The 243461-nt window shown below is 46.8% G+C and overlaps 6 protein-coding genes and 3 long non-coding RNA genes across 27 annotated transcripts; 5 read left to right on the forward strand and 4 right to left on the reverse strand.

Annotated features, from left to right (window-relative positions):
* Positions 1-12033: 12033 nt before the first annotated feature.
* On the forward strand, positions 12034-48771 carry BEAN1 (brain expressed associated with NEDD4 1). 2 transcript variants are annotated; one of them, XM_045442989.1, is made up of 5 exons: positions 12034-12192; positions 21919-22025; positions 38902-39165; positions 45505-45652; positions 46611-48771. In XM_045442989.1, the coding sequence occupies exons 2-5, from the start codon at positions 22001-22003 to the stop codon at positions 46936-46938; spliced, it is 765 nt and encodes a 254-aa protein (XP_045298945.1). In that variant the 5' UTR covers positions 12034-12192; positions 21919-22000; the 3' UTR covers positions 46939-48771. The 2 variants fall into 2 exon arrangements, with proteins under 2 accessions (XP_045298945.1, XP_045298946.1); XM_045442990.1 differs by having other exon boundaries at positions 12036-12192; positions 38905-39165.
* LOC123579271 lies at positions 19861-28682 on the reverse strand. Its single transcript, XR_006702711.1, has 3 exons — positions 28658-28682; positions 23569-23678; positions 19861-20649 (listed from the first exon to the last, which is right to left on the reverse strand). It is a non-coding gene; the product is annotated as an uncharacterized LOC123579271 (long non-coding RNA).
* On the reverse strand, positions 28780-36437 carry LOC123579270. The gene is made up of 3 exons (XR_006702710.1): positions 36176-36437; positions 30711-30905; positions 28780-28906 (listed from the first exon to the last, which is right to left on the reverse strand). It is a non-coding gene; the product is annotated as an uncharacterized LOC123579270 (long non-coding RNA).
* Positions 48772-55071: 6300 nt separating the features above from the next.
* On the forward strand, positions 55072-57185 carry LOC123579262 (spermatogenesis-associated protein 2-like protein). The gene is made up of 2 exons (XM_045442978.1): positions 55072-55467; positions 56081-57185. The coding sequence occupies exons 1-2, from the start codon at positions 55126-55128 to the stop codon at positions 57179-57181; spliced, it is 1443 nt and encodes a 480-aa protein (XP_045298934.1). The 5' UTR covers positions 55072-55125; the 3' UTR covers positions 57182-57185.
* A 5911-nt stretch (positions 57186-63096) lies between these two features.
* Positions 63097-97197, reverse strand: TK2 (thymidine kinase 2). Of its 10 annotated transcripts, XM_045442981.1 has the most exons (11): positions 94985-95176; positions 94217-94254; positions 90776-90850; positions 87775-87828; positions 85310-85399; positions 82631-82704; positions 72474-72562; positions 71792-71871; positions 69257-69337; positions 68773-68839; positions 63097-68086 (listed from the first exon to the last, which is right to left on the reverse strand). In XM_045442981.1, exons 1-10 carry the CDS (start codon positions 95160-95162, stop codon positions 68774-68776), a joined length of 825 nt encoding a protein of 274 aa, XP_045298937.1. In that variant the 5' UTR covers positions 95163-95176; the 3' UTR covers positions 63097-68086; position 68773. The 10 variants fall into 10 exon arrangements, with proteins under 10 accessions (XP_045298937.1, XP_045298941.1, XP_045298938.1 ...); XM_045442985.1 differs by lacking the exons at positions 68773-68839; positions 94985-95176 and adding an exon at positions 97010-97195; XM_045442982.1 differs by lacking the exons at positions 68773-68839; positions 94985-95176 and adding an exon at positions 95183-95387.
* A 55-nt stretch (positions 97198-97252) lies between these two features.
* Positions 97253-139289, forward strand: LOC123579266 (chemokine-like factor). Of its 7 annotated transcripts, XM_045442992.1 has the most exons (6): positions 97287-97498; positions 102574-102732; positions 112957-113052; positions 122199-122297; positions 138054-138155; positions 138914-139289. In XM_045442992.1, exons 1-6 carry the CDS (start codon positions 97427-97429, stop codon positions 139133-139135), a joined length of 750 nt encoding a protein of 249 aa, XP_045298948.1. In that variant the 5' UTR covers positions 97287-97426; the 3' UTR covers positions 139136-139289. The 7 variants fall into 7 exon arrangements, with proteins under 7 accessions (XP_045298951.1, XP_045298952.1, XP_045298950.1 ...); XM_045442995.1 differs by lacking the exons at positions 138054-138155; positions 138914-139289 and adding an exon at positions 123232-123871 and having other exon boundaries at positions 97253-97498; XM_045442996.1 differs by lacking the exons at positions 122199-122297; positions 138054-138155; positions 138914-139289 and adding an exon at positions 121801-121904 and having other exon boundaries at positions 97253-97498.
* LOC123579272 lies at positions 116721-120463 on the forward strand. The gene is made up of 2 exons (XR_006702712.1): positions 116721-116830; positions 120339-120463. It is a non-coding gene; the product is annotated as an uncharacterized LOC123579272 (long non-coding RNA).
* A 12092-nt stretch (positions 139290-151381) lies between the features above and the next one.
* Positions 151382-159333, forward strand: CMTM3 (CKLF like MARVEL transmembrane domain containing 3). Of its 2 annotated transcripts, XM_045443001.1 has the most exons (5): positions 151382-151673; positions 154688-154843; positions 155853-155948; positions 156381-156501; positions 158012-159333. In XM_045443001.1, exons 1-5 carry the CDS (start codon positions 151515-151517, stop codon positions 158038-158040), a joined length of 561 nt encoding a protein of 186 aa, XP_045298957.1. In that variant the 5' UTR covers positions 151382-151514; the 3' UTR covers positions 158041-159333. The 2 variants fall into 2 exon arrangements, with proteins under 2 accessions (XP_045298957.1, XP_045298958.1); XM_045443002.1 differs by lacking the exon at positions 156381-156501 and having other exon boundaries at positions 151406-151673.
* Positions 159334-159987: 654 nt separating this feature from the next.
* CMTM4 (CKLF like MARVEL transmembrane domain containing 4) lies at positions 159988-229698 on the reverse strand. Of its 2 annotated transcripts, XM_045442998.1 has the most exons (4): positions 229188-229682; positions 178944-179120; positions 169038-169136; positions 159988-167658 (listed from the first exon to the last, which is right to left on the reverse strand). In XM_045442998.1, exons 1-4 carry the CDS (start codon positions 229371-229373, stop codon positions 167494-167496), a joined length of 627 nt encoding a protein of 208 aa, XP_045298954.1. In that variant the 5' UTR covers positions 229374-229682; the 3' UTR covers positions 159988-167493. The 2 variants fall into 2 exon arrangements, with proteins under 2 accessions (XP_045298954.1, XP_045298955.1); XM_045442999.1 differs by lacking the exon at positions 169038-169136 and having other exon boundaries at positions 229188-229698.
* Positions 229699-243461: the final 13763 nt, after the last annotated feature.

The following is a 243461-nucleotide window of genomic DNA, read 5'->3' on the forward strand; positions in this document are numbered from 1 at the left end:
ATACATGAATTCTATTTTGCAACATTTTCATAAGTCTAAAAGCATCTTAAAATAAAAACTGTGCTTTGTTTTGCTTTCCAAAGGACTTGTACACAGGCATCAATCTCCTGATAAGTCATTCTCACCAAAACTAGTTTTGCTGAATTGCCTGTGAATATAGCTTATTTACTTAGCAGTCATGGATATTGTTCTCTTAAGACACCTACAGTTCTCCTGTGAAGCTTTCAAGTATCAAATGGGAGGAGGAGAAAAGCTAGAAATGACACACTGAGACTAGGCAGGGAGACAGAAAGAGCTACAATGATGCTGTTTGGAGCCATTTAGCGCCAGGGCAGATCTGCCTGTGCACCTGAAGGACCTCTGGAGGCAGCTCCTTATCCCAGTTCAGTGGCTGGTGTCTTCATGATTTGACTCCATTTGTGCAGCAAGTGTGTATGGAGCCCTGAGACAGACCCAGAGCTGTGGACACAGTAGTCAACAAAGCTGGGTCCTGCCCTCCAAAGGCTCGCAAACAGGACCTCTTAGGGAACCCCAGACCCCTAACACAAAGCAATTAATTCAAACTCAGAGAAGACACTGAAGAAGAGGGTGTTTGGATGTTAGAGGCAGCTGGAGCCCAGGAGTTGAGGTGGAAAGTGGTTGGAACAGAACCTAGCAAGGTGGGCAGAAACCAGATCAGAAAGAATCTTCACCATCATTTCCAGTGTGGATTTGACCCCGAATGACAGGAAGCTATTGAAGGTCTGAAGCAAGGCCATGGATTGATTTCAGGAAGCTCCATGGTGGCAGTGGGGAGGGGCATCCTTCCTTCAAGACTGAATTGAGAAGTTACATCAAGGCCACTGTGTCCCTTCTTTAGGAGGCGGAATGCCTGTGTGAGGGTGAAAATGAACGAGGCAAGAGTCCAGAGATGCTGAGAAACAGCTCCTTCCCCCACAGGGCTGAATTCATAAGGCTCTGCTGTCCACCAGGCTGCCCTGACTTTCCCCATGTGTAAAGGCTCAGCTGCTCCAGGCTGGGGTGTGAACGGTTCATGCTCTGTGCTGCATTCGGATGGCATGGTTACTGTACCGCTAGGGGACAAGTTCTCCCGGCAGCATTTCAAGTCCATTCTAGTCAGCTCGAAATGAATAGCAGCCAGAATGCCTCCCAAGGGAGGGAGAAAGAGGGGCCCTACCTCTCTCTGCCCATCCAGGCTTCCAGCTGTCTCAGCAATCCTAAGTCCCCAAGCTACTGTGCCCGCTTAAGAGGGGGCAGATGCAGGGGGGCAGCAAAGACCCCAGAGCGGTCGAATTGGGTTCTAGGATTCCCTGAGTCTTGTGGATGTGTGTGGGTGATATGGAGGTGTTCCTGAGTCCCCAAGAGTCACCAGAAACTCTGGGAGAGAGGACTAGGACAGAAAAGAGACGCAGGGTTAAGAATCCCCTTCACACTTGCTAGCTGCCCCAGCAGAGGGGGCCATAAGCTGAAGATGCTAGAAACCCAGGTCCCAGGCAGGGCCTGCGTAAGACCCTTCCGCTAGACCAAGTTTCCGAAAAGCAAGTGATTTGCCACAGGAAGCACAGCAGGTAAAGGGCAGAACAGGAACGGAACTCAGGTTTTCTGGCTCTAAACCCAGTCCAGAGTGAACTTCTCTGTGCTTTCCGGAACTTAGAGAAAGCAAAGACCTCACGCAATCCCCTGTGTTCCAGCCCTATCTCCCACTGGCAAATGCCTCACAAATGCATTGGGCACCTACTAAGTGCCAGGCCAGCCCCTCCTGAACCACGCCTCCTCCCTGTAACTATCCTCTAAAAAGGATGGTAGAAATGCCTGACACGTACACAGGTTTTCTATAAATGTTTTCTGCACCACTGGTTTATTCATACACCATCTTCTCCCAAAGAGAATCAAAGCCACTTAAAACACACACACACATACTACGTATAATGTTTTCTCTAACAAGTGAGTAACTAGGAGTAAAGGAAACATACACACATCTCAATTTTTTTTAAATATGTAAATGAATCAGGACAAGAGAAACACACGCATTACAATATATTTTTTTTTAAATAAGTGAGTGAATTGGGGCAAAGGAAAAATAAGGATAAGAAATAAAAGAAAAAACTGAGGATGTCACTGAAAGACAATTCCTGCACTTGCCAGAGGTGGACCCCAAAAACTGACTGTTAAGTAACAGCCACCGTAGAGTGAGACACCCTCTGTTGTAAGATTTACAATATTCAAGAGATTATTTTTAAAATATACAAAATGAAAAAAAATTCGTTTAGAAGTGAAACTACTTCTGTGACTAGGCATGGAAAGAAAGTTCACTCATGGACTGAATAAATATTAGCTCCTTCCCTTTGCCCCTCTGCCTGGAATCCCAATTTCTTTTCCACCTTCCAGCTGGGAACCAGCCTAGACCGCCTCAGATGGGCAGATGCACAAAAATGGGGCACTCTTTTGCTTTTTTAAAGACTTTTTCTCAAAGCATAATATACGTACATTGAAACACACATCAGTGTACTGTTCCATGAATTTTCACAAACAAAATATACCTGTGTACCCAGCACCCAGATCAAGAAACAGCATTACCAGCACACCTAAAGCCCCCTCCCAGCCAATACCTCGCCAAGGGCAAACTGCCCAGACTCCAACACGGTAGATGTGCTTTTCTTATTTTGGAACATTATATAAATAGAATCATTCAGTGTCTGGCTTCTCTCGCTCAGCCCTGTTTGTGAGTTGCCCATACATTTCTTGTGGCTATAGTATGTTTATTCTCATTGCTATAGTCCGTATGTGGCTATCCACAATTTATTCTCCTATAGATGGACAGGTTCATCCATTCTTGGTCAGAAAAATAAAGACAATCACAGGTTGTCCATGGGTATTTTTAACTAAGTTAACTCTGTTAATAATTTAAGTACTTGAGTTCAGAAGATGCCAATGTTATTTTTCTAAACTTTTAAATTAGACTCAAATGCACCATCTGAAAACTGTCAGTCTGGCAGCTGACATTATTTTGATCACTGAATTCTATTTTTGTAACCAAAGATGTCTCAGTCCGATGGCCAGGGAACCAAAAAACATATAGGAAAGCCATATAATTTTTTTTTGCTCTTTTGCAATTAGACATTTAGCATTTGTAGGCAACATTTATTGAGACTTCACTATGTGTCAGGAACTGTACTAAACATTTTTCTTGTATTATTCCTTTCAATTCTGACAATGCTGTGAGATAGTTTCACTTTCATTACTCTCATTTTTCAAGCTTTGTCCTTAGCACCTAGTGGAGGATCTAGGGCACACCAGGTACTCAATAAGTGCTTATTCCACAAGGCAATGAATGAATAATCACAGCTACCATTTATACAGCTTATACTTTATACCAGAAATCGTGCCAAAAGCTTAAATTCATTATCCTATTAAATCTTCCCCCAAAACCGAGATAACATAGGCAACACCTTTGGAAGTCTTGTCCAACTCACAAAACCCCATTTTCTTTGCAAACTAACCCCTGCTTATGCATACGCCCACAAGCTGGGGTGTTTGTGCTAGATGACCCCACCCCTTTGGTCACAGGTGATTGGACCAGAGGTAGACACCTAATGCAGCTCAGCCAATCAGATTCTCTCTCAGGAATTCGGACTTGTGATTGAAAGAAGGTCAGTTAGTTTTGCTTGTGGCCAGAATTTAGGTGCTAGGAACTCACCCCCAAGCCACAGTATGGACTTTTTATGGAATAACGGAGAAAGAGGAGAGGGGTACAGAGATGAGAGGTGGGTTCCCACCTGTTTCTCTACTCTCCACTCCAGGACCTCAAAAAGCCCAGACTTGGATCCTAGTAAATGTTCCTCTTTTTTGCTTAAAATAGTTCAAGTTCACTTCCATTAATTGCTACTAAAATATAAATTCTAAACTAAAATAGATAAATATTATTTCTCCTTCCACATATGAATAAACTGAAGCTCAGAGGAAGTAACGTGACTTGCCCAGAGTCACAATCCAGTGAGCGGAGAGCAAAGATTTGAACCCAGGTCTGCCCAAGTCTGCAACCTGAGCTATTTCCCTTTCCACACACTGGTGTTCCTTGGTCCAGATCATTGGGACCCTCCAGATCAATCTTTAATACCTGTTGCAAGGGTGGGGTCATGCTGCAAGTTTTTTGAAGGCTGGGGCTACATCTGACTCACTGTAGCATCTCCACCTGGACTGAATACTGTCAGGTGTCATCGGCCAGTCACCAGGATGGAGATTTCACGGGGCCAAAGGAAACATCGTGGTGTGACTGATGGGAAGTTAATGGATTTTGTGAATACAAATTATAGAGGCAGAAAAGTGGGGCATGGAACTGAGATACTTCCTAATGACCTTGACAGATAAGCCAGTGAGCAACTGATGAAAGTCCACGGAAGCCATAAGCTGGAGAGGGACTACCACAAAACTAAAGACCATGGTGTGGGGATATGGTATGCCACCCTGAAAAACAGAGAATACCTAAATCTTCCTCATGCCACAACCCTCAGCCTGGCTCCTTTGGCAAAATAGGTGAAGTGAAAATTGGGTTTGGGTCCAGACCAAATGTGGGGGCCTGGCCAACCCCAGGGGCTGAACCAAAAGCACATCACTGGCCCAAGTCCTCATTCTGCAGAGACTGGACCATCTGATCCCCTCTGCACACACATATTCCACCTCATCTTCCACAAGGTAGCCAGAAAGATCTCCTAAAACACCAACCTGATCAGGTCATCCCCTCCATAAAACCCTTATGTGGCCCCCAAGGCCCTCAGTCTGTCATTCAAGGCCTTTACGACCTGCTGTGGTACAGTGAGAAATATATTAGGTCTTTGGCTGGGTTCCTGGCATAAAGCTCCTAAAATCCTTGTAATCTCAGGGTGTTAAGAGCGATAGGAGCATCTTTTGTTACACTGGGTTTTGTACAGAGCTCCCAAGATTCTTGGAATTTCCTAAGTGGTAGGAGTGTCTTTTGTTAGTATTCATTACAAGCCCTTTTGATCACACCTAAGTATATGCTAATGAGGTGATTTGAAATGAGGCCTCTACAGAGCCTCAGAATGAGTATGGTCACCAGAAAGACCAAATGATTACAGGATTGGAACTTTGAGCTCCACCCAAGGACCTATGGGAATAGGAGTGGGGTGGGGGTGGGGAGGTGGGAAGGAAGAAGACCTAGAAATTAAGCTATGTAAAAACTCTTGAACAATGAGATTGGATGAGCTTCCTGGTAGGTGAACATGTCAACATATCAACATGTCCTGGCTGGGAAGGTGATGTTCCCAGAGAGGTCATGGAAATCACACACTAATCCCCCAAATACCTTGCCCTCTGCATCTCTCCTGTCAGGCTGTTCTTAAGTTGTATTCTTTATAATAAACTGATAAACATAAGTAAAATGTCTCCCTGAGTTCTGCGAGCTATTCTAGCAAATTATTGAACCCAAAGAGGGAATCAAAGGAAACCTGTAATTAGAGCCAGAAGTATAGCCTTGTGATTGGGATCTAAAGTGGTGAGCAGTGTTGTGCTACTGAGCCATTAAGTTATAGAGTATCTATGCTAATACCAGGTAGTTAGTGTCAGAATTGAATTGAATTGTTGGACTAGCCCAGTTGGTATCTAGGAAGTTGGAGAATTAGTTGTTGGTGTTGGAAAACACTATGGACCTGCCATTTCAGTCCTCTCATAACATGCCACTCACTCACCCTCAACTTTGCTCCCAATATTCCAAGTTGCTCCATCCCTGACAGTTTAATGGAACTTTAAACTCAACTCAAGGAGCACAACCTCAAAACAGCCTATTATAACCTCCTCACATTGGGTGAAGTATCCTTCCTTTGTGCACATCTGGCACAGAAAATATACTGCTCTGTGACCATTGGTTCACACATCTGCCTCTCCTAACAGATTGCAGGCTCCTTAAGAACAGGGACTTGGTTTTCTACATCATTTTCTTCCTCTTCTTTTCTTTTCTTTTCTTTTCTTTTCTTTTCTTTTCTTTTCTTTTCTTTTCTTTTCTTTCACCAGTACACAGCAGACTGCTGGACCTAGAGTAGGAATCAATAAGTACGTATGGTTAAAGGGATAGGAGGGAGAATAAGTGGATGTGTGGGAGAATAGGCAGGGGGATAAATGAGAGGAAGGTTAGATGGATGATGGATGGATGGGTGGATGGGAAGGTAGAAGAAGGGATATGTAGATAAGGAGAGCATAGAGGGGTGGATGAGTGGATAAATGGGTAGATAATCGAAGATGGGAGAAAGGACACATGGATTCATGGGAAGATAGATGGATACATGAGTAAATAGACGGTACATCAGTCAATCCCACGCCTGAGTATCTAAGCCTGGGTTTCGGTCCTCAGGTTATCTTTGTGGCCTAGACTGCTCTCAGAGTTCTGCTACCTACCAATGATTCCTAAAATTCAACATGTATAAGATCAAATCCATATTCATCTTCCCCAAACTTCCAGCACTCTGCTCCTCAATGAATGGCAACACCATCCATCCAGCTTCACCAACTAGAAATCCAGGGATGATCCTTAACTCTATCCACTCCTTCAACCCCCATACTCAAGACATCACCAAGTCCTGTTGACCTTACCTCTGACAACTCTTGCCAACTGGTCCATTTCCTTCCATCTCCAGGGCCACCATCGCTTCTCTCCTGCGCCAAGGTGATCATCACCTCACCAGCCTTCCTGCTTCCATTGTGTCTTGCCCTCAACCATCTCCACACTGCCAATAAAGCTGCCTTTTCAAAACTCAGGTCTGATTATGCCACCACCACTCCTCCAATATTGTTTAAAACATTCTAATGCCTTCCATTGCTCTTAGGACCAAAAGCAATCCTGACTCCTGCCCATTTCTTCTGTCTCATCCCACACCCTTACAGGGTCATGCCTCCTATAACACTCTCTCACAGGCTTCTTGTGGCATGTCCCATCATTGCAACTTTACCTCTATCTCAGTGACTCAGTGGTTAATCTCTGTCACACCCTCTAGGCAGTGAGCCCTACAGAGGAGGGACCATGTTAATTTTGGCTTTACTTGTTTTGGGGGTCAGGCAGGCTTGGGTGCAAATCTGAGTTCTGTCCCTAATTAGCCATGTGACATTGAAAAAGTTACTTGACCTCCATAAGCCTCTTTGCTGTACATGAAAAATCAGAAAATATTGTCCCCCTCTACAAGACACTGGAGGATGAAATTAAATAATGCATGTAGTGTGGCTAACAGAAGCTCTGGTCTCTATGAGGACATGTTATGACTGTATTGGGAGCAGCAGCAGAAAGGTCTCTTTGCAGATCCTGCTTGCTCCTCAGCCAGTTTGCCCTTATCAAGCTCTACCGTGAATACAAACTTTCAAGCAAGCCTAGAATTAAGTCCCCCAGAGGAGGGGTTGGCTGCCTTTTATCCTTCATCACCTGGAGACCTCCCTCAGGGCTCTGGAAGGGCAGCTTTCATCCTACAGGGGAGACAGAGAGGGACAGCCTGTCCCAGCCCCTCCAGTCAGGAGAAAGGGTGGTCAAGGCTTATGAAATCCCCAGAAGAGTTTAGGAACCCAGAAACCAACCTTCTTAATAGTCCATTTCATTAAGCCCCTTCCTCCCACAGGAGCCTATGGTGGCTCTGTTGCCTACAGCATCAGGTGCAGCTTCCTTTACCTAGGCTCTCCCTGCCATCCCCCCCCCCCCCGCCCCTGCTGGGACCTGGCGCCCAGAGCCCACCCTTCATTCAGACAGGCCTCTTTACCAGCCCACAAAGTCCTTCCTTACCCTGGGCTCTGCCCTTCCTCTCTAAATCCTTTCCCCTCTTCCAGAAAGCCCTCTAGGATTGATTGAGCCCACACTAATTTCTTTCTCTTCTGAGGACCCAAGGCCCTGATGCCTCCGATTAAAGACAAAGCTCTGGTGTAAGACCCATCTGGAAGCAATTCCAAGCTTGCTATCCATAAAGGATACATTTTTTTGAAGGATAAAATCATGACTGTTATACCAACATAAATGAACACTCATCAAAGACTTTAACTCATTCGTTAATGAGGGAACCAATAAGATGTTATACACAATTCAAAGGCCAATCCAAAGCACGGCCACATGTATAGCTTTTAGCCCACCCCTAAGATACCAATTGACCTTACCTGACGACATTCATGTGCCCCTCAATAGACAAGAATATTGTGCATTACAATCCGTTTTCTTCAACTTAAGAAATAGGAAAATAGCTCAGAGACAGTGAAAGGCACAAACTCCTATAGAAACAGATAACCACGTGGGAGGTAACACCTAATGTTCAATTTAAAAGACACCTGATCATCTTTTTTGCCTATTTTTGCATCACCTTACTGGGTGCAGCTTAAAGAACCATGCAACTCTAGGAAGTTGAATTCAGAGGACCTCAGTCTCCTCATCTGTAAAGTGAGGTGACAGTGCAGACTCCTCTGAGCTCCCAGCAGGGAGCAGCTCCAGAAGTACATGCTTCAGGTTTGGCACGTAGCTCTGACCCCTGAGCTTCCTCCCTCTACCTCAGCACCTGCGGCTCATGGACCCTAAAAGGGCCCTGCTCCTGGACCCCACCCCCATGGAGCAGGAACCCAAGCCTCTTCCTTCATCTCTCCTAACACGAGCAAGACACAGTCAAGGGGGCCTTTAACAAGAGTCAAAGGAAAAGAGGAAAAGTCTTTGAAAAGCTGGTGGGATAGGTTTCCCTCCCTTACCTCCTTTCTATTAAAAAAAAATTTTTTTTTACATTTATTTATTTTTGATAGACAGAGAGAGACAGAGCACAAGTGGGGGAGGGGCAGAGAGAGAAGAAGACACAGTAACCGAAGCAGGCTCCAGGCTCCGAGCTGTCAGCACAGAGCCCGACGCGGGGCTCGAACTCAAAAACCGCGAGATCATGACCTGAGCCGGAGCCAGACGCCCAACCCACTGAGCCACTCAAGCACCCCCTCCTCTCCATTTTATTTATTTATTTTTTTTTTTAATTTTTTTTTCAACGTTTATTTATTTTTTGGGGAACAGAGAGAGACAGAGCATGAACGGGGGAGAGGCAGAGAGAGAGGGAGACACAGAATCGGAAACAGGCTCCAGGCTCTGAGCCATCAGCCCAGAGCCTGACGCGGGGCTCGAACTCACGGACCGCGAGATCGTGACCTGGCTGAAGTCGGACGCTCAACCGACTGCGCCACCCAGGCGCCCCCCTCCTCTCCATTTTAGAGCATGGTGTGCTCTCCACCCCACATAGCCAAGGCAATCCAGGGAGCAGGGCCCTTTGTAATGTAATTCAAGGCTGGGAAGATGCTTTTGGCATAATTCTGTATAAAGGATACACCAGCAAGAGAACTTTCCCGAAAGGGGTAATGGATTTTTAGACAGATACCCACACACGAGCCAGACCATTCTGACAGATTTTCCCCCTCCCCTGCACAACCCTAGTATCAAAAGATTTCCCCAATAATAGAATCAATAAGTTAACCATAGTCTATGAGTGACAGGGGTAATACAGAGCACACTCTAGGGCAAATCCCCTTAGCCTGGCTCTTGAGGACTCTCTGGGTACTTCACTGTCACTGTGTGACTTCTGAAAGCTTCCTCCCTCCAGCCTCCCTACCCCTCCCCCTTGGCCAAGCAGACTCTAAACACCACTGTATTTCTTTGGTGTCCAGGAGATGCCCCTCTTGCAAGTCTGACCCCATCTAGGACAAAGCCTCAAAAATCTATGGATATATCCATTGAAATAAAGAATAATCATGGACATGCACAAACTTACCCATGAGGATGTTCGTCGGAGTATTGTCTTGGCATGCAAAAAACTAGAAACAAACTAAGCACCCAGCAATAGAGGATTGGCTAAATAAGGTATAATACAACCATCTGATGCTAAGGAGCCATTAAATGTGTGATCATGGGATAAGAGAGGAGAGATAGTGAGCAAGCTCACTCCATTTAAAGACACTTCTAGAGTTCTACAATGACAAGGAAAGAAAAAGAAACCTCAGTATTAACAGTGACCACTTCTTATGTTCTTCCTTTGCCTTTTGATGTTTCACAAATGTCCCACACTAACATGTATTTGCGGATGCAAAGCTAGACTCAACACCACTAAGCCCAGGGGAAACCAGTTCTGGATTCCAATGTGAAGAATAAGCCAGATTTGTCGGACCACGTGTTCAAATGGAGGGTGGAGGGGAATGAACTCTTAAAGGTTAGAGCCTTCCACAAGTTCTAATTCAAAGTGCCACCCCACAAGACACATACACATAGTCTTGCCATTGGACAGCTCACAGGTAAAACCACTAACAACCAGAATATCCATCCTGCAAAGATCATCTGCAAGGTGTCTGCTCAGGAAGGTCAAGGTCACCTTTATCAGGTTGTGCAGTGGGCACAGTCCTGGCCTGGAAGTCCTAGAACCACCAATCCTAGCTCTCAGCCCTGGCCTGTCCCCTCCTTTCTCTAGTCCTTTATTTATTCATCCATCCCCCATCCATGGGGGCACATATGCCCCCATAACAGCCCCAGAGAAGCTGGAATCCCCCAGCCTGGGTCCTACCCTCTCCTTGTCGGGGGTGGAGGGGTAGAGTAGGCAGAGCCCAGAATAAACAATTACCAAAGAAGACTGGGAACTGTCCTCATAAGGGAAGGCACTAGATCATATAGGTCCCTCTGCCCCTCCACCCAGGGATGCGCAAGACATGATGGGTAGCAGAACTGGGAGTGAGGTTTGTTTTCTCCCCCAGAGCCTGCTCTGTCCCCACCCTTCTGCAGTACCAGTGGGGCTTGGCTTCTCTTCAGATCTATCCCATGGCTTCTTCACTTCTCCAAGTTTGATCATAAACATGTATAGCTCTTTTGTCCTCATGTTGTCCTTTTGAGAACCACTTTCAAGCCACCATCAACAAAATGGGAGTTTGAGAGTTATCAACAAAGTATTTCATTAATTCATTCATCAAATTTAGAGTGCAGGCTCTGTGCAAGGACCCCAGGGGTTTCCCTCCTGGGGCTCCCAGTCAAGCAGGGGAGATGTAAATAACTAGAAAGCACCACAAGGTAGCAGGGGTGCAGTAAACAGGAGCTCTACTGTAATGAAATCAGGAGGATGACCCGGACTTGTCCAAGGCCCCAGAATACGGTGTGGACAGAGCAGGTCCATCTGCCAGGACCAAGCTCTGTGCCTGGGTTTGCAGGGAGGAGGGTACAGAGGGCACGGAGTGGGGCGAGGGGCGAAGGAAATGGGCAAGCTGATGGCTCAGGAGAGGAAGGCTTCAGCCGGCCCTACCTGACATCCCAACATGCCTCAGAACTCATCTGCCGTCAACAGGGAGCAGAGGCCCTTCCAGTCTAGGCTGCCCCTCCCACTGGCTGTGACAGGGTCCCCCACCACCACCACCAAGTGCCCAGTTTCTCCTCTGACCAAACTGTTTGGCCGTCCTTCCCTGCACATGCCATTGTCTACCCTTCTCTGCACATGTCTGTGTGTCTGTCCTTCTCTGCTCCCACCTGTCTGTATGTCATTCTCTACACACGCCTGTCCGTCTGACAGGCTGGTCTCCCTGCCGCGCCCGTCCCGCCTGCAGCTGCGTGGGTGTCGGGGTGGCTGCGCACAGAGGGGCGCGGCTCGGCCCTTCCCCCTCCCGCGTCCCCCCATCACAGGGATGACCCGGGCCGCGGCCCAGAGCTGCTGAAGCCCCGAAGCCGCCACACAGCGCTGCTGAGGCCAGGGAGGCGCGCCGCCTAGGGGGCCGGGAGCGGACGGCTGTGGCTTGGGCGGCGGCGCAGGGCCGACGGGCAAGCGGGCGGGGCTGCGGCAGGGCAGGGCTGGGACTGGGGCTGAGAAGCCGCCGCCGCCGCCTCCGCTGGGGATCGCGGGCAGCAGGTCCGCTCGGCCCGGCCCCGCCCCACCCGCCCCGCCCCTGCGCGACGAGCAAGCAGAGGCGGAGCGGCGCGCCCCCCGCGACGCCCGAGCTCGAGCCCGAGCCCGAGCCCGAGCCCGAGCTCGAGCCCGAGCCAGAGCGCAGAGGCATCCGAGCGGGAACCAGAACAGGAGCGGGAGCGGGAGCGGGAGCCGGAGCCGGAGCCGGAGTCAGAGCCGGAGCCCGAGCCCGAGCCGGAGCCAGAGCGGGAAACCGAGCTGGAGCCGAAGCTGGAGCCGGCACTGCGGCGCGCGGAGCGGAGCGAAGCGGCTAAGCCGAGTAAGGGGCGTTGGGCCGGGGGCGGTGTTGGGGAGGGGCGGGTAGGGGGTCCCGGCCCCCTTCCCCGAGCTCTGTGGCGGCCCCGGCGCACGCACACAGCTGGGGCGCCCCGCGCGGAGCCTTGGCGCGCCAGGAGGGCGGACCGGCGGTCCGAAGACGAACCGCAGCGCGCTCCGAATGGGATCCCCAGACTCCCGCCCCCGGCCCGCGCGTCTCCGGCCGGGCCAAGGCTACCCCTTGAGCACGCCCGATAGCCACAGGGAAGGGAGGGTCTCTCGGAGCATCCACCTCCTGTGGGGGGGGGGGGGGGGGCACAAGAGAGCGTCCCCCGTCCCGCACCCTCGGTTTCAGGACCCCTGAGCAACCCACCCCAGAAGGGGAAACTAGGACGCACTTTTGGACGTGGTGGAAGAGGGAAGGGGCTCCCGGCTTTGCGGAGTTTGAAGCCAGAACCAACCCCCACCCCTGAGCCAGGAAGTTTGACCCTCCGACGGGCGGGTCACCCTGGCCAAGCCCCCGCTTCGACGCCTATCTCAGCACCAAAGGTGGGAGAGGGGGCGGCCCCGCCGCACCTTCTCTAGCTTTGGGGCAGACTTTCGCTTGCGCGGTAAATGGGACTCGAGGCTGAGTCCGAGGCGGCTGCTCTGGCTGGCTGCGCAGCTCGAAGGGCCACAGTCGCCTCTCCCCAAGAGCCCTCGGAAGCTGGGTAGTGCCCACCCCACCCCCTGGCTGGCTCGCGCAGCCTTTCCTCCCCCCCTCCCCACTCCCCCCTCCCATCGGCTCTGCGGTCTGGAGGCTGGCGCAGAAGACCTAGGGCTGCCCTCTTGATCCCACGCGGGTGTCAGTGGGGGTGGCCAAGCGGGGGTGGCAGGGAAGGCGACGGCGTAAGTGACAGGTGTGAGAGGCAGGGGCTCCAGGAGACTGATCCTTGGTCTAGACCCACACAGTCCCATGGGCATCTGTCTTGAGGATGCCCCTCTAGACCCTCTCCTCAAACACCCTGACTTCACTTCCTGTGCCTCAGTTTCCTCCGCTGACTAGTAGGCAAGATTCTGTTGTGAGCAGAATGTTTAAGGGCTTTGGTACTACAGTATGGTCTTGACTGACTTCCTATTCCTAGCTGTGTGACCTGAGACAAGACACTTAACCTCTCTTGAGCCTTAGTTTCCCCATCTGAAACACGGGGAATGCGCGTTGAAAAGATTAAATGAGATGCTGCTGGCGGGGGGGTGGGGGTGGGGGCGGCGGCTACCATGGTGCTTGGCACACAGCCAGGACTCAAATCAGGTTGGCTACAGGTGTCATTTGATGAAGTGTCCAGCACCAGTAGATGCTGAAAACAGTGAATTCGCCTGAGATGGCGGGGACTAGACCCCCCGCCAACCCCCCTTTGCGGAGGGCTTTGAATCCCTTCAAGGCCTTGTTGACATCTAATTGTGATGCAAAACTTGGGGCCTGCCCTTTCTCAGACATTCCCTCCTCCCCAAAGCTTTCTACTGCCTGGCCAGGCTTTCTCCTCCCTACCACACCATATCCATCCAGGATGGAAAAGACTGTATCTGACTGGCTTTTCTTTTGCCCTTGGCTGATGTCTGCTGCCCCGGTGGAGGGCTTCTCACGCATCTCTCACAGTGGGTGCAAGGGAATTCTGCACACCTCTCTCCACTCTGCGGTTTGGGAGGGGGTGGGGCGGGGGGGGGGGCAGGGAGGATTGCTTTCCCTGAGGAGCCATCAGGCTGTCAGGTGGCATGGATGTTCCAGTAGTGATGGTTCAGACAGGCAGCAGAAAGCAGCAGGGGGAGCAGCCGCCAGGGCAAGGAGACAGCAGGTCTGAGGGGTCCCAACCCTGTTTCCATGCTGACCATCCAGCCCATTGAGCCAGGAGGCACCAGAAATGATGAACCTTGGGGAGGAAATAGAGCCAGTGGCTGACCAAGAGGTTAGAACTTCAGAGCTGGAAGGTCCCCAGGAAGAGCTCTGCCTGTCTGTGCAGCTGGGGTCTCGGGTTCAGAGTAGAGCAGGCAAGGCCCAGGATCTAGGGGAGGATGCTGGGATCTTTCAGGTGGCATGGAGGGTGTAGGTGCCAGGAGCACTGTTGAGAAGAAAACAAAGGTCCAGCTTGTGGACATCCATGCTTGCCCTGGCCACCTGTGGCCCATCTGCCCAGAACAGAGCAGGGGAGGGGTGAGTCCATCCACACATTGCCTGATGGGGACTTGGTAATATAGGGAGAATGGGCTCCTTCTATACAGAAACCCCCTTGCTCTTCTTCCTATGTACCCCGCCCCCATTTGCCCACTTGGGTGTCACATCCCTGCATCTTCCATAATTCTCACTCCTCTTCTTCCCAAAAGAGTTAATCAGGAACTGATTAGGAGGTGAGTATCTCCTGGTCCACCTCAGTTTTTGGATCACAGCCCACAGGGAACGTGATGGAGATATGGACATTATCTTAAGTCTTTGGGAATAAACAGACACATTCTGGCCTATTACCTGAAGCCTTTGCCCTGGAAGTGCTCAGAGCACAAGGTAAGGGGTGGGAATGTCTAAATCTGCTCTCAGCCTCCTAAATGTAGAAACTGAGGCCAGGAGGGCTTCTGGAGCCCCTGGGCAAGTGAGCACAAAATGGAGCTATGGCGGAGAACATGGCTACTTGGAGCCAACTGCCTAGGCTTAGAGCATAGGATTCTGGGCAGAAGATTTACCTTTCAGAGCCTCAATTTCCTCTTGAAAGTGGGAACAAATATTATGTACCTCCCATTACATTTGTGGGGACTGAAGAAGTAATATACAGGAAACACATGGCAGTGTCAGATGGACCATTCCCAGTGGCCTTGCTGCATCTGCATTATGAACATATCCTGAACACATACTGTTTTCCATGCATAAGCACTTCTCTTTGGATTCCGACAACAGTCCTCTGATTTAGGTACTGAAATTGTCCCCATTTTATAGATGAGAACACTGAGGCTGGGAAAGGTTAAGGGCTATCTAACATTGCTAAGTATACAATACTTAAAACATCCCTATGACTCATCATAATTTTATGAGTTTATAAAATTGATAATTAGCACATTGTATATTAGATGATGTGTAATTAGTTATTGGAATGCTTCCTCCAGGGATATCATCAATCATTTTATACCTCATGTTAACTGTCCACGGGCCAGAGAATTTTTAGAGACACCTTCATGTTTTGTATTCAAACAGTAATCAAACTGATTTAAAAAAGCAACCCCCCCCCAATTTATTCCCTATCACTCTTCTCTCCATTTTTTTCCCATAGCACTATTACCTCTAACACCTCTATATCATATTCATTTGTTTATTGTCTACTCTCATCAATATAAATTCCCCAAAGGCAGGGACTTTTAACCATTTTGTTCATGATGATATCTCCTATACTCAGAGCCTAGAATAGTACCCAGCACTTAGTATGCTTTGCAAATTATAAAGTGTTTTACAAACATAAGGTCTATTGTTATTATTTTTGCCAAGTGTATAGCTTGCCTGAAAATAAAACATTAAGGTTTGTGGCAGAAACCATTCCCTCAAAAATTTGGCAAATAGGACTTGCTCAAGAGCCAGGGAAATTTTGATGAGGGTTAAAAAAAATGGAAATTATTTACCTAACATTTTAATAAAGCTCCTTACCAGTAAGTTCAAAGACAAGTTATTTTTTTTTTAATCTTTACAATAACAAATGGCATGGTCAAAGGCAATTAAGTTAGCTTTAAAAATTTTCAATTAACTATCACTGACTTATCACTTAATTATTCTTTGTTAGCATGAAAGGTTTTTTCAAATCTTCATTTTAATGATTTTTCAGATTATAAAATACATATTCATTGTAGAAAATTTGGAAAATCATAAAAAATGTAAAACACAAAAATCCTCAACCCCACCACTGCCCAGAGAGCCCAATGACGGTGAATATTTGCATCTATTTCCTCCCCAAATTTTTCTATATATGAATATTTTCTTTAGGTTTTTTTTCTTTTACAAAATAAGGATCATGTTGTATGCAGAGTTCTGTAACCTGCCTTTTTATATATAACCTGGGTCTTTTTTCCTTCTTAACATTCCACTAAAAGTCTTTACCTATGTTATTAAAATGTCTTTAAAACTATTATTTCATGGCTATATATTATTCCATTATAATTTTCTCAGCCTATCCTCTTATTGGACAGTGAGGTTATCCCTCGTGTTTCACTGCCATAAATAATGCTTTGTGGTGCCCTCTGTGTGGTTTTTCCTGAGCCTTAAATCATGCTTCTCTACCCACTTGGCCAGACCTATTTGCCAGTTTGTAGATGGACTGGTTTATGCAGGTAGACAGTACATCAACCCTTAGAGGTTGTACCTTGGTAGCAGTGAGGAAGGAGGTAGCAGTTGATTCGACAGAAGGCTACTTGCCAAGTAATGTTCTTCTCCATTGGGAAAGACACCAGCTGGGTACCAGCCTCATATAAAGACCTTCCTGCAGAGGAGGAAGGTTTTCTGCCACCTGGGGACCCCCCTCCCCCCGCAGCCCCAGAAATTAGCCCCCTGCTTGGTGAGGTAGATGCAACCCTTTTAAGATCAGGGTGTCTCACCACAGTCCAGAATCTCTGACTTTCTTCTGGCTCTGGGCAATCACCTGCACACCCACAGGTTCATGGAATCTCTGTTATGGCATCATTCATTCATTCAGTAAACAGTCCCTGAGCATGTACTATGGTAAGGACAGAAAGAACCAGTACTTATCTGGCCTGTCTAGATCTGGAGTCTCCACCTCACCCACCTTTGGAAGGGCCTCCATTTCTCCACCACCCCCCCTCCCCCCACACCTACAGATACCCAAGCAGACACAGGGAACCATCTTTAAGGCTCCCTCTTCCTCACCCTCTACATCTGATCCATCTGTCCTGCTTCTTAAATATCCCCTACACAAACCGCCCTATTTCTCAAACCCACCCAGCATGCTCCTGCCCAGGGGCCTTCTGTCTGGTCCCTCTACCTGGGATACCCTTCTCCCACATATCCATCCAGCTGTTCACCCAGCTATCTCCCTCGCTCCAGTCTTCGCTTACAGATCACCCTCTCACCAAGGCCTTCTGCAGCCACTGTATCTAAATGTTCAGTCTCCACGTACACACTGCCTCTGTTCCTCCCCTTACTGCTATCTAACAAACACCACCATTATATGTGTGTCTCCTCCACTAGCAGGAAGCTTGGTGAGGACAGGCAGTCAGTGTTTGCTTCACTTCTCTATTCTCAGCACCCAAAACGTGGTTCACAAGGGGCTCTGAATAAATACTGTCAAACCAAAGAATGTAGCCTCTCACTTTGCTCCATTTACCATCGCCTTCATTTAAGCCCATCATCTCCTACCACAGCTTCCCTGCTCCCCTGTCACCTGCCTCCAACCCCTGGTCCCCCCTCCTCACTGAGCCCAGGGAGACCTTCTTAAAAAGTGACCGTGCAATTCCCCTGCTTAAAATCTTCCAAAGGGGAGTCTTGGGGCCGGGAGCTCATGATCTCACCCAACCCCCTTCGTTTCTCTGAATCTCAGTGTTGACATCTGCAAAATGGGGGGTTTGTTTTGAGATCCCCTGGGCTGACGACACGTGACTGCGGTAGAGCCAGTGCCGCATCAGCGTCACGGAGTCACGTGGCCTCTTCCACAGGCCAGCCCACTCCTGCGGCCCCTTGCTGTCCGCGGTCTACCGCGGTGCCGCAGAACCCTCCCGGGTCCGACTGCCGCGCATGCGCCGTGCCGCCCCTGCACACTGCGCCAGCCGGCTCCACCAGCCCAGCTCTGCCCGCCAGGGGCGCGGCGCCGCCCCCCCTCAACCACATACGCATTTGCCCAGGTCTGAGTGTCGCAGTGGGCCCCAGACGAGGTATTCTGGGAGCGGGGACGTGAGGCGGAATGGGAGTGACGTGGACTTGCCGCACACCATTAAGCCACTTCAGAGCCTGGAGTGCCGCCGCCGCCCGCCCTCCGATTTCTAGCCAGACAATACAGTCGCAGATGAGTCACAGGCAGGAACGCGCCTCGCCTCGGATGCTGGGCTCCGAGACAGGCGGGCAGGGGGGAGACGTGACCTGAGAGTGGGTCCAAGCCCAACCCCCACTCCTGCAGTCCCTGCTCCGGAACACCTCGCCCAGCAAAGCACAATCTCAGACCATTCGTGACGAACCTGGCCATCCACTACCCCCATCACTGTGTCCTCACAGCAGCTCTGGTCACATGTGGGGAGAGCGGGGTGGGTACTTGCACACATAGATACCTGACATCCAGTTCCTTTGTCTTGATAACCCAACCAAAGCTCCACCCAAGCAGAGGGTCTGATGCCATCATGAAATGGTTTTCCTGTAGGTCCTCATGTTGAAATCCACAAGTGGGGGAGGGGAGGAGGAAAGAGTAAGGTTGAGATTGCTGTTTTAGGACCCTAAAAGCCCCTCCTTTTGTTTTCCAAGGGTTTTGTGGACACACCCTAGGTGCTTGGTAAATATTTGAATAAACTGATGCAATCCAGGAATGCTGGGAGAATGCAGCAAGATGTGAAGTGCAGACTGAGTTACATGATGAGGGGAATGGTACCCTAGCTAACGTCAGCATCATTGTCACCCACGATGTCGGGGAGCATCTCAGTTCCTTACATGGGCGTCCTTTTCCTCAGGAAGTTGAGCATCATTAAAAGGCAGCTTCAACACTGCAGTCCTATGCTGACATCAGGCCAAGGTGGATTTGTTCTAGAATCCACATACTTTTAAATGTGCCCAGCCCTGAGTGAGTTCCCAGAGGCAACACTGGCCCTCCATACCCACAAGAAGCTAACAATCTGGAACAAGTTAGAACCAAAGTCATCCTGGAAGGATGTCCATGTGCTGTGGAGGCATAGCCAGAATGGCTATTCTGTCTCCAGCAGTCAAAGAGGACTTCACTGAAGAGGTTTCTTCAGCTGTGTGATGACAGCCACATGGGAGTTTGCCAGGTGGAGAGGAAAGGAAAGGCATGCCAAGGAAATGGCATGAGAGACCCAGTGTGTCCAAGAAGCTGGCCAGCCAGAGCCCTGGGTGGGGTGACACCCAGGGTGTCAGATCTCTATAGGGTGTCCCTGCTGTAACTGAGGAACACTGGGGGACAAGATCCCTCCCGCATAGCCCTTCCACCATCTTTTCTCTGTGACAATGGGTGGATCAAGTCACTGAGCCTCAGTTTTCTCATCTGCAAAATGAAAATGATATTACCCACATCAGGGAACATTGCAATAATGTTGATGATGTCATCTGGCGCAAGCAGGTGTTTGGTGAGTGTGGGTCACACCTGAAAAGCTGGAGTGCCCAGAATGCTTCCATATACACAAATGTCTATCTGACCCAGCCCCTTGCCATCCTCTTGAGCCATTTGGAAACTTACACATAGTCTGCCAAACATCCAAACTGACCACAAAATATACAATGCGAGGGTTCTTGGCCCCTGCCCTAGGCAGCCCATCTCCCACCTCCCCCACACCCCATGCTGTCTCAACCTTCACCTCAGAACCACAGGGCCCACAAGGAGGAAAGAGGGGGTACAGGGGGCCTCTAGGAGAAGCAAGACCTTGGAGACAACCCCTTGGAGTTTAGAGGGTGGGCAGCACCCTCTACAGCGTCAGGAGCCACCACGGTGACCCTATAGGAAGTGTACATGCAGCATATTTTTATTAAGCACTCACATTACACCAGTTCACTAGAGAGGCAGGCAGAGCACCAGGGCGGTGGAGGTAGTGGTAGAAGCCAGTTCATTTTCCTAGGGACACTGAGGATTTATGGAAGGGTTTTCGGCAAAAGAATGACATGATCCATTGTGCCTTTAAGAAAGACCTCTCTGGAAGCAGCATGAAAGATGGCCTGTCAGCCTGCTTAAGTCTCCCTCCAGACACACACGTGGCCACAGTGCACACGGGCATACCCACAAACGTGAACACAGATACGTGTACACACATGTATTTTAGAAAGTATAGATCCCAGGCCCTGAGACTCTTCAGAATTTTCTGGTGTGAAATCACAGTTCCCCAAGCAGCCTGCCATGCCAGAGAGACTTCTCTACCGGGCCTAGGGAGATCACATCCTACCCTCCATTCCCCCATCAAAACTCTTGTTGGTTTCTGTAGGGATGGGGAATATGCATCAGGCCACCTGGGGTTCACACCCAGAAGACTGAGCCGCAAGGAGCCATCTGGAGAGAGGGACCCCAGGGTCAGTGGCGGCAATGGCTCCCTCCCCCTGACCCCCTCGGACAACAGAATGAACATGACATACGTACCCCTGCCCCCATCCTCAAAGCCAGTGAAGTGCCCTACCCTGATTTCCCCGAGGACACTGCAGCTCAGACAGGTGAAGTACTGTGCCTAAAGGCACACTCCGGGAAGTGGCAGGACTTGGACTTCTGAGTTCAGGCTCTCCAAAGATAGGTCTTGGATTCATCTATTAAATAGAAAAAGTGTTATTAATCAGTGCAATTTGGCCAATGGTCTCCATCAAAACATGGAACCCATTTGGAGGAAAAACTGTATATAATGAAAAGGGTTCCTGAGGGAAACAAGGGTGGGAATCTTGGGACCTGAGTCCTAGACAAAAGCTCTGTCCACAGTGTCACCCCCAGGATCAGGGAGGTCAACTGCCTCCTGGGACCCAGAGGGGCCAGGCTGTTTCCTGTTGGTTCCTGTTGGCTCTCCCCCACAGGAACCCACCAAACTCCACACCCAGAGTTCCCGCTCAGCAACCCCCAAAGGTGCAGTTTGGTTTCTGCAAGTCTAGTGACCACACTCCCTACAAAATAACTGTATCTCCCTGCTGTTCACACAGCCCCATGTCACTTGGAGCTCGGGAGAGACAGAACCAGCACGGGAGGCTGGGGCATTTTTTGAAAATGTTTCCTCTCTTGCAAATAGGTGTTAGAGTGACCCTTGCTGCTCATTCAGGTGTCACACCAAGTTTAAGGTTGAAGGGGAGGGGAGGCAGGGAGATTGGGGAAGAGACATTTTCATTCTCTTGGCCTTTATTAGGTGCCTTCCAAGTGATATGCTTGCTGACAATGGATGGAGGCTTTGGGGTAAAAAAGACCTGGGTTCTAGTCCCAGACTGTAATTAGAAGTTGTGTGACCTTGGACAAGCTACATAACCTCTGAGCTTCAACTTCCTTATTTATAAAATGGGAATGAAAAGAGCATCATCCCCTTAAAAGTGTTGGGATAATAGTAATAATAATAAGGTTTCAGTTAGGCAAACTCTGAATACCCTTCCAAAGCCAGCTCTAGGACCTTGAACTGGCACCTTACCCTTTCTACGTCTGTTCCCCTTCTGTGATATGAGGACATTGGGCTGGTCTTTAAGGGTCCTTCCAGGTATAAAATGCTCAGAATGCCATGATCTATTGCAATTGTCCCAAGCAGGTTCATGAGACAGGAGAACACCAGGGTATCTCTCATTCCTGTTTAAGGGTCCACCCAGAGGAGATATTCCCCCCTCCACCCACCACTGACACCCCAGCATGCATTTGCCCCACCCCTGCCCCAGAACCCCCACACTCCGCCACCCAGAGCTCCCTGAGACCCCTGCCCAGACTGGGCACATGCTGTCACAGTCACCACCCTTTCCCCAGAGGTTAACAGCCCAGGGACCTGAATGCCAAGCTCGCAGGGTCAGTGGGTACCATGTGGGCGCCCCATTACCTGTCTGTTTGTGTTTCTGCAGGTGAGCGGAGGATCCTTTTCTACAAGAAGTTGGAACTGTACAAGTGGGCAGGCTGGCTCCGCTATTTTGCTCCAAGGATTACATGTCCTTCAAACGCCCCTGCCCCTGTAAGTCTTCTCTTCACATCCTTCATGGCTCGGGGCCAGGCAAGGGCCGGGCTTAGAGTCAAGTTTACAGAGAATGTTTCTAGGATGTTTAGCCAAAGAGCCCCAAGGGTCTGATCAGGGGCTGATGTGATATGATGGGTGGGGGGAGGGCAACACAGAAGACCCCTGACTTCTGCAAGAGACATCCCACTTTTACCAATCCCTCTATATCAGCACTTGACAAAGTGTGGGTCAGGATTCCTCTGAGGGATATTAACGGGATTGTTTTTTGTTTTCGTTTTTTTTTTAATTTTGTGGCCAAATGAATATGGGAAATGCTGAGTGAGACAAGTTAAGTAGCTTTTGTTACCACAGGACTTTTCAGAGCCTTTAATGTGGTGATGTGTGTTGTGAGGCTGCCATAGGAAAGCGAAAGCCCAGTGGCCTTCCCAAATTTGACCACAAGGAGGGTCTCACAGGATGGGCGCTCCAGAACACACTCCTTGGAGTTCACTGTCCTAAGGAAACCTTTCCTGAAGCCCCTCATTTACTAATTAATTCATTTAATCTGCTGGAGCCTTGAGATGATTTTGTCCATAACATTCATGTCTTGGCTCCCTGATGTCCATGAGTCCAGGCGATGGGCTCAGTCAGGTGTACCCCTGGGGCTCGAGGCTGCAGCTCCCTTAGTCTCCACCAGCCCCACCTTCACTGACTCATGCTCCCACCCTTACTGTGGTGTCCCCTTTACCTGTCCCCATGGCAGCCACCTGCTTTCTCTTGTGATATCCCCTGTGCCCCCCCAAAACCGTCATCACTTGGTGCCACTTGGGAGGACTTGCATAACACCCCCCCCCCAATCCCTTCTCCTTGATGAGTCAGGACTGTGAGTCTGTGTGAAATCAAGGGCCTCGCCCTAGCCCTCCTCTATCTATTTGTCATCTCCCCCTCTACCGTGCTCACTCTAGCTAATCCCTCACCCCCACTCACCAATGTCTGTTCTTATGTGCACCACTGGTTACATGTCACTGCTTGGGGTTGGGGTCCTCTCTTCTAAATGGTAGAAACCTCAGTTGTTAAACCTTTGAACCTCAAGGGACTGCTGCTGGGGGCGGGCAGAGGAAGCTGGTGTATCCCGTTGGGGTGGGGCCATCACCAGGTATGCCCTGGGAAAGAAGGGGCTGGTGGGATTCATTGTCCCAGGAGCGGTGTTGGGGGTGGGGGGGGGCGCGGTACTAGTACAAGCTCAGTAAGTTACTGTTACTGTTGTCACTGCTGCTGCGGCATAATCAGGAAATCGGAGCCCAAGTTCAGGCCAGGTAAGAAGGCTACCCATTCAGGGACACGTTGGAGCCCAGGGACACCTGCCCCACAGAGGGCTAGAATGGCCACATCCTCACCCCCTTGAGCAGCTGGGAATGGAGAAGGCTGGTAAAGAGTAAAACTGGGTTGCTGAGTGTAGAGCGCATTCCAGAACTTTCTGGGGTCAAGCCAGACCCTGCAAAGCCCTGCCTGTCTGCATAAACAGAGGCCATCCGCACAGGACAGCCCTCTGCATACTCACCTCCTGAGGTTAACAGGGTGTGGTCATCGATATTCGGGGCTGTTCAGAAGCAGTTCCTACACATCCCTACAGGCCCAGTGCCTGGCATGCAGTAAGCACTCAATAAATGTCTGTTGAATGAATAAATGTATAGTTAAACACTCTGGATGAGGAGCTGAAAGCAGTGGATGGGGGAGGAGCTGAAGCTCCTGACTGTGCCATCGGATTCTCCCCATGGCTTTGGCTGGCCAGTCCTCCTTTGTAAGATGAAGGGGTGGTCTGAGGCCAGTGGGCTCTGGGAGCTCGGGGCTGCTGTGAGGCTCCACAGAAAGCAAGGGGCACATGGGCGGGCAGAACCCTCGCCCCTCCACCCCACCCCACCGCTTCAGCCAGTGCAGCTCTACTCACATCTATATATAGGTTGGGATCTGTTCAGATTTTACGGAGAAGGGGTCCCTGGCAATGGCAGGCCCAGCACTGTGGGGCTGTCCAGACCTACCCCTTCCTCCATCGTCCCTCTCCTTCTCTGCCAGATTTTTCTTACGTCTTCCAGTCTGACTCCTTCCCTTTCCTCTGGAAAGTGTTCACTGCCCCTCCTTTCAGCAACCCCAGCCCACTTCAGTCTGGCTTCTGCACCCCCACCACACATCCCATTGACTTCTGTGTCACTAAACCCATTCTGTAGCTTCCGGTTCTCCCTGTTGGTCACTTCAGCTTTCTTGAAGACTTCTCCCTTTCATTCCCTGACCCTGAGCCCTCTGGGTTCTCTTCCGGCCCCTCTAGCCATCTGGTCCTCCTCTCACTGTCCACTGGTGATGTCCTTTGGCAGTGGGGGAGGGTGGATTCTTGCCGTGCCTGCCCCGGGATGCTGGGGCCCAAGCCTCACCCCTGGCCTTCCCCCTGCACACACTCTAGACCTTCTCATCCCCTCTCTGCTATCAGCTGAAGCTTCTAGGCCAGCAGCTTCCAAGGCTCTTTCCCAGCCCGGTTTCTGCCCACCTTCAGATTCCTTCTTCTGCCTTTTGCTGCCTGTCTCCCCTGGGCAGCCCATACCTCTTTTTTAAGTTTTTTTAAAATTTATTTATTATTTATTTATTTTTTTAATTTATTTTTGACAGAGACAGAGTGCGAGCATGAGCTGGGGAAGGGCAGAGAGAGAGGGAGACACAGAATCAGAAGCAGGCTCCAGGCTCTGAGCTGTCAGCACAGAGCCTGACTTGGGGCTCGAACTCACAGACTGTGAGATCATGACCTGGGCCGAAGTCAGACGCTCAATCGACTGAGCCACCCAGGCGCCCCAGGGCAGCCCCTACCTCTACACCTCGGATTCAGCCTGTCCCAGACACAGTTCTTCACTCCAACTGGCTTGGCTTGGTTACTGTGTTGGTTTAGGGCACCACCATGTACTCAGTCCCTCAGGCCAGAAATCTGTGAGGGACCTTCAGTTCCCCTCCAACACACCCATCAGCACCAACTGCCTGAGGAGACCGGGAGGGGGGTGGGGTGGGGGTCCAAATTGGGTCATCAGGTAGCCATTGAGATTCTGCCTCCGTCTGGGCCACACTTCAGATTCAACCTGGAAATTGCTGCCTCAGTAAATGTTTATCGCACAACCAGACACGTAAACGAATCAAGATGAAGCAGATGCCTTGTGGGCAGCCCCCTCAGCTCAGACAAGAGACCCTCACACAAGTTCTGGAAGGGATGCAGAACCACAGCACTCCAGACATCCCAAAAACACTTTACACAGGAACATTCTAAGGGATGGAACCGGAAGTACCAGGAGGGCCCTGACATGAACACACACACTCTTTTGTAACACCTCCTTTCCTGTACTGTGAATTTAGACATCTAATGGAATTTATTTAACTTTCTTAGCTCATAAAATTATCTTTCCCAGTACATGTGAAGATACCAAAGCCCATTAAAACCTGGAAAAGTTAGAGGAGGAGCCATAGCTTGTTCCCATTTGGGTTTCCCTACACCTAATCCCCTGCCAATGGGGAAAAGTCCCCAGAAGGAAAAACAAACCCTAAAGGTTCCTAAGCAAGACCCCACTCCTAGCAGGGAGTTCCAGAGACTGAGGAGAGTGAGCGGGGAAAGGTAACCAGTGTAGGGGGAGAGCCAGGCAACAGACATGGGTCTGCCCAGTTTCCACAGCTTCAGACACTGGGCAAAGCAGGACCGTCCATTGGCCTCTTGGGAGATGAGCAGGAGTTAACCAGACCAGGCTGGGTCAACTCCTCCCAGGCACTGCCCACACCACACACTTCCCACTCCCTCCACCCCATCTCACCCACCTTGTGGGCACTGCAGCTCATCCCTGACTTCCAGAGACAGCCCCCTCCCCCAAGTTCTGCAGGTAAGAAGACTTAAGGCAGAGGGTGGAGGCAAGAACAGGAAGGGGAAGCTCAGTAGGCTTCGACCACTGCGAGAGAGAAGTCAGGTCTTCTGTCTGTGACTGCCAGGCCAGTGAGCCATTTTCTAGCCTTATGCCACTCTGTGAGGTGGAGGAGGACCAGCCTGGCTCCTCAGGAAAACTGGAGACATGGGAGTCTTCTCCATCTGCCTCCAGCTGGGCAGCGTGGCCCAGGATTCACCCGGGACCCGGGTTCCAAGAACAGATGCTTCACAACCTCTTCTTAGCCCCTGGCAGAGTCCTGTGGAGCTCCCTGTGACATGGGGGTGGCCTGCTTCCCACTGGCCTTGGGAGATAGATCTGGGGAAGGAGGGGCTTTGGGGACCCCGGAGAGACTGAGCCTGTACCAAAGCAGGAAGGAGGGGGTTAGGGTTGCATCCACTGATCCACAGAGAAGTCAGCTGGGACTTGTCTCTGCTAAGCTCTTGGGCTGCCGACAGGCTGGCAGGAACTGCAGTCTGGCAGAGCCTCTGGGTGGGTTTGGGTCTCTCGCAGAATCAGTGTTACGTGGTAGGCAGTGCTTGGGTTCGTGTACAACCTAGTGCTGACACTTACCAGCTATTACATCTGGAGCAAGCTATTTAACAACTACAAGTCCCAATTTGCTCCTCTATAACATGGAAATAGTCATACCAGCCTTTTGGTTTGATGTTCAGATTTAACCTGCTCCACGAGGAGAATCTAGCTTGATGCCAGACACTGAGAAGATGCTCAAGAAGCTTGAAAGTCCTGTCCTTTTGACCACCTCCTCCCTACACAGCTTAGTGTTACCCACGCCTTTAGTGATAGAGCAGGGAAAACAGAGACACATGGGAATTTTGGAGGTAAATTTGGGATTCGGACCAGATACTACTATTTTCTGCTCTGCTCATTATAATAAGAGTTACCTCTGCAGAGACTTAGCTATCAATAGAAGGAAGGACTTGAGGACAAGGAACACAAATGACAGGACACGTTCACAATTTGCCACTACTGTTCCTAGAGCAAACATTGCCTATCAATTGCAGCACTCCTTCCTACTGAGCCTGGATGCAACATGAGACTCCCTTAAACACACACAAGCAGCACGCAATGATCATTGGCCTGTGGGATGAAACCCCTATTCGTTCCTTGCTGTGGCCTGACTTTTGAGTGGGCAAGAGAATAGCAGAAGTGACTTCAGGTAGACATTTCTCTCTGAGTCTCAGTTTTTTCATCTGTAAGATGGAAGTTAATTAAACTACAGAGGGTTGCTGTAAGGATCAAATGAGATATTGTAGATAAAGGGCTCACAAGGCCTATGATCATTTCTTCACATGGCTTCCTTGAAGCAGTCCTGCAAGGGAAGGATGAGTGTGCTCATTCCACACATGAAAAAGCTGAGCCTCGAGGACAGGGGGAGACTACGCTAGGTGACACAGCTAGGGGCCAGGGATGGGGCCAGGGCCAACGATGGGGCCAGGGATACAGCCCAGGTGGGTCTTTCCAGGGCTCAATTTTAGCTAAACCACAGATGGACAAAAGGACAAGGGCGGAGTCCAGTCCAGTCCTTCATCCCCACCCCTTGGATGGAGAGTCCACTCTGCAGCAGGACCATGAATGCCCTGGCTACCTGTCCTCAGAGTTCTCTGGTCTGGCAGGGTCTGACTACAGCAAGTGCTCAGCCTCTGATAGCTAATCTTAATTTGAAATGCGAATTTTATATTATAATCCCTGGCAGGAAGGCATCAACTTCAGCTTGAACACCTAATGTGTTCGGTACTACAGGTATTCCCCAGTGTTTGGAAGTTTGAGTTATGCCACTTCACTTTTACAAAAGAGCCAAGTTAGTACCTGTTTTCACTAACCGAAAGAAATCGGAAGACAATTTCGCTTTTGTGAGAAAAGGCGAGAAGTGAAAACTGTTCAGCATTTCTTTCAAAAGCAAGCCATGGTAGAAGCAGCGCACACCCCAAACAGCAAGAGTGGGCCCACCAAGCTCCTTCCCCAGAACCACACCCAGCATCTCCTCATCCAGCCGCCATAGCTTTGAACTCTGTCTGGGAGCACCTGTGCCCTATCTTGATTTGGTGCATCCGTTAGCAAGATGTGTCCTAAGTTATCAGAAAGCCTAAAAGAGGTTATTTTGGGGGCCTGGGGACACTAAAACCTTTTTTCCAAGTAAATTAATGATAATTTCTTCTTCACTTTACGCCATTTTGGCTATGAAAGGTTTCATGGGAACCCTTTACTTTCAGAGAGCGGGGAAAACCTGTGATGACACAGGACCCCCAGCCTTTGCAGGGCACTCACAGCTGGCAACGTTCTTACATTTCACTGTCCCCCACCCCCCTTGGCAGCGAGCTCCCTAGGTGATGTCATCCAGCCTCATGGCATTGAGCAGCACCCATACACTGACAGCCCCCAAATTTACATCTCTGGCTCCAGACTCTCCCTGAGCTCAAGACTCCTATATCCGACGGTCTGGCCCACTCAGATGTATCTCCACTCAGATGTCTGTTCAGTGTCTCTCCAGAGCATCTCAGATGTAACATGTCAAAACCTTAAATCTTGACTCCCAGTCCCCCACCAAACCTGCCCGTCATCCTCCCCATCTCCGTAAATGGCAGCTCAGTCCTTTCTTGTGCTCAGGCTCCAAACTTGGTCAATTCTTAGTGCTCTCTTTCTCATCCACTACCACTCCGTTTAATCTGCAGATCCTAATGGTTTTACCTTCAAATCGGACTCCATCTTTCCTCCTGGACCCAGGCACCATTGCCATCACTTGGACCACTGTCCAGACTCTTCTGCCACAACCAGGGAGTATTGGAAAAGGAAAAATCTAAAAACTGAGCCCTAGGTTGGTGGAGGGAAAAATGGCTTCTGTATCTAGAAATCTTGTCAAGGGAAGCATGATCTTCAGAGTCGTCACCTGTGGCATCACAGGGCCAAGTGCACTGGGGAGAGAGGAGATGGATTTTCCTGCAAATAGAAATGTGTAAGGACACTGCCATTTCTCTGCCAAGAGCTACCCTAGATTAGCTACCTGAAACTCAGCTCTGCCTGCACCTGGAACTGTGCCCAGGGTGACTGGGAAAAACTGGTTGTCCTCTGTGATGTCACTGCAGAAGCGTGCAGGCCCGCTTGCTTTCCAGAGAGAAGAAAGAGGCCCCAAGAGAGACAAGTCACATGCCCAGGGACCCGCCAGGGGAGGAGATAGGATTCAAAAGCAGGGCTTCTGGATCTAAGCCCAGGGCACTGGCCACACTGATCCCTCTGGGAGCTTGAGTACATTTCACCTCCCAGAGTCCTCTCTCTTCGCTTCTCTCTACATGTAAACACCACGTCCCCCATCAGCCCCCTGACGGTTGGCTTCTCGGGGCTGCTCCCTCTGCCCCTGTGCCACAACTGGACTCCATGTCTGTAGGTAATCTCTAGGCCTTGCCAGAGACAGTCATTCCAGAGCTATTCTCTGCCCATCCCCGGACCCTTCATCCCCTGGATGATACTTGTCTCCCCTAGGAATGGGGTAAATGTGAGGATTGGGGAAGGGGTGTTGCAAGAAAAACAGCGAGAATAAAATTTTATCAATGTAAAAGCCAAGGTCGGCCCCTTTTAAGACGGATGGCAGCCTTATTAAGAGTTTTTGTCTATTTTTGAAATTTCAGGTTTTTGATTCAATGAAATTTAAAGGATTGCTCATGAAATAGTTTAAATGTTTTCAAAAATCTCATTTCTTCGAGATAAAAAGCGACCTCCAACATTTTAAAGTATTGACAGTGATCCCAACAGTTTAAGTACTGTCCTTACCATACATGTGGCTATTGTGCATGCAGCGTGTCACTGACACTTCCTAAACAATGGGAGTCATGGCACCATGGCACTCTCCTGTGTTCCCCTCACAATGGGGCAGGGTGATCAATTATACCTGCACGAAACCAGTGCACTGGCGTATCTACCAAGCGTAAAATCCAATTATCTAAAACAACATGACTCTCAAATTCTCAGACACTATGTAATTTATAACTGGATTTGTATATTCAGAAACCTGTGGAGGGTTCTTTGAATTCTTTTCAAATATAAATTATATTGAGTATTAACTAAAAACACTGAACTAAATAGCTTCACCACAAGAGGGGCTGAAGTTTGGCGTATGATTCAATGAATGTTTACCCATCATTTCAGTCTCAATTTTGGCTCAGTCCTAGCACACCCACCCATTTCTCTCACAGTAGAATTTATTTTTAAGTGCACAAGAGTGAGAGGCCAGCTATACACCATTGTCTTGTTACGAGGGCCACAGGGACGGCCAGCTGACAAAAGGCGCGTGAGAAGGGAAAGGTGCACACGGTATTTTCCCCTTGTTCAGCAGCAGCTTTGACTTAGAACAGAACGCAAAAACATATTATAAAAACAGAATGAGGGTCTGTTTCTAGGTTTGATTGAGTCACCAAGGACTGCACTTCTGCTGCAGAAGCCATTGCAGGAGGGAGGTACCAAAGGGACGCTAATACTAAAACATAGGTGATCAGAGGCACCGAAGGCACTGGTTACGTGAGGCATCTTCAAAAGACAGCCCTGGGTAAATATCGCACGTTTCCGGTCAGCTGCTAAGACTTGCATTTTTCCAACCGAAAAGCAATCTTGCAGGACTTTTTACTTATCACTTGTTTGGAGAAAGGCTGTCTTAGGTCCCTTCATTGAACATGAAGCCTAGATTCCCAAGTTAGTTTTCCTGTATCACCCCAAGACGTACTACACTCTGTTAACACTGTTTGACACTGACCTGTTGTAATTGACGGTGTCGCTATTCTCTTGGGTATCCCGCAAAGAACAAACCCATTAGAGGGAAACAGCTCATTGTGAAACAGTGGATTGTTCCACAAAGATGTGAAGAAGGACTCTTGCATCTTGGCATCTATTAACCACTTCCAGGCATCCATACAGACAGGAACCTCCGTGGGAAGCATTCTCCAGTGTCCTGCGCAGGTTGGAAATGATGAATGTATTTAGAAAGTCTTTCACAACTTTCTTCCTGCTCCAGCCATGGCCTTGATCCTGTTCCCATCTCAGTCCTGGGCAGCTCCTTGGCCCCCTGCCCACCTCCCATGAAGCTCAAACTCCTACCAAAGATCTTTAATATAGCCCAACTTATCCATTTTTTTTTTTATGGTTAGTACCTGTGTATCTATTTAAGAAACCCAAGGTCACGAAGATATACTGCAGTGTTTTCCTCTTGAAGCTTTACTGTTTTGCCTTTCATATTTAAATCTATGTCTAGGGGGTATTCTTAAGATTTTAAGGTTTAAAATCTTGAGTCTTGAAGTAATAGAGGTTCCAAGGGGTGAACTGCTCATCGGGTACTGCCTGCAAGAAGCAGGGCCAGGATTTGAACCCAGGACTATGTGTCTTACTTAGCTAGAGCCTAGGACAAGATGTGCTGGCAGGGGAGCTCTAGGCTTCCCCCCAAGGAAGGTGGCTGAGGAATCATCCCTTCTCCCAAAGGACCATAGGCCACTCACATCAGGATACAGAATACTGGTGAATAAAGGGCCTGATACTGGGGCTGGTTTGGCTCCTAAGACGGCTCAGGGCTGCAAAGCAGTCTTGGGGGGCAAACATCCCATAACGTTCTTAGGAATTCATGTTCCATGAACCACCTGCTGAGAAACTCTTCCAAAGCTCTGTGGTTCAATGTGATGTTGACATGCAATTAAGATCACTGGATTTATCATGGCCAAGAGGTCTCTGGCTTTGCCTAGTCTATTAGTTTTTCTCATCCTACTTACTGAAGTGACATATTAATAGATTTCCTGGTCTTAAACCATTCTTGCATTCCTAGAATAAGCCCTCTCTACATATGGGATACTATTTTTTTTTTTTTCATTTAAAGGTGTTTTGTTTTTTGTTTTTTTTTTTTTTTTGAGAGAGAGAGAGAGAGAGAGAGAGAGAGAGAGAGAATCCCAAGCAGGCTCAGCACTGTGAGTGCAGAGCCTGACGTGGGGCTCGATCTCACAAACCACGAGATTATGACCTGAGCCAAAATCAAGAGTCAGATGCTTAACTGATTGAGCCACCCAGGCGCCCCTGGGATATTATTTTCCACATGCTGCTGCCCTCGTGCTGGTTTCCCAGGTGCCCTTGTAAATTCTGGGAGGTGAGGGAACCTCTGTGGAGCAGGGGACAAAGTCCCATCAGACCTGTAACGTTTTCCAGGATCAGAACCCACAAAAGCAAAAGGCCAAAGCAAAACTTGAGGAAGATGATACTGTGGCCCAAGTACACAGCCCTAGCCTGGCCCAGCTATGGTGGGAAAGCCGAGGATAATTTGCAGCATTCATAAATTTAACATTTTATCTATCAATTATTCATTGAACTTCCTGGAAAGTCCATGTTGTAGTAAATGGTCATTTTTCCAAGCTATGATTTTGAGTCTTGTAATGCAAGCTGATGAGTGGGCCAAGCCAGCCCCCCAGCATCTGCTTCTCAACACAGTTCCACGATTTCCTACTCATCGAGCATGACAGTGACTCACCTGGTGTTATATAACCCTGTGTTCTTTGTGGAAAATAGCCTAAGAGCCAACTCTAGGTGTGGACAAAAGAGGAAGGAAAATGAGGAGATCAGGGCCAGTGATGATTCTAGCAAGAAAATGAGAGTTTGGTGTGGGTTCAAGTGGAAAGCCTAATTCTGTCATGGCTTTGGTTCTGTAACATAGGCCAGTTCACCATTTCCTCTGCAGAAATAGGGAAAAGTGGTTTGTGATGCTGTTACAGTGAGTTTGCCAGCCATTAAATAATCCATCAAACCAGAGATAAAACCTTAGTGAATGATGACAAGACAGTAAACTTGCAGAATTTAGATATGTAGAAGTACATGTGAGTTAATTTTGGTGAGTTTACTTAAGTGGCATCTTAATAATATCTTACATGGTCTCTTAATAGTGGAATAAATCACTTTCATCTTATATTTATGGAACCATGAAAGGCCTGTGGGTAGTCACTTATATTTTCCAGTTGTTTTTTAATGTAGTGGTTGAAAATCTTCTAGGCAGTGGAGCACTCTCCTATTACCCCTGATATGGAAATCAGATGGAAGCAGGGCTCTTCCGTGTGGAGGGAGAGCAGTGAGCTCCATCCTGTACCAGCCTTTCCCCCTCAGCACTGGGGCACCTGTGTGGGACCTCTTGCCTTCCACAGTTTGAGAGGTTCATTTTCATCTGACTCATATCATGTCTCCACTGTCTAGAACATGTCCAGGCATGGACTACACACTTAGTATTGGTGAGTGGATGGATGGATGAATGGATGGAAGAATGATCAAGTGAATGGTGAGAAGATGCCTAGGTAGGTAAATACATAGGAGGATGGATGATTGGTTGGCTGAGTGAATTTATAGAGGATTGATGGTAGATGACTTTATATTCCAATCTTTCTATCTACTATAATCTGCCCCACTTGTAATGCCACAAATGGCCAAATAAAAGGCTTCAGAACCCTGACATGACATTAGCTGACTTCTTATAGAGATGTATCCTCATTATAAGAAGAATCCTGTACACCAAGTAGCCTTTTCCTCACCCCCATAATCCCAACATTCAGCTGCCATCAAGATGACATCCTACAGCCTCGCCCCAGGAGCACCTCCTCCTTTCCTGAGCTCTGTTGGCACCTCACCCCTCTGTGCACCTTTCTCCCTCCTCTGATGTTGTCCTGCTGGTTTGTCCCCCAAGACCCAGCACCCCTGCATGGATGTCCCTGACCGGTCTCCGGCACTCTGACATCTCTCCATCACAGTTGCCTGGCGACCAGAGGATAGGGATCAGGAAGTGGGCTGAGAGGCCACCCTAAAAAGCAGAGAAGGAGACCCAGAAATGCCTAAGCAAGTGGGCCTCCCTTGCCGTGTCTCCTGCCCCAGCCCCTCTCCACATCCCTGCTGGGAGGCTGGGACCAGCCAAAGGCGAGCAGAGAGAAGATAGTGCCTGAATCCTCTTCTCCATATTCTGTGCAGTGACCGCACGGCCTCACCCTGGTGGTGTTAGCAGTATAGGAAGGAGTATACTGCCAAGGCCAGACTTGCCAGGGAAGTGGACCTGTGACAAATGTCTTCAGACTTTTCTGTGACAGGAGTCATCAGTCAGATTTGAGTCTGTGGCCCCCCTTTCTCTTCTAGCCAGCCTCTCAGAGGGGGCGGGCAGGACTCTAGGTCCAAAGATGTTAGCTTAGCACCTCCAGTGTCTCAGTGCCCTTTCTTTGTCACTGCTCCTCAGGTGGCTTCAGTCTGCAAAGACCGCCTCCCTGTACAGTCCCCAGACAGAGGGACTGTAGAGCTGCCTGTACACTACACTCAGCAAGGACTTGATAATGATCATCAGCCTCATTTTCCCTACCCTGCATGTTCCCCAGACTGAAGCCAGCCCTGACCCCATTCCCCTGACACAGGACTGGATCTTCCTGCCCCTCCTCATACCCTGTGTGCTCACCTGGCTGCCACCACCCTCCCCACCCCTCTCAGACCCATTCACCCGCCCTGGAGGGAGGACCGTTTGAGAATAAGTGTCTCTTTGGACAGCTGGCAAGCAAGTCCAGAGAGGGCAGAGGCATGCCAAAGGTCACACAGCAAGCGAGTGATAGAACCAGGAACAGAATCCAGTTCTTCCACCTCTACCCCTACCACGTCCTGCTCTCTTCCCCTGCTCTGTGCCACTGTTTGATGAATTATTAGACACGCCTGGGTTCAAATCCCAGATCTTCCATAAAACTAGGGCAGATCTTCAGCTCACCAAGACCCAGTGTCCTCCTCTATAAATGAGGGGGGCAAAGGCATCTGCACAGAGGAGAAGCAAGCCCTAGACTCAGCTCCACATCCAGGCCTGGGTCATGTAGAACCTTCTGACTCAGTTGTGGTTCCCAGTCCCAGCCCTGGACCAGAAGTCTGGAGGCAGAGGCTTCTGCCTGGCACAGCAGTGGCCATTGGACCCAGGCACCACCCCGGCCCCAGAGAGGGCTTTGGGACCCCATCTGCAGAGAGGGGGAAGCATCAGGCCTGTCTCTGAGGCCTGCTCTGGGCACATCAACTCAGAGAGGCAAAGGAACTCTCTGCAGTGGCCTTATGCCCATCAAGTGAGATCAACTGAGCCCTGCTCCATGCTCAGCTCTGCACAGTGTGGGGCCACGGGCCTCAGCCTCCTCCACCCCAGCTCTGTGCTCACGTGGACCCTGACTGCAGCCTCCTCACTGGTCTCCCACTTCCCGCCCTGCCCCCCTTCTGCAGCCAGAGGGCTCTCCTAGAACACTCTGAACACGCTCCTTCATCCATGTCTCTTCTTTGCCCTTGGGATAAAGGATAACTCTTGATTCGACATTCAAGATCCCTCATGGTCTGGCCAATGTCAGCCCCTCTAACATCAGCCTCTACCTCTCTCAGGATTCTTCAAATGCACCGAGCCATCCTTGGGGGCCCCACAGTTCTTCTATGGTGGAATTTGCCAGACTGACTTACCATTGATCTGGAGCCCACCCCAGACCCAGACTCCTCAGTTAAGCCCTGATTTACTCCCCTATATGATAGCACCTCCTCCATTCCAACAATCTTCCAGTGCTTGTAAACAGCTGTAGATCCCGTGTCTGGGCTGGACAATTGGGTGAGTGATGGGAAGAAGGAAGGGCCAGTGGGTGAGTGAGAATGACTGAGAGCAGCTCACGTGGTCCACCCCCACACACTCAAGCACACAGAGCAAGCCAACTCTGACTTCCCTCCATGCCATTCAAATGGCTCCTGGGCTCCCTTTCTGTGCTGGCCTTGCCCAAAGCACTGGAGAAACCTGGTGACAAGACAGATAGGACTCACGTCCTGCCCTCCAGGGGCCCTCAGCCTACCAGGAACCAGACCGAGTATGAGTGGAGGCTTGGGAATTGCATAGAACAGGCTGGATCTAAGTTCTGGCTCCACTTTGACTGGATCTGTGCCTCAGCTTCCCCATCTATAAACTGGGGGGAAAGACAACACCTACCTCTCAGGTTGCTGTGATGGTAAATGAGATAATGGTGCTTATAAAGGAGCCTGACCAGTCCTGATAGATCCTCAGTGAGAGCTACCATATCATTCACATTGTTCCTTGGTGGGGAAATTGCCCCAGGGCCCCTCATCACAGTCCCAAGCACACCTCTGGAACAGATGCAGAGATAGAAGACATACAGAATAGGGGGCCCCTCCCCCAGCCCTCGATTGTTCGCTCCTCTTCCTGAATACCTGCTTGCTGTGATCTGTCTCTTCCCAACACGCACTGGCTCCCTTCTCTGGAATCCCGGTGTCTTATCAGCAATGTTCAGCTGTTGATATGCCTTCACGCTGGATAAGCCATAGGTCATAGCCTGCTTTGACTATAATAAAGTGATCCAGAAGCAGCAAAGCATCATTTTAGGGATAGGAACATTTTCATTTATCAAGATCAAAAAAAAAAAAAAAAAAAAAAAAAAAAGAAGAAGAAGAAGAAGAAGAAAAGAAAAGAAACGAGCTCTCAGAGCCTAGTACCTGATAATCACAGAATAGCACCTTGGCTAAGAGCATGGGGCTTAGGCTGCCCACTGCCCCAGGTCCCTCTGTGGGCTATGTGACTTTGGGCAAGTTACTTAACTTGCCTGGGGCTCAGTTTCCGCACCTATTAAATTGGGGATCCCATCACAGTCCATCATGAGAATTGAGGTAATCTAGTGTGTGAGACCTACCGAGCATGGTGGGGGACACACAGTAAATGTTCCAGAGACAGTACCTACTCCTGCTGGTATGTCGAGCGGGGTGGGGGGAGGCAGCCTCTCAGGGAAGAGATGGTATTTTGAGGTACAATTTCCTTTTGATCATGGGCACTTGTAGAAGGAGCTTGGGAAGAAAGTTCAAGATAGAGGCAAAGCTTGCTTTATCCTCTGTCCTTGTGCAGCTGGTGTGTGGTGGGCAGAGAGGCAGAGGGGTGGGGCACAGGGGCTGTCAGAGAGGTCATATATATCTTGTTGATAAAATGGACCCTGTGTTTAGAAATTGGGAGACTTTCCCTCATAATTTAAAGCAGCACCTACCTCTGCTGGTCGCGGTGACTGGAAGATTAATTTCTCAACTGGCCATGCAGGCAGGCACCTGTGCCAACTGGCTCCATCTGCAGGCACGGGTGATGCCATCTCTGTGCCCAACTGGTAATGAGACAGGCACTGCCGGGGGGGGGGGGTTGAGGCTCTCATCTGATGCCAAGGCCGTGGAGGGAGGAGCATCCTCAAGGTGACCCTGAGGGGCCAGCACCTTGCTGCATGCTGAGGAGGACAGGCACGTGTGCACACATCCAACACTAGGGGTTCACGCTGGGCACCTGCAGCCTTGATGGGCCAGCTGTCTGGTGCCATGTCTGCCTTGAGTCATGGGTGACCAGTGTGTCCCAAGTCATGCACACACTGAACAGGACACACTGAACAGGACAGTGTGTGGACCCCATACACTTCTACCTTCTCCAAGGAGAGCTGATACTGTGGACACTCCTAAGTCCTGCTCTTGGCTTCGGATGTGAGAGGCCACATAGTGAGGAGGAAGAGGGTGACATTGGTTGGACAGCTGGCTGGCCTGTACTTTAATGGAGAGAATATGGTAGCAGGTGGCCACTGGCTTAGCTCTAGTCCAAGCCAAAGCCCTAGCCCCCAGCTCAGGAGTGGTAGCATGGGGCACTGGGGTCACACTAGATGAGTGGGGCCAAAAGCTCCATTTCATGCCCAGGTATAATCACTGTGTGGAGTGCTGTGTTGAAAAAGATGCTGAGGCTGCCTCCTGGACCAAACAGGAAACAGAACCATTGTCAGTAGCTTCTGCCACTGGCCCAGCTTGAGGGAAGAGTGGTGGGCTTGTTCCATGTCCACAGCCAAAGACTGATTCTTCCTAAACTGAGGTCACACTGGATGACTGAAGCAGATCTCTTTTGCCTGAGACACGGACAAGGCGGGGAGCCTCATTTTGCCACCTTTCATCTCTGGGTCTTGAAGAAAAATGGAAAACTTTAGCTTAGGGTAGCTAGCTGACAGCCAAGGGAATAAAAATAAGAAGCTGGAACTTCATCAAAACCTTAAGCCGTCACAACCAGTCAAGAGCAGACACAAAACCAAATTCTGTACCTTGTTGAAAGTGGGGTACTGAAGTCTCCAACTGTTACTGTTGCATCGTGGGTTTCTCCCTTCAGCCTTTGTTCCATGTATCTTAGGACTGTGTTCTTAGGTGCATATATGTTTATAATTGCTATAGCTTTCTGATGGGTTGACCCTTTGTCATAAAATGTCCCTCTCATCTCTAATGGCATTTTTTGTTTTAAAGTCTATTTTTTTCTAATATTAGTATAGCCACTCTGGGAGGCCTCCTCTGATCTGATCTGATCTGACCCCCTGACACGTCTGGGTCAGTTACCACTTGATCTCCCTAGAGTGCCCCGGGTAAGGTTTCACCCCGGAGCAGGAGGCCAGCGTTAGAGGCCAACAGAGTTGGTCCTCATACTTTGACCTTCTGTGCATTCCCCACCCCTTGCCAAGACCTTGGTAAGGTTACGCTGACCTTCCAACCTCATGTCTTGGTGGAATGGAGTCCCTGTCTAGTACTGAGTCTTGGGTTCCAGCCTCAGCTCTGCCACTCATTTGCTGTGTGGCTTGGGCAAGTTCATTACCCTCTCTGAGCTTCTCTTTTGCTATCTGTGAGTTAGCTGCGCTCTCAGGACAGAGGCTGGAGAGGAGAGGAGGGGAGGTCAGCCGCCATTGGCAGAGGCTCCCGCAGGCCGCAGGACACAGCGCTGCTCCCTTCCTCCCTGGCACGAGAACAGCTAGGACACAGTCCATGGGGTGGACCCCAGACGGTCCTCCATTTATTTAGGGACAAATAACTCACAGGGCAGCATGTATGGAGGAGAAATTGTGGCAGGTTCTGTGCCTTAGTCCAGTGTCCTCTCTCTTTGTTCCCAGTAGCTCGCTACAACCGTACCAGCTATTTCTACCCCACGTTCTCAGAAAGTTCGGAGCACAGCCACCTGCTCGTGTCTCCTGTGCTGGTGGCAAGTGCAGTCATAGGTGTGGTCATCATCCTCTCCTGCATTACCATCATCGTTGGCAGCATCCGCAGGGACCGGCAGGCCCGGCTCCAGCGTCACCGCCACCGCCACCGCCGCCACCATCACCACCACCATCACCACCGCCGCCGCCGCCATCGAGAGTATGAGCAAGGCTACGGTGAGCTGCCGTCCACCCCGGGCCCAGCCTCCCATCCAGCTGTGACAACCCATGGGGGGGAGGGGGCAGCCCTGTCATGGTGGGGGCGGGCAGGGTGGTTGGCAGGGCATCCAAGAGGTGGTCAGGAAGAGACCAGAGACACTCACCAGAATGCTCTTGGGTGCCTGAGAAGTCCAGTAGTCTGCCAAGGGTGAGGCTGAAGGTCAAAGAGAGGATGTGGTGCTACTCCCCAGCCTTGGCCACTGTTGGTCCAGGCTTTACTGACAGCTGGTCCAGCTGGTGCCTAGATGGAGAGACAGATGGAGAGAGGGATGAGGGGAGCAGAATAACAAGAAAGATCGGTAGGGGGTAAGGACATGGATAGGTGGGGGCACTGGGCGGGATGAGTGAGTGGATGGACCAGAAGCTGGATGGAAAGATGGATGCGTGGGTGGGATGGGGGATGGATGGCTAAATGGGAGGGTGAAAGGTGGATGAATGAAGAGATGGATGGATGGTTGGATGGGGGGTGGACAGAGGTGTGGACTGGGTGGGATGTGCGAGTGCATGGATACAGGCGATAGGTGTGGATGGATAGAAGATGGGTAGATAGGAAGGTAGAGGGATGGGTAGTGGGGGGGTTGGATGGGTACATGAATAAGTGGATGGATGAATGATGGCATGAATTACGAGTAAATGAATCTATCCCCAGAGAACTGGCAAAATGCAAACAGAACTGGTCTGAGAGTTTCCCCGTTAGAGGAATTACCCTTACACAGATTTGGTTGCAATTCTTTGGCCGACCCGTTCCAGAAGTGTCCATTTGGCCAGAAGGCCTGAACTTTTTACAGACTACAGCCACCTGACTCTGCGTTACACTTGGAAGGGGCCAGTTATCTAAAAGCCGCAGGAAGGAACTCAATCCATTCAATTCTCAGACCATTGTCAATGGCAGGAAAAAGCCTGCCCTGAGGCCTGATGGGACCTCTGCCGGACTTTGGGGGTGGTATATCCCCAGAGGCCACCATCACACTATACAGTAGGCAATCTGGAGGCTCCAGAGCCGTGGCAGGGCCCAAGAGCCTTCCTTCCTACAGGGCAGACAGACCTTGAGAGAAAGAAAGAAAGGAAAAATTTAAAAACAGGTTAGATGGGATCTCATCAGCCTGGACCTTGGGAGGCCTGAAATCCACAGCCCCCTCCCAACACGCCCTGATTAGCCGGAAGCTTTGGGCCACTTCCTGTTCCTTTCCACACAGTTAACTGATTGAGGAAGGTGACACCTTTTAGCGATTAAGGACACTCACAGTTGGTGTGCTAAAGTAAGTAGGAACAGGGAGGTGGGCGCTCACTGCAGGTCTAGCCCTTCTCACGCAGAATCTCATTTAATCCTCGCAGCAGTCCTGGAGGCAGCTGCTGTTTATTGCCTTCCCAACTCACAGATAAGGAAGTTGAGGTTGGGGTATTCAGGCTATTGTAACAAAAATACCATAAACTGGAAGGCTTGTAAACAAGAGAAATTTATTCCTTAGCTCTGGAGGCTGGGGACTCCCAAGATCAAAGCACCTGCAGATTTGGTATCTTGTGAGGGTCTGCCTCTGGCTCATAGGGGAGCCTTCTCCCTGTGTCCTCACATGGTAGAAGGGACAAGCTAGCTCTCTGTGGTCTCAGGACACTGATCCCAACTATAAGGGGTCCACCCTCATGACGTAATCATCTCCCAAAGGCCCCACCCCCAATTAGTAGCACCTTGGAGGTTCAGATTTCAATATACGAATGGGTGAGGGGGTGGAAAGAAACATTCAGACCAAAGCAGGGTGGCTAAGTAACCTACCTAGGGTCACACAGCCAGGTGGACCCCAGATTTGAGCCCAGGTGGCCTGATCTGGATTCCTGCAGGATAATCACTGCATAGCACTGCCTCGGAGGGGCTGGTGGTCACGCCCCTGAGGGAGGTTGCTGGTATGGGGGCAATGCCAGCAGGCGCCCTGCATGAGCTCAAGGCACTGTCTGGCAGACACACTCAAGACCTAGGGGCCCTTCAGACCTGGATGTTGCTCCTGTGGCAATGCCGTCAGGAGAAGTCAAAGAGCAGGAAGCTGGGCCTCTGGACAAGACACAGAGAGACATCACCGTGGCAGGGATGGCACAATGGAAGAAAGATGTGGCAGGTCAGTGGTTCACCCTCACTGCCCAACAATGGAGACTAAACAGAAAAGTCAGCATTAATAAAGCAGATGTCGAAAGCTCAGCCAGCCCAGTGTCCTCTAGAGTCCCCAGAAGCCAAGGACTCCCCAAGAAGCCAAGCCAGGAGCATTACCCAGACCAGCCTGACCCTCAGGGAGGGCAGGACTCCTGCCCAGAGAATGCCCACCCCCGGCAAGGAGCCCACGTCCCACTCTCAGCCTCCCACTATGCTGCTGGTCAGGCCCAGGATGGCCACCCTGCCGGCCTCCCATGGCCCCACTCTTGCCATCCCTTCCTCCAGCTTGTCCTCAAGCACTTCTTTTGTGCTCCTTCCCAACTCCACTCCTTTGCACATGCCCTTCCTAGGCCGAGAATGCCATTCCCTGTACTTCCCCCACTGACAAAAGCCTGCTTGTCCTTCCAGATACAATTCAAATGTCATTTCCCTTTGGGAGCTGCTCTGGCCCCCTCATCCCTTCCAGGCAGGGTTGAATCACCCTTCCCTGCACTTCCTTGACTTACCCACACTTCTCCCAATGTTCCTGTCATGGGATGACAGGGAAAGCAGGGCTGTGTTACATCAGGGAGAGCAGGGCCTGTGAGTAGCTCTCACCCAGCTGGGCCCATAGCCCCACACAGGATCTGACCCAGAGAACATGCTCCACAGGCAAGGGTAAGAACGACCTCATTTCCTCCTCACGGCAAGAGCTGTGTTAGCCCATTTTAAAGACTGGGCAACCAAAGCAGCTTGTTGAACAGCCTGAAAGCACCAGGCCTGGGCCTGGTACTTAGAGCATAGGAGAGGGGCCCACGATAGATCCCAAGCTGAAGTTTGAGAGGTCAACCTTGGCCTCAAGGAGGCAAATGGCCCTGGGGGTCACAGGGCCAGTGCCACACAAGCAAGGCCCTGGCCCTGATCTCTGGAGTAGGTGGGTTGACGGCAGGTCAGAGCCAGGCCAAGTCTGGGGACAGGCCTCTGCTGCTGTGTGCTGACAGACAGCAGCCCTGCGTCCCTGTCATGATGGGTACCCATTTGTGGGGCTCCCGCCTCCCTGCCCCACTTCTCTTCTTAGCTCTTGCCTTGGCACCTCCCTGGGGCCCCAGTGGGGAGCCCAGAGGCACTGATGCCCCCCACAGCTTCCTCTGGCCTTCTGGAGGGAACACAGAGGCAGCCAGGAGCCTTGGAAAGATGCCAAGGAGGAGAAGGAAGCCTGCTGTGGTGCACAGCTGTGGGGAGAACAAAATAGCAGAGCACCACAAGCACCCACCTGTTGGCACTGGGGGACCCTCTGTCCTACAGACACCCCCTCCCCCTGGTGCTAGTGATCGAGGCTCTCCTGGTCTCACTCCTGCCACGCTGCCTGCTTCTTCTCAGACTTTTTTGTAGATTCCCATTCTCTGAGGAGAGGAATATCAAGGTCCCTCAGAGCCCAACCCTTGGCCCTGGGCCCTCTAGAGAGGGCCCTCCCCGCTCCATCTCAGCCACCTGCCAGCTTCTAGCACCACCCATCAGCCTCGGCCAGGCCCCCCAGGTATTTCTCCTTGAGGGCTTATGGGCCCCTCAGACCCCAGATTCCAAAATGGCCTTCACCTTCCACATCCCACTGTACAACCTCGGGGAAGTTGTTCAACCACTCACTGTGCACCACAGGTGAGTCATCTATATGATGGGTGGGTACACAGGGACCCTGAACTGTGGACACTTCCATCCTCCGCTCAACACCCCTCAGTGGCTCCCCACTGCCCTCAGGACCAAGCTGGCCCTCCTCTGCCTATCCACAGGACCCTCCTGCAGTCTGGCCAGGCACAGAAAGAGGAGCCAATAAATGACTGAGAATGAATGAATGAATGAATGAATGAATGAATGAATGAAACCCTATTTCCATAAGATGGAAAGATCTTGCGTTTTAGGAGACAGATCTGCTCTCCTCTTACTTGCTGGGGTTTGGAGAAAGTGGCCCCACCTCTCAGTTTCTACGTCTGAGAGCAGGAGATGGCCACTGTGCCCCCACAGTTGTGAGGGTGAGTGTGGTCATGAGGATAGCACACAGGAGGTGCCCATGGATGTAAATTCCTGCTCCCCACTCCCAGGCTTGTCAAGGGATGTGCACTGGGGTTTGGGCTAAATCATGAACCAAGGTGTTTCTTACTTTTGGTAAAGAAAGGGATAAGGGGTGTCACTTTCCATGAGGGGGTTAGGGGGGCTTCTGGAGGCCTGGACCATCTGGATCTGTGCTGACATGGAAGATGGGGAAGGAGAAATTACTAAGAAAGTAATTTGGGGAGTTCAAATGAGGGGTCAGGGGAGTCTTTCCAACTGTTCCTCAGGAGCTCTGTTGGGAGTGAGCTGGGTCATTTCGGGATTTGGGGTCTGAGCTAGGTGAGCGCCTCAGAGCAGTCCCAGTCTCCCTAATTTGCTGAGCCCCCAGGATGCCCAAGAAAAGCAGCCACGGAGAGAGGCGAACGAACGGCAGTGTGGCTTGGCCTCATCAGCTCTTAGGCCTACCTACCAGGGCCACTCCCACTTGGTTCCAGGGCCCGGCCTCTGCCTTCCAGGGTTTGGACAGCCACAACCCCCTGCATGGTGGTTCTTTCCCGAGTTTCTTCCTCAAGTTCTTCCAGAAATTCTCACCCTTCAGCTGCTGCCCTAAAGGGAAACAAATCTCATTTCAGCTCCTTTTTATAGCATGCATTATTGGGTACCTTTTCCCTAGTACAAAAGTAATATGTGTTCACCATGGAAAATTTTAAAATACATAAAATCTAAAGAAGAAAATAAGGGTCACAATCCTGTCGTCAAGACAGAGCCACTTTTAATGTGTTTGGAATATTCTCTTCTGAGAGCTTTCTCGATGTCAGTAGATAACCTTGGGATTACATCTGCAGATAGAGTTTCACGTCCAGATTTTTCTACTCACCATGGTATCATGAGTGGGAAAAAGAAATTAGGGAAGAAAGAGCAGTCTTTATGGTTATACAGACTGCGCGGGAATTCCAGCTCCATGACCCTGAGCCTCAGCTTTTTAATCTGCCTGTAGAATGGGGACGGACAGTGCTGCTGATCTAAAAGAAAGGTCATGAGCCCCACCCCGGACAGATAAACCCCGCCCCTGGTGTTGAGTCCTGCTCTCTGAGGGGAGGAGCCATCTGAGAGCCCACTGTGGGCAGGGGACTTCATGCCTCAGCCGTCTTTGCAGCTCCCACTGTCCCATAGCCCCTGCTAGAACTGTCAGAAACGGGGCGATGGAGAGCTGAGAGTGAGGAGACAGGATATCCAGCTGCCCTCTGGCCCTACCAATAATTTGCTGTGTGGCCTCTGGCAAGTCACTGAGCCTCTCTGAACCACACTGGTAGAATGAGAAGATTGTGCTCTATCAGCACTTCCTAAGCAGTGTTACTAGATCTAAGAAAAGAAGATTCTGTCGTCAGATGTTGCATAAGCACAGTCAAATGTGTTTCTCAGCTGCAGGACTTCTCAGAGCCTTTGATGTGCTGATATGTGATGTGTACACACACACGCACGCACGCACAGAAGAGAATGCAGTATATGGAGTCATTAGAAATCACAGAAGCACCTTTTCTCTTGGATAATTGCAGTGAATGATGTGTGCAAGGAGTAGGGAGGCCTGACCCCAGAGACCTCTGTAGCCCTCACTCCCTAACTCTCCAGTTTCATGCCCAGCCTTTCTCCATAGTTCAAAGCTTCCGTTTCACACCACACTCTTCCTTCTCATCTCCTTCCTTGGCTCAAGCTGGTCTGTTCCCTCTGCCTTGCCTGTCCCCCTTCTCTTGGCTAATTCCTAGATAAGACTCAGCTGTAGGAGCCCCTCCTCCAGGAAGCCCTCCCCGACCTCCAGGCTGGGTCGGCCCATCTCTGCCACAGGACTGGTACTGCATCTATCAAATCTCATGACACACTGCTCAGTACAGAGCTGTCCCCAGGCCAGGCTGCTTACCACCCTGGGAGCCCCACTTTCTCTCTGAGACCCCAAGCCCAGTGCAGCATCAGTGCTCACATTCTGGGGCCATCTCAGAGAGGATGGTAGGCAGCTGTGCTTGGTGAGGGACCAGGCGGTGAGCTGGAGAAAACAGAGTCTCAGTGGCCTCAGGTAGACACGTAAGGACCTCCCTGGCCCCGGCCTAAAGCCCAGGCTGACTGTCTGTCCTCTGCAGTGTCTGATGGGACCTACAGCCGCTCGAGCCACAGGATTCGCTACAGCTGCAGCCCTGTGGAAGACTGGTCCCCGCCCTTAGATCTCAGCTCTGATGGGGACGTGGATGTCACAGTGCTTCGAGACCTGTACCCAGATTCTCCCCCAGGGTAAGCAGGCCACTTGAAGGAGGAGGCTATGAGAGGGAGGGCCATTGGGTGTGAATCCCCAGCCACCAAGGGAAATAGCAACACTCCCCCCAAATGGTGTAAATGCAGAAAATATCTTCTCAGTGGGTGTGGCCATCTCCTGACCAAGCAGGTCCCAGTGGGGCAGATAGACTCAACAGATGTCACCACAAGACACTAGAGAAGGAAGAGAAAAGTTCAGCTCCTTCAGACTGGGGTCGAGAGTAGAGGGTCCAGGCCCCAGCTCCTTACTATATGCACCCAAAGCCCAAATCACACCCACTGGGTCAGGGGTCATTATGTCCAAACTGTTCCCGTGGCCATGAGGTGGGACTGTCCCATTGGGGGATTCTTCTCTGGGGGGGGGGGGGGGCTTTGCATTCTCCCTGCCCCCCTCGGGCAGATCACCCACAGGTTAGTATTTGAAAAAAGAAGAGAGGTCAGGGCCTCCATCACCTCCCTACCAGGAGACCCCTCAGACCCCAGAAACAGCCATATACCCCCATCACCCTTTACCCCCTGGGGGGCAGTGGGTGCTTTTGTGGCCCTGCAGCTTCGGGTCTGGAAGGGCCACTTTGGGGTGACTTGAGACCCAAGAGGGTCAGGCAGCCCGAGGTTGCTCCCACTAGCACTGCTCACACCGGAAGATGCTCCATCAGCAGGGGCCACGGTTGTTCTGAGCAGTCTGAGACCCAGGGTTTGGTGACAGGCCCCCCAATATCCACACAAGTTCAGGACCAGAATCCGGCCTCAGTGGTTCTGGGGTGCCTTTCCTGGGGGAGTTGAGGGTTTCATTAGAGCTGGCATGGCAGAGGCCTGGCTTGGTCCACACCAGGGCAGCTGCCCCTGCTGATGGGCTCCCGGCCCTTGGGGAAAGACATCTGCACCTGCCCCTAAGGCCAGGTTCCGCAGGGCCCTGAGGGAACCTCTTCTCTTGTAGTTATGAGGAGTGTATGGGGCCAGGTGCCACCCAGCTGTACATCCCCACGGATGCACCACCACCCTACTCGCTGACCGACTCCTACCCCGTGCTGGATGGCATCATCGATGTGGGCGGTGGCCGTCACCAGCAGGCACAGAGGATCCTCGGCCAGGGTGGCCTCCGCACCGTCTCCATGGATACCCTGCCCCCTTATGAGGCTGTGTGTGGGGTCAACCCCCCATCAGGTCTGCTGCCGCTGCCAGGACCAGAACCAGGGCCAAGGAGCCCCCAGGGCTCACCCATCACAACCTGGGCCCTGGTCTCTGGCCCAGAAAGGATTCTGTGAGTGACCCAGCTAGCTAGGTCCTCCCGGTCCCTCGGGCTGAGCCACAAAGGGCGTGCACACACACACACACACACACACACACACAAGGGCATGCACACACACACATACACTGATATGCACACACAGCACTCCCACATGCACACACATATACACAATCGTACACACACACACTGACACACCCATGTGCGCACACACACATCCAGATATGCACCACACATGTACAGACATGTGCATACACACAGCCCCCCCCTACATCCACACAAAACCATCTGCTAAGGTTTCATTAAAAATGAAGCTTTCTTGACCTCCCGTCTCCTCCCCAGCCTGTTGGCCATGCCTCTGCAGACAATGCTGGGAGAAGACAGGTGGAGAAGGGACAAGAGCTTGCTCTTCCCTCTCCCTGGCCTGTTTGCCTCTGCCCTCACCTGGCAGGCTGTGCCCAAATTCTGATTCTGCCTCCAGAAACTGCTCGACCATCCCAGGTCAGCCGCTTGCCCCCTCCACCGCGGGGCAGCGTGCCCTCCTGGCTGGTGGGACAGGCTTCAGTGAGGTTCAGCTATACACTGTACCTCTCCCTCAATTCCAGGGCAGCCACAACATCACCACCCTGCCACTTATGGGGCAAGGGACACGGGTCTGGGGGCTCAGGCACAACCTGGAGGTCCTCACCACCCACCTTGCCCCCTCCCTAACCCAGCGCCCGCAGCCTGGTTGTGCTGGCGGAGTTATTTAGGAGGCCCCCACCCCAAGCGGCAGGTGATAAGCAGGGTCCTTGGTGGGCGTGTGACGATGGTGGTGGTGGGTCAGAGCTGTCCCCATGTCAGTCCAAACACTGCCCAGGGCTGAGGGTCTTCGAAGAAGAGGAAGGCGGCCTAGGCACAGCTCTGAGGGAAAGAAGTGGCCCCTTGCGAAGTGTGCGTGCCCAGCTGACCATTATGAGCCAAGTGTGGGCTGTCCTCCTGGGTGGCCGCTCCTGGTTGAGAATTATGAGCCGATGTGTTCTGGTCCTGCCCTCCAGGGTGTGTGCAGACGTACAAGAAAGGGGAAGCGGGCCCCCTAAATACTAGCATGCCACCACGAGAGGCCGCATTTGGGCCTCACTGCCAGGGGCTCCACAGAAGGAGATATATGGGCATGACTGCTCATAGAGTGGCCCACAAATCCCAGCAAATCCCATCCGAGACCACGCAAGTAACAGAGCTGATTTCTGAAGACCCAGCCTGCCAGAGAGGGGCAGCCGAACATCTTCACGGAATGTCCCGCCAGCATTGCCGACGGCAGGAAGTGGAGCCTGGAGCCCACCCTGCCCCCCACCCCCATCCATCCCCTACCCACATTCCAATTCCTCTATTGAAGGGCTAAGATATTTCAGTAATCCCTTTCTTGAGAAGGAGGGTATCCAGGATGGCAATCGTGAATTTTATTTTCTGTAGAAATAGGATTTCTTCTGGTGCAGAACTGAAAGAAATCCGTCCAGAGGTTCTGTGGCATCCTGGCACGCCCGACTCCCACCAGGAAAGGGACCTTGTTTACAAGCAGTTCTGTCCGCCTCTGTGGTGTACTGTTTTCTAGGCAAAAAATATCTGTCTGTTGTACTGTATAGCCTTTAAATGCACTCCAGGGATGAGACTTTTAAGAAATGCATCCTGCTTCTGCAACCCTAGAGAGTACTGGGGGGAAAAAAGATTAAAATCCCTAAGTACTCATCAGTGTTTGAGGGGTGGAGCTAAACAGCTTTTCTTGTTCCTGGATTAAGCGCTACATAAGCAACAATGTATCTTTTCTGTGTTCAAAATAAATATATCGTATCAATAAAAATGTTGCAAGAAATAACATTCTCAAAGAGTCCATGGACTGCAGGAGGGGGGGTGCAGGGCAGCGGGTGGGCTCGCACCATCTGACAAAACAAACAGCAGCAAACTGAAGTATCTTATTTCCCCCAAGATGGGCAGCCCTGGAAGCGTCACTTTCCTCTTGGCATGGATATTTGGTGAGTCGGTGCCTTACACGAGTTCCTTTTTTTTTCTTAACCTCACTGAAACCCGACATCCTCTCTCAGAGACTTGTCCAGCGTAAACGTCACCAAGACGGGCCATAAGTTTTGGACTTGACTCCGGGAACCCCAGGGACTGCACATCTTCCTTTCACAGCGGTTGACTCTCAGCACCCTGATGGCTTCTTCAACTCCGAGAAAGGGGGGGTGGGAGAATTTGTAATTGGACTGAAGTGAGTTGGTTCCTTTTCGTTGAAAAGATTCTTTCCCGTGCTCTCAGCTTTGGTGGTTGGTCCCTTGGCTGACAGAGGCTGGTTCCCTTCCACTGTCATCCTGCCCTCCCACTCAGACTCAAGCGGCCTCCACCAGCATAGTCCTAGACCCCTGAACGCCCTGAAAGCGGGTCGATCCTGAGGAAAGGCCAGGTCCTAGCCGTCCTGCATCCAGTCCAAGCCCACACTGCCACCTGCTGGCTGCCTGCTGTCAGTGCTCAAAGCAAACACGTCGGGCCCCTGGAGAGGAGCACTTCCCCTTCTCCCACTTCCAAATCTACTGACCGCGGACATTAGCAGTTGGAGACAGGACTTGGTTGGGTTTTGAGCTGGTCTGCCACCTTTGCGATGTTCCATGAGGTTTAACCATTCAAGCATTCCATTTTCAGGAGTCCCTCCTGCTTGTCAGTTTTTCTCTCTCTGGGCACAACAGCCTGATGCCCTAAGTAAGCCCATCTCCCCGTATGCAAAATAATTATTCCTTGGTCTGAAACACCACTGTGAGTGGCTGGGGTGCCACCTCCGTGCTCTGGGGCCCTCTCCCTGGGAATGAATGTAGCGGCCCTCATGGTGATGGTGTCCAGTCCCGTGCTGACTCCAACCTGAACCACCCCATGCCAACACCCGGTTCCAACAACACACAGGATCCCCCTGGATGGGGTGGGCTTGGCATTTCCTGCCTCCCCCCATCCATGACACAGCCCGTGTCCACATACAGTGCCACATGCAATGTCCTTCTGCACACTCCTACAAGGAAACTAGCCCCCTCTTTCTGCCAGGGCCTGAGAGTTGGAGCCAAAGAGCACACCCCAGGCAGTGGGCTCAGCCTGGGGCTCATTAGGGCCCCAGTGAGATCGGAGGTGACAATTCTCAGGATGGCAGGAACAGGAGGGGGCAGGACCAGACCCTGGGACAGGAGGAGGGTCAAGGGATTGATGAGGAAGGTGACCCGGGAAGCACCAAAAGCAAGGGGGCCGTGAAACAAGGAAGGGAAGGAAGCCAATTCAGGGTGTTGTGGTCACACGGGTCCCCTTCCAAGGGGCACGAAGTGGAGAGCACACCTCACAGCCCCCTGCCAGGAAGAGGGGGTAGATTTCTCCCACTGGCTCTCAGACTCTCAAGGGTCACTGTTGGAGGCCACCCTTTGGAGAACATTAGCCCTGCCCCCCTGTGCAGCTGAGCGGACTTCTCTGGCCAGAGAAAGTCTTCAGACAGGAGGGTTGCAGCTGCTGACAGATAAAGTCCTCTCCACGGTCAGCATGGTCTGCCACTGTGCCAGTACCTATGGGCACGGTGCGTTCCAGGGTCTCGGACAGGGCGTCAACAACATCTGCCTCACGCGCGTAGCAGAAATCACCAGACGAAGGAAGGACCGTGGATACAACCTATGGCTGCCCGCAGCTGCTCCTTGGGACACCGACCGGCTCCACCTGGCGAAGCCCACCCGCACATATACACCCACGGCTCTCTCACACCAAGTTCCTCGTGACACCCTCAGACACACGCCCACGTGGAGCATCACTCAGCTCCCACTATGCTTGCGCAGGCGGCTTTGGGGCACACACACTAGTGCCCCCACACTCAGAGCTCACACACTCCGGGGTCCCACGTGCACACTCCAAGGCCACCCACTCAATTCAGGCATCACCGCTGGTGCCCACCTGATGACTGACCAGGTTGTGGGCCACGAACCGTGGAAGGACAGGCAGCTTCGATGTGTGAGAGAGCAAATCTTCTGTCGTGGGCTCTGCTCTGCTTGACCTCACGCTGAACCTCTCAGGCCAGGTGAACTCTCTCAGTCAGAGCCAATTACCGTGGTCAGGCCGGTATTTCCGGGCTGCAGCAGGCTGGGCACGCCCTTGCCCCCAGGGTCACAGCCCAGCTGCGCCTGCTCAGCGTCTCTCCTAGGAATCCCGGGGCTCCAGGCGCCCAGGCCCAACGGTCACAGCCCCAGCCATGCCACACTGACTCCCCACCCGCCCGACCCCTGTGGTCCTGGGGCCGCCCAGCCTTCTGCTCCTTAGCTTGTGGCTGCCTGATCCGTGACCCACCACAAAACTGGCACTACTTGGATTACAGGGTAAAAGAAGGCGGCTTTGGGGGAACCCTCCACCCCCCGGGAAGCTCTGAGCACCGTCACCCACCCCCGTGACTCACTGCAAGAGACAGAAACCCAATTTGAAACTTCTTAAGCAAGAAAAGATATTTATTGGCTCACAGAACTAAATTGCCTAAGTGACAATTCTGACTTCAGGCATGGCCAGATCCAGGCAGTCCAAGAATATGGGCAGGTGTATTGTCTCTCTTGGTTCTGCTGCCCACCTTCATCCTCCCACAGGAGCAGTGGCTGTGGGCACCCCAGGTCTATGTTGGCAGGCTCATGATCCAGCCTCAAGGGTTATCTTACTGCCGGGCTCCAACATCTCCCCCTCCCCCCAGCCCTTCCCTTGCTGGACTGTTCCTGCGTGTCTGAACCATCCTTGCCAGACTGGGGGCCCAGGGTCAGGATTCAAGCTGGTTCTTCTCCGGGTGGTGGGCCCCCGGTGGGGGGAGGTGGCGGTTTGTGGAGTGGACAACTAGCGAGAATATTCAGTTCAATTCTGATGGAAACAGATTCCTCCCTGTGTTTCATGGCCTTGAGGACAGTAAGCACAGCGGTCCAGACCTGGGAGCCCCAGACCAGACAGCACCCACCCCTGTTCTCCCCGTGGCCTCTGAGCTGCTAGGCTTGGCAGGGGATTTGGGAGGCTCTGGGCAGCAGGGACAGCCCTGAGGGAAGGGTAGGTGCTAGGACCCAGGATGCTTGGCTGCCCCCTCTTCTGTCATCAGCTCACTGTGTGACCTTCGGCCAGATCCTTTCCTTCTCTGGGCCTCAGGACCAGCCCCCCAACATATCCCCAGTGCTCCCCTCACCTCCCTCTGCCCCCTGCATTGTCACCAAAGTTAGTCATCCTGGCAGGCAGAGAAAGCAGGTTCTCACTAAGCCAGTTACTCCCCGAGGGCCCAGAAAGTGTGAACACAAAGCCCACAGTTCAAGAGGCTACAGAGGCCCAGTGGGGAGGAAGCAGGCACTGGAGGAGCTGAGCTGACCCCAGCACCGAGAGCACAGGGAGGGGAATGGTTCCAGGCACCCTGCCCGGCTTCCCCCATCGTGATCTCGGTCCACCCTGGAGAGACAGTTCACAGGAACGATGGGTTCCCTGAGAACCGAGGAGCAAGATGTCCAGAAAGTGTGAAGTAGTTACATCAATAAGTAACTAACACACGGTGTGGGTGTGGTGGCGGAGATTAAATTGTGTGTACCAAGTTGTTACACTTTGGCTATGAATAGGAAAAAAGATACAAACTGTTTTATACACACACACACACACACACACCACCACCACCACCACCACCACCACCACCACTTTCCTTGGCCTGGTGACTGCCTCTTCAGCACAACTCGGTGGCCTGCAACTCTGTATATCCCCCTCCCCCAAATCTGCCATTTCCATTCAGTGCTCTTATAAATCTTTGGTATCAAGGAAAAAGCATGGCCTTGGGTTTCAGATAGTTTGGGTGTGGTAAACTATGTCCTCCAAAGGTGTCCAGGCCTGAATCCCCAGAACCTGGGAATATGTTACCTTCCGTGGCAAAGACACTTCGCAGGTGTGATTAAGGACCTTGAAATGAGGCGATTAGCCTGGGTCATCTGGGTGGGCCCAGTGTGATCACAAGGGTCCTCACCAGAGGGAGGCCACAGGGTCAAAGTCAGAGAAGATATGATGAACTGAAGTAGCAGGAAGAGAGAAATGAGAGATTTACACCCACTATATTCCAGAATGGAATGTAGCGGGGTCCATTTTCAAGCAGTACTCCAATTGGGAAGTGACTTCCCAACCACAGGGACAGGAATCTCCCTGGCCACTGAGCTCAGCAAAGACTGCAGGAGGCAGGGGAGCTAGAGACAGGAAGCAGAGAGCTCCCAGATGTGGTGAGCCCAGGTCTCAGGCAGGTCCAAGGCCAAGAACAAGGCAGATGCCCTTCCCGGTGACTGGAGGGCCAGGAGGCCAGTAGAGTCACAAAGCAACCTGAGGATCAAGAATGCTCGGCTGTGTAGACAGCGTGGGTGGCTCAGTTGGTTGAGCATCCAACTTCGGCTCAGGTCATGATCTCGCAGGCAGTTCATGAGTTTGAGCCCCTGTGCTGACAGCTCGGAGCCTGGAGCCTGCTGCAGATTCTGTGTCTCCCTCTCTCTCTGTACCTACCCCTGCTTACATTCTGTCTCTCTCTCTCTCAAAAATGAATGAACATTAAAACAATTTTTTAAAGAATGCTCGGTGGTGTTACTACAAGGTTACAACACCCCCTCAGTGGGGCTCTCCAGGCTGCGAGCCACCCAAGGGCAGGGACTTTATCTCCTTTGCTTCTGAAGCCCCCAGGTTGGCATGGACCGGGGACACGGGCTGGCTGCTCAAGGATAGCACTTCCCCCAAATAGCACAGGAGAACATGGAAAGGGAACCCGCATCTAAGAAGTTGGGAGATAGAACGCATGCCGCTCCCTCCCAGCAACTCACACCTGCTCTGTGAGAAGTCCTAAAGCCGAGAAGCCGAGGGACCGTAATTAAACCAGCAGAATCTATTTGGCCACAGGAAACTGTTACTCCCATAAGACTGATTACAAACCCCACCAAGTGCTCCTTATGGAGCACACTTTGAGAAATGCTGACCCACATGGAAGGAGTGAGTCACTGAGTGGCTGAGTGAGTGAATGATGACTTAATTATTGGGTGAATGAATGGAAGGAAGGAAGGAAGGAAGGGAGGGAAGAAAGCTGAAGGGAAGGAAGGAAGGAAAGCAGGTAGGGAGGGGGGAGGGAGGAAGCCTGGCTCTAAATATTGCTCCCTACTCCTATCTCCCCAAATTCACTTTGCCCTGCCTGGTGGTAAGGGGCTCAGACAGTGGAGGTGAATCAGGATCCTAATGGGTGCTGCCCTATTTATACCTGGGTCTGTTTTAAAGGGAAAATCCTGTTGTTTATTTAATGTGCTTCCTCCTTAGGCAAGGCTGGGGTATGATGAAAGACATTCTAGCATGATTGCGACTCCTCCAGGGCCATAGGGCATAAATGGGATCTCAGGTCTGAGAATAAGCCAGTGAACTGTAAAAAGACAAAAAAAAAAAAAAAAAAAAAAAAGGTGGAAAAACCAGGGAGGCAGGGAGATTGTTCCCCCAAAGCAGTCCCAGGATTTGTGTACCTATCATCTGGGAGGCAACCCTAGGAAGCACAACAGGAATCGGGAATTAAAACAAGGGTGGGAGAAGAGCCACTCATGAGGAGGTGTGCACTCATGAGCAGGTTACTGCAGGGGACAACCAGGGATGATCCCACTGGGGACCCCCTAAGAGAGTGGAGAACACACTCCAGAACTGTCCTGCCTGGGGCAAGAAGCTGGGAGTTCTATCCACCCACCCTCCTTGGCTGGTGTTAACACCCTGGGACTTGGAGCCTGTCCCACACACACCTGCAGCCCAAGAACATTCTCAAGCATGAGGCATAAGGAGCCTTAGCTGGTGGCATCCAAAGTGGGCTGGGGGTTATGGGCTGGCACGCAGTGTCGGCTACAGAGGGGTGTAGACGGCTGTGGGCACCGCTGTCTCTGTTTCCCCATTTGTTTAGGGGACGGGGCAAGGACCGAGCCCGACCTCAGCTCTGCTCCACTGGAAGGAGGTGGCACAGCCCCAGCAACCCTCAGGTCTGAGCCCCTCAGAGCAACAAGCAAAGGCAGAGCCGGGCTGTGTGTGGCTTTCTCTTTTGCTAGCACAACTTCCTCTTCAGCTTCCTGACTGAGCAGTGGGGCAGGACAGAGGCGGGCCAGCCTGGGCCTGGCCTAGAAAGGCCCACACAGCTCTCCTCGGCACCCAGCCCCTCGGAGCCACCATGAGCCAGCCCCAACACCCTGGGCCGGGTGAGGCTGCTCCAGAGACCCTCCTGGGTGACCTCATCAGCTACTACCAAGAGGAGGCAGGGGCCGGCCGGCTCCGGGTCTGCAGGCAAGCAGCCCTCACTCACAGGGCCCGACGGTTCTCCGACATGGGCCCCCCCCTTCAGCTCTGTCTGCCTGAACTTGTGGCCTCCAATCTGCGGGCCACTCACTCCCAGGGGGCACCCAGCCCTACCCAGCCTGTCTGCCATGAACTGGTGCAGGCACTAGAGTTCCTGGAGCTAATATCTGTCAACCTACTTCTGTTTCCCTGGAGGAAGGAAATCAGGTCCCTGAAGGTAGGCACCACCATGCCTCTGAGCAAGGGGGTCTCGGGTTGGAGACGGAGCTCTGCCTCTGGGGGAAACAGCGTGTCCATCATGCCCACTGACTTTGGTCCCATTTTATAGTTGGATAAACTGAGAGCCAAAGAGGTTAATGCAACTTACCTATGGTCACCAGCTAATAAGTAGAAGAGATAGACCTCAAACTCAGGCAGCACACCTTCCAACCGCTAAACTCTACTGCCTCTCTAAAGACAAGGAAGCAAGGAGCTCATAACAAACAGGAGAAGGAGTCTAGCTTTGGAAAGCTTTAATCTCTTCTGACTCCAGGCCAGGACTCCTGGGTTGGGAGCCAGGATATCGGAGCCTCACCCCAGCTCAATCTCTTGCTATGTGACTTGCGACAGGTCCTGTCCTGTCTCTGGGCCTCAGTGTGCCCTTCTATAAAATGGGACAGAGGATAACATGATCATGGACCAGATGTCCCTTTGGCCAAATGCCCCAGCCCAACGGCTTCTCAGGAGCCTCCAGTGCCCCCCTGGGCATCGGCCCTTGGTCCTGCCTGGCCATTCACAGCCACTTGGCTGGGCTGTGTCCCACCTCTAATAAACATCCCTGTTTGTTCCAGACATACACTGGAAACTTTGCCTACCGGGTGCAGCCTGTGCTTTCTGAACAAACACTGCACACCATTCTGGGCAGGCTGGGCTATGTGGCCACCTCTGAGGCGGAGTTTTCGCTGGTCCAGGCCATCAGCAAGGAGGACGCCAAGCAGATGGTGTTTGAAATCTTCCTGGCGAGAGTTACATGTGAGGCCATTCTGGGGACCTCGAGCAGGCAGGTCCTGGGACTGGGCAGAGAGAAACCCTACCGCAGGCGCAGCTCCAAGAGAAAGCTGGCGAAGGCCCACAACTGCCCCGAGGGGGCCCAGCCAGGCCCCCAAGAAGGGCTGGGATCTGAGAGGGCCCTGACTGAGGGCCCTGACCATCAGAGCACTGTGCCAACGGCCCCGAGCCTGTCTGAGGTCTCAACATCCCCCCGCACCCTCCGTGCCGGCCCCCAGCTCCCCCTGGACTCCCAGCGCCGTGCCAGCACACGCTCGGACAGTGAGGAGTTCTTGACCTGCTACAGTGACCTTGTTCTGCACCGGACACCCCTGTTCCCCAGGGACTTTCCCCTGCGAGGCCTGAAGGGAGACCAAGCCCAGGGCCCAGCCCCGGCTCCCAGCCCACCTGCAGGTGAAGCGCTCACCTCCTTGGGCAGCAGCGGTGAGTGGTCCCTGGTCCCCAGTGCAGCTCCTGAGAGCAGAGTGGTCACCATCCCCAGGCAGCCCCGGCTGACACCAGGCCCCCAGTTGTCAGGGAAACCCTTGGACCCAAAGCCAGAAGCACAGCCGGAGCCGGCCACCCCTGACGCAGACACTGTTCCTCCAAACACTTCCTCTGAGTTGGACGAGCTCTGTGAACACCTCTCCCACCTCCTCGGACCCCCAACTCTAGCAGACCATCCTGGGGGCCTCCCAGGCCCTGGGGTTGAGGACACTAGACAATCAGAACCTCTCACGGGGCCAGAGCCAGCCGCTGAGGCCGGGGGCCCAGACAGTAGGATCACCCAGCTCTGGAGGCCTACTCAGAACCCCCTCATGTATGAGGGCCCCCGACACTATGTTCCCCCAGGGGAGCTGGAGGGGCCAGTTCTGACCCAAGAACACCACCCAGGCAATAGCTAAAAAATGTCACCCCTGGGGGCGCCTGGGTGGCGCAGTCGGTTAAGCGTCCGGCTTCAGCCAGGTCACGATCTCGCGGTCCGCGAGTTCGAGCCCCGCGTCGGGCTCTGGGCTGATGGCTCAGAGCCTGGAGCCTGTTTCCGATTCTGTGTCTCCCTCTCTCTCTGCCCCTCTCCCGTTCATGCTCTGTCTCTCTCTGTCCCAAAAATAAATAAACGTTGAAAAAAAAAAATTAAAAAAAAAAAAAAAATGTCACCCCTGGATAATACAGGGACAGAGACCCAGACTGCTCTTCCACCAGGGAAGCGACCCCTTGGAGAGGTGGCAGATCTGGAACCCACAGCTTGTCAGGGGTAGGGATCAATCTGCTAAGCAATCCGTCTGGTCTCAAGTCCCACCTACTGACTGTGTGAGTTCGGGCCACTCGCTCCGGCTCTCTGAGCCTTGTTTCCTCACCTGTGTGGTCGGACCTGCTCACAGGAGGCTGGGAAGTGTCCGTGAGGTGAGGTGAGGTGTGCACAGTGCCCCTCGGTGCTTCCCTTGGCGGGGGGTGCTTCCGGTCCCTTCCCATCCCCACTAAGTGTGTGACCCTGGGCATCTCTGAGGGGCAGTTTCCTCCAGCATCGTCAAGGGAACTGTCACAGGACAGGTGAAGAAAGCTGTGTAGATAACTACACCCTTAATGCGCTTAGACTACTCTGTCAGCCTCCCTGCTCTGTCTGCTAACTTCTGGTTAAGAGAGAACAAAACCATTCCCGGGAGCGCAGGATCACACGCGGGCTCTGCATCCATGGGTTGGGGGCTCCACTCATCTGGGCTGCGGCGCCCCCTCCCCCAGCCATCTCTTGCCCCCACACGTGCACACACACCTCACAAGTGGGCACATCCAGAGGTGCTGCTCTTCCCACAGTATTCCCACCCGCTCGCTCCAAGCAAATGACCCCATCTCTTTGTGAGCTAAAGCCAGAGAGGATCCTGTCTGAACCAAGTCCTGTGACTTTCTTGCTCAATTCTCCCCAGGGGCTCCCAAGGCCACACCAAGCCCCACAGGCCCCTCACTATCCTTTTGATCTCATTTCCTGCCTCTTTCCCCCCAGCCCACTGCAGACAAGACAAACTGGCCTCTTACGGGTTCTCAAACAAGCTAAGCCCACCCCTACCTCCCAGCCTCTGTGCAAACTGTTCCCTTTCCCCACTTCGCATCCCGTCTCTATCTTTCCTGTTATTCACAACTCACCTTAAATGTCACCTCCTGGAGAGGCCTTCCATGGCCACCCATCTATCATATCAACTTTTCTGCACAGACATTTTAAATGTACTTATTCATTTTCCATTCCGCCCCCCCCCCCCGCCCTCCTAGAATATAAGCTCTTCGAGAAACTTCATCTTGTCTCATTCACCTGTTTCCAGGGATCCATCAAATGAGTAGAAAACTTAGAAAATACAGATGGACATAAAAACAAAAGCAGCAGTTACCATAATATCCACCACTGGGAGACACCCAATGTTAGGATGTTGACGCAATTCCTTCTGGTCTTTTTTTTTTCTAAATTTGGGATTGTAGTATTTACAGTGTTGTGTTCTGCTTTTCTTTACCACGAAGGGAGTTATTGTAATTAATTTTAGATTTAAAGAAAAGTTGTGAAATAAGGCAAGGAATTCCTTTGGAACCCTCACCTTGTGTCCCCTGAAAATGACATCTTATATAACTAAAGTATGATGATCAAGAACAGGCAATTAACACGAAGACAGTATGATTAACTAAACTACAAACCTTTTTTAAATGTGACCAGTTTTCCCATGACTACCCTTTCTCCATTCCAGGATCCTTTCCAGGACCCCATAGGGCATTTGTCCTTTTTCCTTCATCCCCACCGGTCTCTGCCCCAGTCTGTTACAGTTCCTTAGCCTTAGTTTTGTCTTTCCTCATCTTGATGCTTTTGGTCAAAACTTAATACTGATTTTGTTGAATGTCCCTCAGTTTGAGTTTGTCTGTTTTTTGTTTTTTTTTTTTTATAGTTGAAGTGAGGGTATGCATTTTTGGCAAGAATACCATTAAAAATGATGCTGTGTCCTCGGTGCATCTTACCAAAGGGTTCATCTTATTACTGGTGATACTAACGTGCTGCATCCCTGGAATAAACCACTTGTCCTAGGAGCCCTGGTGCCTCTTACTGGAGAATGATGTTTAGACACCAAGACCCAGGTGCCAGGTGTGCTGTTACTGGGTGTCATTGCTTCCAAGCCCACTCGGGGGGCAGTCAGGAAACATATGGATGTGTACTAACCCAGGCATATACATATGTGAGTTTATGTCCAAATCTATATAGAATTTTAAAACCATGAGTGTTTATGGATTCCTCTGATTTTAAGCCAATGACACAGGGTTGCTTCTACCTCACCCCTTTTACTTATAAGTTCTTTCTGTAGAAGAGAATGAAACCTGGCTCTCGTAATCTACGGTCTACTTGTTTGTTCAGGTCCAATACTATAGTTTTAGAATTGCTGACCACACCTCCGTGAGAAACACTTTTAAAACTCTATCATAGCATTTATGAAGACTAATTTTCACCTTCACTCTCGCCGCATCAAGGTACTGTTTTCTACAGTTACTCAGGCGACTTCCTTACTTCCCCACCCCTCTGGTGTGGTCGTTTTTCACTTGTGATGCTCTTAGGGTCAGCTGTGTCTGTATTCCATTTTCCATTCCCCCTACATCCTAGTTGATCTTGTTTATTTCGGGGGTAATGGGACACTTTTCTACGGTTCTAAGAGTCAGTTATACAAAAAGACACATTTCACACAAGTGTCATTCCCTTCTCCTCCCTGCAACCACACCTCATCCTTCCCTCTCTACAGCCTCTGCCCACCAATCTATTTAGTTTTTGGATCATCCTTCATTTCCTTTGCATCTGCGTATTTTTTTAAAGTTTTTATTTATTTTTGAGAGAGAGACAGAGCACCAGCAGAGAACGGGCAGAGAGAGGGAGACACAGAATCTGAAGCAGGCTCCAGGCTCTGAGCTGTCAGCAAAGAGTCCAACATGGAACTCAAACTCACAAACAGTGAGACGTGACCTGAGCCAGAGTCAGATGCCCAACCGACTGAGCCATCCAGGCGCCCCTGCATCTGTGTATTTTCTTGGGTCTCTTCTTATACAAAGGGTAGTGTACCAGAGATACTCATTTGGACGTTGTTTTTCACTCAAGATTGCTTTATGTCCTGGAAATCATATCTGTTCAGAAAGAGCTTCTTCATTCTTTTTTCCACCCCACTGTGTGGCTGTGCCATAGTTTGACCACTCTGTTACGTACAGGTCTTTAGGCTGTTTCCAGTTATTTTGCAGTTAAAACCAATGCTGCAATAAATAACCTTGTGCATAGATATTTTTATATTGTAGAAAGTATATATTCGATACCACAAGTGGGATCCCTGGGTCGCAGTGCAAGTGCATACGTACTTTGTCGGATGTTGTCAAACTTCTCTCCAAAAGGGTTGTACAAAGTTACACTCCCACCAGCGATGTACGTGAGTACTTGTTCCCCACAGCCTCACCAAAAGAATGTGGTTTGTTTCCCCCCACACACCCCTGTCTGGGAGGTGAGTCAGTGTTCTTTCAGTCCGTCTGGGCTTTTATAACAAAATACTACACACCAGTGGCTTATCCACAACAGAAATTTATTTCTCACAGTTCTGGAGGCTACAAGTCCAACATCATGGTGCCAGTATGGTGGTGTTCTGGCGAAGGTTCTCTGCCGGCTGCAGACTGCAGACTGCCGACTTCTTGCTGTGTCCCCACACGGTGGAAGAGGCACGGGAGCTCTGTGGGGTTCTTTTACAACAGCACTGAATCTGTTCATGAGGTTCCATTCTCACGCCTAATCTCTTCCTCTTGAAGGTCCCCTCCTAATACCATGGCCTTAAGCATTAAGTTTTCAACATATGGATGGGGGGTGGGGGGACTACAAATATTCAGATCATAGCATCTGCTTTTCTCTGAATGAATGTGTTTTTCACATGTTTAAGGGCCATTTTTATATCTTTTTTGTAAATTGTCTTTCACATCTTTTCCTCAGTTTTCTATTTGGTTTTTGGTCCTTTGTCCTTCAATTTTAAAGAATTCTTCATGGATATTTAGGAATATTAGCCCTTTGTTACATATGTTGCATTTTTCTCCCAGTTTGTTAACTGTCTTTTGATTTTGTTCATGCTAGGTTTTATCACACAAGTTTTAAAATTTTTACTTAGCCAGAATGATTAACATTTGGTTGCCCCTGGATTTTGAATCATCATTAGGAAGCTTTCCCTACATCAAGGTTTTAGAGATGAATTCATCCACATTTTCTTCTGGTACTTGAATGGTTCCAATTTCTACATTTAGATCCCTAACCCCTTGGGAGTTTATATGGCATTAAAATACGGATCTTTTACCTTTTTCCAAATGGCGACCTTAGCCACCATTTTTGTTAAAAAGTCCATCTTTACCCCAATGGTTTGAGATGGCATCTTTATCATGTAAATTTCTATATGTACTTACGTCTATTTCTGGGCTATTTTATTTCACTCTTCTACTTATCTATTCATGCATCAGTTCCACACTGTTTTAATGATACAGGTTTTACAGTATGTTTTACTGTCTAGTAAGGCTAGTTCTCCATCACAGTTTTTCTTTTTCCAGTGGTTTCCTGGTTATTCCTTAATGTTTGTGTTTCTATATAAAATTGAGAATAATGTATATAATTCCATAAAATAGACCGTGGTGTTTCTACTGAGATTGTATTAAATTTGTAATTTACTTTAAGGGAGAACAGACATCTTTATATTGAGTCCCCCTATCCAAGGATGGGATGCCTTCACATTTGTTCGTCTTATTTGGTGTCTTTGAGGAGTGCTTTAGCATATTTTTTGTATGTTTTTGTATGTATCTTGTTAAATTTATTCCAAAGTATTTAATCTTCTTTGTTACCACTGTAAATGGGATCTTCACTACCGTTATAACCTGTTGATCATTTGCATATGCTAGTGTTGTATCCTGCTACTTCAGTAAAATTCTATAGTTGGTGTTGGTTTTATCACTGAGTCTTTGGTGTTAATTCTCTACCCCAACAGAAGGGAGTGCTGAGGCTGCAGGTGCCTTCCTGCCTTAGTGTGGGTTTTCTCAGGGATTATTTCAGGATGGGGGGTAGCTATGAGGAGCTAAACTACATGCTTCATGAGTGGAGGGAGGTGTCTGTCCTGGCCACCAGTGTGCACCTGTCAGCCAGCACAGGGCCTGGCATATGGCTGATGCAGGGGAAGTGCTGTCAAAAGACAGGGAGAGAATAGAGGCCTGCTGACAGACTTCCTGGGGACAGACTGCAAAGATGCTGAAATAATATTTCCCCCATAGCCCTGATAAACATTCCCCCCTCCAGGAAGGTGCAAGAGTGTCTGGTCTCCTCTCCAGCCAACTACAGAGACGTGGAAAGGGTTTGAAGGAGCAAAAACAGCCTGGCACCACTGCAGACCCTCTGTGTCCATCACTCATTTAACTCACCCCTTTGTAGTCTGTGCAGCCTCTCTCCTCGTGAGGGAGAAAACAGAATCCCAGTGTCCAAAGGAGGAAGAAACAGAACCAGAGAAGCAAGGTGACCTGCCCCAGGTCTTGGAGCCAATAACCGGGGAAACTGGGATCCCAGCCCATATTCTGACCCCAAAGCCCAAGTCCCATCCACAAAGCCAAGTGGATCCCAAAAGGTGAGATTCACTGAACACTTAACAACTGGTCACTGTTCATTTTCCTGGGCATTTCCTAAGATGAGCCTGGAGTTGCCAACACCTACCCATCCCTGGCTACAAATACACCTGCTCTGTGCCTTAGGGAAAGGGTGAGTGAGAGGTCACCTGAGCCCATGGGGAAAGAGGTCTGCCGGCAAATAAGCAAGAAAACCATTCGTTTATTGTGTAAGGAACTCCAGGGCCTTGCTGGTACAAGAAGCAGTGTCATTTCTCACGGCCTGAGGAGCAGTTATGTCTCTCCCAGCTCTCCCTCTCACGCCTCAGGATGCCAGGCGCAGACCCAGAGTCCCCACGAGAAACAGGAGCATTTATAAAAAGAAAAGAAAGGCCAGTTGGTTGCCCCATACTCTGCTATTCTAGAAAGGTCATGAGGCACTTTACAGAGGTAAAGTCCCGAAGGTCAGCCTCAACCAGGCCTGTGACCTGTGCCTACTGAACAGATACATCAAGGTGGTCCCAATTAATTGGTGAGAGCGTGTGCCCACGCCGCTGACGGAAAGTGCCAGTCACTGCAGCTGCTGCCATTACTCGGCCAACGAACTGCATTCCAGTCAGTTTTCCAGGAAACATCAGATGAACTAACATTTATGGGACACTTACTGCCTACCAGGCCCTGGTCCAGACCCCTTCCATATGCCAGGTCAGTTATCCTCACAGCCCTGAAAAATGAGCAATGCTCCCATTTGATAGATATGATAACCAACACTTACAAGACATTCAACCACCACCAAGATGCCAAGTTTTCTTGGAACTCTGGGATGTCCAGTCCTAGAAACTTTAAACCCAGGAAGTTCCCTGGACTCATCATCCCCGGGAATGGTGTTAGAAAACAGTCTCAGGCCCACCCCAGAACTGGATTCCACTCAACTGGAAACTCTGTGGGTGGACCTGGTAATCCATGTTTTAACATGCCCTCTGGGGATTCAGATGTACTGAACCTGGAGAACCAAGAGCTAGAGATTCCCAAAGGGCACAAAAGCCAAGAGTCATCAGCAGCTGCAGACTCCCTAAAACAGTGCTTTTCCCAATGTGTGTTCCGAGGAATACTGGCACTTCTGGAGATTGTTAATGGATATCCCCCAAATGAGGGGTTCTACTGTCAATGAGTCTGAGAGTCCCTGGCTTAAGTAAGGGTGAAAAGGTGTTTTTATCACAGGACAGCTTGAGTTTATCTATACTAATGTATCTTGTGCATCTTAGAGAAAATACCCAGGTGGTGCTTCCCAAATTTCCTGGACTACGGAACCCTCTTTTCTCAGAACACCTGTTACTCTCTCCTAGAACACCTGTGTTCCACGGACCCCAGCCTTGAAGAACAAGCCAAGAAATGCAGAAATTCGGGAAGAGAGCAGCAAATGTGGATACCCACTCTGGATTCCGCAAGACTAGCTCTCTCTCAGCTTCTGTTTAATGACAGCCTTTGGCAAGCTCACTATCTTATGTAAACTAAAGGAACACAGAGTTCACTCCGCCTTCTTAGAGGAGCTGCGGGGTTGGGGTTATTAGGAAAAGAAAGCCCTGTGCCAGTGACCCTGGGGCCCTGGGTGAGTAATCCACCACCAAAGCCCAGAGGCACCAGGCGGGGTATTATTATTATGAGATTTCCAACAATGGAGGGCTGACATTTCCAAGAGCTCGTCAATTACTTTAATAACTGTAATTCTTCTGCGTGGAGAGGCCACAGGGATAAGTATTACTCATTCCACAGATATGTGAGCATTTGATGTGAGCGCCCCCATCCGGCCCCAGTGCTCTAGGAAAACAAGATGGCACAGATTCAACAGCACCCAGGGGGTAGGTAGGTTCTGGAAACGCCTTCTACCTTTTCTCAGAGTTGTATACACTTCAATCCTTCCCCAGGTCTGATGGTGGGGGTCTGGGGGAGTCCCGGCTAAAGGTCTCCAACTGATATATCCCACAGGCAGGGACGGGTACACTTATCTAGGTAAGTAGCTCAGGTGGAAATGAAAGAGGACAGGAAGAGAAATGAAAGATGACATTCTTTCCCGGGAACCACGGTTGAGGGAGGGCCTCCCGAGAGCCAAATTGTGGGAGTGCATTATACTGGTGGCCTCTGCCCTTTCCGGGCTACACCCAGCGCAGGAGGCGGGTCGAGCTGAGGACACTGTGGTCCCTGGCAGTGAGGGTGAGGTGATGTGAGGGCACAAAGGAGGGAGAGAGGGTGCCACAGCACTGACACCACATCTGTGGCCCAGCCTGTGGGTCCTGACTTCCTTCTTGTCTTTCCCCCACCTCTAAGGCCTCTAGAAAAATCCTGTTAGAACCTTCTGGCTTATCTTAGTTGTGCCTTGCAAAGGTCCTCATCCACATGAGAATTAAAGTATGAATGGGGGACAGACAATATGTCCTGATGCCTTCATTAGCCAGCGTAGGAACTCTGGCACCATCCTGGACAGGGAAGTCCCTGGAGGAAGGAAGCCACAAACCAGGAAGTTGAGCTGGGAACAGAAAGCCAGAGAGAGCCAGGATCCCATGGCCTCGGAGCCACCATACCAGTCCTGGATCACCCACCTCTGCCCTTTTACGTGCAAGAGAAATACACTTCTATCTCATTTTTTTTTTTTTTAATCACCAGGTACATGAACTATTTCTGAATGATTCTAATCATGCATTTTGCATATAAAATTAAAAATATGAAGTATAAATCAGAATTATTTCACTAAACATGCTGAGTACAAGAAGATGTATATGCTATTAAACATTTTTTTTTTTAATTACCAAGGGTCAAAGCCGCTGAGGTGGCTCTGGGGTATACTCATGCAATGCTCTACAGAACCCCACCTCAGGGTAAGAATGGGGCAACACCAATAAATCTGAAACGTCACTGCCCTGGCTTGCCCTGTCAGCAATTCAAGGAGCCAGCCCCTGCCATGCCCCTCCGAGCCATTCCTGGGAGTCCCTGAGGAGTGCCTCCCTCAGCTCTAAAAACTAGGTGTCGTGCCTACCGTGTGCCATCTGCCCTCTTCCTGCCCTGCTCCATGACTCCTGATGTCACCAGCCCTGCCTGCCACATGGGGAAGGCAAACCTCATACGTGCAAGCTGAGCACCAGCCATTTTGTGTGACATACGTGGGCTGGGAGATTTTGCCACCTGCACTGGCCGCTGCAGGTACACGGCATCCTGTCCGTGGTGCCAGAGCAAGAGGATGGCGAGCTTTTTTGGACCCAAACCTCCCATGTTAGGAAAGATGGGGTTTAGAAAATGAAACCACATTATCCTACTGGCAAAAGGATGCTGCAGGGAGCTAAAATCACTGGCCTAGGAAGCACTCCAAAATTAACCTCAGGTTTTCAGTGAAGAATTTATTGGCTACTACAGAGCAAGATTTTATTTATTTTTTAAAATTACATTTCCCCCAAAACAGATGCTCAAATTAAGCTGTGGGGAAAATACTGGACTGTTCGTCTACAAATTCCCAGAGACTTCCCTGGCCCGTCAAGATCCCCGGTAGCACAGGCTCTCGCCTCCCCTGGGCATCTAGTCAATCACTGACATTTGGGCTGAGAGGCTCATCCCCACGGGGCTGCCCCTCATCCTGCCCGCGTAGCCCAAGATTTGGTCCAGGAGTCACAGTCTTGCCCCCTTAGTGCTCCCTCTGGAACTGGACCACCAGAGCACCTGTAACCCACGCAGAGTCAGACAGCTGCACGCATAGGTGCCACACTCCCGCAGAGGCCGTGGCAAGGCCTTCCAACCTGCGTTTACACCAACCGCTGCTCAGGAGAGCTGAGGCCTGCTTCCCCAAAGCTCACAACTGGCCCTTCTCTGTGTCGACAACAATCTTCTGATCTCCACCCACCTCCAAAATATCAGGAATACCAGTGCTCCAAGAGCCTTTGCTTGCGAGCCCTGACCTTCTTGTCCAGACTGTCTCCTAAGAGAATGTTATTTCTCTCTACTTCCCACTGGACTCAAGAGGCAGCTATGGCTGTGATGTATTGTTAACAGCTGAGAAGCTAAGATATATTCTGAACCAATAAAGATGAGTTCATGCTCTATGATCCAAGGTGTCCCCTTCATGGAAAAACATTTCAAAAAGACTTAAGGCCACTCAGGCCTCTCCCACAGCCCACAGACTCTCAGTAATTCCAAGGGCAAAGCTCCTCACACAGGCCATCACAAGGTAAGAGAGCCTCAGAAGCCAGGGCACTGGTGCCCCTTGCCCCAGCTTGGCACCGGGCAAACCACCCAGGCACCAAAAGCCATGTCCCTGACATGGAATTGGCAGCAGCTCAGGCAGGCCTTTGTCACCAAGGACACCAAGCACCGTGCAGAAGTCAAAGCACGATTCTCTCAAGGACACGGAAGTCCAGATGATGAGGTGGTAAATGCCGCAGCAGCCTCATGCTGGGAAAGCACTGGACGCTGGGCTCAAGCCAAACACAGCACAATTTTGTGAAGGTCTAGGAATGCTGACTGTCCTCGAGAATTGCTCACATAATGAGAAAATGAGGATGCTGGCTCCACGCACTGCTGGCTCTCCCCACACAGACGTGAGATCTCTAGCAAGGGAAGACAGGCTCTCAGGATGAGAGGCAGAGAACGTTTCAGAGTCGCCAAAAGTCTGAATTGTGCCAACTCCACTGTCACTGGCTGTGTGACCCTGGGGAGTCCCTTGGCCTCGCTGAGCTTCAACTTCCTCCCTGGGATGTAAGGGCCACTACCCCACCCTCCTGGGTGGCGGGGAAGGGTTAGAGACTCCAAACCCAGCATGAGGTCAGGAGGCTCTTCCCTTAATCAGAGGGACCCAGCAGTGGGAAACCACCAGGAGAGGCACTGGGGGAATGCAAGGCTACGACCACCAAAGGGCATGACAAACCCACTGGTCCCATTTGTCATTTACCTGCAAGGACCAGAGACCCAGGATGAAGACACTGGCAAAGAGGAAGAGACCACCAGGAAAACAATGTGGCCAAATATAAAGCCCTCCCGAAAGTTGATTTTCCCAAATTGCTCCTAACAGCTAACTTGGCAGCAGTGGGCATTTTTCTGGCATGATCTTTCCTGTTCTATGAGCCATGTTTCTGATTCTCTGGAGTTAGTATGCGGTCCCGGTTTTGTTCAAAGAGTTCTAACATTTTCTTCCTGTCGTGGTCAGCCTCAATCACCTGGAAATTAAACACATGGATCACCGGGCTGCACTTGACCTCAACATCCTCCTCCCTGCACGATGAAGAGGGGGAGAGGTACAGACAGGCAGGATGAAGCGGGAGAGGCAGAGAAGCCCAAGGTCACAGGCAGAGAAAATGGAAGCATAAAAGCAAAACAGCACCTGGTTCTAGGTCAATTCATATTCTCAACTGTGTTTTCACTTAAGAATCCACTACAGCTGTCCCTGTGGCCAGCCCACGAATGATGTTTTTTTTTTTCCCCATCATGTTATATTATCCAATCATGAGGGGGAAAAAATAGATTTTACTTCTTCAAAACTCCAGCACAGTAATATCTCACTTTTCAGCAACCTCATGGCCCGCGAGCACCGTGAGTAGAAGTATTTGAGAAGCCCAAACAGATGTCCCTCAGGCCATGCACCAAAGTCTGTGTGTGGCCCTCCCTTGCATCCCACGCTGTGCACGCACTCCTGACAGTCTTAGCACCCATCTGCCTGCCTCAAGAAATTCAGCAGCAGCAAATCAGAAAACGAGGGGACAGGGAAGCAGGGAAACACGGATGGAGCGGACACGGCGACACAGTTAGAAGTGGCGAGTGTCAGCAGGAGAAAAGGGGGCAACTATACAAAGCCAACGCGGGAGCTCAAACACGTGAGTGGTGTGGGGCAAACAGTCCTACACACCTCAGCACCTCCTAAGGGCATCGCTGGGTAACAGCCCAGGACAGCAAGTGGTGCTCCTCCAGATGCCCTGGGTCACCAAGAAAGGGGGCAGTGAGGCTCTGCGCCTGCTATCCACTGAAGAAGGGACGGCTGCATCGCAAAGACCACCAGCTCGAGTGCTTAAAGCCAAAACGCACGTCTAGAGGCTTCAGCCATCGGGGACACTCCTTCCCTGGTGAGGCTGGATAAGTGAGATGCTACTGTGGCCACCGGTGTAATAACACTGGGACAGGTCACCTTCTCTCAGGACTGTCCAACTAACTCTGAGATTCAGTCCAGAATGGGGACCGGGCCAGAGAAAGAGCCCTTTCCACCCTCCCTGCTTCCTCCTTCTCGATCCTCCAGCTATGAAGGAACTCGTGCTTCCCCGGACTACAGAGTGGCTGACATTCCCTGGGTCACTCCTCCTTCTAGAAAAGTCTCCTGCCCTGCCAGGGGAACTTACCAGAACAGGGGCTGCCACAGGGAAAAGGCCTCCTTTGAAGAGCCACTCCTCATAGAGGCGGTGAAGAGCATCCAAGTATTCCTGCCAGGAAACACACACACACAGACACACACAGACACAGGCTGTCAGGAGCAGGGAGGGGGACAAACCTCTCCACCAAGGGTCTTAGGCAGGGGGATGAACGTTGATGACCACAGGGCAGTGGCTTGGACAAAGGAGCCTACAACTGCTGACCTGGTCCAGGCGGACAGCAGTAAATGCAGCGGCTGCCTCTGTCAGCCAGCTCGGGCAGGGCAACAGTTAGAGGCTTCACTAGGGCCGTGGGCTCCACCCCTCCCTGCTCCACTGGTGCCTTACGCACACCCTCCCACCTCGCTTCTCACACTTCCTGCCACTTCTCCAGCAGCAGGGCCATCAGCTCCTTCATGGTGGAGCCCACAGCTGCCCCACAGCTGGACAGCCCAGCCCTGGGCAGCCTCTGACCCCTCCCCTCTGACCTTCCCTCCAAGAGGACAATGACCCTCACTGGCCTAGGGAATCCCTTTCCTGCTGCTCCTACTCCCTAGATGACCTACAACCTGTGGACCCTCTAGACCATGAAGACCAACTTCATTTAAAAATTTTTTAATGTTTATTTATTTTTGACAGAGAGAGAGAGACACACACAGAACATGAGCAGGGGAGGGGCAGAGGAAGAGGGAGACACAGAATCTGAAGCAGGCTCCAGGCTCTGAGCTGTCAGCACAGAGCCCGACACAGGGCTCGAACTCACAGACTGCAAGATCATGACCTAAGCCCAAGTCGGACGCTCAACCGACTGAGCCACCCAGGTGCCCCATGAAGACCAACTTCAGAAAGCCCCACGAGGTGGAACCCAAGGGAAAAGAGGCCCGGACATGCCCCTAAGCCATTAGTGCCTCTGCACAGGCAGGACTGGACAGCACACACTTCCACATGCACAGGCCAAGGTGCTTTGGCTGCCCGTGACCACCTCCCCAAGCAGCAATTTACTGCCAGCCCGGAAGTTCTTAGAGAAACTGCACTGACACCTTTTCATCCACCACTGAGTTCTCCCTTGGCAACAACAACAGGTTTGTCCTATAGGCCACATCAGAAATGTTAGGATAATGGCTTGGCTAATGGCTTAGAGGGACTCCAGACTTGTCATTTCTTCAGAACATCTGTGTCACTGCACAGAGTGGCCATGCCCTACCTTGGCATGGCCCAGCCCCACTCCACTGCACCCTTCACTCCTGTCTCTGGATTTCAAAGGAGCTGCCTAGAGAGAGGCCCATGCCTTCACGGCTGGAATCAACCTTTCTGGTGCCCAAGGAAAACAAGGCTAGGCAGACCTCAGGAGCAGGACAGGTCTTCCAGGGCCCCAAGTCCAGCCCATCCTGAGCTCAGACCCCCATGACACCCCAGTAAATGCCTGCCAGCCTCTGTCTGTGTACCGCTAGAGGCATTCGTGTAGGGCATTCAGTTCAGTACTAACTGAGCAACTCCTAGGTGCCAAGTCCTGGGAAACATGCTGGGGATGCAAAGGGAATAAGATCTAATCTTAAAAAGCTCACAGTTTGATGATAGATGGGGAACAAACATACAGACAAATAGTTTCAGTATGCTTGTCCTTAGGGCTGTGATCATAAGACACCCAGAGGCTAGAGGAGCACAACGGAGGGAAGGTCAGGGAAGGCCTCCTGGAGAAAGTGACATCTGAGCTGAACTTGGAAGGCAAAAGAAACCACCATACAAAGGCACATTTATGTAACTACATGGTGAGTGTGTTTGTGTGTGTGTGTGTGTGTGTGTGTGTGTGTGTGTGTAGCCACAACTAGTCTCTATGGCCAGAGCATGAAAAGCAGGAAGTGGAGGGAGATAACACCAATCGGGCAGTGGGGACTTCAGCCTAGACAGCGGCAAGGCACTGAGGGCTTATGGCTGGGAAACTGCATGAATGGCATTCTATACTGGACACATCACCCAAGCAGCAATGTGGAGACCAGATTTTGGAGGGAACGTGCGGAGTGAAGGACCAGGACAAGGAGGGCAGTCCAATGGCTACAACAGTCCTGACTACAGTCCATGTGGCCCTGAGCCAGGACCCAGAAGGGCAAGATGCTGGGCAAGTTGTAGAGAAGGCCACCGCCAAGCCCAGCACTGCACTAAGCACTGGGGATGCAGTGCAGGTGGGAGGGCACGTTCTAGCGAGGACCCAGAGCTGGGCCCAGAGGCAGGTCACCTTCAGGAGGTGGACAGGACGAGCCCTGGGGGCACCTGGACAGGGAGTGGAGAAGGGACGCCTCTGAGCACAGAGGGCGCCAAGCAATGAGTCTCGAGCCACAGGAAGTGAGGTCGATCTGGACTCTGCACAGGGTCTCCAGCCACAGAGGAAGTCAGAGTTTACCCTCCTGCATGCTCAGTTCCCGTTTCTTCCTCTGTGACAACAGCACAGTGACCTCACAGAGGGAAGGGCCGGGCTGCGATGGACATGGTTTCCCGGTCATTTTGAAGCAGGTTAAAGAGGGCTCTTACCAGGGAAATGACTGTCTCCTCCTCCCTGCATCTCATCTGTAACCTCTGATAACAGGTCTCAGGGGTGGTCCGGAGATAAACTGAAATTAAAAAAAATCATACATGGTTCTAATTACTCTGGTCATGGCTTGGAAGTCAAAGCCGAGGGGAGGGGGAAGGAAGGTGTGTGGGCAAGACGTGGAGAGAAACATCCGCCAGCAGCTCTGAGCAGAAGACACAGACCACAGCCAGCTCACAGCCCAACCACTAACCAGCTGTGTGGCCTGACAGGCATCTTGACCCTCATCCCAACTTTAATTTTCCTTCCATGTCACCAGCCCCACAGGGTTGTTCTGAGGCTGAATGAGCTTCCATGCATACACAAAGCTTAGCACGGGGTCTGGCACAGTGGGTCTCAGTAAATGTCCAGATCCTGTCCCTCCTCCTTCTCATATAAACTAGAAAAAACAACATCAAATCACAATGGACCAGGGGAGAGCAGCTTGAGTAACAAAGCCCAGGGAGGGTGCTTCTATAGGAGGAACCAAAATGCCCCCAGATTCTGTCTGCCATTGGACAGAAGGCTGAATTGATGTGGGAAAAGAATCACCAGTGGTAAGGGCCCCGCCCACCGTCCCTGCTGGTTGGCGGTCCAGCCAAGCGCGTCCTCACTGGGGGAGGAAGGTCGGGAGGGGCCTCTCACCTATCAAATCAATGGACACGTCGATGTTCCTCACAATCCAATCAAACCATTCTGCCAGAATCACATAGTCCACTTCAGGCATCTTCCCACTATAATGAGAGTTATTAGGGTTTTATTCATCAGAAGGACCTGTGGATGGCTTCCGTATAAAGGGCATGACCCAAGGCACAATGGTATACCGCGATCCATGTGATATTGGGCCCGAAACACCTCAGGCCCTCCACCGCTGGGGGACAGCTTATGGTCTAATGCAGCAAGAGTCATGGAACTGTTCGATGGGAGAGCTCATTTGGGATCTGAACTACAGGCAGAGAAAGGAACTCTGAAGCCTGTCCCCAGAGAACAAGGATAGCACTCAGTTTGGAAGGTGGAGCAGCAAATCAATTCCACCTCTAGAAGTTTATTTCGTGGAAATAATCATGGATGTCCACCACAGCACCCCCTAAAACAATGAAAAGCGAAACCTTGGCCCATTGACAGAACAGCAAACCATGCAGTGACTGAAAGACAACATTGTAAAATAATACTTAATGACATGGAAAATGCTCACAATCGAATGTCCCCTGAGAACAGCAGGACAAAAAACTGTATACAGTATGACCCAACTATATTTTCACAAGAATCCGTTCACATATTATGAAAAAAGACTGGGAAGAAAAACAGCAAAATGCATACAGTGCTTTTTTCTCTGAGCTGTGGGACCAGAGGGGACTTTGTTTTCTTTCTACCTTTCTGTATTTTCCAAAATCAGCAACATATTCGTTCTCAAATCAAGGGTTGGGTCGAGGGGAAATAACTACATATTTAAAATGTGAACTGAAAAAGGAAGGAAGGAAGGAAGAATTCAAGACAACAGTCTGAGCATCCACGAGGCCTGGCGTCTCTCCCCGGCTCCAGCGGGTTTCCCGCACCCCAAGAGGAAACCAACGGAAAGAGACAGAGGAATGGCAGCTAGAGGGCACAGGCCTGTCAAAGGCCAGGTGATCTGCCAAGGCCCAGGAGGGGAACTCTCCCTTGTAACACCCCACCTACCATCTTGGATCCACTCAGAACAGGGTCTGGAAGGACTGACTACAGGAAAAGGGTCGTGCCTGGGCCCCAGGGTGCACAGGGGGCTTCTCGTTGCCCATGAATGGTGGGGGCAAGAGAAGAGCCCAGTGGAAGGGCGGTCTAGAGCTGGCCCCCTGCCAGGTGCTGTGAATGGACTCCCACCTGATGGGGAAGAGGGATGCAGGGATGGGCATGGACAGAGGTAAGAGCTCAGACAGTTGGAGGGGGTGCTCTGGGGGACGAAGGGCACAAACAACAGGGCATGGCACAAACTGGACAGGGACACTGCCCCTAGTCCCTGAGACACCATGATATCCTCAGGGGAGAACAGCTAGCTGTGCCTGGGCCGAGCAGCAGGAAAGTGTATGGTACCTGAGAGAACAGTGGGGGCAGAAGGGCAGCTGCCGGTGCCTTAGGTCTTCAGGCATCAGATCTCAGCCAGGAGACCTGATTAACATGCGAGGGCTCTTGGAATGAGCGGGTAGAGGAGGGTGGTTGGAAGAAATCCCACAACACTGCAGAGAGGACCCGAGCCAATGCAATCCAGGAACTAAAGGTAATGACTTTGTGACCACAGGCTGGTATGGTGTGAGGGCAGGTGGCTGTCTCTTCTCTTATGTCCTTATAGCCCATTATTGGGGTGCCTGGGTGGCTCAGTCGGTTAAGCGTCCGACTTCAGCTTGGGTCATGATCTCACCACCTGTGAGTTCAAGTCCCACATCAGGCTCTGTGCTGACAGCTCAGAGCCTGGAGCCTGCTTCAGATTCTGTGTCTCCCTCTTCCTCTGCCCCTCCCCTGCTCATGCTCTGTCTCTCTCAAAATTAAGTAAACATTTAAAAAACAAATTAAACAAAAATGAACTACTGGGACCTCATCAAAATAAAAAGCTTCTGCACAGCAAAGGAAACAATCAGCAAAACTAAAAGGCAACTGATGGAATGGGAAAAGATATCTGCAAATGACATATCAGAAAAAGAGTTAGTATCCAAAGTCTATAAAGAACTTATCAAACTCAACACCCAAAAAAACAAATAATCCAGGGAAGAAATGGGCAAAAGTCATGAGTAGACACTTCTCCAAAGAAGACATCCAGATGGCCAACCAACACATGAGAAAATGCTTAACATCACTCATCATCAGGGAAATACAAATCAAAACCACAATGAAATACCACCTCACACCTGTCAGAATGGCTAACATTAACAACTCAGGCAACCACAGATGTTGGCGTGGATGTGGAGAAAGAGGATCTCTTTTGCATTGTTGGTGGGAATGCAAGCTGGTGCAGCCACTCTGGAAAACAGTATGGAGGTTCCTCAAAAAATTAAAAATACAAATAGCCTACGACCCAGCAATTGCACTACTAGGCATTTATCCAAAGGATACAGGTGTGCTGTTTTGAAGGGGAACATGCACCCCCATGTTTATAGCAGCACTATCAACAATAGCCAAAGTATGGGAAGAACCCAAATGTCCATCGATGGATGAATGGATAAAGAAGACGTGGTATATGTATACAATGGAGTATTACTCGGCAATCTAAAAGAATCAAATCTTGCCATTTGCAACTACGTGGATGGGACTGGAGGGTATTATGCTACGTGAAATTAGTCAGAGAAAGACAAAAATCATATGACTTCACTCTCACATGAGGACTTTAAGAGACAAAACAGATGAACATAAGGGAAGGAAAGCAAAAATAATACAAAAACAGGGAGGGGGACAAAACAGAAGAGACTCATAAATATGGAGAACAAACTGAGGGTTACTGGAGGGGTTGTGGGAGGGGGGATGGGCTAAATGGGTAAAGGGCATTAAGAAATCTACTCCTGAAATCATTGTTGCACTATATACCAACTAATTTGGACGTAAATTTGAAAAAACAAAAAATAAAATTAAAAAATAAAATTAAAAATAAAAAACATTAAAAAAAAACTTAAAAAAAAAAAAAGTAGCCCATTATTTATTCAGGTCTGAGTGTTCCAGGGAAACCTGACCCCACCCCAAGCTTCTGGGAGGGCCCAGTTGGTCTAAGGTAAGTACTGTCCTCTCACAAGCTGCACCAATCAGTACAAGGCATCCCCTGGCCACACGGGCCCAGCCTGGGCCAGTGAGACATGAGGGAGGCCTGCAGAGGTTGATAGAAACCGTGCTTTCTCACACTCAGAGGAAAGCCACTGGCAAGACACATACTCTGGCTAGCAAGTGAGAAACCTGGTTCTGCCACAGCCATTTCGTCACCATGGAGGAATCATATTGAGGATATGAACGAGACACAGGAGTAGGAAAACAAGGCTGGAGCCACTGAATGAAACCAACCCTGCCTGCCATTAAGATAACCACTAATGACCTCATCCTTCAGGTTACTTGGAGCTGGGTTTCAGTTAGTTGCAGCTCAGAGTATCTGATTTCAGGAAACCAAACCACTCTCTCTTCATGTGTTTTCTTTCACTGGGAAACAAAGTTTCGTTGTCCAGAACAAAATTGACTCTGAGGGAATGAGGGTTTCCCTAATGCAAGCTGCTAATCAGCCCCTCCCCTTCTCCACTAAAACACAGACCAAATAGCCTGAAGGCACAGAACAGACTAGCAACATAGGGCTGTGGACTAGTGAGCAGGGCCAGAGGCAGAACTGCCCAGTGCCTCCCAAGTCACTGATGCTTGCTGGACAGTCAGGTGTCATACTTTGCCCTGCAGAACTTCACATGTGTCTGCAAGGCTCAAGGAAGATTTTGCCAAATCCCAGAGCTGGGAAGATCCCGGAAGCTGGAACTGCTGAATTGAGTCACCATGCAGAACACATGCAGCACAGTGTTAACTAAAAAACCAGACCAACACTACCAGAAAAAAGGGTCACGATGTGCATGGAAGGACGCAGAGGCATGGGGATGGGGCTCACATCTGCGGGAGTCTCTGGAGCCTGCCTGAGAGCCACTATTCCCCTGGAAATCAGTTCCAGATGATCTCAGGACACTTCCTGAGGGGCACAGGGGCCTCCTGGTCCCACCCCAACCCAGCCCAAACTGGCAGCTTCCCCCACAGACAGGAAGAAGGATATCCCTTTCCAGCCTTCTTCTGGAGAGGTCCTCCGTGGGGGCAGGCTCCCTGCCAGCCGGGTTGGCAGGAAGACCTCCAGGAAACCCTTCTGAGATTGCTGGGAGCACTGTGCTAGGTGGTCCAGGACAACCTGTCACCGGCTAAGCTGAGTGAGGAAACGGAGGCCTGGTTTCCGTGACTCTGAGGAATGTCAGACAGCAGGTGTTGCTTTATCCATATTCGCAGTTTTCCTCCTGGAAATTCTGCCTGGCTCCTCCTGTGTCTGCCTCTAGATTGGGGCACCCAGCACCACCAATAAGCCACTGTTTTAATTTTTTTTTTTAATTTTTAAAAAAATGTTTATTTATTTTTGAAGGAGAGAGACAGACAGAGCATGAGTGGGGCAGGGGCAGAGAGAAGGAGACACAGAATCCAAAGCAGGCTCCAGGTTCTGAGGTGTTAGCACAGAGCACAAGGTGAGGCTCAAATTCATGAACTGCAAGATCATGACCTGAGCCAAAGTCAGACACTTAACCGACTAAGCCACTCAGGTGCCCCCAAGCCACTGCTTTTATTTCCACAGAACACACAGTGGGTGGCGCCTCTCTATAGAAAATTCAACCACTTGACTCCCCAACAGTGGAATGGGTGGACTGAGAGGGTTTCATGGTGCCGTCCCCTTACCCAGGGTGGCAAAACCGAGGTCTTGGATCCACACGAATCCTGCTGGCTGTTTTGCTTGGCACAGTTTGCTGCTATCTTCCTCCTGAGGCCCTCAGAGGCCCCAGTTTGCACAGCACAGGCTGGAACAGAAACCTCTCATTCATATGCCAGTCTCCCTGTATACATGATTGTCTCTTGTTTTCACAAGACCTTATATGATCAATTTTAGTCCCAAATTTGCAGATGAGGAAAACTGAGGCCCAGAGCAGTGAAACACACCTCAGTCTGGGCAGGAATTAAAGCCTGGCTCTCTGTGGCCCCAAAACTCACATGCTCTGCAGTACATCACTTGCCCTTCCTGTCTGCCAAGTGAGGGGGCTGTTCTGGACACTCCTGTGTCTCTGTGGCTGCAGCTGGAGGAAAGGCACAGCTCTCAGGGTCAAGACCCAGGCCTAAGTCCCCCTTTGGACCAGAGCAGGGGAAGAATCCCAGCCCCTAGGCCAGCTAGGGAGGTAGGAGGGCCTGCTTACTGTTCCAAATGCAGGGTCTTCATCAATGTCCCTGATCTGCAACCCCAGGCGAGTCAGCTGTCACTTCTCCAGTTGGGCCCCACTCAGTTCCCCTACTTCTGTTCTTCAAAAATGCCAACCAATCTAGTAAAGCCTTGGCATTCAATTATTCAGCCCACAAGGTTTGGGCCACACAATTGCCTGCGTGGCCACTTTAGCTACATGAGTCCTTCTCACCACCTTCAGCTTTTCACTTCAGCGCGGTGCCCAGGCCTCACAAGTGCCTGGTCGTTAAGGAGGCTATGTAACTGGAATCCTCCTCTTCAGCAATTAACACCACGCTCTCACACCCCTAGCAGCATAACTGCAGTCACATCCTGCCTGCCCCAAACTCGCTGCAATGTGGGGGGGAGGGGGCCAGAAGAGGCAGGTCTCTCCCTAGGAGAGCTCCTTACTTGTTCAAGGTCCAAAAGGCAAGGATACCTTCAAGAAATTTTGCTTTGGGGGATGCAGAATGCCAGTATGTGGCCTGGCATACTCCCTTCCACCCAGCCCCCCTCCCCAAGGTTGCAATGGCTTTTAAGAAAGAGAAAAGGTTCAACCCCAACACCGAAGGGGCAGCAGCAACTTGTACCCGTCCCCATCAGTACACATCAGGAAGCTTTTTCCTGGAGCACCTGAGGATGGAGGGAGGCATGAGCTGAGCCAGGAGCTGACTCTCTACATGTGCCATGCTGGGGTTCCCAGTACCCAGCCGAACTCCCCACAGGTGGGAACTGAAACATCCTATTATAGGCGAGGGCAAAGGATCCAGCCAAACTCGGGTGTAGCATACATTTGGTTTAGGCTCAAAAGGACAGTAATCCGTATTTGTGGGGAGCAGAAAACTCTCAAAACATCTCCTTTCTCAGTTACACTTCACTGTGGCTGACCCACTACATCAAGGAAAGCTGGGGTCGGACGGAGAGCGACCGAGAAGAAAGCCCACATTCCACACTACCTTGCTCTCATCACCTCGTTAGCTCCGGCTACAAACACTCCAATGTGCCCCCACACAGAAAACCTTTGGCCTATGGCTGCACCTGGCTGCACCTTTCCGGGCCCAGGAATAAACTTGGAGACCCTTAAAACAAAGAAAACACAACAAAACCCCCAACAACTAAAACTTGAAACAACAAATGTGAAATGGACAAACAGCAAGGAATGCAGGAAACAGGACCCCCAGCCCCTGCACTGAAGAACTTTCACCAGGGCGGACTGCCTGCCCCCAAGAAAGCCTACAGGACTGGGCTCTTACTCTCCTGACCCCAAGGAAGCCACAGAAAGAAAACTCTCGAGGAAAAGGGCTGGGCACTAGAGCGGAGAGCTCTTTGCAGGCTGGCTGCAGGCTTCTTCTAAAGCCTTATGCCTCCAAGTGTGCTCCTCCCAGGATGGTGGCCACCTAGGGTGCTTGTTATAAATTCAGGTTCTCAGGCCCCACCCTGGACTAAGCAAAGCAGCATCTACATGTTAACAAGATGTACGGTGATCTCTGGGAGAAGCCCACTATAAGGCCTGGGTGGAAAGAGGCAGAGGCCTGACTCGCCTGAGTAGACTCCTCAGGGCCTCCAGCCAGTCTGAAGCCTCTGGCCTTAAGGAGAAAAATCTCGATGTCTCCCACGGCTCCCTCATAATTGCTCCCCACACAGCAGGGCACAGGGCAGCTCCCCCTGCTCAGTCACCCGCCTGGTCAGGAAGGAGCATGGGTCTTCTGAGCCCATCTCAGTTCCTACTCTGCCAAACAGGGTCCACAGTACCTACACCACAGGGCTGCCCTGAGGACTCAAGGAGGAGTATGAAGAACCAGACAATAAATGTGGCTCCTGGCCTGCCCTTCAACCACTTGAGCAAACACCCTCATTTCCAGGGAACACAGATAACCTGGTCCGGGTCATAGCTGAATCACCCGCACTGTGGAGGTCCTACTCAGACCCCCTCTCCTTGAGTTCCCCACCTCCAGAATCTGGGGACTCTAGGGTACGTGGCTGAGGGAGGAGGTACTCCAAACCACATGCTCAGTATGGTGTTTGTTACAGACACAAACAGAAGAACACATTATAGAGCAGAATGTAAAATCCATATGAATTTTTAAGATAAAAGAGGGGACTTCAAAGCAACTTCCAGTTTGTTAGTGGGCTTCTTTGGGCTATATGGTCTGGGAGGGCAAGTGGGGAAGCAGCCACCTGTGTGAGCATTCCTCTGCCTCTGGGAGGCTTCAGTCAAAGGGTTTGAGGAGCACCACCTTCTCTGATCTCCCTGAAACTGAAGTGGCAGATGGCCTCACCTCCCCCCCCACCCCCCCCCCCCCCCCCGCAGGCTGCCACAGTGTTCCCAGCAGCCTCTGGAGTGCCCAATGCCATGCACCAACCAACAGCTTTTAGACTGAATCAACTGATACTAGCAACCAGTCTTGAGGTTCCAACGAGGTCTTCAGGGGAACCCACGTTCTCTGAAGGCTGTATGAACTTGAAACAATTAGATCCCGAGAAGAGAAACATGGACACAGTAAATTTCTCCTGTGGTTCACTGTCCCACCGAAATCCTAACCACAGATGCCAGGCATTCTGGGAGGGCCAGGGGAGGGATAAAAATGAAGCTAACAGGGCAGGAAAAGAGTTTAAAAAAAACAAAACTAAAAGCTATGGTCTTTTCCTACATTACCCACAAAACAGCCCAGGGCAAGGCCCACGTTTTCTGGACCTATGACCTCAACCACAGCCGCAGAGATTAGGAAATCAGAACCACCCATCAGAAGCACTGGAATGAACAACTATGGGCATGAGTAACCAAAGCCCATGACATCAGCTAAAACCACCTGCTGGGACAGGCAGAGACAATGGCTCCTGGGGAAACTCACTAGGCCTCGGGCAGCCTGCAGGTAGGAGCTGGGGGGGTTAACTGGCAAATTTGGCAAAGATCAGGGTAGACAAGGACCTACATAAGAGGCACAAACCCTAAACTAGGCAACTGTTCCATAGGCTCTCTAGATGGACGACAGGAATTAGAGATAAGAAAGGCTCAGGGAGGTTTAGGAACTCGGCTGTGTGCACAAAGACAGCAAATTCCAGAGCCAGGATGGGATGCAGGTGCCCCGAACTCCGCACCTCACTCTCTCCCCTGGGCCTCCGGTCATTCCATTCCAGGTTACCCACTTCAAAAAGAGCCACTGGCTGCCACACAGAAATGGCCAAGCTGACAACAATTACAAAACAGAGAGCCTCGTCAGGTGAAGTCCCACCCTGCTGCCCAGGGTCCACACGTCAGAGCAATAAACAAACACCAGCAGGGCTTCTCTATTCTTTCTCTTCTCTCCTCTGCCTGTCCTCCTTCTGGCTAAGGCATTGATGAGCAGGGAGCAAAGGAAAGTGTAGTGGACACCTGGGCTCCACTGAAACCCCAGGCAGCTGGGGGAGGATGGGGCTCTAGCATCAGGACCACTCCTGCTAGAAGGCTGGGGGACAAAGCCATAGTCATGACTTGCCCTGGCTGCTATCCTGACTCATGGCATGAGTCTAATGCTCGGAATGAATGGGAGCAGAAGCTGTCGTTTTGGGGGCCACACAGGTAGACAGGCACAATACACACCAGCTCGGGACCAACAGAGAAGCCTTTTTAGTGGTCCCCTCAAAGGAGAAGATGTGAAACAGCTGGGGCCAGAGCCTGGGAAATGTGCCAGGCAGGAGACCCAAGAATGGCTGCAAGTCCCATTGCCCAGCAAGAGCTCACGATATGGCCCAGGTGCCGGCCCCACGTTGTGTGCATGCTAGACAAGTATACCTGCCACAGGGCCCAAGGAGCTTATGGTCCAGCTGGCAGGGGTGGGCAGGGGAACCACAACAGACAACTGAACAAATAAACATAGACAAAGTTGAACCATGTGTAACTGCCATTTTGTGGGTCAAATTTGGTCAAAATTAATAATTTCATACAGTTCAACCTGATCAGAAGTTGTCTCACACATTATGAAGAAAGCCCAACAGCAGTAATTAATAATAAGAAAGAAGTCCGACCCATCCAGACAGGGTGGTTGGGGAGGGATGGGAGAGGTGACACTTAGGACAGTTGCAGAGGAGAGGGACGGGAGAGCCAGCATGTAGAGCCAGCACACAGGCCAAAGCCTGCAGCCCATCTCCCTAAGATCCCTAAAATCAGCAGTAAACTGAGCACAGAAATCAGGTGGGTCCCAAGCCTCTGAGGCCTCAGCACTGTGGGCCACCAGAAGTCCCCTAACCATGTCTATATGACAGAGTCCACACCCATGAGGACAAAAGACGGTTTTGGGTGAAAGGGTAATAGCCTGACCACTCCATTGCCCTGGGTCTTCACTCTGCCCCATATCCTCCCACTCTGCCATGTGATCCACATGGGCCCTCCCCAACTCTCAGACTGGGGTCAGCTGGCGTGACCTGTTTTGGCCAGTGAGGTGACAGCAAATCTGTAGCCGAGGACTGAAAAGTGCTCGTGCATTTCTGCTGCTGCCTCTGCTCTCCGCCATCACCATGAGAAGTGAATGTCCAGGCTAGCTTGCTGGTCCCAGAAGGAGGATGAGAGGCACAAAGAGGAGAGATGAGTCACCCCAGTCACCCTGGCTGGAGCCGTCCTAGACCAGCCGACCCCCAGACATCACGGACAGCAGAGCCACCACCTGGCCAGCCACCCCAGATGACTGAGCAAAATCCACGCAGAAAGCTGTCTGCCACTGAGGCTTTGTGGTTGGTTGTTACACAGCAGGCCTATGGCAGTACATGCGAGAGACCGTACAGGAGGTACTCAATATCTGTCACAGGAGTAAACAAGTTCCAATTTCCTTTCTGAAAAATTAAGGGTTTAATAATTTATCAACTGTGTAAACTACAGTACCTTCTATACAGGTTTTCTACAAAAACATATCTTGCGCTGTGAATCGACCGCTCCATCAATCGTACCGGTGATGTCTAAAAGAAAACAAAGTGATTCATTGACTCAGGTCAGGAGGGCTTAAAGGATGCTTGTTGCTCCCCCCGCCTACGGTCTGTGCTGAACACAAGAACAGAGAAGCCATGGGATGGTGAGGCAGTCACCAGAGCAGAAATGTGGGTCTAACATGGGGCTCAGCTGTGCTCCGCCGCACCCGCCCCCCCGCCCTCGCCACGCCCCGAAGCTCTGGTGGCCGCTGCAGCAATGCAGGGACACAGGGCTCATCAGCAGCAGCCTCTTTCATAGGAGAGGTGAGGCTCAAATGGATTATCAGTTTGGGGAAATGCTAGAAAAACCACCAAGTGCTGTCCAGCAGAGTGTTGTCCAGTGGAAAGTGTGGTAATTATGGAACTAAATAGTGTGCATTTGCTTAATGTATGCCCGAGGTAAAGCCCCGAGAGGGCTGGAGTGTGTGTGACATGCTGGGGACTCTGCCATCAGTGACTGAGGGCCTGGCTTTCCGGAACCCCACAAAGATGTGAGACCTTTGTGCCTCTACACAGGGCTGGCTGGGGATCACTGCAGACCTTTGCAAACCGGGAAGGACTGTGCCCAAGTGGGCAAACACTGCCTCACTCAGCCTGGCCCACAGCACCCACAGGACCTGGACTAGCAAATCAGAGGCATATTCAAAGCCGTAACCCAGGAATTTCCTGGGTGTTTATCTGTCCATCCATCTTCCTTTCCATTTTTTTCCATCCTCTCCTCACTTATGACCCTCTGCTACCCATATGTTGCTAGCACCCCACTCATCCAACTCTCCTTCCGTTCCTCCTTCCTTGTCTATCTTTCTTCCTCTCCCATGGCAGACTTCCTTAAACGGAGAAACACACATATGTCCCCTTATAGTCAGATATATTAGACACAATTTAGATTTGTGGTTGAGTGCCTGTTCAGGAAAAATAGGGTGAGTAAAGGGGGAAAAGTGCCAACTGCAGATGCTCTGACCTGTATCACTTAGGTATTTGGGGAGACAGAAACTCATACAGTTCTGCTCATATCTTTCCATCTTTAAAAGATACAGATTTGTGGAAGGATAGCTATAGTCACAACTGCCCAGCTCTGGACCAAACCACTCAGCTGAGTGGCTGTCAACATAACAGGCTGTAGGGACCTCCCATCTCCTTCATGGACAGCATCCATGCTGGTCTTCCAGGTTGTGCTTACAATTTTGAACCACAGGTGCCGATCAGGCTCTCTTCAGTCAGCTCTCTTTTAAGAGACTCAGTCCCTATTCACATGCCAGCTAATAGAGGGGGTCTAAGCGGCATGTTTGTGCCCTGTGATCTGTGCCAACACCTGATTGGCCCACGGGTAGACACAGGGACCAAGCTGAGCCAATCAAATTCTTTCTCCCAAGAATTTGAACCAAGAGCCAAAGGTGAAGGTTAGATCAGTGGTTCTCAAGAGTGGCTAAAATGAACAAATCAGGAGACTATAGATGCTGGCGAGGATGTAGAGAAACGGGAACCATCTTGCACTGTTGGTGGGAATGCAAACTGGTGCAGCCGCTCTGGAAAACAGTGTGGAAGTTCCTCAAAAAATTAAAAATAGATCTACCCTATGACCCAGCAATAGCACTGCTAGGAATTTACCCAAGGGATACAGGAGTGCTGATGCATAGGGGCACTTGGACCCCAATGTTTATAGCAGCACTTTCCACAATAGCCAAATTATGGAAAGAGCCTAAATATCCATCAACTGACGAATGGATAAAGAAGATGTGGTTTATACATACAATGGAACACTACTTGATAATGAGAAAGAATGAAATCTGGCCATTTGTAGCAACGTGGATGGAACTGGAGAGTGTTATGCTAAGTGAAATAAGTCAGGCAGAGAAAGACAGATACCATATGCTTTCACTCATACTGGATCCTGAGAAACTCACTAGAAGACCAGGGGGAAGGGGAAGGGGGAAAAAAAGAAAAGTTACAGAGAGGGAAGGAGGCAAACCATAAGAGACTCTTAAATACTGAGAACAAACTGAGGGCTGATAGGGGGTGGGCAGGTGGCGGGGGAGGGGAAAGTAGATGATGGGCATTGAGGAGGGCACCTGTTGGGATGAGCACTGGCTGTTGTATGGAAACCAATTTGACAATAAATTTCATACCAAAAAAAAAAACCATGCAAACAAACAAAGCATGCATTAAAATCACCTGGAGAGCTTGATAAAACACAGATTGCTGGGCCTCATCTCTAGAATTTCTGATTCAGCAGGTCTGAGATGGGGCCAGAAAATTTCTAACACGTTCCCAGATGTTCCTGCTGCTCCAGGTCTAGGCACACTTGGAGAAGAACTGAGTTAAATAATGTTGAGCCCAGAAGGAGTCAGGTTGTGAACACTCAGGCTCACAGGGACATCCCTACCAACTTAGTGGCTAGCTGAGGCTGGTGGGGGAGGGCACTAGAGGCTGGAACTCAGACAGCCAGGAACAGGAAGCCTTGGCCCCAAAGACAGAGAAGGCTGAGCAGTGCTGAAGGTCCAGCGAGGCTTCCTTGCAAGGTTCCCCTTCCTGGAAATCATATATCCACCACGGCAAGAACATTTTCAGAAGGCTAAAGCTGAGCATCTGAATGTACCTGGGGACGAGTGTGGTGGTCCAGCATCGTGAGCTGCACATATGTCTGCAGTGTGAAGCCCCATCGACAAGCATCGCGGTACAGCAGACCCTGCAGAAGGGAGAACGCAGCACTTTACCCCAAAAACCTCGAGCTGTAGAACTCTGGTCTCTTCAGTCGCTGATGGCCATCTCGTGAAACCCACATGGGGCTGTGATGGAGCCAAGGATGAAGCCAACATGGTTGCAGGGCCCTCAGGACAGTGTGGACAGACTAGAGCAATTATAGGACAACCAAGTAACAGCTGTAATAGGAGCCTATATAAAGTCGGAGGGAACACTCAGTCATTCGGTGTTTACTGAGTCCCCTGCAGTCAGTTCTCTATCCAGCACTCAAAGTGAGCCCGTTAAACCTCACTCAGCTCTTGATGTTCCTCCACTCAGAACCTTCCAGGGGCTTCCCACTGAATTCAGAATGAAAACCAAACCCCTTACCAAAGCCCACAGGGCCCTAGAAAATCACTTCCATCTTCCCTTGTCTCCTACGACCCTCCCTCTGACTCAATGTGCTTCCAACCACACGAGCCTCCTGAGTGTTCCCCCCAAACACCCAAGCATGACCCCACCTCAGGGCCTTTGCATTTGCTATGCCTTCTAACTGAACACTTTTGCTCCAGAAATCTGTACTGCTCATTCCCTATGTTTAAGTCTGTGCTCAAGTGTCCCCTTGGCAGAGATGCCTTCCCCAACTATCTTATCCAAAAGAACAGCCCCATGCCCATCATTCTCTGTTGCCAGTATATATAAAACAGTCCAGGTTCCATTTTTCATTTGCTAATAACCTTAAATCCTACTCATTTCCACATTTTTCCTTTTTTTCTCTCTCTCTCAGTGCTAACTAATGAAATTCCAGTGCTCCACATAGAAAACTGCAAACTCCTACCTGCAGGTGAAAGAAAATCTCAGAAAGCTTAGGAGAAACACTCTCCATCTGAAGGTTGAACAAACATCTCCCTGCATCGGAAAGCCAATTCAGATAAAGTGATGAATTGAGACTTCACAAAACTACCAATCTTGCCCTTCTGTCCAGAGCAGAAACGTGTCTAGAAATACCTAATTCTATCATATTCTGTATTATAAAACTGTCTTTGGAGATGCTCTTTGTCCTGAGGAGACTCAGACTCTTGAGACCGGGACTGTGCCCTGTACAATGTCACCTCTGAGCCCTAACATCTATGACCTATCTTAGCTGGTTCCTAAAGAATATGAATGTTTCTGAGGCTTCTTTATTATGCCCAAAGAGAACGACTGGCATTCTATCTTCTCCCACATGCAAAGAGGTGAAACTCTTTTCATGTCTCTGGGATTCTTTATTCAAAGGCTCTGAGAACTTCTGCCTTATTTAATTAATACCCTTTTGCCTGCTTCAGGTATCTTCACCACTCCCATCACCACCTACCAAATCACTACCGAATTGTCTTCTGCCTCCCCACACCAGAATATTAAGGCCAAGAGAGCAAGAGCTTTGAGATGTCACTGCTCCAGAGTCTAAACAGTGCCTGGCACATGGCAGGCATTCAATAAATACTGGTTGAATGAACGAATGAATGAGCACCTACGAAGTGCCTGACAGAGCGCTATGTTGTAGCAAACACAGTCAGCCATATTAGACATAGTCCCTGCTGCTAGTGCAACTCAGAGTCTAATGAACCACACAAGGAGATGTCACTTGTGTTGCCAGAAATGAGGAGTCAGCACAAGCTCCCCCTGCTCCACGGGTCAGAGCTACTAGCTCTGTCATTTCCCAGAGGTATATGACCTTGGGCAACTTATTTCAGCTGCAGTTTCCTCACCTGAAAAGTGAAACTAATCATCCCTACAACACGGGGCAGGAGCCCAGAACCATCATCCCTTTCTCAAGCTCCCTCTTACCAGACTCAAACTCCACCCATCTCTTCCAAGCAGCCAGAGCAGAGCCTCCCTCATGGGGATGGAAGGAAGGAGCTCAGGCACACTGTAGCCCCTGCTTGCTAGGTCCACCCTTGGCAAAGCAAGAGGTAGCTACAGGGTGAGCCGAATTCAGCCCCTGGGCATTGCCAAGTGCAAACCCAAATCAGAGGTTTACCGAGCAACTTTGTTACTTAGAGACAGGTCCTAGGGGAGACCTAGGTTCTACTGAGTTCCTTCTAGAAGAGGATACGGTTAGAATGAGCCACAGGAAATGGCTGAGGCTGACCACCTGGGACAGTTTGGGATAGTTGACAGGAGGTCCCTGTGATCTGCAAATGCCCAGCCAGGCCTCAGAGCTCCTTGACCTCAGAACACCAATATGCTGTCATCTTCCATTTGCCCCTCCCTCTTTTCCTCCACCCCAGCTAAGAGATAGGAAAACGCCTGGGCAGGGAGGGGGCAAACTCAAACACTGGCACACCATCCGCAGCCACTTAAACCAAAGCTGGCAGTTCACGCAGAAGACAACACACCCACCAGAGGATTATGGCCACGGACATTTCTCCACTTGGGCACTGGCTCCTGTAACACCTGCAAGAAAAGAAAATATCAGAAGTCTACTGTTCCTCACGATTTGGGCACCCAGGGTAGACCAAAATAGTGGGGCAATCCTCTCTTCGAAGCCACAACTCTATCTAGACATGGCTTTCTCACAGGACTTCCAAAAATGAGCTGAGAACTCTGTGCATCCCTGAATACACACATACCACCCTTCTGGGTGCCCTGGGAGCTGAGGGCAAGGAAGGTTCTCTCAATATCTCCTTCAAGTGTTCCATCCCAGCCCTTAACATCCCCATGCCAGGCTGGACAGACAGGGGATAGAAGCCAAGACAGAAGCTACTTGAGGCACTTCCGGCTGTGGTTTAAGGCCCAGCTTACCAGCTTGGGGGCTCTCGCGTGACCTCAGCAATTTGCTCTGCCTCCATTTCCTCCTTTGAACTCTGCATTGGGCCCACTGACAGCTAAGAGTCACATTTCATTAGTTTACTCCCTAAACTGTTCCAGAGCCTTTCTAGGGGTACAGGTATGTGCTGGAAAGGATTTAAATGGTACTCTCAGGGCCAAGAACTTGAGAGTACCCAGATCTATCTGGAGGCCTGAAAGTGCATGTAAGCTGGTTCTATAGGTCACAAAAGACCAAAGGAAAGCAATGCATGGAACCCATGAAGAGTTACGTCCTCTGACACTTTATACCTCTGTGCCTTTGCTCATGCTGTTCCTTCTGCCCAATATGCCCATCTCACCTCAGTTCACATAAACTTTCATTACATAGAAAATTCCTATATATCCTTCAAAATCCAGCTCAAATATCCTTTCCTCTGTGAATCACTGCCTGCCCCTCAGCCCTCCATTGCTGTCCTGAGTAGCATATGCTGCACCACTCAGGCCCACCAGAGGCTGGTCACAGGCAGTCTTGACCTGTGCTCAATCTATGGCACTGCCATTCAATACTTACTGAGGACTCACTGTGCCAGGTGCCATGCTAGGCAAGAACAAAAACCACCTCCGCCTCTGCTTTTACGGAACTTGAAACTTACTGGGAGAAGCAGACCTTAATCGGATCATCACAGAAATCACATATTTTCAAACTCCAAGAAGAGGTATAAAACAAAGATGTAGAGGGGCCCGAAAAATCTACACCAAGGTGGGTAACCTAGCTGGGGAGGTCAAAGAGCACTGAGCTGATATCTGAAGGCTAAGTGAGTTCTTCCTAAAGCCACCAAAGCCCTTCTTCACGCTACAGAAAAACCAAACAAGGGTGTGGCCCCTGGAGCCAGACAGCCTGGGCTGGGACCTGGCTCTCTGCCACACACTAGCAGTGTGACCCTGGCCATTCATGTAGCCTCACTGAGCCTTGGTTTCCTCCTCTGCAAATGAGGTGATAATTGCACCGACCTCCCTGGGACTACTCTTATGAGGATGAAATCAATTAGATAATATATTGAAGCCTCAACACAGGCATATAGTGCCTGGCATATAGTATTATCCTCATTAGATGTGAACTCCCATTGTTGTTATTTTTATTATTGTTGTCCATTGGCCCCAAGGTCTTACATAAGAACGTTAAGTGTTCCTAAAGTGCCATGTGGAGTTACACCACTCAGGTGTGTCAGGAGTCCCGAAGACCCCTGCCTCCCAAGGTTTGATGATTCACTAGGAGGACTCACAGGACACAGAATATAGTGGTAATCACAGATGAGATTTGTTACAGAGAAAGGGTACTCAACAAAATCAGCAAAGAAAAAGGGTGAACAAAGTCTACGAGGAAACCAGGCACAAGTGTCCAAAGGGCCTCTTCCAGGGGAGTCACCCAGGAAGCACTAACTCCCCCAGTAGCAACCTGTGACAAGATGTGTGAGGTGGTGTTCCACCAGGGAAGCTGGCCCGAGCCTGGGAGTTCAGGGTTTTGGTCAGAGCGCAGGCATGTAGGCAGTCTCTGGCCGGCACATCCAAAAATTCCAGACTCCCAGAAAGAAAGCAGGTGTCCAGACTAAACCATATTGCTTGCACAGACAGTTTAGGCACAGAGAGCCACTTCTATCAGTTGGGAAATGGTGGAATTCTCCCAAAATCGAAGTTCCTACACGCCAGTCAAGGGCCAACCTCGCAAACAAGCCTCTCTGAGGACAGCAGTCTTGGGCCTGTGAACTCTTTCCTGCACAAGCAAGACAAGGGCTACAGAATGTTTATTCTTTTTACCAAACCGTATATATGTTTAATAGAAGTAAAAAGCAAGAAGGGAAAGAAGGAAAGAAAAGACTCCAAAGGTATGAAAATTGTAGCATCTATAGTGACAAAAAAGAGCCATAAACAGAAAAAATTACACCGCAGGTAATTACACCGGATAGATTTTAATCTACGAGGAAGAAAAGTCGGGGTCTTAGTGTAGAGGCACTTCTTCAAGATCTGTGAGGTTATTTTGAGTGACTGGCTGTAAATGAACTAGAGATTATGTTAACTGGCTCCCCATGGCAATACTCTGTAGCGTGCACATGAATATCACAGATGTGACACCATAATATGCTCCCCACTCTCAACAGTCTGACTTCCTTCTCCACATGCAGACCCCTCTTAACCAGAATGCAGGAAAGTCTATACCTGCACTGTCTGACACGGTGGCCAGGAGCCACTTAGAGCTATTACAAACTTCAAATGTGACTAGTCCAAATTGAGATACACTGTAACTATAAAATATGTTCCATATTCCAAAGACCTGGCATGAAAAACAGAACGTGAAATAATTCACTGATGATTTTTATATTGATTACATGTTGACATGATAACATTTAGATTATGTAAAATTAAATATTTGGGTTTGTTCGGGTTTTTTTTTTTTTTTTTTAGCAAAACCATTAGAATTTTACATTACATATGTGGCCTGCATTATATTTCTATTGGATATGGCTGGTCTACACCCTCTGTAAGTCACTCCATCAAGCTTTTACAGGTTCTTTCAGAGCCAGTGCGGAGGCCGTACCTCAATCCCTGTTGTTTTGGAGAAGAACTCGAGGCATGTCGTCTTCCCACTTGCAATATTGCCCTCAACACAGATCTAACAAGAGACAAATACAGATTAGAACCAAAAGTCGAGCATCTAGATGAGCATCAGGGAAGAATTTCTAGGGAACGGCTCACGTGAACAGCATAACTGGTTTAGTCCAAGAGTACAATGTGCACACAGAATTCCCTCCACAGGAAATACCCAAGGTCCCACCATTAGTAGTAACAAACTGATTCCCACCCCTGGTGGTCAGCTCCAGGCAAACGATTGGTGGCCGCTGGTGGCCACTGGGTCACTGCCCTCCAAGACAGACCCTCCCTTACATTACTTCCTAGGCCATACATTGCTTGCCACTGGCCACCCTAGCTCTGCCCTTCCCTTGCTCAACCCCTCAGACCATCAGATTTTAGGCCTAAGGGTCCAGCCTCCTTAACAAGAGCCTAATGGCTTTGAGGTTGGGAAGCATGTATATGTTATCTAGAACTTTTTTTTTGTAAATTAAAAAAAAAAAAAAAATTCTTTAACGTTTATTCATTTTTGAGAGACAGAGAGAGACAGAGTATGAGCAGGGAAGGGGCAGAAAGAGAGGGAGACACAGAATCTGAAGCAGGCTCCAGGCTCTGAGCTGTCAGCACAGAGCCCGACGCGGGGCTCGAACTCACAAACTGTGAGATCATGACCTGAGCCGAAGTCAGACGCTCAACCGACTGAGCCACCCAGGCGCCCCTGTTATCTAGAACTTAACTCACTGCTTTACATGGAAGAACACACTCAGCTATGGACTGGAAAGTATTCAGACTGGAGAGAAGGTTGAGCACCTTGCAGTAGGCCAGGCCCAAAGATGGGCAACATACACCGTTACCACATTTCACCTTGCCAGAACCCAAGCAATGGATCCTAACACTTTCACAGAAGTGAAAAATGAGGTTTGTAGAAGGGCATAAAGCAGAAAGGACAGCTGGAACCCACACTCTGCTGACACTAACTGCAGTGGGAGAGAGGGCTCACAGACAGCCATGAGGGCACAGTGACCTTTAAACTCAGGCCGGAGGCACCCAGAGAGACGTGGCCCACGTATGTGACTTGCCCAAGGCACCAGGCCTGGCGGAGGGAAAAGACGGAATCACACCTAGATCTGGCAGACCCCTTTTCACGACCCCAGGGAAGCCTCAGTCACACCCCACATAAAACGCGGGGTCACAGTGGGCCATCTCACCTTGTTCCCTCACTATAAATTCTGCCAGTCAGCTGTGACTATTTCCTCCTGCCCTGATCCTAATGGGTATCGAGGAAGGCTAGACAATGACACTTCTAACAGATGCCAGCTCACTCCCGTAGAACTCAACACCGCAAAATGAATTCAACCGAGTGCCCAAAAGGCATATCCCATCAGGGCAACTAATGGATGTGATGTTTTATTGCTGTTCTGTAAAGGAAACAAATTATTCTCTTCCCAGAAAATGAGGACAAGCTCAGCCTAGACACTGCTCTGCACAGACTGTTTCTTTCCTGTTCACTGCAGGAAACAGATTGCTTGGATGAGACCTTCCTCCAAAAGGGCGTGTTCCTATTCCGTGGTGGTGACTAACTTCACGGTTGCAGGTCAGCAAAGATGAGGACTTGAAGCGTCCTGTCTGGTGGCTTGTCCCCTGGGCACCTCAGTTTGTCACCTCCCAAAAGCCACATATGGCTCTTCTTCCTGTTCCAGTCCTCAGGAAAGGCTGCACCATCCACCCAGACAACCCAACACCCTGGTGTCTTCTGTCCTCACCCAGTAACTCAGCAACTCCTCTGCACCCTGCTTCCTACTCATCTGAAGAACCTGGGCCTGTCTCCCTGGCCCCTACCCTATGTGGCTGGAGTGGCTTCCCCACTGGCCTCTCTGCCTTCCACTCTGGCCCGGCAGTGACCCTCAACTCCACCCATGGCCCACCACCATCTCTTCCTGAGAGGCAAAGTCTTTTAGTGGCTCCAGGTGTTGGGACCTGTCTCGACGCCCCCATGCCAGCTCTCAGGGGACCGGCCAAAGCTTTGGGCCTACAGGGTCTCTTCCTTCTATGACTCACACTTGCAGCTCCCTCTGCTCCAACACTCCAGCCTCCCCCTTTCCTTCATCTCCCAGGAGGCCTCAAGGCTCCCCAAGGCTCCCCTCAGTCACTGTCCTCTGGACGCTCTGCCCTCTACTCACAGCCCCCAGAATCACTGCTGTTCCAGATCCACCATGGCCCTATTTACTGCTGTCTCTCCTATCAGACCAGGGACTCACTAGTGACAGGGGCTGCTTGGTCCCCAGATCCATACAGGAACGGAGAAGATTTGAACGATAAACAATAGCCATGGGCCTAAATGCAGGCTCCATACCACTTCTAATGGACCTACTGTGTGCCTGAGGGCATGTTGAACCATACCCAGAAAGCAGCCAGGGTAAGTCTGGCTCACATCAGGGCCTAGCTCGATAATTAACAGCACAATAATGTATCAATTCTCATTCAGCTCAACATTCTACCCCTTTCTCCTTCTGTGGTGTCAGAACCCACCCCACCTCTCATTTCAACATACTTTGGTAAATCTCAAGGCTCCCAATCACCAATCCTCTCCACGTGACTTTATTCCATCCTTGGCCTTCTCCATCACCCCGAATACCCGGGGCACTTGCTCACCTTTTCTGCCCTCTGCAGATACCAGCCAAGGTATTCCTGCCACCATTCACCAAGCCACTTTCTTCTGAGCCACAGAAGCTACCGACTTCTGGCTCCCTCAAGAAACTGAGCCTCTGGATTGATGGTGACCAAAATACTGTTCCTCACCCCAGCCAGCTAAAGTCTCCAACATCCCCATGAACATGTCCAGCGTGGCCCTCCTTTGACCTTCAACCTCACACCAGTCCCAGTCCCATGCCAGAGCTGGCATCTCAAAGTCACTACACTGACTGAACCCATGTCTGGGGACCCACATGGATTCTCTCTGGTACCCCCACCCACCCACCCATCTCAGCACTGGAGGACAGGGAGCAGCAGTCAACACATCTTCCCTCACAGCCAGGCTGCCAACCACTAACCCAAAGTGAAACCAATCTTTGCCAGAAGGTGAGCATTTTTCAAATCCCTTTGTAATCATTCAAGCTGACAATCCAAAACTACCTAAAGGCTGTGAGTACATGTATGCTCCTACCTGCGTAGACTCTTGATATGGAACCTCGTAAGAGGTGGCCTCTGGGAAGGGGGTCTGAGGCCCAGGGGTGAAGACAGACTTCCTCATCCCTGGAGATCCTCTTATATTTTTGTTTTTTACTATGTGCACATATTTCTTCACTCACCTCTTCTCTCTCCTCTCTCTCTCCCTGTGCATATACAATCCTCCCGCTCTCTCTCTGTATATAATCCTACACTGAGGAGTGCACATAAAAGAGGGACTTACCACTGATTTTTTCTCTTTTTCCTTTTCTCTATCTTTATCTATAAAAGAAAGGAAATCAATTTTTAAAGTCAGCTTTAAGTAATTCACTCCTTTGTCCTAGTTTTCAAAACCACCACAAAAAAGTCATGTTTACACTTACTCCCTGGCCTAAAAATGTTTTCTGATGACATCTGAGTCCCTCCATGGGTGGATGGAGGCAGACCCACCACTGCTGTCTACCTACATGGACACTGTGCAGCTGCTGCCTGGATCCTGTTGGCACCTCTGGGCCCCAACTGTGCTCAGCTTTTTTCACGTAGTATATCATACTTTCCATTTTCCATATATTTCATATTTATGGTCCTCACAGATGGGTCCAGTAAGTTCAAACAGAGTAGCCTCCAGTGGGACCTGACAGTTAAGAGTGGGCAGCAGGCATGGGTTTCAGCCCAGGGCTGACACCTTGGCCCAACCACCACACAGGCGCCACCCAACAACCCAAGGCCAAAGAACGCTAGGATTTGGCTATAATGGTGACTCCCATTTCTGAAAGGGGAAGTCCCTAGTTCCAGGGGAAGCAGAAAGGCTCAGAGCCTAAACCACCCACCACCCACCGGGAACTTGTTAACTGCAGCTGCCAGCCTCCGTCTTCCCCAAGGCCCAAAGAATCAGGACCAGGAGTGGGACGGGGACTGGGGCAGCGCGCACTCGCGGGGGTAGCGGATCCTTCTGCTCTCTATAGGGCTCCCCAGCTCCGAACAGAGAGGGGCCGGAGCCCCACGGCCCCACCCACTGGCGGCCACCCACTGGTGGCCGGCTGGGGTCCGGAGGAGCTGCCAACGATTGCCCTCGCCCCTCCACGCCCCCGCAGGAAATCCCGGAGGCTTGGAGTAGTTTCGGGTTCAGGCCAGAGGGCGGGGAGTGAGACCGGCAGCCGCTGAGACCCAAGGCGCGGGTCTCTAGACATGGAACCGAAAGAGGCGTTACCCAGAGGCCAGGCCCGGCGCTGCGCCCCCCGCGTCCCGGGGCCCGAGGCGGGGCTCCCAGTCCCCCCGCGCCGCAGCGCCTGGGCGGCCCAACACCGCAGCGACCGCAGCAGCATAGCCCGGCGGGCGGCTCCGGCGGCTCCGTTTCCTTCCTGCGCCACACAGCGCCAGCGCAGCGCGCCGCCTCCATCCCCGCGCCGGCTGCCGGGGCGCCTGCTGGCGCCGGGCTCTTAAAGAGACCCTGTCGTATTTCACCCTCTCTCCCACCCGGAAAGTACTTCAAGGTGTGGGCAAAGCCGTTTGCAGCCAGGACATTTTCCCGCCAACGGGACCCCTGACTTGGCAAGACTTGAGGGACGGATGGCCAACAATACCAACGACTGGTTGGTTAATAAATTATTGGAGATTACTTAATCGAGCACGTGTTCTATCCAGGCACCTGGCACATACTTAGGGTATCATTTATTCTTCTCAACGATGATCCTCCAAAACTTAGGTAACTTGATTAAAATGATCAGAAGCATTCATTAAAGGGATGAAGCTGGAATTCAAGCCATGTATCTTGCTTCACAGCCTCTTCCCTCTGAACTTTGACATGTCCAGGGTCTAGACTGTAAATGTACTAGATCCCTCAAGAAAGTGTTAAAACAAACAAACAAAAAAAAAAAAAAAAAAAAAAAAACAGGAAACAGGTCCAAAATGGGAGTTGCTTATGCTAAGCCCTAGCTGACCAAACCAAGATTTAATTGTAGTTCGGGCTCTCCCAAAAATGAACCCTTAAGCCAGTCCATCAGGAATCGCCTGATCAACACTAGTTATGTAATCTGCCCTATAGACCCCTGCCATCCCCTACAGCAAAGTAACCTTGCAATAACCAACCCGCTTTTTTGCCAGTGTAACTTCCTTGTTCTCACTTCCTTTTGCCTATAAAAGTTTATTTTGTACAGCTCCTCGGAGCTCCTTGCTATGCGCTAGACTGGATGCCACCTGACTCATATCGATTTTTGCTCAAACTCTTAAAATGTTTAATATACCTCAGTTTATCTTTTAACCAAGAAAGGCACAACCAATATGCCAACTGTGCAGACAACTGGGGGTGGGAAGGAAGCCTGTAAATCCCATCCATAGTCAGGTAGCAAAAATTCAGCCCAGGTGTGAGGTAGATGGGTATATATAATTCAACAGGCCCAGGCCCTGAAACCCAAGCTGCTGCAGTAAGAACTGTGTGTGCATGCCCATTCCAGTGCTTAAGTGGAGGGGTTTCCCACCTCTCCCAGAAGTGCAAGGTGCTAGCAGTCACCTCTAGGACAGGGAAGAGGACGTCATTTACGAGAGGTTTCACTCAGTCTCTAAATCAGCTACCCGAAAGCCACAACCTCATCTAGTGCTTTCTGTGATATCTGCCATAGACCTAGCACAGGGCAAACGTGCCCTCCACAAACTTCAGGATTAAGTGCAACATTTTTGGGACTTGGAATGAAGCTGTTAGATCAGACTGTGATCCCCTGGGGACAAGGACAGGGTATAAGGCCCAGGCCATTAGTTTAGATTACACATATTCTACATCTATTATGTGTCAGACCCTGGGGACCTTGCAAGGAGAGAAACAGACACAGGCAAGCCCCTGGTTTTGTGCAATTTATATTCTTAAATATATCACCTAGTGATAAGTGCTATGAAGAGAAAGTGATGGTGGCTACTCTAGACAGAGTGACCAAGGGAAATCCTCTCTGAGGGGTGTTATTTTAGATTCCCAAAGTCTGGGGTTGCCCAGCAGGCATTCGTGAACTCCACCCCCCCCCCCCCCCAACCCCCATCCCGCACCCACCTCCGGAAGCACTCCCAGACAGGAAAACCCATATGGACTGCTGGAGAGCAGTTGTCATTGGTGCCTGGTAGTAAGGCATGGGGCGGCATTAAGAGGGACCAGCCAGCGTGGTTCCCCATAGGCCAGTGGAAATGTAGCAGGCAAACCCCACCAGTTCGAAGAGAGAGGGAGAGAGAGGGAGAAAGAGGGAGAGAGAGAGAGAAGGCGAGAGAGGCGAGTAATCCGCTCCCGTGGTGCGCATGCGCCCGAGTGCAGACCGCGGTGACGTGCGCGCGCGCGCGCGAGGGCGGGAATCCTAGAAGGGCCGCGGGCGGTGGCTGTGACAGTTGCGGTCGCCGCGCGAGGACTGGCGGAGCCGTGCGCTGAGGAGAAGGTCTGAAGGAGAGAAGCGTTGTTGCTGGGTCGGCTGCGAGCGCGATGCAGACGCTGAAGCAGAAGCATCGCCCCTTCTGCTTCAGCGTGAAAGGCCAAGTGAAGATGCTGCGGCTGGTGAGGCCAGGCCACCGGGTGGGGGCGGTGTTGAAGCGTGCTCAAGGGCAGCGGGAGATGGCTCTCAAGTACAAAGCGGAATCCCCTGCCTTCTCTTTCTTTTAAGTTTTGTGGGGGTTTTTTGTTTATTTTTGAGAGACAGAGACACAGCGCGAGTGGGATAGGGGCAGAGAGAGAAGGAGACACAGAATCTGAAGCAGGCTGCAGGCTCTGAACAGCACAGAGCTTGAGGTGGGGCTCGAGCCCTCAGAGCCGAAGTGGGAGGCTCAACCGACTGAGCCACCCAGGCGCCCCCCCTGCCTTGTCGTTCACCCTAGGCCTGCCGAGAGGCAAGGCAGTTGACTGTGCACCCGGGGGCAGAAGGAGAGAAGGCACTGTCTGCCCTTCAGGGGTTCACGGACACAGTCACAAAGCAACGTGCGCAGGTCTGCACGAGTGGCCTCCACTTGGCCCTGCACACCAGCCACCCAGGTTACCAGGCCAGGCAGCTGTGCTTATAGCCCGCAGAGGACAGTGGGGCTGCCCGCTTCGTGGCGTCAGGCATGGCGAGCGCCCTGCACTCAGTTCTGAACGGAGGTCTGGAGAGAATGAGCCATGATTTGGAGGAAGGTGCCCTGGCTGGTTAGAGCAGTAGAGACTGTCACGGGAGAATATGTTGAAGGAACTCAAGAAAAGAAAAGGAGAAGGAAAAAATAATGTTTACGTTTTAAAGCGGTGACCTCTCTCTTTAAAGGAGGGGATGGAAATAGAAGTTACAGGGAAACAGTTCCACTTAATACGAGGGAGAATTGTCTATGGGGAAAGTTGCCCAAATTAAGTGGCCACACCACTTGGGAAGGGAGTACATTCCTGAACAGCCAAAGCTAACAGGCGTAGATGAGCGAGGATGCTGTAAAGGAGATTCACACTTCAGGTGAGTGGGTAGAACAAATTGCACACAAGGTCCCTCCCACACCAAAAGTCTGTGATTCTGAGAAACAACTATAACTTAATACAAGTCAGAACGCGTAAGACAGGTTTAGAAAATTACTTTAGAGTTCGAAGAACAGAGAGATTACTTTGGGTTAGGAGTAAATAATCAGGGAAGAAGTGGCCTCAGGGTCTGGAGTTTTATGCCCACTACTGAAAGCTCTGGAACACTGGAGGAGAAACAAGATCTTGTGAGAAAGGTTTAGTTTCAGACATATCAGTTCCTGCAACAAACATCTGGAGTATTTAGTTATATTCTAAAGATCTGACTTGGGCCCTGGAACAACAAAGACAACCAAAACAAAAGTCTCTGACTCACGGAATTTCTTCAGTGTAGTCAAAGAGACAGACCTATGAGCAGAGCCATAATATGTGAGAAGATGGGGATAGGCCAGAGAGTGAGACATATAACCAAGGACAAGATAAAGAGAGGTATCATGAAACTTCCTAGAGGAACAAAGGGTGGGGTCTGAAGGACAGCCACCTGAGCAAATACATGGAGGCAAAAAAACCCAGCATGATTTATGCAGCAAATTTTTTTTTTTTGACTTGTGTAATGTTTTTACTTTTGAGAGAGAGAGGACATGTGGGGGAAGTGCAGAAAGAGTGGGGGAAAGAGGATCTGAAGCAGGCTCCGCGCTGACAGCAGCCACCCGATGTGAGGCTCAAACTCACAAACCGCAAGATCATGACCTGAGCCAAAGTCAGACACTCAACCAACTGAGCCACCCAGGCGCCCCTGTGCAGCAAATTTTAACAAGTTGAGCATTGTTTTATTTTTTTCATTCAACAAATATTTATTGAAAGCCTACCTCTGAGATATCAGTGAACAAAGCAAAGATCCCTAGCCCTTAACAGAGTTTACATATTGGGGTGGGAGGGTGGGGAGACAGACGGTAAACACAATAAATAAATAAATGATGCAGTATTCTAAAAAGTGGTACGTGCTGTGAAACAAGAGACAAGTAAAGCCAGGGAAAGGAGGGTAAGGGGAGGAAGGTTGCAGGTTGCAGTAATAGAGTGATCAGGTTAGGCCTTGTTGAGATGACAACTGAGCAGTTGAGTGAGGCTAGGGTGTTAGCTATGAGAATATCTGGAGGAAAAGAGTTTAAGGCAAAGGAACATCCATGGCTCTGTGACAGGAATGTACCTGAAGGTTCAAGAAAAAGCAAGGAAACCAATGTGGATGGAGTAGAGTGACACAGTAGGGGGACACAGTGAGAGATGAGGAAGGTTTTGAGTAAGGTTGTATATGAGCTGACATTAAAAAAAAAAAGGCCAGCTGCTATATTGACAATAGATTGGTCAGGGGAACTGGGAGGTGGGGTGGGGTGGGAATTGCTGCAAGGGCAAGGGTAGAACCAAGGAGACCAGTTAGAGCTATTGTAGTAATCTGGGCAATGAGATAGTAGCTCAGATCGGGGTATAGCACAGCAGGCTGCAAGAATGATCATATTTGGGATACATTTTGAAAGTAGCCCCAACACAATTTGCTGATGAACCAGATGAGGTGTAAGAAAAAGAGGAGTCAAGATAACTCCTAAGTTTTTGGGCTAAGCAACTGGAAGGGTGGAGTTGCCATCCACCGAAAGCTTGTAGGTGAAGCAAATGTAGGCAGAGGATCAGAAGTTTAATTTCAGAATTAAACACTGGAATTATCCTGTGGATAAATTGTGAAGAAACTCTGCTAGAGAAGTAGACAGGAGCTGAGTCCTTTAAGACTGAATACCATGATGAGAGGTAGGCTCTATTCTCAAGACCACAGGGAGCCCTTGAGAAATGCACTTGCATTTTAGAAATTTTACTGTAATACCTACCTTTGTCATCATAGTTCAGGGAAGATATTGAAGGGCATTAGTTTAGGGATGAAGAGGAGGGAGTGAGTTCCCAAGACATTAGGCATCAAATCAGCAGGACCTGATGATTGATCAGTTGTGAGAAGTAATTAGGAACACTGATATTAGGATTTTAGGGTGGGTGATAAGATAGATGGTGGTATCTGGGGCACCTGAGTGGCTCGGTTGGGCATCGGACTCTTGATTTTGACTCAGGTCATGACCTCACAGTTCATGGGATCGAGCCGTGCATCAGGCTCTGTGCTCACAGTGCAGAGCCTGCTTGGGATTCTCTCTCTTCCTCTCTCTCTGCTCCTCCCTCACTGGCTCTCTTGCTCTCTCTCAAAATAAATAAATTAAACTTAAAAAAAAAAAAAAGATAGATGGTGGTATCACCAATTAAGATAGTGCATACAGGAGGGAAAGGCAAGGTGAGTTCAATTTTGGTGATGGTGAATTTGAGATTCCTGCAGGTACTCAGAGATTGCAGATGGCTAGTTACGTGTAAGATGTTGAGGACAGACCTGGGAGAAAGACCCACATTCACTGAGTGGGTCATAGACAGAATCTAAAGGAATGCCAGCATTTTAAAAGAATGAGTAAAGGCAGAGAAGCCACCAAGGGAGAATAGTTGCAGAGATATAAGAACTAGGAGAGGTGACATGCCAGCCCAAGGAGTAGAAAAACAGGAAAAGACAGCCAATGACAAGTCATGAGGGTCCAGTAGCATAAGGAGTAAAAAATGTTAATTAAATTTAGTATTTCTGAAATCACTGATGATCTGAGGAAAAGCAATTTCCATAGAGTGGTAAAGAAATGTTTGAGATATTAGTGGGATATTTAAAAGAGAACAGGAGACAAAGGCCAAGAGTTAGTAAAGATAGAAGAGCTGTAAATAATGGAACGGGGGAGAACTCAGTGTAACTGAAATCATGGGAACTTGTAAGAAAATGGATTAAACACCAATGTCAAATTCCATGGTGTGGAAAGTTTAAAGGGGATGAGGGCTGAAAAAGTGACCCTACGTATCATAACCCATGAGCTCAAGGGGGCGGTTCAGTAGAGTAAATGAAGTGGTTTGAGGTGACATGTTGCTAAGAGTAATTATGTTAATTACAAAGAATGACTTATTTAGTTACTGGTTACATTTGCTACATACTCAAACTGACCAATTTAGAAGCTTAAAGGTAGGCTGTTTGTATACGAATACGGTAATTGAAAGAATCATAAATAAGTAGCCTGAATAGATTTAAGGTCAAAAAGACTATGTAGATGGTACTGGCTGACAGACTAATCATAAAAGTCTAGCCAGGGAAAACTCTTGACAAAACCATTTTCCAAGAACATAGAGACTTTGGATGGAGCTGTAACATGACAGCTCCTAAGAACATGATGTTGACAGACTCCCTGGAACTTATCAGCTTATTTTTCTTTTAGTTCACTTTAACATTTCTGTGTTCTGTATCTTCACTTGGAAATGAGGTGATTGGATTAGATTAATTATTAAGGGTTTTTTCACTTAAAATTTTCATCCATTCTGATTGCATTCTATCTAGGTAAGGGAAAGTATGTAAAAAAAAAAAAAGTGAAGCATCAGAATTGTTGCATTTTTTTAATCCCCCCCCCCCCCATAGGGTTCTTCGGAGAATTGTTTTTCTTAACAATTTATTTTAAAATTTTCTCCCCAGTATTTTTCATGGTAACATTCTAAGTTTAAATTTGATAGTAGATTCCAGACTGCTAAGAGTTAAGGAGTGATGAGCAGATGATAAGGAATTCTAGGAGTCAGTATACAGACTTTTTTAAAAAGCATTACAGTGAGAAGTAAAAAACAGGAGTTTCTTTGGGGAGCAGGATGAATGGAAGGGGTGTGGTGTGTGTGTGTGTGTGTGTGTGTGTGTGTGTGTGTGTGTGTGTTTTAAGAGAGGACAACTTGGATATGTTTATAGTATGATGAAGAAAGGAACCAATGAGAAGATATTGAAGGTGTCAGAAAAGAAGATAGGTAGTAAAGAAAGATCAAGGGAACAAATGTGGGAAGTGATGGTATTAGTTGTGCAAGTGGAATAACAGAGAGGGACACCTAGTTCTCTAAAACAGAAGGAGAAGTCAGCATCCATACATTTTGGTCATTCCTCTTTTAGATGTGTGTATATATGGCATAAACCCATTTATGTAGTTACTTTAGAAATGATCATTTTTACAATTTAAACTTGGCATTCAATAGTCATTGAATAAATCATGTTTGTCTGTTTGTTTTTATCCTTATAGGCACTAACTGTGACATCTATGGCTTTTTTTATCATTGCACAAGCCCCTGAACCGTACATTGTCATCACTGGATTTGAAGTTGCTGTTATTTTCTTTTTCATAATTTTATATATGCTGAGACTGGATCGATTAATAGACTGTTTGTTTTGGCCTTTGCTTGTAAGTGTTCAGTTTTATTAGACTTTTTTCCTGTCATAGTGAGACATCTTAATAAACTATGCTTTGGTTTTCTTAGGCCTTTAGGTAATGTCTGATAGGCTTAGGAAGGAGGAATTCTATCCACTGCTAATGTGTTCTGTATTGTCCCTGGTGCAACCACAGAGCATAAATCTGAGCTCCATCTATTAGATGTGACTGACCCTTCTGTCAGGAGAATTCACTGAACTATAGATCTTCTAAAGAAATTTAAACTTAAGATCCTAGTTAATAAAATTATAGCACATTCTTAATCTCTACCTCCCTTTTAAATACATGTTGATATGGCCTCAAAATTGGGGGGAGAGATGGAGGCACATACCCAAGTATCCACGTCTTGCACATCTCTGACCACCAAATGGAAAACTGAGATAATTTGGGAGACTGAATAAAGTACAATGTTATCTTACTTAATTCTGGAAACACTAATGCTAAATAATGAACTTATATTGTACAACTTTATTTAATAGCATATGAACTTCACCTGCCATACTTATAGCATTAAGAATAACTGCCCAGTGTATTGCCTAAATGGTTCTAGAAACTGTCAAAATAGGCAAGTTGAAGATACTAGTTAAGGTGAATGTGTCCCTGGATTGTTATCCAGTTCTAGGAAAAACGGAGTGTCTTTACCTCTCTCTCCTCTTTCAAGTCTTATCCTCAATATCCTGTCTCTGTAGGTCTCCCTTCTAAGACCTCCTGCTGCCCTCCCCACCTTTAGACTGGTAGCTGCACTGAAGTCTTCCTCTGCTGCACTTGTCTCATCCTCCTGGGGTCCAAAATGCTGATAGCCAAGCTGATAACCCCTAGTTAAGGAGGGAGGACTTTAGAGCTATTCTCAAACCATAAGCATGCCTTCAGGTGGTACCTTCTAGAACCACTTTTGAAGGCCAGTGATGAATGTTTCAAGCTAATCACAAGCTGAACAGATCCCAAAAGGGGAAAGCTGGGAAACAGAGAAGAGCTTCATAGCATCTCTCTAAAGTACTTGATCACACTTTAGAGCTGGACCTGACTGGAGGGAAGTCTAGGAAAAGAGATCACAATGCCTTCATCAGTTGACCCTCAGAGTACATAATGTCATTTAGTAGCAGAAAGGGCTAAGCTAAATTATTCCAGAGATTTCTGCAAGGACATGAACAGCATGGTCCATATCCTCTTTACTCAAAAAATGGTATAGTTGCTCTTCACAGTCTGCTTTCCAAGGTTAATAAAACTATTTATTTTTCTCCAAACTATAATTCTCTCAAGCTTATTACATGTCCCAGTAATACACGTGGAGCTCTAAGCTGAACAGAATACACTGGGAGGGAGAGTGTCCTATGTGTACCACACTGAAATTTAGTCTCCAAATCTCTGAGGATCAAACTTTGCTGATATTGTAATCTCTTAGAAATGGTGCTATACTGGGGCACCTGGGTGGCTCAGTCAGTTGTGTCTGACTCTTGATTTCATCTCGGGTTTTGATCTCAGGTTCATGTGTTCAGTCCCTGTGTTGGGCTCTGAGCTGGGCATGAAACCTACTTAGAAAAAAAGAAAAGAAATGGTGCTGCATGGTCAACTACGGGATTATTATTCCATTATGAAAAGATTCCTCTCTGCTCTTGATCTAATGGAATCATTTGTTCAACAAGTGTTAAGTGTCTGCTAATCCCAGCTTCTGTAACAGGTTCTTTGATAAAACACAAATCTTACACCTGTGAGATTTTCAACGTAGTCAAGAAGCAAGATAGATGAGCCATTCAGTGTAACAGGTGCTGCAATAGATGTATACCCAGGATAGTGTGGAGGCACCAAACCAGGGAAGGGGACCAAATCATCATAGGCTTGCCTGGTAGAAGAAGCAGCATATGAGGGTCTAGTGGGGGGAAAGAGCATGACCTCGAGCAGCTGCACGTAGTTCTGAATGGCTGGGATATTGAGTTGTGGAGAAGAGAGGACAAGAGTGGAAGCTTGAGAGGCAGGAGGAGGTCAGAGCATACAAGGCTTTATATGCCCTGTGTTTTAACCCAAAGGCCATTGGAAGCTTTTAGAGTTTTTTAAGTAGGAGAATGACATGAGCAGCTTACAATTTAGGGGATTGCTGGTGGCAGTATCAATAATGGCTTAAAGAGCAACAAAACTAGAGGTAGGTCTCAGAGACCACTTAAAAGTTTGGTTCTATAACCCTGACATGAAAATTATGAAGGCCTGGACTAAGGTCATGACAGTAGCTGGAGAGAAAGGGGTTAATGGGGTAGAATTGATACGAATAGGTAAATAAGAAAAACTAAGAATACCTGCCACTTAAATATCTTGAGATGATAATGAGATAAGAAGTACAGGAAGAAGAATAGGTTTAAGGAAGGGCCAGGGAGACGAATGGAATGAGTTTAGTTAGACAAATACTAGGTTCTAGTTGCTTATGGAGTATTCAGATGGAAATGTTCAAAACAGGTCTGAAGCTCAGGAGAGAGAAGAGTTAAACCTGGAAGTCACCACCTTATGATGGTAAATGATCTCTGAGACTGGTCTAACTGGCACAGAGGGAAGAGCAAGCTGAAGGTAAAACTGGGAAAGACGAACATATGGGGTGAAAAGGAAGAGTAGCCAGAGAAAGACAGGAGAGAACCCAAGGGAGGCCCGTGTCACAGAAGGCAAGAGAGGAAAACATTTCAAAAAGGACTGGTGAATATTACCACATGTAAAGAAATAAAAATAAGTCCTGGAAAAATATATATATTCACTGACTGTGTTAATAGAGGCCCCTTTACCAGAGTGGTGTGCCTTGAGTGGAGAGGTGATAGTAAAGCTGAGGCAATAGATTGAGCAGGAGAAGAGAGACAACTATAATTACAATTGTAACTAGAGTTGTAACTCAGGGCTACTGAGTTGAAACCTGGCCAGGGACAAAGAAGGGTAATGAATAGAATAAGGTGCCTGCAGAGTGGTGGATGAGAATAGGAGCCAGAGCACAGATGGAGGAGATGCCTGGAACTCTTTTACTGTAACAAAAGTGAAGGAGACAAAGATGGCTGAAGATTCCAATTAATCTTGCAGTTGTAACTTGTAAGTACTTCTGCCTCATGACCACTGTCTTTACTAATTTAGGAAAGGGCTTGGTCATATGCATTCACATTTATTATGTTTATCATTGTCCCAAAGTTGCAGTAACCGACACAGTGTGTAGAGCTGGCCTTCTCTGACTGTTAACCTTAAGTGTTCCAATGACAGAAAACACAAAGTGAACCAGACCAGGGCTTTGCAGTGGTATCCAAGTGCAGGCTCAAAATTTCTGTGAAATCTCCATTTTTGTAATTAAATTAACATTCTACACCATGGTATATTGATCTTTGGTTTTCATTATAAACACAATGCTTTAAATGACTATTAAGGATCATTGATGTTCTGGGGCGCCTGGGTGGCGCAGTCGGTTAAGCGTCCGACTTCAGCCAGGTCACGATCTCGCGGTCCGTGAGTTCGAGCCCCGCGTCGGGCTCTGGGCTGATGGCTCAGAGCCTGGAGCCTGCTTCCGATTCTGTGTCTCCCTCTCTCTCTGCCCCTCCCCCGTTCATGCTCTGTCTCTCTCTGTCCCAAAAATAAATAAACGTTGAAGAAAAAAAAAAAAAAAAGGATCATTGATGTTTCGAGACAGGTACATCCTTTTCTATCCTGTGGTTCTCTACATTCCCTAGAATACCACTTTTACCCAAGGCCATTCATATACACTTACCTGAATTACTCACTGGAGGCAGGGTTGTCTACCTGAAGTAGAGGTGTGGCTTGCCTTGAAGCAGAGCAAAGTATCCAACACAGAGAAGCATTAATCTAGGACAGTTAATATTTCTTGCAAATGTGAACCTTTTTTCTTCTTTTGTGCATCTAATCTTGCCCTGTCCCCATTGAACCTCTTCCTATTTTCTTTTTAATAACTATGTTTCTAAGTTACCATGGGTTTAAAGTCTGATATTTCTATGTTAACAATACCTTCCTGCCTACAGTTACCTGCAAACAGATGTAAACCATCCAGAATAAACCAATTTTCTTTTCCACACTATACATCCATTCAAAATATAAGTTGCTTCCTTTAAAGCCATTGTTCAGAAGGCAAATGCTTTATTTCTGGAAATTATAAATGAATGAGCTACATCATCAAATAATAGCATAATCAGCCAGCCATTTCATGCAAATCTGTGAAAGTTTTTCCCTGAAAATTACCACTTTCTGCCAAGTGTGTGTAGCTTTTCTTATTAACTGCATTTTACTAACGTTATAAAGTTGTTTCATTTACAGGTTAAACTATTCCACATTTTCTCTTAGCGTTTCGGCTTCCCAGTGTACCATTCTATTGTAAACCTTCCACACAATATATCATCTACTCCCAACTAGATGAGTTCTCCCTCCACCTACATTTAAATAAAAAAGAAATAGATTAGGATGGCAGAGGAGTAGGGCAACCCTAAGCTTGTCTTCTCCCCCAAACAGCTAGAGAAATCAATTTGAACACCTAAGAAATCAATCAGAAGTTTTAGAGAACGAAGCTGCACATCTACAAGTGGAAAAAACAACCTGTTGGAGATGGAGGAATTCACACCAAAAGAACAGGAAGAAAAAATGGCCAAGGATTTAATCATACAGATATAAATAAGATGTTGGAACTAGAATTTAAAACAACAATTACAAGGATTCTAGCTGGGCTTGGAAAAAGCATAGAAGACTCTAGAGAATCCGTTTCTTCAGAGATAAAAGAGCTAAAGTCTACTCAGGCCAAAAATAAAAATGCTATAACCCCCAAGATGCAAACCTGAATGGATGTCATAACAGCAAGGGTGGACAAAGCAGAGGAAAAAATTAGTGATACAGAAGATAAAATTATCTTATAATTTTATAAGATATATAGATATAAGATTTTATAATTATAATAAAATAGTGAAGCTGAAGAGGGAAACAAAGATAATGGATCATGAAGGTAGACTTAGGGAACTCAATGACTTATTAAAATAGAATAACATTCATAGGAGTCCCAGAAAATGAATAGAGAGAAAAAGGGGCTGAAGGTTTATTTGGGCAAATTACGGCTGAAAACTTCCCTAATCTGGAGAAGGGCACAGACATCAAAATCCAAGAAACAGAGAATTGCCATTAAATTCAAAAGCTGGCCATCGCCAAGGCATATCATAGAAGAATCCTGAAATCAACAAGGGGGGAAAAGTCGACCTACAGGGGAAGATGGATCAGGTTTGAGGCAGATCTGTCCACAGAAACTTGGCAGGCCAGAAGGGAATGGCAGGATATAGTCAATGTGCTGACTGGGAAAAACATGCAGGCAAGAATACTTTAAACAGCAAGACAATCATTCAGAATAAAAAGATAAAGAGTTTCCCAGACAAAAACTAAAGGAGCTCATGATCACTAAACCAGCCCTATAAGAAATACTAACGGGGATTCCTTGGGGGTGGGGAGGAGAGACCAAAAGCAACAAAGACTAGAAAGGAACACAGAACATCACCAGAAACACCAACTTTATAGGTGACACAATGACACTAAATTCCTCTATTAATAATCACCCTGAATGTAAATGGACTAAGTGCTCCAAATCAAAGGACACAGGCTATCAGAATGGATTAAAAAAACAAACAAACAAACAAACAAACAAAAAAACACTATCTATATGCTGCCTACATTTAGACCTAAATGTAGACTCATTTTAGACCTAAAGACATAGGCAGATTGAAAGTGAGAAGATTGAGAACCATCTGTCTAATTTGGCTAATATCTTTTGGCTACGGGATGCCAAAAGAAAGCTGGAGTAACCATAATTATTTCAGACAAACTCGATTTTTAAACCAAAGACTGTAACAAGAGATGAAGAAAAGCATTATATCATAATTAAGGGGTATATCCATCAAGAAGATCGAACAATCAGGGTACCTGGGTGGCTTAGTTGGTTGAACGTCTGACTCTTGATTTCAGCTCAGGTCATGATCTCACAGTTTTGTGACTTCAAGCCCCACACATGCTCTGCATCGATAGCACACAGTCTGCTTGAGACTGTGCCCCTCCCCCACTCACACTGTCTCAAAATTAATTAATTAATTAAAGATCTAACCATTGTAAATATTTATGCCCCAGCTTGGAACACCCAAATATATAAATCAATTACTAACAAACATAAACTCATCGATAATGATAACAATAATAGTAGAGGACTTTAAACAACCACAAGAAAAAATTTGGAAAGACCACAAATACATGGAGGTTAAAGAACATCCTACTAAAGAATTAATGGGTTAGCCAGAAAATTAAAGAAGAAATTTAAAAAGTATATTGAAGCAAATGAAAAGAAAACATGACAGTCCAAAATCTTTGGGATGCAGCAAAGGCAGTCCTAAGAGGGAAGTACATTGCAATACAGGTCTACTTCAAGAAGCAAGAAAGGTCTCAAACACACAATCCATCATTACACTTAAAAGAGCAGGTAAAGGAAGAGCAAATAAAGCCTAAAGCCAACAGAAGAAGAAAAATAATAAAGACTAGACCAGAAATAAATGATATAGAAACAACAACAACAACAACAACAGTAGAATGATCAACAAAAGTAAGAGTTGGTTCTTTGAAAGAATAAAATTGATAAACCCCTAGTTAGACTTAAAAGAGAAAGAACCTAAATAAATAAAATCACAAATGAAAGGAGAGAGATCACAACGAATACCTCAGAAATACAATTAGAATACTATGAAAAATTAAATGCCAACAAACTGGGCAATCTGGAAGAAATGGATAAATTCCTAGAAACATGCAAACTACCAAAAAAATCTTCCAACAAATGGGGCACTTGGGTGGCTCAGTTGGTTAAGTGTCTGAATCTTGATTTCTACTCATGTCATGATCTCACAGATCATGGGTTCAAGTCCTGAGTTTGAGTACTATCAGTGCAGAATGTGCTTGGGATTCTCTCTCTCTCTCTCTCTCTCTCTCTCTCTCTCTCTCCCCCCCAACCCCCACCCTCTGCCCTGCAAATAAACTTTAAAAAAACATCTCCCAACAAACAAAAAGTCCAGGGCCAGATGGCTTCCCAGGGGAATTCTACCAGACATTTAAAGAGTTAATACAGGGTGCCTGGGTGGCTCAGTTGGTTGAGCATCCAACTTTAGCTCAGGTCATGATCTCGTGGTTTGTGGGTTCAAGCCCCACATTGGACTGTGTGCTGACAGCTCAGAGCCTGGAGCCTGCTTTGGATTCTGTGTCTCCCTCTCTCTCTACCTCTCCCCTGCTCATTCTCTCCCCTCCCCGCCTCTCTCTCTCTCTCTCTCTCTCTCTCTCTCTCTCTCTCTCTCTCTTTCTCTCCTCCTCTCTCTCTCTCTCAAAAATAAACATTTAAAAAGTTTTTAAATAAAAAATAAGAGTTAATACCTATTCTCAAACTGTTCCAACAAAATAGAAATGGAAGGAAAACTTCCAAACTCATTCTATACGGCCAGAATTGCCTTGATTCCAAAGCCAGACAAAGACCCCACTAAAAAGGAGAATTACAGGCCAATATCCCTGATGAACATGGATACAAAAATTCTCAACAAGATACTAGAAAACTGAATCCAACCTTACATTAAAATAATTATTCACCATGGTCAGGTGGGATTTATCCTTGGCCTTGTTCAATATTTGCAAATCAATCAACATGATACACCACATTAATAAAAAGAAAGGATGGAAATCATGATCCACTCAGTAGATGCAGAAAAAGCTGACAAAATACAGCATCCATTCATGATAAAAGCCCTCGACAAAGTAGGGATTGATGGAATATATCTCAACATCATAAAGGCCATATACAAAAGAGTCACAACTAATATCCTCAATGGGGAAAAATGGAAAGCCTTTCCCTTACAGTCAGGAATAAAACAAGGATGTCCACTCTCACCATTACCATTTAACATAGTACTGGAAGTCTTAGCCTCAGCAATCAGACAACAAAAATAAATAAAAGACATCCAAATCAGCAAGGAAGAAATCAAACTCTCACTATTTGCAGATGACATAATACTCTATGTAGAAAACCCAGAAGACTCCACCAAAATAATTGCTAGAACTAATATATTCAGCAAAGTCGCAGGATATAAAATCAACATGCAGAAATCTATTGCTTTCTATAAACTAATAATGAAGCAGGAGAAAAATAAATCAAGGAATTGATCCTATTAGCAGCTGCACCAAAAACAATTAGATACCTAGGAATAAACCTAACCAAAGAAGAAAAAGATCTGTACTCTGAAAATTATAGAACACTTATGAAATAAAGAAATGGAAAAGCATTCCATGCTCATGGGTTGGAAGAACAAACATTGTTAAAACGTCTATACTACCCAAAGCAATCTACACATTTAATGCAATCCCCATCAAAATACCACCAGCATTTTTCAGAGAGCTAGAATAAATAATCATAAATTTGTATGGAACCACAAAAGACCCCAAATAGCCAAAGCAATCCTGAAAAATAAACAATATAACTGAAGAATAAAAAATAAAATAAAATAAAAATCCATCACAATGCTGGATTTCAAGCTATATTATAAAACTGCAGTCATCAAGACAGTATGGTATTGGCACAAAAACAGACACATAGATCAATGTGGAAAACAGGAAAGAACATTCAACTGAAAAAAAGATAGTCTCTTCAACAAATGGTGTTGGGAAAACTGGACAACAACATGCAGAAGAATGAAATTGGACCACTTTCTTACACCATACACAAAAATAAATTCAAAATGGATGAAAGACCTAAATGTGAGACAGGAAACCATCAAAATCCTACAGGAGAACACAGGTAACCACCTCTTTGACCTTGGCTAGAGCAACTTCTTACTAGAAACGCCTCTGGAGGCAAGGGAAACAAGAGCAAAAATGAACTATTGGGACTTCATCAAGATAAAAAGCCTCTACACAGTGAAAGAAGTGATTAAAAAAAATTAAAAGGCAGCACACAGAATAGAAGATATTTGCAAATGACGTATCAGATAAAGGGTTAGTATCCAAAATCTATAAAGAACTTACCAAACTCAACACCCAAAAAACAAATAATCCAGTGAAGAAATGGGCAGAGGACATGAATAGACATGTTTCCAAAGAAGATATCCAGATGGCTAACAGATACATGAAAAGATGGTCAACATCACTCATCATCAGGGAAATACAAATCAAAACCACAATGAGATACCACCTCACACCTGTCAGAATGGCTAAAATTAACAAGACAGGAAACAATGGATGTTGGCAAGGATGTGGAGAAAGGGGAACCCTCTTATACTGTTGGTGGGAATGTAAACTGGTATAGCCAGTCTGGAAAACAGTGACCCAGAAGTTGCACTACTAGGTATTTTATCAAAAGGATACAAAAATACTGATTCAAAGGGGCACATGCACCCTGATGTTTATAGCAGCATTATCAACAAAAGCCAAATTATGGAAAGAACCCAAATGTCTATCAACTGATGAATGGATAAAGAAGTTGTGGTATGCGTGTATAGATAGATTAGATATAGATATATGTAGATAGAGATATAGATATATAGATCTATAATGGAATATTACTCAGCCATCAAAAAGAATGAAGTCTTGCCATTTGCAATGATGTGGATGGGGCTAGTGTGTTTTATGCTAGACAAAATAAGTCAGTCAGAGACAGAAATATACCATATGATTTCACTCATATGTGGAATTTAAGAAACAAAACAGATGAACATAGGGGAAGAGGGGGAAAAAGAGAGGGAGGCAAACCACAAGAGAGACTCTTAACTAGAGAACAAAGTAAGGGTTGATGGAGGGAGGGAGGTAGAGGATGGGCTAAATGGATGATGGGTATTAAGGAGGGCACTTGTTGTGATGAGTACTGGGTTTCTTGAACAAAGAAATAAGCCAAAGTAGTTAAATGATTGGTATATCATAGGTTAAGAGAACCACTAGGCATCACTATAGACCAAATTCAATATAGGTGTCATTCTATTGTGGCAGTTTGATTTCCTAAAAAAAGAACCCACTAAATTTATTTAATAAAATGGAAGTTTCAAAATCTGTTGGCAGCTGATTCTTTTTTTTTTTTTTTTCTTTTTTTTTTTTTTTTTTTTTCTTTTCTTTTCTTTTTCTTTCTTTTTTTTTTTTTTTTTTTTTTTTATGATCTTCATGCAAAGCTGACCTTTCTATTCTGTGTTTTAGGATATTATCAACTCAATGGTAACAGCAATATTCATGATAATCATATCTGTGTTGGCACTGATACCAGAAACTACAACATTTATAGTCCTTGGAGGGGTAAGTGGAGGTCTTCCTGATTTCTTGCTTTAAGTTTGATTAGAATTAAATTTTGCTTGAAAAAAAAAAAAAAAAATATATATATATATATATATATATATATATATATATATATATATATATATATATGAGAACAGAAATCTACATTATAATCATCCTTGGATTTCCTAGGCCAGTATATAGTACCTAGTGGCTTAATATTTTTTGTATGAGTATATGCCCTGATTAACATGGAAGAATATGACTTCACCCTAAAACTGAAGTTCACCAAATAGAAGTTCCTATATATTCCACCTCTATGTAGGGCTAGACTAGACTGAGGAAAGCTACTGGAATCCGTTACACTTAGCTCTGAGAAACCTGATGTCAAGCAAAAAGCCATGGATGATTTCACAGCGCTTCCTTTTAAAGAAAAGGATACATACCACTTGTTAAGGTGAGACAGACTGCTCTGAACTCAGTTATTTTTTGTCCAGATCCTTCTTCAGATGGAATGTAATACAAAATGTCTCATGATAAGGTTGGAAGAAGCCTTATATTATTTTGAACATTGCTTGAAGAGAAGCAAGCCAGCTTAATCAGACTTGATCCTGGAAGGCAAGCCAAAATAAAAAAGAGTAAAATAATATGGTTTTAGTTCCATCTGATACTCTTCTGAGATTTCTTATAGGAGGTTCAAAATCATTTGGCTTTTCTAGACTCTGATCTAAAGATGTGAATTAGGAACTTCTTATATAAACCTCCGTCCTACTTCTTTGTCTTTCCATGGTATGGGCCACTGGGAGAACTAACCATTCTCAGCCAGCCATGTATGTCAGAATCCATAGTTTTTCATCTCCTTCCTAAGCCCTAAGCAACTTCATAGGGATAAGAATTATTCTAGAAATGAGATAGTGCTGTAATAGCAATTTCCCCCAGTTGTCTTTAATCTTATCCCTCTACTATGGAGAAAGAGGGACAGGGCATAGAATTTACAGTTAACCCTTTACAACGTTGACCTCCCACACAGTTGAAACTTTTTAAACTTTGACTTCTCAAGAACTTAACTAATAATAGCCTACTGTTGCCAGAAGTACCGATAACATAAACAGTTAACACATATTTTCTGTATCATATGTATTGTATACTGTATCTTACAATAAAGTGAGCTAGAGAAAAGAAAATGTTTTTAAGAAAATCATAGGAGAAATTACATTTATAGTACTCTACTACATCAAAAAAAATCCGTACATAAGTGACCTATGCAGTTCAAACCCATGTTGTTCAAAGGTCAAGTGTACTTTCATTCACTTATTTTATTCATTCACTGATTCATTCTTTTAAAAGGTGCACTTTGCAGGGGGTGCCTGCGTGGCTCAGTCAGTTAAGCGACCGACTTTGGCTCAAGTCATAATCTCACGGTTCATGAGTTTGAGCCCTGCATCAGGCTCTCCACTCCCAGCACAGAACCTGCTTCAAATCCTCTGTCTCCCCCTCTGCCCCTCCTCAGCTCATGCTCTCTGTCTCAAAAATAAACAAACACTGAAAGAATAAAATGGTGCACCTTGGTGGATGCTGACAAAGTATACAGCTGTTGCTGTCCAATGCAGCAGCCACAAGCCACATGTGGCTACCAAGCAATGGAAATGTGGCTGGTCTGATTGAGATGAGCTATACAGGTAAAATATACACTGGATTTCAAAGACTTACTACAAAAAAAACATAGAATATTTCATAATAACTTTATTATATTGATGACATGTCAAAATTATATTTTGGACACACTGGGCTAAACAAAATATTCTCTTAAAAATAATTTCACTTGTTTTTCTTTTTAATGTGGCTATTAGAAACTTTTAAATTATGTGGCCCACATTGGTGACTCACATTGTATTTCTTTTGGACAGCACTGGACTAGAATGTGAGCCCACCCTATCCTCACCTTGCTTAGAGCCTAATACAGGAAAGAGAAATGAAAGCAGCTGTGTATAAGCTATTGACAGAGTACTGCGGGGTACAGAAAAAAGGAAGCAACTACCTATCTTTGGCAGCGGAATCTCAATTTGTCAGGAATACAGGGGAGGAAAGGGAATGGTTCCAGGCAGAGGAACCAGCAACGTGCAGGGTACCAGAGTCACAGGATAGGTAGGAGGTACTGAGTGTGGTCAGAACCTAAGAAGCTGAGTTTGAGATTCAGGATGGGAAACGGAGTGGTTATCTAGAGCCAAGAAGCCCAACTTCCAGGCAATGGGATGGAACTGACCAAATAGTATGCAAGAAATGATATCCCTCTTTTCCAGCCCAGGCGCCAGCTCTCAAATAGCCGTCAGAGTACCTAAAGACCTGGTTCTAGTTTATTCCCTTTACCGTAAAATTTTTTTTTCCTGAGGCCTATTTAGAATCCTACCCATTAAGTGTATGATCTTCAGTAGGGCTCTAATACATGTCAGAGCAAGTCAAGACATCCAGACAAGTATTTATTTCAGAGCCTACACCACTTCAATATTATTTCTGCTCACTTAAGTTATCTTTTCTCTTTCTCTAGGCAAACTTGGAAATGAGAATAAAATGATCTCTGAAGTCTCTTCCCGTTTTAGTATTAGGTGGAAGCAGAGGGAGCAATCTTGGTACCCTAGCAGGAGAGGAAGCCAGTGGGCACACTTAAAACCTGTGTGAATGACCCAAGGCCAGACCATGGTCACAGCAATGACAAAGTGTGTTTGTTTCCAGGTGTTCGGACTCCTGGCAGCAGTGTGCTGTATTGCCGACGGGGCCCTCATTTACCGGAAACTTCTATTTAATCCAAGTGGTCCTTATCAAAAAAAACCTATTCATGACAAAATATAAGTTTTGTAATTTTATATTACTTTTTAGGTGATGCTAAGTATTAAATATATTTCTTTATTCTTTCACATATTTTCTGCAGTTCTCACTTTAATCTCAATATGGGAGCTGGAAGAAGAGATGTAGGAATTCTGTGCCCAGCGCTCACCCATACTGTAACTTCCAAGGGAGCGCTGGGAGCACCAGGACCTGATCGGACTGGGTTTTCCTGCTCTGGGGCCTGGGTGGCAGAGAAGAAGGCGCCTAGGCCGCCTAAAATGGTCTCCGGAGCCCTCTTCCTGGCTGGCTGGCTGGATGGCTGGCTGGCAGCACCGAGGCGTGGGATTGCAGGGATAGTGAGTTCCTAGCCTAGGCAGCGGCATGGCGTCCCAGGTGGCAACGAGGGTGGCTGGAGGGCTTGGTCTGTCGGCGGGCAGCAAGAGCTGGGTGCGCGCGAGGTATAGGCGGACGGCGGCTGTTGGGGCACGACGCTGTTTCCCAGGGGACAGCCTGGCCGCCGCCGCCGCCGCCGCCGCCGCCGCCGCCATGCAGGCTCAGAGCGGCAGGGCCAGCCTGACAAAGCCAGGCTCGGGGACCACCATGAATGCCCCAAACACCAGGGCATCCTCAGGGAACTTGCAACAACAGCAGCTTACAGGACTCCAGGGCAATCTGCAGTTGCGGTGCAAGCCTCACGCTCAGGGCAGGGCTCACGATCAAGGCAGAGCTCACGCTCAGGGCAGCCCACACGCCCGGCGAATCCAGCACCCAGTACGCCGCAGCCTGCAGTCGCAAGGGCGCAGCCTGCAGTCTCAAAGCCGCCCCAGGAAAGCAACAGCAGGTGACCCAGAGCGCAGGGGAGAAGGCCACCATCCAAAAGCGTGTTGAAGAACAGGCCAAAGTCCCGTTCAAATTCAGGGACAGCTTCAAGCAGTTTTTCTTCTTGCCCACGGGAGTGTTGAAGATCCTGAGGCTGGTGAGCAGAGAGAGCTGGTGATGCAGGGTGGGTGCGGCCTCAGGGAGTGATTCCCAGGAGGTGCCACCTCCGGAAAGCTTCCCTACTTCCCTTTGCCAGTCACCTCTGTTTTGCCCTACCTTTCCTCCCCTTCTCCCCTCGCTCCTCCTCTCACTCAACCCTTAATACTAAATCAGCGCTGTTTTTCCTGTCTTACTTTTATATTCCTCAGGTTTTCCCTCACAAAGGGAATGAGGAAGCAGTGAAGATAATATCAGAAATGTATAAATTAGCAAACAAAACTAATAGAATTGACCAAAACTGATAAACCAACGGCTTATAATAGGGGGAAAAGGGTGAAGAGAGGACATATATTTAAAGTTAGAAACCAGACAGGGAAAATAATCACAAAGGATGAAGAAACTGAGAAGATACCCAAGATTACCTTGCAAAACAAATAAACAACTAATTGAATGAAATAGTTGATTTTCTAGGAAAACATAATTACCAAAACTGACCCCAGAATAGAGAAAAACCAATGTAAATACAGACCAATATAAATACAGAAGAAAATGAGAACTAAGCAAATGAGTATCCTTCATAGTATATCAGGGCCAGACTTTTTCACACAATTAACTCAAACTTTCATGGGATGTAATTCTGATACTACTGAAACTTTTTCAAAGTATGGAAAAGGAAAAAAGCCCTTCTGAATTATTTTTCAAAGTTGTATATAACACTGGGGCACCGAGGTGGCTCAGTCGGTTAAGTGTCTGACTCTTGATTTTGACTCAGGTCACGATCCCAGGATCATGGGATCGAGCCCCAGATGGAGCTCCACACTTGGTGTGGAGCCTGCTTAAGATTCTCTCTCCCTCTCCCTCTGCCCCTCCCTTGCTTGTTCTCTCTCTCTCTCTCTTTCTCAAAAAAGAAAAAAAAAAGTAATGGAACACTTATATAAAAACCTGACCAAGTCAGAAAAAGGAAATTAGAAATCTCACTTGTATCACAGCAATAAGTATCAATATATTAGCAGAAAATATTCATCAGTACTTTAAAAAAATACACTATAATGATTCAGAATTAGGACTCTATTAAACTAACCCAACATATTATAGGTAAAAGGAGAACAAATTAGATTACATCAAATAAGGAAAAGAACACATTTGACAAAATTCAACATTTATTTCTGATAGCAAAAAAAGAGAGAGAGAAGAAAGGGACCCATAAAAAATAGGAATACATAGATATTTTGTTGACATTATAAAAATAAACCCAAAAGTCCACATCATATATGATTAGATATCAGAAGTATTCCCATTTAATAAAGAACAGAGAGGATGCCCTTATCAATACTAGTATTCAATATTTCTGGAACAGCTAATCATCACAATTAGGAAAAATAAAGAACAGTTGAAAATAAGAGGCAAAATATATCATTTTTTCAGCTGATATCACTGTATATCTAAAGAACTCAAAATCAACTGGGAAACAATTTAGAACAAGATACTTTCTACTAACTCATTAGGAGTTAGTAGAACAACACTTAAAATAGAAGAAAATATTCCTCTTTACAAGAACAATAAAATGATAAAATATCTAAGATTAAATTAAATAAATTTGAAAGACCTATATGAAGAAAACTTTAAAAACTCAGAGATATTTTTAAACCACTAAAATAGCTGGGAAGACATACTTTATTCTTGAATAATAAGAGTAAATTTTTTAATCTTTCCAAATTAGAAGTTAAATGAAATCCCAATTAAATACCAACAGGCTTTTAAATGAAATCCCAATTAAAATACTAACAGGCTTGGGTGCCTGGGTGGCTCAGTCAGTTAAGCATTTGACTTCAGCTCAGGTTGTGATCTCACGATTCACAAGCTCAAGCCTGGGTTTGAATGAACACATGCCCACTCGTCTCTCTCTCTGCCCCTTATGGGATTCTCTCTCTTTCCCTCTCTCTCTCTCTCTCTCTCTCTCTCTGACCCTTGTTCACTTGTGCCCTATCTCTCTCTCTCTGCCCCTCATGGGATTCTCTCTCTCTCTACCCCTCACTCACTTGCTCTCTCGCTCTCTCTCTCTTTCTTGTTCTCTCTCTTTCTCTCTCTCTCAAAAAAATAAAAATGCTAACAGGCTTATGGGGCACCTAAGTGGCTCAGTCTGTTGAGCAACCAATTCTTAAATTTTGGCTCAGATCATGATCCCAGGGTTGTGAGATCAAGGCTTGCATCCAGCTCCATGCTGAGAGCCTGTGGAATTGAGCTCCATGTGGAACCTGCTTAAGAGTCTCTCTCTCGGGGCGCCTGGGTGGCGCAGTCGGTTAAGCGTCCGACTTCAGCCAGGTCACGATCTCGCGGTCCGTGAGTTCGAGCCCCGCGTCGGGCTCTGGGCTGATGGCTCAGAGCCTGGAGCCTGTTTCCGATTCTGTGTCTCCCTCTCTCTCTGCCCCTCCCCCGTTCATGCTCTGTCTCTCTCTGTCCCAAAAATAAATAAACTTTGAAAAAATAAAAAATAAAAAAAAAAAAAAGGGTCTCTCTCTCTCTCTCTCCCCTCTGCCCCTCTCCTTTCTCTCTCCCTCTCTCTCTCTCTCTCTCTCTCTCTCTCAAAACACACACAAAAAGCCCCCCCCCCAAAAAAAAATCCAACAGGCTTAGTTTGGGGAACTAGACCAAGACAAACATGGGATTTATAAAGAATCTGAGAATGAGTGCTGAAAAGGGGACTAGGTCAGACAATAATATAATATAAAATTAATTTCCTGTAATTTCAAAAGTACTAGAAAAGAATCAGCAACTCAGTAGGAGAGGATAGTCTCAAATAGACCCAAATACGTGTGAGAATTTAGTACATGATAAAGGTAGGATTTCAGATGAGCAGGGAAAATAACTGGTGTTTCCCAATAAATGATGTTGGGATAATCAACAGTTTGGAAAGAAAACTGGAGCTCTACCTCACTCTATCAAATCAGCATATATTTACTCTACTCGTATGTACTTACTTCTTTCCGGCATGAAGTAAACATTGTGAACAGCTGTTACTTTTAAGGAAATAGACTAGGATTTGGTTGAGGAAGAAGAAAGAAATCAGTATTTTTTTTTATTCTTCTATACTTAAATGTCCATTTTAATTATTTCCATGTATTATTTCATTTCTTTTTTTTTTTTTTTTTTTTAATTTATTTTTGGGACAGAGAGAGACAGAGCATGAACGGGGGAGGGGCAGAGAGAGGGAGACACAGAATTGGAAACAGGCTCCAGGCTCTGAGCCATCAGCCCAGAGCCTGACGCGGGGCTCGAACTCACGGACCGCGAGATCGTGACCTGGCTGAAGTCGGACGCTTAACCGACTGCGCCACCCAGGCGCCCCTCATTTCTTAAAATATGAGAAATTTTACACATAAACTGTACATACAAAATCATACAGGTAATTGCCATATAGTCAGATTTACTTCCTAACAGTTTATGGGTTAGCTTTGTTTTTTAATAGCCCATGTGAATTAAAACAAATCCTGTTTCTTTCATTGCAGGGTCTTATCATAGGAACATTAGTTTGTTTCATCACTGCCAAAGCCCATGAGTTGTATATAGCCATCACAGTTCTGGAAATGTGCATCGTTCTTTTTTTTATTATAATATATATACTAGACATTCACCACTTGCTGATTTGTTTAGATTGGTCCTTACTTGTAAGTGTTCACTTTCGTAATTCAAATATAAGCTCTGTCCTTGGTCCCAGAGTAGCGTCTCTCCTCAAGTGAAAACCAAAGAGCTACCTTTCTGGACAAGGACATAACTCATCTGTGACAGGGTGTTGCCCTAGTCCCAGGGGAGAAACTAGTCTAATACCCAGAAAGATTCCTTGGACCTCTCTGTCTACAGCAGAACGAATGCACACACCTGCTTCTGTCTCATTATGCACTGAACATGATAGTCTGCAGCTTGTCCTAACAAAAATTTCAAGTATATTCAGTAGGTAAAAACACTTCTCATCTATTGCTCACAAAACAGTACATGCTGCTACTTTTCAAACAGCAACTACTCTAACAAATTATTAAACATTTCGCCCCTGCAAAAGCAAGAGCTGGCACGGCAAAGTTGTAGAAAATTGTCACACATACCCAGAAAGATTGCAGGAGTCCATCGTTTCATGGGTATAAAGGGTCCACACTCCTAAAAGGGTGCCATATGATGGCGTTGCCTTCTTCAGTAGCTTTTTCCAGAGTTTCCTATTCTTTACCAACTGAAAGCTTCCTGAAGCTAACCCCTCAGGTCTCAGATAAATCCTATTTCTTTTTTTATTTATTAAAAAAAAACTTTTTTAATGTTTTTATTATTTTTGAGACAGAGACTGAGCATGAGCAGGGGAAGGGGCAGAGAGAGGGGGAGACACACAGAATCTGAAGCGGGCTCCAGGCTCTGAGCTGTCAGCACAGAGCCCGATGCAGGGCTCGAACTCACAGAGTGTGAGATCATGACCTGAGCTGAAGATGCTTAACTGACTGAGCCACCCAGGCGCCCTGATAAATCCTATTTCTTGTGGAGCCTGAGGTTCTGCATCCTCGAAGATTAGAGAACTACAGTTGTGTCCAGATACAGACGTGGGCCCTTCCTAGCTGTGTGAACTTTAGCCTCAGTTTCCCCATCTAGGAAATTCAGCAATGGAAAAGGGTGATCATAGTAACTCCCTGACATGGTTTCTGTAACACTTAAATGTGTTTAAAGCAAATAGCACAATGCTCAGCACAAAGTGAACATTCACTTACAAAGTGTCTATCAGACCCCATAATGTAGTTGGATGGCTTTTACCATTTCATCTTGCACCGTGAAATCCCAACTCAGAGTTCAGGCCTCTCCCACATCCTACTTCCTTATAGTACCTTTTTCTAACCTTAAGGTAGGATTGGTTGCTATTGAGCTAAAACTCAAAATATTTCCTTCAAGGTGTGAGGGATTTTCTGAAAAGGCTGCCGGGCTCTCTTTATCCCACAGAGTGCAGAGCAACAGGAAGCAGACAAAGCAAAATATGAGCAGCTCTGGACGTACGGAAGATCCTCTTAGCTATGGAGAGCATAACAATAAAGAGGTTTCTGAAGGGAAACTAAAATCTCTGCCCATAGAGATTTTCTTTTTTTTTTTTTTTTTAATTTTTTTTTTCAATGTTTATTTTTTTGGGACAGAGAGAGACAGAGCATGAACGGGGGAGGGGCAGAGAGAGAGGGAGACACAGAATCCGAAACAGGCTCCAGGCTCTGAGCTGTCAGCACAGAGCCCGACGCAGGGCTCAAACTCACGGACCGTGAGAGTATGACCTGAGCCAAGTCGGACGCTTAACCGACCAAGCCAACCAGGCGCCCCTAAAGTTGACAGTTTTCAATTCTGTATTACAGGATCTTATCAACAGTTTCATTACAGCTGTGTTCCTTCTAATAGTTGCCATCTTGGTGATGCAAGAAATGGAAAGAAGGCATTTATTCTACATTGGAGGGTTAAGTTGAAGCCTTCATGACCCCAGTTAAGACCAGTATTTCAAAACTCTTTGCAAAGGAAAACTGACAGACCATAAGTATTTCATTTACACAATATCATTCATACCACCACCCCTTCTCTTTCTTGCACTTACTTCTTCAGAAGGTGTGAAGTTGCATAAACTCTAAGCTCATGAAAATCTTCATTCTAATACTCATTCTCCAAACAGGTACAAACTCCCCGTTTGAGAATCATACACACTATTTTTTGAAATATTGCAACACGGTGTTCTTGTCTATAAATAGGACTTTGACTTTTCTGGACTAGAGAATTGTATTTTTTTCAACGTTTATTTATTTTTGGGACAGAGAGAGACAGAGCATGAACGGGGGAGGGGCAGAGAGAGAGGGAGACACAGAATCGGAAACAGGCTCCAGGCTCTGAGCCATCAGCCCAGAGCCTGACGCGGGGCTCGAACTCACGGACCGCGAGATCGTGACCTGGCTGAAGTCGGACGCTTAACCGACTGCGCCACCCAGGCGCCCCTAGAGAATTGTATTTTAAAAGCACATGAGGGGGGCCTGGGTGGCTTAGTGGGTTAAGTGTCTGACTCTTGATCTCTACTCATGTCATGATCTCACAGTTTGTGGGATCAAGCCCCATGTCAGGCTCTGCAATGTCAGTGCAAGCCTGCTTGGGATTCTCTCTCTTCCACTCTCTCTGCCCCTCCCCTGCTTGCACTCCCTCTCACTCTCTCTCAAAAAAATAAACAAGCATTAAAAAAAATATTTTTTTAAGCACATGAAAAGGAAAACACATGAATAGAAAAAAAAGGGCATTGTTGAAAGTGAATGGCCCAGCCTATTCAGGAAGGAAGGAAGCTAGCTCCCAGCATGTGCCCCACACATGGCCAGGCATGTTCTGACTTAATCTTTACAATTCTCATTTTTACAGATATGAGAACTGGGGTTAAATACCTTACCCTGGGACACAAGGCTGTGACAAACTGAGGCTCAAATCTTCATCATATGAAGAGCACAAGAAATGGCAGATTCAATGTTTTGAAGATGGAGGGTGGGAAGTGGGGAGGTGAGACTTTGGTTTAAGAAGTTAAGCACTGGGAACAGAAATTAATCCAGAAAAAAAAGTTTGAGTTCTTTCAATTCATCCCATAATCAGTAGATATTTGTCAGTCCCATTGGATTGTGCCAGGCCCAGGCTGGGGATAAAGTCCCTTATCCCTGTGGGAGCCCACAGATTAGCTGAGGCAAGACATACCTAGAAAATGTTAAGTGACGCTAAAGAGAAACACCTAAGTGGGCAGGATTTGGGGAGCACCTAGAATCTTGGGTGCTTGCTATGGGCTGCTGGTCCCCATTTGCTAACTCAGCCACCAAGCCTTCTCCTACCTGCCAGGGGCTCCCACACTCTGGTCTCTATCGATTTCTACCTGAATAGCAGGAGCCCCCAACCACATCTCACTGGTTTCCCTGCCTCCAGTCTGATTCACCTCATGGCTACTGCACGTGGGCTTTCTGCCTCTGGCACCTGAACTTTCCTCTTTTTTTTTTTTTTTTTTTTTTAAGTTTTATTTATTTTTGAGACAGGGAGAGACAGAGCATGAACAGGGGAGGGTCAGAGAGAGGGAGACACAGAATCTGAAACAGGCTCCAGGTTCTGAGCTGTCAGCACAGAGCCCGACGCGGGGCTCGAACTCACAGACTGCGAGATCATGACCTGAGCCGAAGTCGGCCGCTTAACCGACTGAGCCACCCAGGCGCCCCTGAACTTTCCTCTTGATAAAGTCCCATATTCTACACTTCTAGCCTCAGTTCTGCCACCTCCTTCACCAGCTCCAGAGGTCTCAGCTACACTACAATCCTTGGAGACCTCTGGCCAGTGTCTGAAATTTTCTTCCTCCCAGTTGGTCCCCTTGGGAATTCCTTCCTGCCCTTTACAAACATAGCCCAGGAGTCCTTTCCACTAAGGGTCCTCCTCAGGACCCCATCCCTGTCTGGAGCCTCCCTAAGGCCAGCAATCTTCTCTGGTCCTTTCCTGGTGCCTCAGGCATCAGGCGAGGTCATTACCGGCAGCAAAACCCCCCATTTCCAAAATCCTTTTCTCTGGGAATAGCAGAATGCGCCGCAGCAGCCAGCTGGGCAGACACCAAGAAAGTAGTGCAGGGTCAGAGGGGAACAGGAGGCCACCTGCAGCCCCCGCCTGGGATGGGATAGGGAAGACAGGTTGCTGCTAAGCTGCCAAGTAACGCAGCCTTTCCTTTCCGTATATGGTCTTGTGTCTGACAGTCCCTGTGTCTCACCGCGGCAATCGGCAATCGTGTGTATCTTCGATGGGACTCTGGTTGCCAAGTTGGTGAGGAATACGGTGAAGAGTGTCCTGGGAATCGAACTTGAAAGTCTTCCAGCCCGCGGAACCCACCGCACGGGCACCAGCAAAAGCACCCGCGCGGGCACGAGCACCGGCACAAGCACCTGCGGCCACGCCAGCCAAACCACCCCAGTCCGCACCGTCGCCGGGACCCGCCTCCAGGCGCCCATCCTCCCGGGCATCCTTGGGCATCCTCGGCGGGCACCGTACAAGACCAAAGCTGAACCTTCAAAGGGGGCACCCTCGCGGACATAAGCGTCTGTGCCTCATCCCTCCCGGTAATCCCACCACTGAGCTTGCATATGCTGGCACCCATTCTGGCCCACAGGCGATCATAAAATCAGAGCTGCTAAATCGGGAACATCTCTGCTGCCTCGCGTCGCCTTGTGTAAAAGTCGAGTTTCATTTTCCTGCGGCCGCTGCGCCCTCGCGGCGCAGGACGAATCCGACCCAGGACGCCGTGGCCAGGGTCTTGACCCCAGCCGGGTTCCAGCCAATGCGAGCACGACGGTACAACCCTGAGGCCACCTCCAGCGCAGGCGGGAGCCCCCCTCCCCCCTCGCAGGGGGCCCGGGCTGGGGCCGAGGCTCCCGCGTGGGGGTGGGCGGCCCTGGCTAGGGCCGGGCCCTTGACGCCCACTCCGGTCCTCTAGGTGTGAGCGAGGTGCGACCGCAGGGGGACGTGGCGCGCGGGGCAGCGCCGGGCGTTGGCGTTCGCGCGTCCCGGCCGTTGAGCGGGACCTGGGAGCGGGTGGGTGGGCACCAGTCTCGCTCAGAGGCCAGGCCTGTCCGGCGCCAGCAGGAGAGAGATCGGGCAGGAGGTGAGAAGTTAAGAACTCCCGCAAAGATGGCTGACAAAGGCAAAAAGGGCAAGAAGGCGGCGGCGGCGGCACCTGCATCGGCGCCCGCAGTTGCGCCGCCGTCCCCTCCTGCAGCTGACGAACCAGGGGACAAGAAAGACCAAGAGGACAAGGAGATCAAGAAAAAGCCAAAGTCGGTGCAGCCCAAGGATGAAGTGGGCACCAGGAAGGGGTGTCGCCGCTACATGTGGGAATTCAAGAAAGGCAATAGAGAGTTCTGGGTGATCGGGCACGCCGAGGTCAAGATCCTGAGCTTGGTAAGTTGGGCTGGTACCCCAGGGCGGAGGCCCAACCATGAAAAGAGGGTGAAGGGATCGAGGGGCTCCAGAAGGGCTCTAGAGTAGGGGAGAGCCCTTTGCGGTAGTTCAGGTATATGTCTCCCGGCAGGGCTGCCTGATAGCTGCACTGGTACTGTTCACGGGGACCAGCGTGCACCCTCTCCTGATGCTCATCATCACCATGGAGATGTCCACCTTCTGCTTCTTCTTCATCACCTACACCCTCGCCATCAACAGATACATACCCTTCATCCTGTGGCCCATTTCTGTAAGTGAGAGGAGGTGGGGACCGCCTGAGGCTGGTGTGCATTCATGGGTGTGTCCTGAACAGTGACTGAACAGAGGAACACCCTGCACCCTCCATATTTGTGCCCCCGCCTTGGGTTCAGCACCTCCAGGGGGGCCAGGGTAGGGGAAGCTGAAGTTAGGTTACAAAAGGCTCTCAAAAACCCCAGCTTGGGGGCGGGGAGGCCTCTTACCTACCTGGTGGTCAAAGGAAGAGGTCTCTGCCTTCCTGGGGCTTTGCTCTCCTCAGGAGGGGTGGCCTAGCAACTAGCTCTATCCTCCCCCCCCCCCCACTTCTGTGCCAGCTAACACTTGAGTGGAGAGATCACCCCAGAAGGTACCCCATCCCCAGAATTCAAAGAAGAAAACCCATCTTCCCATAAATCAGTAAAATAAAATGAGAATTTTTAAAGAATCACTTTTAAGCAGTCTTAGATCTCTAGTGACTATCCCTGTAAAAGATGTTAAGCCCAGAAGAATGTTCAGCCCAAAGCAGGCATCCATTGGAACAGGAGCCGGGCAAGTTACCCAATCACTCATAGCCTGTTTCCTTCATCTGTAATATGAGGACAGTAATAATCTCTCATGGGATGGTGCCTGAGGAATAAATACAAAGTGCTTGATGCTGTGCCTGAGGACTTCTGGACTTGAATCGTAGAGCACACCCACCTAACTCCCACCTCACTGCACATTCACAGCAAGCCTCCAGAGTCCTAAACTCAAGAGTTTCACTTACTTTACATATGAAATGGTCCCAGAATGGCCACCTAACTTACCCCCAGGTAACTCAGCTAGTAAGTGGTGGAAAAAGGATCCAAACCCAGCTTTGTCAGTGGAGTCTGAGTTCCTAACTACACTCCGTCCTGCTTCCTTGTCAAAAGTTATTAGGGCCTAGGGATTCATAGGTCTCAGGGAGGTAGGCGAGAACCCCCAATATAGGGAGAAAGGAGAGGAGGACCAAATACGACTCTTGGGAAAGGGGTAAGCAGAGGACAAAGTAAAGGAACAAGCAGAGGGCAAGCTCCCAGCCAAGGAACTTGAAAGATACTTTTAGTTCCAGCAAGATGAAAGCTCAATAAACCCTGAAAATCCTCCTGCTGCACTTGCCTAAAACTACTACGGAAAGTGCAAACACAACTGCTATAAATGAATGGCTGAGCTGGTAAAAAGGGAAACACACAAGTGCCAAAATGAAAAACAGGAGCAGTGATCAAATAACCTGCTGAAGTGTGGGTAGCAATGGCCTACGAAGTATTACCCCAGGAACCTGGAGTATGGATTTTCATACACTCTTGAGTTAAAGGAGATGAGGCCTTGGTCCTAAGCAAAATGGGGATTTAGAACTGAGACCCCTGTGTAAAGCCAGCACCCTGCAAAGACTGAGCCCTTAGGGAAAAGACAGGCAGAGAAGACACCTTTCCCCACCAAACAGAGGAACAAGAGGCCTGTTCACCTCTGCCTGAGCTTGGAGTGGAAAAAACAAAAAAGACGACTTTGAGAAATAGAAGCCTTGAGCCTGAATTTTGTACAGATTTGGTTTGAATTTTTACCACCTTCATCCTGGAAACCTTCATGCAGCCTAGAAAACTTGTGCCTTGGAATTAGAATAAAATGATCCCAATTTAATGACGTTCTGATAATGTCCTTGGGACTCCTGACAGAAACAAATGCAAAGTCACAATCAAAGAATAAAGACTGGAGTGCTTGGGTGGCTCAGTCAGTTGGGGGTCTGACTTCGGCTCAGGTCATGATCTCGTGGTCCATAAGTTCAAGCCCCGCGTCAGGCTCTGTGCTGACAGCTCAGAGCCTGGAGCCTTCCTCAGATTCTGTTTCCCTCTCTCTGCCCCTCCCCTGTTCACACTCTGTCTCTCTCTCTCTCTCTCTGAAAAATAAATAAACATAAGTTTTTTAAAAAAGCATAAAAAAATTCTCACAGTACAGGTGGGGGTGGGGAGAGACTTGTCAAAAATGAATGCACAGTTCAAAACTACAAAACACCTGATTTTAAAATCCTCATGTCTAAGAATTGACAATCAGCAAACATAAAAAAAGAGGAGGATTAGAACCCTGAGAATATGAGATTAACAGAAGAGCTGTCTGAAAATAATAAGAAATATACTTAAAATAATTAAAGACATAAACAGAGCCCTAAGAACAGGAAAAGACATTATAAAGACAGAATAAAAAGATCTTTTTTTTTTTTAAGTACAAAATACAATGTCTAGAATTAAACATATAGTTTTTGAATTAAAAATGTCAATAGGTGGGTTATAAAGCATATCAGACAAAGCTGGAGAATGAGCAAACTGAAAGATGTGGGGAAATGACCCAGGATATAGCACTGAGAGATAAGGACAGAAAATAGAAAATAGAAGTTGAGACAGAGAAAATAGAATGAGAAAGTCCATCATAAGCCCAATAGGAATTCCAGAAGAAAAGACTCAAAAGAAGGGAAGAGAGGAGAGGCACCTGGGAGGCTCAGTGAGTTAAGCATCCAACTTAAGCTAAGGTCATGATCTCCCAGTTTGTGAGTTCGAGCCCCATGTCAGGCTCTGTGCTGACAGCTCAGAGCCTGGAGCCTGCTTCTGATTCTGTGTTTCCCTCTCTCTCTGCCCCTGACCTGCTTGTGCTCTCTCTCTCTCTCTCTAAAAAAATAAATAAATAAATATTAAAAAATTTTTTTAAAAAAAGAATGGAGGAGGGGAAACAAAGTGATAATGACTGAGAACTCTCCAGGTTTAATGAGTGACATCACTAAATATGGCAGTGTCAGAAATGCCAAAACTCTGTCCCTCCACTAAAGCAATGATTAGGCTGTCAAAAACCATCAGAAACAACTTTTTCAGAACTCTGGAATCCAATTTTAGAAGCTTACAACCGAGGGAAGGTTAATAAAGAAAGAAGCTGTTGGGTGTGATAAGACAGTGTTGTGCCATTTTAACATACCTCCCCGCCATCCTTCATACCCAAGCTTGTCTGTTACCATGAAGATAACAGCCCACATTCCTGGTCACACTCTTTGCTGGTAGCAGAAGGAACAACACAGACCTTGCTCTCAAAGAATTATGGTTGTGTGTTTTTACCTGTCTGGTGACTCTTTGAGGGATGGGCCCTCACCTGCCTCAGAGCTTTCTCGAGGCTGAAGTGGCCTCCTGGACAGCATTTGTCAAAAGCATTTAAAGGCCTATCTACTAACCATAACCACATCTGATTGGGCAAGGGACATCAAATGAGGTAACCAATAGACAGACCAGAAGTTTGGGAAAGAAGAGGCTGGGGAAAGAGATGCATGGGGGAATAAGAAATCTGAAAAGCTACCACATATACCAGGGAATCCAGAAGGCTGCACACATGCCAAGGACTGGACACATGCTCAGAAAAGACCCTAAGCTTTTGCCTCTTGCTGACCTTTACGCTCTGTACAAGCAGCAAGGGAAAACCGAGAGTTCTAAACAGCCTGGACAACTGTTGAAGGAATACCTCAAAACAAAGCCAATTTGAAAAGACTGGTAGAGTATTTTTGTTTGTTTTCAGATATTTAAGGAAAATTCTTTCAAATCACTACCTGATTTGCTAGCAAAACAGGGACTTCAGTTGCAGTACGGAAAGAATAGTCTTAAAAAAATAGTTTAGAAAAAGTCATCAAACATACAAATGAGTACAGCTCACAACAATCAACAGCAACAAATCCTGGGAAGGAAGGAGAACGTGGTTTACAGAGTAACTATATGATAATATTCAAAATGCGCACAATTATAAGGCATGCAAAGAAACAAGAAAGTATGGCCCATTCACGGGGAAAAAAATTAATAGAGACTGCCTCTGAGAAAGCCCAGATATTAGACTTACTAGACAAAGAGTTTCAACCAGCTGTCTTAAGAATTCTTAAAGAACTGGGGCGCCTGGGTGGCGCAGTCGGTTAAGCGTCCGACTTCAGCCAGGTCACGATCTCGCGGTCCGTGAGTTGGAGCCCCGCGTCAGGCTCTGGGCTGATGGCTCAGAGCCTGGAGCCTGTTTCCGATTCTGTGTCTCCCTCTCTCTCTGCCCCTCCCCCGTTCATGCTCTGTCTCTCTCTGTCCCAAAAATAAATAAACGTTGAAAAAAAAAAATATTTAAAAAAAAAAAAGAATTCTTAAAGAACTAAAACCAGGAGAACAATTTATGAACAAGTAGAAAATAACAGCAAAGAGAAATTATAAAAAGGAACAAAAGGAAATCCTGGAACTAAAAGTAATATAACTGAAATGAAAAACTGACTAGTTTCGTTTAACAGCAGATTTGAGCAGACAGAAGAATGAATCCATGAACTTGAAGATAGATCAATTGAGATTATCCAGTCTGAGGAACAGAAAAACAAAAAGAATGAAGAAAAATGGAGAAACCTATGGGACACCCATCAAGCATACTAACATATGCTGAATCCCCAAAAAAAAGAAAGAGAAAAAGGAAGAAAGAATATTAGAAGAAATGGTCAAAAGCTTTCCAAAGTTTATAAAAGAATACAAATTTACACATCCAAAAAGGACCAAGTAAGATAAAGTCAAAGTAATCCACACTGAGACACTCATAATCAAAATGTCCAAAGATAAAGACGAAGTCTTGAAAGTCACAAGGGCGAAGCAACTAATGTCATATAAGGGGCCTTTAATAAGATTAACAGTCAATTTCTCATCAGAAACCATGGAGACCTGAGGCAATGGAATGATGTACTTAAAGTCCTGCAAGAAAGAAGATAAAAACTGTCAACTAAAAATTCTATCTTTCAAATTTGCTATCTGTTATGAGTTGAATTGTGTCCCCTAAAAATATGTTGAAGTCCTAACTCACAGTACCTGTGAATGTGACCTTACTTGTAGATAAGGCCTTTGCAGATGATCTAGTTAAGATGACATATTAGAGTGGGTTCTAATCCAATATGACTAGTATCTTTACAAAAAGGAGAAATTTAGACACAGAGACAAACATGTCCAGAGGGAAGATGATGTGAAGTGACACGGGAAGAAGATAGGATGGTGAGACAAGCCAAGGAACACCTAAAGTTACTAGAAGCTAGAAGAGAGGCCAGAACAGATCATTTCTTAGCATCTTCAGAGGGAGCATGACCCTGCCAACACCTTGATTTTGGACTTCTGGCCCCAGAACTGTGAGACAATAAATTAATGTTGTTCTAAGCCACTTAGTTGGTGGTACCGTCTTATGGCAACTCCAGGAAATGAATACAATATCCTTCAAAATTTATCCTTCAAAAATGGAGGAGAAATTAAGACATTCCTAGATAAACAAAAGTTGAGGGAGTTTGTTGCTAGTAGAACCGCCCTACAAGAAATGCTAAAAGGAGTCCTTCGGGCTCAAACAATAGGATACTAGACAATAACTTGAAGCCATAAAAGAAATAAGGAACACTAGTAAAGGTAACTACATAGGTAAATATAAAAGCCAGTATTGGGGCACCTGGGTGGCTCAGTTAGTTGAGTGGCCAACTTCGGCTCAGGTCATGATCTTGCGGTTTGTGAGTTCGAGCCCCGTGTCGGGCTCTGTGCTGACAGCTCAGAGCCTGGAGCCTGCTTCGGATTCTGTGTCTCCTCTTCTCTCTGCCCCTCCCCTGCTCATGTTCTGTCTCTCTGTCTCTCAATAATAAATAAATATTAAAAAAAATTTTTTTTTAAAAGCCAGTATTATTGGGGCACCTGGGTGGCTCAGTCGGTGAGCGTCTGACTTCAGCTCAGGTCATGATCTCACAGTTTGGGAGTTCAAGCCTAACATCAGACTCTGTGCTGACAGCTCAGAGCCTGGAGCCTGCTTTGGATTCTGTGTCTCCTTCTCTCTCTGCCCCTCACCCCCTACCACTAAAATAAATAAACATTAAAATAATTATTTTTTAAAAAGCTGGTATTATTGTATTTTCAGTTTGTAACTTCTTTTTTCTGATACAATTTAAAAGACAAATGCATAAAACAATAATTATAAACCTACGTTAATGGGCCTGTATGTATAAAGATATAATTTGTGACAAAAACAATAAGTTTTTGTGTACTACTGACACTAAGTTGGTATCAATTCAAACTAAACGATTGTAAGTTTAAGATATTAATTGTAACCCCAAAGTAACCACTAAGACATGAACTCAATAATATATAGAAAAAGAAATGAGCAGGGAATTATATTGATACATTACAAAAAATTAAACACAAAAGAAAGCAATAATGGAGGAATTGAAGGACAACAAGATACGATATATAAAAAACAAACGGCAAAATGACAGAAATAAGTCCTTATCAGCAATTACTTTAAGTGCACATGGATTAAACTCTCCAATTAAGGCAGAGATGATCTGAATGGATTTTTTAAATGATCCTATAATATGAAGACAAGAGACTCACTTTAGTCCAAAGATACAAATAGGTTGAAAGTGAAAATGGAAAAAGATACTCCATGTAAATAGTAACCAAAAAAGAGCTGAGGTGGCCATATCAATATCAGATTTAATGAAAGACATGAAGTGTCAAAACCACACCTAGGCATGTCATCATGGGGGCACTGCTGATCACCAGAAACAGGAAAACTTAAAATCAAACCAAGAGAAAAGCCAATTTACCTCAAAAAAAAAAAAAAAAAAAAAAAAAAAAAAAAAAAAAACACCCCTCAAACTACTAGACTAACTTCCTATTTTTCAACAGCAGTGACAGTGGCCAGAAAACACTAGACTAATTTCCTTAAAGGGATGAGGTGGCAAGAGTAAACTGAAGACACTTTTAAACAAAGAATGAAACAATTTCTTTTTGCTGACCCTCACCGAAAGAACTACTAAAAGATGTACTTCAGGAAGAAGTAAATCAAATCAAAACCAAACCAAACCAAAACAAAACAAAAAAAGTGTGCAAGGTAAAAAAGGAACAGTAAGCAAAGAGCCTAGTGAGCTTGTGGATTGACCTAAATAAACACTAAGACAGAATTGAGGTTTTAAAAAATATATTAATAGTTTTTTTTGGTTTTTTTTTTTGCAAGGGGAGGGAGGGAACACTATAACAAGGTAGAACTAAAGGTACAACAACACAATAACATGTAAGACCACAGTACTGTATATGATAAGAATGAAAAGTTCTTGATTTGGGGGGAATGATTTGGCAATAATAACACTAATATATCAAAACTTAATACTGAATTCTACTAAAGAACAGAATTCCAGGATATATAAAATCAAACCTGTTGAGGAGAAAGAGTGAAAAGAGAATAAAGAGAGCTAACTCAATAAAATGGAAAAATAAAAAGAAATAAGTGTGGTGTATGTTAAATAGAAAAAAGTAAAATTAAATGGTACAAATAGATCCAAATACTATTTCAGAGAAGATGACAAATATGAATGGAATATATTCTTCGTTTAAAAGACAGAGGACCCTAAGAATCGATTTTTAAAATCCAGCTACATACTAAATTACAAGGCATGTGGAGAACAGTTATGAGAGATGGAAAAAATAATAAAAGGAAAATACTAACCAGAAGAAAGCTGGCATAGCTTTAATACCAGATTAAGCCAATTGTATGTGGTTTTTTTTTTGTTTGTTTTTTTTTAATGTTCGTCTACCTTTGACAGAGAGAGAGGCAGAGAATGAACAGGGGAGGGGCAGAGAGAGAGGGAGACACAGAATCCGAAGCAGGCTCCAGGCTCTGAGTTGTCAGCACAGAGCCCAACGCGGGGCTTGAACCCACAGACCGCGAGATCATGACCTGAGCCGAAGTCGGACGCTTAACCGACTGAGCCACCCAGGCGTCCCTGTATGTGTTTTTTAAGTATACGAAGAAGATCACTACTTACAGCAATTCTAAACTTGTATGCACCTAACAATATAACCCCCAAATATAAAAAACAGAAATGAATTATAAGGAATTAAAAGAAGTTCTAAGAAAGAACTGGCAAATAGCAACCATAGTGGGAGATTTTAACATGCCTCCTTCAGCAATTGATAGCTGGATCTAATGACATACACAGAACATATTGAACCCTACACCCAACAGAACAGGCTATATATTCCTTTCAAGTACATTTGCAACAATCATAAAAATTATCCTCAATAAGACCACAAAGGAAATGTAAATAAATAACAAGAAATTGATATCCATACAGACCATTCTCTAACTTCAATATAATATAATTAAAAATCAATCAGTAAAATTTAACTCAATCCCCAAGTATTTGGGGGGAAATCTAATGTGTTCCCCAAACATATGAGGATTTCATGTTTATGTAGTATTCACAGATACTACCTGTAGAATGTCCCTAAACTATTCAAATTCAAATCTATATAATTAGAAGACTGAAAATTAACAGTATCAAGAAGGTACCAAAACAAAATAAAAAAATGGAACTAAAAAGAAGGCAACGCCAAAGATAAGAGTTAACATTAAGGAAATAGGAAACAGAGATCCATAGTGAGGACTAATAAAACCAAATATCTAGTTCTTCAAAAAGACTACTAAAGCAGATAGACCCCAAGGAAAAAGAGAGAGAACGAACAAGGAAAAATATTAGTAAAAATGCCAACAGGAGATTTTTAAAGATTACAGGGAAAATATGAACTTTTATGCCAATAAATTGGAAAGTTTATTTAGATAATAATTTCCTACAAAAAATAGCACATACAAATTGATTCAAAAAGAAATAGAAAAACAGGTTATAAAAAATTCATCCATGTTTTCATCTGGCACTTGTTTCACTTTCTACATTTAAATCTTCTGATTCATTTGGAGTCATTTTGGTACATGGTGTGAACCATGGCTCCAATTTTATATCCTGATGGCTATCCAGTTGTTATACCCCATCACTCAATTTATTCAGTTATTAAATAGTATAACTTTCCCCACTGATTTTAAATGGCATTTCTGTTAAATGTTAAAATCCCAAATGCAGGGTTTATTTCCAGACTTTATATTCCGTTTAATTGGTCTGTCCCTTTTTTCTTTTCTGTTTTAAACTCTTTATAATATGTTGTACTATCTAAGAGGCTTTTGATATTAAAACCAGATTTTATAAGGAATGTAAAGTACATACACCTAGGTTACCTAAATATGGCTATAAAAATCCTCAATAAAATACAGGCAAACTGAACCAAGCAATCTATAAGCAAGCAATGCATCATGATCAAGCAGGGTATGTGTCAGGAACACAAAGATGATTTAATCTTCAACATTCTATCGGTACAATTCGCCATCTCTTATCTAAAGGAGAAAACCATTTCATCATCTCATGAACTTCAGAAAAACTATTTAGTTCATCTCATGAACTTCAGAAATACTAATTTTAAGAAAACTCTTAGCAAACTAGGGGCACCTGGGTGGCTCAGTCAAATAAGCGTCCAACTCTTGATTTTGGCTCAGGTCATGATCTCACCATCATGAGATCGAGCCCCACCTCAGGCTCTGCACTGGGCATGGAGCCTGCTTAAGACTTTCTCTCTCCCTCTGCCTCTCTCTCTATCTCTCTAAAAAAAAATAAAGAGGGGCACCTGGGTGGCTCAGTCGGTTGAGTGTCCAACTTCGGCTCAGGTCATGATCTTATGGTTCATGGGTTCAAGCCATCAACAGAAACTACAAGGTGTCTTAGAATAAACCCATTCAAAGATGTATAAGACTTTACGTAGAGATTATATTTTATTAACAGACATAAAAGTCTGCATAAGTGGAAATATACACCATATTCACAGGTCTGAAGAGTTACTATCATAAAGATGACAATTTAAGGGGCACCTGGGTGGCTCAGTTGGTTATGCATCTGACTCTTGATCTCAGCTCAAGTCATGATCTCACGGTTCGTGAGATCAAGCCCCATGTCAGTCTCTGTGCTGACAGTGCAGAGCCAGCTTGGGATTCTCTCTCTTTCCCTCTATCTCTGCCCCTCCCCGGCTCATGCACTCATACGTGCGCTCTCTCCCTCTCTCTCAAATAAATAAACTTAAAAAAAAAGATGGCAATTTAACTCCATAGTAATCAATAAATCAAATGGAACTTCAACCTGACAGAGGTTCTTCCTGGAATCTCCAGGAACGTTTACAAGGTGATTCTAAAATTCTTACAAGGATAGACTCACCCAACAAAATATCAGAATTACTATAAAGCTTTGGTACTAGCTCAGGGATCAACAAAAAGACTAATGGAATTGTTATGGACTGAATGTGTACCCCCAAAGTACATATGCTGAAATCCTAACCCCCAGAGTGACTATGCTTGCAGATGAGGCCTTTAGAGTTTGCTAGCATTTTACTGAGGCTTTTTACATTTCTGTTCATCAGGGATGATGGTCTGAAATTTTCTTTTCTAGTAGTGTCCTTTGCTAGTCTTGGTATCAGGAAAATGCTGGTTTCATAAAATGAGTTTCAGAGTGGCTCCCTCCTTTTCAATTTTTTTGGAAGAGTTTGAGGATTGGTGTTAATTCTCCTCGAGATGTTTGGTAGAAATCACCAGTAAAGCCATCTGGTTCTGAGCTTTTCTTCAGTAGGAGATTTTCTATTACTGATTCACACCAGGAGGAAATATGCATAGGAGACACAGACCAGAGTGTTTGTTGCAGCAGAGTTTGTAATAATAATTTCCTAAAAGGTAGAAACAACCTAATGTTTCTAGTTTGGTTTATTCACAGACTTCATCAGTTAAAATTAATGAATTCAATCTGTGTTCTCAAAATTGATCAATCTCACAAACTTTAAAAAGCCAATGATAGAAGACACCTTTTATTTAAATTTAAATTTGTGAAACGCACAAAATAGTATATACTATTTATGAACATATAATATGGAAGAAAATACTAATACACTATTGGGAAAAGGACCCATCAGTTCCACTGTGTGTAGTTGCCTCTGAGTGAGAGGCATAAAAGGGCCAGAATGGTGACACTGTGTCTTACTCCACAAAGTTTTACTTCTGGCTTTGTTTTCTTTTTTAAGAGATCTAAGCAAATGTTGCAAGATCTTAACATCTGTTTAATCTCAATAGTTCATGGCTGCCAGAGGTGGGAGTGGGGATGAGTGTTCTATTATTTTCTGTATGTTTGAAATGTATTAAAATTCAAAAAAATGCAAAGGAAAAGAAAATGCCCAAGACAAGTAAGCAGGATAGGTCAACCTGCAGAAAATAGCATCATGGAAACCAAGGGGAAGGGTGGGCCTTACTCAGTGCTGCAGAGCTGGCTGCTGCCCACAGGATTGAGAGGGTGCACCAGCTCTGGGTTAGCATCACCCCATGAGTGACACGAGAGGAAGCCGGCTCTCTGGGGCCACGCTTTGCCCAACTCTAAGTCTGGGTATGCCAGGGAGTGACAGCAGGTGGTACTTGCAGGCAAAGTAGCCCTTCTGCGCGGTCTGGGAACATCTGGACCTTATCAGTAAGGTAAGGGAAACAAGTGTACAGGGCAAGGGTAAGACTGAGGCCACAGGGGATGGGAAGGAAGGCTGCTGATGCAAACAGGGGAGTGTCTAGGAAGTAGCAGGAGGGGCAAGGCAGGGGTTGAAAAGGCAGCCACTGGGCTCCCAACTTAGGGTGGCCGGAATCCAACAGAGCCTCCTGCCAGCAACACAGCCCACCCTCGATCCAGAAAGGAGAGCTGGTCCTGAGAGCATAAAGATGATGGGGGGTTGTACTCACCGTTAAGTTGTATAGTTGTGCAGTTACTTAAATGGGTATTCAAGGAAAAAAAATCAAAACATAACTAGCTACTGTGTGAGTTCAGGTGAGAGGCAGCAGCAGGGGAGCCTATGAAGGCAGCTAAACACCCTGGGCTTTGCATCTCAACTCAAAGAGCCCAGCCCCGCGGACCACAGCACGTCCATGCAGCCCATGTGTATTTATCTCCACCTATACTTTTAAAAGCAGTCAGAAGTTTGGAAACCATCCCCTTTGGAGGAAGCTATGCTAGGCTGGGTGTTGATGGGGGTCTTGGCTCTGTTTGAGGCTGACTTGCCTATCTCTCACGCTTCTAGGACCTTCTCAACGACCTGTTTGCCATTATTTTCCTTGTGGGGGCCGTGGTCATAGCTGTGAAAAGTCAACAAACCATGCCACTGCACTACTTTATTGCTGTGGTGAGTCTTTAATGTTGGGCAGTTTATTTGCTCAGAAATCACCTCTTTTAGGGGCGCCTGGGTGGCTCAGTCAGTGAAGCGTCCGACTCCTGATTTTGGCTCAGGTCATGATCTTACGGTTTGTGAGTTCAAGCCATGGGTCGGCTCTCTGCTGTCAGTGCGGAGGCCATTTGGGATCCTGTCTCCCTCTCTCTCTGCCCCTTCCCCGCTCTCACTCTCTCTCTCTCTCAAAAATAAACATAAAAAAAAAAAGAAAGAAAGAAAAGAAAAGAAAAGAAAAGAAAAGAAAAGAAAAGAAAAGAAAAGAAAAGAAAAGAAATCACCTCTTTTGGAGAATGGGTGTTTTCCACTGATTTAAGGGAAGGGCTTCTTTTCACAAAATCTTGGGACCCATGCAAAGTTTAAAACTAAAGGTGGTAAATGCTTCCAATGAAAAAACCACTTAAATAAAGATGATGTCCAGGGAGCCAGCCAATCTAATGGCTTTCTCCTCCTAGCTGCCCCAATCCCTGAGGCAAAGGGTCACACCCAGGCCGCTAACCTTGGGTTTTAAGAGACAGGCACAGGTGGAGAGGGGTGGGGCAGGGAGGAGAGGGAGGCTGAAGCTGGAGGAGGGGCAAACTCAGAATGTCTCTGGTTGAGAAGTCTAGGAAGAGGAAAGGACGTGTTAATCAGCACCCGCAGACGAATTAGAAACGAGGGAATATGCCAGCTTTGGAATGAAAAGCAAAAGTAATGGGCATCCTTTTTTCCCCCAGATCCTTATTGGTATGGCTGGAATGTTTGCTTTAATGGATATGTGTCTTCAAAGAAAACATTTCAAAGGCAAGAGGCTCAAAACCAATGTGCTGTTTCCTCCAAAAAATGAACGAAAGGTTGAAAAGCCAAAGGAAGCAGAAAACCCACCAGAAAAGGCACCAGAAAAGGCACCAGAAAAAGCAGAAAAGCCAAAGGAAAAAGTAAAGGGAGGCAAGAAATGACGCAAAGGAGGCCCCTGTTATCAAAAGTGGCAGTGCATTTTACGACAAATATTTCCAGTTTATTGTCTTCTCTCTAGAATGGTTTTCTTTTCCATCCTAATAACCAACTTTGCTTGAAAAAGAAATTCCTCTTTAAATGGATTTTAAAGCTTAATGTTGATCTAAACATTATTTTGTTCATTCAACAAAAGTTACTGAAAGTTTTGGTGCAGAGGGCAAGACCAGAGATGGGCCTCTCAGGGTGCCTGTAGGCCACAGGGCACACAAGGTTTGGGGTACCCGTAGCGTGGGTGACAGAGGCTGTCAACAGTGACCAGCCAAAGGGGCCAGAGGAAAACAACAGACTGGAAAACAAAATGGACATTTTATTCACATTAATTTTTTTTTTTTTTTTTTTGAGGTTGGGGAGAGAGAGTAGAGGAGGGGCGGAGGGAAGAGAGAGAGTCCCAAGCAGGCTCTGCATCGGTCGGAGCTCATGACCTGAACCAAATTCAAGAGTCGGGTGCTTAACCGACTGAGCCACCCAGGTGCTCCCACATTGATATTTACATTTTTAAAAAGCATCCAGGTAGTCGCTATGAGAAAAACAGGTTGCTGGCCTCTCTTACTTTTACTTTGTAGCTTAGCATCAGTTCTCATTTGAGGTGTACTCAGGAAGAGGGCAACAGGGGTGGTATCATCCCCTCAGGGCTCACGGCCTCTACCAGCCAGAGTCAGGCTCGCATCTGGGCCAGTCAGCCTGGGCACAGGAGGAACTGGGGGCACTCAGGTTCCCTCAGAGATGGCCAGCCAACCCTCTGGGACCTGCAGGGTCTCCCTCAATAAGGACCTGAGCATAAGCCCTGAGCTAGGCTCAGCTGGGCACCACAGCCACAGTTCCCACTCACAGGCCTCGGTCAGGGCCCCAGTCTCACTGGACAGACCGACCACGAGGCAGGAGAAGGGTCATCCTCATGAGAGGAAAGCAAGGTCCCACACTGATGCATGAGGAACTGGAAGAGATGGGGAGTGGGGAGTAATGGGGTGCCCCCCCCCCAGCCTAGCCAGGAACAATGTGAGAGACAGGCTGAGAGGGTCAACTGGGCCGTGAGAGCCATGCTAGTGGCTCGCGCCTTTGTCCTAAGTGCCACAGGGAACCCCTGAAGTGGCAGGGCCCACCTCTACCAGGAGATCCCATACTTGGCTGCTGCTGAGAATGAAGCGAGGCTGAAAAGAGGCTGCTGCCTGGCATTCAGGTGGGGAAGCAGGCGGAGCCCAAACTTGGATGGTCCCAGTCATAGGGCCTCCACCATTCCAGTCATTACTCCCTCTGTAGCCCCCACAGCACCCCCTGCAGGCCAGGCAGGGTGAGGCAACCCTGCTGAAAGTGGGAGCAACTACAGGGAGTTACATTGTAAAGAAAAACTCAAAAATGCACCCTATCCTGCCATGTGACCCCAAATTCCTCTCCTAGGTATTGAGCCAGGAGGAATGGTGCATTAGAATTTTCATAATAGCCAAAAGGCAAAAAAGAGCCTACAGGTTCAAAAGGAGATAAACCCAACTGTGCTACGTTCATAAGATAGAAATCTACTCAGCAATAAAAAAGGATAGTAATACAACATGGTAATAATGATAAAAATAAAAGATTCACAATGACTCTCACATATTGAGTGAAAGAAGGCAGACTCAAAAGACATATCCTATGATTCATTTCTATGAAGTTCAAGGACAGGGAAAAATACAGCGGTTGCCTCAGGAGGTGAAGTTTGGGGACCGATTATAAAGGGGCACAAGGAGGGGGAGCCTGGGTAGCTCAGTCAGTTAAGCATCCGACTTTGGCCCAGGTCATGATCTCGCAGTTGGTGGGTTCAAGCCCTGCATCTGGCTCTGTGCTGACAGCACAGAGCCTGCTTCAGATTCTGTGTCTCTCTCTCTGCCCCTCCTCTGCTCACACTCGAGCTCTCTCAAAATAAATAAACTTTAAAAAAAAGGGGGGGGGCATGAGGGCATGAGAAAGTTCTTTATTTTCATTAGGGAAGTGGTCATATAGGTATATACAGGTGTCAAAACATTCAACTAACGCCTGTGTATTTCATAGTATGTAAATTTTATCTAAAAATGTAAGTGAGACATGACTGTGTTCAGAATCTAATGGAAAAAGGTAGACCTTGCTGAACTCCTTTGTGTGGCCATTCCTCTCAATCCCTGGAGGCGGGTCTCTGAAGCAGGCAGAGGTTTTCCATGTCCAGACGGAGAAGGCGTGCAGTGGGGCAGAGCGTGACTTGATGCAGCCACCTGTCATACTGAGGAGAACCTGGGACAGGGTTGTGGTCACCACAGACTTCAGGAAGATGCCTCTTTGGACCAAAACTACATCCGGTGAGTATCTTCCAGGAGTAAGGAATGACCTGGGGCATATCACCCATGGAAATGGTCAAAATGCAAATTCGGAAAAATCCTAACTACAGGGTAAAGATACCATGTCCTTAAAACAAGGGACTGTAAAGACGACAATAAGCTAACAACAGTTCTTGGGAGGTGGGAGGGAGTAGATTATGAGAAAGATTTTAAAATTTAACAGAAGGGTTGAATAATAGAACAGACAGGGGCATCTGGGTGTGCTGGGTGTGGAGGCTCCTTAAGATTCTCTCTCTCCCTTTCTCTGTGCCCCTCCCCTGTTGGTATACTCTGTCTCTCTAAAAAAAAATAAAATAAAATAAAATAGAATCAAGAACAAAAAGTTGGTTCTTTGAAAATATCAACAAAAAAAAAACAACAAATCTTTAGGTAGTGATGAAGAAAAAAGGGAGAGAACACATAACAAAAACCAGAATTGAAAGTGCAGACATTACTAATGATGATAGAAAAATAAAAACGAATACAAGATTATAACAATTGTATGCCAACAAACTAGATGAAATGGACAAACTAGAAACATACAAATTACCTAAAGTGATTCAAGAAGAAATAGAAAATCTCAACAGATCTACAAAAGATCAAAATAGTAATCAAAAACCTCCCAATGAAGTCCAGTACCAGAGAGTTTCACTGGTGAATCCCACCAAACATTTATTTATTTTTAATGTATACTTTTTAAAGTTTTTTTGAGAGAGTATACAAGTGGGGGAGGGACAGAGAGAGAAGGAGAGAATCCCACTGATGGTGCAGAGCCTGATGCGGGGCTCAAACTCACGAACTGTGAGATCATGACTTGAGCCAAAGTCAGATGCTTAACTGACTGCGCCATCCAGACACACCTCTACCAAACACTTAAAGCAGAATGAATACCAACCCTTCGCAAACTCTTCCAAAAACCAGAAGACAAGGGAACACTTCCTAAGTCATTATATGGGGCCAGAATTACCCCAATAACAAAGCTAGATGAAGACATCACAAGAAAACTATATACCAGCATTCATTGACTGTAGATGTAAAAATCCTCGACAAAATATTAGCAAACCAACTCTAACAACATATTAAAATTATTATATACTATGACCAAGTGGTATTTACCCCAGAATAGTACTGCAAAGTTTTTGAAAACGGAACTGCCACTGGAGTCACAGACCAATGGCAGGTAGGATATTGTGGCCTGAATCTAACCAGTTGATTGCCTGCTTAAAAAAACAAACAACAACAACAACAACAACAACAACAACTAAAAACCAATGCTCTCTATAGGAATTAAGTAAATCCAGAGTTCATAGCATAATATTCAAAATGTCCAAAATACAATAATTACTTGACATATTAAGAGACGGAAAAATCTGGGGCACCTGGGTGGCTCAGCTGGTTAAGCATTCAACTCTTGATTTCAGCTCAGGTCATGATCTTGTGGTTCATGGTATCAAGCCCCATGTTGGGCTCTGTGCTGAATAGCACAGGATCTGCTTGGGATTCTCTCTCTCCCTTGCTCTCTGCCCCTCCCCCACTCATATGTGCTCTCACTCTCTCAAACATTTAAAAAAAATGTTAAAAGAAACAGAAAAATCTCAAAATTTCATGAGAGAAAAGATAATAAACAACCCTAAATATAACAACAAATGTTAGATGATTAGACAGAAACTTTAAAGAGAATATTATAGCCATGCTCTAAGAATAAGTGAAATAATTGGAAGGATAGAAAGTCTCAGTGGAGAAATAAAATATTTTTAAAAATCAGATGGAAATTTTAGAACTGAATACAATAACGAAAATAAAAAATCTCACTGAATGTGCTTAATAACAGAATGGAAATGACAGAACAAGGAGTTCGTGAACTTGAAGACAAATCAAAAGAAATTATCCAGTCTCAGAAGACATGAATAGATACTTTTCCAAAGAAGACATCCAAATGGCCAACAGACATATGAAAAGATGCTCAACATCATTCATCCTCAGGGAAATACAAATCAAAACCACAATGAGATACCACCTCACACCTGTCAGAATGGCTAAAATTACAACTCATGAAACAACAGATGTTGGCAAGGATGTGGAGAAACAGGAACCCCTTTGCAAGGAATGCAAACTGGTGCAGCCACTCTGGAAAACAGTATGGTGGTTCCTCAAAAAATTAAAAATAGAACTGTTCTATGACCCAGCAATTGTACTACTAGGTATTTACCCAAAGGATACAAAAATGTTGATTCATAGGGGCACATGCACCCCAATGTTTACAGCAGCACTATCAACAACAGCCAGATTATGGAAAGAGCCCAAATGTCCATCAACTGATAAATGGATAAAGACGATGTGGTATATATATACAATGGAATACTACTCAGTGATCAAAAAGAATGAAATCTTGCCATTTGCAATGACATGGATGGAAGTAGAGTATACTATGGTAAGCAAAATAAGTCAGAGAAAGACAAATATATGATTTCATTCGTAGGTGGAATTTAAGAAACAAAACAGATAAACACAGGGGAAGGGAAGGAAAACAAGATAAAAACAGAGAGAGAGGCAAACCATAACAGACTCTTAGATACAGAGAACAAACTCAGGGTTGCTAGAGGGAGATAGGTGGGGGGATAGGCTAAATGAGTGATGGGCATTAAGGAGGGCACTTGTAGGGATGAGCACTGGGTGTTATATGTACGTGATGAATCACTGGTTCCTACTCCTGAAACCAACACTACACTGTATGTTAATTAACTTGAATTTAAATAAATTGTTTAAATATAAATAATTGTTTAAATAAAGTAAATTTAAAAAGAAAGTATCCAATTTCAACAAAAAAAGAGTAATAAGATTGAAAAAAAAAAAAAAAAGAAGAAGAAACTTCCAGAACTTTAGAGACAATACCAAAAGAATACTTGTATCACTGGATTCCCACAAAGTATGGAGTGAGAGTGTGGCACAAAAACTTCTTGAAGAAATGATGGCCGACAACTTCCTCAAATAAGCAAAAGACACAAATTTACAGATTCAAGAAATTCAGTAAATTTCTAACAGAAGAAGCAAAGAAATCATACTGGGGTACATCCTAATCAAATTTCTCAACACTGAAGATGAAGAAAAAAATATTGAGAGCACCTAGAGGAAAATGATGCAACAATTTGAATAACTGAGGATTTGCCATCAGAGACCATGGAGCCCAGAAAGAAGTAGCACAATTTTCAAGTGTTAAAGGAAAATAACCATCAAACCAGAATGCTTTATCCAGTGAAAATACCCTTCTTTCATCAATGAAGGCAAAAAAAAAAAAAGACATTCTCAAAAAAAGGAAGACTAAAAGAACACATTGCCAGTAGATCTGCTCTGAAAGAAGCGCCAAAGGAAGTTCTTTAGACAGTAGGGCAATTATACCGGAAGGAAACATGGCACTTAAAAGATAAAGAATGAGCAACAAAAATAGTAAATATCTTAAAAATTAAAAACAGAACTACCATATGATCCAGCAATCCCACTCCTGGATATATGTCCAAAGAAAACAAAATTATGTTGAAGAGATACCTGCACCCCCCTGTTTATTACAGCATTATTTATACATGGAAACAATCTAAGAGTCCATCAATGGATAAATGGATAAAGAAAATATGGCATATACGTATATATATATATACATATATATCATATATATGTATATACACATACACACACAATGGAATATTATTCAGCCTTTAAAAAGAAGGAAAACCTGCCATTTGTGGCAAGATAGAGGACATTATGCTAAGTGAAATAAATTAGAAAAAGACAAATACTGATCTCACTTATATGCAGAATTTAAAACAAGAAAAAAGAAAAAAATGAAACTCAGAAAATGAGATCAGATTTGTGGTCACCAAAGACAAGTGATGGAGGGAGAGAGAATTAGATGAAGGCAGTCAAAAGGTACAAACTTCCAGTTATAAGAGACATAAGTATTAAAGATGTAAGGTGCAACATAACTATAGTTAACATCGCTGTATGCCATATTTGAAAGTTGATAAGAGACTAAATCCTGAAAGTTCTCATCACAGGTTAAAAAACACTTTTCTCTTTTTTTGTATCTATATTTGATGATGGATGTTAACTAAACTTATTGTGTTAGTCACTTAACCATACACATACATCAACTTCTTATGCTGTGCACTTTAAACTTATATGTCAATTATTATTGTATGTCAGTTATATATCAATATAAAACTGGTAAAAAAGAAATAGTAAATATCTGGACAAATAGAATGTACTTCTCAAGTTCTTTAAAATATGTTTGATGTTTGAAAGCAAAAATCTTCTTTTTTAAATGTCTTAATGTTTGTTTATTTTTGATAGAGAGACAGAGAGACAGACAGAGTGTAAGCAGGGGAGGGGCAGAGAGAGAGAGGGAGACACAGAATCCAAAGGTGGCTCCAGGCTCTGAGCTGTCAGCACAGAGGCCAACACAGGGCTTGAACCCATGAACCGTGAGATCATGACATGAGCCAAAGTCGGATGCTTAACCAACTGGGCCACCCAAGAAACCCCACAAGCAAAAATCTTAACATCATCTGATGGGATTTCCAGTATAGGTACATGTAATACATGCGACAGCCACAACATAAAGAGGGGAGGTTAAAATGACATATATGATGTTCAAGTTTCTGCATTGCATTTGAAGTGGTAAAATATTAATTCTAAACAGACTGTGAAAAGTTAAGCATGTATATATTAATCCCTATAGAAAACACTAAAAAACAGTACAAAGAGAGTAAAAAGCTCAATAGATGTAATAAGAGAAGACTAAAAAATATTTAATCCAAAAGAAGGCAAGAAAGAATGGACAAATAAAGAAGGAACAAACAAAATTGTTGACCTAAATCCAAATATAAATAATTACATTAAATATAGATGGTCTAAACATATCAATTAAAATAGATGGTCAGATAAATTTTTTTAAAGACTCAATCATATGCCATCTCCAGGAAACTCTACTTTTTTTAAGTTCTTATTTATTTATTTTTGAGACAGGCAGGTAGGGGCAGAGAGAGGGAGTGAGAGAATCCCAAGCAGGCTACAGGCTGTCAGTGCAGAGTCCGACATGGTGCTTGAACTCACAAACTGTGGGATCCTGACCTAAACTGAAATCAAGAATCAGACACTTAATCGACTGACCACCCAGGTGCCCCAGGAAACTCATTTTAAACAGAATGGTATCGGTAGATTAAAAATAAAAGAATGGAAATAGATACCGCATTTGAACACCAATCAAAAGAAAACCGTAATGGTTGTACTCACGTCATACAAACAAAAAGCAAAAAAACAAAATCACCAGGGATAAAAGAGACACTACATAAGGATAAAGTGATAAATCCACTTTATGAAAATACAACAATCCTGAATCTTCCTAATAACAGAGCCTCAAAACGCATAAAGCAAAAACTGAAAGAACTGAACAAAAACATGGACAAATCTACACATATTGTTGAGGATGTCAACTTTTCCCTCCCAGTAATTGATAGAACAAGTACACAGGAAACCAGCAAGGATCCAGAAAAACGAAATACCACAAATCAACTGGATCTAAATGGCATTTATAGATCACTTCACTCAATAATACATTCTTGTCAAGTGTACGGCAAGCATTCACCAAGATGGCCCATATCCTGAATTATAAGACAAATCTCCATAAACTTAAAAGAATTAAAATCATACAGAGTATATTCTCTGGCATAATGGAATTAATGGAAATTAAACTGGAAATCAATAACAGAAAGACGACTAGAAAATCTCCAAATGTTTAAAAATTGAACAATATACCACCAAATAATCTGCAGTTCAAAGATAACGTTTTGGGAAAAATTAGAAAATATTTTGAAGTGAACAAAAATGAAAATACAACATATCAAAGTTGGTAACATAAAACAAAAGTAGTAGAGAGATAGTTTTAGCGTTAAATGGTTCTATGAGAAAAGCAGAGACAAGATATACAAATGCCAACAAAAAGAAAGTAGGTGTGGTGAAATTAATATTAAATGAAATAGAATCAAAAGCTAAAAGCATTCACTAGGGAAAACAGAGATATCAAAATGATAGTTAATAAATAAATGCCAGGTACTATTCTAAGGTATTTTTATGTATTATCTCATTTAATCCTTACAATAATCATACGACTGGGGTGCCTGGATGGTTCAGTCGGTTCAATGTCCCAGCTCTTGATTTTGGCTCAGGTCATGATCTCAGAGCCACGAGATCAAGCCCACCGTCAGGCTCTGTGCTAGGCACGGAGCCTGCTTGAGATTTCCCTCCCTCTCCTTTTGCCCCTCCCCACTAACACCCCTCCCCACCACCACCACCCCTCCCCCCTCCTGCACACTCACACAGGGCCTGCTCGAGTGCTCTCATCTCTCTCAAAAAATTAAATTAAAAAAAAAATTAAGAAAAAAGAAAAAACTGCTATTGTCAGTCATCACATTCCTAGATTAAAGGAAAAAAACACCAGGTTCTAGAAGGAAAAATCTGTATGGCAAAAGTGCCAAGTAAAAGGCAAATGACAAACCAGGAAAAACTATTCATAACTCACATTTCAGAAAAAGGAAATCTCCTTTTATAATCTCCTGAATATAGGCGTTCTTATGCATCAATTTTTTTAAAGAGACAATTAATAGAAAAACATACAAAGGATGTGAAAAGCAGTTCTCGGAAAAGCAAAAGCAACTGGCTGTTACATATGCAAAAACAAAACAAAAAAAAAACCCTTGATCCACTCATACCTAGAGAAATGCAAATCAACACTGCCCAGGGGGTTTTGTTTCTAAATACCATTCTCCAATAAAAGAACCTGAGTTTCCTGGAGGAACCCTGACTCTAGGGCTGAAATGGGGAGAATACAATATGACCCTGAAGCACCTTATAGGGTCAGAAAATAAGCAAATGAGGGAAAAAAGATGAGGGATGGGTACACAGGAGCCCACCTGAAGGAGCTAATAAAGGCCAAAGATGAAACAATTTAACCAACAAAATTAAGCATGATAGTATTTAATTATAACCCAAAGACTAAAATAAATCAGTGTAGGAGAACAGAAAATATTCCTTACACAGGAATGTAAAAGGAATAGAGAGAGCCCCCCTCCTTCATTCCACAGCAGACATTTCCTGCTGCCATCCTATGTGATAGGTTCTGCACTGGGCTATATGACTGGATCCCATGGAGCTCACAGCCCATGGTGGGAGGGACAGTGGTCACAGGCATCCAGTCACCTCAAGCAGGGGCACCCCTTGGGTTCTACTTGCCCTCTCCCTGGACTCTCTCAGCCACCCGGGTGAGTCACCACATTTTGTGTGAGTATGAGTTCCCTTTCAGTAAAGTGAGATCTGAATTACATGACATAAAATACAACCATTTTAAGTGCATTTGATATGCTTTGACAAGTGTATGTTCCTGTGTAGTCACCACCCTAGTCAAAATAAAAAACACTTCCAGCACTCCAGAAAGCTTCCTCCTGCCCCTACTGATGTGACTTCCGTCACGATAGCTTAGTTTCACCTGTTCTAGAAATTCATAAAAATGTAGTCATGCAATATGTCCTTTTGAGCCTGGCTTCCTTCATTCAACATACTGTCTGCAAAATGCATCTATATTGTTGCATTTGTCAATGATTTCTTCCTTCTGGGGCGCCTGGGTGGCTCAGTCACTTTAGAGTCTCTTACTAGTTTTAGCATAGGTCATGATCTGGAGGCTTCGTGGGTTTGAACACTGCATTAGGCTCCTGGCTGGCAGCTGACTCCTCGTGGGCAGCACTGAGCCTGCTTGAGATTCTTGCTATCTCCCTCCCTCTCTGCCCCTTTGCTGTCTCTGTCTCTCTCCAAATAAATAAATATTTTTAAAAAATGATTTATTCTTTTTTCTCGCTGAGAAGTATTCCAGTGTATGCATACCCCACAGTTTATTCTCTCTGCTATAATAAACTACCAGGCAATGTGCAGTTTGAGCTACGAAAAAGACAGCTGCTGTGAACATTCACGTCCAAGCCTTTGCACTGACGTTGGGTAAATACCTACAAGTAAAATGCCTGAGTCATACGGTTGGCCTCTGTTTAACATTTTAGGAAACTGTCAAACTGTCTTCCGACGTGGAGGTAATCGTTTCCACCCCCATCAGGGGTGTAGGAGAGTTCCAGCTGCTCCACGGTGCGTCCCCAGCACTGCAATAGTAGCATCCGCTTTTACGAAGCCATTTTAATAGGTATAAAATTGTATCTCATTGTGGCTTTAATTTGCCTTCCTAGACGTCTGATGATATTGAATATCTTTTCCTGTGCTTACTGGACATCGTATATCTTTGTTGGATTATCTGTTCAAAACTTTGGCCCATTTAAGTTATTGGGGTATTTTCTTCTTAATAATGAGTTAGTTTTCAGCTGTGATTTAACACTGATCGATATCAGGTTGTCCTCTGTTCTAACCTTCACCTGGCCTCTTTCCAGGCAATCTAGAGTAAGATCCAAACACCAGGGCCTGGTTCTCCACAATCTGTCTCCTCCTCCTGGCCCTTTGTTAGTTCTTTCTTCTACACAGGCTCCTGGCAACCCTCTGAATCAGCCATAACCAGCCAGACATCTATTACCAGGAATTATTTTATTCAGGGATCTGTGGACACATTTAGTTCACTCACTCCCCGCAGATAAGTTGAGGCTCCCTTGCATCCTGCAAATGAAATCTTTCTAGCACTGCTGTTTAATAAATAAATGAGCAAACGAATACCTCTTACCTGGTGGGAGAGATCAGCAAAGTCTTCTTTGAGGAAGTGAAACCACAGTATGACCACAGAATAAAAAAGAGCTCATCACATAACAAGATGGAGAAGAGCATTCCAGGTAGCAGGGTCAGCATGTACAAAGGCCCCGTGGTAGGAGGGAGCATGGCTTGTTCAAGAAACTGTAAGAAAGTCTATAAGTAGGAGAGACAAGGAGCAGAGGACAGCAAGAGATTATGGTTTTAGGCTCTTTACCAAGACTCTGAGCAAGATGGGAAACTCCCAAGATTTGGGGGGTAAGGGAAATGGAGGTGATCCTGATTGAAGATTTAAGCATCCTTCTGGCTGCCAAGGAAGGAAGCAGAGAGGCCTCTTAAAGACACCCTCCTAGGAGTCCAGGGAGGAGGCAGGAGTACTCTGGGACGTAGTCGAGTCCTTGGTGGCGGTGAGAAGTGAACAGAAACAAAGCTTTAGAAGATTAAGATGTGCAGGCCTGGTCACGGACTGATGGTGACGGTGAGGGAGAACGAGGACAGCCCCAGGCTCAGATCTTGGGGTGGAAGGATGGATGGCAGTGCCCTTCACTGGGGCTCAGGCGCCATCTGGGTGTCCTCCAGGGATGAACGGGGAGAGGGAGCAGAGGGCAGGCCAGGACAGCCAATGCAGAGGCCCAGGAGATGGGTTGGCCAGGGATGGGAGGGCAGGCTAGGGGAGAAAGAGAGAGTGAGGTTGGGGAGCTGACAGAGCGATCAAAGCGCCGCACGGGGACCAGAGAGAGGTTTGCAGTTTGGGCGCTTCGGTTTCTGGGTCCCGGACACAAGTAGTGACGCGGGCAGGAAGCTAGACGACGCAGCGCGAGTACACAGCCCGAAGCAGGGAATGGAATCCCCGACGGGGTGTTCAGGGACGGCAATTAAGAAGGTCTCGCGGGTGAGGGGAGAGTGCGGGCGTCTAAGGAGGCCCCAGCCCAGCACCAAGAACCGCAGAAAGGGCAGCCGGGAGCCAAGAGAAGTAGGAGAGGAGGGGGGGCGGAGCGGAAGGGAGCGGGACAGCGGGGGAGCACGAGACAGAGAGGACGGGAGGAGGGGGCAGAGCAGGAGGGGAGGGGAGGGGCGGGGCGGGGGCGGGGCGGCGGGGGGATGCTCCCCCGCTCTCGGGTCTCGCCTTTTTCTCCTTCCGCACTGTCTGGGTTTCCGCTTCCCTCCTGGGCGCGGGGTGAGGGAGCGGGGCCGCGCCTCGGTCCCGGCCGCCGCCGCCATGTGGCCCCCAGACCAGGAACCCGACCCGGACCCCGACCCGGCCCCGGCGCGCGCCGGACGCTCCCCGCCGGGCGCGGCGATGCCCGGGCTCCGCGCCCTCCTGCCGGCGCGCGCCTACCTCTGCTCGCTCAAAGGCCGCCTCCTGCTGGCAGAGTCGGTGAGTGCGACGTGGGGCCGGGGCTGGGGCCCGGGTCCGCGGAGGCGCCGTCGAGACTCCCGGCCCCGCCAAACCCTCGGAGCCGAGGAAGGGGGGCGGATCTGGGTGCATTCCCCAGGCGTCGGGTGGCGCTGACCCTCAGCGCGCGAGACCGAGGCGAGATGGGGTCTGAATCCAGGCCCTCCCAGCTCCCTAAACCAACATGGGGGACCCGTCGAGAAGCCTGGGGCCGGGTCCCGTCCACGCGACGGCCGGGCCACTGGAAACCCAACCCAGCTCTGTGTGACTCCGGGCGCCCCCGCTCTCGCTGGGCCCCCGAGACGGGTTGCGTCCCTGCATCTTCTGGCCTCCGTCGCGGGCGCTCCGCTCCGCTCCGCAAACCCTCCTGCCATCCCTGGCTGCGCCCCGGGAGGAACTGGGCCCCTTCGGCGCTTCACGACGCTCGGGTGGGGGGCCAGGGTCAGTTCTCTGCGCTCTTGCCCGCTTTCCTGGGCGCAGGAAGGGCCGGCCGGGCCTCGAGCTGCGGGGCAGAGGCCAGAGTGAACTCCTGCCAGCTGAGACGGGGAACAGCGGGTAGTGGGAAGGGGACCCCCGGGACTGGGTGAGGCTAAGGCTCGCAGGCAGACCCCTCCCCCCGGGTGCACGGGGCCGGGGCGGGAACCCAGCGGGGTGACTTCATCCTCCTCCTCCCCTCCCTCGCTTGGATCCAGCCGCCCCGCCCCCTCCGAGTCCTTCCTCCTTTTCGCAACCCCCACCCCTGCCCGTCAGGCCTTTGTCTTCGGGACACTCCGAAAACTCCGGCGCAGTCAAGTGTGTGGGGTGGGGGGTTGGTGCTGGCCTCCGTGCAGTACCGGGGAGGAAGAGGCCGGGCACAGGGGAGGCGAGGTAGGGAGGAGCTCTTGTACCTTAGATTTCCCAGCAGTTTGACAGCCCCTATCCTTACTCCCACTTTGCAGACAAGAAAGCTGAGGCCAGAGCATAGGGGATTTGACAGGTGGGTCACTTGAGGGCTGGGTGACACCAAGGATGGGAGTGGAGATCAGAGGAAGGAGGCTTCTGCCCCCACACTTCTTCCTACTGCCCGGGGCAGATGTCCCCGGCCCGCGTCGCAGTCACTTGAGTCAGCAAGCAGGAGGCAGACTTTGAGCGGGCAGATGCCAGTTCAGCCCTGGAAATTGATGGGAACCTCTTTTGCAGAGAAGCCTTTAATCCACAGGCCACTGAGGGGCCCCAATCCCAACCCACTCAGCCCACCTCATAGAGGAAGTCCTTGGTGCATAGCTGGGTGTCAGGAATCCAGACCTAGGAAGATAAAGAAGTGGGGAGGAAGGGTTAGGGGTGATCACTGAAGACACAGGGGAGCCATTCTGGTCCCTCTTGGCTCCCTCTGGTCACCTCCGGCTGCCTCCAGGCCCCAGCAAGTAGAGAGACTGACATGGACGTGAAAGGCAAGGAAGTAGCCACCAGGAATTAGGGAATGAGGAAGCAAGAATGGAGAGGGGGATCCCCAAAATCTGGCTTTGGGGGCGGTGGACAGGAAGGGGAGAGACAAGAACAGCCCTCTCTTGAGGAAGTACAGCTGGGGACAGAATTTGGTCGGGGTCCCATGGACTTGCTTTCCTGGGAGACCTCTCTCTATGCCTTTATTTCCCATCTGTTCCACTTGAACTTAGTTACTTCCATGGCCATGCTCAGGGCTGACTTGTGCCCTGGGGACTCCCCGGGATCTCTTCATTTGTCTGAAGTGCATTTGTCTGAAGCAGCCACAGTGTTTCCTGTGTGGCATCTGGGTGTCCCTCAGGGCCCCTAGGCCCCACTCCAAGCTACTCAACCATGGGCATGCTGAGCCCAGCCCAGCCATAGTGACAGAAACCAGGACAGATAAAGGCCAGCAGCCGTGGGGCAAGAACTACAGCTGTGTGGTCAGCTAGCCCTGGGTTCAAATTCTGGTGCCTTTTTTATTGCATGACACTGAGCAAATGTCACTTCACCTGTCTGCACCTGTTTTCTCATCTGTAAAGTGGGCTGTGAACAAGCACCTGTGCATAGGTGGTTGTGAACATCCCACAGACCTCAGCGGGCACTGGCCTGGGGAACAACAGCCCCGTCAGTCAGCGTAGTCTGCCCTGCAGCGCACCACATGGTCTGCAGAACTAGCTAGGGGCCTCCGCATCTTCCCGCATCAGTTCCCACCCACAGCACATGTGCAGGGCTGCGGAGAACTCCAATTCTTGCTCCTTAATGCAGTGAGCCCTTTTCACAAAGGCTGGAGGGGTGATGCAGCAGGGCCTCAAGTGTCAGGGTCAACACTCCCTCCTGGATGTTTTTTTCTTCTTACGAAAATTTGCAAATCTCTAAAAAACCCGAACGGTTATACTGTTAATGCCCATATACCCACCGCCATGCTTGCTTTATCACATATCTTACCCATTTACCTGTCCACCAAGCGAATTTAGTTTTTGATGCAAAGTAAAAATATACTTTGCCCGCATCAGTACATTTCACCTCTGAACACTTCAGCATGCATATCATTAACTAAAGCTCCAGATTTATATATTTTTTCAGCTAACATTTACATTTTGGGGAGTTGGGGGTAATTTTTTGAAACTGGTTCCTGCTTAGTGACTGCTAAGGTTTGATTTGCCCTATTGAACGCCGTCTGAGCTGGGTGCCCTGTTGGGTGGTTTCTGCCTTAGAGCCCGCTGGGGTGGGGGTGGGGTGAGCAGCTGTAGGAGGCAGCCTGGCCGGGTGGGGGTGGGGAGTGCTGGCGCTGGACACACATGAGAAGCTGGGGCTTCCTGACTGGGTCCTGGCAGGGAGCTGGTGTAGGGTCCAGATGCAGAGCCATGCCCAGGGGCTTAGGGGGCAGCGCGGGTGTGGGCCAGCGCCCCACAACAGGGTTCTAATCCTGGCAGTTGTGGGACTGTGGGCAGGTCACCTCCCCTGTTCCTGACTGCAGAGCACTGGGCCAGGGGTTGTGCAAGGGCACTGACTTTCCCTTGCCTCACCTCCAGGGTCTGTCGTTCATCACCTTTGTCTGCTATGTGGCATCCTCTGCATCCGCCTTCCTCGCGGCACCCCTGCTGGAGTTCCTGCTGGCCCTCTACTTCCTCTTTGCTGATGCCATGCAGCTGAATGACAAGTGGCAGGGATTGTGCTGGCCCATGATGGTGAGGGCTGGGCCCCAGGAGGGAGGGGTTTGGCTGCATTTCAGCCCTCACCTTTCACTGTGCTGGAGGGGCTGTTTGCCGTAGGTTGGAGCCAGGCCCCACCACTCAACAGCCGCGTGCCCAGAGCAGGTTGCCTTAACCTCCAGGGCCTCCAGTGCCCCTCCCTGAGGCAGGGAACCTTAGCCGGCATCATGGCCCCTGGCCACCAGGTGGCGCTGGTGTTCCCAGCTGGGCCTGCCGGAATGAGCCTCCGCCGCAGGAATTCAAGCCATTTCCAAAAGGGCAAGGCAGGTTAACTGAGGGCTTGCGGGGCTTGCCCAGGCCTTAGCCATCTGGCAACTCGTTTTGTCACCTTGGGAGGCCTCAGAGCCCCACCTCAAACCTTGCTGTTTGAAAAGGGGCAGAAAGGCTGCCATTCAACCCTGGTCTCTTGACTTCGTATCCCATATACTTCCTGATGGGCTACAACCTGTGTCCCCATTGTAGAGACAGGGGAGCAGAAACCATGATGCATAAATGGATCTGCCGCAAGTATGTGGCACAGTGAAGCCCAGGGCCAGTTCTCCCCATTGGAGAGCAAGCAGGGAGCAGATGAGCAGGTTTCCAACTTCCCCTTTCTTGCGGAACAGGGAGACCTGCATGTGGGCCAAGCCGCAGGGCAGGTGCAGCCTGTTGTCCACGGGGCAGTGGATGGCCAGCTGGACCGGGGACAAGGCAGCCTCAGCTGCTCGAAGCCCGCAGGGGCACCTAGGCAGGGGCAGGAATGGGGGTGGGACGAGGACCAGGGAGTGCAAACAGAGAGCCCGAGGATGCCAGATCTGCAGGGCCAGCTGTGTTTCCAGGCTGCCGGGCCCATCATCCCCTGGCCAACAGTGGGTTCCAGCCCCATTCCTGCCACCTGGTGCCCTTCTGAGCCCCTGTCCCCTGCCTGGGCTCCCAGCTGCCCCTCCCCAGTGCTGTCCTCCACTCCTGGGAGGCCAGGGCAGTGACTGTGCCCACCGCTCCCCAGGACTTCCTGCGCTGCGTCACAGCAGCCCTCATCTACTTCGCCATCTCCATCACAGCTGTTGCCAAGTACTCGGACGGGGCTTCCAAAGCAGCTGGGGTGAGTAGCTGCCCTCTCCCTGGAAGGGGTTGCCCAGCAACACCCCCTTGGGTTCACCCTACCCCAGATGCCCCTCGGACACTCCGTGGCTGGGGCACAGTCTGTCCCAGCTTAGGCCCCTCGGGGCTTCACGTGGATCTCAGCTATTCCAAAGTCCTCTTATTGGAGATTTAATCCACCCTGAGTTTTGAAGGCTGTTTGCCCAGCCAAGATAACAGCTCATTTTCCTCCTTGTCGGTACCGGGAGGGGTCTGTGCTTGCCAATCGGAGCTGCTTTTCCAAGCAGATAAAGCCAGGTGGTAGCTTCTCAGGCCGCCCCCCCCCCCCCCCCCCCCCCCCCCCCCCCCCCCCCCCCCCCGTTCCCAGGCTCTTGGACCAGGGACTCCCAGCTCCCGATGACAGACTCCATCCACCTTGTGTCCTATCCCACAGGTGTTTGGCTTCTTTGCCACCATCGTGTTTGCAATTGACTTCTATCTGATCTTTAATGATGTGGCCAAATTTCTCAAACAAGGGGACTCCGCAGACGAGAACACAGCTGACAAGGCAGAAGGTGGGTGGCCACCCTGTGGGTTTTTACCTGGGAACGTGGCTTATCACCCCCGGGGACCCTGCTCTCCCTGAGGGATACCCAGCCAGTTTGCGGCTCCAGGAGGAGCGTCCCCACAGGCCGAGAGTGTCTTCGCAGCCTGGTTCTCCTGCTCCTTCATGCAGCTGGCTCTCCAGGGACCCTGCCCTTGCAGGAATGGTGAGCTGAGGGCAGGCCTGGCATTCCTCTTCTGTGACACCTTCGCTGATGAGCCCCCGGGGGTAGCCAGTCACTGGGCTGCAGAGCTGCCACCGGCTCGGACCAATGCACCTGCCCACCCCCCACCCCAATCTCACCTGCCTGTGGCTCAGGGACCAGAGAACCAAGCTCTCCTCCTTACCTGCAGCACCGAAACAAGCTCAGTCAGGCTTATGAGCCAGCAGAACCCACCCTTCTGCTAAAAATATATGAGGCTCATCTCGTCCCATCCCATACTAAGGCTAAAGCTAGGTTAAATGTTCCTAGATGTTTTCCTTAGGTCTTTGTGACCTGCTTACCAGTTGCCTGCCTGCTATGGATGCTTCTAGACAACCACTCTAGTGGACGAGTAGGAAGTAGCAGTGGAGACATGTGTTTGAATATTTTGTGAGCTTTAAATATTTGAAGGTACATAGTTATATATAGTAATTTTTTTTGCTATAAAATTATTCCTAGCTTATGTGTTAGAATGAATACAGCAAAACCACAAACTCATGCCAGTCCAGCCCTTGGCACAGGGAGTTAAGGTTTATGGAGGCTCTCTGAGCTTGTCCATGACCCAGGAACAGTATGAGGACTGACTGGGGTTCTAAGGGACAGAGATTGGTCCCTCCCTGAAAATAGCAATTGGCACTGCTGGGGGAGGTGCGGGAGGTTTATGACTTAGGTGCTTTTCCTTCCTGAAGGTTCCAGAAGGCTCTATAGAGTACTCTTCAGTATTGGGATTCTAGGAACCTTGGAGTTACACCGCATAGATAGGCCCTTAACGTTATAAAATGTGTCTGATTACTATATAAAATTAGGATTGGGGCAAGGAGGATGGAAACTATAAGGTGGCTAAAAAGAGGCTTCCTTATTTTCTAGTATATTTTAGTTTCTTGGGCCAGAAAATAGCTGTCCCCACCTTGCCCTGCTGAATTGCAGAGTAGGGTTGGGTTTGGGGTGCAGACATACCTCCCTGACACCCCGAAGTGAGAATAGCCCAGGATGACAGGGGAGAGCCTAGAGCAGAGGCATCTGGGCTCCACCCCCTCCACGTGGCCATGCCCTGGAGGTGACAGCAACCGCCTGTCCCAGGTCCCAGGCACGGGTGTTGGGGGGAGGGCAGCCTTCACACCAAGTAGATACCACCATCACAGTCAGCTGCAGGAGGGGCCTGAGTCCAGAGCTCCAGCCAACAGCCAGAAACCCAGCCAATCTCCCCAGAAACAGCTTCCAGGCACCGCTGGTCTGGAAGCTCCCACCAAGCATCCTCTTTGCTTTCCTTTCCTTTCAGAAGAGAATTCCGACTCTGACTCTGACTGAAGGCCTACCCTGCCCTGGCAACCCGAGCCTCATGGGCCTTGACTGCTGCACCCTCTGACCAGGAGAGCCAGGACGTGGTCAGGGGACCGTGTGTGTTGGGAGAAAGGCTGTGACCTCAGCAGCAGTGGGAGTTGCTGAGGGAGCCAGCCTCCTCACAGCCCCAAGGTGACTTTCCCAAGCCCAGCATACAAATCGGCACCCCTTGGCTTAGCCCCATCCAACCGCCCCATACACAGGGGCTTCGTGAATATTCTGCCACTTCTCATTTCTGCCCCGCAGACCTTAAGCCTTGTAACCTCCCTGCCAAAAATCAGCACAAGGGGACAGAGCTGATGGAGCCTTGTTACGGGAGGCATCTCATGCTGCAAAGCTGGCAGGGGGTGAGGGGGAGGCGGGTAGATGTAGGGCAGAAACCACCACAAGGCCAACCTGCTGGGCCCCAGGGGGGTTTGTCTGCATTTGCTCACAACAGGCACTTTGTGGAGAATAATCCTTCTAAGATTCTTTTGTTCAAGGAGTACCAGCTGCCTCTTCGTTTCTTTTTGTTTTTGTTCTTAGTGTTTATTTTTGAGAGAGAAAGAGCATGAGCAGGGAAGGGGCCGAGAAAGGGAGGGAGACAGAATCCAAAGCAGGCTCCAGGCTCTGAGCTGTCAGCACAGAGCCCGATGAGGGTCTCGAATTCATGAACCTCGAAATCGTGACCTGAGCCCAAGTCGGACCATTAACCAACTGAACCACCCAGGCGCCCCTGCCTCTTCATTCTTGAAGCAGGGAGAAAACTGACCTTGGCTCTCATCTGGGAGAGAGCGGGTCCGTAACGGGCACCTCACGCCCTCGGAAACCACGTCTTCTCTGGGCAACATGCCAGTTGTAGATTAGCTTACTAGGTCCAAAGGAGCGAGGGTACCTAACAGTGAAGTAACTGACAGCGTCCTGGGTAGCTGGGCGGGCCCAGCCAAACCCTCTTGCCCGCCAGCAGGCGAGAGGCTCCCAGGCACTCAGCATGACATGTTTCTCGACCCCAGAGCAGGTCTCCTGACCACCTCTCCAGAGGTGAAATGTGCCTTCTGTGTTCGCCTGAGGACCTGTGCAGTGTATGTATGTTCAATAGGATTTTGTAACTGTATGTAATTTTTTTTTTTTTACACAATAGTAGCTTCTTTAAATGGCCTTTCCTGTGACCCAAGAGGCCTCATGAATGAGCCAGACATGGACCATGTCTTGGGCATTTGTAACCTTTGTTCTTCTCTTGCATGTGAAAAAAGCCATAATGGATTAAACCAGACTACCTGCCTGGAGTGTATGTGTTTGAAAGCCCCTCACACTCCCCAGAGCATGCGGTCCAGGGTCACGCTTCAGCACAGACTGGGCACATACACGGTGAGTCCCGACAGCACCAGGCTTTGATAGCACACGCACATTTGCTCCACACCAGGCACACCTAAGCATCGGACGCCTGTGCTCTCATCTAGTCTTCACACGATCCTGTTTCACTGTCCAGGAAACTGACAGAAGGTTCAGGAACTTGCCCAAATCATCATGGCCCCTTTGAGGAGGGCCTCTCACTTATCTATCAGGATAACCACCCACGGCACCTCTGAGATAGCCAGAACCTGGGCCTCTTGTGGTTTGGAAACTGGTCGCACGAGGGACCCCACACTTGAAAACTGGGAGAGTGCCGGGTCGGCATTTGGCCCAGGTATCCTGCCCCAGCTTTGACACACGTTCTGAAAATACATCCGAAAGCTGATGTGCAGAAACCGAGAGGGGTACACGGTGGGACTTTGCCTGCCCAACTCAGCCAGCCAGGCTGCCTGTCAACACCCATACCCCGGCCTGTGCCACGGAGGCGGGCTGTGTTCAGCCACCACCTTACAAGCTTGTTTCGGGAACTAGGTCCGCGGCCTTTGAAGGGACGGGAGGGAAGTCGGAGCAAGGAGACAATGCCATTTTTACATGTCCATTTATTAAACAAGAACTCCTTCGTGACAATTTAATACAATATTTATTAACGATTAGTGCTGAGAAAATTATTTCCCTCTACATACAAAAATACAGATTTGAACACTATGAAAACAATCAGGACGAGTACCATGAAAAATAGGTCCTTCAAAAGAAATAAAGGGGCAAAACTGAGGGCAACGTGAGGCTCTGTCTGCTGTCGGGGACAAACCCACAGGAGCAAAGGCTTTGGGCCCCCAACACCACTTGAAATGGATAGAGTCAAACCTACAAGCCAGGGTTTGAGAAGCCAGGAAACCCACCAACAGCATAAACCAATGTTTGCCAAATGGGCATCACCTCAGAATGCCCCACAGCTGTGCCTAAATGATTAAAGGAAAAAGACTTCTAAGAAGCAAAATGTAATCGTTACTAAGTTAACATTGCCCCCCAAAAGTGCCACCCGGCCAAGTACCAATGAATAATCATATTGGAGCTATTAGCCATCTGATTTCATTTCCTTTGTTAAAATAATGACATCTTCTGGCCCTTCCAAAGGACAAAAAAGAAGCTACAATTTGAGTAAATCCATTCCTTCATTTTGCAGTGGCTCAGCTAGTTTACTCAAAGAATTTTCTTCACACAGAACTCGCGTCCTATAGATATGGGAGGGGTGGGAAAGCCAACAGAGCAGCTAGAGCGTTGTCTAATGTCAGCAAGCTCCTCATAGCAGGGAGTCTATTTTGTCCAAGCGCAAAACCAGAAAGGGCCACTGAGCCAACCCCGGGGAATCCACAAACCAAAGTCAGTGGAGGCCCCTTGGGCAGCCCCTCTCTCCCAGGCAGGGCTGGAGGTGGGCCTGAGCTGGTCCTCTGCTTCACCAGCCCGCCAGCAAGGGAGATCTTCACTGTCAGACCTAAAGGGGAAAATCAGAGCGCCACGGATGTTCCATGCTTTTCCTTTCTACAGAACCACTTTCCTCTTACCGTTTGAGGCGAGCAGTGGCTCTCCCTAACTGAACAAGTGGTTTAAAAATGCCAAATGCAGTTATACTGATTAATTATTTCACAGAAATATACACTTACTCTCAGACTGTTGAAATAAGCAGAAACAAGTCATTGGGGAGAAAGCAGCAGAGAGGAGACAGGAAGAGCCAAGGTGGGTGTGGTTTTTTTTCTCTTTTTTAAAATACATAATGAAGTTTAAAGGGATAATGGCTAAACCTCAAAGCCATCATTGCTAAAAGCAATATTAAAAGGACACGATCTAACATCATGCTACAAAAATAGTGTCATCTGGTTTAACTAAATGTACATCTTTTTTTCAGTTCCATGATTGACAAGTGTTTATGTGACTGACACACAGAAGGCACCGAAGGTGAAGTGATTATTATTTGTCTTAAAATATACAGAGACAGAATTACCTACTTCGGGGGAAAAAAATACAGTCATACCTGTAATAAATAGTTAAGTGTTTTTGCCACGGGTTCCCGAACCCCTACAGATTTCAACATATACAAATAGTTTCGATCCCTACATTCTCTTAGAGGGAACCACATCAAAATCAAGTTAACAAAAGCATTGGTTTTATCCACATATGTCAGTTTCATCATGAGGCAGGATTTGAAAACTCATTTTTAAACGGGTTACAGAGTGAAGGAGCTGGAAGCAGTCAGCCCCCGTGCAGGTCTAGGCCAGCTTGGGGGTCCATCTGGGCCTCCTGCCCTCGTCCTTCCCCACGAGCCAGCCTTCCCCCAGCCTTTGGACCAGCCACTTCTCCCTTCAAGCTCTGATTCTTTGCCTCCTTCACTTCTGCAGAAAGGGAAACTTGCGAAATCAATTCTGGAAAAGGCAGGAAAGCAAAATGGCCCACTGAAGGAGGCAGGCATCAGTTAGACCTGGCCCTGCTTGATACAGGCACCAACCGGGTCCCCACACTGTCCTCATTTCCTGGTAACAGGAAATGCTTTCTACTGGGGTTCAGCAGCGTTCTCCAGAGACAACTCCGATGTGACAGTTTTGGACTGAGTCCCATACAAACCAGTACCCGAATCAACTGTGTCCTACCTTCTCTGGTCTGAGGCACAATTATGAAAAGAAACCTCACCTCACCCTAATCCTGTCAACAAAGCTGATTAAGGTCATTTGAGACCAGTTCCTACTGGAAATTGGAACCAGAAAGGTTCTGACAGCCCACTAGAGTCCAGGGTATTAACTCCTTAATGAAGGCTCTCTGGCCTCTGCGTACAATGCATCCCAAGGAAAACCTGCCGCTCCAAGGTGTCTAGATGAGCAAGCAGGTCACCCTAATTAAAGTCTTGGCATGAAAATGCGGACAACAAACTGACCCTAGGAACAAGATGCACTATTCAAGGATCCATAAGCTAAACTTTATTTTAGGCAAGTTGCTGTTGCTTCAACCTCAGTGGGCTTGTAGGTAACTTTTTTCTTTATTGTTACATTTATGGGATAAGAAAAACCAGAGAGGGAAAAAAAATCCCCAAGGTTCAGAAATCGCACCGAAATGGGACAGAAATATAATCTAGACCAAAGAAGGAAGAACACATCGGCCCCATTCCTCTGTGTCAAGCCTAAGAGTGTATAAATGCCACTAATGCCACTTACTGGTGTGAAGGAAAGTCAAACGGAAGATTCATTTTCAGAAGAAAATTCTTCTAGATCTAACAGAGATTAAGGGTATTTTCTATCAGGGACAGTTTCTAAATAAAAGCAATGGACAGGGTCAAATGTTTCAAATAACCTTTCAACCACACAGTTCTTATGATCTCAATAATATCTGCTGAGAGAGGAGGAAACACGAGATTTTATAAAAAGCCAGGAAAGGTGACAAAGCTCAAGGAGGCCTGTGTTAGGTCTGCGTCCTCTCTAAGGTGGACCCAAACCAGAACCTGAGTCCCCTGTCCAGACCTCAAGAGCCGACCCAGAGCTCCAAGGCATACTGGTCCCAACATCCAGCTTTGGCTCTCAGGCTGAATGCAAACCTCAGCCCTCACTTTTCCAAAGACAAGAGAAAAGGAAGGTAGTTAACCAAGCACATTTTTTCAAAATGGCCTGGGTCGGTGACCACATGCAGGGTGATGGCCAGTTCCCCGGAGGCACGCAGTCTGGGTGTGCTGGGCCCCTCTCTCCTATCACCTCCCATTCTTGCCCCTGCTCCACTCTCCAGTCTGTTGCCCAGCTGGTCCTGAGAGTGGGTGCTGATAAGGTAAGAAAAATTTGAGGCAGACAGAAGTCCTGGGTTCTGCAAAGTTCACTAGGAACCAAAAAGGTGTCTGGGGACCTCAAAAGCTAATGACAGTCCCTTGGGGCAGAGAACAACTTTTTATTTTCCTAGAGAGAATCAATTGGCAGTAGCCTTTACCTAGAAAGTGCTTTTTGCCTTTACCTGTTTAATGTCCTTATTTTCCTGTAAACAAGATATGGAGAAAATGACAGTCGGGAAGTAGCAGGATGACTTCCCGGTTGCCTGGTTTTGAACACGGATGGCACAGTGGGAACCACTTAAGTCATCACTGCCGTCCAGAATCACTAAATTGGCCACACATCGCCTCCACACACTACTTACGTTAGGGCTGGTTCTGAGAACTCACAGAAAATCTTGCACAGCCAGAGATTAGAACTTGGGCCACCTCTTAGACACATGGAGAGGTGAGGAGTTTCTTCCAAACAGCACATGACTGCACGACGAGGTGAGCTTGGACCACACACAGGACATAATACGCGGAGGCCTTATTCCAGGCTCGTTCGTTGCAAGCAAGAATCCATACACACGTGCAGACAAAAGAGTGCCTCCTCGCCTCAAGAGACTGCCTGTGGCTGAACCCAAGTCTGAATCGCTAAGAAACCATCAAAGAAAGGCAGAGGAAGTGGCAAACTTTTTAAAAGAGTAGACATGTTTTCAATGGAGTCAAAAGCTCTCACCATCTAACGGGTCGGATACACTTCATGCCTACCCACAGGTGTGCGCCTCCCTGCCAGGGGACAGTCGTGGTGCCCTGAGGGCTGGGGCTGTGGTCCGCCCCCGAGAGTCAAGCCCTCAGAGAGTCAAGCCCTCAGAGCCAGTGGGTCCCGCTGGCTCCCATGTGACCAGCCAGGCTCTGTCCCCGCTGGCTTTTCAGTTCCAGCCGCCGAGACCGGGACTGGACAGGCCACTACATCCTTGCCTTTTTGTGGGCAAAGGTAACCTCTCTGGGATGAGTGTTTCTGCACAGAGTAAAAATCTAAAATAAAATACTTTGAATCAAACTTGTCCTAGAAGGTTTTAATCTGTGACTACCTTTGTCCTTCCCTGGCTTTATATGGGACCAACGAGCGACTTTCGACCTCCATGACTGTAATCTTTCTGTATGAAAAGAAAAAGACCTCTCCCTCCCTCCACGCCTTCAACCCCGTAGAGAAACATACAGGAGAATCCGAGGGAGAAAATACCACATCAACCAAAATCGGTGCCAGGATCGACTTTCCCTGAAGACGTCGGTGTGCATCTATCTAAAACCACCAGGGGTTCCACCGGAGGCTGGAAGGTCGCCACCACACAGTCTCCAGGCACAAAGTCCAGTCTACACAGCAACTGCAGTTCCCATCAAGTTTGGCACAAACTACGAAAGCCAGCATCCTCCTACCAGAAAATTGAGAAACATTGAGATTGCCTCAGCCTTAAAATACCCCACACCAAATGGATGTGGTCCACATTGGAACCATTACATGCACAAATAGGCTTCCTTCAATTTGCAAAAACAAAACTAAACAAAAGTCCTGCTAAGCGCCCCCTAAATCTAGATTGTCCTGTTTGCACACAGAGGCAACATAAGAAAAACAAGTGTCGTCACATTCGCCCTAGACAACCACACTCTCCTCTCAGAACTGCCCCCGCCACGCTGCCGCGCGAGGAGTTCTGCTCCCGGGCTCTGCGCCACACCAATAAGAGAGCTGGCTGCTCTGGCTGTAGTGGGAGCTAATTAAATATAAAGAAATATATTTACAGAAACCATGGGGGAGCCTCATGGCACAAAGGATATTAAATAGTTACAGGGACATAAATAATTCCGAAGATTCTAACACTAAGATGCAAAGTGACCACTACGTCCCTCGGTGGCACAAGGGATCGTCACTTTTTATCACCTATAAGCATTTACAATTGCAATGGGCTTCAGAACCACTACTTGCAGCTTTCAACACATCCTCGGGAGGCCAATAGGCCCTTTTCCACCAGGTGATAAACTGGTTTTATTGCAGCCACTTGGAAAAACTTGGGCAACAATCCTGCCTGAGTGGTATTCTTTTTCTTGATCTCACTTCAAAGGCGGCTTTTTACTGAGGCCAAGTAACATGACTCCCAGCAGATTCCTGACAAAGCTCAGGGTGGTCCTTCCACGTGGGCCCCACTCAATGCGAGGCTGGGTCTTTGTGGCCCTGTTTCTAAGTGGAAATCTCAGAGGGAGAGAAGCCCGTTTCAGACTATGCAGACACAGTCGACAAATGCAAAATAAATACATAAAAATGAACAGATAAAATCCAGATGTCATCATCTCCTCAGAAGTCACTACACAAAGGAAGTTCAAAGTTTGTGAGGCGTGACTGGTGCCGCCTCACAACACGCATGGGAAGGGGGCTCGATCGGACCCGTGTGGGAGCAGGGGAGGTGCGTGACCACCGGGCCGGCGGGGTCTGCACCGACAGCCCACCGCCCCTGACGCGGACAAGGAACCGCAGCAGAATTTGGCCAGTTCCAGATGGTCGGTTCAGGCGGCTGACCCCTAGCCCCAACCCTTCAGACGTGGAAGGTACCGTTTCCCCTAGAACCGCCTGCCTAGCAGTGGTCCCTGCGCTGGGAAATGAGACGCTGCTCTTCTGCAAGGCGTGCGATGCCACGGGTGCACAGATGACACCCTCTCGCACCTGCTGTGCTCCCCACCTCCGAGCACACACTCGTGTTCGCTCTCTCCTCACGCAGCACGCGGCGAAAGCTGCAGTCATTCACTACTAGACAAGATCCTGGGGATCCTCCGCGGGCTGCAAACCCGCTGCCGCCCCCCACCCCCATCCCCACCGGGGCAGGGCGGGTTTCCTCCCTGGTGACAGCCAGACACAGAATAGTAGAGGGACACGGAGGTTTGTAAACATTCAAAACAGTTCAGAGAGTGAAAACCCAACAAGTTACGGGCAATTTTTCCATGAAAGATACAATTAGAGTTTCCCGATGAGAAAAAAAACAAAACCAAAACCAAACAAACAAAAAAACCTACAGCCTCAAGGGGTTCATGTAACACATTCACCACAATCATCTTCACTTTATCAAGAATCCATCCAAAACCTTACATAACTAGAATTTTCCCCAGCAACTTCCGAGGTCGATGTTCATAGTCATGACCCTGAGGCACAAAAGCCACAACTCGTGCCTTCTGGAACATCAGTGAAAGGGTGTGTCGTGCTGGAAATTCAAGTATTTTCAAATCCTAGACAAACCTACTCAGAATCACTTTAGAACTGTCCTCAGGTATTTAAAAATTTGCACACATCCCTAAAACAGGTGTGTCCCCACCTGTGGTCCATGAAGCCAGCAAAGGTGCCGGCATTCTGGTTGGTGGAATGTTTTGTTTTGTTTTGTTTTTTGTTTTTTTTTGTGGCTTTTACCTGAGAAGGCAAAATTGCAGGAAGCCTGCAATTCAGCCTCCAAGTAGTAAGGGTGGGTCTGAAACTGGAAAACAAGATGGTCCCCACGGTCCCGGAGGAGAATCTGGGATTCAGGGAAGTGACGCATTTCAGGAAGAATTAACTGAGTGACTTCTCAGCAGGGTGGGAACCGAAAGGTGACCTTCCCGCATGTCAGCAGTCCCACTAAACGGCCCCAAGAGGGCAGCAGCTTTTCCCATCCCCGTAAAGTCTGGGCCCAACAAAGAGCTCCACCAGCGCCCCCATCACCAACACCCTCAGCGTCACGCGTGGCTTTCTGGGCCTGTGCTGGGTGTGTCGACGCCCCAGGAGTGGAAGACGAGGAGCAGGGGAGGCTCCGGGCAGCAAGACTAAATGGTGCCCCGGAGCTCGCGAGGGGGCTGCCCGGCAATCGCTGCCAACCCCACACCTTCATTCCTTGATTTCCACCCCCTCCTAGCAGCCCCCATTAATCCAAAGTCTTGAGCTGTCACAAAAATATATGACAGGGTGGCTCGGAGTCAGATGTGAAGCCTGTGCTCGGGGACAGCGAAGACCTAAAGCAGACGCGGCAGCCGGTAAGGTCGGCGGCAACCACGGCCACCCAACGCTGGACCGATCGGCAGGCCTCTGCCGCCCGCCTTGGTCAGAACAGCTGGGCGCGGCGGCTCCCTGCCTCAAATACCTGCCAACGGGGGCTCTGAAAACCCTTTCCCAGGATGAACTTTCACCAAAGAGGACAAAATTCAACTTAATCACGGGAAAATCTGACATGATGAGGAAAAGAAAACTTGTCTGAAAGGATGGGCACGGGGACAAGAGGGAGGAGGATGGCAGGTGCTCATGTGTCCAGGCGCTGGATCTCAGGGCGACCGTCCACATCTCTGGACTCCGTGCGGGCTCGGATGTAGTCACTGGCACTCTGCTGGTGGATGCTGACTCTCCATTTCTGCACCGCCAGGAACGTGTTCACTGCATATACCGCGGTTGCCAAGAAGCCAAATATCTGCAAAACACGGGCACGGTCAGTCCTCAGATACGTCAGCCGTGTACCGGGTGTGAGGGCAGGACCTGCCCTGAGCAGCTCACATTCACCCGAGATGTGTGCAAGTGTCCCAGCTGTACCCACAATGCCCAGACCCACTGATATTCAGCTGTCTGACTGTGGCCAAGTGCGCAGTGAACATGACCCACATAAAGTTCTGCATCACCTGAAGACAGCCCAAGACTTCTTTCAAAGTATTTTGGATCTATTAAAAACAAACAAACAGGGGTGGCCTGGGTGGCTCAGTCGGTTAAGCGGCCAACTCTTGGTTTTGGCTCAGGTCGTGATCTCGGGGATTGTGGGTTTGAGCCCCGTGTCGGGCTCTTCTATGCTCACTGCGCAGAGCCTGCTTCGGATCCTTTGTCTCCCTCTTTCTGGCCCTCCTGTGCACGTTCTCTCTCAAAAATAAATAAACGTTAAAAAAAGTTAAAAAACAAACAATCACAGAAGTGCCTCTTTTACAACACCTTCATGGCCACTGGTCCCAGGTAAGAAAGTAAAATGTAGACCAAAATACCATATAGACAGAAAATGAGGGTCTCAGGTGTCAGCCCCTAATCAAGCCATAATGCCTGACTTTCCAAATCACAGCCCCCCAGCCTCTGTCTGCTGTCCAGCTGCCTCGCCCCTGGGCAGCTCCAGGTGGTCAGCTCCGGGGTAAAAAGCAGTACAATTTTAATGATTCGAAAGGACTGATGAATCCACTGAGTGACACTAGGGACAGTAGCTGGCTTAATATTTTTTACAAACGTTTCAAACCAGCAGCCCCCCCACCATGGCAAAAGTGCTACATGTTCATTATAAATACAGAGCAATATAGAAATGCAAAACACAGAGCGTGAAAGTCTTAAGGTTATCTGGTTCCCACCCTCCCCCGAAGGCATTCCACCTCAAAGAACAAAAAACATGTCACCTGACTGCTACATGGAGTCAGGCCTAGTTCTTCTTCATTAAGATTCTCCCCCACACATTGACAGATAAGGCTCTTAAAAGTAACATCACTAAGAGACACGCAGGGCTCTGGAAACAGACTAAAGCAGTGATTCTCAAATTTGAGCATGCACCTGAATCACCCGGAGGGCTTATTACTGGGGATCTCTAATTCAGTAGCTCTGGGGGAGCCTGGGAATGGCATTTCTAACAAGTTCCTCAGTGATGCTGAGGCTGCTCTTCTGGGGACCACACTCTGAGAACCACAGCGCTGAAGGAACCAGGACCTCCAATGACTCAGTAAGAACATCGTTAGCAAAGAAAAAGCTAGGGAAGAACGAGCAGGACGCAGGCTAGGGGACAGAGGAGAGCAAGTCACAGGGTGCACAAATCAGCCTGAGTTCACTTACCACGGCAGCAATTTCTGCTCCGGTTTTGTGGTTTAAAGCAGCCAGTACAATCGAAGCAATAAAGAAAAAGAAAGTGCTGAGTCCAGTGTTGACCAAATCCTAAAGAAGAAGATAAAGTCACTTGGAAAGAATGATTTCCTGCTTTGCCCTAAAAGCAGCACAAGGCCCAGCCTCTCTGATGACACCATATTTTAGTCTCAATGGCCCAGGGGTACTGGTCCCACAAAGGAAGGCAAAGATGACACCAGCTTATGATGATGCTACTTGATATGTCACCACAGCAAAATCCACATTTTAATCAACCACGTTGTCATTTCTTAATGAATTATTACAGAAACCCAAACTGCTAACCCATTAAGGACATGCACGTTAATTACCATTTTGAGTTCTACTGTCATCTTTTCAAACTAAGTTAAAATCACCTCAGCATGGGCAGCATTCCCCAGAAGTCCAGAATGTACTGTAACTGGCCAAGTGCCCTCCATCGCCATCCCCCCCGCCCCCCGCCATTCATTTGTGACTTGGCAAGTGCATGGGTTTTTAGACCTAGAGAACTCACTTAGCCAGACCTCACGCTCTTTCTTATGCATGGTCTTTCATGGGTCTCTATGGCTAAAACCTAGAGGATTTTCTCCTAAGTTTTTTGCAAAGCAAATGAGGTTAGGTATCCAATGCTTCCAAGATTTAACTCCTGTGTCAGCTGTGAAGACACACAGAGCACATCGATTAAGTGTCACAGCCTGACGTGGGTCTTTACCCACCATGACTCGGGACAAGCCATTTTGCTTCTTGCGTCTCATGTGGGGACAGTACCCCCACCTCACAGAGTTATTCTAGGGGTCAGGTGGAGACACTCACAGCTACGGTTCCCTGTACATTAATTGCTGCTTCTGTAATCACCAATGTGACAATGGGATGCTGACAGCCAGGGTCATACCAGAGTCCATATAATCTCTACAGGGAAGCAAAATCCAGGGGAAATGCTGGACTGTTTGTGCATCAACACCAGGTGGGTCCTCAAGGGCCATCTCCTTTTTTTTAAAAATGTTTATTTATTTTGAGAGCGACATAGTATGCGCGTGCTAATGCACGCGCGCACGCGCACACACACACACACACACACACACACACACACACACACAGACGTGTGTGTATGTGTGCTGGAGTTGGGGAGGGGAAGAGAGAGGGAGAGAGAGAGAGAATCCCAATCAAGTTCCGTGATGAGAGCACAGAGCCCAACATGGGGCTTGATCCCACAATCCTGGGATCATGACCTGAGCTGAAATCAAGAGTCGGACACTCAACCAAATGAGCCACCCAGGTGCCCCGTCATCTCTTTCCAAAGTTGCAAAAAAGCAACGTTCTCATCACAGAGGTACTGAGCCTACGCAGCAGGAACCCCAGCACACTGCTGGTGCGGGCTTCACTAGGGGCTCACGGAGCGAAGCAAGCGCCAACTACAAAACTCTGTTCAGAAACCGTCTTGCCAGCACAACAGTTTTCAGCTGTGACCAATGTTAAGCAAGGGCAGGTTTTTCACAAATTCAAACCAGGAAGTGTTCAGTTAAAATGCTCAGGTCTGAGTAAGGTGCTGTAGGAATAAAGAATATAAAATGTACTTTCCAAAACAAACACTATTCAGAAGTGGGGGGAGTTTTGTGATACATGCTGAGGCCAAACATCAAACCAAATAGTATGTACATTATTGGTGACAGTGTAAAAATATAAATGTGGTCAAGGGCCTATATGCATCAAAGGTTTTAAAAAGGTTCGTGTTGCCTATGATTTCCACATTTGGAAATTCATCTTAAATATCACACTAGTGCAAAGGTCTCAGTATAAGGATGTTCGTCATAATCCTTAACATAGCAAAAAAAAAAAAAAAAACAAAAACAAAAAAAACCCTCAAAAACTGGAAACAAACAAAATGCTCAAGAATAAAGGAGTTGTTAAATAAAATGGTATCTCCACAATGGAACACTATGCAGTCATTAAAATAATGGTGAAGTTGTATATTTAACATGAAATATACTTAAACTAGTTTAAGTGAAAAAGCATCATTCTAATGATTCTATTCCACACACCCCCCACACACACACACATATCACAACATACATGCCTAGGTGAAAGATAGTCTACATAGTCTGGAAGCTTATATCAAGTTTTACAAGTGATTATCCCAATGGTTTGTATCACGTATGACTTTTTAATAACTTTATTGAGATAGAACTCATATGCCATATAATATACCCAATTAAGATGTGCAATTCAATTACCATGATCTAATTTTATTTTATTTTTTTAATGTTTATTTATTTATTTGAGAGAGGGTGAGAGAGAGAGAGAAAGAGAGAAAGAGAGAGAGAGAGAGGTGGGGAGGGACAAAGACAGAGGAGAGAGAACCCCAAGCAGGCTCCATGCTGTCAGCACAGAGCCAGACATGGGGCTCGAATTCACAAACCATGAGATCATGACCTGAGCTGAAACCAAGAGTCAGATACTTAACCAACTGAGCCACCCAGGCGCACCTACCATTATCTAATTTTAGAACATTTTCAGCACCAAAAAGAAACTCATTAGCAGTTAATTCTTCATCCCTCTCCTAATCCTAGGCAACCACTAACCTGCTTTCTGTCTCTTTGGATCTTCCTATTCTGGACATTTCATATAAATAGAATTATATATTATGTGCTCTTTTGGATTGGCTTCTCCCACTCACTTTAAGATTTCTAAGGTTCATTCAGGATGGAGCACAGATCAACACTTCATTCCCTTCTCTTACTATATAGTATTCCATTGTACAGGTATCTCACATGTTATTTACCTTTTCATCAGTTTTTGGACATCTGAGTTGTTTCCACTTTCCGGTTGTTTTAAACAATGCTATTATGAACTTACTAGCTTTTGTGTAGACATATGTTTTCATTTGTATTGGATCATCACATGATTTTTTTTTTCCTTTATCTGTATCTTCCCGTTTTTCTGTAACAAACACTTATTCCCCTGCACGGCTTTATTAAAAGGCTTAAAAGTGGAATACTGCACATGTTCATCAGCATCAACTACGTGAGTTCCTCATCCATGAAACAAACATCAGGCCTTGTAGGTTCATCCTTCACCTTAGGGGGCACACATGGACATGACCTTAGAACAGGCTTTGGGGGAGTAGTCAACAGTGGTGTTTAACTTTCTTTAATGCTTTTTTTTTTTAATGTTTATTTTTGAGAGAGACAGAGACAGAGACAGAGATAACGAGTGGGGGAGGGGCAGAGAGAGAGGGAGACACAGAATCAGAAGCAGGCTCTAGGCTCTGAGCTGTCAGCACAGAGCCCCCGACAACAGGCTCAAGCCCATGAACTGCGAGATCATGACCTGAGCCAAAGTCGGGATGCTTAACCAAATGAGCCACCCAGCCTCATGAAAAGGATGAAAACCACCCTCACATACACACACACTTGGGTCCCTTCTTCAGTGACACACCAGGAGGTACAGATGTGAACCCCAGTAACTCCAAGAACAGATCAACAGGGTGTGGCCTAGAGGGTGCGAACCCAAGACCTATTGATCATATCTGGCCCACAGACAGGTTTGACTTGCACGGCTTTCAAAGCAAATTTGAACACGCCGACATTTAAACACCAGAAGACTGTACGTAAAAAACTAAGTTCTTAAAAACAAACAAACAAACAAACAACCTTCTAGCTGCCTTTGAAAAACCGTTCCAGAAGTGCCCTATGGCAACCACAGGGTCAGCGGGGGCTGAGTAGGAGAACCACCTGCCTGCCTCCCCGGTCTCCAGCCCCAGAGGCCCCGAGTCTACAAGCCCAAGCCATTCCCCGAGAATGGGCCGTCCTGTAACGTGCCCCACCCTTCCACACTCTGTGCCCAGGAGTCACCCACTCATCTCTCAAGGCCCAGCTGGAATCTGACGTTTTCTCTGAACTTCCCCTGACTGACCCACTCCAGGCTCCTGCCCAGGGGACCCACCACCTCCTTGCCTGTGCCCTGCCAGGCCACACACAAAACTGGATCTGATGGAGCACACCTGTCACCTGCCGTGTGCTTTCAGTTCCAAGTCCTGGCACAAAGTAGGTATCCGGTTCATGTTTGCCGGACTGATAACAAGTGAGATAGTTGTGAACAGGTTGGGCCCCAGCCTGTCACTGCAATTGCTCCCAAACCACGGGGCTCCGTGGCTGGCTCTGGCATCGGTTCTACACAAGGATGAGAGAGCAAGTTCACAGCCACTCAGTCTATACCATGCACGGACTTGTGCTCGAATGGCCCCAGTATCAAACGGACAATCCTAATACTGATGATAGTGGCAAATACTCTCCATGGAGTCCCTGTTGTGCCAACTCTGTGTGCGTGTGTGTGCGTGCGCACATGTGTGTATAACTTCACAGATCCTAACCTAATTATGACCCCAAAATATGTATAAAGTAGGACACGTGTTATTTTGTTCTGCTTTTATGGGGAAAGAAACGGGAGTACCAGAAAGGATGAGTGTGGGATTATAAAAAAATTATGTATTTGGTCTTTGTCTCCAGTTCCTTGGCATTTTCTGGGAATATCTTTTGTGGTTCATAAGGAGCCCCTCTCAACCATAAACAACCATTAGTTTGTGCTAATGAGGTGACTCTCTGGAGCCCCTGGATAGTTTCAGGATGGGAGGTGGTTACCAGAAAAACCAACCAGGCTGTTACAGGGTTAGAACTTTCTGCCTCACCTGCACCAACCTCCAGGGAGGGGAGAAGGGCTAGAGATTGGGTTCAACCTCCAAACGACCAATGATTTTAACCAATCATGCCTACATAATGAAACCTCCCTAAAAACCTTCGAATGACGGGGTTCAGGGAGCTTCCGAGCTGGTGACTACACACCTAGGCCGGGAGGGTGCTGCACCCCAACTCCAGGAGGACAGAGGCTCCAGCACGTTGAGACTTCTGGATCCTGCCCTCCACATAACACATTTCTTCCACGTGGCTGTTCCTGCGTTGCATCCTTTACAACAAACCAGTAATCATAAGTAAGCACTTTTCCCCAGTTCTGTAAGCTACTCTAGAGAACTACGAACCTGAGGAGGCAGCTGTGAGAACGCCCAAATCTGCAGTTGGTGCAGGTGACCTGGGAGCTCCATTTGTGGCAGGTGTGTGAAGTGGGGGCAGTCTTGAGGAACTAAGCCCTTCGCCTGGGGATCTGTGTCAACTGTAGGCGTTAGTGTCGGAATGGGGTTGAGTTTTTGGACACCTAGTTAGTATCAGAGAATTAGAGAACTGCTCGGTCTGGAAAAACTACACAGATGTGGTGTCAGAAAAAAAAAAAAAAAAGACACACATTTGGTGTAAAAAGTTGTGTCAGAAACCCCACACAATGAGTCACGGCCAAGTCCTTGGGGCTCTTCAGGTGGCTCCTCTGGGTGACTCAGACTGTCCCAACTCAACACCCAACCAACCTGGGTTTTTGATCCAGAGAGGTCTGTGGGATGAGCGAGGGCCACTAAGGCACTGAGAAGGAAACCAAGGAGGAAGGAGAAAAGCCAGGACAGGGTATTATCAGGGCAGGCAAGAGTGGAGAGTACCGCAGCAAGAACAGAGCGTTCCATGGCAGATTCCACTCAAATCTTCAGTGAGGAGATGGGCGGGCGCCTGGGTGGCTCAGTCAGTTAGGTGTCTGACTCTCGGTCATGATCTCGCGGTTTCGTGGGTTGGAGCCGTGCATCAGCCTCTGTGCTGGCAGCGTGGAGCCTGCTTGGGATTTTCTCTCTGCCCCTCCCCCACTGGCACTGTTTCTGTCTCTCTCAAATGAAAAAAATACATATTTAAAACATGTTCAGTGAGGGGAAAACTGAGGAACAGCCTGGGAATCCAGGAACATGGAGGCCCCAGAGATCACGACCAGAGTACTCTCAAGAACGTCAAATTTACCTTTTGACCCAAGCGGTGACTCCACCGTCTTTATCATTCTTCATTCAACTGTACATTTTAATGAATTTTTCTGAATGATCTGTATTTGACAGTGAAAGGTGGGAAAACACAGATTGGGAGTAGGGAAGGAGAGACAGCACGTGCAGACCTCCCTGCTGGTTACGCAGTTAGGCTGAGCAGGCCCTGACGGGCTCGTAGCACCAGCTAGGGAGACTGGGAGCCGCTAGTGGGCTTTCAGTGGTGGGAAAGGGATGAGAGAAGAGAAGGAAGGGGTGGGGCAAGAGGCCTGGGACACTAACCAAGGTAAACACAGATAGGACACACAGGCATATGAGCCCCTGATATACAGAGAAAAACAAATACCACGTGGTAAGTCCCATAGATTCATCAACAAACAAACAAGCAAACCCAAAGCTAACAGAATCTTTCTGCTTGCATCAAATAATGCTTGTATAAAATACACACTTTGCAACCTCCTCCTTATGTGCCCTTTTTCATGAATATTTTTATGTCAATGTAGGCTCCTGAACGACCGTTTTGCTAAATCTATACTAATCACACCCTATTTCATTCACTAGCAAGCTCTGTTGATGACAATAACTCCTACCGCCTTGTTAGAAAAACACAACACAGCCAAGGCCAACCCTCTGTAGGGATTCCAACTGGGAAACCCAATCCCAATAAGCTGTGTCCAGCCCTGAAGAGCTCACTTTTTCTCCCCTCCCAAAGAATAGATGACCTGAGCTCTCCTCAGTAAGTACTACCTCCTCAAGTTCATGTACTCACATACTCTTCTGTTGGATAAGCAAACACCTTCATCTGCTCTAAAAGGTTGGAAATTCTCGGCGCGTCTGGGTGGCTCAGGTGGTTGGGCATCCAACTCTTGGTTTCGGTTCAGGTCATGATCTCACGGCTCCATGAGTTTGAGCCCCACATCGGGCTCTGCACTGATGATGTGGAGCCTGCTAGGGGTTCCCTCCCTCCCTCTCTTTCTCTCTCAAAATAAATAAACTTAAAAAAAAATGGGGGGCTGGAAATTCTGGAAAAAGGATCCCAAAAAATTGAAAGCATTCTCAAGTGACCACATCACTCACTCAGGTGTTTGCTCCACCAACACCGTCCAGAAGAAAATGATGTATGTTAACTTCCCAGTGAAAAAGAGGCACTTCAGTACGACTGAATAATGTGGTAGTCACCAAGCAGAAAGCCCTTCATGATTAAAATAGGAAAATCCAGGACGCCTGAGTGGCTCAGTTGGGTAAGTGTCCAACTCTTGATTTTGGCTCGGGTCGTGATCTCTCGGTTCGTGAGGTCGAGCCCCGCGTTGGGCTCTGTGCTGACAGCACAGAGCCTGCTTGAGATTCTCTGTCTGCCTGTCTCTCTGCCTCTCCCTGCTTGCACCCTCTCTTTCTCTGAAAAAATAAGTAAACTTTAAAAAAAATAGAAAAAATGTGAATTCCAGAAAGCTCACTAAGTAGGTATTTCTGGGGATAAAGACCAATATGAATTAGTTATAAAGCTGCAGTGTGAAGTCTTTTAACAGATTCACAGCTGTCAAATCAGAAGATAAGACTGAATTAAGGGAGTAAAGCCAATCCTGGCAGAAGTCTGCAGGAGAAAGATGTGGCTGATAGAAAACAACTCTCGTGGGGCACCTGGGTGGCTCAGTGAGTTCAGTGTCCAACTTCGGCTCAGGTCATGATCTCACAGTTCGTGAGTTCAAGCCCCGCGTTGGGTTCTGTGCTAACAGCTCAGAGCCTGGAGCCTACTTTGGATTCTGTGTCTCCTCTCTCTGTCCCTCACCCACTTGCTTGCTCTCTCTCTCAAAAATAAACAAATATTTAAAAAATTTTGTTAATGGTTAAAAAAAAAAAAGAAAACCACTCTCACTTGTGATAATATTAATACTTCTTATACAGGGTTATGGGAGGGGGGATGGGCTAAATGGGGAAGGAATTAAGGAATTTACTCCTGAAGTCACTGCTTCACTATATACTAATTTGGATGTAAATCTTAAAAAATAAAGTTAAATTATAAAAAAAAAATACTTCTTATGCAGGCAGCAGCGCACACTGGCTTGAGGTCCCCTTATACACATTGTTTCATTTCCTTCTTAAAACAAGCCTGTAAAATACTATCGCCTCCACCTTACCAATGGTGGCCTGCAACATGCGGCTGTAAGTGACCTGCCCAGAGTCACACACAGACCTTAAGAACCACCTTGCACTTGAACCCAAAAATGTCTAATTCAAAGTCCCTGGTCTTCCTGGCAGCCACTTCTTTGTCAAACGGGTCCTCCGGCACTTTGCATTCTGGTTGGAGGAGGCTAATGAGGTTGTCCTATGCTCTCTGTCTACTACACTGTCAATTTAAATGGATAAATGCTCACAACTCTGTGAACATTTTTTAATGGAGAACACAAACTTTATCTTAAAAATACTTGAGGGGCGCCTGGGTGGCTCAGTCGGTTGGGCGTCCGACTTCGGCTCAGGTCATGATCTCACAGTCCGTGGGTTCGAGCCCCGCGTCGGGCTCTGTGCTGACGGCTCAGAGCCTGGAGCCTGCTTCGGATTCTGTGTCTCCCTCTCTCTCTGACCCTCCCCCATTCATGCTCTGTCTCTCTCTGTCTCAAAAATAAATAAACATTAAAAAAAATTAAAAATACTTGAGATGCTGGGGCACCTGGGTGGCTCAGTCGGTTAAGCGTCTGACTTCGGCTCGCGTCATGATCTCACGGTTTGTGAGTTCAATCCCCGTGTCGGGCTCAGTGCTGACAGCTCAGAGCCTGGAGCCTGCTTCGGATTCTGTGTCTCCCTCTCTCTGGCCCTCCCCTGCTCATACTGTGTCTCTCTCAAAAATAAACAAACATTAAAAAAATAAAAATAAAAACCACCTGAGATGCTAAAACCTGTCACAAAACCAGGACAAATCCAGCTGAGTTTTCGACTGAAATCAGCTTTTCTAGTTCAGCTCTCCTTTTATATTCCCTCCCAGGAGTTCGAACAACACACAGAGTATTCTGCCAGGAAGACCCGCTCCTCTCCGTACCCCGCAGGATCACCATGGGGGTGGCCTTCCCAGGCAAGGGGACCTCCTCCCTGGCTCCTGCACCCGGGGCACACTTTCCATGCTGCCGCACACACCCAGCGCTAGGCAGCAAGACAGGAGCTCACACAAGGGTGGGCGGTCTGCAGCAGCCTCCCTGCTCCTGCCACCCTGCAGCTTCTCAGGAGGCACAGAGGGGGAGGCAGCTGACTGTGCTTTCTTGTGTCTCTGACCGATTTCCTTTGGGCTCTTGCACGTGAGTGTTTGCAAAGAAACATCAAGAAAACCAAGTGCTGTTATGAAGTTTCCTTTCCCATTCAGCAGGGTAAGAAAAAGTAACACAAGTCCAGGAACAGGGGCCCGGGAGGGACCAGGCCTAAGCTTCCCATGCTGATCAGAGGGTGAGCCCGTCATTAAGAACCCAAACCGTCGAGAGGGCACGCTTTTTCCACTCAAGACTCTGATCAAACCACCAAACCCTTTGCGTCCTACCAGTTGCTTTGAATTTAATGATAATCCTAGGCTTTGCAACTCATTGGTCATTTTCATTCATAATTTCAATTCTTCCTGAATCAATACTTTTGTAAATGGCTTTTGGGTCCAGTGTGAAAAAAAAATAAAGGTATTAATTCCATTTTCTCTGTCCAGATTCTGTAAATATCAACATTACCAATCTTCTCTGGGGATCATAAAATTGAAATGACATCTTTAAAGGGGTCAAAATAATCTTTATGATGGTTTTACCATTAGTGAAGATTCAAATTACCTTATAGTTTTATCCAACCCAGTAAAGAAATTTAAAATTTCACAGTTGAATTACAACGAAATATTTAAGTATCAAAATGAACTGGAACCAAACAGCACACGGAGAGGTTCCAAATTTCCCTCGGAGCCGAGCGGCACCCAGGGTCAGAGAGTGGTGACCTATACTCACTGTCAGGTTCCAGTTGATCTGGGGGATCCTCATGTGAAGGTTCAGACTGAACAGAATCAGCAAGACTCCAGTCACCACAAATGCACTACAGCTCACAAACTCAAAGAAGTAGAGGCCTTCACACGGAGAGCACTCCATGATGGTCTCTATGCAGATGAAAGCAATCAGGGCCAAAATCTAGGAAGAAAATTGGAAACACACATGTATGTGTATATTTAGTACATGGCCGTGGACGTATGTGCCTGCCACGTTTAACTAAAACTCCACCACCAACATATGCAGCCAGAGTTTTCCTCTGGGGACGACAGCACCACCGTCAGGAACATAACCTGCTGAAATTCTTACGAAACAGGTATAGAGGATAGAATTCCTGATGCAGACACCTCGCACGACAGCCCCCCGACACCGTCCGGGTGTGGCCCTCGTGAGGAAACAGAAAGGAACATCTCTGTGACGTTTTCAGTTCTGCCTCTGCCACCAGTAAGTGGACTCTGCCTACACACGTTTCCAATTTATAGTCCCCACCACAATTATGCCAAACACGGAGAGGGCAGGGTCCAAATGGTGTCCGTTTATGCCATCTGCAACTGCCCTGGTGGTTCAAGCGGAGGTCACGCAGGCTGACTGGGACCCCTGAGGGCTTTAAGACAGGGACAAGTATAATCCCTCCTTCTCCCAGTTACAAGTCCCTAAAAGTGAGGCCTACCTAATTAATTCATGAGCTACGTTTTTTAAAAGTTATCACTGGAGGGGCGCCTGGGTGGCTCAGACAGGCAAGAGTCTGACTCCGGATTTTGGCTCAGGTCATGATCTCACAGTTCCTCGGTTTGAACCCCACACTGGGCTCCATGCTGACAGTGCAGAGCCTACTTGGGATTCTCTCTCCCTCCTTCTCTCTCTGCCTCTTCTCTGCTTGCCTTTTCTCTCAAAATAAATAAACTTTAAAAAACTTTTTTAATAAAAAATAAAAAAATAAAAGTTATCACTGTACTTGGTCAGAAAAAGTTGGAACAGCAGCTTATAAAAACATTGAAAATTTTACCAGTAATGGCATCGGTTTCTTTCTGAAGAACCAAAGTAATATTCCAGCAATATGTCCCCGGAGATCAGAGCTCATAGTTAAACAGGTATCAGTGGAAATTACCAGGTAAGCTTTTAAAAGATTTCAGGATGGGGAGTGCCTAGGTGGCTCAGTGAAGCATCTGATTCTTGGTTTCTGCTCAGGTTATGATCTGATGGTTAATGTGTTCGAGCCCTGAATCGGGCTTCGCGCAGACAGCATGGAGCCTGCTTGGGATTCTCTCTCTCCCTCTCTCTCTGCCCCTCCATCACTCACTCTCTCTGTCTCTCTCTCAAAATAAATAAATCAAAACTTAAAAAAAAGATTTCAGGACCAGGTGCCTGGGTGGCTCAGTAGGTTGGGCAGCCGACCTGGGCTCAGGTCAGGATTTCACAGTTGATGATTTCAATCCCCAAGTCGGGCTCTGTGCTGACAGCTCAGAGCCTGGAGCCTGCTTTGGATTGTGTGTGTGTGTCGCTCTCTCTCTCTCTCCAAAATAAACAAATATTAAAAAAATTTTTTTTTTTTTTTTTTTTTTTTTAATTTCAGGAGGAGGAGGAGGAGGGGTTCCAATGGCTGAATTAATGGGCCAATGATCAGGACAGGTCAGGTGGTCTTTTACCTAAAACCTAAGATCAGTCTTAGTCTCCCAGCCTCTACTCTACCGCTTCTCTAACAGAGCACTTCTCAGACCACCACATGTCAAGCCTGGGCCAGAACCTGAGGCGAGCCCCCACTTCAAAGGTCCAGGAGGTACAGGCAGGCGACTCGGTGGTCCCAGATTTGTCCTTAGAGCCACCAACAGCAGCACCACGAGAGAGGCCATCAGAAGTGCAGAATTTTTTTTTTTAATGTTTATGTATTTTTGAAAGACAGAGAGCTGGCAACAGGCAGAGAGAGAGACACACACAGAACGCGAAGCAGGCTCCAGGCTCTGAGCTGTCGGCACAGAGCCCGACGCGAGCCTACAACTCAGGAACCGTGAGATCATGACCTGAGCTGAAGTCGGACGCTTAACTGACTAAGCCACCTAGGTGCCCAAGATGTGCAGAATCTCTGCCTCTCCTCCTTGACCTACAGAGTCAGAATGTTGTTGTTGTTGTTTGACAAGATCCCCAGATAATTAAACTTTGGGAAAACCCCAAGGCATGGGCTGCTCTGTGACCTCTGACTACTGGAGTCCCACATGTGCCTTTCAGTGCGGGACTCAATGCCACCTCCTCCCCATGCCTTCCCAGATTGTCTCTCTCCCTGCCAGACATTATTTGATTGCCCCTTCTCCTGGGAAGGCTTGTTCATCTGTGATTGCATTCTACCCTTTTTTAAACTTGCTATTATGTCTCTCTCTGCCTCCTGAGCTTTTTGAAGGCAGGGAGGGGCCAGCCCATCTCTTTCCTCCTGAGGCACCAAAGCACAGTTACTTGCACACTGCCAGCAAACAGGGCCTCGGGAGCCACGAAAAACCCACACCCACAATTGCTAACTTGCTTGGCAGGATCTCCACGTGAAAGGCAGGACAGGGTGGCGCCACTCTATCCACTATCAACATCAATACTTCCACACTGGGGTGCTTGGGTGACTCATTCAGTTAAAAGTCTCTGGCTCTTGATTTCGGCTGAGGTCATGATCTCACAGTTCATGGAATCGAGCCCCATGTCGGGCTCCACGCTGACAGCCCAGAGCCTGCTTGGGATTCTCTCTCTTCACTCCCACCCCCTCCTGCCCCGCTTGTGCCCTCTCTCTCTCTCTCTCTCAAAATAAATAAAAATAAACATTAAAAAAAATATATTTCCACACAGCAATCACAAAAGACACTTCTATCAATACATGGTTTGTGCTTCTATTTTAAGTCAGAGCATGCTGAGACGGGGGTCTTTAAGCACACATTTTGTGCGTCTCCTGATCGCTCTTGTTACAATTCTCTGCAGAAGCAGAGACTTGAATTCTCCATCTGAATTTCATGCCTGACTTGCAATCAGTTCACAAAGAAGTAGTTCATATAAGGGAAACTCCTCAACTTTTTTCTTCCCCCTGTAATTGGATCTAGTAATCCTGGGCAAGAAATAACACACTGTACTGATGAGTTACAAATGTTTCTGGTATGCTAACTTCAACCATATTTGTGTGGGAAGGTAACACCTACAATCTTAAATATTAAAAACGGTTTCAAGAATATGCAAATCTAATAGGCCACTCAATACAGCAGTGAACAAAACAAACAATCTCTGCTCTCTAGCCCATATTCTAATGAAGGAGAAGCTTTTAAAAATTAAATTAAAAATACAGTACGCGAGGCAGTGTTAAGTGCAAAGGGGGAAAAAAATCCAAGCAGGGAAGCAGAATGCAGTGTAACTAGGGCAAAGGTGTTTGAAATGTTAGGCAGAGTGACATGAAAGCCTCACCGAGAATATTCTAGATTTATATGAAGTTTATCATTTATCACAGTCTATTACAAACGATATTCAAATGAAAGAGAATTTCGACTGCCCCCATTCTGACCTCAGTCTGTTCTGACTGAGTTCTTCTTTCCAGTTTATCTCTTAACTTGGGCCAAACACCCTGTGAGCAAAGCATCCTGTGATGGAAACCGAAACTGTCCCCTCAAGCAACAGGCACTGCCCTGAGCCAGCAAGAGCCAGTGGGGCCGACCCCAAGACAATGATCAACCTGACCTTTACTGACCAGCTGCAAGTACCCACCGACTTTTGTCCCACATTTTCCTTCTATAAACCTGGAAGCATTTTCAGCACGTGGGAGATGTCTTTGAGACGTCGTTCCTGGTCTTCCCAGGGCACGCCTCCCTGAAATCAATTCCTTTCTTCTTTCCCCGCCACTCACCTCTGCCTTTGGACTTTGTCAGCGGCCAGTGGCTGAACCCAGTCTGTCTGGAACCCCCGGAGCCAGGTGCTCTTGCACCCCAGTTACAAAAGGATAAAATTAAACAGCAAATGGAGAGATACACAGGGCAAGGTCCAAAAGCGTCTCTAACACAGGAGCTCTGTCCTGCAGAGTTTGGAATGCACGGCCCTCCTGGCACGTACATACACATTTTGGTTTACCAGCCTGGAAGCTGTCAACTCTTGCCTTCAGAGTTTTTAGAGCTCGGTTTGCAGCCCCTTCCTAGAGGCCGGTGGGTGGGGCTGAACTCTCTATCACAAGGTCGCTTCGCCTGGCAACCAGCCTCCATCCTTAGGTGCCTTCCGCAACAGTCCTCTCATTAACACAAACTCAGGTGTGGTTGAAAGGGAGTTGCTAAGAAGAGCAAAAGACACCTCTCATCATTTGGGAAACTTCAAGGGTTTTAAGAGCTCTGTGCCAGAAATGAGATGAAGACCAAATATATTATTTCCTGTTATAAATCACAGTGTCATGAGTATTCATAGGTAGACAGAGATACAGACAGATACACACACACACAGCTATACACATACATTAATCAATCCCCTTTTGATAGGTATTTAAGCAGCTTCTAATATTGTTTCGAATAAGCAGTACACTTTTTTGCCTGCCTTTTGGCATAACAAATGTCAAATTTTCCTCCAGCACAGTGAAGTCTACTGCTAAAGTAAAACCTACCTATTGACCAACAAGAAGAAAGTACGAACTCAAAGTTAATGCTGGAAGCCAACAACTTCAAGGCAACCCAAGAGTCAGAAGTAATTCAACTTATAACAGTTTTGCAGTAGACAAATATCACAATGTAAAATAGTATGGAGTTGTTCAAAAAGGTGCAAATAAGTAACAGCCCTTGTATTTGCTAATTGAGGGATCATGTGTGTCCTTGACAGGGCCCTTTCCATGTAGCACCTACCAACTGACCAAGAGTATTTTTTCATAGTTGGCAAACAAATTTATACTAAAAGGTTGTCAGCAGCTAATTATGACTGGCAAACTCAAAAAGCAGGAAAGGAAAAAAAATGATGACTGATTAAGTTACTATTAAAACTTTTCAAAATTTTGGGGCGCCTGGGTGGCTCAGTCGGTTAAGCGTCCGGCTCTTGGCTTTGGTTCACGTCATGATCTCACGGTTAGTGAGTTCGAGTCCCATATTGGGCTCCGTGCTGACAGTGCAGAGCCTGCTTGGGATTCTCTCTCTCCCCTCCCCTCTCTCTCTGCCCTTCCCCCAATTGGCACACACTCTCTCTCAAATAAGTAAACTTTAAAAATAAATAAATAAAACTTATAAAAATTTCACAGGAGCCCAGTTACTATTGGTGGAAGTGTCCAGCGTCAGGACCTTTCTGGAGGCCACAGTAATCAACGGCACTGTTCACCAGTACATCCCATTCTCCCCCTTGCAGGCACACTGCAGGGTTGGAGGCTTGTGGTGTGAGATGTTCCCCATGCAGATTTATTCTCAAGATGATAGAGTTTCTGCCTCACAACTCCACAAGTGCCGCTCCAGCTTGCTAGCATGACTCCTCACCAGGTGGCAATGGAGTATCAATGGGCATTCTGGGGATTTGGCTAATTGGAAGCTGAGTGAGAGACAGGTTACATTTGGGTTCAGTTGTCACTTCCACACATAGTTACTGTAAATCCCCCCACCCCACCGCAGGAATGGCTTCCAGATACACTCTGAGCTGACATCATGAAGAAGAAACAGGCCCTAAAATTCACAAGATAGACCAAGATTATATTCAATAATGCAGAGTATGTAATTATAAGCACATACATATGTTCTCCCTTTTTGGTGGGAATCACATGAAATAGAATTGATCAGGGAATGCAAACTGGTGGTTTGAGGAGGTTCCTCAAAAAGTTAAAAATAGAACTACCCTATAACCCAGATATTGCACTACTAAATATATACCCAAGGGATACAGGTGTGCTATTTCGAATGAGCATATGCACCCCAATGTTTATAGCAGTACTATTGACAATGGCCAAGGTATGGAAAGAGCCCAAATGTCCATCAACAGATGCATGGATAAAGAAGATGTGGTGTATATATACAACGGAGTATTACTCGGCAATCAAAAAGAATGAAATCCTGCCATTTGCAACGACGTGGATGGAACTGGAGGGTATTATGCTAAGTGAAATTAGAGAAAGACAAAAATCATACGACTTCACTCATATGAGGACTTTAAGAGACAAAACAGATGAACATAAGGAAAGGGAAGCAAAAATAATATAAAAACAGGGAGAGACACAAAACATCAGAGACTCTTAAATACTGAGAACAAACTGAGGGTTGCAGGAGGGGTTTGGGGGGGGGGATGGGCTCAGTGGGTAAGGGGATGAAACACTGGAATCTACTCCAGAAATCATTACTGTACTCTATGCTAACTTGGATGAAATAAACAAATTAATTAATTAATTAAAATAAAATAAAATAAAATAGATCAGAATTCCAGGGTGTATGGCAGGAACCTATAGCAGTGCTACAAAGAATGAGAACGTGTGTGGAAGATGACAATTCATGCATCCCAATTTGTAAGACGCTATCTGACAAACCCTGAAATGATGCGGTCGGAAAGCCCCAAAGACAACGGCGCTCAAAATGGCCTCCAGTGCACTGAAACCGACGGAAGAAGCCAACGTGCCAGTGACAACCTGCTACACACATTCATCCTTAAGAGGATGTACAGAGCATAGCAGCCTAACAGCACAGGCAATGGTGCTGCTCAATACAAAATAGTGGCAATTTAAAATGTGAGTTGCTCGGGGCACCTGTCTGGCTCAGTTGGTGGAGGCTGCAATTCTTGACCTTGGGGTTGTGAGTTCGAGCCCCACACTGGGCATACAGATTATTTAAAAAGAAAATCTTGGGGCGCCTGGGTGGCGCAGTCGGTTAAGCGTCCGACTTCAGCCAGGTCACGATCTCACGGTCCGTGAGTTCGAGCCCCGCGTCAGGCTCTGGGCTGATGGCTCAGAGCCTGGAGCCTGTTTCCGATTCTGTGTTTCCCTCTCTCTCTGACCCTCCCCCGTTCATGCTCTGTCTCTCTCTGTCCCAAAAATAAATAAACGTTGAAAAAAAAAAAAAATTTAAAAAAAAGAAAATCTTAAAAAATAATAATAAAATTTAAATTGTTCTGGTGTACGCCTACATTTTTGTATACTCTGATTGATTCTGTATACTTCTTCAATATTAAACTGATCATACTAAAAATTCAAATATGACCTATATTAGTGGAGGCCTAAAAACAGAAAGAAAACAGTTCTTAAATTCATAATTTTGTGTGTTTCTCATTAAAAATATTCATTCTTGTACCTAGCTTTCTATTTTTAATTTAATATATTTTTCCTGTGGGAAAAGTGGGCCTCCAACGTCACACGAGTCTCAAGCCACTTACAGCCTGCAACTACTTCTGGTTTGAATAACAAAAGGTTTGAATGGGTGAGAGATCTGGCAACGCCAGTGGGGACGCTCGCTCTCCCTGCCTCAGCAGCCAGCAGTGTTCCGGGAGGGGGTGGCCTCTGAGTAAGGCTAATGGGAGATGTGTACTATTCATGAAAAGAAAACCTCCCTTGTGTTAAGCCATTGAGATTTTAGTTTGTTTGTTGCTGAAGCATAATCCAGCTCATACAGACTAGGAAGGGAACTCCTAGGAAGGAAATTTCACAACATGTTCTAGGTCTCTAGTACAAAACTGCTTATTTTACTAGATGAATATGCCATTCACTCTTTTCTTTTCTTTTTTAAGGTTATTTGAGAGAGAGCATGCGCACAAGTGAGGGAAGGGCAGACAGAGTGAGGGAGAGGGAGAATCCCAAGCAGAATGTGGGGCTTGAACTCACAAACCTTAAGATCATGATCTGAGCCAAAGCTGGATGCTTAACCAAGCCACCCAGATGCCTGTTACCACTCGTAAAGACACCAGATCCAAATGGTTTTACAAACTCTTACCAGATCGTCAAGGTAAAGATATAGAGATATTGACTATGGTACTTAAACTTTTAAAACAAAAGCATAAAATATTTGGAATTTCAGGAATCCGTCTATGTGGTAGGACTGTGGATAGATTTTTTTTTAAGATTTTATTAAGTAATCTCTACACCCAACATGGGGCTCGAACTCACAACCCCAAGATCAAGAGTTGCACATTGCACTAATGGAACCAGCCAGGCACCCCATGTAGGCTTCTTTGACTTTCCAGAATTTCCACAATGAGGATGTGTGCTCTTATTTTAAAAAATTAAATATTCCATGTATAAACACTTTTTGAAACATGCTGGCTTATTATGAGTTAAATGTTAGTGACCTCTAAGAATCAATCCTTACTTGTTTTGAAACCATTCATGAATATTTAAAATCGACATTAAAAGCTCTAATGGAAAATGAAAGTCACTCTGCAAGTCCATGTTGGTCCCATTTCTTTATCAGAAGACTTCATCATTCCTAAACCCTTCCTGAGAGCACACAACCCCTCTCCTGGAAGCCACTGCACTGTAAGTGCAGGGAGTGAGCACAGAACAACCTGGAGACCAGCACGTAATAAAAAGGCCGGCCTTACTCTAATGTGACGGCAGGGACCCCCATGAAGGAAGAGTAACCCTAATAGGTATGAAGATATCTTCAAAGATCAGATGAAATCCTAACCTTCCTTGATTATTAGTTTATCAAAGGATCTAATCAAACTCACTTAAAGATATGCATACAAGTCGGTGAAGCATCTGACTTCGGTTCAGGTCATCTCACAGTTCGTGGGTTCGAGCCCCGCATCGGGCTCTGTGCTGACAGCTCAGAGCCTGGAGCCTGCTTCTAATTCTGTCTCCCTCTCTGTCTGCCCCTCCCGCACTTGTACTCCCTCACTCTCTCTCTCTCTCTCTCAAAAATAAAATAAACACACACAAAAAAATTTAAGATATGCATACAAACAAAAATCACAATATTTAAAAATAGTTTTAAGGAGTCTCAAAATCACCAGATGCAAAATGACTGTCCAAATGAAGACTATCTCCAACAATCTGAATCTGCAGTGGCTCCTATGTGGCCACACAACTTCTCCAGTGACCCTGACTGCTCTGTGGCACCTAGAGGCTTGCTGGGATTAGGGTCTCAGTTCCAACACAGCCAACACACCTCATTATACACACAAAGACAGGTAACTGTCCAGGTGCCAAGGCTCAGTGCCCAGAGAAGTGCTGAGGTTTGGAAAGCTGACAGTCGTCGAGAGCTTGGGCAGCAGCAGAGGTCTTGAGAAGTCTTCCTAGGAGCAACTGGACTCAGGGGGTCTCAGAGGAGAAGCAGGAGAGAAAGCTTGTGTGAGGTGGTGACTCACTTTCAAACTGAGATCCTTGGCTGGGGGTAAAGTGGAGGGCAGGGACAGAACCCAGTCCTTGACCAAAGTACCTCAGTTTTCATGTTTATACTCCCATTAACAGTCGGTCCTAAACTTCGCTGACCAAACAGAACGCCTCTTTATAGCCTTCTCAACTAATGTTCCAGGAAGCATCCAAATCATGAGCCTGGTTTCTACACTGGGAAATTATTTCTGTTGTGCTTTAAAAAACAGTATTTTGGGGGTGCCTGGGTGGCGCAGTCGGTTAAGTGTCCGACTTTAGCCAGGTCACGATCTCGCGGTCTGTGAGTTCGAGCCCCGCGTCAGGCTCTGGGCTGATGGCTCAGAGCCTGGAGCCTGTTTCCGATTCTGTGTCTCCCTCTCTCTCTGCCCCTCCCCCGTTCATGCTCTGTCTCTGTCTGTCCCAAAAATAAATAAACGTTGAAAAAAAAATAAAATAAAAAATAAAAAACAGTATTTTGGGGGTGCCTGGGTGGCTCAGTCGGTTAAGCATCTGACTTCGGCTCAGGTCATGATTGCTTCAGATCCTCTGTCCCCCTCTGCCCCTCCCCAACTGGCGTGGGCGTACACGCTGTCTCTCTCTCTCTCTCTCTTTCTCTCTCTCTCTCAAAAATAAATAAATCTTATGAATGAATCAATGAATCAATGGATCAAATGTCCCTCTTCCCACCAAAACTGAAAAAAATATTTGAAAGATGAGACATGGCTTGTATTTAGCCTCAAAGACCCGACGCTGCTTCTGCTGTAAGCCTTCCTGATGAGCAGAAGGGAGAAGCGAGAGAGGGCAGGAGAGGTGCAAGGCAGTGACCACGCCTCAGAACCAGCTCCATTCTTAACCACCTCACAGCAGAGGCTGAGACGGAAGCCGGAGCTAGAAGCGCAGAAGGGGCACGAGGCCTTTCCCCCGCCATCTTTCTGCATCCTGAGGCCAGGGGTTGTAAGCTGCTCTCCATAATTACAGGCTTTTAAATGACAGAGCACCTTAAAACAGAAGCTGCCAGGCCAGAAGCCACGCTGCGTGTTCTGCAGAGGGCCTCCAATGGCTGGCCGTGTGCTGCCAGCCACCTCAGAATAACAATGGTTTGCATGTAGGAGCATCTGTAAGGTAAGGATGCTCTCAGGCCCCGTGCTGGGCACGGTCCATTCGCTGTCTGATACTCGCTCAGGAAGAAGGTGGCATCTCCATCGTGTGGCCAGAAGATTGGTCCAAGGCCCCAAAGCTGTGGTTCCACAGACCTCGTTCTCCTAGGCCAGACGTCTAACATAGAACTTACTTACCAGGGTCTAGTTTCTCCCCACACTCTTGGAAAAAAGCATCACTGTATGCCTTCTCTTCAAGGAACACAGTAGGAGACCCGGCAACCAGTGCCACAAGGCTCCCTAACAAAGCACACAACTTTGATCATTCTCAAAGGGATCTAACTACAGTAACATCTTAATTTGCCTAAACAGAATAACCCACTGAGTTGCCACTCTCAAGGGAGGCCATCCCCTGAGGAAAGTAGATTTAAAATATTTCCCTCCTCTCTCCCCTGAGACAATCGAGCACTGAGCAAATCTGGGGGAAGGGGGTGGTTCTCAAACAAAGGAGCTAATGGTGTCAAGGGATTTGAGCTATGGATTTGAGAGAGGCGGAGATTTAAAACAGAACTACCTGCTCAGGAAGGGCAAGGACCCCTCAGGCGCTAAAGCCACCAAGGCTGGCCGGGGAGCACTGTTCAGGCAGAATTAGTTTAACCAAAGGAGCCAAGGGGCAGAGGCAAGTAAGTGCCTTATTGTTGAGAAGAAAGGGAGAGACAGACAAAAGGGGGGAGGGAGGCTGCCAAGGACTCAGGGCAGAAAGAAGAAAACCGGAGACCAGGGCAAGGTGACCAGCACCTCCACCAGCTCTGTTAGGCATGCCCTGCGGGTAGCCACATTCGGAGCAGTGCCCACTTCAAACCCCGATGGCTTTGTTTTCTGTGAAGGACAGAAGACTCGAGCTGCTGTCGGCCTGGTCTGGTCTGAGCCGGGGGTGTTACAAGACCAACCCAACAGGTGTTCCTGATAGATTTTCCAAGCCAGGGTCTACTGTGTAAATAATTTTGCCATTTTGAAATCCTAAAGCCATACACATAAGAGTTGAACTCAGGGGATTGCATTTCAAGTTCTTTTTTTCTTTTCTTTTCTTTTTTTTGGCAAGACTCTCACCTTTAACACAAATTATCAGACTTATAGCATAAGTGAGCTCGATCACACACACATTAAACCCACAGGTCACTTGTACACAGTGGCTGGCCATGGCATACCACGGTGTTAGATCAAAACAGGTCTATTTTTAGACGTCCAACTACGTACGGCACAGAACAGTATTCCCGATGAAGTGCAAAACATCTTGTTTTTTAAAAAAGTTTAGAAAATCTTATTATGTGGTTTGATGATAGAATTGCACATGACTTCAGAAAACCACAGGACGGTCAGCATCTTTCTTGCCAAAAAAATGCCCACAACATTTTCCTGCAAATGCCACCCTGCCCAAAAAGCTACATTTTCAGACCGTTTAAAGTAGTAATGGAGCAAAAACAACGCACATGTGGATGTGGAGGACACAAGAGACAAGCTGCCTTCAAACCACACACATGTGAAGATGGTTAACGATGCTGCTGGCATTCGGGTTTCCTTTCCCCTCCCTTCCTTTCTCATGTCCTTACTTCATGGACAAAGCTGAAAACATAGGAAGTAGCCTCCCACCCCTCATGATTCAAAAGTAAAACCTGCCCCCTCTCCTTCATCTCTCTGCTTTAACTCTTGGGCACCTCCCCACCGTAGCATCTCTGAAAAACACCTTAACCAAATGGCAAGAAGGGCACTGTTTTTCTCATTGAATGAGAAACTAGCAGTCCAAGAGGAGCTTTTTTCCTCCTCTTGGATTAATTTGGGGTCAAAATAGTGAAATGCATATCCTAAGAGACCAGGAGATAGATAGACAGAAAGATAGATAAAATAGATAATATGTATAAATGTATATATTTGAATAACATTCAAATCTTGGTTTCTAAATACTATTATTTTCCAGTGAAAGGAACCAGGGCTCCCTTGGAGAATTCGAGGGCTGAGGTAGGGAAATCTAAGAGGAGTCTGGATATCTTGTGTCTGAGGATGAAGGGAACATGTCTAAAGGACATTGGAGACAGTTCCAAAGGGCTCCCACTGGCCAAATCTGGGACAATTTGAGCACCAAAATAAATAATAACAGTTAAATATTAAAAGACTGTGAATAAAACATGAATCCATGAGCCCATACTGACATAAATAAACAGGGGAGAAGAGAAAACTCTTCCTTACAGTTGAAATCCAGCTAATAAATACAGAAGGAATGATGGATTCAGACAATCGCCATTTGGCAACCATCATAACCTACTGAATTCGAGCAAGAATCAATGGATATTAAAACTCATGAGGAAAAGTTTGAGGAGCTACAGGATATTTACATGCTCTAAAAGTCTCTCCCCACAAAAAATACTTACTAATTATATAGGAAAAAATAGTAACTTGACAGTGGAGAAGCCTGGCAGATATCACTTTAACCAAGTTTGGATTACCAGTAATGGAACGAATCTAGTTCATTTGCCTCTGATATGAGGCACTAAGAAAAATGCCCCATCATTTCTGTGGTATTCCTGACAAGACCACAAAATAAGCAGCATCTAAACATGAGAAAACGTCAAACTCAAACTGAGGGGCATTCTACAAAATAAATGGCCTGTATTCCTCTAAAATGTCAATGTCACAAAACACAAAGGCTGTGGAACTATTCCAGATTCAAGGAGATTAAAAAGACGTGACGACTGAACGCAATACATGACCCAGGATTTTCTTGTACTATATACAGCAGTCTTGAGACAACCAGAGAAACGTGAATAAGGTCTAAAGTTTAGCTTCAGTATTTTATCAGTGTTAATTTCCTGACTTTGATCACCTTCCTGCGGTTTTGTAACAACACCTTTGTAAACAACACCAGTCTTACCTTTAAAGACATTGACATATTGAAGGATAAATAGGCATCAAGTATGCACTACACGCTCAAAAGACCTACACACAGAAAGAAAGGATAAAGTAAATGTGGTAAAAAGTTAACATTTGGAGAATCCAGGAGAAAGTATGTATTATTCAGTACCATCCTTGCAACCTTTGTGTAAGTCTGAAATTATTTCAAAACCAAAGGTCTTTTTAAATGACCAAAAATACTGAAATCTATTAAATATAGAAAAATCCATGAGTTTTTAATGGGTCATTTCAAGGGGGTGAAACCCCACTGTTTACCTTTGGGGGTTGCTAAAGCATCAGCTTGTTATTAGAAAACAAGTAAAGGACAAAGACCAAGCAGGTACCTTGCTTGCCTTTCCAGTACAAACTGTATTTGAAGGCAATCAAATGGGTGATGAGGGAAAGTTCCTTACCAGAATTCCAGCTAGTAAATGCAGAAGGAATGACAGAATTAGAAAATTACCAGTTGGTAATGGACCTGGGCCAGTTTCTGAACCCACCTGAAAGCTAGATGTTAACTTGGTTGTATTCAATAAATATATATATATATATATATATATATATATATATATATATATATATATATATATATATATATTTTTCCCTCTGCCAACTTATCAAAATCATCCTTCTAACCCCCATTTGTGTCACCCTCCACTAAAGCTTTCTATGGCGCTTCAGCTCAATTACCTTCCCCTCACTCAGACTTCTGTAGCTCTTGGTCTAAAACCAATGGTTCACATACTTGGTTCACATGGAGACCTTTTCAAAATTCTGAAACCAATACTCTACTCCAGAACAAAGCTTCCCAAACTTGGCACTATTGACACTTCGGACTGGAGAATTCTTTGTTGTGGGGGTTGTCCTGTGCATCGTCTGATGTTTAGCAGCAACCCTGGCCTCTACCCGCCAGGTGCCAGTACTCAACCCACCCCTGTGGTGGCAACCAAAAATGTCTCCAAATACTGTCACATGTTCCCTGAGGGGCAAAATCTCCCACTTCCAAGGAGAACCACTGATCCAGGTTACGATCATCATTGGCTGTTAAGCTATTAAGTAAGAGGTCAACAAGGAGTTTTAAATAGCTGGATCAGGCTCAAAACACCTGTACCCACCAGCCAATCCTGGCATCACTGAAAGTGAGACAATCAGACACTGCTTTCTGATGTCAATGCAATAGGTTGTACACAGCAGGACCTAGAAAACTTTCTTGCCACCCCCTAAAATCGAGCCTCCAGAGCTAACCCTAGTGTACAGGAAATGGAAGTTAGAAAAGCATGTTGGGGCATCTGGGTGGCTCAGCTGGTTGAGCGTCCAACTCTTGGTTTCAGCTCAGGTCATGGTCTCATGGTTCATGGGTTTGAGCCCCACGTTGGGCTCTTTACTGACAGTGTGGACCCTGCTTGGGATTCTCTCTCTCTCCCTCTCTCCCTGCCCCTACCCCACTCACTCTCTCTGTCTCTCCCTCAAAAATAAGTAAACTTGAAATCAGAAAAAGAAAGAAAAGCATGTTAAAATTACACTGAGGAGGCCATCAACCAAATTCAAAATGTGAGAAATGCTACACAACAAACTACCTAATGTCATCAACAAATCAATAGCATAAAAGGAGGGGGTGCTGCTGTTGCAGACTAAGAGACACTAAGAGGAGCGCCTGGGTGGCTCAGTCAGTTAAGTGTCTGACTTAGGCTCAGGTCGTAATCCCACGGTCCGTGAGTTTGAGCCCCACATCTGGCTCTGTGCCAACAGCTCAGAGCCTGGAGCCTGCTTCAGAATCTGTGTCTCCCTCTCTCTCTGCCCTTCCCCGATTCACTCTCTGTCCCTCTCTCTCTCTCAAAATAAATAAACATTAAAAGAGAGAGAGAGAGAGAGAGAGAGAGAGAAAGAGAGAGAGACTAAGAAACATATCAAGCAGAAGCAACGTGCAGATCTTCTTTAGATCCTGACTCAAACGAACCTAAAAGGCACTTTTGCGATCCCTGGAGAAAAAGAAACACATACTAGATTTTAGGTGATATTAAGGAACTATTAATTATTTAGATGTGATAATATTGTGCATGTGTCATTTAGGGGAAAAAGTCTTCAACTGTTAGAGATGTATACTAAGTAGTTACAGTTGAAATGCTATCATATCTGAGACCAGCTTTAGAATATGACAGCCAGAAAAATGGGAGGAGTTGATAAAGAAGAAAATAAGGGGCTCCTAGATGGCTCAGTCAGTTAAGCAGTTAAGCGTCCAACTCTTGGTAACGGCTTAGGTGGTGATCCCGAGGTCGTGCAATCGAGCCCTGTGACGGGCTCTGCACTGAGCACGGAACCTGCTTGGGATGCTCTCTCTCTCCTTCTCTTTCTGCCCCTCCCACCCTCTAAATAGATAGACAGACAGACAGACAGACAGACAGATAGATAGATAGATAAGTAAAATGTTGATGACCACTGAAGATGGGTGAAGGGTATACAGGGATACATAACACTATCCTCTGTACTAACACGAAGGTTAGTTTTATGTCAATTTGAGTGGGCCACAGTGTGCCCAGAGTAAACACTGTTTCTGGGTCTGTCTGTGAGGGTGGCTGAGGGCCTGAATAGAACAAAAGGGAGAGAAAGGAAGAATTCGCCCCTTTTTTCCTGCCTCACCGCTTGAGTCACATCTTCTCCTGCCCTTGGGTTGGAATTTATGTCATCAGCTCTAGGCTCGTAGTCCTCCAACTGAATTATACCACCGGCTTTCCTGGATCTCCAGCTTGCAGACAGCAGATCATGGGACTTCTCTGCCTCCCTAACCACGGGAGCCAATTTCTCACAATAAATCTCTTTTTATATCCCAGTAGTCTGTTTCTCTGGAGAACCCTGATTAATACAACTAGTAAATGTTTATAAGTTTCCATAATAAAAACCTAAATTTAAAAAGAATGTTGAAGGACTTACATCCAGAATATACAAATAACTCTCAAATCTTTACAATAAGAAAACAATCCGATTTAAAAGTAGGTACAAGAGGGGGCCCCTAGGTGCTCAGTGGTTAAGGTCCAGCTCTTGGTTTTGGCTCAGGTTTGTGGGTTTGAGCCCTGTATCAGGCTCCGTGCTGACAGTGCAGAGCCTGCTTGGGATTCTCTCTCTCTCACTCTCTGTCTCTCCCTCCCTCTCATGCTCTACATGCTCTCTCTCTCTCTCTCTCTCTCTCACACACACACACACACACACACACACACACACACACAATAAACTTAAAAAAAAAGTTGGGGGAGTCTGGATGGCTCAGTTAGTTGGGCATCTGACTCTGGCTCAGGTCATGATCTCACGGTTCATGGGATCGAGCCCCGCATGGGCTCTGTGCTGACAGCTCAGAGCCTGGAGCCTGCTTCAGATTCTGTGTCTCCCTCTCTCTCTGCGCCTCCCCTGTTGACACTGTCTTTCTCTGTCTCTCAAAGATAAATAAATGTAAAAAAAATTTTTTAAAGTTAAAATTAAAAATTAAAAAAAAAGTGGATAGAAGACACCACACAAAAGAAGACATATAGATGGCAAACAGCCACATGAAAAGATCCTCAACATTATTAGCCATTAGAGAAATGCAAATTAAAATCACAATGATACACCACTTTACACTCATCAGAGTGGCTACAATTTAGAGAGTAAGAGACGATACCCAGTGATGGCAAGGATGCAAAGCAACTAGAACTCTCACACACTGCTGGTAAGAATACAAAATGGTACACAGCCACTCTGGAAATGGTGTGGCAGTTTCTTATAGAGTTAAACATACACTTATGCCCTATGGCCCAGTAATCCCACTCGTAGGTGTTTGCCCTAGAGAAATGAAAATTATGATCACACAAATACCTCTACATAATGTTTACTACAGCTCTGCTTACAATCATCCCAAACCGGAAACAATCTAAGTGGCCTTGGATGAATGGATAAGCAAATAGTGGTATGTCCATAAAATGGAATATTACTTAGCCAAAAAAAAAAAGATAAACTGATACACACAGAAACACAGAAGAATATTTCAAATGCATCATGCTAAGTGAAAAAAGCCAGACTCAAAGACAACAACACTGTATGATTCTATTTATGTGACATCCTGGAAAAGGCTCAAATATAGGGATAGAAACAAGATATACTGGTTGCCACAGACTGGATAGAAGTAGAGGGAATGATTAACAAAAAAATGGCAGCATGAGACAAGTCTGAGGGGTGATGAAACCATTCTGAACTTTGTAGAGGTAGACAAATGACTACATATCTGTCAAAATTCACAGATCAGTATACCATAAAAAGTGAAATTTGTTGTATTCAAATTAAAAATAAAAATGAAAACCACTGTATGTCAACTTTACTCAAAAAAATTTAAGATAAAAATGAAAAACAAGAAAACGCTGTGAAGCCTATAGATAAAGAGAAGTATGCGATCATGTTATAAAGGAACCTGTATTTTGTGTGTGTTTATGTGTGTGTGTGTGTACACATCCATCCATCCATATATAATAAACACACACACAGAAGTGTTATACACAATGTGAATACTGCTCATCTCTGATTAGTAAGATTCCAGGAAATTTGTTTTTTTCTTTTAAGGTACTACTATTTTCTCTTTTTTTCTAAAATAAATTAGCAGTACTTGTATGATTTCTTTAAAAAGTAATTTTGAGGGGTGCCTGGGTGGCTCAGTTGGTTGAGCATCCAACTTCAGCTCAGGTCATGATCTCGTGGTCCGATCCATGGGTTCGAGCCCCGCATCGGGCTCTGTGCTGACAGCTTGGAGCCTGGAGCTTGCTTTACAGTCTGTGTCGCCTTCTCTCTCTCTGCCCCTTCCCCACTTATGCTCTGTCTCTCTCTCAAAAATAAACATTAAAAACAATTTTTTAAAAAAGGAATTTTGAAACAAGCAGATAAAAAGATAAACACAAGTTCCTCTGGGAGGCTTTTCCTGATCTTAGCCCTCTGCCTCCAGGCTTCCCTTAGATGTCCTCCAAGCAGGCTACCCTTAGTCTCATTTTCTCCATAGCCTTAGCTTCTCCTGCTGACTGAAGGAGGAAATGCCTCCAACGTGACTTGTTCCTGTGTTCACTGCACCTTACTGCATGGTGGCACCTGTCTCAGGAATCATGTCTATCTAGTTCCCTGCTCTATCCCCCCGAGCAGGTACTCAGTAAACAGCTGGTTAAGACTGACTGACCAACTAGAAATGCACAGGCATCTAATAATGACCATTAAACCATACCCACAGGTAACTGGACACTATCCAAAGGCTGATCATTAATGTTTCATGTCAACCTAGAACAGAGGTTCAGGTGAAAGGCTTTGGGGATGGCTGCTGCCCATGTAAGTTTCTAACTATTTGCAGAAAACATGCAAGGCTGGCCTATCCACTGCCATATTTGTGGATAAGAGACTCGGGATTGTTCATATGTAAGGTAAGCTTCAGAATTATCCCAACAGGATAGAGGGCCAGGCTAATGCCATAAGGTAGACTCTGGCACACAATTCAGCTACAGGAACAAGGGGGAGAGCAGACTTGATAAAAGCAGCCAAATGAAGAACAGAAAATTTAGGTGATTTTAGGTGATGTCACTCACACTGAAGCTAAATGTCAGTAAAGGATGAAGTAAAAGACTTAAATGTTGGTGATAGGACTGAATTGAGTGGTCACAAACCTTTTTGCATCTGGGACATTCCATTTTCACAACTACAGGCTGAAGTCTGTTCATTCATTTGAAAAAATATTAAGACCAAACTCATTTAAACGTGTATTTTTGTGATTCCTTGCACATGCCAGGAATATCCAGAGTGATATTTTAAACATGTTCTTACTTCTAAAACAAAAATAAACAAAAAACAAACAAAACCACCACAGCACTATGATTTATCTCAGTCTAAGCAGGCCAAGGTCCCTGTAGCCTGCAAGCGAATAGCCTATTTGCTATAGAAAGTAAAAAACAAATTAGAAAGCTTCCAAACATCACAACATGAGAATTCCAGTTCCAGTTAATGGAAGAAGTACAATGCACCCTCTCTCACTAAATGTGGCTATAAAATCTGGAAACAAGGCAGGGAGCAGCTACTTCAGGACTCTCAAAACTGAACAGTAGTGGGCAGATAAGGGAAGAAGACAGAATTCAGAGTTCATTGAACCAACCAGCAGTCAGTTTCCTATTTTTCCTCCCACTATTGCCTCCTTGAGTATGGACCCAAGGCAACCTCAAACTCAGAAAAGGGAACCACGTGTGGACAGAATGAGCTCCAAGCCAATCCCTCCAGTTCTGGCTAGAGCAGTGGCCAAGGGGATTCTGAATACCATAGACGCCGGGGGTAAAGCCTGTTTTTTATTTTCCTGAATTTTTTTTTTTTTTTTGGTCCGGGGTACCTGGGTAGCCAGTCAGTTAAGCATCTGACTTCAGCTCAGGTCATGATCTCACTGCTTATGAGTTCGAGCCCTGCGTCGGGCTCTGTGCTGACAGCTTGGAGCCTAGCCTGCTTCAGATTCTGTCTCCATCTCTCTGCCCCTCCCCTGCTCGTGCTCTTTCTCTCCCTCTCAAATATAAAAAATAAGTAAATAAAACATAAAAAAAATAATAAAAAATTTTTTGTCCTGGGGCACCTGGGTGGCTCAGTCGAGTGGGTTTCCAACTCTTGATTTCGGCTCAGGTCATGATCTCACTCTCTCTCTCTCTCTCTCTCTCTCTCTCTCTCAAAATAAATAAATAAAAATTTTAAAAAAGAAGATTTATTAAAAAAAATTTTTTTTAATTTGTTTTGTCCTTCATTCTCATACTCTAGACCCGAGCCAAGCCTCAAGTGGTGGACACAACTGCAGCAGCAGAAGCCTGCAGATGCCTGAAACTCTGAGGAAGGGGCTCCTTGTACAATCCGAGGAAGCAGAGTTCCAAGAGGAGCGAGTCCCACTTCTTTTTCCTTTCCCTGTTTTCCCACTGCTTGACCTTGGATGTGGACTGAGTTGTGGGACGAGGGCAACAGCGGGGTGTCTGGGTGGCTCAGTCAGTTAGGCATCTGACTCCCTTTTTAAAAAATTATTTATTTATTTATTTATTTTAAGAGAGAAATAGAGTGAGCAGGGGAGGGGCAGAGAGAGAGGAAGAGAGAGAATCCCAAGCAGGCTCTGTGCTACTTGCACAGAGCCTGAAGCAGGGCTTGATCTCATGCACTGTGAGATCGTGACCTAAGCCAAAATCAAGAGTGGGATGATTAACTGACTGAGCCGCACAGACTGGCCCTTGGGTAGCACACACAAGGAAAGATCAAAATAGCACCACAAAGGCTTTGAAACAGAACTGACATTGAATCCTCAACCCCACAGAAGATTGGTCAGAACTTGCCACCTGAATCCAAGCAGGCTGACTGCCTTCTAAAACCAAACTAAACAAAAATCAACATTCTTCACAGGATTTAAACAAGACCAGGGTCTCAAAACATAATAATCAAATGTCCATGATATAATCCAAAATTACTTGGCATATAAAGAACCAGAAAAATCTCAAATCACATGGAAAAAGACAACCGACAGATGCTAGTGTTGAAATGGCGCAGCGCTGGAACTCTCAGATTACAAAGCAGCTACAGTAAAAATAATCCAAGGGAAAAGGATGGATGAGTACTCCTGAAACAAATATAAAGGCAAAAATCTCAGCAAAGAAACTGAGATACAAAGAGGAACTAAATGGAAATGTTAGAACTATAAAATATAATATCCAAAATAAAAAAACTCAATAAATGGGCTAAAAAGCAGAATGGAGCTGACCAAGTAAAAGAATCGATGAACTTCAAGATAAATCAATAGAAATTACCACATCTGAACAATAAAGAGAAAAATAATGCACAGAGCCTCAGGGACCTATGAGATAATACCAAAAGGTCTATTATTTCTGTCACTGGAGTCCCAAAAGGAGAAAAAAACATGTAATAGAAAAAAGTTTTTGAAGAGATAATGGCAGACAACTTCCTGTACTTGACAAAAGATAAATGTAAAGACTCAAAAGCTCAGCAAGTCCTAACCAAAAAATTAAACAAGGCTGTGCCTGGAGGCATCCTAATCAAACTGCTCAAAACTAAGGGGGAAAAAAAGTCCTAAAAACAGCCAGAGAAAAAAATGATGCATTCTACATACTGAAACAATGATTTGAATGATACAGGTTTATCATCAGAAACCATGGAAGCCAGAAGGAAAGGGAATAACATTTTTAAAGTACAGAGAAACAAATTGACAACCCAGAATTCTATATCCAGCAAAACTATCCTTTATGAATAAAGGTGAAATAAAGACATTCTTAGAAAAAAGAAAATTAAAAGAATTCATAGCCAGCAGACCTGCTCTAAATGAAATGCTAATATTTCAAATCTTCAGCTAGAATGGAAATGATCCCAGAGGGAAACTTGCAACATTAGGAATGAAAGAAGAACAACAGCAATGGTAAAAATCTGGGTAAATACAACAGACAATTCTCCTTTTAAGTTCTTTAAGATATGCAAGATGGTTTAGAGCAAAATTTCTAACATTGTTTTATGGGGTTGCAATGTATATGACAACTAAAATGAGGAAGGAGGATAAAGAGGTAAATAAACCTATGTGATGGTAAGGTTTCTATACTTCACCTGAAGAAGTAAAATGGTAACTATAATTAAACTGTAAAATGTTGTAAAATAATTCTTAGAGCAAACACTTTAAAAAACTACAAAAAGACACATACAGTGAAAACTCTGCAGATCAATTACAATGGGATACTAGCAAATGCTCAAATAAACCAAAGGAAAAGAGGAAAGGGAAAACCCAGGAACAAAGCACAAAAGGAACAAACAGAAAATAAATCGTAAAATGGTAGGCCTAAATCAAAACACAATAATAGCATGAGATGTAAATAGTCTAAACGCACACCAATTAAAGATGGATATTGCCATGGGTGCTTGGGTGGTTCAGTCGGTTGAGTGTCTGACTTTGGCTCAGGTTATGATCTCACAGTTCGTCCAGACCCCACATCGGGCTCTGTGCTGACAGCGTGGAGCCCACTTTAGATTCTCTGTCCCCCCCCAACTCTCTCTTTGCACCTCTCCTGCTAGTATTCTCTCTCTCTCTCTCTCTAAAATAAATAAACATTTTTTAAAAAGATGGATTTTAGGGGCGCCTGGGTGGCGCAGTCGGTTAAGCGTCCGACTTCAGCCAGGTCACGATCTCGCGGTCTGTGAGTTCGAGCCCCGCGTCGGGCTCTGGGCTGATGGCTCAGAGCCTGGAGCCTGTTTCCGATTCTGTGTCTCCCTCTCTCTCTGCCCCTCCCCTGTTCATGCTCTGTCTCTCTCTGTCCCAAAAATAAATAAACGTTGGAAAAAAAAAAAAATTTAAAAAGATGGATTTTGTCAGAAAGCATTAAAAATATAGGACTTATCTGTATGCTGTCTTCAAGAAACTCACTTCAAATATATAGGTAGGTTTGAAGGAAAATAATGGAAAAAAGATACACCATACAAACACCTGTAAGAGAAAGCTGGCATGGTTATATTAATACCAGAAAAAGGACACATCAGAGCATGGAAAATTACCAGGGATATAAAGGGAGATTATATAAAAATAAAAGCTTCAATTCGCTAAAAAGGCATAATGATCCTAAATGTGTATACAATAACAGAGCCTCAAAATACATGAAAGAAAAACTGATCAAACTGACAGAAGAAACGAACAAATATAGTTTAAGCCTTCAACAGTCCTCTCTCCATAACTGATAGAACTAGTAGACAAAAAAAAGTCAGCAAGAATATAGAAGTAATAATGGATCAGGGGCGCCTGGGTGGCGCAGTCGGTTAGGCGTCCGACTTCAGCCAGGTCACGATCTCGCGGTCCGTGAGTTCGAGCCCCGCATCAGGCTCTGGGCTGATGGCTCAGAGCCTGGCGCCTGTTTCCGATTCTGTGTCTCCCTCTCTCTCTGCCCCTCCCCCGTTCATGCTCTGTCTCTCTCTGTCCCAAAAATGAATAAACGTTGAAAAAAAATTAAAAAAAAAAAAAAAAAAAAAAAAGAAGTAATGATGGATCAAAGACTGAAATATAAGACCTAAAACAATAAAACTCTCAGAAGAAAACCTAGGGGAAAAGCTTCATGACACTGGATTTAGCAATGATTTCTTGGGTATGGATAACAAAAGCAAAAACAGATAAACTAAACTACATCAAAATGTAAAGCTTCTGTACATCAGAAGACACAATAGAGTAAAAAGACAACCTACAGAATGGGAGAAAATATTTGCAAATTATGTATCTGATAAGGAGTTAATATCTGGAACATATAAAGAACTCCCACATCTCACAACAACAACCACCAGATTAAAAAATGGACAAAGGGCTTAAATAGACATATTTCTCCAAAGATATATAAATTGCCACCAAGCACATGAAAAGATGCTCAGCATCACTAGTCATTAAAGAAATGCAAAACAAAACCACAATGAGATATCACCTCATAGCCATTAGAATGGCTACTATCAAACAAAACAAAACAAAACAAAAAACAGAGAAAATAACAAGTGTTGGTGAGGATGTGGAGAAAGGGAACTCTTGTGCACTGTTGAGAATGTAAAGCAGTATAGCCACTATGGAAAATAGTATGGTGGTTCCTCAAAAATTTTTAAATAGAATTACCACATGACCCAGAAATTCCACTGTTGCATATACACCCAAAAAAATTAAAAGCAGGGCCTGGGAGTACCGGGTGGCCCAGTCAGTTAAGTATCCGACGCTTGGTTTTGGCTCAGGTCATGATCTTGTGGTGTGTGAGTTGGAGCCCCACATCGGGCTCCGTGCAGACAGTGCAGAGAATGCTCGGGATTCTCTCTCTCTCCCTCTCTGACCCTTCCCCACTCGCTCTTTCTGTCTCTGTCTCAAAATAAATAAATAAACTTAAAAAAAATAAATAAAAGCAGAATCTGAAGGAAATACTGTATACCGATGTTCACAGCAGCATTATTCACAATAGCAAAAAGGTGGAAGCAACCCAAGCATCCACTGAAGATGAATGGATGAATAAACTGTAGTGTATATGTACAACAGAATATTACTCAGCCATAAAAGGGAAGGAAATTCTGACATATGCTATAATATGGATGAACCCTGAAGGCATTATGCCACGTGAAATAAGTGAGTCACACAAAGATAAATATTATATGATTCCATTTGCAGGAGATATCTAGGAACAGAAAGTAGAACGGTGGCTTCCAGAAGCTAGAGGAAAAGGGAAATGGGTAGATATTTAATGGGTGTAGTACTTCAGTTTTGTGAGATGAAAAAGTTTTGGAGATTGGTTGTACAATAATGTGAATATACTTAACACTACTGAACTGTACTTTTAAAAATGGTTATAACAAGGGCACTTGGGTGGCTCAGTCAGTTAAGCGCCTGACTCTCCATCTCAGCCCAGGTATTGATCTCAGAGTTCAAGCCCTGCACTGGGCTCCATGCTGGGCGTGAAGCCTACTTTAAAAAAAAAAAAAAGGTTATAACGGTAACTTTCATGTTATGTATATCTTATCACAATTTATTTTATTTACTTTTAATTTTTTTAATGTTTATTTATTTATGAGAGGGCGAGAGACAGAATGCAAGTGAGGGAGGGGCTGAGAGAGAGGGAGACACAGAATCCAAAGCAGGCTTTGGCTCAGGTCATGATCTCACCGTTCGTGAGTTTGAGCCCCACATCCGGGCTCTGTGCTGACAGCGTGGAGCCTGGAGCCTGCTTCAGATTTTGTGTCTCCCTCTCTCTCTCTCTGCCCCTCCCCCCACTCACACTCTGTCTCTCTCTCTCTCTCAAAAGTAAATAAACAAAGCCATAAACTACCAAAACTCACCCAGGAAGTAAAAGAGAACTTAAATAGTCTTAGATCTATCAAATAAATTGGATTAGTAGTTTAAAATCTTTCTAAAAAATAAAACTCCAAACCCAGATGGTCTCACTGGCAAATATTAAAAAAAGAAATAATACCAACTCCATAAAAATATCTCCCAGAAAATAAAAGAGGAAGAACACTTTCCAACCCATTTTATAAGGCCAGCATTACCTTGATAACACAACCAAAGACAGTTAAGGAAAGACAACTAGACCTATATTCCTCATGAACATAGACACAAAATTCCTCAACAAAATACTAGGAAATCAAATCCAGCAATTTGTAAAAAGAATAGTAGATCACAACCAATCATGATTTAATCCAGGAATAAAAGGCTGGTTCAACTTTTGAAAATCAACAGATATATCCCATCATATTAACAGCTTAAATACAAAAAAACACATGATTATGTCAATGGCTGCAGAAAAAACATTTCACAGAATTCAACATCCATTTGTGACAAATGCTGCCAGCAAACTAGGAAGAGAAGGGAACTTCTTCAACCCAAAAAAGGGCATCTACCAAAAACGTACAGCTAACGTACTTAGTGGTGAAAATGAACGCTTTCCCCCTAAGGGGAACGAAGCAACAATCTCTACTCTCACCGCTGATACTCAACATCGTACTGGAAGTGCTAGCCAGTGCAAGAAAAATAAATGGAAGGCATACAGATTGGAAAGAGAGAACAACTGTCCCTATTTGCAGATGGCATGATTGTCTATGCAGATAATCTCATGGGAATCTCTAAAGACGCTCCTACAACTGAGTGAGCTAGCACAGTTGTAAGATACAAGGCCAACACACAAAAAATCAATCCTATTTCTACATCCTACCAATAAGTCATCAGAAACCAAAGTTAAAACAACAACAAAAACCCACATCAGTTACAAGAGCTGAAAAGAGTGAAACACTTACATATAAATCTAACAAAATATGTAGAGGATCCACACACTGAAAAGTACAAAACACAGAAGAAAGCCATCAGAGATGACCTAAATACGTGGACAGTCATACTGTGTTCCTGGATTGGAAGATTCAGTATACTTACAATGTCAATTCCCCACAAAATGATCTGTAGGTTTAACACAATCTCAAAATCCCAACAAGATTTTTTTTTTAAATTTTTTTTTTTTCAACGTTTATTTATTTTTGGGACAGAGAGAGACAGAGCATGAACGGGGGAGGGGCAGAGAAAGAGGGAGACACAGAATGGGAAACAGGCTCCAGGCTCCGAGCCATCAGCCCAGAGCCCGACGCGGGGCTCGAACTCATGGACCGCGAGATCGTGACCTGGCTGAAGTCGGACGCTTAACCGACTGCGCCACCCAGGCGCCCCCCAACAAGATTTTTTATAGAAACAAGTTGATTATAAAATTTATATGGAAAAATCAAAGGAACTAAAATAGTCAAAATAATTTTGAAAAAAGAACTAAGGTGGAGGATCCAGACTACCTGATTTAAGAATTACTATAAAGCGGGGCACCTGGGTGGCTCAGCTGATTGAGCGTCTGACTTTGGTTCAGGTCATGATCTCACAGCTCATGGGTTCAAGCCCTGCATCGGGCTCTGTGCTGACAGCTCAGAGCCTGGAGCCTGCTTCATATTCTATGTCTCCCTCTCTATCATCCCCTCCCCCACTCCTGCTCCGTCTCTCTCTCAAAAATAAATAAACATTAAGAAAAAAAAAAATTTTTAAAGAATTACTATAAAGCTACAGTAATCAAGACAGTGTAATATTGATGAAAGGATGGACACAGAGATCAATGGAACTGAACCAAGAGCCCAGAAAGAGACACACATAAATATGGCCAAATGATTTTTGACAAAGGTGGAAAGGCAATTCAATGGAGAAAGAATAGCCCTTTCAACAAATAGTATTGGAACAGCTTCATGTTAATAGGCATATATATAAACATCAACCTAAATTTTTCACCTTATATAAAAATGAACTCAAAATGGATTATAGATCTCAATGTAAAATATGAAACTATAATTCCTAGATGAAAACATGGGAAAAAATTTTCATGACCTGAGATTCTTAGATATGACACCCGAAGCACAATCCATGAGAAAAAAATTGACAAGCTAAATTTCATCAAAACTAAAAAACTTGTTCTACAAAAGACTTTGTTAAGAGAGTGAAAAGACCAGAAGACACAGAATGAGCTAAAATTTTTGCAGGTCATGTATGTGACAAAGGTCTTATATCCAAAGTATATAGAGAACTCCCCAAATTCAAACAGTAAGAAAATAAATTGTCCAATTAAAAATGAGTAAAGGACTTGAACAGATTCTTCACCAAAGAGAAATATACAGATGGCAAATAAACACAAGATGTTTGACATCATTAGCCACTTAGGGACACGCAAATTAAAACCACAATGAGAGCAAACAACAACAACAAAACATGATGAGATGTCACCACACACCTATTACAATGGCTTAAAAAAAAAAAAAAGCGGGGAGGAGGCGCCTGGGTGGCTCAGTCACTTAAGCGTCCAACTTCAGCTCAGGTCATGATCTCGTGGTTCATGAGTTTGAGCCCCGCGTCGGGCTCTGTGCTGACAGCTCAGAGCCTGGAGCCTGCTTCAGATTGTGTCTCCCTCTCTTTCTGCCTCTCCCCTGCTCACGCTCTTTCTGTCTCTCTCAAAAATAAACGTTAAAAAAATTAAAAAACAAACAAAAAAAGACAATACGAAGTGCTGGCCCAGATACAGAGCAACTACACCACTCAGACACTGCCAGTAGAATAGAATGCAATATGACAGTTCCTCTGGAAAAGAGTGCAGCCATTTCTTATACAGTTAAACATACACTTACGATATGATCAGCAAATCCACTCCTAGGTATTAATTGCAGTGAAATAAAAATCTTTGTGCACAGAAAAACTCTCTATGAATGTTTATAGGCGCTCCATTCATCATCACTAAAACTTGGAAACACCCCAAACGTCATTCAACAGGTCAATGAAGAAACTGTTGCAATCTACCTACAATGCAAAACTGTTCAGCAAGAAAAAAGGATGAACTATGAACAAAACACAACATGAATGAATCTCAAATGCATTATACCAAGTGAAAGTCTCGGAAGTTTGCATATTCTGTGATTCCACATATAGGGCATTCTACATTCTGGAAAAGACACAACTATAGCGATGGGCCGTCAAGGGTTGGGTGTGATTTCAAAGAATGAAAGTTTTGCGGCCTGATGAAACTGTTCTGTATCCTAACTGTGGTAATGGTTACATGAATGTGTATGTGTTAAAAAATCATAGAACTGTTACACACAAAAAAAGTCCATTTTACTGTATTTTAATTGGAAAAACTAGAACACATGGAGACCACCAATATCCTTGGCATGTGCCCAAACCTCTAGAGCTCAAACTTCTGTCAGTTTTCTTATGTTCTAACAAAGAAAATGGTGTGCACTCCCTAAATTTTTTTCTTGCTGATTTAATTCAAAATCATAATATGACAAATTCTAAATTAGCTTTTAAATGATGTTTTTCCAGACTCAAAATATAAGATAAAAGCCTTCAATTCTTCCAATTCAGTCATGAAACAAAACAAAAGTAATCTAAAGAAAGAAATAGATCGGGGAGCCTGGGTGGCTCAGTAGGTTAAGTGTCCTACTTCAGCTCAGGTCATGATCTCACAGCCTGTGAGTTCGAGCTGCGCATTGGGCTCTGTGCTGACAGCTCAGAGCCTGGAGACTGCTTCAGATTCTATGTCTCCCTCTCTCTCTGCTTGTGCTCTGTCTCTCTCTCTCAAAAATAAATAAACACTAAAAAAAAAAAAATTCAAAAAAGAAACAGTTCAATTTCCAAATGGCAACCAAAAGCAAGCCAGAGTCTACTGGACAGAGCCAATCAGAGACAGTCTAAAGCATCATGAAGCAACGCTCAGATGTTAGCTGTTTTTTTGCACAGTGTTCAATTTTCACGTGTTCAATGTTCAGAGTGTTAATATTCAGATGGAGTGTTTTTTGGAGTTAAAAATATACCCAAAATCAAATTACAGAATAGCATGTATAATACTCCATTTTTACAAGCATGCACACAGGAACAAAGTCTAAAACGATATATACCCGTTAATGGAAGTTCTCTGTAACATTGAAAAACTGTACTGGTGATTTTTACTTTTGTTTCTTCATTTTTCTATAGTTGTCTGATCTCTAAACAACAGGCACAAAATACCTTTATAATCAGAAAATAAGTTTTTCCCATTTTCGAAAACAGTTTTCAAGTGAAAAATGTGGTATATGTATTACAGATCAATTTACGTATGACTTAAGACTGTGCTCTTGGACATAAAGGAGCTTTGTAAGCCTCACATAGTACCAGATCCCAAGAGACACTTTACCAGATGGGTGGCGGGAGAAGACCAGGAATATAGAAGTTTCTCAAGAAAAGTGGTACCTTCTCTGGTGTCTCTCAATAAAGAAGGAGGAGGGAATCAAGCCAATGGCAAAGACGTTTGGATGGAAGGAGGCCTGTGAGTGCTGGTGAGCAGGCAGAACAGATCCTGACATGGAACAAAGGCAGGAAGGCAGACCAAGGAAGAGACCAGGAAATTCGGAAGAGGTGTGAAGGAAGGTAGAGTTGAAGAAAGGCTTGTGATGGAGAGTAACAGCAGTTTCGTAGGAAAAGGTCAGTGTGCTCACTGATGCCTCAGAGAGCTAACTATTCCATCCCTCTCCCCTCCTCTAGGAGAAGTGACCCCAGGATGACCCTTGCACAGGGGTGTCATGCTCAGGACCCTGAGTACACAAGAGAGGTGGGCACCTGACCCACGGGCATCCAGCCCACAGGCTGGCCAGGCAGCTCTAATTTGGCCTAGCTGGGAAAGCTCTACCCAAATAAAGTCAGTGGTAATCAGGCCAATCAGACGCTCTCTGAAATTCGACTTCAGTCAGTGAGTTAGCAGCAGAGAGAGCAGACAGACCTGGGATGAACATTTTAAATAACCTATCAGAACTGGGGCACCTGGCTGGCTCAGTCAGTAGAGCATGTGACTCTTGATCTTGGGGTTGTGAATTCAAGCCCCACATTGGGTATAGAGTTTACTTAAAAATAAATAAAATCTTGGGGTGCCTGGGTGGTTCAGTTGGGTGGGTGTTGGACTTCAGCTCAGGTCATGATCTCATGGTTCATGGGTTCAAGCCCCATGTCGGGCTTTGCGCTGAAAACCTGGAGCCTGCTTCAGATTCTCACCTCCCTCTCTCTTTGCCCCTCCCCCCACCGACATGCATGCATGTGTTCTCTCAAAAATAAATATCAAAAAAATAAAATCTTTATTTTATTTTTTTTTTTAATTTGAGAGAAGGAGACAGAGAGAGATGGGAGGGGGAGGGGCAGAGAAAGAGGGAGAAGGAGAAACTTAAGTAGACTCCACAGTTCTCTTAGCACAGAACCTAACTCGAGGCTCACTCTCAAAACCGTGGAATCATGACCTGAGCTGAAATCCAGAGACAGACGCTCAACTGACTGAACCACCTGGTGCCCCTGTTTTGTTTTGTTTTTTAAGATTTTATTTATTGGGGTGCCTGGGTAGCTCAGTCGGTTGAGGTCCGACTCTGGATTTCCGCTCAGGTCAGGATCTCACAGTCCGTGGAATCGAGCCCCTGGAAAGGGCTCCATGCTGACAGTGTGGAGCCTGCTTGGGATTTTCTCTCTCTGCCCATCTCCTGCTCACACACATGCATGTGCACTCTCTCTCACAAAATAAAAAAAAAATTTTTTTTAATTAAAAATAAAATAACCGGGGCGCCTGGGTGGCGCAGTCGGTTAAGCGTCCAACTTCAGCCAGGTCACGATCTCGCGGTCCGGGAGTTCGAGCCCCGCGTCAGGCTCTGGGCTGATGGCTCAGAGCCTGGAGCCTGTTTCTGATTCTGTGTCTCCCTCTCTCTCTGCCCCTACCCCGTTCGTGCTCTGTCTCTCTCTGTCCCAAAAATAAATAAACATTGAAAAAAAAAATTTAAAAAAAAATAAAATAACCTATCAGAATATATTTATCATATATTTCTCTATAAGAAGATGACACAACTGCAACTTTGCCTAAGCATTCTTTTAGGATTCTTCTGGCCTTTAAGAGCTGCTTTTTGGATTATGCGATCACTTGCAGAAAATACCTAAGTGCACACGCTGCAAAGTCTGAACGTTGTCCTGCTCTTGAATGCAGCTACTTAACTGTGAAGTGTGGTTTGTTCACAGGGCCTCTTTGTATGGCATTCCTTATGGCACAAGATTGTGCCTCTCACTGCAAACAAGTCAGGCGGCACTGTTTTTTAACACTCCTCCCTGCAGCCTGTGTACTTTAAAGCAGTATTTTTTGTCAGCCAGTTTTCTCTTCCTGGAAGCGACCAAGAAGAGTGTTCACATTTTATTAAGACAACTACCTTCCTTCACCATGGTTTTCTACTTCCACTCAGGTCCTTGACCAGACTTGCTCCCAGAATTCTTTTGGGTGTTTGGCTATGTGAGACAGACACAGTGCCACATGCTGCCCTCCACAGTGGGATCATGGTCCTCGGGCCCCACCATGTTTTGGCCCCCATGTTCTCAGGCCAAGTTAGTGCTCATAGCCCCTGCCAGATTTGCCCAGTGACAGATACCCGTCCCAAGCTGGCCCAGGTGGCAGAGGATGAAGCACTTGGAGGCCTCAGGTTAGAATGGGGCCAGCCAAAGCAGAGCTCACTCCTCTTTCAGATGCGATTGGGTCACAGTCCAGTCGATGAAGGGAGGACATGGCCCTTTGTGGCCCAGGAGCCACGGGATGCCCTTGATTGGGCAGCTAGGAAGAAAAGCTGAGTCCCGTATGCTCAGCTCCAGTAAAACCCTCAAACCCGGTTGCTTGGCCCTCCCAGGGTTCCCTCCAAGGCCTGGTTTACCGGTCCTGCAGCAAACCCAAAAGAACCCATGTGCTTATTCCTGGCCAACTTCGAGCTGACCGACACTGCAGGGATGGGCTCAGCCTTGGGGGAAGCCCACTGAGCCGGTCACAAAGGCCCCTCAGTGCACACAGCTAAACAAGAACTCCTAGAGTGAAAGTTGTATAGGGTTATGTGCACCAACCTCTACTATAATCACACACCATCAATTGTCTGACGGATGCTCTGAGCGGGATTGAAGGTTTTTAATTTCAACAATATGGGAGCTCTTGACAAAATGAGTCAGCTAATTACTTTTTTTATCTGTCTTCACTCATTCGGTCATGTAGTACCAAATACATCATCATGTGTATACCTCACAGAGGACCACACAAGATGCTGGAAGGCCCTGCACATGCACATGATTATTAATTCAAAATAAATCTGCTTAAAATACTGTATCTGGAAGATTTAATTTAAAGTTTATATTCGGAGCACCTGGGTGGCTCAATCAGTTAAGCGTCCAACTCTTGATTTCGGCTCAGGTCACGATCTCACGGTTTGTGGGTTCAAGCCCCGTGTTGGGCCCTGTGCTGATAGCACAGAGCCTGCTTGGGAAATCTCTCTCTCCCTTTCTCTCCAGCCCTCCCCCTCTTGTGCTCACTCATGTGCATATGCACTCTCTCTCTCTCTCAAAAAAATAAATAAAATTTTTAAAAATACACTTTCCCATCTAGCTTAATACCACAGCTAAGCCATGTCTCAAATAGGTTTCCCAATTAAATAATCAAGACATAAGCTGCTCCATATAGCACCTTTGTGTCAGTTACAAACAGATTCTGGTCTGGATGGGGGCTTGGCTTGGTAAGAGGATAGCAAATTAAAAATGGTACACACACACACACACACACACACACACACACACACACACACTCACCCCCAGGGCTGATGAATTGGAAACAGGCAACCTTTCTTCCCAGTGGACACTGCCCAGTGCTAGGGCATGTGTGTTGGCAAGCAGAGTGTGCAGGCTGGATCTCAGCCTCCTTTACCCTCTCAGACCTACTGTGCACACACAACCTACCCAACTGTATATAGTAGCTCTGGACAATAAAGATTTAGAGCAGGATGTTGAGGACTTTCTCTGTTCCTCTGTGACAATAATATTGCTGGATCAATCTGGCTAAATCCTGTATCTGGCAGGTCTTAATGATCTCTGTGTTAAGTATTAAGAAGTTTACTATTGCAAACAGGTAAAATTAAAAAAAAAATTTTTTTTTTAACTTTGTTTTTTATTTATATTGATCTGGTCTGAGACACAATGGTAGATTTTATAGTCTGGGAAAAAAAGAACTGCAGGCCTCCTACAGAATTCCACGGAGTGGGGCGCCTGGGTGGCTCAGCTGGTTCCACGTTTGACTTCGGCTCAGGTCATGATCTCGCGGTCCGTGAATTCAAGTTCAAGCCCCGTGTCAGGCTCTGTGCTGACAGCTCAGAGCCTGGAGCCTGCTTCAGATTCTGTGTCTCCCTCTCGTTCTGCCCCTTCCCTGCTCACGTTCGTTCTCTCTCTCTCTCTCTCTCTCTCTCTCTCAAAAATAAAGAAATATTAAAAAAATGAAAAAGAAAGAATTCCATGGAGCTAGACATAGAGGAGGGGTTCCACAAACTACTGACCCTACTGGGCTCCCCCAGGCTTCCCTCAATCTGGCAATTCATCATTCTTTGTGGGCTTCACTCATCTGATAACTTGGCAGCCCCTAAGTCCCCCCCGAAAGTCCCAGACCAACAGTCGAAGCTTTTCCAAAGCATCTAGTGAAGTTGAGGTCTATGCAGTGTCTCTCCAACTACCTCACCAGAATCACCTTGACCACGGCACCACAATGCCAGTAACTCTGACTACCCCTCCACTGCCATCACATATTTCAAGGCCATGCATAAAGCCATGTGCGTGTATTCTCCTGTGACAAATGGGGGTCTGTTTTCCCAGTTTCAGCTCCAAAACCATATTCCAAAAGAAGATAGACCAATTTGCTGGCAAATTATCCTGATCTCAATTTATCATCAGAGAAATTAAGGAACTAAAAGGCAACTTTGTATCTACCAACATTAGGGGTTTTGTTACAATTCAAACTTTAGGGCTCCAAGTCAGCTGCCCGTCCCAGGACATTCACTTGGGCAGTTTGCCAGGACTGGTTAAATACCTGCACTTTCAACAGAATATCACAGGAGTTCCTGGGTGGCTCAGTTGGTTGAGTGTCCAACTCTTGATTTCAGCTCAGGTCATGATATCAAGGTCATGAGTTCAAGCCCCACATCGGGCTCCATGCTGAGTCTAGAGCCTGCTTAAGATTGTCTCCCTCTGCCCTTCTCCCTGGCTAGCACTGTCTAAAACAAAATAACAAGTTTAAAAATAAATAAATGAACAGATCATCACAAAGACTTGATTTGTCCTATATAGTCTTTACTAACCTACTAACCTAAAAAGTGCCCGAGGACATTTACTACTCATCCTCTCTTCCCATAATCATATAAAGGGTAAGAAAGATCTGAATTCAGAGAGCTGTTCCACAACTGTCTTCACAGAAGGGAAGCAAATCATCACCACCATAGCAACAGCTAAGTCATGGGGAAGGAATGTCAGCCTTAGGCTCAGGTTCCAGGGCAACCGACAAACTGGGTAGCCATAGGTGAGCCACAGGTTCTCGAGGCGTCAGGCTTGTTACATGTAAAACACAGGAGGGGCACATATGACTGGCTTCAGGATTCCTTCCAGTCTAAAATTCTGAGTTTCTGAATTTCAAGGTGTTTAGAGCCATCTTGAACCTCCACTATTGATTTACACCATGCTCTCGTTTTGCTATGGACTTAAGCTTATCTCCCTTCCTCCCAAATGCATATGTTAAAGCCCTAACTTAAACTGTGATGGTATCTGGAGATGGGGTCTTGGAAGATAATTAGGGTTGGATGAAGTCAGGAGGATGGAGACCTCGTGATGAGATCAGTGCCCTTATAAGAAGGGGAAGAGAGAGGGATGCCTGAGTGGCTCAGTCAGTTAAACATCCAACTCTTGGTTTCAGCTCAGGTCACAATCTCGCGGTTCATGAGTTCAAACCCCACAGCAGGCTCTGCACTGATAGAGAGGATCCTGCTTGGGACTCTCTCTCTCCCTCTCTCTATGCTCCTCTCTCAAAAATAAATATACTTTAAAAAAAAATGGGGGGAGGGGGGAATCTTTCTCTCTCTATGCATGCACAGAGAGACGATGTGAGCACAGAGCAAGATGGCTGTCACCTACAAGCCAAGAGAAAAGACCTCAGGATGAAGTTACCTTGCAGGTACCCTGACCTTGGCCCAGCCTCCAGAACTGTGAGAAATAAACTGCTATTGTTTAAGCCACCCAATATATGATATTTTGTATGGCAGATGAAGACACACCCTCAATACGAATTAGTTGTTTTTCTTTTCTTCCTGGATAATATATCAAACTGAACCTGGATGAATTGGCAAGTGCTCACCAAGCAGCCAAGTGTTCACCACTATGAACACTAAATAGAAAAAAACTGGGGCTCTGCCTCACAGGTGTTTAGAGACTTATTACAATAGACTGTAAGCATACCCAAATCTGTTCTGAAAGCCAGAGTCCAGAGGTGCCTGGCTGGCTCAATCAGGGAATGTGAGATTTGTGATCTTGGGGTTGAGAGTTCGAGCCCCATGTTGGGTGTGGAGATTACTTAAATAAATACAACTTTAAAATAAATTAATTAAAAATAAATTTAAAAAGAAAGTCAGAGAGTCCAGAGAGTGAGGGACACATGTAATGTAAGCTAGTGCTCCATCATAGGACATCACAGGACACAGGACATCAATCAGAACAAAGAAAACCCAGGATGGGCATGGCAGGGCCAGTAAGAAGAGGGGTAGAGGAGAGCAAACAGGGAAAAGGTATAGAGGACCGGGTCTCACGCCAGCCCACTCACTCCCGGGGAATCCTCTGGCTGTGCCCTTGCGGCATCAGTGTGTTACGAGGGAGGAACGAGAAGCTAAGGAGCTTACGGCCAGGATGAGGTGGCAGATCCAGGTGAAGAGAGCCTGAATGGGAGAGTGACTCAACTAGAACCTGGCTGGATGAGCCAGGACACATCAGCATGAAGGATAATGGCTAACGTTCACCAGGTGCTTCTCTCGGCCAAGCTCTACGCTAGGCACTTTCCATTCAACCTCACACCAACCCTTATGGCAGCAGGTAATCCTCTTACCTGCAGTCCTTGCCATTCTGGCTTGACTCAGGCCCCTAAAGACCAGGCTGAGGATTAAAGCGCATGGCCCTGAGTGTAGGGGATCAATATCTATTTCTGTGAAGGAAAGTGACCAAGGAAAACCAAGAAAACAACAGGGAAATCCAGGGTGGGGTGCAGGAGGCCGTAAGAGACGCTCTTCCAGCAAGCCAACAGCAGAGCTGGAGGAGCAGAGGACACAGAGAGAAAGGGACAAATGAAACTGGCTGGGGGGGGGGGGGGGCGCTGATATGCATCAGTTGTATAAAAATCTAGCTCACACAGGCCCCGCCCCAGATATTCCCCATCTCAGAACAAATTGTGAAAGATTTTGAAATGGACCAAAAGGGTTACTGAGTATCTTCAACAGAAGACTGGGCCTTGTTAGAACATAACTTTCCAAGTTATCTGATCCTATGGGATGTGTGCATTTTGTGGCCTTGGAGATATTCTGCAACTCTGTTAACTTGTATGTAACTGATACGCAACCATACGCAACACAAATGATTCTTGTCTGTAGACAGGCAAATTTAGTAGAGAGACAAGTGATTCCCCTCAAAGCTACAGTGGCATCTATTCGAAATCATTTCATGGTGTGTGTGTGTGTGTGTGTGTGTGTGTGTGTGTGTGTGTGTATGGATGTGCACCTGTGCAAACATGCACACACATGGTCTTTGTGTGCAAACTCCTTGAATTTTCCTTTGAACAGGTTGTAATACCTTACTGGTTCCCTCATTAATTAATAAAAATCTTTTATATTTGTATAAGAATCGTGATTTTATCTTTAAAAATTATCTTATAATACCCATAAACAAGCTAAAGTCCAAACAGATGCCAATATTCTATGGCAGGTGTGCTACGAAGGGAAAAAAAGTTTCCAGAAATCAGTAATTCTTCCAACACCAAATACTTTGAGGTGCTGGCTCAAGCAAACAGGAGATAATCAAGCCTCAATTTTTATCTCTCTACATCCCCTTCACCAGCAAACATGGTCTCCAGCTTCCTCACGACTTGCATTAGCTCTGATCTCAGAAATTCTTAAATTTCAGTGGTAACGCAAGGAGCTCAAAGAGAAGGGCTGAGGGGCTCCCCTTTCTAATGAAACCAACACCTCTCCAGACTCTGACAGATGTGACCCATTCATTGTGGAAGAATCAGGAGCCAGAGGGGCTCTGCAGGCTAGCAGACCTACCAGGACCAGGAGCAGTGCTGGCAAAAGGAAAACAGAAATGGACTGAGTCCCTGCAGGATGGGGAAGACGAGTGACGATGGAACAAAGCTCATAAACTGCCTAATGGTCATAGAAACACACACGCAAGGGGCGGGGGGCAGTGTTCCCGGTGTGGTCTCTGAAGGTTGGCTGCGTAGCTCTGTACCTACTAGCAGTGGGGACCGTGAGCAAATTAGTGATATCAAAAAGCCTGTTTCCTCATCTGTAAAACACCTGCCTCACAGGATTGCCCTGAGCGGTAAATGAGAGAACACACATAAAACACTTAGCAGTCTGACACACAATCAGTGTTCAGTGAATGTTAGCTTCAACAGTTTCTTGACTGAGAGATGAATATAACGTAAAATAAAAAACAGGGACTATAATAAAACATAATTGTGGGGCGCCTGGGTGGCCCAGTCGGTTAAGCGTCTGACTTCGGCTCAGGATGTGATCTCACGGTTGGTGAGTTCGAGCCCCGTGTCAGGGTCTGTGCTGACAGCTCAGAGCCTGGAGCCTGTTTTGGATTCTGTGTCTCCCTCTCTCTGTGCCCCTCCCCAGCTTGCACTCTGTCTCTGTCTCTCTGTCTCTCTGTCTCTCTCTCTCTCTCGAAAGTAAATAAAACATTAAAAAAAAATTTAAACATAATTGCCACCTATAATTCCCACTTGTCACATTCTTTCCACTCCCATTGCCAAAAGACCACCTGCGTCTTCATTTCTCACCTGAATTACTCAAGGTCTCCTATGGCGCAGGGCCCTTCTCAAAGCCATTCCTCACCCGCTTTAACTGAGCGACAGCCAAGAGAAATATGGGAACCACGGAAGTGAGTTTACATTTTCTAATAGACAGATTTTTAAGTAAAAAGAAACAGAATTATCTTAGTAGTGTATTTATCCCATTATGTCCAAAGTAGTATTTCAACACGCAATATAAAAAATTGAGATATTTTACATTCTTTCTTTTCTTGTTACAGCTTTAAAATCCAGCATGTGTTTTATACTTACGTACATCTCAATCTGTACTGGCCACATTTCAAGTTGCCAGGAGCCTCAGCACCAACCATTACCCATCTCTTTCAGAAAATCCAAATTCACTGGCCTAACAAATCAGGGCCTTTCCAACAGGGTCCTCCTCATCCCTCTCTGTGCCCTCCTCCCCTTCCATACTTTTGCCTGGGCTTAACCCTCTTCCTTATCCACTCCCAGCACCTGGTATATTCCTCTCCCACAGGACACACCACACCTTTATGTCAGCCACTGGCTACTCAACACTCAACATGTAAAGTGCTCATTTCCCACAAAGGCTTCTTTGCCAACCTGTCCTCTATGAGATCCCCTGGCTCTGGGGATAAGAACAATTTGAGTGCTTTTCCATCGCATACCAAACCCTCACTCCCCAAGTGGACTGTGAGCCCAGTGGAGGCAAAAGGATTCTTATCCTGTTTATGTATAACAGTAGCTGGCCCAGCCGAGGCATTCAAATATATATAAACTATAGGTTTTTTGTGTTTTTTTTTTTAAAGGGGAAGACTACATTAAAAATTTTACATTTAGCTACTGATCTTCATCTAACTCTACAGTCATTCAGCCAACTCTTAATCTCAAAGCATACACATGTACAAGGTTTGGACCAAAAATGGTTGAAAGAAAGCAGGCAAACTAAAGAAGCAACTACCACTGGGAGAGTCATTGTTCCTGGGGTTTGGGTTGGTTTTTTTTTTGTTTTTTGTTTCTTATTGGCACAAAAATCTTTTAGACTTAAATTGTTTTTCATAGCTGCACTGGAATAAATGGGAAACCACAAAAATGAAGCCTTCCACAGTGCCAGTCATCAAATTGTAGTGGTAAGAAAGGAGCCATCCAAAACTATCCACATCTGATTGAACTCTAAACATTTTAAATGTTTATTAACCCATATAATTCCCAAATTTAACCAATCATTTGAAACGCTCATAGACAAAATTCTGGACTTCAGTATTTCCCACAGCCCCCTCCAGCCTCAAGAAGATAAAAGCCTCCTTTCTCGGGGCCCCATGGAACTGCTGTTCTTTTATTTTAATCAGAGAGCTTTATAAAGACAACCACTTAGGACCCTCAGCCTCAGTCCTAGTTGCAACTTTTTCTTTACACGTACATGTTTGAGTGTGTGCTCCAAGGGCTCCCAAAGAGCTGGCTCGGTGGACCCTGAGCAACCCTCTCTCTCAACATGTTGATCAGGAAGCAGACAACTTCATTAATAATTAGAGAATCCCTAGTTTTCATCTTACACTTTCCTAAGCAAAAAGCTTGGCAGGGCCTCTTATGGTTTCCCCTTCTCTTACAAAAATCTGCCTTCTAAGCAAATGCTTCTGTTTCCTAGTAGCAGTAGATACCCTTTTAAAACTCACAGTTAAAAAAAGCAAAAAGAATTACAGCGGTATTTTGTTTCCATACTTTCTTCCTAATATTTTCCACTTAGAACTGAGTCCAGAAGTTTACTGGTAAATACACCAATACAGGTTATTTTCCCTTATGGATCCCTTTGTCAAATAATCTGACCTTATAAACTACACTGAGCAATATTCCATTATTTTTCTTTTATTAAACAGTTACGTATACTCAACTGGTTGATCAGAGCCTTACTATGTGCCAGGCACTGTTATAGACCGTGGGGATAGAAGGAAACTTAACACACAACACCTCTGGTCTCACGGTCTAGTCAGGTGGTAAAAGCCATGAAGAAAAATTCAGCAGAGGGAGAGGAAAAAGAGTGGGGACAGGGGTGTCCTACTTTACACAGCATGGTCACGGAAGGTCTCTTTTAAACAGAACAGAAGAACAACAGTGCTGAAGAACACAGCCAGGTGATATTTTTGGGAGGGGGCAGGGAGCAGAGGGTGCAAGAATATATCTCAAATGCAAAGACTCTGAGGCAGGGGTATGATACTCAAATGTTAATCAAAGCTTCTGATCAACATAAAACAATCTGTACCATAAAATTCTCGTCAAAAAAGAAATTGGCCTGATTACTATTTAATGCAGTTATATTATTCTTTTTGAAATACAATTATACCTAGTCCCTCGGTCTCTCAATCCCCCATTTCTACATTAGTAAGTTCTAGGGCTCCCAGGGGACCTCACTCTGAAAACCAGTGACAGACCCCACTATCTAATGTGTGGAGACAAGACCACACAGGAGAGGCACAGAGGTGAACACTGGGCCCTCCTGTAAGTGAGAATTTTTCACACAAAAATCGTCCCCATCAAGTTAAACTGCTTACAAATAAAGCAAGATCTTCTCCCGAAGGAGGTGTTGCCTTCTAAATTCTGTATCCTTCCACTCATCTGTCCCTTCCTCAGCCAGCTGCAGGCCTGCTCTCAGGCCTGGACCACTTTGAACGGAGCCTTTGAAAGTTTAAGTTGGCTTTTTGCCACCACAAGAGATGCTGAGGCCATCCCCTTGTCTGGGGGTGCCTTATTCTCTTATTCTCTCTCGGTCTAGCTTTCCTCCTCCTGGGCTCTCTGAAGTCCCACCTCGCTAATGAATCCAAATTCCAGCTCATCTCACCCTGCTTTTTACTTCTCTTGCACACACAGCCTGTCCCCTGGGGGATACTCTTATTTTCCAAACAAAAATATCAGGACACATTGTCCGTATGTGGGTACTTGTTACGTGAATCACTATAATGTCAATGCTTGGAATATTTCATAATTTAAAGTAAAATCATTAAGAAAAAAAAAAAAAACTTAGGATGTACTTACACATAGTCTGATGAGACAGCACAGGAAATTGGGACTGTCTGGGAAGGTTCAGGATCTGTGATCACAGTCACAGGCCTTTGACTACAGCTCTGTCCTCTAACAAACAACTTGATTTTCCAAAGAAATCTGACATCACCCTACAAAAGGATTTGAAGCTACTTCCAGCAATAAGGATAAGGAGGCAGTGACAGCAGCTGTGGGTTGAAGGCCAGAACGCTGGCGTTTCCAGGTTATTTCAACAGTGCACGGAGCTAGCAGGACCACCATACAAAATACCCAGCCCTGGCTGTCACACATCCCTCGACCCTTTGTGCAGTGGACCACCAATGCGCTGTAGCTCAGGTATTTCCACAACTACCTCTAGACTGGATATATGACTCTCTTGAGCACCCGAGTAGGCATCCGTTTTACCAGGAGGGGGAAATATCCTGAACCGGGCAGTGCACGTACATCCCTGTCTTCCCTCCTCTAAGCATCCTTCTCAAGTGCCATGACCCGGGAAAGGCTCTTTCCACTTTCCAATTAAGAAAAAAAAGGTCCTCCAGGGCTGTCAAGGAAGAATTGATTTGGCCCCGTGACTCAGAAGGAGTCAGAAGGTCTTCCTGAGCTCACCAGTTCCCACTGGTAAGTACTTGTGGGTAAGTGCACTGGAAACTGGAATAAACTATGACCTTCAGGCATATTGTAGAGACATGCTGACCAATTCCACAATTTTTTTAATGTTCAGAAATTTAATGATACTGCCTTTTGATCTAGTAAAAGCATTCCATGAAATTTAACAAAAAATAGTCACAAATCAAAAGAAGAGTGAAAGACTTTTACTGAAGCATTCTTCTTATTAGCAAAGAAAAAAAAAGAAAAAAAAGGAAACCATCTTGTTGAGCTTTTGGAAAAGAGAAACTCCAAAGATCTCTTCATTTGATCTGTCATACTAAGATTTTTTTTTTCCTCATTTCCTGTATGTTACAATTCTTCTAATGGAGATATAACGGACATATTATATTAGCTTCAGACGTACATGATTGAATATTTGTATAACTGGGAAATGATCACCACAATAACTCTACTTAATATGTGTCACTATACATAGCTACAACATTTATTTTCTTGTGATGAGTCCTTTTAAGATCTACTCCCTTACAACTCTCAAATATGCAATATAGTACTAACTATGGCCACCATGCTATAGCACTTTACAACCCCAAATAACGTATTAACTAATAAAATTAGGGTAGGAGCGCCTGGATGGCTCAGTCGGTTACACTTCCGACTTGAGCTCAGGTTCGAGCCCTGTGTCGGGCTCTGTTCTGACAGTTCAGAGCCTGGAGCCTGCTTCGGGTTCTGTGTCTCCCTCTCTCTCTGCCTCTCCCCTGCTCATGCTCTGTCTCTCTCTCTCTCTCAAGGAATAAACATTAAAAAAAAAATTGTTTAATTAGAGTAAATTCCTTGCAAATGAAAGAAATGTTACCTTTAGCAAATAAATTAAACAGATAAATTAAGTGCCTGCAATCTTGCAGAATGCTTGCTTTTTTTTACAGAAAAATGTATTGAAAACATTTTCAAACTTTAAGTTTCTTCAAGAGGTCTATATTGTCTAAATCATTCTCCCTAAGGCCCTCCAAATTACAAAGTAAGCAAAAGGTTAAAGGTTATGGTCAGTATATTTGCTTTCAGGCTAATGTATGTTAAAATAGAGCTAATAACAGGTAACATTTTAATAAATATTTAATAGAAGATATTTGCATGCGGCATACAATTCAAAAAATACAAAAAGTCATACACTAAATCTAAGGCTCCCTTCCACCTGGCCCTCCACCACTCAGTTTCCCAGCTTGTATCATTTCAGGGATCTTCTATAGTGCCCACAGGTTTGCAACACTTTGTATGTGAGACACTTTGCTCAGGATTTTGTATGGGAGGCTCATCAGTACAAGCAATACTATCATCAGCCCCAATTTATAAGTGAAGAGACCTGCTTGTGGCATGAAGTGAACTAGTAACTGGCCAAAAGCCTCATACTCCCAGAACCCATCCCCATCTTCCTACTCCCCAACACAACAAAGGTGACCTGATGTTATGTTGTTCCCTCTTCCCTGAACACTCTCCCACCAACCTTCACCATCCCTTTGCCTGGATAACTTGACTTTCCATATAAATTTCAGAATCAGGGGCACCTGGCTGGCTCAGTCAGTAGAGCATGCTACTGATTTGGGAGTTGTGGGTTTGAGCCCCATAATGGATGTAGAGGTTACTTAAAAAAAATAAAATCCTTGGGGCACCTAGGCGGCTCCGTTGGTTAAGCGTCCCACTCTTGATTTCAGCTCAGGTCATGATTTCCCAGTCTGCGAGTTCAAGCCCCACGTCAAGCTCTGCTCTGCTTGGGATTCGCTCTCTTCATCTTTCTCTGCCCCTCCCCTGCTCATGCACACTATCAAAATAAATAAATAAGCATTTTTTTTAATTAAAAAAAATAAAATCCTTAATACACTTTAGAATCATTTGTCTCTGTCTTAAGAAACTTTGCAAGGGGGCGCCTGGGTGGCTCGGTCGGTTAAGCGTCCGACTTTGGCTCAGGTCATGATCTTGCGGTCCGGGTTCTGTGCTGACCGCTCAGAGCCTGCAGCCTGTTTCAGATTCTGTGTCTCCCTCTCTCTCTCTGCCCCTCCCCTGTTCATGCTCTGTCTCTCTCTGTCTCAAAAATAAATAAACGTTAAAAAAAAATTTTTTTTAATAAAAAAAATAATAAATAAAAATAAAAAACTTTGCAGGGATTTTAGGACTGTGTTAAACACAATCAATTTGTAGACAATTAATATTATAACTATACTGAGTCTTCCAATTCATGAACATGGTATGTCAATCCACTTAGGTTGTCTTTAATTTTTCTTCAGTGTTTTGTAATTTTCAGCATGCAGATCCATCCTCTGCATATTTTGTTAGATTTATACTAAGTATTCCATTCCTTTCAGAGCTACTGTAACTGATAGGATTTTTTAGTTTTGTTTTTTCCTGTTTCCAATGATGTATTGCTTTTATTGCTAGGATACAGAAATACTGATTTTTTGTGTGTGTTGACCTTGTATTTTACAACTGTGCTAACACATTTATTAGTTCTAGGAGCTTTTTCTAGAGATTCCCATGAGATTATCTGCATAGACAATCATGCCATCTGCAAATAGGGACAGTTGTTCTCTGCAATCTGTATGCCTTCCATTTATTTTTCTTGCACTGGCTAGCACTTCCAGTACGATGTTGAGTATCAGTGGTTGCGAGTAGAGATTGTTGCTTCGTTCCCCTTAGGGGGAAAGCGTTCATTTTCACCACTAAGTATGTTAGCTGTACATTTTTGGTAGATGCCCTTTTTTGGGCTGAAGAAGTTCCCTTCTCTTCCTAGTTTGCTGGCAGCATTTATCATGAATGAATGTTGAATTCTGTGAAATGTTTTTTCTGCAGCCAATGACATAATCATGTGGGGTTTTTTTTAGTCAGCTGTTCATATGGTGGATTACATCTATTGATTTTGGAAAACTGAACCAGTCTTTTACACCTGAGATAAATCACAATTGGTTGCGGTGTACTATTCTTTTTACATAATACCGCTGGATTTGATTTCCTGGTATTTTTTTGAGGATTTTTGTGCCCCTGTTCATGAGAACAATTGGTCTGTAGTATTCTTTTCTTGAACTGTCTTTGTTGGTTTTGTAAAAATGGATATGTACTATAACAGTTTTCTGAGGTCTGGGATGATAATTTTACTACTTCTAACATCATTAAAGAGTGGTATTAACTTTGCTTTTCTGTTAGAATTAATTTTAAGTCTTTGAGCAGGAAGACAATTCCCAAAGATAACAATAATTCCCTAAGTGAAAATAAGACCATTTTACAAAGAGCCACTTTAAGGTAGATCTGAGAATCCAATGCAGTGAAACCTATTACTTCACCTACATGCCCTGTCACATCCCCCACAGAGCAGGAATGGTGAGGAGCTTTGCCCTACTGGCTGGAGATAAGAAACTGACAAGGTTTCCATCAAATAAAAGATATGTTATTACTCAACCCTGAAATGCAAATACACACATTTGCCTTTGAGTTACCTAAGAAAGCGCCTCTTAACCTCTTAGTTCTTACAATTCCTAAAATGCTCAGTCATTTCTACCCACATTATACTACTGAGAAAGCCAAGACAAGGATACGGTTAAGAGATTTCATGTTCAGCAGAGCTAAAATTTGAACTTAAACACCTTCTATCACCCAACTTGTTACAAAAAGTCCTAAACACAGGCAATGCAATGTCAGAAGGTCAATCAGGCATGAGAGGGGCTGAAGAAAAGGATCTGAGGCAAAAGAGTTTCTGGGGAGGTCTTTTTTTTTTTTTTTTTTTAATGTTTCATTCATTTTTTTTGAGAGAGAGAGAGAGAAACAGAGACAGAACAAGCAAGCAGGTGAGGGACGGAGAGGGAGGGAGACACAGAATCCGAAGAAGGCTCCAGAGCTTTCAGCACAGAGCCCAGCATGGGACTCGAAATCACCAACCGTGAGATCGTGACCCGAGCCAAAGTTGGACGTTTAACCCACTGAGCCACCCAGGTGCCCCAACACATAACCATTTTTTCTGTAACTTTTTATTATGAAAAATTTTTAACACTTGCACAAGTAGAAAGAATAGTGTAAGGAACTCCTAGATACCACCCAGGTGCCCCCAGAGAGGTCTTTTTAGAACTGAAATGCTGAATCTCCTCTTGGCACTTTTGAGAAGCCCCATCTCCTCATTGAGGTGAGTGGACAGGTCTGTTGGGTGAGGGGCAGGCTACCACAGAGGAGCTGCACACCTCCACAATGGCCAATGAGAAACTGAAATCCTTTTAAGTCTCACTTAAGTATCTAAGAGTCACCCAAATCATCACCAGGCTAGCCAAAGCCCAGAGAAACGTCCTTGGAATCAAAGTCGCCCTCTCTGTGGCACTCAAAATGATGTGTTCAGGAGGCAGTAAAGAGCACACTACCAATCAGACTGCTTGGGTTCAAACCCCAGCACTACTACCCACTAGCCGTGTGACCTTGAAGAAGTCACAACCTGTGTGCCTCGGTTTCCTCATCCATAAAATGGGGGTAGCAACAAGAGTGTAAGCTCTCACTAAATGATGCCTGCTGTTGTTTTTATTCAGAAAGTCTTGGCCAGTCCAAGACCGGTCCTCTTCTACACCGTCCCAGATGATGGTGTATGTGCCAATATGCCATTCCCCAACCACCACCACTCCCCTCTTCCACCAACCCAAGAGCAAAACTCTGCTTTCAATCAAGCTGATGGAAAAAAGCAAAAGACCTAAATGAACTATTTCATTAAAAGATGTCTAGGAGCGGGGAGCCTGGGTGGCTCAGTCGGTTAAGCGTCTGACTTCGGCTCAGGTAATGATCTCGCGGTCCGTGAGTTCGAGCCCCGCGTCGGGCTCTGGGCTGATGGCTCAGAGCCTGGAGCCTGCTTCCGATTCTGTGTCTCCCTCTCTCTCTGCCCCTCCCCCGTTCATGCTCTGTCTCTCTCTGTCTCAAAAATAAATAAAACGTTAAAAAAAAAAAAAAAAAAAAAAGTCTAGGAGCTAAAAACCAATAAGCACTCACAGGATCCACATTCACAAGAAGGAAGAAAGCATTTAAATCAAGAGTTTAAACCAACTCTTCTCCCACAAAAAGTACATTTTATTGTTTTATATAACCACATGAGACATTGTCCCCAACTAAGGGATAGGTATAAGTTCCATTTTAAAAAATTTAATCTATGGAAATACACTGATTAATTTTCATATTTTAGATTAGTTTTGCTATCAAAAGCATTCCATTTAAAATATCAACTTAACTTTTAAATCACTAGGAAGCAAACTGTCTTTAATTCAAATATATAATTGTAATTTGGGGGTGACAATTTCACCAAGTTTCTTGAAAGCCAGGAAATATTAATTGGCAACAATGATAGCTATCTTTTACTGCACACTAACTAAGCGCCTAACACACAAGGCGCTAAATTCTACATGTCACCTCATTCTCTTAATCCTTTCAGGAGGTACAAGCTCGTTTTACAGAAAAACCTCAGCCTTGAGGTTGACTATTAATGGTTCTGATAGAGAACTGATTGCTAGCACCTGTGTGAGGCTTTAACACTAAAATGATATAGAAAGGTAAGTCTGAAACTTGAATGTGCACGTGAATCACTGGAAGAATCCTGTTAAACTTCAAATTATGATTCAGAAGGTCTAGGGTAAGCCCTCTGATTCTGCATTTCTTTTTTTTTTTTTTTTAAGTTTATCTATTTTGAGAGAGAGAAAGTGCAAGAGCATGAGGGAGGGTTAGAGAGAGAGGGAGAGAGAGAGCATCCCAAGCAGGCTCTGCACTGTCAGCACAGAGCTCAATGTGGGGCTTGAAGTCACAAGCCAATAGATCATGACCTGAACCAAAATCAAAAGTCGGACGCTTAACCGACTGAGCTTCCAGGCACCCCTGATTCTGCATTTCTAACACGCTCTCTGATGCTGACAATGCCGTTGTTCTGGGGACCACACGCAAAGTAGCGAGGATGGCTACAGGTTGCAATAGGCCACAAACCACAAAAAAATGTCCATTAAACACTAAAATGAAAAACAGTCAAATTTTTCTCAAAAACAGTAAGTTAACCATAATATAAACTCTAATATAAGAATTATAACATCCAGGGGCGCCTGGGTGGCTCAGTTGGTTAAATGTCTGACTTCAGCTCAGGTCATGATCTCGAGGTTTGTGGGTTTGAGCCCCGTGTCAGGCTCTGCGCTGACAGCTCAGAGCCTGGAACCTGCTTCGGATTCTGTGTCTCCCACTCCCTCTGCCCCTCCCCTTCTCACGCTCTGTCTCTCAAAAATAAGTGAGATTAAAAAAAAAAAAAAGAATTGTAACATCCATATTTGTAGTGGGATTTTGAGCTTTGCAACATCTTAAAAATATCTTCATAATGACTTCTTGTTTAAATCTATAGTTCAATTTCCTGGAGCTTTGAGGGGGGCTTTTCTCCCCTAAAAACCCTGACTTATATCAGGGCTGAGAAGCCACGTACATGGAAGACTGTTTCAAGTTGCCATAACCTCCAAGCAGGTCCCTTTTTTCACTCACCCATCCTCTTGCTGTTTAAATCCAACACATTAGACAAATGGCAGAGTTAGATGAGATTTTAGGGGCTGGGACCCCAAATTTTTCCAGATGAAAAGTAAATTTCTACAACAAAACAGGACCTTACCACAAGGCAATAACAAATACCACTGGCTTCCATTTCTGGCCTTAGGTGACCAAGTTCCAGCAATGAGATGACAATTAGCATTTTATACAACTACTGATTTTCATTCTTTTACCAGATCCTTGGAGTGGCAAGTTCTATTTACTTTCAAAAGTCCACAGAATAAACAAAGCAAGGTACTTCACAAGGCCCTATTTTCCACCTGGGTCCAAGTTCACCGTGATCTTTTTTACTCATTTCTGATTATCTATGCTATACTCAAACATTGGCTAGCTGCCTTTTAAAAGGCAGTTAGACACTACCACCAGCCCTCTCCCTCCCCCACCTCCTCCACTCTCTTTGCTAGCACCAGTGCCTAACAACAGAACCAACACATCTCTGAGGACATTCCAGCTTACCAGATAAGGTCAGTTTAAAATTCTAGATAGGGATAACCCATTCCATTTGTCTTTCCTTAGAGCCCTTCAAAAATATCCCCTGGCAATCAGCAGAACAAGCCTTTCACCAGAGAGAAAATAGTCTATGATTCTGCAATTTACAAACACTGAGACCTTTATTTAAAGGGTGTCCACATTTTATATTACTCCCAAGGGACGTTTATCTATGGACTCAAGTAAGCACCAGCCCAATGCTTGGAAGAAACAAAATGTACATACACTGCGGCTCCATGCAAATGGCTTCTCAGGCTAGAAGGCTATAAAGTTTTGCTGCCGGGCCTCAGAGGAAGGCCTACCTGTGACAGGGTATAATATTGGGACACAGTTTTCTTCTGAATTTGGAGCGTGCCCTGTCCACAAGAGAGCCAGGCAACTGCCCAGAGAGGCTTGTTACAAAAACCATGAAAGAGGGGCAGAGGTGCCAGGCCACTGCCCTGTGTACCCTGGAAGCTGAAAACAATTCTGAGAAATGATCTCTACTATCGACAAGTCCGACAGAAAGTTGTCTCTGTTGCCTCCAAAACTGGCTGTCCTCCTCGAATGATTTAACTCTGGGTACCAATTGGGCAATGCCAGCCACCGTGCTGGGGCGGAGGATTCAGGGATGCTGGTTCTGTCTTCTAGGTTAAGTAGGCGGATTCAAACCTCTGCGGTATAAACTGGAGACTTTGGGGGTTAGATCTGGGCACCCCCACTGCATCTAGGCTACATGCTTCCATTCAACAAACATTTACTGAGCCTCTGCCCTAAGCCCGGCACTCTGCTAGGTGCGGAGGAGGAAGCCAAGCCACAGTCCCCAGAAGTGGAAGCAGACACAGAGAAGGGCCTTCAGGGGAGGTGTAGGTTGTGCGGGCCCCGAAAACCTGCCACAAATTGCTGTGATCAGTAGTTAATCGGGGGTCAGCATGACCTTCGCGCCGGGCTCCGCGGACCACCAAGCCCAATAATGAAAAAGGCTCGCGACAGCGAAGGCGGGAGTGGACAGGTAGGCCCGGGGGCAGGTGTTCAGGTAGGAGGCGCACGGCTGAGGTTGCAAGTCTGGAGAGGGCAGGGTCCCCAAGGAAGGTGGAAGGGCGGCCCAGGACCCCGCGAGGAAGAAGGGGGTGCGAGGAACTGGGGTCTGGCCCCGGGAAGCGGGTGCGCGGCGGCGGCCGGCCGGGCCTGAGCCCCCGAAGCGAGAGAGGGGAGGGAAGACTCCCGGCTAGGCCGCCAGCCCGCACCTGGGGCCCCGCCCGGCACCTACCACTTGGGCGACCTTGAGACAGCCGAGCGCTCCGCGCAGGTAGTCGGGGTCGCAGCGCAGGCCGGCCAGCCCGCGGCGCTGGCTCACCGGCTCGGTGGTGGGCTGGTACGGGCTGCTGGCGCCCGAAATCATGGAGGTGCTCGAGGCCTCGCCCTCGAAGCCGTCCAGCTCCTCGCCGCTCCGCATGCTGCCGCCCGGCCCGGGCCGCCTCGCGCGGCCGGCCCCCGGCGCCCGGAGCTGGCCGGCTCAGCGGGGCCGCCGCATCGCCGCCGCCGCCGCCGGACTGACCGCCCGCGGCCCGCCCCGCCGCCGCCTCCTCCTCCTCCTCCTCCTCTGAGCCCGCCGCCCGGCTGCAGCCGCGACTCGGTCAGCTTGGGATCGGCTCCCGCCGCCTCGGCAGCGGAAAGGGAGGGAGGCGGGAGCAGGAGGAGAGAGAAGGAGGCGGGAGCCGGCGGAGCGGGCCGGGAGGGGGCGGAGCGAGTGCCCACCCGCCAGCCGCTCGGCTGCGCTCCGCGGCTAGGGCGAGAAGGAGGCGGCCGCCCGCGCCTAGGGGCCTCGGGAGGCGGGGCCTCGGGGCGGGGCGGGACGCCGTCTCCTCGGACCCCGCCCTCACCTGCCTGTGCGCAGGGGCCCGGGAGGCTCTCTGCAAGCCCTGCCATCCCCGCCTGCGAGGGGCGGGGGTCGCGGGGACCGAGAGGAATGGGGGTAAGGGGAGGGTCTAAGTGGACTTAAAGGACACGGAGTTGCTTTCCCAGGGCGCTACCTTAGTTTCTCTTCTGGAGGAAGTGGGGTTCTCTGCAGGTAGGCTGGGAGACTTACCGGCGAAGACCAAAATGTGCTGTGCGAACCCTGCTGCCAACCGTGATTGGCCCAGGGTGGGTCTGGCGAGAGGAGTCCAAGGGTCTGGGTTCCCACCCTGGACGCCTTGCAACAAGCCAGTACAGAGAGGCCAGGGACTGAGCTCGGCGGTAGTGAAACTACAGTGAGTGAGGGGTCGCTCAACACGGGGTCTGCAAGACATACACGGTAAATACTTACGAATAATTCCCAGTTTAAGTTCTACATCCACCGGCCTGACCGAGGAGGGGCGCTAGCACATTGTAGACCCTCGATAAGCAACAGTAGTTGCCTCTCAGCTGACAAGATTTTGTAATCGCTATCTAATCATCAAGTCAAGTTAAACGCAGATTTTTGCTCTGACGGGCATTAATTAAGAACCAATTTGCAATTCAAGTGTGAAGGCTAATTTTAAGCTTAAGTAAAACACTGACTTCTAAGAATTGTCGCTTTGGTATTGAACTCTTACACACCACAAATATTGAGAGCTTCCCATGCTGTAGGCACTGAGGAAGACACTTGAAGAAAGTATTATTGTTCCCATTTTACAGAAGGGCAGACTAAGTGTGGCGAGTGGTAGTAGTTTGTCCCAGGCCACACAGTTTGGTGGTGAGTGGAGCCCAGGTTCCAACTTTTTACACCACACAATATTGCTTAATATATAATTTAGATAGTTCACAATATAATTGGTGAACTCCAAGCTGAGATGCAGTAAACATCATAACTAACAAGATTTCCATTTAAAGGGTTTTCATCTTTGGCTTACCAAAGATGGGAAAGACAGTATTTCTAATACTCAATTCAACCAACAAATCTGTATTGGGCACTTACTATGTGCTAAGAAATATACTAGGAACTGGAGATAAACTGCCAGGTAAAGACAGCAAGTTGGATGTAGGCCTTGGCCCCTGTTGTTTCCCAAAATCCCAGTGAAATGACAGTTACAGGGATTGATTGGTTGATTGATTTTAGGGCATAAAACCACTGCAACAAAGAATGGTAAAGAAGACAATGGCAACAAAGTTGGAATCAGAATAGCAACTAGGCAAGTGATAACTGACTTAGCAGCTCCAAGAAAGCTAAACCCTAAAATGCACAGGGAAAGGCTGAACTGCAACTTACATTATATCACAGAACAAAAGGTTCTGGGATGGGCAGCACCAAGCACATGTAGAAGTGGAGGTGGAAGCAAGGAAAAAAAGAAAAAAATCAATTGAAAGTCTTTTTAAGAATCAATTGGATCCCTGAATCTCTTCTCATGCCCCATCCTCCAAGACTGGAGTTTTATTCTCTGGAGAAGATAAAACAGAGTCTCTTAGCTAGGGATCATGAGGCACAGTTGAGGACAGGGGTACTATATTGAAAAGTGTGTGTGTGTGTGTGTGTGTGTGTGTGTGTGTGTGTGTCTCCTAATAACTAATGCTAACTAATATGAAAGCAAAAAAAAAAAAAAAATTAAAAATTCATTAGAATTAAAGAAAAGGAAATCTTAACAGGAAGTAGAGCCGAAAGACAAAGAGATGGAAAATGAGAGAAAAGATAAGAAAATTAGAGGAATAGACCGAGAGAATAATAGAATAGTAAGACTTGCATGGAATTAAAATCAAGAAAATTGGAGGGAAGAGAACATAAAATAATAATTTAGTAACATTATTCTGAACCATAGGACATGAGTTTTGGATTTAAAGGACCCACCAGCGCCCAGCACAGTGCCGAGCACAGACTTGCACCCATGCACATCGGACCGGCAAGGACAAGATGCTCAAAGCTCCAGAGAGGAACAGAGCAGGTTTCATTATAAAAGATCAGGAATCAGAAAGGCATCAGACTTTTCTACAGCAACTTTGGGCACTACAAGGAAATGAAGCAAAGTCTTCCATATCCTGAGGAAAAATGATCCTCACCTTGAAATCTGATTCCATCTGGAGTATCAATCAGGTATGATTGATGTCTCTTTCAGACATGCAGAGATTCCCTTTATCCTTTTCTTAGGAGACTGCTGGAGGACACCATCAGAACAAGGATTTAAACCAAGGAAGCAAAGGATGCAGGATCCAGCAAAGGGTGGGTGCAGCTTAGAAAGAGGTGGTAAGGATCACAGTGTGAGTGGGGCAGAGGCCCCTCTGCATCAGGGCTGTGAGTCAGCCAGCCCAGCCTGGAGGAGCCAGAGGCTTTGAGACACTTCTTCAAGATGAAATTAATGTGTTGAATATACAGACAGAAAGATACATAGTTTGGGGAGAGTTTTGAGATCAATTAGGGATAAGCGTATAGAGAACTAAGCAAATATTCATATATATTTATTAACTGCAGGAAAAATAAAAGGATGCAGAGAAAAGAAGTATGGTAAATCACATGGCTCAGTCAATAATATTTGCATAACTATAATAATGTAAACAATGAATGCTGATCTAGCCAGAAGTAAGTAACCCTTGTAGAAAGGAAAGGATAGAGGGACAGGATGTGTGCAGGTGTGATGAGAAGGGCAGTGTGTACAAGAGATCTAAATACCCATCATCTATTGTGAGAGATCAGTAGATGCTTAAAACTGAAAAATCAAGAGGTAGCAGTATATGCTTGTTAATAAGCAATATAATATGTTTATGTTAAAAATATAAAGAAAAGTACAAATATAATGTTAAAAGTTTCAAAGCGTTGCCTCTGGGGAACAGGAAATGTTAACGAGGGTTATAGGCCTTACAGAACTATTTGATTCTCTTAACTCTGTGTGCACATATAACTTTAACAAAAATAAAAGCTAAGTTGGGGTACCTTGCTGGCTCAGTCGGTGGAGCATGTGACTCTTGATCTTGGGGTCATGAGTTCAAGCCCCACGCTGGGTATAGAGATTACTTTAAAAAGTAAAATAGAGGGGCGCCTGGGTGGCGCAGTGGGTTAAGCGTCCGACTTCAGCCAGGTCACGATCTCGCGGTCCGTGAGTTCGAGCCCCGCGTCGGGCTCTGGGCTGATGGCTCAGAGCCTGGAGCCTGTTTCCGATTCTGTGTCTCCCTCTCTCTCTGCCCCTCCCCCGTTCGTGCTCTGTCTCTCTCTGTCCCAAAAATAAATAAACGTTGAAAAAAAAAAATTAAAAAAAAAAAAAAGTAAAATAAAGTATTTTAAAAAATTGAAAAGAAGAGCTAGGTTAAAGACAATTTTTTAAAAAGGAACTTGAGAGTCAGTGGTGAGCAAGGCAGATGGAGTCCCTGCCAGCAAGGACGTGGAGAGTAAGTATTAAAACCAGTAAGTATAGCGGAGCATGTGCTTGAGTATTGTTCACGGTGCTATGGGAATTTCCAGCAAGGATTTAACTGAATCTCTGGATCAGAATTTCAGCTGAGATTTGAAATGTGAACGGCAGCTAGCTAAGCAAAGAGATGATAAGGGTTGCTGGAAGAGTGTTCCAGGCAGAGGGAACAACATGTGAAAAGGCCCAGAGAAGAGGCTCAAATGCAGAATTCAGAGGGAGGAGGATGGCAGACAAGACCTGCAGCTGGAGGGAAGCCTCGGGCTGGTCCCTGTGCAGTCTTGTGGGCCATGCGACAGGGTGGACTCTGAACAGAAGAGTATTAAAGGGGAGAGTGGCCCAGGAGGCCTTTTAGAGCTCTCTCTCTGGCTTCATGAGGGAGAAGGATTGAGCGGAAGCAAGATTAGAGGCTTCCTTCAGTACTTATTAACTGTTCCCTGTTCCTGGACACTAGCCTAGTTTATTTTTAGTTCTGGGGACAGACTCAAAATTTTTACTTCTGGTTTTTAACAGAAGTTAAACAGACTTCCAAAGGATGTCGTTAGGAATCCCACATAGTAATGGTAGGTAAAACTTGGTATTATGGTATCTTCCTCAGTTTTAAATTGTAATACATCATGAGTCTGTGGCTGTAGCTGTGCCTCCAAGTGTCTATCAGTGCTGAGATCAAAATGCAGATGATAAATGATAGAGAAGCAGGCAGCCTTCTGACAGGTCCCTGGGTTTCAGGGCCTGGTCCACATATCCAAGGCTGACTTAAGGCAACCAGACTCAGGGAGCCTGATGAATAAACCAGATGTTACTTTACTAATTGCTGCCAGCGGATAGACTCTGCCAACAATCATATTGCTGATTCATATCTCAATCCCTGAACTCATCCTGAAAGAGCTGCTCAGAGTATATAGCATCTTTCGATACGGGCTATTCCCCAGGTTACCCTGGCTCACATCAGGCCCAGCCCCACCCAAGCCCCTGAGCCTCTCATTTAGCTCTGGGCTTGGTTCCCTCCAAGGGCAACCACCTCCAAGTCTGGAGGCCTCCTCACTCTAGCCCCCCTCCACAAGCACAATGATTCCATGGACTCATGGGAAAAAGTTCTAACCTCAAGAGCATTGGTCCTACAAGGACTTTAGTTCTAAATTCCATTAAGGACTGGAAGCAAACAAAACACCTTCCCAAATGGTGGTCCCTGGTGTTCTATACCTGGAGGCAGTGCCTAGTGTTGCTGAGGGGCGGGGGGGTTCACATTTCACTTCGTTTCTTACTGAGGTCTCCCTAGTGCATCTCTGTGAGTGTTGCAGATGGGCATAGTTTTTCCTGTAATGTCAATTAAGCAATAGATCTAATCTACTTCTAATAAGCTCAGTAATTAGCAGGATCCCTACAGACTTCTCCCTCAAACAAAAATATAGACATTGGTGGTAAAGTAGAACATCTCAAGCATGAAGTATATAGTGGGAAGACAAATTAAGTTTATCATGAACAATTATCAATGTTGATATCATCCTTTTTAAAGTTTATTTACTTAGAGAGAGAAAGAGATTGGGAGACAGAGAATCCCAAGCAGGCTCTACACTGTCAGCACAGAGCCCGATGTGGGGCTCAAAACCATGAACCGCAAGATCATGACCTGAGCTGAAATCGAGAGCCAGTCACTTAACCCACTGAGCCACCCAGGCGCCCCATCAGTGTTAATATCAAAATGAACCAAATGCACAAGAAAATCTTATGTTTAATGTCACAAGACTAACAACTTAGTTTGAAACAATTTCACTTTTAAACAGCCTTTCAAGGAAAAGTACCCATACAAATTCCTTGTGTCTGAAGGATTAGACTCAAAGATGTAAAAATAAACACACCATTTTTGTGTTTGAAAGAAGCAGATGCCCCTGTTGTCCCAAGGCAGGGGTGGGGGGTAGTGACCAGACCCCTCCGGCTGTGCGCTGTGCTGCTGTGCATTCCCACGTGCCTGGAGGGAGGGCTGGGCCTGGGCGAATTCCAGCCGGGAGCAGTTCAGATGCTGCAGCCCTGAACTGCAGTTAACTGCTGCTTCTGAAAAAACTTGTCACTCCAGCCAGAAAAATGCTCTCCAAGTCTTCTCTAAAAATAGTGCTTGCTGGGATTTTCCAGTTTGACATTCCTTCAGTTCCTATGACCAAGGACAACTCAAGCCAATCCATCTGCGCCCCTTCCCGGAGACTCCGGTAGAATCCCACCCTCCCTCCGTGGGATGCCAGTTTGCTGGTCCTGCTGCCACCGAACCCTGCGGGCACTTGATGATTTGGGGAAAGATTTGCCTGCTCGGCAGCTGCCTTGCTTCTCCCTGGCTGCTCTCCACCTTCTCTTCCCGTGGCAGAGAAGGGGGAATGGTTTTCTAGAGAAGGTGGAAAGTGTGACTGTAAGGAGACGTGGGTGCTGCCTTCCCTCCAGTACCTGTGGTCATCCCAGGCCGGATGCTGACTAAACTAGCCTGGGAACTTCGGAGAGTCACCACGGTAGCCAGGGGATAACATACATAAACCAAACATTTGCTGATGGCCCGCTTCCACGTGCTGGCCACTGGGCCACATGCTGCAGCCTTGAGTCTCTCACAAAAGAATTGTGGGGGTAGCCATTGTGGGACCAGAGTGGGCAAGCTTGCTTCCATCTGCCTAGCATCTATGCCCCTGCTTCTAAGGACAGCACCCCCACCTTGTTCTGGACTGCTCCTTCTCTAATCCAACACCCACCTCCCACCTCCCTGCTGATGCTCACCTAGGAAGAGTGGGCACTTGACCCAAGATTGATCAGTCATGGTTCCCTCCTACCAGGGTGGGCCTGGGATGTGAGTTAAGCCAATGAGAATCCTACCCTGGGCTTTTTCTCTGTAGAACACAGAGGTATATGCAAACTTCAGTCAGCACAGGAATCATTCAAGAAGATTTTTTTTTTTTTTTTTTTTGAGAGAGAGAGAGCATGAGCAGGGGAGGAGAGAGAGAGAGAGAGAGAGAGAATCCCAAGCAGGCTCTGCACTGTAAGCACAGAGCCCCACACAGGGCTTGAAGCCACAAACTGTGAGATCATGACCCAAGCGGAAATTAAGAGTCGCTTAACCAACTGAGCCACCCAGGCGCCCCTAGGGGTAGATTTTCAGGACCTCCTGAACGGTCTGATGCTTAAGCCTAAGGTGTGGACAGGAATCTGCTGCTGCAAATATCTATAGGACAACAAGGCCAGTGCAATTGCCTAGAGTAGGAAAGGTCAGGGAAAGTTTCAAGGAGCTAACGTGGGTCTTAAAGGTGAAATAGGAATTCACTCATTAGCATGTGATCCTGCCACCTGTTCTACCTTCTGGAAGCAGTCTCATTGGCTGACCTATATGGTCCCAGGCTCTCCTGACTTTCCTCCTACCTCTCTGGCTGCACTTTTCAGTCATCTGTATAGGTTTGGTCCCTGGAGTTCAGTGTTTCTCAGGGTACTAGCTTCATCACCTTTCCCATGACTCGAGACCATCCTCCTGAGCTCCAGTCACTTAGATCCAGTTGCCCACTAGATATTACCCTTGGGTGTCCTGAATTCCACGAGGCTAAAACATAATTCATAATGCAACTTGCTGGCCCCCCAAACCTGCAATATGAACACCCATTCCTTTCTGAGGTCAAGGAGGAGGAGAAGGCACTTTTAAAATGCATTCCATGTACCAGACATGGCTCTACTTGGTTGTCATAAATTAACTCATTTAACACTCAAAATAGCACAATGAAGAGGGCTAACTCCTAGTTATCCTGTAGGGCTCAGGCTAGATGCCAACTCATCCAGGAATATCTTCCTGAGCCCCCAGGCTGGGTCAGATGCTCCTGCCCTGGCTTCCACAGCCCCTTGCATGAAAGTATGTACCACACGATGTATAACTCGCTGTTTACCCACCCATCTGCAGCTCTTCCAGACCATGAGCTGTGTTGTGTCCTCTGGGCCTCACCCAGGGCCAGACGCGGGGTAGGCATGCCAGTAACCATTGGGGGAACACAGAACTATAGTCACTGGCTGTGTAACCTCAGAAAAGATGTTAACATCTGTGGGCTGTTTCCCCATCTGTCAATTGTGAAGCGTTTAGAATGGTGATGGAGACAAAGTAGACACTCAGCAAATATTCACTCATTATTGTTGTCATTATTCTGAACAAGCAGGACAAGGCATTCTGGAACAAGGAGCTAGGCTGAGCAAAGGCCTGACAGAAAGGGATTCATAAAAAGGTGAGCAGCCTGAGTTTGTGTTCAGACAGGGAGGGTTGGAGGGTATGCGAAGGGCAAGGGGAGGGATAGATGAGCAGGGTAGGTTGGGAACACATAGTGAAGGCCCCTGCACTCAGGTGAGCAACTCATTAGAGTTGAACTGGGCTCTTTAGGCAGGGGACTGACCCGATCAGATTTGAATGAAAACAAAAAGTACAGATAAATAATTCAGTCTTATCTTCTCTATCAAATGGGTAGCAGTCTCCGTTACGTTAAATAATGGATACAACCCTTTAAAAGAAAAAAGGTCTCAGAGCCCCCAAGAGAACATCTGTGGATGCCTAGGGATCCCCAGACCCATTCAAAGAAACCCTGGTGCAGCCAGAAACATCCCAAGAGTTCAGGGAGTCTGATTCTTGAAAGGGGGGACTGGAGGTCCCCGGATTCGTGGGCACCTGAGCTAAGCCTCAAAGGATGGACAGGCCTTAGGTAAGTGGTCAGAAAGGGCAGGAAAGTATGATAGTAGGACAAGCCTAGGGCAGAGTCTGGGAGCTCAGGAGGTTAGAGGAGGGAATGAAGTAGTGGCGGAAGGACATATTTAGTAAAGAAGTCATGGGGGTGGAGAGGTTTTAAGAGCTATTGTCAGAGGCCTGAATGGTACACAGCTTTTGATCTTTAGCCTGTGTACATGGGCTGACTTGAAGGCTGTTTGTTTTAATTCAATGTATTTACTTGGAAACAATCTCAAAATTACAAACAAAAAAGCCTGTAAGTACAGTAAAAAGAACTTCTTTTCCTCTGAACTATTTGAAAGTAAGCTGCCAACCTAGTGTCCTATCACACCCAAATACTTTACTAGTGCATACGTCCTACAGAGACATTCTCCTCCTTTAGCAGAATACAACCATCAAAGCCAGGAAATTATGGACACATTACTACCATCTAATCTTTGGATCCCATTCAAGTTTTGCCAAATGTCCCTACATCTTTGTAGCTAAATGATCCCAGTAAGGATCATGTGTTTGTTGCCTTATTACCTTTTTAGTCTCCTTCACACTGGAACAGTTCCTCAGACTTATCTTGACTTTCACGACCTTCACACTTTGGAAGATTACAGCCAATTATTTTGCAGAAATATCCTCCAATCTGAGTTTCTCTGATGTTTCCTTGGGATTAGATTCAGGTCATACATTTTTGGCACCCTAGAAATTATATGCTTCTCAGTACAGCCTATCGGGAGGCACATGATTGAGGTTTGTCCTATTACTAATGATGTTCACTTTCATAGTAGCTGAGGCTTGTATCTACCAGGCTTCTCCACTATTAAGTTACTCTTTTTACCCCTTGTAATGAACACACCTGAGTCAATTTAAGAATCCAAATAAATATTGATTGTAATGAATTATAACCCACTGAATAAATCATATAAATTGAAATGCTGATGAGAAATGGAATGCCAGTTCTGACGTATAATTTATTACTTTATATCAAATATAGACTCATGATTTTCTATTCTTTTAATGAGTTATAATCCATTATTTTTTTTTAAATACTCAAATTGCCTTTGAATTGATTAGCAAGCTGATCAATGTGGGTTTTGGGGGTTTTTTTAGTGTTTTTTTTTTTTTTTTGATGTCTCCCTATTCTTTGAGCTCTTTCTTACTTTCCAGCACAGATCTCCCAAGCTGACACTTCCCCTGCCCCAGTTCTAGAATCAGCTATTTCTCCAAGGAGCCCTGATTTATTTTACTGGAGAATAGTACTTAGGAGCCAAAATCTAGGCATGAAGTATGCTCACTTGGGCTGTTGGTGCTCCCAGACCCTCTCAGTGCAGATAGCTAGGGAATATACATATGTATATAAATACACACGTGTGTGTGTGTGTGTGTGTGTGTGTGTGTGTGTGTGTTGAAAACCACGAGTTTACCCTAATGTCTCTAGCTCCATTCCAATATTCTAGTTTTCTATTTCCATTATTTGTTACTCTTCCCATTATTTGTTACTCCCTTCTCTGGCAGTGAGAAGCCTGCTTATCATCTTTCATACATTAATTTACATGACCGATGCCCCCGTATGTAACCACTTTCCAATCTCCATCTCTCCAATCCCTCCACAGGTGCCCTCCTACCATATGACCCCATATTGGGCCCCTCGTCTCACACAGAGACTCACTTCACTGGGCTCAGGTTCTGACACTCCATGCGATGCCCTCCTTCCTCCTTCTGGATGGATACCTGAGTCAGGCCAGCCTCCCATGGGTTTGCTGTCTTCACACCACTTGGGCTCTGATGCCCTGTGCCCTTCTCCTAAGATGCCCTCTTCACCCTGAAAAGAGTTTTTGTTCGTTTGTTTGTTTAACACCTGGCCATTCCCTCATCCCCACCTATAGGGACATTCTCTTCACCCTGCTCAGGTTCCAGAAACCACCTTTGGGTCACCATAGCTTCCCACCCCAGCCCCAGACACCTACCATGCTCTGCCCACCTAGACTTTAGGGCCAGGGGTGCCTGGGTGGCTCAGTCAGCTAAGCATTCAACTCTTGATCTCGGCTCAGGTCATGACCTCATGGTTCATGGGGCAAGGAGCCTGCTTCGGATTTAGTCTCTCCTCTCTCTCTGCCCCTCCCACTCTCTCAAAATAAACTTAAAAAAAAAAAAAAAAAAAAAGACTTTAGGGCCAAATCAGTGGGGACGGGGAAAAGTGCCAGTGATTTGGGGGTTTGTTTTGAGCAAAGATGACTGTGGTGTTAGACACATTGCTTGCCTTAGCTGTTGCTCCCAGAGGACTATTAGTCCTGGAGGGGCAGAACCTACCTTGTTTACATTATCAGCAATATCTCCTGTCACCCAATCATGCCCACTATTCTTTGGAAGATGGCAATGGTTGCTGAGGAGAGGCAGGGGGAGGCCCCAAGAAGTCACAAACCTCAACCACGTATTTGGAAGCCCACGCATGCAGATGGCGGAGAGCTGCCTTGCCCAAGAAACCAGGCAGTTGCCCAGGTGATGGAATTTATAGTGTGTTGAAGGCTTGTCTGCCCTAAAATAGCTCTCTTCCTTGGTGTCTAAACTAGCAATTTATTTCTTCGTATTTAAGGCCTGGTGTTTAGCACTGCCCCTGCTGGGGAAAAGTGTGCAGATTAGGTAGAAGAAGGCAGCGAGACAGAAGGACATCTGGATTCTCAGTCCTAGCTCTGCTCCCTTCCTGTGTGACAGCGATGAGTAACTTCCCAACCTGGGTTTATTTCTCCATCTTGAAAGTGGTGATTTCCAGCACTAAGGTCTCTCTCTCACACAATCGGTTCAGGGCTGGTTCTGTTTCAGGACCATCTGCACACTTGGCACTGCAAGAGGCACTCACCTCAATGCATCCAGCCTCCCTGTGAGATATGAGGATGCTAAGATTCAGAGAGGTCACGTGTCTCAGTTGTCCACAATTACACAACTGTTAAGTTCTGGAGCCAGGACTCAAACACAAGCCCACCTGACAGCCCACGTGTCAGGGCTCGGACTGTGGGCTACAGTTTTCCTTTTATGTCAGAGCAGTTCCGGTTCAGCTCAGTGCCAGAAATACTTATGGTTCTGAGCGTGGGTGAGAACCATCTGGCAGAGTGGCTGGTTTGAGGCTGTTTGGTGATGCCTCCCTTGAGGACTCGAGCCAGAAGCGAGATGTGTGCCGGATTGCCCTTTGTGCCTGTGACCATGCCGTCCACGGGAGTCACAGAAACCCACTCCCGGGGGCAAAATTTCCCAGGGGGTGTTCCTATTATGGCAAACCCACCAATTTACAAATGCTGATTTCCCTGGGAGCAGGGAAAGTGAGAGGGAAGAGAAGGTGGGGCAAGGGAAAGGAAACTGAGAGGCCACACAGAAATATCACCAGAGTCCAAATTCCAACAGTCATAAAAATAGGGATCTTGACTGAGCCTTAGTAGCCCTGCATGTGAATGTTCTCAAAGGGCATTCTGTGGAACCTGGAAGATGTCCATAGTCACAGCTAGCTGGGAAAGCCAACACTTGAGTCCTTCTGAAGAGCTATACCTACCCAGTTACCCATAAAACAAATCGGAACAAGAATCTATTGGGGTGTCTGGGTGGTTCAGTCGGTTAAGTGTCCCAACTCAATTTCAGCTCAGGTCATGATGTTGAGCCCCGCGGGGGGCTCAGTGCTGACAGCATGGATCCTGCTCGGGATTCTCTCTCTGCCTCTCCTCTGCTCACATGTACATGCTCACTCTTTCTCAAAATAAATACACTTCAAAAATATAATTAGTTCGTGGGGGTGCCTGAGTGGCTCAGCCGGTTAAGTGTCCAACTTCGGCTCACATCACGATCTCACAGTTCAGATTGTGAGTTCGAGCCCCACACTGGGCTCTCGGCTATCAGGGCAGAGCCCACTTCGGATCCTCTGTTCCCTCCTGGGCTCATGCTCTCTCTCTCTCAAATATAAATAAACATTAAAAAAAAAAAAAAGTTGGGGCACCTGGTGGCTCAGTTGGTTAAGCGTTGGACTTCAGCTCAGGTCGTGATCTCACGGTTCGTGGGTTCAAGCCCCACGTTGGGCTCTGTGCTGGCAGTTCAGAGCCTGGAGCCCACCTCGGATTCTGTGTCACCCTCTCTCTTTATCCCTCCCCTGCTCATGCTGTGTTCGTCTCTCTCTCAAAAATAAATAATAAACATTAAAAAAATTTTTTTAAAGAAAGTAAATAAAATACATGAGTTCAAAAATAATTTTAAAAAATCTATTTAATTTAGTTTAACCTTGAATCTTCTAATCCCATTTGACCACCTAAAATTTGATATGCCCAGAACACACCTTGGGAAACCGAGATTTAAACTTTTACAAATGGAGAGAGGAATGTCAAGAGCAAGGCTACCCGGTGAGGGGCAGAGCCTGCACCAGAACCAGCGGCATTCTTGTGCAGTTATGGCAGTGCAGGGCAAATCCTTGCTGTTTGTTCCCTCCTGTACTGTGAGAGAGAACATGCCTCTAAGATGGGTTTTCAGGGTGCAAGCCACCTAACATTAATTGGAACCTCTGAAATACCTTCTCAACATGTATGTATTATTTGTATACAAAGTCTAAACAACTAGAGTGTTTAGTTTCCTATATACTCCCAAGTTTAATTCCAGGCTAGCATTTGTTAGCGGATTCTGAGTAAGTCAAAAATGGATTCACAGTAAAATGGCGCCAAATATTTTAAATATCAAGGACAGATGTAACATGCCACAGTCTCCTGGCAGATGTACAAGCACCGCCACTCTTTAAATCATTGCCTTAAAAAAGGACAGTTTTAAAGGGAGTTCTTCCCCAAACAAAAATTAAGATGCTTACAATCTGAAGTTCACATCTTGCTTGCCTTTTCTAGAACTTTAAAGAGTTCTTTCAAGAAGCTGACTGGGTGAGATGGGTTTGGAGGGGAGGCAGGGTGGGGGAAGACAGAGAAGACTGATGATCATTTACAAATGTAAATTCAGTTCTATCCAAGAAACAAGTTCAATTAAATGTTCTAGAAAAACCTCACATATGAAGATATCTTAATGGTCTTGTGATTTGAGTTGCTTAATGAAAAGATGGAACGAACACAAAGTTAAATGTTAACAGTACTGGAAAAAGATTTTAACTTTACCCACATTAGAATTTCTTAAGATTGGAAACACTAGAAAGGTTAGATAACTCCTGGCTAAAATGTTGCCCAAGGTTGGGGAAGGGACTTCATGACCTCAAACTTCCCACACAGAACCCTAGTCCCGCCTCTACTGGCCTCTCAAACCCCTGCTACCTTGGCAGTGTCTCCTCTCCTCACGCTGCAAGATCCCTTTAGAATCAGAACCCAGGGAGACTTCTGGGCTGCATCTCGGCTATGTTCGGGCTCTTTGTACCAGCAGGGTGCACTGGCCATCCATGGTGAGCGTTTTGGCTTCTTCCTTCCTCCTGCTCTCAACCACACCGCTACAGGCCTGCTATTTCTCCTAATCAGAA

This window comes from Leopardus geoffroyi, chromosome E2, assembly GCF_018350155.1.
Source record: "Leopardus geoffroyi isolate Oge1 chromosome E2, O.geoffroyi_Oge1_pat1.0, whole genome shotgun sequence".
In the NCBI taxonomy this organism is placed as follows: Eukaryota; Metazoa; Chordata; class Mammalia; order Carnivora; family Felidae; genus Leopardus; species Leopardus geoffroyi.

What these genes read in the sequence shown, in the direction of transcription:
- BEAN1 (XM_045442989.1), top strand. Translation starts at nt 22,001, where the DNA reads ATGTCCTTCAAACGCCCCTGCCCCT. An exon ending in CTTCAAACGCCCCTGCCCCT is followed by an intron (nt 22,026 to 38,901) that starts GTAAGTCTTCTC and finishes CTTTGTTCCCAG; the next exon opens with TAGCTCGCTACAACCGTACC. An exon ending in AGAGTATGAGCAAGGCTACG is followed by an intron (nt 39,166 to 45,504) that starts GTGAGCTGCCGT and finishes TGTCCTCTGCAG; the next exon opens with TGTCTGATGGGACCTACAGC.
- LOC123579262 (XM_045442978.1), top strand. Translation starts at nt 55,126, where the DNA reads ATGAGCCAGCCCCAACACCCTGGGCCGGGTGAGGCTGCTCCAGAGACC. An exon ending in AGGAAATCAGGTCCCTGAAG is followed by an intron (nt 55,468 to 56,080) that starts GTAGGCACCACC and finishes TGTTTGTTCCAG; the next exon opens with ACATACACTGGAAACTTTGC.
- TK2 (XM_045442979.1), bottom strand. Translation starts at nt 95,162, where the DNA reads ATGTCTAGAGACCCGCGCCTTGGGTCTCAGCGGCTGCCGGTCTCACTC. An exon ending in TCCGTGGCCATAATCCTCTG is followed by an intron (nt 85,400 to 87,774) that starts GTGGGTGTGTTG and finishes TCCCTTCTGCAG; the next exon opens with GGTCTGCTGTACCGCGATGC. An exon ending in ACCACCACACTCGTCCCCAG is followed by an intron (nt 82,705 to 85,309) that starts GTACATTCAGAT and finishes GTTTTCTTTTAG; the next exon opens with ACATCACCGGTACGATTGAT.
- LOC123579266 (XM_045442991.1), top strand. Translation starts at nt 125,512, where the DNA reads ATGGCTGACAAAGGCAAAAAGGGCAAGAAGGCGGCGGCGGCGGCACCT. An exon ending in AGGTCAAGATCCTGAGCTTG is followed by an intron (nt 125,782 to 125,911) that starts GTAAGTTGGGCT and finishes GTCTCCCGGCAG; the next exon opens with GGCTGCCTGATAGCTGCACT. An exon ending in TCATCCTGTGGCCCATTTCT is followed by an intron (nt 126,071 to 138,053) that starts GTAAGTGAGAGG and finishes TCACGCTTCTAG; the next exon opens with GACCTTCTCAACGACCTGTT.
- CMTM3 (XM_045443001.1), top strand. Translation starts at nt 151,515, where the DNA reads ATGTGGCCCCCAGACCAGGAACCCGACCCGGACCCCGACCCGGCCCCG. An exon ending in GGGCTTCCAAAGCAGCTGGG is followed by an intron (nt 155,949 to 156,380) that starts GTGAGTAGCTGC and finishes CCTATCCCACAG; the next exon opens with GTGTTTGGCTTCTTTGCCAC. An exon ending in CACAGCTGACAAGGCAGAAG is followed by an intron (nt 156,502 to 158,011) that starts GTGGGTGGCCAC and finishes CTTTCCTTTCAG; the next exon opens with AAGAGAATTCCGACTCTGAC.
- CMTM4 (XM_045442998.1), bottom strand. Translation starts at nt 229,373, where the DNA reads ATGCGGAGCGGCGAGGAGCTGGACGGCTTCGAGGGCGAGGCCTCGAGC. An exon ending in GTCTCAAGGTCGCCCAAGTG is followed by an intron (nt 179,121 to 229,187) that starts GTAGGTGCCGGG and finishes TTTTCTTCCTAG; the next exon opens with ATTTTGGCCCTGATTGCTTT. An exon ending in GAGCAGAAATTGCTGCCGTG is followed by an intron (nt 167,659 to 169,037) that starts GTAAGTGAACTC and finishes CGTGTTTTGCAG; the next exon opens with ATATTTGGCTTCTTGGCAAC.